The sequence below is a fragment of the Rhamphochromis longiceps genome, linkage group LG19 (assembly GCF_057381845.1).
Source record: "Rhamphochromis longiceps isolate RC_006_pf linkage group LG19, R_longiceps_female_GT1.1, whole genome shotgun sequence".
NCBI lineage: Eukaryota > Metazoa > Chordata > Actinopteri > Cichliformes > Cichlidae > Rhamphochromis > Rhamphochromis longiceps.
Window position 1 is genome coordinate 29581200 of NC_140575.1, and position 243793 is coordinate 29824992.

Consider the following 243793-nt stretch of genomic DNA (forward strand, 5'->3'; position numbering starts at 1 on the left):
ACTGAGGGACAAAGACGATTTAATTTCCCAAGGAGGTTAACATCTGTCAACCTTTGCTCCACAGTGTCAACCACATGGTGGTGATTTGTTTGATGCTGTGGCCTGCTGGGGAGAAAGGGGTCCACACAGCACACAGGAACAGAGTAAACAAACTTATCAAGCAGGTCGGCTCTGTGCTCGGGTCTGAACTTGAGAAAGTCCAGCAGGTGGCAGAGAGAAGGATGCTCTCGAAGCTGAAAGCAGTTACCATCAACCCTGCCCACCCTCTTCATGCTCCGGAGGTTATCGACAGTAGCATCTTCACTCAAACACTGATTGCACCAAAGTGCAAGCCTGAGCATCTCAGGAGGTCCTTTTTACCCGCTGCTACAGGACTGTTTAATGCACAGTAATGATAAGATGATCTGCATGTTTGCATATTTGCACATTGGTTATTGGCCAATTTAATTATTTTTATGTTATTAACTGTATTTGGAATTGATATTGTTTAGCTGTTTGGGATGCGTCGACTGTATTAAAGCTGCAGTGGCAATGCAATTTCCTGTGTGAGCACCAGGTTTTATCTCCCAAATAAAATAAATTCCACATGTTATACTACCATTGAGGTCTGGATTGAAAATTGAAAAATATGCCATTCTCTTGAAATAGCGCTGCACAACGCACATTAAATCAGTTTACACAACAATACAAAGAACAAAAAACAAAACATGAGCAAGTCTATCAGCAGTAGGCAGTTTAAATGTTAGTGCAGGTGTGTCAAGGAAGCGAAAACATAAACTACAGAATTATTTTTTGGCTTAAAATTGTAGAAATTACTTTTTAAATGTTAGCCAAAGGCCACAATATAATGCCTGTTTTATTAAGTCAAAGCACTGTGAAGCAGACGTTTAATTAAATTGAATCCATTCATAAATTTTAGAACTGAGCTAACCTTTTTCTCTTCTCTCTCACATTTGCTGAAAGCAAAGAGATTTGAGGGGCATTGCTTTTTACACCAAATGAAATGAGCGTCTCGTTAAAAAGCAGTCACTGCTGCTGTAAAGTGAGGTGAAACGGGAGATGCATTGACAAAAGTGTCTGGTTACAAAGGATTCAGTAGCTTAAGTCAAGTCAGAAGGGATTTTGAGTCCATCCCAGGTCACTCTGTTCACACAAAACACTAGAAATGAGCTGCCAACGGTGGCTGGGCTTTCCCTAAGACACAAGAAGAGGAGCTTGGTCATTCGTGCGCCGGGGGCTCGGGGGGGTGTCAGAGTAGAGCCACTACTCCTTCCACATCAAAAGGAGCTAGTTGAGATGGCTCAGACATGTGACTGGGAATGGATGATGGATATTTTGACTACATGATTAATTTGGCTGAAAGAATGAACTTTTATTATATTACCTGTATTTTAGTGTAACTCAACAAAAGCAGTTTAAAAGAGCAATTACACATTTTCTGGTTAATTCATGTGATATTAACATATTTCATTTTTAAATATCTTTAGTATACAGGTGGAATTATTTCTCAGATTTTGTTTTAATAATTGACAGCTGATATTTAACATTATTGTTCTTTTCCAAATTAATGCCAATTCTTTGATAATCATGTAGCTCGTGATATCAAGTGGCCTGGGATGAATTATCGTTTCACTCCCTACGTTGATTTTATTTATGAGCTTTCAGAAATTAATGAGTCAAAGCATATAGCCTCTGTTGCTCTACACAAATAATTTCCCCAACAAGTGACCAAAATAATTTTTAAAAATCTATTATCAGTGCTTAAAAACTCATGAGATTTTGCACATCTATCTGAAGTGGTGACAGTTTAATTACTGATCTTGCATGTTGGTATGGCGATGTGGTTCTAACGATGCAATTTTGAGGGATGCTTTTGCCATTTTCAGGTGTTGTATTGTATTTTAATGAACTCTTTCTAGGGCTTATTCTTTTGGAGTTTCTTGATCCACTGGCAATCTGCTATCCTGCCTTTTGAGTTATGATAGCTGGGATAGGCCCCAGCTACCCTGCAACCCTGAATTGTATAAGCAGAAGAAAATCATTGGCTGAATGGATGGATGGGTTTCCTTGACGAGGAATGTCATTGTGTTATTGTAGATCTGCAGGGTTAGCAGCAACGTGAGGTATAATTAGTGGGTATTCCCCTGATACCTAGTGGGGCTAAAAAGCCATATTGGTGCACCAATCAATAAGAGTCTAGGGCTAAAAACACACCCACATGAAAACCCACAACCACAGCACGTGATTACACATTGCAGATTTTCAAATGTAGTTTACTTGCTGCAAGGTTTCGCTCATTTCTTACAACTTTTTTTTTTTTTTAAATAGAAGCTTAATTTTACTTTAGAAATTACTCGTTTGTTTAGCTTAAGTCAGTTCATCTAAATTAATCATAACCTTTGTTATTGTTTCCGCGATCACATTCAAATGCTAAAATACTACCCGACGACCAATTTCTGCAAACAAGCCATTTTAAATATCATCGCAAACAAAAGCACAATACAAAAAAAGGGAGACCATAAACTCCATAAATTCTTCACTCAGTGTTCAGCAGCAGAGCCCGACCCTCTCCCCTCAATCCCCCCGCCAGGGTTAGGTTAATACACCCGTCAAAAGGAAAGGGCTTAAATACATTAACTGGGTGAAACCCATCTGTCAGCCACAGCGGGGGCTGCTGGGGACGGTGACATGTGGACGATGCGTCCGTGGCCCTTTAAGAAACTCCATGTTTTCTCTAGGCTACATGATGCGTCAACACAAAAAGCGGATGATGCTGTTATGTAAAAACATGCCAAAGTGAGCCGTAGTTTGCAGGATTTCTGCGGAGTGCCGAGTGCGCCTCGCTCCGTCTTATTGACCTCTGCTTTAGTTCTAAGTTTACCGAGTGGCGATTTTTACGCGTAGAGCGTGGAGCGGCGCAGATCGGAGCAGGAGAGAGGAGAAGAAGAAAAAAGGCTTCAGCCGATCAACTCAACATGAGTCGCCCTCCGCACGGTTTTCCTCCTTCACTTGCGGGAAGCGTACACCTGACGCATCACTCTCTCTTGCCGTGGAACTGATCTTCCTCTCCAACATACCGACTCCCGCTGGGTTATTTTCCACTTTGCGAAACGGTAAGACGCGAAAGCGTTTCAACTCTTATCGCATTCGAGGCAAAACTGAAAGTGTCAGGCAGGACAGGATCGAGAGAGAGGAGGCAGCTCGGGTTGGAATAATCTGTCAGCTATTGACAGATAGCAGATCCTTCTTGTTGCCGGGGATCTGTAAAACCCTCGGAGGTAACTTTCGGAGACATCTGTTGTCAGTGGTGTCACTTGTGCAGGTGGCAAAGCTGCCTCTTTTTTTAATCGGCCAAACACTGGGTAGCAAGGCTCGATCGGCTGAGACTCCCAGCTCGTGATCGCAGAAAATGTCACGCAAGCAGCTTCTGTTAGAGTCAAGTTTGAGGCTCGGCTCTGTGTTGGAGTTTGTATTTGTGGGTTTGTAAGAGCAGGGGGAACGTGGAGATCCTCTTGGAACATGTAAGGGGTTGTTTTTTTGTTTTGTTTTTTCTAAAGACACGGCTAAAGCATGCCGATTAGTCGAATCTGAGGGGTTTATTAATCTTTTATACACTTTCAAGCTAATGATGCCACCAAAGTAGTAGTGGTAGTAGTGGCGTTTTGGACGGTTTAAACGTTGATTTACTCAGAAAGATAAACAAACTGATGTTAGAGTTTTACGTGGTTTAATCCATCTGCTCCAAACAGTTGAAAGTTCTCTGCAGGTTACTTATTTAACAGCTGTAGTTTCTATAGAAGATTATTAATGCTTTGTTCGCCTACTTGTGTGCCTTTTCACTGCGGTTTTGGCACTTTTACTCAGGTAAAACATCTGAATACGTCTTGCATTACCGCTGGTTTGACAGAATAAGCAATCTGAAGGTTTAACTTGGACTGTTTTGCACTTTTCCCTGACATTTCATAGACTAAACAATCAGTAAGTCAAGGAAATGAAATGCCACAATCTGGGAAGAATCATCTCCTGCTGTTAAAGGCCACTGGAAAGTGCAGGCTTTTCATATGACATGAGCTTTATAACACAAGTTGCCTGGTGAGTTCCTGGGCATAATAGTGTTTGTAAAGGCCCTTGTGAGCAGAAGAGCCTGACAATAGAACGCCAGCTTTGGAGGTCGTGGTAGATTTGTGTCTGGTCGGTTCTCCAGCATTACCTTGACAGGCTTGCCATAGCAGCATGTTGAATAGCGTTGCGCTGCCCACACGTGAGCCATAAAGCTGGATATCAATCCAGGACTTAATCCCATTATTGCTGAAGAACTGCCCTGATGTGGCCACGGAGGAAAGACGCACTGACCTCCCAGATGTCCCAGAGGAGACGAATACCTCCAGCCTGCAGTCGGGACACATGTGGTCAGAAGAAGAAGGAGGAGGAGGAGGAGGAGAGGGCAGAAATGAAAAGAATAGCTGTTAGCAGACTAACTGAAACAGTGGCTGTGTTGTCGCCCTGTTATCATCTTTAAAAATATATTTCACTTGTTGAAAAGATCATCTGAAAGTGAAACAATTTCCGCCTACAGCTGCGTAGGAAAAGCACACTGACAAGTCCCAATTTTCCAAAACATCACTGTGTGGTTGTCATCACACTGTAATTCCCCACAGAGTGATGTTAAATATTGTCTAATAGAAACACCACTTTGGGCTGTTTTTTGGGGGTTTTTTGTAACAGTTTAGTTTTTTAATTTGCTTTTTAATCTAATATCTGTTGTTACATTTTCAAGATTTGTTTTCTAGCAGAGAAACTTGTATTTCTAAAGAATTTTTTAGGGAGAACATTAGAGAAATCCATTTCCTATATGTACTTACTTATTCACTAAGTGAAGAACACAAGTCGTTTCTTCATGATCACAGTGCTGTCCAAACCAGCTGAGTTTAAAGAGCACTTTATGTTAAAAATAATCATGCTTATCTAAGTTGCCTTCATGCGCTGAGCTCAGTAAGTGAGCTTTTTTGTTTCTAATACCAAACTTACTTCTTATAAAGCCCTAAAATTAACTTTACATAAAGCAAGAACCAGATATGTTTTCATATAATACATCTAAAGGAACCAGCTGACACACAGAGCTACCTGGGAGCTTTATCCTTAAACCCTGACCCAGCAAAGTTACGAAACCTCAGAGCAGGTGCCCACTGTCCTCTGCAGGTAACCCAGCCTCAGCTGAGATGTGGGTGTATGATGGGATTCCAAAGAAATGCACGTGGAACAGAAAGTAACATCATTATTTTATTTTGTACAAAGCCACAGGTTAGTTGGCCTTATTGGGAAGAAAATAGGGCAAATAGTGAAGTTTAACCCCCAACCACAGCGTTGCACATAGCCAGGCTGACCTGTAATTATGTCTTTATTGACATTATAATGAGGTCAATTGCTGCGATCGTAGATTTCAGCTGTTACTTGACTAAATGCCATCATAACCACAAAAGAAGTGCTTGTTACAGGTTAACATACAATTTACAGAACTTTGCACCTTTTTTTTTTAAATGTTTTCTAATGCTAATGAGTTTCCTTCTTATCCCTGTTCACTGGTATGAATATTTCTCTGTACTGAATGAGCAGTGAACCTCGGGATTAGCAAAGCTGCTCTGTAGCCCTTAGTTGTCTAAAAGCCATTAGCCAGCCCATACTGCTCTGCGCTCTCTTTCCCCGACTCACGCTGGCTCAGTTCCAAGACACAGCTGTGAAAATTACAGGCCTGCTTCATGGAAACATAGAAGAAGAGGAGGCAGGGCTGGTGTGGACGGGAGGAGAAGTGGAGCAGAGATCCACAGACTGCTGTCAGCTGTCCACTGGTCCACAGCTGCAGTGGAGATTTTAGAGATGGGGTCTCACTCACTTCTACTTCTGACACACACTGGGATTGTTTACATGTGTGTGTGTGTGTGGGTTTTGATGGAGGCATTACAGTAAATCCTGTTTGGCCGCGACTAAACAGAACAGAAGTCCTCCCTGTGACTGACAAACGTCAGGCTCCTTCAGCGAAAAGCACATGGCACCAAGCGTCCTTCAGTTTGGCAGATGCTAAAAGCATGACTGAGACCCTGGCAGGTGGGCAGGCGGGCACCCCCACCCCCTCCTCACTCACTCCTCAGCTCCTCAGGCCTCCTCTATCAGAGAGTCATTGTTCATGATGATGATGACAATCTCTCACTGTCTCCATTCACCGTGCTATCTCAATCCATCACTCTCTTGTCTCTTGCCTCCTCCCTCCATCGCTGTCTCACACACATTCTCTTAAATATCCCCCCCCCCCTCTTGTTTTCCCCTGCTCTCTCACAAAGTCTGTGTCAAACGCCTATATCTCTGAAGAGCTGTCAGGCAAAGAAAAACAGGAAGCTGAATGTGAAAGGAAAAAAAGCCTCTCTGACTTCTACTGAGTTTGACTTTTCTTCTGCTCAGTGAGATGTAAGAGGTGAGATTCTCTCCTCTCCTCTCCTCTCCTCTCCTCTCCTCTCCTCTCCTCTCCTCTCCTCTCCTCTCCTCTCTGTTGCTTCACTTCGATCTTCATCAGTATCTCTCCATCTACTTCTCTTTTTTTCCCCTCTCTCCTCCCCTTTTGCTAGTCAGGCAGCCTGGCATCTTGCCCCGTCTCTTTGAAGCAGAACAGTAGAAGCAGATAATTACACTTCCTGTCCTGTATCTGCTCTGTGTTGCTCAACTGTCATCTTTACATCGGTAGGCTACACGTTGAAGACGATAAACAGCTTACAACCAGTTTTGAGCTCGAAGCGCTGCTCTGTGTGCATGACACATTCTCTTTTGAAGCTGCGTTTTGCCTCTGCACGTGTGCAATTAAGATGATTTTTGTCTATCATGTTTATCAGTTTCTTGGCTGTTTTTAAAAAGCTTCATTGACTGCTCTGTGTATCCCCCCCGCCTGCGTCAGACTGAATTGTGCACCCTGTCTTCCTATTTCTAACAGAAATGGTCAGATTAAGTTAAAATTGAGTTTAAGATTAGACTTTAAAATCTTTCCTAACACATGCAAACTCAATCACATGATAACCAGCTATTTGTCACATTGCTGCTATCAGCCAAGACTGACACAAACACTTCTCTCGCACACACGCTCCCTTTAGAAAGCCCCTGGTAAACAAACAGTCTGCAGCCAAACAATGACAGGTTGTTAAAGTGGTTAGAGAGATATGCCCTGCTGAAAAAGTCCATTTTGTTTTAATGACAGGAGACTGGTGTACACGGCACTTCCTCTTCTGTTCTTAAACTGACTCTTCCCATTCATTAGCACTGCTGGTACTTTTTTATTTTAATCTCTAGGGTGTCACCCAGCTGTTTTATGTGGAGCTTTGTGCGGTTGTATGTGATTTTCATTACATCATTGTTGCATTCAGGCTTTGCTGGTGTGTGTAACAGTCACATTATCTGCTGTGGGTATCACTGTCAGGCTCAGAGCTGCTGTGCAGCCAAAACACTGTAGTGAAAATGACAAACTGACCATTAGTCTCAAATCAGCCACTTGTAGCTAGCCTGAGAGTGAGGACACCTCGGCTAAGAGTCATAAGAGCTGCAGCGAATAATACCACAAGCAGGTTTTGAGCAACAGTAGAAACTGTATTTGCATCAGCTCCACTGGTACACGATGTTTCAGTCAGTTTGAGCAGGCAAAGCGAGTTGTGGACACAAAACCAGCATTGCGTAGTCAGGCAGCTGGGCAAAGGGCACATGACCGATCTGAATCAAATGCCCCCCCACGGACTGTGTTGAACCCATGTGGTGACATAATAGGTTGAGTGCATAGTTCAACTCAAAAGGCCTAAATCGTACATTTCTGTATCCTGTTTTTTTGCTGCAAGTTTATTCTTAAAGATCTGACCTGAAGGTATTATTTGTGCCTGTGTCACTGTTGTTAGGCAGTGCATTCACATCTAAGTGTGGCTTCCTAACTGCGCTGGCCCTGCCTTGCCAGTCCGCCACAGCAAAGCTTGAAATGTGAAAATCTTCCACAGCCCACCCAAACCTTTAGTCACAACCAACTCAAGTGATTTTATTTTTAAATTCCCAAAGTATTTGATCATATAGAATTTATAACTTAAAACTTTTAATTATGATTAAATATTCAGTTAAGAGTTTTCTAACTGAATGTTTTAGTGTGTTGTGTGTGTTTATGAGAAATGACCTCTCAGCCCACCTGCAGTACCTTCGCTGCATGATGTCTCATCAGGGCTTCACTCCCTGAACATATTGATGCCTGTCACAAATATTTAGTCTCCTGGTGTAGTGATGTTTTAGTTTGGGGATTTAAAAAAAAAAAAAAAATCACATTTGGGTTGCTTCACACTGGTTATATAAAAATATGGCTGTAGGACTGAAGGTGTTGGCTCACAGTTAGTGGGACATGATTGAAAATCTCATAACAATTATTCCAGTCATTAACTAGCTCTTTAGAGCAGCCATAATTAATATTTTTGTTGTAACAACAACAAGTGGCTCAAATGACTGTGTGCAGCCTAACTGCACTGGGACATTATTCTTAGTTTCTAGTATTTATCTGCTAGAAAATGACTCCTCTGAGGACTTGTTGGAGACCAGAAAAGAACAAATAAATGATTTTTTTGTTTGTTTCAGGCCAGTTTTTTTTTAGAACTGACTAAAAACTCATCTCCAGTGAATGAGTGCTCTGTAAGTACTTTGTGTCTGCTGAGGGTATAAATAAACATTTGGCATGAAAAAAAAAAAACCCCAGTTTGAATTCCAAACTCTTCTTTAAAGAGTTGCTTCAGTTCATTGAGGTTTGTTGGCATTGGTATATCTTTGTTGTCATTTGGCATTATATAAGTACAATTGAACTGATTCATACGCAGCTCTATTAAGATCCTGTCAAAGCATTTCAGTTGGGCTGAAGTTTGGACTTTCATTGGGCCATTGCAACATCTTGATTATTTAAAGGAGCCGGTCTACAAGAGAATGGCTGTTGGCCTCACATTTGACTCTGTAAATACTTTGGTATACGGAACCATTCAAGGTCAATTCAAAGACTGCGAGATAACCAAGTCCTGCGACTGCAAAACGAGCCTAAACCATCACCACTCCACCACCACCATAGTTTTATGAGGTGTTCGTGCTGATATGCTGCGTTAGGTTTTCATCAAACGTGCTGTGCAATCTTCCGCTTACTGGCAAATGCCTTTAATGTTTTCTACTTGTGAATAATCTTTTGTTTCACTTCAAATTGTTTGTAAATGGTTTTACATCCATTCCCAGATTAACTTTAGATCATCAATCGATCAACGTCTTAACGAGGAGACATTAGCCTTTCCAATCTTAGTGAAGCTGACTGACTTTCTGTTGCTGAAAGCACCAGACCTGCAAACTGCCAGAACATCTGCTTTCATAGAGTTGTTCACTTGCTGATGATCAGTTAAATAAGTGCATTTGATTAAGAGTCTGGATGCTACTTATCCAATAATTCCTACAAAAGCAGGAAGGGTGTACTTAGTTTCCACAAACTGCTTCTTCTTCATTTTGCTAAATAAGTAATGACACGGTGTAGTATGTCATGTTGTGGTTCATCTGAGGTTGAGTTTACATCATTTCAGATCCTGCTAAGGACCAAATGATTTTTTTTTTTTAATTATCTCCTAATATATAAAAGCCTTGTAGTGGAAAAGGACGTACTTCCTCTTTCACATTACAAACGTCTCTTCTGGTAAAATGTTTTGGTGGGTTTGTTTTGTTTTGCTTCTCCTGAAATGATTGAGATGTTTGCTGTATGTCTATAGATCAGCACTGAGCGGGTAAGTGAGTGCATCCTGCATGTAGGAAGCATTTAGCCCTCTAAGTTGTTGCCCTGCACCTCTCCGCAGTGTGTTGCAGCGTGTTTATTGCAGCGCAGGTCACCTCTCAGCAGTCCATTCTCCCTCAGCTCACCCCGGTGCTCACGCCTCATTAGCTCAACACACTCAGGTCCTTTGCAGCTGTTAATTACACACTGTAAAGCTGATATCAGCGAGGACAGCATTTATCCCAGTTAAGCTTGATTCTGACTTGTCAGTAACTTGACAACATGGTGGCTTTCCAATCAGGCTGTTGTGGAAAAACAAAATTGAACCGTCCGTTAAGCTTTTCTTTAACTTGAACGCCCACTGAGTGAGTCCAGCAGCCGTCAGTGATAGTCCGTAATTTGTGTGTATCGCAACGGGCCGATCTTATCTGTGTTAAGAGGTAATAAATGATGAGCAGCAAATGATCAGTCATGTTTAGATTGAATGTCTCATTCAGAGCAGAGGATACAGTAAATTAGCCTAATTAAGAGGGATACATGCTTCTATTTTTTTGATGTTATTCATGAGAAAAACATTACTAACCTACTACATTAGGCATTAACATGATGAATTTATAGCTCATTGCATATTCGTCATTACATAATATATCGTATTATTTAGTGTTTTTCCTGGGGCTCTATGTAAATGTTATCAATGTTGATTAAAATGTCTCTTCTTCTCTAACGAGATCTGTTCAGATGACTTATTTTGTCAACACATGGATGGAAGTTGTGATATTTTGTAGCTTTTACTTAAATGAATACAGTTTAACATGAATGCATTTAATGCAATTCATCTTTGTGCTTCTTTACAGATAAACTGTGCTTCATATAAAGTCACAGCCACTTTATTAGGCACATCTTGCTCTTGCTGGGTTTTGCATTTTGAACTGCTTTAATTCTTTGTGGTACAGATTGAACAAGGTGCTGGAAACATTCCTGAGAGATTTGGGTCCATATTGTTGCTGTAGATTTGTCGGCTACATATCCAGGACGCGAATTTCCTGTTTCCCCCACATCTCAAAGGTGCTCTATTAGACGGAGAGCTGCTGGTTTTGAAGGCCGCTTGAATACAGTGAACTCATTGTTATATTCATATATTCACATTTGTGACATGGTGTGTCATCCTGCTGGAAGTGGCAAACAGACGATGGGTACACTGTGGTCATAAAGGGATGGGCATGGCCATCAACGATACTGCTCGCTGTGGTGTTAGTACCAACTGATGGTCAGTTGGTACTGAGGGGCCCAAAGTGTAACAGGAAAATGTCCCCTACATCATTACACCACCAGCATCGGCCTAAGTTTTGAAACAAGGCAGGATGAAGCCATGCTTTTATGTTATTTACTTCTAATTCGACCTTAACATTTTAATGAAAGAGAAATCAAGACTCATGAGACAGGAAACATATTTCCGGTCTTCTGCTGTCTAATTTTGACATTTCCTGTTCTTAGCTGACAGGAGTGGCACCTGGTGTGGTCTTCTGCTGCTGTAGCCCACTTGCTTCAAGGCTGGACACGTGATGCGTTCAGAGATGTTTGTCTGCACACTTTGGTTGTATTATAAATGATTTGAGTTAGAATCAGATTCATCTTCATTTGGTTAAGTTTGTTTACACAAACAAAGTTCTTTGCTCTCTGCATAAGAAAATAAATATTTTAAAAACAGACATTTTTTAATAAGCAGATATAAATGGAGACCATAAATACGAAGAGTAGATGAAAACTAAGAAAAATACAAGTTACAAATTCTTAATCTATACAAACTATAACAAATTACAGCTGGGCCTGAATGATGGATATAAATAGGCTGAACATAAAGCAACGTGGACGAACCCTAGACATTTATTTTAATAGTGCACGCTGTTACTTTCCTACCAGTTGAAGCAGTCTGACTCTCCTCTGTCCTCTGGCATCAACACAGCATTTTCACCCAGAGAACTGCTACTCACTGAATGTTTTCTCTTTTCCTGAAGTTCTCTCTAAACTCTAGAGATGGTTACGTGAGAAAATCCCAGGAGATGAACAGTTTTGTGAAATACTTAAACCAGACAACCAACAACCATTCCACACTCAGACTGACTTAAATCACTTTTATTCCCCATTCTAAAGCTTGGCTAGAAGTTTGTCATCTTCAGGTCATCTCAAACAAATCTGTATGACTAAACACGGTGAGTTGCTGCCATGTGATTGGCTGATTCGATATTTGCATTAACAAGCAGTTGAACTGAATGTATCCCTATTTTATTATTAAAAGAAAACCAGAACACAATCCAACCTATAGCAGGGCTGCATGTTAGAATATTCCTATGCCTTTTGCACCCAAGAAAGTTTTAGTTACTGTAGTTTTATTTTGTTTTATACGCAATGAGTTGTTAAAGCTATTGTAATAAGCATTCTTCTGTATTTGAACAAAGGCTTGTTAAAAATTCAATGAATAGTACCTATTGGCATTATGTGCCTGTATAGAAGCTGTGGGAACATTAAGATGAAACATTTAGATGGACGTATACTTGTATTTTCAGCTGGTTTTAAAACAATTATTCAAATAGTCGTTTGAAACTTGAAATCCTTTATATAGTAAACTACACAAAGGATTTAGTTTGTAGTTGAATTGGGTGATGATATGGTCTTTATGGCTAGAATATTTTAATATTCCACATCTTTTATTCATGCCCACTTGCTTTTATTATGTTTAACTTGCGCTTTTTGTGGATGTGCGGCTTCAAGTTGACCATCTAATGGCTGAAAGTCAGTCAGGTTTCAGTACATTCACTCTTGCTTTGCAGCCAATGAGGCAGAGGGAAAACTTACTTATCAATAACTCTATTTATTTATTTTTGGGACATAAAATAGAGCTGGTTTCATTTGGTACAAATGCATCATAAAACAGACCGACGTTTGGGAAATGGGGAAATTGCACTTGTCTTTGGCGCATATGCACAGAAGATTTAAAGAATTAAAAAGCAAAGAAAAACCACGAGGAAGTGTGGAAAAAACTGTCACGATGACACCGTTTAGTCCCTGTAGGAATATTACAGTAACGTGACCGTGATTTTACACGGGGATGTCCCGGTGCAACGGCGAATGCGAATGCAGGCAGCGCATGAATATTATCTCCAGCTTGCCACTTCGGAAGTAGGTCACCGCTCACCGATTTGTTCACCATGTCTCCAGCTACTGTGGGCTGTTTGGTCCACGGATCGCTCCCCGGGTCCACAGCTCTACCGAGTAGAAACTGATCATCGGGAAAAGAAACAAACATCACGGACGGGAGATTTTTATTGTTATTATTTTATTTAATTTTTTTCAAATTGAGTGGGTGATTATTTCCAACGGGACACGCGAGGTAATGGTGAATCGCTGCTGTGTTTCAGTCACAGTTGGAGATGACAGGGTCGGTGGTTAGGCTGCTTCTAACAACTCGGCTGTAATACGAGCCTCCTAATGATACTGATATTAACTAGCAGCTCCGAAAAAGCCCGATTGAGTGAGGATGGTCGGGTGTTTTCCACTCGTTTCCCCGCTGAGGATCTCTCCTTTTATTTCCTACTTCTCATATCGCAGCCTGCACTCCTGCTACGGCATGCTGTCAGATTAACACTGTCCACCACCACCACCACCACCGTGGCCAACTACGATCTTCAAGAGGCGAGTCATTTGTATGTATTTTCTTTATTTTGTTGAACAGTGTGATTATAACGTTAATCGTTTTTTCCTACCCAATATATTCGCGAAACAGTAGTGGATGTGGGTGTTTGTGTAACTGCTGGAGCCCGAACCTGCGTGTAGGAGAAGCGAGGTGTTGGTGTTGGTGGTGGTGGAGGATGGTTAGCGTTTGTTTGGTGGTGTAAGACTGTGGAACTGCTGATTTGCTCCAGGAAAGTGGACTTGGTTATATGCACTATCTGAAGCACAGCAGCTTAGGTCCCCGAGAGCTCCAGCCTCGGGGCTGTTTCCCTCATGATGACAGCGCTACACCATGTCCTTCTTTTGAATGAGCCTGTGAGACAGCCAGGCAGAGCCGCCTCCTCCTCCTCCTAATCCTGTATCTATCGGACTTCTGATGTAGATGAAACTACAGTCTCTTAATGTGCCATCGGCAGGGAGAGAGTCAAATCAATGGCAAGTAGGTCTGATGTGTGAACTATGCTCCATTTACTTTAAAATGCGTAAGATTCACACAGTAGAGCTGCACTGGCATTTGATCATCTGCCGACTAATCTCAGGGTCAAAAGGGAGTCTCAAGATATTTAAAAGGATTTAAAAGGAAAAAAATGACTATATTTTTACTCACTTTTGCTTTATGTTTTCTTTTTCTTGATATTTCTTCACTGCATCAACCAAAGTACTTGATGAAGTACTTGAATAATTCAGTTTTAGTACTTTACATTTAAATATTGAGCTTTTTCCTTTCCTACATTTATTTGGTTGGCGATTTGTGTGCAAATTAAGGTTTTTCTACACAGTAATACTAACAGCTTCTATTGTGTGACGTGTTCCTGCAGGACAAACTGCCTAAAAGCAGATAAATGTGTTGAATCCCAGCAGCAGGTAAATGCAGCTTAGATGTTGGAAGATTAGTAGTAAAACACAGCACTAAACAATATGATATTATGAATGCACCCTTTTACTTTTGAAACTTCATACTGCAAGATACTAGTTTTAATAGTGTTACTTATGTAACACTTGGAAAGAAGGACTTTAAAATGAATAAATGTTAACATTGCAGCATTTTCAGCTTTTTTAATACTATAAAAATGAAATAGCGTATACTGTATATTCACACTGACACTGTATTCTATAGGTTTGCACATTGAAAATAGTCACCGCCAAAAAAAGGATTACTTAAAATCATCAAATCCTCCTTTTTTGGGCTAAGGAGTCCTTAAAAAAGCATTATAACTGTATAAGAATATAACAGTGTAATACAATATAGCAGTGTATCACATTAAGGAGGTTTTAAAAGATGAAATATTTTTGTAAATGCAGTATGTCGTGGAAAGAGCCTTTAATTCTCAGCTATGGGATACATTTATTTAAAAAACGACAACAAAGGTAATGAGAAAAGCAAAGAAGGCAAAAATGGATTTCCGCCTTTAGTCACTCGATGGCCTTTGACCTCTTTGGATTCATCTGTTAAATCCTTGACCTTTCAAAGTAAACAGATTTAGTCACAGAGATTTGTACTCGGCATGTCTACTGTTGTCTTAAAGTCAGATAGTGGAGAAAAAGGTTTCCTGTGTAAAATAAAGATAAACAGGGTTTAAACATCCTTCACTGTATATTAAGACTCAGTGTTCTCTGTGAATGGGTTATATGGACACGGGGGATGTTAGAAAAAAAACATAAACTGTTGCTAACAGGGATTTTCAAGACTTATGTTTAATGTTCCCTCAAAGAGTCGTAATACAAATGTTAATATTTTCAAACTGTGTGTGTATGTGTGTGTGGGTGGCTTTATGCAGCCTACTGGCATTGCTGCTGTGCATAAGGCGGTGTGAGCAAAGCTCATCTAAACTGGCAACGTGTTTTAGTTAGATTTTCGCAACAGCACGAAAGAAAAGTGACCGTAATACTCTGGCATTAATTCCCTCTGCTGAAAGGCCGCGTTCTTTGTTGTGGTCAGCGTGGCGATGCTTTAGCCAGGGGAAACGATGATGCTCTTCAATGAGCTCCTGTCCTTCCACTGTGCACGCTTGTCTTATTCAAATGAAGTAACTTGATTTGATATCCACAGACAGAAACTCAATGTGAGGCTCCCTCTGTCCTCTTGTTATCTGAAAATTAAATTTCTCCCTCATGGATTGCATTTCACGGTTCACCGACTCATCCGCCAATAAGGGCCGTAAGACCGAGCTATGAGATGGTTTCAAAAACGTCCGGGCGGAGTTGTCCGCTCCGGATCTAAGTGGGTTTACAGTGGTTCGCCTGGTTAAGCCCGAGTATGTTCCGTGTCGTTATTCATTTTAATGCACTGTGGCTTATAAAAAATTGTACTCAGGTTTTAGCGCAGAAAGTCTTGCACATATTTTATATTAGCAGACGGGGGGAAAATGACTGGAAAAGCAGAATAAAACTATTCACACTATAATTAAAGAACTCCAAAAGGAGCTACACAAGGTTTTGGTTTAATCAACCTTTCATTAAGTGGGACCTGAGAGCAAGCTGACATAGTAAAAAAATGCACTTTGTTGCACACTTGCTGATAAGGTCAACTCGTGTAAATACTAGAGTGCCTTATGGTTTTTTAAAATATTATTTTACACCATTTATTGTGGGCAATACAGCCTTAAAATGATATTAAAATATTTCAAGATGATGTGCAATGATATTTCTCATGACATAGAAAAAATAGCAAGCTACATTTCAGTGATGCTTGCAGTCAGTGTAAGTAAATAGGGGGATTTTCCTTTTTTTCCAGTGAGCTGCTGTCACTGATGGCACACCTTCTAAATCAAAGTGTGAATCTACTGAAACAAGGTGCCAGCAGAAGCAGCATCAGCAGTATAGTGTGATAGTAGTGGCACAGCAGTATATCCAGTGACATGGCAGAAGTCAAATGTAAGCACAAAAGTGTCCCAGCTAGCTTTTGCCTGGAATTTTTAAGTAAAAATATAGAATAACTGCTTAAAACTTTAGTATATTAAGTTAACCTTAACTTTTTAACCAGCTGCTTAAAGCACTGATTTTCCACCGTGTAACCACATCAGTAATTTCCATCCACCGTTTGCTCTTCCTGCCATATGGAGTGCAACTAGCAGCCGGCGATGCTTGGTTTGAGTCATTTGTTTACTTTTGGGTTGCACATCACCAGCTGCTAGTATCTACTCCTTTGTAGCCCGGTTATAGTTGACGATGTTTTCAGCCTCGAGTGGAAAACTAGTTTGTTGTTTCCACCTTCGGCAGGAACAGTGTTCTTGTTTATTTTGCAAAGCATCGTGCTTTGTTGGAGGTTGCTAAAGTAGCTCGCCTTTTTTAGGTGCATGTCTCATTATTATGCGCACTAAGAACGTGTGGCGTTGCTATAACAGCAATATCACAATGTCGTGGACGATGTTATACGGCACAGCCCTATATGTAGTTTTTTTTTTTTAGACTTGCGCTGCCTAATTGTAAAATTTAAAAAATTTAAATCCATAATTAAAGGTGAATTTCAAAGAGACAGCTCATAGCGTGCAGTGTATGAGATCCTTGTTTTGTTTCTCATAACCCTCTCCGGCGCACACACGCATACACTCTCCTTGAATGCCCCCATCGCAGCCATTAAAGCCCTGTTGGAACTCCTAAGTGGTTCACTTTAAAAACAGGACAACGGGCAAAAAAGATTACAGCATGATGTGATGCGCTTTGATTTATAGAAAGCCAACATGAGTACAGATAATAAACATCACTTACTGTGGGCTTGTAAGAGCGTCTCACAATACCATCAGCTCCAATCAGTTGTTGTCAATCGTAGCCTTTAGAAAGATGGCAGGCGGTTGTTGCTCGGTGTTCAAAGGGTGAAAGGTTTTTTGTTTTTTCTGGTGATTTATAGGATTTTTTTTTTCATTAAAGTAAATGAGATAATATGCATATTTCAAATTATTATTAATGTCTCAACAGGGGCATTCTGGACGTAAAAATCCCACTCATATTCTCCATAGAGAGTTTGATGATGAGCCATAATGTTTTAACCATCTAAAGCAGACTTACTGCGACCCAAGACATTGTTAAACGATGGCATGTGCTCCTATCCGGTCGTTAAGTGATGACGTGACGAATCCTACTTCTGGGCCTAAAGTAGTCTGCGTTTAATATGGCTTTTGTGTTGTTAACATGTTTAATGTTATGTATTTTCTTCTATTTGATCTCAAAAAGCTCCTAAAACAGTCAGTGATCACTGTTGACCTCCCTCGGCTTTTATTACTGCTAATCATTTATTTAAGCTCAGTTTTTAAAACCTTAGGATGTAACTACAGCCCAGCCCATGCAGCAGTATATGAATGACTAACCTCGTATTGTGGCTGCATTATCTCAGTTGTTCTCCTGGCTGAAGTTTGGTCCTTTTACAGCATCCTGCCATGCGATTACATTTGTTCCTGACCACCGAGAACACTCACGTTAACTTTTATCGAGTGGAAAAAAAGTTAGCTTGTTTATATTATGCTAACATAGCTGTGTCGCTAGCGGTCACGTAGCACATCATTATATACCAGCTAGCCCAACTTCAGTAACCCTACAAACGTCACTGCTGTTTAGTTTTCTGTCTTCATTTATGCTGGAAGTGATAGCAGAGCTGTACGTTTTAATTTGTTTCCAAAACCCCGCAGTCAGGACATGCTATATTGTATTTAGATAGAAGCTAGCGAGCTAACTCCCTGCTAACTTCTAACTCCGTTAAATGTCATAAATTCCGTTTTCATGGATGCCTGGATGTTAAACTCAATTGTTACACCTGGTAGAGCAGAACGCTGATCATTTTATTAAAGATGAAAGACTTTAGACAGTTTTTCAACTCTCAGTAATGCCATAGTGATCGTTTGATATATGGACCTGCAGCGGAGTTTAGGTCCAGACACGGCTAGTGACGTCAGACTTAACGACCGGATAGAAACCATCAGTCTACATGATATTAACCTTTTTTAACAAGAATACATTTGTTCATGTAAAGAACTACTCTACCTACAACCCTTAATTTAAATGACCTGTGAAAATGTTTCGACCCACTAATGTTAAGACATTCGAGGTGTGAATAATTATACATGCACAGTACAAAATAATTTATTTAAATAACTATTAACATACAACACTGTTAATAACCATATAAATACTACAGTAAAAATTCAAAGCATTACATTTGAGAAGAAGAAAGGAAGTTGCGAAGTCGCTGTGGAATCTGGGATTTGTAGTTGTGTATGACATGAGTAGTTCCTTCAACATTAAAAGTAATTGTGCACATTTTTTGTCATTTTCCTTTATTTCTTTTGCCCATATGTCTGTGCCTAAGATCGTAAAAAACAACTTATGCCACATTTACTCTATTTATATGTATATACCCTAAATCTGAAACCTAGCAGTGTTTTGAAGTGAAGAGTTTTTTAGACTCACATTAAATACTGAACAGACCTTTACTAGTGTGTAAATGAAATAGGCTTCCATGATTGGCTGAAATATAGTGATTGAAATGTAGTATCGTTAGCCTCTTAACTCATATCATACACTTACACTGAATCTATTAATAAGAAGCGTGCTCAGAACTTGATCATTTGTGTATGTTTGTGAAAGCTCAGGGATTTTCTCACTGGAGAGTCACTTATAATAAAAGGACCCATGTTGACTTACTCCTTGGAGGTCAAGTAGCATAATTGTGTTACACGGCTGCAGCAAGAAGCACGATCCATCTCCTTCTGCTGCACACACGAGTGTCATTACATAAAGGTCGCCGGAGTTGAGTCATCAGGATATCTAAAGGCTTTTCCTAAGTGAGGTGTTTTTTCCTGTTGAGGGAGCAGAAAGCCGTGAGTTACGGAGGGCCGTAAGTCTTGTTATGCATCGTTTGTTCTAAAGTTGCTGGAGCTGCTTTGGTATCAGCCTGTTGACATGGAAACTGAAGAGGCTATTGTGTGACAAGTGTTTCTGCCACCAGTTTTTTTCCCTTTCTTTTCTTTTTTTTGTAGAATCGGGATCGATTCATGAGTCATTTGTTCGTGGTACTGTTTGTTTTGTGCCTCTAAGTGTCAGACAATCATTGCTTAATTTCATATCTTACAGTGAATTGAAAGAGTTTGTTGTGTCGTTGACACTATAAATGAGAATATGAGAAGCGAGTGTCTGAGCATCCATCGTATCAAATATTAAATGCATCACTCAAATGCCTCACCTTTTTCTGGTTTTTGGCTTCTGTGTCTTAGCAGTGAGTGGGTGCTTGCAACCCAACAGGCTCTCAGTGACTTGCTTGAGTCATTAATCTGCTTCAATGTGACTTCAAGGCAAAATGGTCTTTTAATACGAAGGATCAAAAGCCAACAGTTCTCTTTTAAAACTCGAATCAAAATAAAAACCGAAACGTGGAAGCTACAGCACATTAAACTAAACATACACTGATCAGCTACAACATTAAAAGAACTTGTGGAATATTGTGCAAGCCTCCCTCGTGCGGCTAAAACAGCTCAGACCCATCAGGGCATGGACACACGGGTCCTCTGGGAGCATCCAGTGCATTCTCATCCCAGGGCATCAAATGCTGCCATTCAGTTAGATGCAGTGGGGCCACAGTGATACGAACAAGGTGCCCTTTAGCACTGGTGCCTGAACACAACAGCCACAGCAGTATTGGATCCAGAGAGATAACGGCCTTCCTTTAAACAGTCCAGATCAGATCAGAATGCTGGAGGGGGAGGCAGTGGAAGAAGAAGGCACTGGTTTGTCTGCCAAGAGACCGCAGTTCAAATCATATTTGTGAGCTTTGTGTTTTGCACAGCTTGCTGCTTGTTTAGGTTAAGCAAAAATGGCTTTTACTGCACTGCGGCTCAGAGGTTAGCCACAGTGCTTGCCTAACAGCAACAGGATCCTGGGTTCAAACCAGGACAAACACTTATGTGTGGAGTTTTTTTTTTTCTTCCTGTGCTTCTGCAGGTTTTCTACAGGCGCTCTGGTTTCTCCTGCCATATAACATGCTAGGCTAATGCTGCCTATCTTGGCCCAGGATACTCCTGTAAATGTAAATGGCAAGAGTTTCACTTCCTGTTTTGTTTTGTTTTTTTAAAAAAAAGGAAATTTGGGTCAGTTTGGCAAATGGACTGGTTTTTAAACAGGGCATTTCTATGTTAACCGAGTTCTCAAAACACTTTACACTTCCTCCCTCATTTATACAAACAGTTCTTTTTCAATGCTTATGTGTTTTCTGTGTAACATTCACATTGTGATGGATGCATCAGGGAGCAGCTTAGGGTTCGGATCTTGCCCAAGGATATTTGGCATGCAGGCAGGAGCAGCCAGGGATCAAACCACAAACCTTCCGATTTGTAGATGATCTGCTCTACCTCCTGAGCTACAACCACCTCTTGTCCTTTTTGTGCATCTTATTTAGGACAAGATGGTGGGTTAGGTCAAAATTCAGCCCTTCTCAATATTAAACCTAAACGTTAAAGTGCCAGCTCAGGAGGCAAAGCAGGTCATCTACTGATCAGAAGATCTACAGTTCAATTCCAGGAGGCTCCAGTCCTCATTGCAATCTGTGCTTTGGCCAAGGAACTGAACTCCATGGATGGATGGATGTACGCCAGGCATAGAATAAAATGCTGTGTGAGAGTAAAAAAATTTAAAAGGCACTAAGTAAGTATGTGTGCATTTACTACAAAGGACTCTGATTTATCTATATGAGCATTTTATGTGAAGAGTTGGCTGTGTGCCCTTTCTCACTATTGTCATGATCATGTCACAGATACCACAGTGACCGCTTTTGCAGCATTTTTGTTGTGTTCCTGTTTTTTGTGGGGGGGCTGGCCGCATTGTTCAGCCAGAGGAAAACCACTGCTGTCGAGGTGTGTTGTTCCCATACTACAGGTGTGATGGCAACAGCACACCTGTTGCTCTGGAACAATAAGTTAACAATCAAGAACAGGTTTAGGTAGGCGGTAGGTGTCAAAGTAAGATTCACATGAATGGCTAGACCCAAAGTTTCTCAGCTTAACAGTGTATTAATTAATGATACTTAATTTTAGTGGTCTTAATGTTGTGGTTATCAGCGTGTTGTGATCAAGATAGTGTAAAAGGAGAAAAATTAAATCTAAAATGCATCTAAAAGAAAAAGGGAGAGCAGTCTGAATGCATAATGTGCGTGCAGCGTGTGATGTGCTTTTGGTGTCTGATCCTCTGTCTTGAGCATGAAGCGTATTTGCATGGTAAGGAGAGGGGTTTCCTAAGTGCTCCTATTCTCTGTGGATGTGGAAAATTGACAGCAAACGGAGTAAAACTGGTTGCTACATAATGCATCAGAAGATCCTGTCTGTTACATTAAGTCACTTTCAGGTTCTGCATGAGTAACATCTGTGTGTGGCTTAAGCTTTAATGTTGAATGTCTGATCTGTGTCTTCTCAGAGAGCCATATGGACCCAGATGATGATCCATGATGATATCCACTGAAAGCCCAGTCTGAGCTGAAACCCTCCACCAATCAGAAACCCGTGGATGAAGACAGTTTAGTGAATCTGCTCCCAGACGCTGAGAATATGGTGAAAGCTCAGCGGTGCCAGACGGCGAAATGCGGAAAGCCCAAGAAGGAGAGGGGAAGTAAGGAAAAGCAGGATGGTGTGAAGAAAGGGAGAGGGGGGGTGATTGAGCTGAAGAGGAAGAAAAAGAGGGACAAGAAAGACTTGCACCGAAATAAAAAGAAGAAACTAGCCGTGAGTGATGGAGATGCGTTGGACTGTTGCGTGTTGCTCACCCGTCTGGAGGAGAAAGCAGCTGCTGGTAAAGAGAAGAATGCACTAAAAGCTGGGAAGAAAAGGAGTGTAAAAGTTAAAAAGAAGCAACACTCCATCCAAAGAGGGACCAAACATAGACTCAAGAAAACCTCTGTCGCCAATCAGCAAGCACTGGAACCAAAAAACAACCAATTTGACGCCTTACTCATGATGCCCTCAGCTATGTTTGAGCCCCGCAGAAGGAGAATGGCTTCGCTTAACGCTGAGGCTGTCAACAGCTTGCTGCTCTACAAAGGCGACTCACTCATGGCGAATAACGCAAAGAAATGTCAGCCATCCAACGAAGAGCCAGCAAAAGAGCTCACTAAAACTGAACACGGAGATCAGAAAACCAAAAAAGGTTCTTTGGAAGGGAAAGCAGTCCAAAAAGAGAGACCGAAAAAACAAAAGCGTTCCACAGCTGAGGCTCAGAACATCGACTGGTTGAGTTTGCTTGCACCGACACCTCGGCGTCAAGCAGGCCTCACCGCTGCAACGCTGCTCAAACTCACCAGTGCCCCATATGGGGCCAAACGGCAAAGGAAGGTGGAGTCCAAGCCAGGGAGTAGAAGTGAAGCTGCAGCTACGACTCAGGATGGAATGAGTGGTAAGCCTGTGTGTAAAGGAACAACACACACCAAACGAAGAACACATCCCAAACATGAGGGGCAACTAAAGCACAGAAAACAGGGCACAGAAGATCCAGTCCATTCCCAGGTGAGCCCCGCCATCCAGGAATGCTGCAGTTTGTGTAAGACGGAGACTTTGGATCCGGAGTGGAAGGGTGCCACAGGGGGGCAGGAGTGTGTCAAGCATCCTCTCCACTGTGGCTCTTCTCTGGGATTCTCCTTAAAAACAATCAAAGAGGAGCAGGTGGAGACGGAGGTGTCTTCCTGTTACTGCTGCTCCCAGGAGAGATGTGTCGAGTACTTTCACAGGCTAGCCCTCTTCCTGGATGACAAAACCTTCAAGGAACCAGAGGACGGCTCACTGTCTGAGGTGTTCCACCACCACCATCATCATCACCACCACCATCACCACCACCATTCTGTCGGCCACCCGGCGGCCATAACCATCAGCCCGCACACGTACACCTGTTTCCCAGGCTACTACGTCCATTTCAGCCACCCGGACAACTCCGCCTCCACCATATCACCCCTCGCTTTATGCCCAAGCGGCAGCAAGAGGCCGAAGCTGCTCCCCAGCACGGGTCCCCAACCCTCAGGGATTAGCCATCCAGTGTACTGCTGCACCTCAGTGAAACCGTGCTACGGAGAGCCCTGCAGGATCAACGGCTACTCTGCTTATACCAGTGTGATTCCAGCAATTAACAGAGGAGCGTGCTCCTCTGGCCCCACAGACTGCATCAAATGTAACCACAGCGTAAAAAGAGGTAAGCGGAGATCACACGGTTTAATTTGCAAGAATTCATTTAGTAGAAATTCCAAGTTAATGAGTTACTTATGGCATTTGTGCAACCAAAATTACATTTTCCTGTCAAAGTTTGCATCAGTATTCTGTTTCCAAATACAAACTGAGATCAGATTTCTTTTAGGCTTCAGAAAGTGCCCTCAAGATTCATAAATGACATTAAAACAGCTGTTTTCACAAGTGGAGTCGTATTTCTGTGACGGGCTCCTTTTATCTAAGTAAGCGTTTTGAAGAAGTATTAAATGTTCATCAGCACAGTATGGGTATATTATTTTGCATGCAGAGCCCCGCTCATCCAGCTGCCAAAGGAGTACAATGTGCTGAGAATAGCTATTATATGAGCCATTTATATTCTCCCACTTTGGCATGTCACTTGAGTGGGAAGTTGGGAAAAAAAAAAATCAGATAAAGGGCAAGACCCCTTTTGTCTCCGTTTGAATAAAAGTCATTGGACGGTGAACACGAGGCCTGTGCGGCTGAATACAATTGAGCTGTACGGGCTCGAGTGTCTGCTGTGAGTTTCTGTGTTCAAAGTGAGCGATGTGAGCCTGAACAGGAAAGCACGCTGGGGTTAAACAGTGTCTGAATATGTGGGGGTATGGTTAGAAACACCTGAATGCGATCTCAAAATAACACTAGTTTCACACACGCACTCTCTCTCTGCCACTCTTTGGTCTCTAGCAGTCACAACCAGGTCACGCTGTCTGTGAGGACTTACGCTTTTATCTGCTAGAGAACCAAGTTTAATCTCAGTGGAAATGTTAACTTGGAAAAGAACAGACGTACATAATAGAATAAATAATGGCTGAATTTCATTTGGCTGCTTACTTACTGGCTGCTGGTATTGTGTGTGGGGTGTGTTTGTGTCATACTGTCATGGCTTACTAGGAGACCTAAATAGCACAGACCCATTGTTAATGTCATTAGTACACTTGTGCTTTTCCTGTTGTGACAAGTATGCTGTCAAAGAGGTCTGTGGTCCACCCACACAGGTGTTGCCACTTTTCTGCCTGAACAGACCTCATTACTGTTTGGGTGTATACACCTCCGGTTTTATTGACAGCTTCCTCGCTCTCTTGCTCATTTTGTGGCATCTTTCGAGGTGTGTACAGCTTAAGCTGCATTTCATTTGGCTAATGGGCCCTCTCGCTTCCCTCACTCGTCTCTTCCTCGAATCTCGGCTTCGCCCAGCGGGGGATGCGAGGAAGGAAATGAGGAAGAAGTGCAAGGATGGAGGAAATGCACGTCTCGAAGTGCTCATTCACCCAAGCATCAGTTTTTAAGAAAAGATGGCAATACCTCATGATTCAGAGTCTCAGCAAATGTGCAGGAGGACCTGCTGTTCATCACATAATGCATGAAAAATACAGATGTCTTATCACTATTATAAATAATACAGACATAAATGTATGTAAGTGCAAGAAAAAGGGCTGGTTGGATGTTTGAACGTCTGAAAATTTTACCTTCTTACTATAAAAAATGAATCAGGATTAGTAATTTGGGACACAACCAGTGTTGGTCAAGTTACTTGAAAAAAGTAATCAGTAACTAATTACTGATTACTTCCCCAAAAAAGTAATCCCGTTACTTTACTGATTACTTATTTTCAAAAGTAATTAATTACTTAGTTACTTAGTTACTTTTTAAAAACAGGATTTACAACCTGAATAGGTGATAAAGCGATAGATCTTTCAGCCCAATTCTACTTGTTCTGCATAATCCATCATACAAAATGTAATCAAATGGAAAAGTCTCTTTTTAAAACTTGTTTTATTAGTTTTAATCTTTTAACTTTATGCATCAAGCAAAAATGTAATTATATGCAACATTCTCTGACTGGAAGAAATTTGTTTAATATTTAAACCTATTTTCTGCACATTCCAGCACATAAAATAAAATATTTTTTGTGTTTACACTCAGTCTTTCTATGGAAGCCTGTTTCCGCCACAAAAAAAAAAAAGGATCCATAACTCAAAATTTCGAGTTATTTCCTCGAAATTTCGAGTTATTTCCTCGAAATTTCGAGTTATTATCTCGAAATTTCGACATATTAACTCAAAATTTTGAGAAAAGCAACTCGAAATTTCGAGTTAGCGCTGCCAATCAGTAATCTACGTGAATGACGTCATTTCCATGTTACCCGGAAGCTGAAGCCCTCAGCTACAAATGCTACAGCTAAGCTACCGGTATTACATCCAGTCGTGAATGCACAGATTGCTGAGTGTTTTCAGCCTGGCTTCACAAATGATGAAATCCCTGTGTTATTAGCTGAATCACATGGTGTTACTATCAGCAAACATACTTTAATTTGTTGGGATCCGTTTTTGAGTGCGCGGTCCTGCGCCATATGCTTCCGGGTAACAAGAAAGCGACCTCATTCACGTATATTTTTGATTGGCAGAGCTAACTCGAAATTTTGAGAAAAGTAACTCGAAATTTCGAGTTATATTTCTCGAAATTTCGAGATAATAACTCGAAATTTCGAGAAAATAACTCGAAATTTCGAGTTATGGATACTAGCTTTTTTTTTTTTTTTTTTAGTGGCGGAAACGGGCTTCCATAGTCTTTCAAATAGATGCAAGTGAAACACAGCAGAAAATAAATAAAGTCAAAGACTCAGCGGTCCTGTTGCTCTATTTTCACCTGTAAAGCAGGATTGCGGTAGGCGGAGGTTTACCCTGGTGCAGGTGTGCCGCAGCAGTCAGTGGAAGAATCCGCGAGTTTGTCTGTGAATTTCCCATTACGTTGTTGCGCACTCGGTGCTTGCTTGGAAGTTTAGGGGTTTTTTTCGCTGTAAAAAGAAGTTTTCTTCCCACGCACGATGGACGCTAATGTTTTTGTCACTTTTTATGGAATCAAACTCAAAGTAAGGTCAGTACTTCCACACTTTAAACGCTGCACGCTCATACTCTCTCCCACAATCCATATATAATCCATTGTTGATCTGCACACAGCTGTTGTCACGAACGTCGCACTCGCTTACGTCACTGTCATGAGACATTCTCGCAAAAATTCACGGTTTTACTAACGCAGTAACGCAGCGTTCATACGGGAAAGTAACGGTAATAGTTTTTGCAATAGTAATCCCTTACTTTACTCGTTAGCTGAAAAAAGTTACTGCCCATCTCTGGACACAACGTTAAATCTTTTTATTGGCTGGTGAAAATATGATAAATAAATTCAAGCAGTCTTTGTAAAGTCCCATTCTTGAGCACACAATAAAACTCATCAGATTGCAGAGGACAGCTTGTGACAATTACTGATTGGTATACAGTTGTATTTCACAATAACGTAAAACGTGTAGAATACTAGTTGGATCACAAAAACAGTATATATGAGTAGTAGTTTAATCTGAATGGAACAAAATGATGGACTTTCCAGTAAAAACTCAGGCAAGCAGGATCAGGCAATCTTTGTCTGAAATTTTACTGGGTAGAATTATTAGGACAGCAAAAAAAAAAAGTGTTAATGTACTCTCAGGGATTCGATGAATGCAGCAGATGAGGTTCAGATTCAGAAAGCCAACAAATAGGTCGGTCAGCAGAGATTTTGACTTGCCATAGCAGGAAAAGCACAGGTGTAATTGACAACATTAAAAATGACTGGATTCTATTTAGGTGAGCGAGCTTGAAGGATCCTGGTAATCTAATCCTCAGCTGTGGCTTCCTGCCTGGGACAGGGACTGCAGCTGAGCCACTGTTAAGAATATTTCCTGCTATGACAAGTGCACAAATCTGCTGTGAAATGGGTTCATTGATCATCACTTCACCTTAATGTCACCACTGCAGCTGTGTCATGGGAGTGTGCACAACCCCCCTCTCACACAGCAGAATGCTTGTCTTGTTTTTCAGTGCCACTGTAGGAGAAACGTCTAGTTTGTGTGCATGGTAAAGACTATAATTGATCTTAATTGAGGCTCTGCCTGTTTGGTTTTTTTGCTACTTCAGCATAAATATTAAGAAACGAAGTATTTGTTGTGCCTCTCGTATCAGAGTTCAAAGTTCTAGGTAACACCTTATGATACGGCTCGCAATTAAGGGCGCAATTCCCGGTAATCAAATGGAATTTCTGTGGGTTTTATTTGAAATGATAATGTAATTATATTTATCTACAAATACTTAAAGGTAGGTACACTTGAATGAGGGGATAACAATTCAGGATTTTATAGGAAACAAAGAAATAATTATACTGCAAGTAAATTTCAGTACAGTGTAAATAGTTTTAGGTAGTGTCTTAGGTCATAAGTACACTGTGTTTTTCAAGGCGTTGGCCGTATTATGGAGTGGATTAAGCTTGCCTTTTGGGATCCTTTTTCAATATTCATCATGTTGATGTGCACGATTGATGTTCTCTTATTCAGCTGTTATTTTATTTGATCTAAATGAGAACTGCTCCCCCTCAGCAATTTATAAGAGAAAAAAAAAATACTGTCAAAAATTTGCCTGTGACCTCATCATGATGGACCGAAATCTAACTTAATTTATTTTCTTTTTTTTCACAATCACTGTTCAAACATCTTTCAGAGTGAGTGTAAAGGAATAAGTGTCCTTGGTGTCTCCTTTCCCATGAAATACCTGTAAAGTACCTGGAAGTTAGACAAGGTTAAGTCACTCCATAATACAGCACGCACCCCAAAAGGTACAGCATACTTACAGTGAAATGATCAGTTACGGCGCCATCAGAAAAGTAGGGCTACCATCTCGCAATGTGACAAATAAACAAAATAAACTAGATTAGGTTGAAGTAAAATAGCTAAAGAAAATTTTTGCCATTCCAGCCAAGCAGAAACTCTGCTTATGTTGCAGCTGAAGCTTGGTTGCGTGATGTTTCCTGCAGATGTTCATCAGCCACGTGAAAGAGGGCGTAGCATGAAAACAAATGGCGAAGAATAAACTGTGTGTCTTGGCTGCGATTCAATAGCTATTATTGCTCTGAAATCTGCATGCAGGGCTCGTTTCAGTACTCTGTATTCATTTCACATTATCGTACCTTTTCTGTTCTTTCCTCAGATGACTACCCAGCAACCATCAATGACCACCACAGCCCCTCCTCTATCCCCATTTGTCCCAGCCCTCGAATCCTTACTGGCTGCCCCGTTCCCACTGTGCCTCCAGCCGGCCAATCAGTGCCCCACATCCAGACTCCGCTGTCTGACCCCAGCCAACCGCAGCCTCCGCTGAAGGTGGCAAAGGAGTGTCCACAGAGTGCCAAGCAGCCCAGCGGGTCAAGGTCTGGCGCGCGCAGCACCGGCAGCATCAGCTCGGCTGTCTGCCCTCTCAACAGAAACAAGAAACAGAAGCTCAGCTGTGCCAGTGACGGAGGGCAAACGGTTGCCAAGCAGCCGAAGAATGGCCGCCAAAAATCCACCAACGGCTGGAGGCCATTTGGCCTGTCCTTTGAGAAGGAGGTTTTCTCTGTGGTATGTAGAGAAAGTCATTTTGGTGCTTTTTGACACAGCCACAATGGCACCACTTTTAATTAGAGCTGATGTAATTTTACTGAAGTGTCCTGAGAGAGTATGGGGGGTGATTCATAACACCTGTTTCACTGTTGGATCAGGGCTTATTCACTATTTTTTACTACATTTTATCCAGCAACCCCGACAACCAAGGCGCAGAAGCCATTCAATACAAATCACATCCTGCAGCTTTTTACTCCACAGCCTCTCAAAGCTTATCAGTTTCTGACTGCTAGAGGAGTCAGTATTTCCTGCTGCTGTGTTCCCAGGGAGAGGACACTTTGGTGCTGAGGAAGTGCTTTGAGGGAGTCCACAGGGACGGGGAGCTGATTAGAGTCAGAGACACTGTTCTGCTGAAATCTGGACCTAGAAAAAAGTCTCTGCCTTACGTGGCTAAGGTCTCAGCTCTGTGGGAAGAGCCAGAGTCAGGTAGTATGCTCGCTGTACGCAGCATTTACTCAGACCACACGAGAAGACGCATTTATGTGGTAATAACTGGTTTGAGAAGTGAAGTTAAAGACGTGCTATGTTTTACTTTTTTTCTTTCCTTCAGGAGAGCTGATGATGAGTTTGCTTTGGTACTACCGTCCAGAACACACACAGGGAGGACGCAACCCCAGCGTACATTGTGAGGTGAGAAGGCTGACGTGTGTTTCTGAAATGCTTTTTTTTTTTAACCACGGCTTTCTAATAACTGTCAGGGGTAATTATAGACCAGCAAATCTAAAATATAGCTTGTGTCAACTGCAGCATATTCAGCGCCTGTAATCATGGCTATTAGTGATGCACAGGTCGAGCCAGTTCACGTACGTTTAATAGAAAGCATCACCGGTTCTGGCGGGAGGAGTTAAATAACTCACAGAAACACTATGTGCAATATGCCAGGCTCTGATTACTACCTTCGTGTCTCCTTTATCTGCATATCTCTCCTTCTCTGAGACATACACTGAAAGGCTCAAGTCCTCCTATGGCCTAACAAAGCTATAAAGTAGCCCAAATGTCTATTAAGATGGGAGAACAAGAGGATCAAAGAGACTCTCTGATACCTTAAGTGCTCATATAATATCCTTTTAATGCTGCTATGATCATTCAGCGCTGCTGAAATTGCACCAGAGGCCAATCCGCTGCCTCTATAACAAAGTATTTTAGGGGAAACTTGACTTTAGGTCCACATTTTACTGTTTGGTGAAACACACTCTACTCAGAAGCTACAGCGATATATAATTCGAGGTCATGTAACTTTAAACGGCCTTGCTTTGTAGTGCACTGCGAGGAAGTTTGGAAAATCCTGCCTGCTGCATGATCCATAATAATCTGCATAATTATTTAAACTGCATAATTTCCATGTAATTTTTACTCGCCTCTTTGATGCAGTTCTAGTAGCTGGATCAAATGGAATTGTAAAATTAGTGTTGGCGCGGTTAAGGTTACGGCACGGTTCAAGGTGGATCCAGGTGTTTGACTGACACATATTATTGTGGGTTTCCACACTCTCACAACAAGCAGGTTGAGTGCTGTGATTTTAAAAAAAGGGGAAAAAATTTTAATCCATGCTTAACTAATGGCTGTAATGTGTGCTTCGTGCTGGCTTTCTAAACCAGAAGAGATTTTAGATACTATTAATGAATATAATGACTCTTATTATAGTGTTAAATGTGTTTTCTATTGTCAACAACACATGTTATGTAAACTTTAAAACACAGAAAGAAAGGGAACACGCTAAAATGCTTCTCTAATTATCCAAAACCTGATGATGTAGTTTATTTTAAATCCTGCTGATTTAATATTTAAAAAATGCACTAAATGTGTATTAATCCAGGGCTGCAGATTGTTCCCAAAAAGTATGCTGTCTACTTCTGTTAAACCACCAGCTGCTTACAAAGTACAGTGAACGGTGTTTTAGGAAAAATTCAGCAGTGTATTTATAGCAGGCTGTAAGCTGTTTCTCACTCAAATACCAGTGTAAGGTGTTCACCTTCACTCTCATTGGCTCATTGTCTTGCCCAAGGACATTAAGTATATTTCTTTGTATTGGGACACCTTGAACTGTGTTACAGAATAAGAATAACCATTGTATCAAAGCAATGAATGCACAGTTGTACAGTACAGTGCAAAAGTCTTAAATCATCACTATTTTTTGTAAAATTTTGCTATGAAATTATTTATCACTGCAAAGATTTCTTATGCAAACTTACATGGAAATACAACATATAAGGAAAAAATATAGTTTGGATAATTTTAACAAGCTTTAAAGTCAATATTTGGAACTCTCTTATCCAAGCTTTCCTGTCATTTCTTTAAGCGGTCTTTAGGAATAGTTCTCCAGGCGTCTTGAAGAACATTCAAAGCTCTTTTTTGTATGTTTGCTGCCTTTTGTTCCGTTACAGATGGCTCTTTTCTCTTTTGGCCTTTTCCTTCTGTTTCCCCTTCTTAAGACTGGCTTCTTGACAGCCACCGTTCCCCTGAGACTATTTCTGATGAGGCTTCAGTGAACAGTAAAGCAACTATGGGGCCAGATTAATCTCTGAGGTCCTGGGTCAGGTCCTTGCTTTTTTCCTTTTTCTTAAGGACTTTCAGAGACTGTTCACCTCCTACCACTTTTTCCTTTGTCCTCCCATTGTGCAATTTACTCAGATTTTTTTAAGGACACATTGCACTGCACCGAGCAGAGGCACATCAAGTTTTTGGCTAATAGCTCTTTGGAAATCACCTTGTTGGTGCAGAAGTACTATTTTTATACCTGTCAGTGTAGGTTATTCTTGGCTTTTTTCAAATCTTCAACTAAGAAAATTGGAACAAATTATATGTTTTTGCAATAAGCAGATAGTAACAAAGTGACTGAAGATAACATTTAAAGCGGGTCTTTGTTAACTTTCTGTTATGTGTAAACACAACAATGGTGTATCTCTTGAGTTAGAAGTCTTTTTATTGCAGTGTTAAGTAACTCATCAAACAACAACAACAAAAAATTCCTCTGTAAATGGTCAAGTGAAAAAGCAGCTGATGTACAAAGAAAAACTTTGGAAGACCTTCCTAAAGCCTGGAAAACCTTTGCTGAAGATAAATCTGACTCCTTAGAAGCAAAAGATAAAGAAATGAAAGGTGGCTTAACACTTTTGCACAGCACTGTACGCTCGCGGACGGAACGCGTCTCTATTGTGTTCACGTCCTGATGTCAGTAATCTCCCAGAGGAACGAGTTCAATTCACTGTCTAGAAACATTAAACCACATGAAGTCTGTCGACTCTCAGCGTGCGCTGACAGACAACAAACACATCAGAGCAGCAGTGTGAGAACGGGAACACGGCTTTGTCACAGAGGATGACGTAAAGCATCTTTCTCTGCAAATCTGGAAGTGAGGGTGAGGCAGGAGGGATTGTTTAAAATTTAGAAGAGAGATTTAGTTTTTAAAGTCCCACCCGCTACTTTTTTCTTTTTCTTTCTACATGTAAGAGGATATCATGATGGGGTTTGTTTGTTTGGGCTTTTTTGTATGGATCTAACCCGAGTGTCTTTCTCTAGAATGAGGTCTTTGCATCCCGTCACCAGGATGTGAACAGTGTGGCCTGTATTGAGGACAAATGCTATGTCCTAACATTGGCACAGTATTGTCGGTAAGCAGGAAAACATTTTTACTTTCTGTCGTGTTCTTAATTTCAGGTAGTTTTGAGCCATTAGGGGTGTTTTTGAGGTTAGTTTCTCATGTTGTGTTTGTTTCCTGTCCAGATTTTGTGCCTTGGTAAAACGCCGTAGAGAAGGCGTCAGCGACAGCGCCGCCTCCCTTGTAGTGCCCCCTGTTGTTGGAAACGCCATGCCCACCCACCACTGTGTGCCCGATGACACTGACCCAGAGCTGGTGTTTTTCTGTCGACACGTCTACGACTTCCGCTACGGACGCCTCCTCAAGAACCTGCAGTAGTATCTGACGAGGCATGACATCACATTACACCCCGGTTTCATCTGCCACAGATTCTCACTGGCTGCCTCCGTGAGAGAGGAACTGGAGTTTCGGACGACGGCTTGACAGCTTATTTTCTTTTCAGTCTCTCATTCATGCTTACATGTCACGCATTTATTAAGTAAACTAATGGTTTGACGTAATATATAAGAGTTGCTATGGCAGTGTAAATCTTTTTCTTTTATCATACATGGCTCTCTGGTGTTGTAGCAGCTGTGTGAAGAACCTGGAACGTACTCTGCTGTAGAAAAAGCTACTGTAGCTCTTAGAAATGTGAAATTTGATTAGATTGCCGAGAACTCGATGTTTCATGTGAATAATGCTACTATCTGCCTGACAGACAACAGATAACACAAAGTATCTTGATATGCCATAGATAATGAAAATATGTGGCATATTGTGCCACACCGGATGGTGCAGCTGAAGACTTAATCACATCTTTTTTTCACTCAGTTTATTTCTGCTGCTTTGAGCTGCACTGAGTCCATTTGATAGTGAAAACATGGCGTTTTCTACTGACACGGCATATAGAAATCTTACTGTAATGCAGCTGTGTTCATGCTGTTCTGAGAAATAGTGATAGTCTGGGAAATGTGCTTGCTTGTGATAAATAAGAAGGAATCAGTTTCATGTCTGTTTAATCAAAATGAAATAATCACCAGCAGCTGGTTAGTATAGCTTAGCATAAAGTCTAAGTCTGACTCTCGGGGCAATGGTCGGATACTATATATGTAATTAGCAGCTGTCAAGGGCAAGAACACCTGTTCTGTCAGAGGTTTATCGACTGCATGCGACTACAGATCAGTTTTAAAGAAGCTAGGTGTGTTTCAGTAAATCAGCAATCCCTATTTTTCCCCCTCTAAATGCATGCAGTCGAAGCATGCTCAAACATGATTGGTTGATAGAACGTGGGCTACAAGCAGACTACGAATATCTGCATACATATCTTTTTGGAGCGATTGTGCTAAGCTTAATTAGCTGCTGGCTCCAGCTGTGTGCTTACAACGTATACAGAGAGTGTTCTCATCCAAATCTCAGCAAGCAAGCATGTGAGGAAGTTTCCCAAATATTGAAATTGACATTTTTGTCTAATGGTGATTGATTTTGGAGAGCTTTGCAGCGCGCCCCAAAGATAGCCATGAAAGACATTCTCAGTCAAACGGTTTGATTGAATCTAATTAGCAGTGAAAAAGTATAACAAGAGTGAGCAATTAAAGGTTTTTTGGCTTCTTCTCTACTTAAGTTTTGAGAGAGATGCAGGTTTTATTCCGTATCTGTATCTGTAGTGAAGACACGGGCATGCTAACCGCTAAAAGACAGCGAGAGTTTAGTTTGCTTGCTTTCACATTGCGAGGATCAGCCGAGCATTAAAGGGGATTTTTGTTATGCCAATGCCGAGGAATATTTAACTTTTTCAAAGCTGTTTACCAGAGGTGTGATTTGACTCCGGTGTCAGCGTACTGTATATTTGCATTTAAATATCTGGATGGGTGTCTGTTAGTGGCAGATGGCATCAGTTAGTCACGTATATTCTTGTTTCTTCACTGATGAGCTGGTGAATAATATAGTCAGTGTAGCATTTAGATCTGTGATGATGATTCGTTCCTATGTTTGAGAAAAGATATGTATTTATGTCTGTACTGAGAAAATATATAATTTATTTTCAAAAGATCATTTTAAAGAGTTTTAGATGAGTGGCTTGCATTCCTGATTAGAAAGGAGGCTGACGATGTCTCTCCGTAGCTGCACTGTATAAGTGTGAGAGTCTTTGCAGCAGTATTTCTGTGTTTCAGCTCGCTTACCCAATACAAGCTCGTGCAATTTTGCTTTGAGACACTGAAGTAGGCAATAGGCAGATTTGAGGACACATATGGAGTATTTGGAAGGATCTCAGATGCGGTTTGAAGGACATGCGCTAACATGTGACCAGAGATGCTAAACCTTGCAGGACCAAAATGTACCCTGGCCTTTTCCAGCTTCCTGTCATCCTCCTTTTCATTTCCCCTGAGATGGTGAAGCTTTGCCTCTTCATCTTTAAATGCCGATTGCTTCACTGATTTTAACTTACCATTAGCCTGTGCCCTGGATCTTTGCTGCCTTATAGAACATTCCCAGCCTTTTATTTAGTAACGTGTATTGATCACAGTCTGGAGTTATGAAGCTAGTAAGTGCGCTGATCTTGATTCCTAGATGCTTGACATGTATTTCAGTGTTACCTGTGATCTTATGTGACCTGAAAGTCCATCTTAATCAAAATTTTTATTGAGAGTGATGTTTGGTATCAAACTACTTAACTAGTTGAGAGTAGATGAGGATTTTTTTTTTTCTTTTTTTGGAGAAACTAACTTTTTACAGTGTGGTATGACAATACTGACAATTCTTTCATATCAGTACTTTAAATATAAAGCAGAAGCTAGTTAGCTTAGCGATCTATAACGCTTGGAAGTGGGAGCGGGCGGTAGAAAGCCAGATGCACCCTTATCATCTGTGAGCATAATAGGTAACATTATGTATGTAATTTGTTTAGTCTGTATAAATCAAAGTGTTATAACAAATTTCTTGTTAGCAAATTTTGTGTTGTTTTTGGTTTTATGCTAGGCTAAGCTAAGCTAACCAGCTGGTTACGGATTCATTTCTTACATGCAGACCTTAGAGCATTCTGCCATTGAGGAAAAAAAAATGGGTTTTTTTGCCATCCATAAGTCACAATTTGGGGTTATTATGCCATTCAATTCAATTCAAGTTAAGAATCTTAACATTTTAATTTATTAATTCAAAAAATATCAGAAAATAACTCAAAATACTTATAAAAAACACCTTCAAACTTGAAGTTAGGTCAAAACTTTGAGATAATAATCCACTTTTTTTTTTTTACTTATGGATAGCCAAAAACATATATTTTTAAGTGGCATAAACAAGCTTGCATACTGTTTTTTTTTGTTTGTTTGTTTGTTTGTTTGTTTTTTGGTAACTCTCCACAAGAAAGCTTTGTTCACAAAATGTCAATCACCTGGGGCCAAGCAGCAATGCAAAATTTGGCACATTGATTGGTGTCACTGATTGTTTTATTCTTTTCATATCACAGCCCATTATTGACTATTTGTGCATTATATTATATATACCTGTTTTTGTTTGTTTGTTTGTTTGTTTGTTTGTTTGTTTGTTTGTTTGTTTGTTTTTTTAGATTTATGGTCTTTATGAAAAGCCAAGCAGGATATCTTACCATAACTTTGATTTATCCATGCAAAGATCAGTATGTGGATTTGGGACCCCATTTGAAGGAAACATTAAAAAAAAACTTGCCCATTGATCATTGGAAGCATTCTAATAAATAAATTCTTCTTTCTCTTGCAAGTCCCAAAGCTAACCACTTTACTGGAATTTTTCCCAGGTACAAATTCTTTGCAATCCTAACCAAAATTGTCAATCTTCAGACCGAATATCAAAAGATTTACCAGATGGATTTTCAATTTCTCAAACTGCTTTTCTGACAGAAAGTGGAATCTCATCTCAGCTACTGTTTCATATAATGACACAAAATTTCATTTGGGGACTTTTCATGATTTTTGCTACAATAAGAAAAAGAAAAAAGCCACGTTTTATACTCATATCAAGAGGTTGTTGTGACTTTGTCCTGCTAAACCGCTTGGCTCCCTCCTCACTGCTTTAACTTGGTAGTTTAAGCCTTCCTGAAAAACATAATAGTTAGCTTGATTTGTGTCATTTCTTATAAACATTAATTGATGCAAGTCATCATGGTGAATAAACTGTGTCAAAATGTCCAGAGAAGCTTCCCTAAACCACGTTATCATAATAAACCTCTCAGTGTATGTTTAATAAGTTCCATAAATACAGATAAAAAGACATTCAGACAAACATACTCACACTCAACACGATAACACAAGGACATATGAGCTGACTACAGCTGCTGATCTACATGAAGGAGGTGTTACACCTGACCTACAAGCACAGTAGTATTTGATAGTCAAAATTTTAGGTGGGGTATCACTTTAAAATGCTCACATCCCGCCTACATCTCCTTTGCTCCTTATCCTCTGTAAGTGGCATAGACATTTTTTGTTTGTTTGAATTCAGAAATAATTTAAATAGATGTCTCATATTCATTTATTTCTGTTTATTTCAATTCATCTGAATTTAAAACTATTCCATGCTATTTTAATATGTCCCGATGACTTAAATATTATCATGTCTTTATTCAACAAACGTTTTAAAAAAAATCCTGAATATTGCTTGATGGTGTATGAAGTATAGCCAACTTGAATCAGGTGAAAATATTTGGTTTGATTTGGTTCAACAACTTAAATCCAGAATTAGAAAACCACACCACGCACATTTTATGGCCTTAGGAATCACTCAGCAAACTAATTATGTTTAATCAAGATGTGTGATGCTTGTGTCTTAATTGGTCCTCTGTGCCTGTTCCCATTATCCTGTATTACATGTATTCCAAGAATTTTCCACAAAGAAAAGTACAAATAGTCACTGTAGTTTTTGCGTACCTTTCAAATGCCTTTCACTTTTCATCAGATGACACAGTTCTTGGTATTGAGCTTGAATCACCACAAAGAAATGCTTTCACCAAAAAGACTAAGACTAAAAGAGGGCAGGGGATTAAACCATGAATTGAACTTCATTCCCAGGTGTACTTCTTATGTGAATTTGTTTGTTTCTTTGCATGGCTTTTTTTTTTGGAAATATCTTGGAAATATTAATCACAGCACAGATTATTTGTATGGTTTCAAATGGACCTGTAATATAAGAAAAATATTTAATTGTAATAAATAATATATGAGTTTGAACAAGCTTCTGAGTTTTTATTACCTACACATATGTTATTATGGATGCAGTAATGCTTCTTGCCCACATGGTGGCCCACTTGGACAATTTTTTTTTTAAAATATCTGATTTGTTTTTCAATAAATTAAAAAGTCATTGCAATAATCAAAGCACAGACTTACTAAAAGGTTTCAGAGATAAATATTAATGTGTAACATGCATATGTGGAAAAAGGTAAACACACAAACCTACATAATCATGGCTGATCTCGTCTCTTTCAGTCTTTTTTTTTTCTTTACATCAGTTTTTATTGCATATTTGATTTGATTTGATTGGAAATCACAAGTAAAATATTTTTTACCATGCATAAAAATAATTTAGCCTCAAATCTTTCTCTTTTGTTTGTGCTTTTTGTTTCATTCAATCCCCTTTTTCAACTGAACTGGATACAAGCCCTTTTGTCTGTTGTGCTGCATAGATCATGATGGAAAAGACAAGAGAGGCAGCATCTCGAAAGGAGCAATGAGGAGATATCAGTCATCTAACTTCGATAATTAGGCTTGTGATGAATATGCATGATGCCTCTGGCACAGCTAAATTTGGTTCTGAGATTTTAAATGGCATGAGCAGGTAAGTGATTTGCATCTGTAACAGCAAGCATGTGTGAGTCAGAAAGCTCATCTGCTTCAGCTCACACACTGGGCTATTTAGTGTGATTACATGTCTGTGTGAATGGCATTTATATAGTCATCAGTCTGTATATGATGTGAATTCTCAGTGGTTGTGCAGCAAATTCCTGTTATGACTATGTTACTGTCTTTACTGAATATCTGGACTGACTGTCAGTACAAGATTTATGGTTCCCAAATAAGGCTTAATGCAGTTAGGGAGAGAAATCAGTGGATCTGAAGCAGTTAAATATTAGGAATAAATAGTTTTAGTTTCAAATACACACACAGAGTCAGAAAGGTTTGAAAGGTAATGGATAGACACTTATTGGGTTAAAGCAGCTACAAGTACTAAATTACCAGTTAAATTGCTTTGCAAATAGCACTAGAAATGATTTGTTAGTCAAATGCGAAGCAGTCGAAACAAAAGGGATAAATATAGCTGAACAATTATATGGTGAAAATGTCTAAAATTGACACATTACCAGTTAAAATAGAAGTAGAAAAGGCACTAATTAAATAGGAATGAGAAAATCTGTGGACTCATGGGTCTCTTTCAAGAAACAACTAAAAACCCATCTTTGTAGACTAGCATTTAGTTAACTCTTTTTTTTCTCTTTTTTACTGCTCTGGCATTTTGTTGTGAAGCACTTTGTGATCTTTGACTTGAAAGGTGCTATACAAATAAAATTTTACTTTGTGTTAGCTCCCGCTGAGATATCGTATCACTTCATGTTCCTATTACAGCTCACAGTGGTGTTTTATGTAGCCTGTTTAATTAAAAAAAACAACCTTTAGATAACAACATAGTGTCATATCCAGGTGCTTTGTCTAGAGCACACTCTGCTGAATCACCTGCTATTTATATTCACAGTATTCTGTCTGTAAGAATTCGATAGCTTAGCTTAGCTTGTAGCTGAGTCACTAGCAACATGGTTTTTTCACCTGTCCCTTACACACTTTCCTGTTTAGTAGCAGCTGTTAAGCTTATTGTTGTTGTTAAGCTTCCTTATTACAAGCATCATGTTAGTTATAAATGTAGCCTGTTTACCGTTCTGGAGGACAGGCTCTGTACTCTGGAAAATTCTGAAGCTAGCCACCAACGATAGCAGATTGTCTGGGCCTGGTAGATTTCTTTAAATAACAATTTACGTTAGGGTATTGACACCCAGTTACGTCCGTCGGAGGTCACTAAAATTCATAGTGAACAGGTGTGTAGTTTTGCCAGAACAATGTCTCTCGGACTGTAGTTTTCTCTGGCCTTCTCTGGTGTCCAAGAAAACACTTTAGAGATAACTGAAAGATTTTCTGGGAAAAAACAGGTCATGTTATGAGAGATGTCCGCCATAACATTTTGGATGCAGCACTCATTTGTAGAAATCTGACTAAATTTGATGACCCCCAAAAAACATGACTATCCAGAGTTGGGACCAGAAAGCAGAGTTGATCCAAAATGCTGCAGCAAGAGTACTGACAGGGACTAGAAGGAGAGAGCATAATCTCCCAGTTGGCTTTTCTTCATTGGCTCCCTGTTAAATCCACTCAAATTTCAAATCCTCTTCTTCACATACAAGGTCTTGAATAATCATAACAATAACAATAATAATTTGGCATTTAATCATTAGTAATTATTCATCTCTGGTTGTCTTATGTCTTTTGTCCTGTCTTTCTCATAGTGGACATTTATTTGTTGGGGTATTCTCTGTATTATTATAGGGTCCTGAAATACAGTATAAAGCACCTTGAGGCGACTGTTGTTGTGATTTGGTGCTATATAAGTAAAATTTAACTGAACTGAAAGAAAGTGAAAATTGGAAGGGCAAAAAGTTGAAAGAGTCAAACACATGTTGGCAGTATTTAATTTATAGAAGCTGACAAAACTCCGTAATAAAAGGTTGTGTGTTAAAACAGTTTTTTGGTTTTTTTTGGTTTTTTTTGTGTCCCGTTTGGATCTTTAGCCATCAGAATTGTTGTCTTAAGGCCAAGAAAGATGCCAAGCGGATTTATTTTACCAAGTGGATCATCATGGCCTTGCCATATTGGTCCATTTGATTGACCTTTATTATAATTATGAATTTATTTCAGGGCTCTAGACTAACTTTTTGACATGGGCGCACCGGTACGCCTAACTTTAAAAATTTAGGCGTACCGGCACAAAAGTTAGGCGCACTCAAATTTTTCAACCGCATCGCTTAACACCGCAGTTTTACATGTGCACTTTCTTTGGGGGGGGGGGAAGTCCATACAGACAATATTAATTTCTAAATTATTAACTAACAAACTTGTGCTTAAAGTGCTTTGTCAATATTGTAGAAAATGTTAAAAACTTAATCATCATCTTGGCCTCCTCTGACGACCTGTTTGCTGCTGTCTGCTGCTGAAAGGCCGTGGGGAGAGGGGACACTTGGGCAGTGCATTTACTGCAGCATATAATGTGTTTTCTGGATACACTGTGCTTTTTCAGCATTCAAATATTGATGGCACCGTGTCAGAGCACTGGCTATGAATTTCAGACAGATCAGGCCTTAACTTAACAAAAAAGTTATCAATAGTTCTTTTCATCTTTTCTTATTACCCACAGCTACAGTACATCCACTTCTCTCAGGCCTAGGCTGCTCACTAGGGCTGAGTATCATCACTGATTTCTATAATCCATTCAATTCCGGTTCTCAAAGTCCTGATTTGATTCAATTTAGCCTCAGACAGTCAGAAATATTATAATTCTGATCATTTATCAGTACTGATACACATGAGACTTCATCAGAATTGTGAAAATCACAGCAGATGCCTTTGTGTGAAAGTAACTGAGAATAAAACACAGGAAAACATGAAGGAGATTTTCCTGGTCTGGCTTTTTATAGCAGATAACCTTAAAAATATTCTGCAATTTTGCATAATTTTAAGAAATTTAAATTTCTTCAGTATTGAACAGCAGAAATTAGGCTTTCTTGTCCGAGGTCATTTAAGTGAAAAAAGAAAAAGCGCTGTAAACAACGCTAGACTGGTGGGTAATAAGCGAATGAATAATGCAGAAAACAGATTTGAGACGGGAAACTGTTCCTGAAGTACAGAGAGAGAGAGAGCTGTGCAGGAAGTGTGATTTTTATCGTGGTGGAAGCAAAACAGCAAAAGTCAGAGGGAATTCATGACGACATTGATCAAATGTGAAGCGCAGTTTGCTGCTTCTTTTGCTGCAGGCTCGGTGAATTTTGGCTGGAGAGAGACAAAACCTGCAGCTCAGAATCAGCGCAAAAAGACGTAAACACAGCGCGGACCCGAAGAATCGCTAAGCTCCGACAGCGTGTCCGTGTTCAGGCCGTCGGGTGAGAAAGCCGAGAAAGACGAAGCTGATTCTGATGTGTTGGGTCCGCTCCGTGTTTAGGTCTTTGTGTGGAATCCGTTAATGAATTGATATCGCTTTATTCAAGCTACTCACCTCTCTCTTCCACCTGCACTTTCAACTGGACCACAGCCAATCAGAGAGGTCCCGCCCCTGACTATCTCTGATTGGTTTAGTCCACGATAGGGGCATAATGTGTGTCTGTTGTTGACCACACGGAGAGTTACAGAGATTTTTTTTTTGTTACCGGAACAGTTGGTCGCACCTGTGCGACCAAATATTTATTTTTAGTCGCACCACTGAAAAATTTGGTCGCATTTGCGACCAAATTGGTCGCACTCTAGAGCCCTGTATTTTATTTTCGGTTGCTACAAACGGGACAGACATGACTGGGGGATAGGACAGGGAGAAAGAATGAAAGAAAGAGAGGGAGAGAAAGAAAATCAAAGGGGAGAAGATGTGTTAAAACAGTTTAATCATAATGGATCGAGTACCATGCAAAAGTCTTGATCTGCCTATATTCTGCTAGGACAATAAAAAATAGGCACATGATTTATTGAAACATGTAAAAACATACATAGAAATGCAATATATAGACAAAAACTGAGTTTGTACAGCTCTACTGAGTTTGAACTTTAGTGTGACCATCTTTATTCTTCAACACAGCCTGAACACCTTTATGTAAGTTTTCTTGTCATTTCTTCAATGGTCTTCAGGAATAGTTATCTGGGACTTCCAAGCTCTTCTTTGGAAGTTGGTTTGTTCCTTTCTCTGTCTGATCCCACAGCACTTCAAAAACATTGACATCTGGGCCCCAGGTGAAGTTAGTCCAAGAATGATACTACTCCACTGTGTATTTTTCTATTCAGGTGTCCTTGCACTGCACTGGCAGTGTGTCTGCGTTCATTGTCATGCTGAAAAATGAAGCTATTGTCAACCAGGCGCTTTCCATGTGGTATTGCATGGTGAGTCAAAATCTGACAAAGACAATGGATAAAATTGTTCTCCAATAATTTTAAATTTTTTGCTTAAAAATCGTCACATTAAACTAATTTACTATGCTTAAATGTCTTTTTCCTCCCCGGCTATTTGAATCACAAAAATATTTTAAAAACTAAATCTTAGTGAATAGTTGAAATTGTTCAAAATGTACAGTTGAACTTGATATTTTGCCAAAGTAGCTGTAAGTTAGTACAAATGTAAACTTTACAAACCCAGTCTAATTATTTAAATGAAAAAAAGGACTTGAGTATAGGTATAAATTAGTATGTAGATGAATCAAAGCTTGGTACAGCCTGACTTAGTCACACCTTTTACGATAACAGGCTGTAGTCAATCACAAAAATGACCATTTAAGGAACAAGATCAAAGTAAAAAATGCTTTTTTCTCTAAATTTTCTCCAACAAAAGATTTCCCCTCGTCCCAAAACTGTCCAGAAAGGTGAAGCAATTGCCTCAAATGGGATTTCCTTACTATATATCTTGTCAGATAGCTGCAAGAAATGTGGTAAGAGCAAGTGGATTTTGCTCGAGGTCCTGAGGTGTTTAAATTACACACCTGTAAGGCTTTCCGCTGCCTGACTCAATCCAATTTTGCACTGCTGTCGTGTCTTTTGAACCTTTGTAGTGTTCTACACTCTGATGTACTGACTCACAGGCACAGGGGCTTCATCTTCTGGAAAGTTCCAGATTATTGTGGCAATTGGTCTTGAGTTGATTCTGCTGAGGGGCAGATTCTCCCAGAATTTATTCAAAGCCTGTTTTTCCTGCTGCTGTTATATCTCTGCAAAATCCTCTTCTAATGGTTGCAGAAGCTGCTACTTCTCTGCTCTTCAGCATTTTCTTGCTCCCTTAAAATGCTCAGTGATTCTTTTTTTAAAAACTACTCTCAACATTGCACCCTCCAGGTAAGGATTGTTTTGTTTTGTTTTTTCTCTCTCTCTTTTTACTAAGAGTCTTGTAAGTCTAGAGAGAGAAAAAAGCACAATACAGTAGTGAAAGCCTGTAAATTGTTTTCTTCAGTTTAAAATGCCCCGAAAGGTTATTTCAGAGTTGTGTCATTTGTTGTATGCTGCTTTTTTCTTTCTTTCAGTGAGAGCAGACATCAAAACCATATCCTAAAGTCTTTTATAAACCAATTTCTGTTTTCTCTGCATTATTATAGGTCTCAGGATGCAGCTGCTTCATTTTTATTCTGAATATTTTAAATGTATAGAGTTCATTGTAACAATCTTCAGATCATAAGCATGAAAGGGGACCCGGAAATTATAAACACAGTCGATCAATGTCAACAACATGACAAAGATGATTGTAAGGGCAGCACACATTTACATTCAGATGAAGGTCGTCCTTGACACTTCAAGGCTAAGCAGGAAGCACAAAGTTGCAGTGTGCTGCATGTGGACAGTTGTTGCCATTAGCAGAGATGACCACTGTTGTGTTTCTGTGATAAGATGAAAAGCTGTCTCCTCTTTATCTTCACTTGTCAACTCATATATTCACACAGCAGTCTGCTTTTGACATCAGCTGCTAAAATATACACTTTGTGCTCTGCAAATTGCTCTTGAAAAGCACTGTGTAAAGTGTCTAATCAGCCGCTGCACCACCATGAATTGCAAGGCGCTTTTCTGTGTGAGATAAAATCTGAGAAAGTGATCTCAAGAAAAGAAGCCATTTAGTTAGTTTCAAATGAGACGCATTAGATGGTTTTCCTTCAATAATCTTGTTTTCAAAAAATCTTTTTAGCTTGGTAAAAGAATATGTGGAAACAAAGAAACTATGTTTGATTAACTTTTCCTTTTGCAGATACCAGTCTGGATAATTGACTGTGCTATTTTCTGATATAATTTCACATTAAAGGCGTTAGACACCAGACACAGTCACAAACACTGCTAATGCTTTTCAGTTGTGTGAGGTTTTTTTTTTAACAGAAATGTCTTTGTGATGAGACAAAAATCCTTTCTCAAACAATCTGTCAAAAACACGATTTATATTTAATGGCATTGCTCTTTTTATGAAACCTATTTGTTTCATAAACAGTAACTTGGGTGATGAGTAGCAGTTTTATTATTTTTAATCTAAATAAAAACTCTGTTTCTTTGCTTGATAGGTGATCTCAAAAGCTGTTTGAGAGAAAAGTAAATCAATATTTACCCAATAATGAATTTGGAGCTTCATTTGTGCCAACATTCACACTTTTTATAAGCGGACATCTCTTAAGTAGTCGAGGTGGCAAAAGGCAGTCAACAAACAAGGTCGGAAAATGCAAACACGTTTATTTTAGGCGGGATTTCCAAACTTCCTGTTCTATAGTTATCTATGGAAGGTCTCTGTTGTGTCTTTATTGCAGTTGTGTAATGACCAGCACACATTATGCCTTTTCTCGCTCCCTTTCTCTCTGGCTCTCTCGCTCATCGGTTCGGCTTTGACATTTAAAAGTGCTGCAGATCTCGCGCACACGTAGTGTTTGCCAAATGCCACAGCTATAGTTGAACATTTGAAAAGCGCTCAACGATTCAAGGCCAGAAATGAATGATGGAAATACGGTATTATTTATTTCAGAACCGCTTCGTGTTCCTTAACAAAATGGAAATGAATGAATGAAGAAAAGATGGTTTGAATTACCCTCTTTACTGAGCAAAATCCAACAAAGCATATTTAGTACTACACGTGAAGTATGCACAGAAATAACCTAATGCACAGTCTTTCAAGGTGGAGGTGAATAAACATTTACATTAGTTCAACACATTGTTAAATGGCTTGCGTAAAGATCCTGTAAGGTTGGTGTTAAAATGCACAAGAATCTAATTATGGAGAACCATTACACAAAACACTTGCAACAACAAAAGCAAAGTCAAAGCTAAAAGTGGCTTTTTAAGCAAACAGTAGCATATTATTCAGGTTAATAAGCATCATCTACACTTGAATCCCCCGATAGCCAGCGGCACAGCAGTGTGGCTGTTGTATGTGAAAGCCTTACACCCCCATGTTGTGGGTTTTGGTGTTTTAACAATGACTTATCGTTTTACTCCTTTTGTCTGTCAGCATGAACGCTGACAAGATTAAATCTGAAGTGCAGAAGAAGATTGTCTGGATCACGTCTGGCTTCTTTGGCCTCATACATTCGACTGAGCTTCATATCATTCTTGTGCCCGTTTGTCCACAAAGTCACTTATGTGTAGTTTTCTTGAGGATCGGCATTATTTGCAACAACACCCGGCAAATCTGCCGCAATGGTGGAGGTGTAAAGGCGCGGCATTCTGTGAGACACCGTCAGGACGCTTGACCCTTGTCGCCTGTCTTTCGCTTTTCCTTTTCTCCAGGGCAGGAAGTGGAGACACAGGTAAGAGAGGAATTTGTTATGCAGCGAAGCATAAATGAATGGGTTGTAGCAAGCGGAGCTCATGGCAAAGAGGTGACTGGACACCTGGATGACGTTGATATAGTTCTTCCCCAGGATGGAGAAGTCTGTGTCCAGGTCACGGATCAGGTTCACCACCTGTGGAGTAAACATCGGTATCCAAAACATTAATTCAAGGGACAACTGCCATTTTTCTACTGCCAACAGATAGTCTAGCAAAGAAATACAAACTAGAAAAAGTAAAATTGCTAAATTGGCACAAAAAAAAACAAAAGAAAAGAAAAGAAAAGAAAATGCCAATTTCTTCACCATATAAAGAGTCTTTCCTGGCTGACTTGAAAACTCTAAACATCAAGTCACTGTACCCAATTGAACTGTCAGTTTGTGTGCAGACTGAGATGTGTTTATTGCTGAGGCAGAGTGTGTTTCCTCTGGACAAAGGCAGGCTGGCTGTTTCTCCCTGTTTTATCCCTCCCTCAAAGTTAAGATGACCTGCTAAGATCTGATTCATAAGGTGGAACTTCTCCTAATTTAGATTCCCATATATTTGCATATTCTTCAAACCAGCAATCTCATGTTTTGTTCACCTGTAAAGGAAGCCAGGAGAAGGCAAAGCAGAGAACGGACACCAGCAGCAGGCAGAAGGTCTTCTTCCTCCGTCTGCTCCAGGTGGCCCGTGCAGATCTCAGCTCCGTGCATGCTGTCAAGCTCGAAGTCATCCTGTGTTTCAGCTGATAGGAAATGGCACAGTAGGAAATGGAGACAGCAACCAGTGGGACAAAGTAGGAGAAGAAGAGAATGAAACAGGAGTAAATGAGGCGACCCTGCTCCTGGCCATCCCAGAACTCCTCACACACAGCCATCTGCAGGCCTGCCGCCTGGAGGTCCAGGTAGACCGTGTGCAGTGCCGTAGGCGTGGATAAAGCCAGAGAGGAGAGCCAGATCAGAACTACAAGAACCCAGCAGAAGCGGTAGCTGGCTCTCTTTCGGATGGGATAAGCCACAACTACGTAACGATCCACTGCAATGGCCATGAGGGAGAGGACGGCCGCGTAAACAGCTGCGGATTGCATGACGGTGACAAAGTGGCACATGTGGGATCCAAACACCCATCCGCGCTTATCAAATGCATAGGACGCGGTCAAAGGGACGCAGAAGATGCACATCACCAGGTCGACGAGTGCCAGGTTGCTGATGAGAAAATTGGTCGTGTTGTGTCTTTTCTTATTGTGCCAGATGAGGAAGAGCAGGAGGAGGTTGCCAGAGCACGCAACCAGGACCACAGCAGAGTAGAGAGGGATGAAGATGAGCTTCAGGTTAAACAGGAGGTCGAGCCCAGAGAAAGAGGGGGCTGAGAACTGGGAGGCTGAGAAGATGGAGCGAGAAGAGTTGCAGCAGGAAGAGGAGGAGGACGAGGAGTCAGGCAAGAGCGAAGATGAAGAGGAGGCTGGAGTAGAAAAGTTCACCTTGGTTCGATTCAGTGATCTTTCCCAGTCCATAGCTGCGGAAATAACAAGCATATTTTGCATGACTCAATTAATATTTCTGTGTAATTTATTAATCAACATTTTGATTGAAGCCAGTATGGCAGCGTCTGGGTGTTTGAACATTTTAAAAGGCTAATTGAAGCTCATCTTCAAAACTCTCAGCACACATTTCTCTCTTTACTTCTCCAAAAGCCTTTCCAATTATCTTTGATCCATTATCTAAAGTATTGAAAAAAGGAAGAAAGCTCACATTGACTGGACGGATGATTTCTGGTTATGAAAAGCAGAAATCAGCCTCGAAATCATAGTAACAGAACATCTGCACTTATTAATCTAGGCTGACGTCAGTGATTTTTATTGTCGCTCAGAAATAAGAAATATTCATCAACTGGCATCACACAATCAGATGTTATGCAAGAGTGTGAAAATGGGCATGAATGCAGATTCGTTTCACATTCTGTCACTGCTGAATGAGAGACTTGGCTGTGAGAGAAGAAAAGAAAAAAATCACTGAATAAAATGAGAGTGAAACCACAGAAAATTGTAAGATCAGAGGAGGAGTCTATGAATAACACCTGTAGTCAAAAGTGGGCTGAATGGTGTAATTTTGGCATGAGCACTGGCTACAGTTTCAACTTTCATTGACATGAAAAAACGGCTACAAATATTGTTTCATCTAAAAAACTCATACAACCAAGAAAAGAAGATATTTATGCCCAAAATTCAGACTTTAAGTCATTTAATAACATGTACATCTTTCATGTAATTTTGTTACAATTTAATGTCTTTGATTTGGTATACATTAAGTTTATACCCAACACATTTTCCTTATTTTGTTTTGTTTTGCATTTTTATATATTAAGCTGCTGTTTTAATTTAAAAATATTGCATATTGCATATTGCATTACATTAAGCAAATAATAGTAATAATAAAAATAATAATTAATGGGCCGACTGCCTCATTATGCGTTCATCATACTGAATGTGAACAATCATAAAAGTGTAATTTCCCAAGGAAGCTAATTAAATCATGATCAGAGCAGATATTCTTCCCTTACTGACTCAACCAAGTTCCTTACTGACCTTTTCTGATCAGGCCGCTCAGAATGATTCATGCAACCACATCTTCTCTAAGATACAAAAGGGATCCAAAATCATTCATAAACATGAATAGGATCAACCTATTTTTAACCTGAAGTGGTCGACCTCGGATTGAAAATTTATTTCCTCAAAAGGAAGAAGATCTGAGTCAAATTTCGCAATCAGCCACTTGGCAATTTTTCTGAAGTGCAGAGTAAATGAAAAAGTACCTGTTGGAGATATCAGATGCACCTGTTTGAGTCCTTTTCCTGCAGGGAGTCCCGCTGTTGTGCAGCCGCACTCATTTGCTGCAGCTTGCTCTGCTTCAGAATAAAGAGGTGCGCTCTCTCTCCCTCCAACAAGGGATACAGTAAAGGCTGAAGTGAGTGAGTGAGTCACCTCCAGTAAAATCATTCTAATCTCCTATAATGTTTCTCTTGGGGAGTGCATCTCAGCTAGAAAATGACAAATTTATGATGACCTTGAGCCTCTTTATGGTTTAATATCGCTCATGACATCATTATCATTTTTCTAGTGGGACTTACATTATGTCTGAGATTTTATATACTCAAATTATGCCCTTTATGTTAACATTCCTACAGCATTCTCACTCGTGTTATCCCAAGTTTGGTCAGAAACAGGCATTGGGATGGAAACACCAAAGAGGTCCAAAATTATTATTTTGAATATGTTGTGCACCCCCGCCCTCCACGGAGCGCCATGAATGAAGGATCCTGCTGTGAGGTTCTCCACAAAGCGGACACTTTCTAGACAAAGCATTTAGGAAACAGAATACAAATTGAACAATTAAGATGTTTCTCCAGCAGTTCGCATTCATTATTCATAATCTCAAAACTAATTTGAAAAAAATTGTGAGTCTCAGTCAAAACCAGCATGATCGAATGATTCATCAAGGGTAATACCGAATGGCATTCATTGCTTGACTGTTTCGCTGCTTGAAGGGAGCACAGATCTCATTGTGAAGATAATTAAGATGCCCAAAAGTTCCAGTTAATCATATTCATGTGCAGAAACCACGTAGTCTCCAGATTTTCATCAAATTCAGAGCAGAAAGTGTGGCCACTATTTTAAAGTACTTGTTAGTATGAACTTCTTACGATGACATTTTAAGGCTCGAAATCTTCTAACATAAAGGTACGATATCATTAGTGTTTCAATTTCAATGGAGCTCTGGTAAGTGTTGCTTTGAAATGCTGCTTTTAACTAATACCGATATTTCCATGGCATTCACATTTTAATATTGATTGCTACAACATGGTAAACGATGAGGACATGGCCATTTTTCCTCCCTTTAAGAGTAAATTTAGCACTATTGGGAGAAGCTTAAAATCTGGCTTGTTTGGAGAGAAGACTCAAAGCACTGAACATACAGCCACTGTAATGGTTTTCTGTCTGTTGCTCATTTTTCTGTGTGATGTTTACTGTTAGGACACATCAGAACAGTTTAAAATAACACAGACTGGTCTGCTTTAGAGCACACAGCCTCTCCTTCCACAGACCACTTTTTCCCACTTTGATTTAACTGGACACTGATGTGGACAGGGCTGTCGAGCTGGCCTTTCTTCAGTCTGATAAGTTCCTGTGGTGAAGGTAACAGTTTGTTCTAGCAGCATCCACGAAGTAATCAAATGGTGTACCACCTCAGAGTCTTCCTTTACGGTGACCACTCTAGTTCTGAATCACTTGTACATGTCATGTATACTATGTCCAAGTGTGGGAGACGTGACAGCTACAGGTGTTTAGCTATTTTCGGCTAATTGCTCTCTTTTTTTCACTGTGCCACCAGAAAGCACACAGCAAAACCTCACGTGTGTCAGAAAAAGCAAGCGGCCCCATTACGTGTCCTCCTGATGGAGCCTTTGTGGTGGGCTTATTTTCAGGTCCTAGACAGGGGTTCTGCTTGTTTGATGACTGAGTGCCAATTTAGGGAGACAGCATTCAGCTGAGGGCTGCAGAAGAAAAATGCACCCATCAAACAAACTAAGTGCAAATGTAATAATTCATGTATTAAATACTGAGCAGCCAGAAGTCTGTTCAGATTTGATATTTTAGGTAATTTTGGAAATGTGTTGGTTGAAAGGATGGTGGTGGGTTATGGTGGTTTCGTCACACCAGTCATCACCAGTTGTATTTGGAAATACTTTTTTTTAAACAGTTCATCTAGTTTGCACTGGATTAAATGTGCAGTAGTTCCTGCTGTCATTAGGTCTGTACAGAATGCTACTGAAGGCCACACTCTGACATTGAATACATTAAATACACAAGCAAACCACTGCTCCCCAGCGGGACACGGGAAACATACATACATGGATAAATATACATATTTGCTACAATTTAATCTGACGTCCCTTTCAGTGCTTGAGTGACTGTCAAATGTACAAATTTATACAATTAATATTTTATTCTGTAAATATTGAAGATATTGGCACAGTTTCTTGTGCAACATTTCATCAAGATCTGTCCACTAATCTAGGAAAAGATCGGAAACATACAATCATTTATAGCTAAAATACGATCATTACAGTATGGTGATGATGTTCAGTTCCCACATATCCACGCTTTACTGTGGAACTTACCAAATCATAAGCTAGTCCACCTCAGAGAAAGTTGCACTGAAGATATATCCCCCCAAAATGACAAACTTGCTTGTGTTGATATTAACAAAGAGATGCTTTTTTTCCTTCAGAGATTTTCTTTCTTCACCACATCCTGTTTATAGGAGCTCCACTAAGATGTAGCTGCTGCTACTGGGATTTAGTTCATTAACAAGGGACCTTGCTGAGAGGAATTTACTTCAGCTGTCTCAGTGTTGGGACTGTGACCATAGATCCCAATGCAGATTGTACTGAGGGTCTGCAGATTTGGATATGTAAGTTATATGCGACTAGGAATGGGTTTATAGTTGAGAGAGCCTCTGCTATATGCAGAGGTAGAGTGGGAGGCATCCAACTGAGAAGCTGCAGCAGATAAAATGAGAGCAATGTAAATTAAAAATTAAATTATAAAGTATTCATTTTTGTACTTTCTGTGCAAGGGAATCAATCCATGGGCTCTCATTTGAAGCATTTCATTGAAAGTTGTGACAGATATTTTTGGAACATAATATATAATATATAATAATTAATAAACAAAGACATGAAAGATCAGGTTTTTTTGGGTTAGCTATTTTTTAGCTATTTTTATTTTTAACGGACTGATCTTTGGGGCTAAATGGCTTTCTGAAACTCTCTTTCTATGTGGACATCAAAGTAGATTTCATTATTAGCATACTCCAGTGATGAAAATGTCATTTTAATTACTGCTGAGCCCGAGCCAGATTTTAGTTTCTTCCCACTCAGAGCTTCATAGTGTCTATTATCCCAGTCCAACCTATTACCACAAACCATGTCTCTGTGAGACCGCTACAGCTGGTCCCTAAGTATTATTAATAATGGTAAGGATGTTCTAGAAAAAGCTAAATAAAGTCTACTTTATTAAATCAAGGTAACTGTCAGAATATGTTCTCCACTTGAATGAGAAATGAGGACAAAGACTGTTTTGTTGAGATGCTTTTTCTGATCTCATTCTCTCAGCCGTTTAGATCCAAGAGTAATCTAATTCAAGGGACATCCAAAGGTTTTCATGTCAAGGACCCCCCCAATTGAATTAAGTCCTATTAAATAATGATGCCATGGCTGCTGTTACTCAAATGAACACAATTTGATTCAGTTTATTTAATTCAGAATTACACTTGGATGCCAATCAATAAATCGTCTGTACGCTTTAATACATATTACCTTTAAGAAGTTTATAATGCCCTTTTTCGAGCTGTACCACTTTAAAGAGTTGTTGTAACTTTGGTTATTTTGTAGGGATTCATTTGTAGCTCCGAGAGGAATCACTAGAATTTTCTACATATAAACTGAATATATACAATATAACCATCCAATGAATAGCTTTCAATGAGGACAATGAAATAGTCTCACAGAATTGACAAATGAAATAAAAACAACAGCCAATACTGACCAATACTGCCTTCGAGTTCCTAGCTTCCACGCACAAAAAGCCTTAACAACTTGTAATTTGAGCAGCCCTGCCTAATTAAAGCCCACAGCTTCCACTTGTCCTTTCACAACTTGCAGTCTTCGAGTTCAAGCAGAGATACCAGTGTGATATCATGAGTCATTTCCTTTCAAGAGTTAAAGAGCTCTTCTCTCGAAAATGTGTTTTTCTTGCTCCTACTTGATTCAAATGTGTGACCTTCATTGTGGAGAATGATGCATGTTCAAAATTTAACGCTAGAATTTGCTGAAGGAGGCCAACTTTCTCTCTGTGCTGCTTTGATTTCAGCTACCCTGAAATTTTGAAATGAAGATATTTACATTTTCATCCATTTTTTTTAGGATATGTGTGTTTCAAAACATGTTCACTGTGCACCATTTCAGACACAAATTATTATTCCAAACCAAGCGGAGCATTTTATCATGTCTGGTGGTCTTTGCTTTATGTCATTCAGAGCCACGAGGGACTTTGTAAAACAGGCTGTGGACTCGCTGTGACTGCTAAAGTCGCTGGCTTGTAAAATGGTGAATGAATCAAACTCGGTTCTTTGCTGCCTTCCATAGGTATTAAGAGGCCAAATAGTTGCCGTGTACTGCTAATCAAATGCACTTGATTATTTGATCTTCAGTAAGTGTGAGCATTTGGGTTTTATCACAAAGCCAATAAGAAAAGACAACAGCATTGATCTTCAGGAAGCAATTGTTGCTCCCTATCAATCTGGGAAGAGTTTTCAGGCCATTTCCAAACAGTTTGAAGTCCATCATTCTACAACAAGAAGGACTGTTCAGAAGTGGAAGACAGTTAAGGGAGTTACCAGTCTTCCCAGGAGTGGATGTCCCAGCCAATTCAGACCATGGTCAGACCATGTAATGTTCAGAGAAACTGCAAAAAAACGAAAACAAAACAGGGATGCATCTCAAACTCTACAGGCCTCAGTTGGCATGTTAAAATTTCAAGTTCTTAACAGGGTGATCATTTTGGCTTGCTTTACAGCCACAGGACAAGAGCACCTTGCTGTCACAGAGTCACCATAAACTCCTTTGTAAAAAGTATTCTAGAGTAATGTGAAGCTATCTGAGAGCTTAAGAATATGGGTCAACCAACAGGACAATGATCCCTAGTACAGCAGCAACTTTACATCAAAGTCCAGACCTCAACCTGATTGAACCTTAAGAGAGCTGCACATAAAGAATGCCTGCAAATCTCACTGAAGCAACACTTTATCAGTCTCTCGTGTCCTGGAGAGAATGATAAAGTAATTCAAAAAAAAAAATTATTTTTGTACCACTAAAGATGATTCTGCAAGCTACTGAATAATGTGGTGTACTTCACACACACATTTTGACATAGCTTGGTTTAAAAAGTAATTAAAAAGTCTCATATGTTGTGTGCTGTTGCTCATTTAAATGATTTAACTTGGTTAGGATCAGATGATTTTTTTTTATGTCCTGGTTTAAAATCTCTGAACTGAAAGAGAGTGCACTTAATTTGTCACCATATTGCACGTCTAAGCCCTAAAATACCCCCTTGATGACACGCCATATTGTACCAGACCCAACGTTGTCACTCCCAAAATCTAAAGCAATTCAACAACACTGTCCTTGGAGTTACAAGCAGACAAATGAACACAATACCATTTTTTTAAATATTTTATTGAAACATCGTTAAAAACTTCTACATGAAATTAATAAAATGTTACACAGTAGGTTACAATCACAGCCATTCTAATTTATGATGTCAGCCTTTTAATGACAGAAAAATAACATTTTGACAAATTAATGCATTGTTAACATCACTTCTCATGTGACGCTACATATGGTCCTCAATGAATATCTGTATATGTAGTTAAGAGCCATTCTCGTAAACATAGTAGGAGACACGGATTACAGCTAGAGGACAAAAAGGTATCATTTCACGTTCTTTATTAGGTGTTCTCAAGGTGCAGTGTCATTGAATAGAGAGGACAAAATGCATGTGAGTTAATAAGTGTTTAACACTCAGTTGCTGGGGATACAGACAGTGATGAGAGGCTATAATCACTGATAACAAAGGCTATAGCCAAAACACTGCAATGACACAATATGAGAGCAGGAAGTCATGTTTACCGACTATATAGGAAGTAAGTTCTTCTTTCCATGTTACCATTTTAATTCACTCATTTCTCTGGCTGGTGAGCGTCATCTTCATCCGGTTTCTGCATCTCTGCGTCCTCTCCGTTTTGCATTTGGTCCGACTCTGCTGATTCCTTATTCTGAGAGGGCCTCAGGAGATATTCCAGCTCTTCTGCACTGATGGCCACCTTCTCTGGAATCAACCACCTCTTGAAGTGTTCGAGAGCACTGCAAAGGGATGAAGGGCACGAATAGTTTAGGGTGTTAACCTCTTAAGCCCCAACGCTCCCTGATGCGGGGGCAAAGGGCAGGAGATCAGTTAGGCTTGGGGCTTAAGAGGTTACAATAAGAAGCAGGCCATCTCCAGATAACTACTCAACACTTTGAAAGATAAAGATTAAAGTAATTTTGTATTGGGATGAGTAAATGCCACATAAGTCTCTTGAATTTAAGGAAAAGTGGAAACAGTGAGATGATGAGTTATTGCTGTAATATGTTAAGTTAGAAAGACATAGGAAAGAAATGCAAAAATAATACAATCACATCTAAAGATGCAATGACTATTTAAAAATAAAAATCCTCCTCCAACAGGATGATTTTTCACATCATGTCCATGTCCTACCTCTCATCCATGTCGCCCCCTTGGAAGAGCTCTGAGGTCTGGGTATCGTGTAGGAACCTATCCCAGCATTCCTTCTTGGCTTGAGACAAGGAGTGCAGCATGTCCCTGGAGGTCACATCACTGGACTGGCCCTTTATCTTCTTCAGGCGGTTTTCTGGAGCAAAATGTAGCCAAAAAATGTCAGTTTTATAGCTTTGATCAAAGTTCCGACAGATTTTGAATTAAGAATCAAAGAAGAGTGTGAGTTTTGGTACAATGTGTCATAAAAGGCCAGCAAAGATCGCAGATATGCAAAATAACCATTTAGAGGTTAAAGGACTGGTTAGGTTGTAACGGATGTAATGAATTTAATTAAGATGAAAATTAAAAACACCTACTGAACAAATAAAACATTTAACTCATGAGAAATAAATAAGTGCTGATCTTTCTTTGATTAGGAAAAAACACCTTCTGCAGCAATCTTGTCTTTTTTAATCATGTGTGAGTACATACTGTCAAGTGTTTTGTAACAACGTTATAGTTTTGTATTTTTATTGGTTGTCATTTTTTAAATTTTTGTTTCTGGTTCAGTTTTTTTTTTTTCCCCCCATGAAGTTTTATTTCTATCGCTTTAAGGTACACAGAGGGACTATCGAGAGCGTCCTGAGCAGCTGCATCACTGTCTGGTATGGTAACTGCACCGTATCGGAGCGCAATACACTACAACAGATAGTGAGAACAGCTGAGAAGACCATTGGAGCCTCTCCTCCCTTCATCACAGACACCACTAGCATTGTGGAGGACCCCATACACCCCTCACACACACTCTTCACCCTGCTGCATTTGGCAAGAGGTAACAGGCCCTCACTGGAAGAGTGAAACAGTTCCATCCACCCAGACGTCAGACTCCTGAACACTGACTGACACACTACCACACACACCTCGCTGTCATTGTTGCGCTTTTCTATTGCATTGTTGTGTCTGCACCGTCTTGTGCCTGTATCGTTCTGTTCTGTCTGGTGTTGCACTGTCTTTGTTTAGTTTTTTGCAGTTTTTGCACACTTGCACTTTATGTAGTCCTGTATTGATTGTCTTTTATGTGTTATACGTAGCACCATGGTATGGGGCAGAACATTAAACAGTGGAAGGGTGTAATAAAATAATTGACAGATGACACATGCCATATTTTTGGAACGCCCTTATTCACAAAAGGTCGCCACAGGATATTTGATCAGCAGTTTTTACACCGGATGCCCTTCCTGGCCCAACCCCAGAGGGATCTGTGTCTCCTTCTGGGATCAAACCAGGGATCCGTCACTTGTTAGGCAAATGTGTCAGCCACTACAAAAACATGGAGAATAAATAGGCAATTCAAGCCAGCTATGCTGAAGAAAACTATCTGGTTTCATTTTGCGGGAATTTAGCATCTTATCATTTCCATGCCTCTTGCTGACAGACAGCGAGGAGACAGGAAGTCTGTAGTCTTGAAAAGCTTTTAAAAAAAAGGAAATACCTAGAGTGGCTATGTAAATCTCAGAATCCTCCATGGGTTCCCATTTGGCACTAGATGGACTGGTATCTGTCCCATTTGCTTGTCCATTAACCTGCACAGGCGGGTGAAATGAGTCTTTGAAGTCTGTGCTGCTCTCCGGGGTCGCCTCAGTCTGCACCTCCGGCAGGCTGGAGCAGATCTCGGACCAAAGCTCCCCGCTGGACCGAACCTCCTGTTTCTCGAAGTCGTCTATCATTCTGGTGCAGCCAGTGGGTAAAAGAGATGTCGACATCACGGTTTAAAACACACACACAGTGTTACTCTGTTTTTGGACTAAGACCCTTTTCTTTCAGTGACACTTGCGTCAGATGTTTGGAAGGTACATACAATTAAGACAAATCAGAAAGCTGATGGTAAGGTTTACATTTACGGCTAAGCTGGTTGCTGACCAACTACATGGATAATTACTGTGCATTTAAACGTTTTTCGAGCAGTTTGTTACCATAAAGAATAGAAACATAACTTACCTGTGTGGGAAAAACCTCAAAAGGCTAGAAATTAATAACGCAGATATATTATTTTAATGATTAAAGTTTAGCGTTGCTAGCTAAACATATCCATGATCTACAACCTTAAACGACCGACAGCCCACTTCCTCTTTTAGATATATTTGATTAGACGCTGTATCCGCCCGTCAAGCAATTTTGAGAGCTGATTGGTTAGTTTGGGCTTCACATATAAAAGGTTAGTTTCTCATTGGGCTGTGGTTTGCTGAGGAGGGGATTAGGAAATGTGTCTCAGCTGGAAGTGACCGCGGCTGAGCTACCGAGGTAAACAAGGGCTACCGACCTCTACGGAATTTGTTTATATGGGGGTATTTACTATTTTAAAAAGTGCAATAATCATTTGCAACGGTATAATGATAGTATCCGCTTATAGTGTAACGTAAACTTGCTGTTATAGCCGTTACATGTGCTGCTGTACCGCTCGCTGTCTGTCTGTCAAGTTTACTGTAATTAGTGAATTTGCACTGCCACATTTGGACATCTTACAAATGACCTAAACTGCCCTCTCGATTACCACACGGAGAATACAGCCAGGCCGTTGAATGCATTTTACAGTAATCTGTGTGTCGTGTACTCAGGGTTACAAGCGCTGATCGTCGCGTCCCTGCAGAGAGATTCGGTGTAGGAGATGCGAGCGGCGCTGCGCCTGGCAGTAGTGGCAGTCCCCATGGGTGTGCTGCTGTCCCGGACAATGGCGTGGATGTCCAGCGGCAAAACAAATCCAGAGCTTATCAGCAGGCTAAGGGGTAAAGGGTTTGAGCTTTGATATCTTTGTTGTTGTTTGTGACCTTTCTAAACGAGGGTTGGGACTGTAGTTACATGTTGCACAGGTTGGTTTGGAATCATCATCTCCATTCATTCAACTCAGTATCAATACCTCTTTTTTTCTTCTTTTTCTGCCAGACCATGGCGTGATCCAGAGTGACAGAGTGTTCAATGCCATGCTGGCTACTGACAGAGGACTCTACTCGAGAGACTATCCATATGCAGACTCTCCCCAATCCATAGGTATTTATTTCAGAAGCACTTTCTAAACACATAAATGCATGTTACTGTCAATGCAATAACAAGAGCCTGGGTTTTTTCATCACATTGCATTGTTAAATAATAGCTGTTTTATAGAGAAAGATCTGCTACAACTTTGTTATTAAACGTTGTAATTACAGGCTACAGGGCAACCATCAGTGCACCACACATGGTGAGTAACAAACACTGAACAGTGCTGGGAGGACTAAATGGTTAAACAAAACTTAACAGAAGTTTTCCTGCTGGCTTTACTCGACAGCATGCTCATGCTTTGGAGCTACTAAGTGACAAACTAACTGAAGGAGCGTCGGCACTGGATGTAGGCTCAGGAAGTGGATATCTCACCGCCTGCTTTGCAAGAATGGTGAATTCTGTTAAAAATTTGAGAAGTTTCTTTCTAAATCTTACCACTAGCTAGATGGTTTCACCCATGTATCATGTAACAGAGGTTAAACAGCTGCTTTTTACCATCATATGCAGACAGGGCCCACGGGTAGAGTGGTTGGCATTGAACACATCGACGAACTGGTTCAGATGTCAATCAAAAATGTTCAAGCTGACGACCCGGAGCTGCTGTCCTCTGGACGCATCAAACTAGTTGGTGAGTCAGGAGATGTCAAACTTAAAGTCATGCCACTTTTATCTATTGAGATTTAAAGCACATGGCTGCAAAAAAAATACAATTCATATCTGGGTATGCCCACAGTGGGAGATGGAAGACTCGGCTACCCAGATGGAGCGCCGTATGATGCCATTCATGTTGGTGCAGCAGCAGCCACTGTTCCTAAGGCTGTAAGGACACAGGCTCTTGTCAGAATAAAATGCAATAAAAATAGGCATAAGGCACTCATTCAGCTATAACTGAAGCCTGCAAACAAGGCACAGAAGGCTGTGGTGTATCTACAGCTATATTAAAGTCATTATAACCCAATCAGTTGTCTCTAAAATAACTTTATCAAGTATGTTAAGCTTCGAAGGTACTTGAAATGCATTCTAAAGACAGACTGCGCTGAATTAATGCCATGAATAAAGTGAAAAAGTATGAAACCCTTTTTAAAAATCCTGTCTTTCCTTATGGAAGCTCTTGGAGCAGCTGAAACCAGGTGGGCGGTTGGTTCTCCCAGTGGGCCCTGATGGTGGCAGTCAGGTGCTAGAGCAGTATGATCGGCAGAGTGATGGGAGCTTCCTCAAGAAAGCTTTGATGGGAGTGGTTTATGTCCCCTTGACTGACAAGAGGCACCAGTGGCCTGGGTAAGAAAAGAAAAAAGCCTTAAACCCCTTGAACTCTTACACAAAAAATGAGGAAGTCACCTGTGCCTGCTATCCTTCCTTCTCTCCCCAGAGGTGAGCTCTGACTGCAGTGTGGTTGCCCTTGCAGGAGGTGGCGTTGGTGCTGCGTCTCCGGGGCCCTGTAACACCTCTTATAGTTCAACTGAGCTTCTGTCTTAAGGACCACCTGCTCTGCTAGGTTGTCACCTAGCAACATGAAAGGAGGATATTGCTCTGTTTGCCTGGCCAGATTGTCTTCCAAGGGCGATAAAACAATGAGTGACTAAATAAGTCTTCAGCGGTCTACTGATTAGCCTCTTCCCAGAATCCTGTGATTCATTTGGAGTGATGCAAGTACAGTAGATCACAGTGGGGGGGGGGGGGAGAAAGGGCTGTACACAGTATTATTTCTGGGGAAGTTTGTGAAGTGTAATAATGGGTTTGTTGAGATTACAGCATGAAAAGCTCTAAGATATGTGAATGCTTGTGCTGATTTCAGATGGATGGTAAAATTGTGTGTGTGGGGGGGGAATTATTTGGATACATATGCAGTAATACTTGCAAAAGTTCAAACCTGGGAATTTTAATAAACGTTTAGCAAATTGACAAAGTAATATATTTTTGTGGGAAGAATGCTTCTTACTCATTTAACAATATGTGTGTGCAGAATAAATCACATGTGACACTGTAAATATAGAGCAGGGTTAGGAAGTTGTGCCAAAACATAATAATCTGATACATTTTTGGAATCATATAAGTAACGTAATCATATGTAAATATTGGATTTAATAATAAAACCAAGTAAATGAATATTTTAGTGACTGCTGTTATTCCAAAAAGACTGAAAATAAACACATAACTGGGGTAAACAAGCCTTTTTTGAGATGCTGTGCCATAAAGTGATTTCCTGTATTTAAACCATTTTAAATGTCTTTTAGGCCTATAATCTGTCATGAATTATACATTAATTGAGCCAAGAAAACCATTTGAAGGGTAAAAACGAACTCATATCACTATAATGTAGGTGCAGTAACACAGAGTTTTAAAGACACTTGCAAAACAGGTAATTTCTTTATTTTATATATAACTTCATAAATCTATTTAATTACAGTCTATTAAATATAGGCAAACATTATGAAACGCATCAAAAATCACTTTGTGGCACAAAGAAGTATTAAGGGAATTGGTATCGTGAGAAGCTACAAGGACTAGAGCATAGAAACATGATCATGAACAAACACAAACACACTGTCATTTATATTTCGTGTGAATAGAACTTAATTTATAACAAAAATACATTTCATGACAAAAATAATACATTAAAACACATAAATAACAACAAACTGTCTACTTTTAATGGTTAAGTGCAAAATGGGATGCAGGATTGGGTTTGATAGTTTGGTTTAAACTTCAGGGAGCGCCGATTGGACTACAAACGTCATCACGGCGCGCGCGTGTGGCGAGAAGGACCTCTAGCTAACGAGCGATGCACGTGAGGGTGCCGTTTGGAAGCTTATTATCTTTCTTTCTGAGTCAGTGTGACGTTCATTGTCGCGGAGTTTATTTTGTTTCTGCCTGCGAGAAAGCGAATCGGTTTCTGAGTTTTCTTAATTCTCCACAGTGTAGAAAGAGCAGCTGGGCTATGGAGCGGGCGGGTATTGAGTCGGGAACACCGGGAAATGTAAACACGCCGGTGCCCTTGGAGCAAACTACAGCGGTAGAGGCGTCAGAAACTGGCAAACGCAAAAACGACGACACGGACGACAAAGAGACAAGCGGCAGAGGTAAGAGACGGAGAGGAGCCGGTGGGAAGAAGCTCCGTCCGGGGGAGAGATATATCCCCCCACCGCAGAAACGCAACCCAGGTGTGAGCTTTAGCCAAGAGCATTTCAACGAGACGTCATACTACTTCGAGGCTGGGCTTCGTAAAGTCTATCCGTATTACTTTGACTTTAAGACCTACTGCAAAGGTCGGTGGATTGGAACGAGCCTTTTGGATGTGTTTAAGAATGAGTTCAGAGCTGAGTCCATTGAGTATTATCAGAAGGCCGCTAAAGAGGGTCGCATCCGCCTCAACGAGACACCTGTGGAGGATCTATCTGTGGTGCTCAGGGTAAGTCTCATAAGTCCATAGTATAACCTATATAGGGGAGGTAAACGGGATCTAGTTAGCACTGACAGTTGCCCCTGTCAGTGCGCCCCAGGACAGCTGTGGCTACAATGTAGCTGCCATCACCAGTGTGTGAATGTGTGTGTGAATGGGTGAATGACTGAACGTGTAAAGCGCTTTGGGGTCCTTAGGGACTAGTAAAGCGCTACAAATACAGGCCATTTACCATTTGTGGGATACTAATACAAGGTATTGACTTTATGCCATGGCTACATTATTCACCAAATTCATGTTGCCAAATGATCAGTCAGTAAAATCTGATTACTTTTGTTCAATATTGTAGCTTGCATTGAAAGGATCAAATATTTGACATGTGGTAGCTGTAAAGAACAACCCTTCATGTCATTAAATTGGTAGCTATCCAAATCTTGATACTCTGATTTCTAAAATTCACTTGATTGTATTGGATGGCCTTGTTTGAGGTGGGCAAACACTTAAATTTTCCCTCACCATGCACAGAATAATGATCACTTGAGGAACACTGTACACCGCCACGAGCCCCCTGTAGTTGGCAGACCACTGGAGATTCTGGTAGATGATGGCGAAGTGCTTGTGGTCGATAAGCCTGCCTCCATCCCTGTGCACCCTTGTGGCCGATTCCGCCACAACACGGTGATTTTCATTCTGGGGAAGGAGTTTGGCATCTCTGAGCTGCATACAGTCCACAGGCTGGACAGGCTCACCTCTGGAGTCTTGCTGTTTGCCAGGACGCTTGAGACCTCTAAGAAACTGGACCAGATGGTGAGAGACAGACAGGTATGTTGAGCATGTTTTGCACTTTTGTGCGAGTCGGTTTTCAAAACGTCTCCACAGGTTTCTTACATCTTCTGTCTCTTTCAGCTTGAAAAGGAGTATGTCTGCCGAGTGGAGGGGGAGTTTCCACAGGATGAGGTGATCTGTGAAGAACCCATCCTGGTTGTTTCTTTCAAAATCGGCCTCTGTCGTGTTGACCCAAAAGGAAAGGAGTGCCGGACCGTCTTCCAGAGGCTTAGCTTTAACGGAAAAACAAGTGTGGTCCGCTGTTTACCCCTTACTGGTCGGACACACCAGATCAGGGTCCACCTTCAGTACCTGGGTTTTCCCATCCTTAATGATCCCGTCTATGGGTCATCAGCCTGGGGTCCTCACAGAGGGAAGGGGGGACTTGTGGGGAAGAGTGATGAAGAGCTTCTGCAGGCGCTGGTAGAAGAACATCGCTCTCAGGAAAATTTTAACATGCTGGATATTGCAGATGACTGCATTGGCATTGCACACAAGGCAGACAAAAATAAAGCCTCTGAGAAAATGGACAAATCAGCTGGAACCGCTGAATCTGACAAAAGCGGAGAAAGTTGTCCAGTACAGGTAGATGCTTGTGGCAGTGACAAGAAGTTAGATTGCATCGAGGCAGTAAATGACAACAACACCGTTAAAGACTGTCAGAACCCTCAACCAGTCAAATCACATGGAAAGGAAACTGGGGCAAATGATTCTAGTCAGAAAACTCCCCCAGACCACCTATGTAGTGAATGTAAACTAGTGCGGCCAGACCCCACAGAGAAGGAACTCATCATGTATCTTCACGCTTTACGCTACAAAGGACCTGACTTCGAATATTCCACACAATTACCTGACTGGGCAAAAGAGGACTGGGTGGAGGCAGATTAGAACAGACCAGATGAACGCTGCTGACGGCTTTGACATTTAATCTTCAGACAATCATTAATCCTCAAGGAGATTTTGGTTTTTAATTTTTTTGATTTAGAACCAAAAACAAAAATGTTTTGCTGCTTTGAAAGCAAATATGAGTTAAGATTGGAGTGGTTCTCATTTCACCTTGAGGTCTATTTTAATTTAACATTATCCACAAAGTCTGTAATCTGTCTTGTACCACAGCGAACATTTGAAATAAATCGAAAGCCAGTCTGCAGGAAAATAAAATGTTTTATTTCATTTTTGTGAAAAATCAACATTGACAGCTATAAATAAGAGTGGTGGTGACCTTTATCTTTTTGTTTATAGAAAGCCTGTGATTGATTACCTTTGTCTATAAGGCAAGGTTATTCTGCTGAGTGACCCAAAGTGAAGGCTGGTTAAAGATGTTTGATTATACAGTCAAGATAACACCTCTGCAATGAAAAGTCTTGAAAATAACCTCGCTCATAGGCACATTTTATGGCAAATCTTTCTTCTTAAGGTCCTCGCTGAATCACAGCCACTGCACCTTCAATACTTCTTTGTTTTATACATATAAAGGACCATAAACATATAAAATTTTACTCTTAGGACACTTTTTTTTTTTTTTTTTTGCACATCACAAAATTTCAGCTGCTTTGAAACAACCGTTTGAAAGACATTTGACACATGCTGTTCATGTCATAAATACTGTTAAATGCTTTGCAGTGTGGATAAAGGTCGCCTGTCAGGAGTTTCTCTTAACACTGCAGCCAGATCTGTATGGGAAATTGACTGTTGATGCAGCTGCTTGTGATGGTACAATTACTGCATTTAAAACAGAAATTCAAGCTCCTCCTAATTCTGCTAAGGCTTACTGACATCTGTGGATCCTGAATAGTATGCACCTTAAGTGTATAAACCTTAGTGTTAAGTCTGTTAGACACCACTTTGCCCCTTGGCGAGTGAACATTACATTGTTTTGGCACTGACACTAGAATAAACAGCATGACCGTTAATTTGAAAGTGAAACATTAAAAGCAAGCCAAGACACCACACATGATACACACTGTGAACTGTAGGTTAGTGATTCTCTACATTATCATCACAAAAGACATACTGTACATGTTATCCCCACAGAGTGCAGAACCCACTGACAGTTGTCTGCTTCTCTAACGTGATAATGATTGAGTCATGCTCATAAACTGTTTGCGGCTTTGCGCGCAGGCACACCCCACGCAGCTCTGTCTCTTTATATCTCACATTTAAATCTATGAGTGCATATGGCTCATAGGGGTCAATCCCAGCTTGGAGAAACCCAGTCTGTGCAGAGCGTCCAGGTTCAGAAGTTAAAAAGTTCCAGGCACAAAGTAAGTTCTGCAGGCAGCAGGTGCAGCACTCGGATAGTTTCTGTGTCGATGACGAGCTGCAGTTAATGTTCAAATGTGGCATTTGTTTAAAACTGTGGCTGGATAGAAAGCTTCATCTTTTGCTGTCATGCTTTCAGTTTTAACCTTTAGCTGAAGACACGCTCATGCTCTGACCTCATTTGTAACAAACGATGAAACAAGACTGGACAAACATGCTGTCGTGTTACATTTGCAGTTGGCTTGTATTTCCTTTGTGTAATATACAAATGTAACAATGTATGCTCCTTTTTCATCAACTGCGATTGTATAAGTTCAGTTGTTTTGGTTTTAATTTTTTTATATGTATAAATTAAGAGTCAGATCCACAGTGTTTTCAAGATTTTCTCCAGCTTTCTTTAACAAGTATCTTCCCGCTGTCCGTCTCTCTTTATCCAAACATCTGGTAAGTCTGGCTTACTGTTGGGTAAAATCACCACTTCCTCGCTGTGGCTGGTGCGACGCTTGCCACAAGTCTCATAAACGATTTCTTTCAGTGAGAGACGAAGTGCATCTCTCCTCCCATTAAGGTGTCCTGGCTGTAAGTGGACCTCCGCCTCTCCTTCTTGCTGCTGTGTGTTTGAAGATCCTGGTTCGATGTCACTGAGGCACGTTTCGCAGGACTCCTCCAGACCCTCACAGGAGCTCTGAGACAGGGAGAGGTGACGTCCTTTATGTGAGCGATGAGGGTGACAGCACCTCTCCCCTAAGGTATTTTCATCCTTGCAGAGTGATGACTGGTCAGTAGTCTCCAGTGTATGGCTGATGATGGTCTCCTCCATGCTTGATGATGAGGATGATGTATTGCTCCAGTGTTTCACCCTGACAGACTGACTCCTGCAGGTTTTACACAGCAACTTGTCCTTAGCTACATCTTCTTCAGCCAGGCCTGGTGGGCATAGAGTGTTTTCTTTGTAAGGAGATGAGGTCTGGACGGCTGGTGGTGGTTGGCAGATTTTCTGTTGATGGCTACATGTCTCCTCACTCTCCCCATCCATGGTATTCCTTGCCACATCTCCCTCACAGTACTCAATCTCATCAGAAAGCACAGAGGGCCGGTTTGACAGTTTACTGGTGCAGGTGCTGTTCTCAAAGCTGTCACTCAGGCGATAGGCCAATGGCTGCAGCTCGTACTGCTCGGGCCCTCGATTCCCGCAGCCACTTCCTGCAGTCTGTTTCTGCCTGTGCTGACGATGGTTGGGATAGAGATAACCGCCTGCTTCTTTGTCATAACTCCTCCTCACTCTAGATTTACCAAATGCCCCGTTAGCCGCAGAAGTCGACAAAGAGCCAGGATCAGAACAAGAAGAAAGCATACCGTCCGTTTGGTCGGAAAAACACGGCAGCGTGATCATTCCACAGTTTTTCTGGGGTCCACAAAAACAGCACAGGGACTGGAAAAAGAAGGTTGCAAATCCACACGCTACACATTTGACCAAAAACAGAAAAATCCCAAGCTTTCTGAAGAACAAGGCCGTGGCAGGTAACATGATGATCCCTATGAAGAAAAAAGCACCAGAAACTATTGCTACAGGACATCCCATCCTTTTAGTGGCATGTGCTACTTTCCCAATTTTATCTGAATGTGGAGCTAAGCTGTAGGATATGCAATAGTTGGCAATAAAATCGACTGACAGCCCTGCGGCAGATGATATAAACAGAGCCTCTGTGCCACACAGCTGCCATTCGAGAAGAACAAGGAGGCCGACAGTGACAAACACACTGCCTCCTACGGCTATTGTTCCATATATGCTCAGTGGAATATTCCATGTGGTTAAAAGAAGCAAAGCACATGTGAGTGCTACTGAAAAGCCAGCTACTACTAGAGTCTCTGAGCTTAAAGACTGCTGCAGGTCAAAAAGAGACAGCTGACTGATGAACCAGCCGTTCTCCAGCCCTTGTGGTGCTCCTGATATCTCTCTGTTAAACCATGTCAGGATTTCTCTGTAAAAAACACTGGTTCTGCTAAAGTTGAAGCTGTAGAAGTATGTAGTTTTGAATGCCAGCACGAGGGCAGCAACCCTGCCATCTGGCTGGAAGTACACCCCTCCGCTGTGTGCCAGATGGCCCTCGGCATACCTCTCTGCCAGCATCATGCTTAGGCAGTTCTCAAAAACGCTGGGAGGGTAGGGGAATGGGATGTCATTACAGCAGAAATGAAGGGCGTCATCGCTCTCTGAGCACCTCCTGACAGATATCCAGTGTATTAGCTGCTCTACGAGGCAGATATTATCTGTCATTGCATCTTTATCTTCAGGTGATGAAGGAGAGTGAAAGCTTTGGTTCTGAACCCGTCCACACAGCTCCCGCAACCAAACCTGAGCAGCAGGTCGGCTCATGTTAAAGTCAGGGTCAAGAACTAAAGAGCCATTGCTTCTTGGGTTAAAGTGGTCTCCGTTGTCAGTCGGTTTGATGCCCCAAACAAGCATCAACGTAACAGGCTTATCCTCTCCATTTCTCTGCCTCTCAAACATGAACATGTGATGGTACTCTGCGTCATATCGCTCAAATGGGTGACTGGAGCGGAACAGTTGGGTGACCCTGCTCTCAAGAGCTGGCAGCTTCATGCCCGGGTCTATGCATGACATGTACATGCCTCCAGCAGCGAGCACTGCAAACCAGCAAACCCAAATGTATCTAAACTTTACAACTCCACAGGGCAGGATTTTCAGAAATAATAAATTGGAGGTGTCAGTGAGACCACGATTTAATTCTCTCAGCTTCTGCCCAAGGCTGAAGAGGCATCTCTTGCGTGAACTCGTGTCCCAAAAGCCACCAGTGCTTTTGGAGCAGCAGGGGTTCCATCCTTGCGCTGCCGCAGATGCAGAAGACATTTTTGTGTAGCGCTCACGCAGAATGAACGAACACGGCAGCCACACCAATGCCAAGAGGGAGCTGATTACAGAGGCAGTTCCGAGATAAATGGAGAAGCATCTGATTGCTGTGATGCTGCTGAGATAACCAGAGAAAAAAGCTGCACTGGAGGTCAGCCCTGATGCTAAAATCAAATAGCCTACTTCCTGCAAAGCTCTGTTTACTCTCTTTTCCAGGGAAGCTGAAGGATTTTGGGATAGCTGCAGATTCCAAAAGTCAGTAAAGATGAAAACCTGATTGGAGCAGCTTCCCAAGAGAATAAGAGCTGCTGACAGGTTGACCAGAGGAAAGAAAGTCAGACGAAATGCTACTTTGTAGAAAAAATAGGATGTTAGAAGGGAGCCGGTGATTGCTATTACAGATAGCGCTACTATGAAGAGCGAGTGGAGGTATAGAGCCATAGTGAACAGAAGTGATACAACAGCTAGGAAAGGGTAAACTGAATCTCTTGTCAGGTAATACTCAAACAGAGCCTGCTTAATGCCAAAGTCTATGCCAGTAATAGTCGTATTATTGTAGGTTAGATCCCTGCCTTCAAGGCTATTCATGTATATCTCCATCATATGTTCTCCTTTGTCTACAGGTAGGAAAAGAAGACTGTACTTCAGTGTGGGAATTTGGTATTCAACAGTCTGCGGTCCAAGAAAGTCTTTGTCAACCAGAAAGTGCAGGATTTGAAACACCACGCGGGATTGTTTGCAGCGGGAGGGAACCGAGGAACAGCTGCCATGTTTGGGTCTCTGGGCACAGGCTTCAACTAGATGTCCTTCATGATAGTATGGCGCACATTTCCGCAGAAGGTTCAGAGACTCAGAAACCTGGTATGAGAGAAAGACAATGGAAAATAAAACCACAAGATAACACAACAGAACTGAGGTATAATTAAGTGCTTACTGAGTTTGCATTGCTCACACATATCCATGCTCCTTTAACCTTTTGTAAAATAAGCACATTTTATTTCTGAAAGAAAATTAAATGCCACGTCACAGGGATATCTGCATAATAATGCTTTACCAGCTGATGTCCTCAGTTGGACAACAGTCGACTGACCAACTACACTCACTACAGACGAACAGCAGCCAGAGTTGTTTGCCCTGCAGTGGCCTCCGTAGCTACAATTATGCACTTGATTGGAATCTACTGACATCTAAAGGTGAGATTTCACACACAGTATATTTAAACTGAACGTGGTTTAATTTGATTTTTGCTCATTATGACTGGAGGTGCAGTTAAAAGCTTGTAATGGTCAACTTTCTGCTTGGGTTACTTTACCAAACAACTCTGAGGACAAGATCAGGTTTTCAAATGTCTTCTTGAACGTGACAAGACATCCACCTACAAAGTACAATTTACAAAATAAAAAGGACTGGTCTGATGAGCTGATATCCCTTTGCCTGTTTTATTTTGTTTTGTTTTATAATTTTGAAAATGAGAAGAAAGCTTCAGTACTTGCTGTGAGGTGAGGCTGAGGCAGCGGGAGGCATTAGTAAGGACTGCCAAGTAATTCCCCAGAGACCAGCTTGGACAACAGCCGCTCTTGGACATTCCCTCAGCCTTCACCCTCACATGCTGCTGGCACAGGTCCTGGAACTGGGCCTGGGAGCGAATCTGTTTCAAAGGAGGCAAAGGTTTTTTTGAATGCATGCCCAGATTTAAAGCTATTTCATAAAAAAAAAGAACTAATTTCACACAAGATGATGTAGAGTGATTTTTATTGGAGGAGATGGATTAAAATGTGGAACACAGCCACTGTATTAAACTGAAAAAGTGAGAGAGAGGAGACGATGACTAAATGTTTCAGCAAAGTTGACAGAGAGGAGTGAGTAGAACATGACGAACCCTGGATTGTTCCATCTCACACATGGCGTGGATCGCCTTCAGACTCCAGAGACTGGCTGAGTTTTCTGATCGAAACACCAGCTGGGCAAAACGCTCGCCTGTGTGGAGAGAGACAGATGGAGTCTCCATACAGGAACAAGATGACCAGCCGTGATTCCTCAGTTCACAGGGGTGGTCAGAAATGCTCAGAATGTTTGCAGACCCTTGTCAAGGGCTCTGAGGTATGAATCCTTAGGGATGAAAGCAAGCAAACTACATATTTTGTGTGTTTTATCCTGGCGTCAGTGTTGGATGTGAATAGAAATTAGCCAACTTCAACAAAATGCAAACCTAGGGCTTGGGATTGCTAATAAATCTATTTAGGGAGCTTTCCGTATTTTAAAAAGAAGTCTTTGATCTAACAGAAAACTATATCAAAGCAGAGCTTAAAGAAGAAAATCAGGAATACCATTCCCAAAGAATAGCTCTCAAAAAACTTCTTTGATCTGCAACTTTTCTTTGTGAACTTGTATTTAAGTGGTCACTTTTATGTTGTTTATGTCTTTCATTCTAAGTTTGCAGAGACCACTAATGACTCTTTACTAAGCTCCAGTGTTTTTCCCAACATTCACAGTTTTTAAATACAGTTTATAGAGGTGGATTAAATTGAAATGAATCGGCTGCATTCACATATGCATAGTTATCTCCTTTTAATTTTCTAATGTTTAGTTTGTCATGGCCAGCATAGATACATATTACTCTTAACCCTTGTAGATCTCCAGTGTGAAAACAACGAGATTTCATTCGTTTAAGTTTTAAAAACATAAAAGTTTATTTTACTGAAAAGCTTAAACTGATCAGGGTTTTCTCACCTGGAGAATCGCAGAGGAAGGTGTCTAGAGTGGAGTCCCTGGCCAGCATCCTTTTCATTCGAGCTTTGGAGGTGTCGTGGCCACTGCTACTTTCTCTGCTGATAGTTCCTCCAAATCTAACACATATAAAACCAGACAGATGCCCTTTTTAGCATTTTGATTTTAACATTTTTTTAATTTGCAATATTTTTTTAGCACTTGGGATAAGCACAATAGACACTAGCTGTTTGTTTTTCCATTATTATTCATGCTGCTTATTTATAAACTCAGTGGGAATACTGCAAAGTTAGGATTCAGTTAAAGTCCAACATTCAGTCTTCCTCTGTCTTGGATTTCTCTTCCATAAACTTCCATAAGAGGTAGATGTGAGAGTGTGAATGGTTGTCTACCACTCTGTGTTAGCCCTGTGTTACACACTGTTCAGGTTGTGCTCTGCCTTAAGGATCCAACACAACTTAGTAAGGCCCAAATTAATTATTGTTTTATTATTTCCCAATACAGAAACCAGAACTTGAAAGAGGGTGTGCATTCTTTTTGTAATGACTGTGTGTAGTGTGTCTGCATACAGTCACTATTGCCAAAGCTTTTACTGCAAGTAATTATAATAATGTGTTATCAGTCTTCAGGTTGCTCAAATCCATTTCTACAGCAGCACATCTGTGCATCTGTCAGTGGTGCAGTCTGTGCTTCATTCCACTAAAACCTTCTGCTGACCTTTTACTGAGCTGCTGTGGTAAAAGAGACAGTTTTTTCCCAGGGCCAGTGTTCTCCTGCAGCTTGGACAAGCTCGACATGCGAACTCCGATGTATGTTCCTCGTGGCTGAAAGCCCTGTAGAAAGAGAGCACTTTCAAACACAAGCAGACATCACAGTGAAAGGCAGTACAGATGCTGTTACCATTTAACAAAATGCATCCACTGATATAATCAGCATCAAGCAAATTAAATGCTGTCTAATAAACATGTATATACGCAGCCTGTATTTGCTTATATTTTTACTGAGTGGTGTTTATAAAAAGAAAGCAGCACTCTTATCATTGGCATAATCGTACTTCTTTTCTTATGTAAATCATTTTTAGCTTTGCCGTTCATGATTCATTGTTGTGAGTCACTTGTTGAGACTTGAGAATGATTTCTTAATCAGTGTTTATCCTGTAAACATGCATCTCAAAGGTGAGAAGGTGTATTTAATTAAGATGACAGCAAGTGTGATCTAATTCAGAGCGGCTCATTGAATCTGAGATTAGACTGAACTAAAAGGATATGGCTGAAATCATGAGTCATTAGCAGAACAGTAATTAACCACACTCAGCCTAAGGTGGTGAAGGATGTTTGTGTTGTTGATTTAACAGAACCTGACAGTAGAGATACATGTGCTGCAGCAAGAAAATTAGGATTAAAATTTGAAGATTGCTTGTGTGTACAGGCTTGAGTGTTCTTGTTTTCATGGCCCAGTGGGGACTTTAAACCAATTGTAAAGCAAACCATGGGGGCCTTCTCTGACTAAATTTTGACATAAAGGATGTACACTCTGGAAGAGACTACTAGCAATGGGGAAGGCATAGATCATGAAGTCACAGTTGGAGCTAGGGAATGCATTTAATGAATATTAAAATTTGTGAGTGTGCACATGTATTTGAGACTAACCAGTAATGGGTCAGAGAAGTCTGGCAGTGGGCCAATCAAGAATGCAGCCAGTGAGCATCCCAGCAACAGCACAGCACAACCAATCAGAACCGCCAACGGGTAGTCCACTATCACCTGGGAATAACTGTTAAATAAAATACCGCAAAAGAATCAGGCTGTGTCGCTGAAGAAAAGAGAATCATCATGATGAAATTAAGAGAGACCTGCAGTACTTTTGGGCTTTTAAGATAAAAAAAGGGTTTTCACACTTACTTTCTAAGGATACAGTACAGTCCCCCATCCCTGTTCACAAAAGAAAACTGTTATCAGTAACAAAAAAAATAATTATTATCATTATAATGACTCTGTGCACATGTGGGAAAAAACAAGCAAATTTGTTGATTCATTTTCTTCTATAAGAGCTCTGACCTCATCTAACCAGCAGCTCTTACACAAGCCTAAAACCAGATTAAAACAGAGAGGTGATCGAGCTTTTGCAGAATCAGCAACACATCTATGGGATAATCTACCTATCTTCATATCCACACAGCTCCGGCGGTACACATTTAAATCTTTATTATAAACACATTTATTCTCCTTGGCAGTGTGACATCCACTTAAAGGATTGCATTTTATGGTCTGTTTTTATTTTGATTTCATTTTATTGTTATCTTATTTTATTTATTGTCCTTTAATGTTATGTATTGCTTTCAATTTTTTCTGGATTTCAGTGTAGTTTTCTTGGGGCAATATGCTTTTAATGTACAGTGCTTTGGTCAACTCTATTGTTTTAAATGTGTCATATAAATAAATGTGACTTTTGACCTCTTCCCACAAGGTAGTTGAGACATGTATTAAGTATGAAGCTATGGCCAAGCACAAGTAAACCGAAAAGGAACGAAACAGCAGATTTGTCTCTCTTTTTTTTTTCTTTAATGTAATCAAATCCGACTGTCGGCACCACTGAAGCTCTTTAATTCTCCAGTTTGTTGAATACACACACAAAAAATTGAAATGCAGACAATGACTTTTGAACTATCTACTTTCAGGTAAAACAGCCAAAAAAAAGCCAAAGTATATTTTCCAAAACACACCTTACTGTCACCACATGTTGCTGCTTTGGTTTCTGTGTCCCGCCTTCATTTGACCCGTGCAGCCAGTGACATCTTACCGGTCCATGGCAGGATGACTGATGGGCAGAACCACAGCTGTGTCCCACTTTTACAACAATTCCTCCTTCATCATTAGGAACGCTGGTGTTTGAATGACAGCTGTGGCAGGCATTTGATTTGATTGGCCCACAGTGACTGCAGTGTGGACATTTTAGAAGCTGGGGACTCTGGGGAACCTAAAGGAGGAAGGAAGATAACAATATGACTGTTGATGTCACTGCCTTCCAAATCCACCACCTTATTTAATGCATCCCTATATATGCTAAGGTATACTTGGTGATAGAGCTGAAAGGAAGAAGAGGGTCTGCCAAGGCTGCTGCAGCTGTCACATAGCTCCCCTTCAGGCTGGATGACAGTCAACTGGGCCTCAGCAGAGCTGTCAGGGGGGCACAGAGAAACTGTCGGGATCTCACTAAGGAGAGACGTCGGATGGGGAGAAGAGGAAGACAATGAAAATATAAAAATATGGAAATATATTAACAGGAGAGAGGATATGATTGACAGTGGTAGCAGTGAAAGAAGCAGCAGCTCTTTTCAAATGAAGGTGCAAAAGTTCAGCTTGTAAACAGTGACTGACAACTCAGTTTCTTGAATGCACTTCTTGCCTTACTTCATCTGATTTTCAACGGCGAATTGAGCAGCCCAGCTGAGCTAATGAGGTAAGGAATGGATTTCTGGATAACATGCTGTAGCCACTGGAAGGAAGAAGGGCCAATTAAAACAGAAGGTAGGAGGAAGGAGAAGGAATCGAGAATGAGCGAGAGAGTGAGACTTTTTTCACTTCATGTCACCATCATTGGGGTAGGTGGTTATTTAGGATGGCACACAAGACAAGACTGAGGGATGGTTCGTGGCTAACGGCAGCATTCAGTAGTTGTTTTTATATTTTTCTAATTTTGCAGTGCTTGTGAAAACTGTCTGTCTTTGGTCATGTTAAAAGCATTCTTCTGTGGATAGCTGTGTCGGTTTATTGCATTCACCACTTTAGCCCACACAGTTATGGAAAGGCTCACATGTCCGCTTGTTTAGTTCCCTGAAGATGAGTCCTACTGACTTCCGTGATCCTTTGAGTTTTTTTCAATGACATTCACTTAAGCCACTTTTTTTTTCTTTTCTTTCCATTTCTATTTTTATTGGGCATCATGGTTCTAATCTGGGACCTCCCCAGCAGCAAGGCCTGACTACAAAGCAAAGCAGAACAGAGCAGGCTGTAATGACAATGGACAATGACAGAGATGATAGGGATTAACTTAGACTCATGAAAAAAAAGGAGTAGCTAGGAAAAAAGTGGGTTGCAAAGCGTCTTGTAATGGGATTCTTGGCTGTGCTTGACCTTATAGCCTGCCTGCACTAATGCTCTGTGTTATTCTATGGATTGTCATGAAATATAAAGACAGTGTTCACAAAAAACAACAACTAAACTAATTACACAGTGTGGCTGTAGACTCTTGTTTTATATTCCATTCCTCCTCTATCACATGTCCTTAAAATCATTCATTCATTTAGTTTTATTTCACTTTCTACCCCCAAAATTACGTTACATAAAAACAACAGAAAATAAAGAGACCTAACAGGATAGCTGCGTATTCCTTTGGCTGTAGCTCAGGAAAGTGGGCATGAGCTCCTTAAAGTCAACCACATGCTTGTTTTTCCACGCAAGACTGGATGCAACCGCACTTCCTGCCTAGTCACCATGGCGACAGAGTAAGTCAACAGAGCTTAATTGACCTCACAAGGTTTTATTTGCATCTCATAATAAGGAGAACAAATGATGATGAGCAGTCTGCTGAATTGGTAAACATAAGCAGAGGGATTATGGAGTTTATTAGTGGAGCCAAGTGAAGAAGAAAACCTCAGAGTTTTGTCTTCATGTTACAATAAAATTGTGTTATGACCTAAATAATAAATACCCCGCAAAGTCCTCAGAAGCTCTTAATCGCAAAGCATTTGTTCATCTACTAGTTTGACCTATTTAGACGCTGACGTGAGTGAATAAACAAACAAAATGAAGCTACTTCAGAGTGTAAATACTTTATTTTCACTGTAATCACAAGAAACTCAGTCCATCCAGTGTTTCACTACAGCTTAGAATTGATGCAGGAATATAATTAAAGATACTAGGAGACACTGCCTGGCTGCCTCTTGACCACAGGGTGTGGGATATCAGTGTTTGACCCTGAGTTTTCATCTTAATGGTTTCCACAGAGCTGGCCAACCCAGGCAAACACACTAACAAAGGAACTCAATTCTGGAGCTTATCAATAATTCAGCGGACGAATACAAAAATACATCCAAAAAGGTGTCACCAAGCTACTCCCGACACCTAGGACAAAAATGGGAAACTGGCAGCGTGCCCTGAAATCAAAATGACCTCATAAATCAGAGTTTACATCAGAACAGCAGAGTGCACAGCTGAAACAAAAGCTGCTCGTTTTTCACCGTGCACACACTCTGTTGCCAGATTATTAGTCCTCTTAAAATAATGAAGTCTCATATAACAACTATAAATAATCAGTGATGCTAGACCATGTCATTAATTATTAGAAACCCCTCTTATTATTACATCTCAGACTCATCGGAAAATACAGCCAGCACCAAGCAGTTTCAGCAAAAACTGATAACTGTGACTTGAGGAAGGTGCTGGGTATTTCTGGGCTGTTATTAGACTTCCATTACAATGACATACGAATGAATAGTTTAAATTAGAGTTTATTAATTTTTCAAGCTTCAAATTTATCACGTTAATTTTTTTAAAAACGTAGAGTTGAAATTGTAATGTTTCGCCCTCTGAATGAAGTGGAAAAGAAGCACAAATCAGGTTTGCGCTTCTGTACAGTCCTTCATATGACTGCTGAGTATGTGATATTGAGTTGGAAACTGAGTGTATAAAATCACCTTAAAGTTGTTCAAAGGTGGCCCCGGGAGGAACCAGAATATCTCTAAGGCTTAAAGGCTGTCAGCTGTACTTTCTGTCTCTCTCTCCAAACATTTCCCTTTAGATCTTTGTCTGTTTTCTTGTCTACAGCACGCTTCGTGCATCAACTGTCTGGATGTCAGTCAATGTCATGTCTCTCAAAATTTCCTAACCTGACAATCACGCATATAGACACGCTGAAGAACTGTGCAAAAGCACACTCTGTATGCAGAGTGCTGACTGTTAACCTTTAAAAGCCTGAGGTATCATTAGAGTAAAAATGTGATGCTCTGTCTCTGCATATAGGTGACAAAACCAAGTGAGGAGTGTTCATGGAGAGAGAAATAATAATAATAATAATAATAATAATAATGTGGCCTGTTGCTGAGCTGAAGGGTGACAGGTCTCAGCTGTTTCCAGCCCTGCTTTCATGTTTGAAGCCTCTTATCCATTAGATTTTTTTACAAGCTGAGAACAAAGTGAGTGACAGGGTGACATCAGTGACCCAAAGAACCAGTTTGACTAAAGCAGCAGGATGACACTGAACAGATCGCAAAGAGCTCCAGCCAACTATTTATGAGCTGCTCACTGAATCCTGCAAATCTGTCAGAAGCAGAAAGGGAACGGTCTTTTGTATGGTGGTAAATTAAAGTAGGCACTCAGGGTACTAGCTCTGAGTATCATAAAGCACTTATATGGAGTGTGCTATCACTGAAAACGCAGTGATTCAATATAAATTCTTAAAACTAAGACAGCAGCATATATGTTGTTGCAGTAATGTTGAAACACAAGAACAACAACAGCAGCAGCAGGAATCCTGTCGTGTACTGTTCCCACTGTCTACAGCAGAAACAGCTGGGTTCAGTAACCCACCATTCAGCGAAACTAGCAGCAGCCAGGGGGGTAAAAAACACACACACACCTTGATGTCTGCTTTTAACATCCATTCATTTTCGCTACTGATCAAGTTACACAGTAAGCTTTTGGACGTTTCCACAAACAAGAAAGAAAAAACAACAACCCACCTTTTACAAGCCTCCCGAATTTCCTTTTCATCTACAGGAGAATCAACCATTACTATCGCGTCCGTGCTTTCTCCTATTATTGAGCAAGCATCCATCCTCCTCCCGATCCGCCTTTTTCTTTCTGATTATTTAAAAAAAAAAATATAAATCCCTTCTAATATCAGATCGGGTTAACTAAACGGTTAATTTTCTATCTGCCAGGACTGAGTCCACGAGGATCAAATGCTTGTTTCTGGGGCTTCTACTACAGAGCAGCACTAGGGCTGTTTGGGTTAATCTGCCCCGAGCTGCGCTCTGATTGGCGGAGCCCCGGTGATGCTGAGGAGGCTGTATGGTCGCTGTCCAACTGGCCGCGGTGCTGGAGCACCGACCGAGTGAAGGGTGGTGAGCCTCGGTGGCTGATTAAGCGGCTCCTCATTATGAAGGTGCACAGGCAGAGATGCTGCACTCAATTAAAACAATAGCTAACTGCTGCTGATCACAGCAAAGCTGAGCATAAATCACCGCCGGGTGAAATACTCTCCTCCTTAACGATTTAAAAAGAAGGGACTAAGACAATCAGTACATTATTCATTAATTTTAAATAATGACGTGCTTTAGTTAGAGGAAAACACTTAAATGCATGTTTTTACTAGAAATGTAAGTGGAAATTGCACCAGTCAGTTAGAATGTATAAAAAAGATTTAAGCCCTGTCCCTTCATTGTCTTTGCTGCATTACAGTAATCAAGGATGCTTTCATAAATTATGTATGAAGAGGTTTGTAACCAGCGGTTACATTAATACCATTTGGGAGAGTGATGATTCATAGATCAGTAATTAGCCGTCAATAACAGCACCTTTCATTCTTGCCAGATTTTGTGAAATCTCTTTTAGTGGTTTGATACCAATGCTAACTTGATGTATCAAATTGCTCCAAATAATGAATTATTAAAACATCCAGATGTTTATGCCTCATCGGAATGAAAGAAAAGCGTTGTGGCATAACGTATGCAATCATTATCACTGAAATTAACAAGAAATAAATACATGTGAATAATATTCCTAAAGATTAGGCTTATCTCCTACTTTTAGGTTCGGTTTAAATAAACCTGTGACTCTGTCTGTCCTTTAAATTATCTTCATATCAGTCTCGTGGAGTCTTTCAAATACCTGGAAGGTATTTTGCTTGATACCTGACTCTCTTTTAAGATTCAGTTTCAGCATCTGGCCCAAAAGTTAAAAATGAAATTAGGATTTTTGTTCAGAATAGCAGGAAAATGTCTGTCTTCCTTTGTCTTTGACAATAACAATTCAACACTATGATACTGCTCTAAAGACGTTTACCAGTTGAACCCTATTTACTTCCTTAAAGTTAAGAAGAAACATCCATCTAGAGCTCCTCTTTCACAACTCTCAATTAAGTCTTATAACAACAATTCAAGACAATAGCTCAATTTATAGGTCTGGTTTTTGACCTGGTGTTCTTTTAATTATCTGTGTTGTTGCCCGTAAAGGACTCACCGGCTTTGCTCTATCATCATTACACACTGTTAGCAGAATAACCTGCACCAGGTCATCCTGATTAGTGTGCCATAAAATCCTGAAGACTTTTGCAAATGAAGACTTCCTAAATAAGAATAATCATAGCTGAGTAAGTAGGAAGTGCAGCTATATACGTTGTGTAGAATGTAAAAATCATTATTTGGTGTGGATTTTACATACCTCAGTCTGTGGAGCTGTTATTGATTAGAGAGAAGAGAAGAGAAGAGAAGAGAAGAGAAGAGAAGAGAAGAGAAGAGAAGAGAAGAGAAGAGAAGAGAAGAGAAGAGAAGAGAAGAGAAGAGAACTAGCCAAAGCACAGCAGACTAAAAAGAAAGGAGTGACTGTGACACAGCAGACCTGTGTGAAAGTGTGCTAATGAGGCGGCCGCTGGTCTGGATCTGGTTATAAATATGAATTATGGCAGTGGGTGCTTGTCTGTGAGAGGCCACCACTGAGAGGGGAGAAGGGAATAATTTATTGAAAGAAAGCCAAAGATCAAGAAAAGGAGGCTGTGAGAAAGTTTTGTAGGAGAGATGAAAAGTCTCGTTTTACGGCTTTAAATCTGAAAGCGTGGCCCAATTTATGTCTGTTATAAGTGATTCATGATGGTCAGCACTGATTCATACTAGGTTAAACAAACTGTGAAAGTCATAGATGAGGGGTGTGGCTGTTTAAATCTGATCTGACTTAAGATCTGTCTTTAAAAACTTAGTGTTCAGGTTTGTGTTTGTGAATCGCTGGCCTCACATTGAACAAAAGCCCGCTGGCGTGGAGTTTTCTGATCCACCTGTGTGGCAGCTGACATTGCTAATGCCTTGTTGACTTCAGGCACTGATTAACTTACTGTTTAACTGCTCAGCATGCCACAAACACACACACACACACACACACACACACACACACACACACACACACACACACACACACACACACACACACACTTTCTCTCTCTCTCTCTCTCTCTCTCACACACACACACACACACACACACACACACACACACACACACACACACACACACACACACACACACACACACACACACAATGGGGTGGGGGGAAAGCCACACAAATACCCACATAATGCAGAGCCTGACAGACTTGTACTGGATACCAGACACACATGTATAATGAGAGGGTTTGGCTTGAGGCTGGTACTGAGGTGACAGCCATGGTAATTTCCTGTGGCAGATTTCTGCCAGTGAACGGGGACGGGAAGGGAAACGCTTCATTAAAGCTTCAGTGCTGTTTCGAGATCTGTTGCCCAAACACATTCGGCTCAAAACAGAGATGCAAGCAGAAATATGGCTTAAAATATGGCGTGGAAACAAAGAGCGAAGAAGAAAATAGTGCGTGTCTGTTTATTTTCATCGTCGAGTTGATATTAACACGTTGTTGTTTCTGTGAGTAGGAACACAAAGGTGTTTTGCTGCCACCTATTGGGCAGATTGTGTAAGTGGTTGAATTGTTTTTACCATTATAATGAAAATAAATCAATCAATAAATAAGCCTATAGTACCCTACGCGTTGTCTGTTTATTTGAGGTATATGCAGTAGTGCCATTCCATACATAAAATCTACGCGTTTCAATACTCTATACTCTCAACTTGTTTTCTTTTCTTGTGTCTTTTAAGTAAATATTTTCATTACTTTTCATGACTTTCTTCAGATTAACTCCATGACTGCTGCTGTAAAACCAGTCACACTGTGTGACAACGCGAGGTCGAGCTCTCCTGCAAAGCTGTCCGGCGGGTGTAAAGTTACGAGCCGGCAGGACACACCTCTAGAGGGAGTTCCCGGGGAGGTGGAAACAAGGAGCCGATCGTTCCTTCCTGCAGAAAGTCAGGAGCCCTTTCACTTGAGAGGGCGATTACCTCCGCCGGCGGCTGTGCGTCTTGGCAGCTGTAGCCGTGCCTCAGAGTGAAAATGCCCGGGATGGGCAACTCTTTACGCGCGGCTGCCCTCCTGGCTTTCGTGGTTCTTTCAGTTCTGGTGACGCTCCTGATCAGCAGCGTGCAGCAGTTTGGAGCAAGAATCTCGCACTTTTCCACCGCACCTTCTGGTGATGACGAGGAGTTAGCCTCGCTCCGCGAGGCGCTGATTCACCAGCTCAACGAGAGGCGAAAAGAAATTATTCCGCTGCTTTCACCTGGTGTTGGTGATGATGATGAAAACGGACTGTTAGGAGAAAGTTTTTCCCAGCGTGACTCGACTTTGGATTACAGTCTGTGGAATGAGATCACAGTTGGCTCCGGGAAAACGCATCTGGATGAAATGGGTTGTGATTCCCTAGCCGACATGCAGGCGGTGGAGATCCTCGGATCGGGATACACCAAGCTGGTTGTCAAAGTGAATCTAGCCGGGGAATCTGAGCCGGTGGCGCTGAAACTCGTCAACGAGCAGGGCATAGACATGGGGAAGTGCGTGGAGGACTTTAAAGATCCTCGGGGATGTCGCGAACTCGTTTCATTCAAGCTGAGGAAAGAAATGGTCCTTCTCCAAAGACTCCAGCATCCGAACGTCATTAAGGTAAAGTTTCCTCTCCCTCTGCTTTGAGGGTTTGTTTTTTAATCAGTTTAAATTGTTAAGTTGCGAGTTCAAATGCTAAAACAGCGTTTAGTCTGCGTCTTTCTCGGTGTTTATTTAAGGGCCATGAAGTTTCAGAGGCTACTGTTGACTTCTGAGCGTTCCAGCTGGGGAAACTGGATAAAGTGAAGATTTTCCATAATCCTCGTACTACAGCTCACATTTTCCTTTGTTTCACACACACTGAGCTGCGTGAAAGGTTGCTGCAGGGCCTTCCCATCTAATTAAATTAAATTCGGTGACCCTCCTCTGACCTTTGGGTCCAGTTTAGCGAGAGCAGACAATGTGACTCTGTCCTCCTCTACTATCCATGGTTGCATCTGAAACCCCCTGGCGCTTATTCACTCAAACCATTACAGCCCAATTTAGAAGAAGTTTGAGCTAAACCCAGGGGTTTCTTTCTCGTGTCCTGCAGTCGTGTGACAGCCCAGTTGATTCATTTCAGAGATGTGCTGGATTCTCTTGGCTATAATGTAATTTTTCAAATTTTTATCACAAGTCATAACTGCTAGAGCGAGCTTGATGACACATTGTATGCAATCTTTGCTCAAAACCTTAAAGAGACTTTAACCTGTTGCTTTCTCTGAATTAAAATGTAAAAAACAAACAGTAGCATGATCTACCCTGCTTTTCTTTATTGTACTGTGGCTTAACCTAGTTATTTTCCACTCTGCAGCTGAAGGGTCACTGTGCTGGGGGCCCAGGAGGAAGAGAAGGCGAGGCCGAAAGAGTCACAGTCATTCTGGAGCAGGGGAACCCTCTCCAGATGATCCAGCTGCTCCAGAGCTCCTGGGAGGACAGATTCAGAGTAAGCACCACGGCGTGTTTTGTCATTTATCTCATACACTGCAGACGCACTGGGAAGTTAGAGGTATCTGTTTCACACTTACTGTGCACAGAGCATGTGCAGGCCATTGTTCAAGTCTGCAGAAAAGGTGAAGGTTGAAAAATGACAGAGGCCGATGTTGGAAACTCCTGGAGGTCGGGCATCTGTCCCTCGGTACATTTGATCAGGCCGAGGTTTTGAGTCGTGATGGGCCCTGGAGTTAATCCACTTATGACTGGGAATGTCATTTCATCCCAGACACACACTCTTAGATGCACACATACAGCTTTAGCGCAACCCCCCTCCGATCACAGGTATGCTCCACAGTGGAAGCCAACAAAGGCTGAATTTACACTCCAGGGATTCAGATATGCTCGCCTTCGCGCATGGATGTGTTTGAAAAGGAGAGTGGTTGGAAAGGGGGGGGAATGCCTGAGCATGCATGTTTTGTTTTTGGACTGGCAAAAAGTACTTTGGCATTCTGCACGTATCATCTCAACAGTGGGCAACTTTTTGCTGCATCACCAAAATAGCAGTTCATAATAACCCTCCCCTTGAGCTGCTTGGCCACTTTCAGCTACATCGCATCTGTGCAAGCTTCAGTAATCCAGGGGTGTTTGGTTTCAGCCAGCCCCGTTTTTGCCATGCCCCCGATTCCACCAAGCGACGTCCAAGAGACTCGGAGCATTACCTAACACTGCAGCTATGTTTGTAGTGTGACAGAAGCATTTCATGCACTTTTAGCACATGGCTAATGCTTTAATTTTGCTTTTGGTAGCCTTACTTATTCCCTCTCTCTCTGTTTTTATTATAGGATTTAAAGAGTACTATAAAAACAGTGTCAGGAAATGGTTTGCAAATGTGGTTGGTGAGCCGTCTTTAAAGGAAAGGCTTTTGCATGGCTTCCAGTTTTAACCATTTTTAGCCATTTAATTAAACCTAATTAAATTGTCCAATGTTCTGAGTTTTTAGAGGATAAAACAAGTCAGTTTTTAACTTGAAAACAAGTCAAATAATAATATTTTTAACAGGTTTTTGTTGGCCAAATGACATTTTTCACTAACAAGATAATTACTTATGATTATGATTATTTTTTTTTATATTATAAATTATGGTTGAAAAAATAAAATGAGAGAGAGAGAGAATGGAAATAAATTTAAAGTCATTGTTAAAAAACTTTTAGGTTCTGCAAAAAAAAAAAAATCTAGTATTTTTCTTTTATTGTACAAAATGTAGTATTTTTGGATTTTGTTGGTATGACACAACAATCACTCTGAACACTGCAGCCTGGTTTTTCATCAGTTTCAGACCAAACCATGTGCAACACGCCTAAAAATGATATATGAAAATCAAGAAAAAGCTTTGACGCCTGTAATTATATTTGTATTTGATACATTTTTTAAAAACATTTCTTGACATTTGATCACAAATATTAACATTAAAGAAAAAATAAGCATATTCTCACGTCAGACAGCTGAGTACATACTTGATGAATGACTTCAACGGTTATCTGGTTATAAACCGTAACTGGCTTCAGTGACAATGCATTTAGCGCTTCAAGGCCAACGTGAAATATTCCTGAGCAATATTTCACCACTGTCACGAGTCCAGCTGATCAGACTTTGTTGTTTCTAATCTCCAGGTGTGTCTGGACCTGGTCCGGCTCCTCCACTTCCTCTCTCAGTCGCCTCTGGGCTCCGTGGCCCTGTTGGACTTCCAGCCTCGGCAGTTTGTCACAGTGTCCGGCTCGCTGAAGCTCACGGACCTGGATGATGCCAGCGCGGAGGAGACCACCTGTCACACAGACGCAGACTGCACTCTCCAGTTTCCACACAGAAACTTCACTCTGCCCTGCTCAGCTCGGGGTGTGTGTGAGGGGCTAAACGAGAAGAGGAACATTTACAACGCCTACAGGTAAAAAAAAAAGTGACAGTTTTACTGCGTGATAGATAGGAGGAGCATCGGCTACACGGATAACTACATAAATATAGAACAAGCTGACACCTAAAGTGTTGACAGTGGAGACGTGCAGCTGGAAATTTGCAGTTTGATGATGAAAGTGTAATGAATGCATTGTTAGTTTCAGTGGGGGGGAAAAAGAGCAATTTCCTTTTAAAAATGGTTCCGATTTTTTTGACAGCTTTACGATCTTTACGTGTGAGACGGAGCGAGACGGCTATGCGATAGGGCTTGCCCAACTTTCTCTCTCTCTGAATGAGTGTCTTTGCCTGACCTTAGGTATTTTTTCACCTACCTGCTGCCTCACCAGGCCCCGCCCAGCCTCACACACCTGGTAGACCGCATCATGAACGCCACAGGTGAGGATGAGAGTCGTCCCGACATGACGGGGGACGCTCGCTACTAAAGATCAGAAGGCAAATCTTTCCATTACGGCAGTCGTGTAATGACATGCCTCTGCCTAAGTGCTTCTTTTAATGAGCAAGACAAGATGCTTCATGACATGTAACGCAGTAATGAATACAAGTAGTTATTTGTTGAGATCACACAACTGGGAGTAGACAGCATAGTGTAAAAAAAAAACATCCATAATGCCTGACTTTATGCCTGTAGTCACTTAAATCTTTAACCAGATTGAATTCATTGTGCGTGCGTGTGTGTCCAGGGGAGCTGAAAGCTGACATCAATCAGACGCTGGAGGCCTTTGAACACATCCTCCACCTCTATAAGTCTGGCCTACACCTGGAGAACCTGCCTCCATCAATAATCAGAGGTAAGCGCTCGTGGAATGAAGGCTGCTTTATATAAAAGCACACTGGGCTCTCTTGTGGACCTGTTTCCCTTTTTTTTTTGTGAGCATGAAGAGAATGCTTGGCTTTTTTTAATCTACTTGTAGAGAAAAGCAGACAGTCTACACCTGTGTTTTCATTTTCTACTTAAGAAGGGAAAAAACTGAAAAAGAAGGGGCTGTTTTGACAGGTTTATTAGGCAGCTGGAATGAGGGGACGAGACTAACAAAGTGAGATTAATCTCGTATGTCTTTTGTTTAGAGAGTGCAGTTGGCGTTCATTTTAAAAAGAAGTGTTTTTTTACTTCATTACATTTAAAATTCCTCGCTTTTTGCTGTGCAGAACGGCCACGTAAACAGTTTTTCAAAATCTTTGTCCTACTTGTTTCTGTGTTCGCCCAGCCTAAGCGCTGAACGTCCTTCACTTTTCTTCTCTCCAACTCGCTTCCACCACGCCCCCCCTCCTGCCCCGCTCCTCTCAGCCGTATGAAATATTAATAACAGAATGACTGGCTGCGTTCCTGTGGTGAGATTTTCCGTCCCCCCAGATGCTGGACTGTTTATATAGCAGCACTTTGTGAATTTAATCACAGATTCAGGGTAAAGAGGCCCTGGTGCCGAGGCTGACACCGGGAGGGAATGTTTCAGCTTAACAAGGAGGTGCCAGGAGACAACTGCTGCTGCTGCTGAGTGTGTGTGATAAGACTGTGGGGGGAAAAAATGCGTGTGTTTATTAATTCAGCATATTAGCTGAAGCAGAGGTATTTGTGGGTGGAGGAAAAGCCTGTGCTCAGCACCAGCTTGGCTTATCCGTTTCACATATTGGGGGAAATAAAGCTCGTGGCTCAATCATGTTGAGAATTCAACTCCATCCAGTAAATTACCAGCATCTGGTTAGCCTAATTTCCTATATTGGGGAAATGGCCAGCTTTATCGAAGCTTAAAAAATCTCCTTGTTTAAAGTCGGTCCTGATTGCTTGCACACTTCAGATTTTACACAGATTTAACAAAAAGGGAGATGAGTAGTAAGCATATGAAGGGCTGGTGGGCATATTTTTCCACATTTCCCTTATTCCAGATGCTAAGCTAAGGTGGTTAGCTGCATGCTCACTGCACTAACATGAAAAAGGTATTAAACTTCTCGTCCAGTTCTCACCAAATTAGTCATTTTTACAAACTGGAAAAAAAGCTGCATTTTTGTCGCACACATGTAACATGCCGCACTCTCCTCACATTATATACCAAGCACGCCCTCCCCGGTTTGAGGCAGGGGCAGTAGTTAAGCTGCAAAATTTCTACCATCACCCTCTCACATATGTCAGTGCCCTTAATGCTTCAACCCTGCTCCACCTCCCCAGCACACTCACCTGCACACTCCAAGGGGCGATATTTACTCATCGCTAACCAATTTTATATGGAACACGTTTTAGCTCAGAGCACAGAAACCAAACTCTGTTCGGCTGCTGTAATAAATCATTTCCAATGTGACTTATCTGACAGAACTGTCTTTTTAAATGATTAAACAGCCTGAGGGGGGAAAAAACTGAGTAATTGTGGGATTGTATATTAAAAGCCACATGAATTAAAACGTTTTCCCTCAAAGGAAATTTAAAAAAAGAGAGAGAAAACATAACTGCAGCCAAAGTCCCAACTTATCTTTATAAAAGAAGCCAAATGGCAACAGAGCTAAAGCTTGTGTAATAGTGTGTGTGTGAGAGAGAGAGAGGGAGGGAGACTCATCAGGTCCAGAGTCTTAATTTGAAATTGTTGACAGATGCAGATTCATAGGTAATGTGGATGTAAGCTGTCCGCAGCTGAGATCATCTCTGATGTGATGGAGGGAAACCTGATGAAGATATACTGTAGTTTCCTAAAAACTGCTGCAACTATAAATCCAGCTGTGTACAGAACTGTAGAGACCGCATAGGCCGGGCCGTAAATTCACCGTTAAATGATATTCTATATATTAAAAGAAAACGAGGTCCTTTCTCCCATTCTTCATCTTAAACACTGAGACTTGTATGTCTTTGTCTCTTTAACAGCTGAGGTCTGCCACCCCAACAGGCCTCATTTTTTTTCTCCCCAGAGAAGGATCCTCCAAACACTCCTTCTCCTTGTTCCCTTTTCTCAGAGCCAGAAGGCAGATCCTCGTGTCTTTTTCCTCGTAACAATACTCCCCCACACACACCGCCTCCTGCCATTTAGGAAGGTTAACAGTTTGTAACAGTGAGCCTCCTCCGTACGGGCTCACAGACGAGGCTTTTGTCCATTTCTTGTGTGTGTGTAAGTGTGTGTGTGCAGGCATATGTGAGCATGGGTTCCTCTCATGGCTCCTGCTAATGTGTAGCAGATGATTTAAGGCCAGATCCACAAGACGTCTGACAGGAAGAATTATAATGATGAATGTACGGCAAATGTTTGGAAAGTGGACGATGAGGTCGATTGAGAGTGTGTGTGTGTGTGTGTGTGTGTGTGTGTGTGTGTGTGTGTGTGTGTGTGTGTGAGCAAAAAATCTCTGGTGTCAAATGAAACGTTTGACACATAATTAGAGACGATGACAGACGCAGAAGGTCCTGCTTTGGCATTTCGAACAAAAACATTGCTGAAAACAATTTGTCGCCTAATAAGTTAGTTGAGTAAAATAAGAAATCATTTTTCAAGCGAAAAGCATTTTGTGATTCCTGCTTGGCAGCTCTGTTCTTTGATCCCATGTTTAAAAAAATAAATAAAAAGAAATTAAGACATTGGCTTGTATTTTTTAAAAGTATTTCATAGTATTTTACCGACTAAATTATTGTTTTCATTTAAGAAAAATATTGCAAATTAATTAATAATTTAAAGTAATACTTTACCGCTGGCTAGTTTATTATAAATAATACGTAATAATGTATGTCAGCACTTTGAGGTAATTCCAGACCATCGGCACATTTTAAATCCTGTTCTGCCAGCAGTAGATTTACATTTTCACACTAACATTTTTGTGTCCTTTTATCATAAGAATATCTGTTCTTTAAATATCTCCCAACCAAAACCAGAGTCTGTGTTTCTATGAGACGTAGTCTTACATTTAGGGATCCCTTATTTTATTTTCATTAGCATTCTTTTCTTTCAGTGCTCCAGCGTGTTTGTTTTCCCTCCAGGGATTACTAAACTTCCGTGTTTATGCCTGGAGAGCATTTCAGAATCTTTCAGCAGCCTCACGTACTGAAGTGGCGTCTCTTCTTCTGTGGTTAGATTACACTGTGATGCGAGGGATGGGCACTTCTGGGAACGTGGAGTACCGCTGCTGGCCATCCTACAGCCAGCAGGGCTGCGTGCTGTCAGTCCACAGTGCCCGAGAGGCAGCGTACACCTGTAACTCCCACTCTCAGTGCAACAGCTTCACTCTGACGGGGCAGAAGACTTGGACAGGTTAGTAAAGCCTCCTCTACTGGTTCTACTGGTACATAGTTCCCCATCTCCCATTATCAAGTAGGCATGGAAAAGCACTAGTTGTATGACTTTCCACAAAACCACACCTGCCACATGACTAGAAGTGCTAAGCATACAATTGCTGCTCCTTTTAATCTTCCAGTGAAGCTTTTTTAAAGTTTAAATACACAGTTTAAATTTTCGAGTCAGGACTTGTCACTTTCTTGATGTTGCCAGTTTGTTTAACGTGGATCTGCTTTTCTGTCTCTCTCTTTGTTTTCTACTCTGTAGGCCGCCTCCTAGCCTCTTTCAGGAGTGGCTTCAGTCACTTGGTGCCTGATGGGACGTCAGAAGTTTATGTAAAGAAGACAAAAGTTGTCGAAAAATCAAGCGCCTGACGTCCGAGCGAGTTTCTGTCAAAATGGGAGTTACCAAGAGATGGCACACAGTGGGGCGATGGGAACTGATGCAAGACGTGGCACTCGAGAACCGCGTCCTCCTGTTTAACAAGTCAAACGCAGCATGGCTCTGTGGATCTGCAGGAGCAGCGTGGAGACCAGGCTGACGAGGAGGCGTTTGAAGCCAGCAACTGAATGTGATGTATTTATGGGGCTTCTTGCTCTGTGACTGTTTGATCTGCCTGCCAGCTCACTCCCCTCTGCCAGCTACTATTTAAAGGGATTTCCCTTCAGGTACAATTAAGCAGGGAGAGCCTCATGCCCTTGACATTTTTTTTTCTTTTTACCTTTCCTTTATTTGCCGTGTGCGTCAGCTTTCACTGTGAGGTCGAGTCCCTGTTGCTAGATTTTTTTTATTTATTTTTTTTAAACCAAAGAGGTAAGAAGTATAGTCGCTGAGCATTTGGAGCCCGAGGATGAGAAAGGAAAACAAGCTCTTATACAAATACACTTTGATGTTAATGCGCAGAGGTTGTGGCTGTATTTTCGTGGTTCCCTGGCTTAGCTGCACCGCCGCATGAGACGGCAACAACCATGTAAGCGTTTACACATCAACAATGAGCAAAGATGATCAAAACCATTCCAGAGCAGTCTTTTTTGTTTGCTTTAGATACTTTTGTGCACTTAGTTATAGTGTTTCATTCCTAAATATTTATATGATTAAATGGACTGTAATTGTTCTTACATGTTTGTGCATTACAGCTTTCATGCACCTTGTGGGTGATACTTTTATTTTCAATGAAAAATTATTCATTTGTTTTTTTTTTTGTTTTTGTTTTTTTAATACTTCCCGTGTTGTTACTGTGCAGTTTTTTTTAGTTTGTACAGATATATAAATATAATGTTTCTACTGTTTTTTTTTTTTTTTAGTTGTGTTCATTTGCATTTTTATTGTATTCAGTGTAACTGCAACTAACAGCCTGTTTACTTCTCATTAACACCTTCGTGTGTGTTTCAGTGGGGGGAGGGGGGCCTAGAATGTGTGTGCTGACCTGGTTTTCTGTGTGTTTTTTAAGCCCTTTATCTTCTCGCATGCCCCCACATCCACTATCTGCAGCCCATCTGAATGGCTCAGAGGAAAGGAGCTCCACAGAGTTTGCATAATACCAGAAGGATGCATTCTAATGCCCCACCACGCTGAGCTCATTATGAGCCTTAATTAATACATGTAAATTGGCTTACGTGCCAGCCCTTTCTCATGGTGAGAGAGGGTGCATTACTGTAAGACAAAGGCAGACATCAGGACAATCAGAGCTCAGTTTGTGGTTAGCACACGAATGGGCTGCCATCTGTGCCTGCCAGAAGTAACCTGGCGAGGTTGAGATAAGGGCAGGTCTGTAGGGTGGAGGGATTTGTAAAGTCAGATTCAGAAACTACTGAGTTTATGCTAGGAGAGGGTTAAACAAATACCTGGTGTGATACGAACAGGAGATCTCTGCCACATGCCATCAACGGCTCTTCATCTATTATCTTCTGAGGTAAAACGCGAATGTTGATGCACACACACAGTTTAAGAAGCGATAAAAATCTGTTTAATTTCTCAAGAAGGCACGCCTACGTCACGCCGGAAAACGCCACTCAAACAAAAATGGAAGCAGCAAATTCCAGATAGCTCTGCGGTGAGTCTTTACCGTTCAGCCATACCAGTGCCACTGACTTGAAAGGGCATGTCCCTGTCTACAAATAATTGTCTTTGCCTTAGGTTGGCCCCTTGTTGTCTGGACAAAGCCGGCTGATTAGAGTCCAGATGATAAAGATAAGGAGTCTGACTCAGATTAGATAAGGCAAAACCAAAAGCCACGTTAACTAGAAGGACTGGTTTCCTGGTGGGAAAATTTTCCCAACACATAACATGACTTATAGTCAGAGAAGAGCAGAAGAAAAATGATCACAGTTTGATTTGTGTGCTGTTTTGTAAAAGGTTTTATTTATTCACACAAAAAAACCATGGGAAATTTACACATAATCAAATAATTCAAAGCCAGCATTTTGGGCATAAATATATAGGGTAAAAATTAAACACAACAGCTTAGCTTAGCCTGGAAAATATGTCACAGTACAGAAAAGCTATATGCTATATGACACATAGCTTCCCTATACTACACAAGTCCTTTTCATACCATTTTAAAACACGTCTTCCCCATTATTAATATTTACAGGCTATCCAAGTTTGTGTCCATTTTGTTCTTTGATGAGGTAAATTCTAACACTAATTACAAACTAGCATGCATTATACCAATCAAGCTAGCTAGTGCTAGCTATCAGCTAGATCCATACATAGTCACTTTGGGTGGTGTTGTATGGTTTCAAACACTATTTAAGAAGGTAGTTTGTTACTCCTTGTCATGAAATGGTGTGACGGGACATTCCCTTCTAGAAAAAAGAGCCATTTATACATCTGAGTATACATTTAATAGCAGTAGGGTAGCTTTTTCTAAGGTTTGTGCTAAGCTAACTGGCCTAGCTTTGAAGTGGCAGTTTCCTAGTCTTCATTCCAACATGCCTGTGGTATTCTCATTAATCGATTGGTGTCCTATAAATACACACACATGCAGGTCGGGACACACAAATCACATCTCAGGAATTTGGAGAGGCACCAACAACGAATTGCTGACTCTGTAAGCTCATCGCAGGATTTATCCTGAGATGAGGTCTTTACCTCAATAATGCAGTGAAACAATCCCTCAAGTGATAAGCTGTAATTTAGTGAAATGTACAGCTGTGGTTCATCCTTCTCCACATCAGCTCAAAGAGGAAAACTTCTGGCGTCACATTGGGTTTGTCTTGACAGTCTTTTTGACAGAGCTAATGGATGTTTTGGCCTCGCGCAAAGGTTGCACATGTTGTTTTATGCTTAAATGTTTTGAAATACATTAAAAATGCAGAATGTTGATAGATTAATTAGGTTATTCAGTTGGATGCAGCGAAGGAACAACAATGAGTCTTTCTTTATGCTCAGGATTTGCTGGAGAGCCTAGGGGGTGGGGGGTTAGTGAACCCCCGAGTAGATCTTCACAGCATGTTCAGTGAGTCTAAAAATAATCGCTTTTCCCCTTAACTCTGTTTTTGGCTGAAACCAAGGACAGAGTTTTGAAGATTGAGGGGTTTTTTCCCATAAGTTGTTTTTGTTTACGGATGTTTTCACTGTAGTGAAACATTTCAAACACAGCGTTCCCGTCCATGTGTTCCTGTGTGGCACACTGTTCCTCTGTTTTTTAAGGCGTGTAATTGACAAGTCGGTCTTTTTGAAAGGCTCGGGGAATGAGCGGGGGAGGAGAATGATTGTTTTTTTTTACCCAGCTCCATACCCCTCCATTTTTGTTTTTTCAAGTTTCCAGTTTCACCGACTTGTTTCCGTCAGGTTTTATTCATGACCTCCATCTGGAAATAATATAACTTCATGAAAACACGCCATCAGCAATTTTTTTCGAGAACACTAGTGCGTGCATGTGCGTGCATATGTGCAGGGAAGGCGACATTAGGGCTTCTTCTGCTGGGTTCAGGCTCTACTGATGCGACGGTGTTAGTTCAGTGAAAAACACGTCTGTGACTAAGCTAAGAACCAAAGCCTCCATCATCCCCACTTAAAATCCTAGCGCGATGCATTTGTGGTCTGGCCAAAAGTCTTTGATTCAAATGCAAAGTTAGTCATCAAATGTCAGAAACCACAGCTGCTGGGAGAAATTACGTGTCAGGAAAGGTCTCTGGTGAAATGTTTGACCTTGGCTCAGACTAAAAATATGCATTAACTGAGTGAAAGCCTGCATAGTTCTGCAGGAAAGAAGATCTGGCTTGTGTTTGAGTTGCTCGCCGGCGCATATGCTTGCCCGTGACTGGAAAGATAGAGTGGATATTCACTCGACTCCGGGCTCACAGAAACGCCTCTGTGTCTGTCTGCCATTTTGGCCGTGGTACACACAAGACTGGCCGGTCACACCTGAGAGCCTCTGAAGAGCAGCCAGACATTTAGTCGGCCTGTCCCGAGCACAGAGGCGTCTTAGTTTGCAGGCATATCTAACTGTCGAGCTAACTATTTGTCTGTCTGCCTGGAGCCGATATGATCTCTTTTAGAGCCATAATGGCTTTAGCAGGCCCTAAAGGAGAGAGAGCAAGTAGGTGTGTGTGAGGAGAGGTTTTCATTTCTGCCTGTCTGCATTGGAAGGGGGGGTGTGGCTGGATCATGTTTTAAAAGCCCCGAAGTTAACCCCAGTCAAAAGGTTTATCCCTACCACTAAAGCCACAGAGACATCTTGAAAGCTCTAATAGCTTCGTGTTGTATCCAGTGACATCTCCACAGACCTGCTGCACAGCTTTCTGGAGCGTAGCAGAAGTGCTGGATTTGTTTGTTTCACGATGGGTAGCTGACTTTAATCAGCGTCTGTCCATATTTATTTAAGGTCTCCGAATGTTTGCATCAGTGTGGTGCTATCACAAAACCCTGCTTCATTATGAGAACCCCACATGTTTCCCTGCCCTGCATTCCCTCCTGCTATATCACAGCAGCAGTCTGGGTCATTTTTCTTTTGAACTCCCCCACACCCACACCCTCCTCTCTTCCTCACCAGTCCATCCATCATACAGAGTCTGTGGAGCCTCCTTCCACTCCACCCGTCCCCCTTTTCTGTTGCTGCCTCTGCTTTCTCTCTTTCTCTCTGTGTTTGAAACGCTCCTTCGGGCCACAACCTCCACAGCTTTGCTATTAATTTAGGCCTCCGCCGCTGTTGTTAAATTGTTCCACTTCATAGCCAACATAACTCCAACCCTGCATCAGTGTCCTCCTCCTGCCAGTCTTCCACGGCAACCGTCTTCTACCAAGTCGCAGCCCACAACTGCTGCGAAGCATCTGGAGTTTCTGCCGTCTTTCAGCCTGGCTGGAACCTGAGGGCAGGGCTGCTCAGGATCAGGAACTGTGGTTTGTGTATATGTGTGTGTGTTTCTGACTACCACTGCTGTTCAAATCAAAGTGTCTGCCTTTTGTTACTTGCTCTGGAATCCCCTCCGTCACACCTCGGCTGCCCCCAGGCAGAGGAAGACTTCCTTCTCCTCAGTTAATCTTCCACCACAAATACACTGTGGACCCCCTCTGAGTCACAGGATTATAGACAAATTCAATTAATTAGCACATTCAGGACTTTTAATTTGTGTTTTGTTTTTCTTGTAAACTACAAACAAGGTTAGCCACTGACATGTCTCCATCTGAGATGCGAGGAATAGGGTTTAAAAGATGAAGATAAAATATTAAAAGTAGCACTCTTTCTATCTAACTGTTGTGGGATTAATTTTTATGTGTTTTTGTTACATAAATAAACATATATATAAGTGATGTCTTTCATTTAGCTTTGTATGTGTCTTGGATTCTTTAGGATGTGTCACAATGGTTCGGAGACAAAACCGGAAAGTAATTAAAATGCGTTTTTACAGAAATACGCTATGAAATGAATCAATTATAAATTAAAATTATGATGGGAAATAGAAGTGATTGTTCTCTGTGTTCAGCGCCGTGGAGAACAGGTTTTGTTTCCGAGTGCAGGTCGTTAAGAGAGCTGTGAATCCACAAGTCCCCAATTAGGGTTCTGCCCACACGGCCATAAAACAGTTAGTGGAATCATTTGGAGGCTGTTAGATTTAACACTATTAAGAGTTCATTAGTACCTGCACTCACAGCTACTGTAGCTATTGAAGCATCATTAACAGAGACACATTAAAGTAGGCCTTTTCGCTCAGGCCACCTTTTATCGACACCTGCGATAGTTCAAAAATGCCATTTATTGTGAGATACAGTCGCAGTTTATTTTACTCTAACGTGCTGTTTTTAAACATACACTTACAGTGTGGTGTATTATAACACACATACTAAAGGGTTAAATATCAGAAGTCACAATTAATAAGCAGTTCAGCAAGTAAAAAATGTAATTGTTTAATTTTTTAAGTCTTAAATGAACATCAGCAAACAGTGAATCTTAGAACATGTGGTGTGTGAATGATGCACGAAAAATCATCTGCACACAAAACATAAAAAAAATAGGGAGCTTTTCCATTTATGATGTAAAACAGTATTAATATTAAAGTGTTATAGAATATTATATATTTCTATTATTATAAATTTGGCAATAAAAGATTATGATCACGTCTGGTGAAGGAAAAAGAGTATCAAATACAGCTTACAGACAAAAAATCTGCAGTACAGTTACTGAAGATGGATTTACCTAAAAGTTCACATCGAATTCATTATTTTTAAAATAATTCACATGGTTCAGAGTACCTACTGCTATCAGCATTCAGCATTTTGCTGGCTGGCTCGATTAAAAAAGGTCTTGGCAGAAAATCAACATAAAGGATCTGATTGCTTTAACGGCCACGCCTTAAAGTTTACTTGTCTGATACGTGAGAAGGTCAAATCTCATTAATAATCATCTGAAAGAATGAAACGTTATACGTCTGAGGCTCGCCGTGATACAAAGACCCCCGGGCCACGAGACGTTTTACTGTCGAGCCTTTAAATGAATATTTAGTTACCCATTGCTGCTTCTCCATGCTTGCCGGTTGCTCCTGATTGTTTGTTTTACTGTCACTGCCTTTTTATTCCAGCAGTTTACATTACATCCTGTTATTTTCCTAGTTTGTGCCCCAATTACTGTCACCATTACTAAAATAACACAGCTGAAAATCACCGCTGGTGTGTGTTTTCCTGGATTTAAATGAAGTTAAAATCTGGGTTTTTCGGACTGTTGACATTTGTTGCTTGCAAAGAGAGTGCGTGCTTCATCAAACAGGTGGCCTGTCATCATTGTTCTCACTGTAATTTAGTCGTAATTATCAAGTAAAAGCAAGCCTCTAACTGTACGGTAATGCAGGTTTTATAGTTACCAGGCTATTGTAGGGGTCACACATCTTTTAAATGTCCTGCTTCTCCCAGTAACCTGGTTTCTTGTGTATATGTGCCGTTGCCATGCAGTTAATACGAGATGCAGGCTGAAAACTTGTATTAAACTGCTTTACAGTGTAATTAAACACAATCTGGGCATAGGTCTGACATTACCTCAGCCACAGTTATTACATGCGAGTAAAACTGCGCTGCGGTGGCTGGTTCACTTTCTGTTTGCCAGATCTCACGGGGGTTCAAGAGGTCTCTATGGGGTGAAGGTTTAGGTTGTGTTTACAAAAAGGCCTTCAAGCTCCTCTGCAAACAAGAGCTGGAGATCAAACAGCTAAGCTGGTCCCAGTGTGAATGCTGGGCTGCTGGGCTGTGGGGAGGGCGGAGGGGTTACTGACAGGTCTGGTGGACAGATAACAGAGCAGGAAGCCCTCTAACATCTCATCCCCTGTGTTCTCTCAAATTCTCAAGATAACCCCGGTCCCCTGGCACTTAATCCTAACCTTTCTGACACTGGTTTTGCTGGAAAAGTCTTCCATCTGACCCACACTTAATCACATGCTGAACTTTTCCCTCTTGTTAATCCTCCCAGTCAAGTGACAAAGGGTCAGCTGAGTAAGCCGAGAAGTAATTCAGAGCTAAAAGTGTGGAAAGGCTGGCAACGAATTCAATAAAAGCTGCAGGCAAGTAGGCCGGTAATTCGTGCAGCATTATGAAGTGTCTGGCAAGCACTTTTCTTTGTCTCCTCCATCACAAAAGGATTTAAAACAAAGGGTGAAAGCTGACGTGGATGATCAGTAGCCCAGCTTTTACTTTCCTCTTGTCTAGTTTGTCTCTTCACGTCTTGTCTGGCCACAAAAGAGAGAACTAGTTTTCTGCTTCCTGTCTGCTTGTATTTAGTAAAAACAGAGTAAATGGAATTACTCATAAACATTGTCTCTGACTTATTTATAGGAAACAATACGCAGCACTGACCGAGTTTATGTTTAGCTGTCAAAAATGCAGTCTTGACGAGTCATTTGATCCTGGAATTTTCTTGGTATCTAAGCTGCTTGAGGACCTGGGAGCAACACAAGGTTTCTCCATACAATCCTCAATGAGGCACTACTGCCCTCTGCAGGAAATAAAAGTGACTACTGCCAAAAATGCCGAGCTTTTCCGCCAGGCCTGGGCAAACCTGTCTCTCAAGGGATAAGAAGTTTACTGAAGGGTTTCTGTTACAGGCTGGAGGGATGAGGAGAAAAGCACACTGGAAAACAAATGTGGCTCTGGTTATTTCATAAGGAGTTTCTTAGGAAAATGCTTAGCCTGCCTGTTTTGTCGGAGGCAAAGTGAAACAAAACTCTTATCTTTTTTAATTTTAATGATTACATGTGCTTTCAGTAGAAAGCCTGTGACATCATAGCTCAAAGGTCTGTCATATCTAAGAGAAACAGTATCCCAAGTGAGGGCTGTAGTTACAAATTTAGTGTCCAATCGCGCGGTGTCCGATGTTTGACTGGCATATCTAAGGGCCACTAGCCAGATTGGGAGCCAGAGGGAGAGAGTGAAAGCAGACAAGGCGATAGAGAGTCTTAGAGTGAAACAGTCTAAGAGATAAAAGTAGAAAGCAAAGAGTTGGACCACACATTGAAGGAGGCACAAATAGAGAAGAAGCAATCAGCTGCTTACACCTAACTGACCAGGGAAGACGCTGTCCCGAACCTCTGTGGCCATGTCTGACTGTGAGGGGCTCCCTATGGGTAAGAGGAGCCTGAGTCTGCGTGACTTTTGCATGGGAATGTTTACGCATGTGTTCGAGAGAGATATATGAGAGTGCACATCTTGCAGGTCTGGAAATTGGATTCTGTATCATCTGCATTTGCTTCTCTGTTTTCTTTCACTGTGTGTACATTTGAAGGAGGGGAAGGATTTGGGGAGGGGAGGAAGGGGGTGGTGGTGTGTGTGGGGGGGGGGGGGGGGGGAGCAAGTGGGAGGGGTGGGTGTCTTTCTCAGCCCATCCTGTTTTAGTCTAAACCCTCTGCTGGGACAGCTCACCCAGCAAATATTCAACTGCAGCGAGGAGCCTGTTCAGCTTGAGGCCTTATATGGAAACTTGGAGCGAATTCCCTTTTGGTTTCATCAAAATAATGCAGAATGACTGCCCATAAGTTTTAATGTGAGATGTGCAGGGAAGGAGAGAGAGAGAGGAGGATGAAGGTCAGGTTGGATTAAGGCAGGGAAGTCCCGGCAAAGCTGCGCATTTTGTCGGTTTCTCCAATTGTTCCTGTGAGAAGGATGTTTGGATACAGCAGTGCTACATGTGTGCCACAGCATTAAGCTAAAGGTCATTTTTGTGCAAGTGCAGCCAAGCTAAGAGAAGAGATGAGGCCTTACTGCTTCCAACAGAAACAATCAGTTATAAATAGAAGCCTTTCCCCTTGTCTGGTCCTTTCACTCCTGCACTCTCTCACTCATGTTTCATTCTCACCTCTGTCTACCCCCCCCCCCACACACACACACACGCCCCCATTCTCACTGTGGGTCGTGCATGACTCTTTCTTCGGTGTAATTAAACGCGACTCAGCAGAATGAGAAGCCTTTGAAGTCGGCAGTTATATAAACTGCAGCTTTGAGACGAGCAGCCAAGATTTTTTGTGATTGTGTTTAATGAAGAGCTGACCACGCGGTGGCCACGCCTCCTTATCCTATGATATCATTCCCTATTGCATTTGCCAGGAAATGGCATCAAACCCGATAAGCTAAATCACTTCCAAGCTCTCATTTCAATGCAGATTCATTTTTAGCCCCTCCCCCTTCCCTCTTTCTTGCCCTTTCTGTCCTGCTGATTTCATAACTCAATAAAATTCCATAACTTTAAAAGGCTTCTGCTGCAGATCTATATTTCCAGCTTTACACTCCAGTTTTTATGCTGTTTAAAACTAATGTACTCAGCACGTGCATATTAAGTTCGTTCATTCATTCCACACGCGGCAGTGACTCAGATGTTTTGCACAGGCTTTAAACCTTTTATCCACACATTCTGTATCTTTTTGAAATCTTTGCAGTGCAATTTTTAGGTTTAGTTAAACATGTGTTTCATATTTTAAACAGCCTGTTTCAAGAGCAGATGTTTGTGTGCAAAGATGACAAAGCAATGGTGCACGCATGTCTGGGAATGAAGATGTTATCTGTAGGAAGCGGTGTTTGGGAAACAGCACTTGGAGAAATAAACAGTTTAAAACAGCAGCCTAACGGTCAGTGAGTCTGATATAGGGACGCGTTCGAGTTCAGTTTCTGTAAACAAAGTCCTTAAAGAAATGCACATTATGTATTCATGCCTGAGTAATATCACATGTGTGCATTTAAAGCATGGCTTGTACTGATGATTAAAATGTATTTCTTAATCCTCATTAGTTAGTTTTGGGGACTCCATGGACCTGAACCATGTGGTCCTCTTGTTGCATGTTATCTGTGTGCATGCGTTGGTTTTCTCACGTTGGCATGTGTGGCAAACAACCACACACTCTCACATCCACAACCACAGTCAACACACAACAACAGTCTGACTCTCTTAGATGGTCTGGTGACATATTAAGGTTGTATCTTGCTTTTTTTGTCCATAGCTGGGCCAGCTCTTGGATTTATGTAAGCATCCTGCTCATGCTTTAAAATTAAGTGTAACTATATAGTGTAGAAACTACGTGATATGCAGAGAGGGTAGATTAAATTGTTCATATCATGTTCGAGTGAAGTAAGTCAATAATACAGCAATGTTAAATCTGGCGACACCGCACATGATTTCATCTCGCGCGCTTTGGATGGTGGTTTGGTGAAGGCATCCATCTCAGTCAAGTTGAGCAGCCGCCTCTACTTTTTTGGGTATACCGATAAAAGGAAATTGGGCGGTTGTTACATTTACAAAAGTCTAACTTGTAATTTGAACAAAATAATGTCTTGTGTGTTTGGTGAACGTAATTAAATTATGTAGGATTTGTATGAAATTCAACAACTTAATTAGTTCTTGTTGAGGTGATCTGATACAATCTAGTAAGAGTGATTAGTTGCTGGACTCATGAAATTCACAAGATCACATGAGATTTCAAACTGCAGGAAAATCACTGGAGTTATAAGAGGCAGACAACTACACACACACGGACACACACCACGTTTATGCTATCGCCATTTGTTGTGGTTTAACCTGTCAAGGACAAAAACATACTGAAAATTCTGCATCAAGCCTTGAAATCATAGCTTTCCTGCTTTTGTTAAGCTGTTGCCTCACAGCAAGAAGGTCCTTGGTTCAAATCCCAATTCTGGCGGATTTGCAGTGGGTTCTCTCTGGGTATTCTGGTTTCCTCCCACAGTTAAACATCATGTAGTTATTAGAGTTGTTAAGTTTGCCGATGACACCACAGTGCTCGGACTTATATCCAACAACGATGAGACAAACTACAGGACAGAGGTGCAACAACTAGAGTCATGGTGCCACGACAATAACTTGGTCTTAAACACCAAAAAGACCAAGGAGATCATTGTAGATTTCCGGAGGAAGGGTCATAACAACCATCTGCCTCTCTTCATTGGCAGTGAGGCGGTGGAGAGGGTGAGCAGTTTTAAATTCTTGGGGGTAACTGTGACCGAGGACCTGTCCTGGGGCAACCATATCACCTTAGTTGCACGGAAGGCCCAACAGCGCCTCTACTACCTGAGGAGACTACGGAGCGCACACATTCCCAGACCTCTGATGTTGAACTTCTATAACTGTGCCATCAGCAGCGTCCTGACGCATGGATTTCTAGTGTGGTTCCCCAGCTGCACCAAGGCCGACCAGCAAGCACTCCAGCGGGTGGTGAAAGAAGCTGGCAGAATTATTGGAACAATTCTGCCAGAGATCAGTAATATCTTCCCCACTCGCTGTCTGAGGAGGGTGCACAGTATCCTGCGGGACCAACATCACCCTGCGCGCCACCTTTTCCACCTGCTGCCCTCAGGGAGAAGGTACAGGTCTATACAGGCCAGAACATCCAGACTGGCCAACAGCCTGTATCCACAGGCTGTGAGGCTCCTGAATTCTGCCCCCCTCCCCTCTCTGCCCCCCTCTCACGGACAATAACCATATCCAACTTCTTAATAGCACTGAACTGGCTTGCATTGGTGCATTATATCTTTATTCTCTCTTCCCCCCCCCCCCTTTCTTAAATAGACAACCATCATATCTCACAGTACAATAATATTGAACGGGTTGCATTGTTGCATTTTGTCATGTTTCTCAGGTCTTTGTCTGAATGTCCTATGAACATTACCTGTCTTGTTCTCATGTTGTTGCTAAGGATTGTCTCATTGCACTGAAGTCACACTGGGTTAAATATTTACACTTGGGTTTTAAGGGGTATTTGTTTGTTTGTTTTTTACGGGTTGTACGCCCCAAACGCAATTTCATTGTTCTTTGACAATGACAATAAATAAATACTTGACTTGACTTGGTGATTCCAAATTGCCCATGAATGTGAGTGCAAATGGTTGCTTGTCTCTATGTGATAGACTGTCCAGGTTGTACCCTGCCTCTTAACCTATCACTTTGGGGTTATGCCCCAGCCCCCTGCAACCCGGATAAAGATAGGAGGATGGTAGTAGTAAATCCATTCAATTTTTATGTAAACCAGACTCTAGACCTTGTTGAACATTGTGTAATATGAAGAAAGCATGTAGTATTTAAGTGACCAATTACTATTGGAGTAAAAGTTATTGAATAGTGTTGGGATAAAATGACAAAATTGTGAAGGATTAAAATATTCTAAGAGCTCAACTTACTTCATCTAAACATGTTTCAATCATCCACTATTGAATTAAGTAAATCCAACACTTTTTTTAGTGTATAACAACTAAGATGAGATACTTAATGCAGAATTAAGTGATACTGCCGTCAAAATGTCTAATGAAAACAGTCCTCATGTTGCAAAAAATCACAAAACATAGCGGCTGATAATCAATTTGATTTTCCTTTTTTCTGTGTGTTAATACTTGCCTACAATTAATAGTTGTAGTCCTACTACTGTCCCATAGGTGGCAGTATTGGTATGCTGAATGAGTGGCTGTGGTAGTGGTCATAGAATAAAGGCAAAGCAAAGGGCCATAAAAGGTGGCAAGTTCAGCCCCGTTTTATGGGGCTGGGAAAGTGAAATAAAATGGAACAAAAGTACATCTGAAAAGCAGCTCCGGCTGCTGTGTGTCACTTAACTGAGACTTTTGGGGACAGAAATAGAAAGTGACAGAAAATGTTGAGCATCGAGCCACATTAGATGCAGTATACCTGGACGCTCTTGAGTGTGCATGTCTTTGTGGCGAGTGGGAAGCTTGTAAGAGTATGTGTGTCTCTGTGTGTGTGTGTTCAGAAATGCAGATGACAGTTAAAGATGGCGTCATGCACGACTCTCTGACGTCAGACCTCCATCTGTGCCCTGAATATGAGGACAAGTGGCTCTGCTGATGTGGAACCTTTTTCTTGGTTCATTTGTCATGTGGGCTTTGGAGCAATGACCTGCAGTTCTGAGTGAGTTTCCTGCCACGAATTACCATAAATTCTCGAGCAGAGGCTTACTTTAGCCCAGGTTATTTAAGGCTGAACTGAAGAAGAACTGCGATGCTGTGACTTTAAAAGGGACAGGAAAGGATTGACCGGCAGGTTCAGCGAAAAATCATTCGATTCAAGACCAATGAACATAAAAGTTGTTACAAAAAAACGCAGAGTGGAAAGACATCAGAGAGTTGTAGTATACGGCTGTTGAGGGTGGTGCATGAGCGAAGGAGAGAGCCAGAGTTGGTTGTTCAGGAAATGGGGGGAGGGAGTGGATGGGTGTTTCAGCGGCCGAGTCAGATTTGATTAATGTTGTCGTTGCTTGAGAGAACACACAGCTCCGAACACTCTTGGATACACACTGTGTGTCCATATTACGCACCACAGCGCTGCTGGGTTTTCATGGTGGTGATGAGGTGGATTTAGATTCCTGTCCTTTAGATGAGTAGAACAATTTTCACAGTAGTAGAAAGCTGATGAATTCCAATCCCTCCCACTGACCTGCACGGGGCTCTTTTCTGATTTTTAATGGCCCCGCACGGCAATGGTTGCAAAGACTTTCATGGATTGCAGTCCATTGAATTACACCAGTCCTGTTCTACCTCTGTGTCCGAATTATGCCTCATTAACATATAGATTAGATTTAGAGAAGTCAGTCTGGTTTATAAACCTTCTTTCCCACTTCCATACCATCATTAGTGTGAAGGCGACGGGGTCAGGCAGGGTTGGGGAGGAGGCGGGAAGAGGTATCAAAGGTTGACAAGAAGCAATGAAGGCTGAGGTAATACCCACAGTATGATTTTAAAGGGTGTCACGATGTTATGAATTTCATAACGTTGTAGCAGAAGATCAAGTTCTCCTCTTTTCACACTTTTTTCCGCTCAGATCATCTGCTTTTTTCTTCCTGCCTTTCAGCTCAAAACAGTCCTCTCAAAGGTGTCTCAAAGCGTGTTTAGTGAAAATTCAATTCTGTTCTCCACACATTTACAATCTCTTTTGAGGATGCCTCTTTCATCCTGGAAGAAAAGCAGTGTCCTCTTTCAGTTTACTTATAGATCTTTCCTTTCATCCACATTAAGATTTTTTTCTTTAAAGGTTTTTCTTTATCCAAAATGAGAGTTTAGATATTGAAGGAGATATAAACTGTGTGCACTGTAAACCCCAAACTGCATTAGCTGTTCATCACATTGGTTATTCTAAACCAAAGGTGAGGTTTTTTTTTTATCTTAACCGTGTATGAAAACTTTAATCTCCATCTGTATTTAACATAAAATGTATCTAAAGATCCTTACTTATTTTTAAACTGTCTTCCAAACCTTTTCTCTTGAGCTTAATTGAGAGAAATGAAAAACACACAGCACTGATATGACGCTTATGTGCTACTGTACGTCCTAAAAACAATAATGACGGTATTTATGGTCGACATCCAAAGGTTCTCTTGGAGGTTCTGTTTGTATAAAAGTTGAAAATGTGTGGAGATTTTAAAAAATGACAAATCTGTTGAGTTAAGCTTTGGCTTTAAAAGCACTTCCTGATTTTACAGCTGCAAACCATGAACACTTGTAAAGCTCGACTCAGTATCAGATTACACTGAGCTGAGTATTATTGTTGGAAAGCACTGATCAAGTTTACATCTGCTGAACAGAAAAAGAGACAGCATACATGAATACTTGCACTCTATATGTTTGTTGCTCTATTAATATTTTCTTTACCTTTACCTTTCTTTACCTATATTTAAAGGTTAAAACAGATTGGCCTGCATTGACTGTAGCTCCAGCACAACTTCTAGGCTTGCAGTTAATCGATTAAAATAAATAAATGCATTGACACTGACTAACAAAACATATCTACACAACTCCTACTTTATTATAAATCTGTGTAAATAAATACGAGGCTCTGTGGATATTACAGAGACTGGCAGTGGATTTGATTTGAACATGAGTAATGCTGTTAAGAGTTCATGACGAAAGGAGTGCATTAAAACACAAGTGGTGACCCAGTTTTCCTGAATGGTAACATCATAATTTGGCACTGCTGCTGCTTGTGTGGCTCACAAGAGTGCACTATGCTGTGTGGCTGCTATTTGATTTAGCCATGCTCCTCTCTGTTATGTTTGCAACATTTGCGAGCCGACTGTCTTCAGAGGACAATTAGATGAAGTATTTAATTTTAGCAAAAGCAGATGGCTCCAATTGCTTACTGCAGGATATTCATCTCTAACAGTGTTAGCCACGCTAGCATCGTCACAGGAGGCACTGGTGTCTGTGGCATACATTTGCATTTGCATCTAGCTTCATGTAGTGGTGATACAATTTCTATGGCAGGGGAGGAACTGCTTTATTGGGATAAGTAACTGTGCATGTGTCAAGCTGTGTATTTTAAAACAGTGTATGTCCTTATAATCTATGTGATGCAGGCTTTTCTGGTTTCTCAAACAGAGCTGCTAACACTCTGGATCCCCCACTCACCCACGCCCCCGCTGAATCTAGGTCACATTTCTACCACATAATTCATGATAACAGAAACTCTTAACAATGTATCATCCTTGCAAATTCTTGTTGATCTGACAGGGTTAAACTAAACTATCTGCCGTTCTCTCTTATGCAGTGGAGCCAGCGGACTGTCAGGTTCTTCCCACATCGTGTCGGGCTGGACCTTGATAAATGAAACATCAGCTGAAATCACCGAGATATGCAGTACCATAGGCAGCCCTTGAAGCTAATAATGCCCGACACACGGGTACCATAGTTCATAATTAAGTGTCATAAAATATGTTTTATTCTGCACTCAGAGGCTCTTCTGTTAAGAATGTATTAGAAATGACAGCTTATTTTTTTCCCAGCATGTGGGGGATGATGTCTTTTCAACAGACTCTCGGCTGATTTGCTATTCCCTCTCACACTCAGCTATTAAAAAGAGTAAGCCTGTCAGTCACAGAGAGTAACCGGTCGTCATTTAGGTGCATCAGTGGCACCACTGATTTTAAAGGATATCAAACAGGCCAAAATATTACAGTTCCTAGAGGGGAAATTTGGATATTTCAGTTCAAGAAAAAGTACACTACTAAAAAAAAACATAAAGGATTTTTTTTTTATCAGACAACAGCATCAAATCAGTTAAAGTTGTGGGATAGTGATCTGGTCATTAAAACAGGTGGTTTTACAGGTTAGGCCACTGGAAGTTTTGCTTTCCTCATCCTCCTTTCTGACTGTTTTTTCACTAGTTTTAGGTTTGACTAGGGTCAGTGTCACTATTGTTAGCATGAGGTGATACCTGGACCCTATAGAGGTTGCGCAGGTAGTCCAACTCCTCCAGGATGGCACATGTGCCATTGCCAGGAGTTTTCTTGTGCCCCCTGGCACAGTCTCAAGAGCAGGGAGGAGATTCCAGAGACAGGTAGTTACTCTACTAGAGCTGGACAGGGCTGTAGAAGGAACTTAACCCATCAGCACAGCATTGCCCAGCTTCATGTGGCGAGAGTATGCAGGCAGATATAGGAATTGATACCATTGATTGGCCCCCACACTCACCTAATCTAAATCCAATAGAACACCTCTGGGATATAATGTTTCGGTCCATACGACACAACTTAGATTTTTGTTTTCTGGGGTTTTCCCATTGAGATCTGGTGTGTTTCCAAAGTTTTCCTTTAGTTTTTTGAGCAGTGAACATAAAGTTAAATTCATTGTTTCAATCTTTATTGTTTCTCTGTTTCTTCAAAAAAAGCCATGCTGGAGACTCTGCATGAACAGCACTGCTAACATGCAGTTTAGTCAGTTTATACCTGCTTGACCACATGCTAACCCTAGTTACCAGTTGCCATTAGCACAGCACAAAGCAAGGCAAGAGTTAAATCACTGTACGATTTAAAATGTGGCCGTGTTGATGGGACAAAAGAGCAGGTTAAGGTTAAGCGATAGACTAAGACATCCTGAGGGAATTATGAGTATCTGTCGAGGCGTTTGAGACTGTTATTTTCATTTCATTTGTAAACCAGCTTGTCACACAAGAAGGACAAGGCAAGAGATTGTAAAAGTCATGACTCACATATTCATTCTCTGGCGACCATGAATGTCTGAACCACATTTTATGCGTGTCATCTCTGAGGCATATTTACAGCAGTGCACCAAAAGATCGCTTTGAAATGAAAACCTGCAGTATTTTGCTGTCACTTCCACTGTGGGATGATGAGTTAACACAACAGCTAAAGAGCCAAGTGAAGGTTCTCACAACCACGGAAGTAAATGAGAAACACTCGTTTAATGTGGAGGGTTTTATGCTCGCTCTTTCCTTTTGGCTCATCTTGTCCTTGGCACAAGCTCATAGTGGCTGACCTTTGCTACCTGCTGCTACATTTACATTTTAGATTTAACACTTCTCCTCTTTCCATGTGAAAAAGTAGCTAGTCAACCTTTGTATATAGTTTTTTAAAAAAAAAGGATAGGTTAAAATTGTACTTGATGTAATGTTTAACTATTATAGCTGGAACAACCCTCAAAGCTGCAGCCCAAAAACACAATCACTAAGATGTGTGTATGGTCTTTAGCTGGCCAAAAAATCTGGGAAACCTGATCCTACATGTGTCCATAGGCTTTGTTTAAACTCTGTGTTTATATAAATCAATGGGAGCCCAGGTTGAAATAATTTGTGGTGTAAAGCACAAAGCAGCCCAATAACCAGGACAGACACACAGATGGTGGCTGGATCATGCAGAGGATTGACCTTGTTTCCTCTTCAGCTCTGGATTTGATTGTGTATAATCCTGGCCCACTGACAGACTGACTGATCATCTGTTGATAATAAAAAAAATGTCAGCAGTTTCTTTTTTCTTTCTGAAACAAAAATAAGTTTTAAAAAATGAACAGCACGCTAAATGTTGAATGTGACCTTCAAGTGCCTCATGGGAACAAAAGGAGTAAAAACAGAGCCAGTTGAGAAAGCAATGGAGAACTACAGGCATGATGCCAAGCTGCCAAGTTAAAAGTGCTTTTAAACAAATGACGCTAACCCCTGTTAAATGTATCATGCAAATAAAGTTGAGCATGTGCTTTAAAACTACCATGCATTCCCCTAATTTTCCACTGAACTAACCATGTGCCCAACAGTATAGTATTATTATGGAATAAAAAGAAAGTAAGGATAATTAAAGAAAGGATTAAAGAAAAAGCAGTAGCAATTAGAGTAAATCTGTGGTTTATGCTTTTGTTTCTTGGCCACTAGGGGGCAATAAAATCAGCAGACCACAACACAAAGGTATCATCGCTTTTTTAAGCTGTTATGGCTAACAGTTAGAAGTTAGAACAGTTAGCAGTAGAAAACATATAGCCACTATATCTTTTTATGAAGTGTAGCCACTTAAAAAAAAAAAACATTAACTAAAAATATTTAGCTGATAAATCCCCCTGTTTGTCAGGTTTTGTTGTTTGCATGTCTAACTGACTGCACAGATTGTGTGTTTTAGAGGCCGTGCACACGCAGTATTTGTTAATAGAAGTGGAATAGCCTCACAGTAAGTGCAGCACTGTCCCGCTTGTCTTACAAGTGGTTCACTGATGGGCAGTGAGGGTGGGAGCAATGGACTGAAAAGGGATGGAGCAGCAGCACCAGCACACTTCACCACCTGCCACCCTCTGAGTTGTAGGTGGGGTCAAGAGCCCCATGGGGCAGGATTTTGGAGGGAATATACTCTCCTCTGGCACAAGCATATGCACAGAGAGACAGATACACATAAAACCAGACCCTCTAATCTAGATCCCACATCAGACCCTGCAGTGAGATGCTACAATGGGATTTACCATAATCTGAGCCCCTTCAGACAAAACACCACTGTGACCTGCAGTCTTTCAGAACAAAGCACAAAGGGTGCATGTTTTGCTTGTTCTTCTAGCAGAGAACTGCAAGGAATTCCTTGTTTTATCTCAATCAAAACACTGGATGTTGTACTACTCAGGACTAAAAATACACAGACTGTATATTAATGCAGGACAGCTGGGTGCACAGTTATATTCTGTGGTTGTTGATAAGAATATTAACTGAAGACAGTGCAAAGGTAAGACTTTTTACATTGTAGCATTCTTGCGAATAAAGAGCGAAAATGCAGCACGGGTCTACAAAGAGCACCTTGTTTCCTTGCATAATCCTGTCTGCTGGTGAGCTTAGTCGATCTGCTGTGGGCTCGATGTTATTGTGTAATAAGTGAAGCCAAGTGCAATGTTTTCCCCGAGGTTGAAGCCGTGGAGGGCCTCGAACCATAAACTGATCACTGCATGCCTTTCATCCTCCTTTCCTCCCATGCTTCTTAATTCAGATAAAACTGAGGTTATTGTACTCGGCCCTGAAAATCTTAGAAATATGGTATCTAACCAGATTCTTACTCTGGATGGCATTACCTTGGCCTCCAGTAACGCTGTGAGGAACCTTGGAGTCATTTTTGACCAGGACATGTCCTTCAATGCACATATTTAACAAATATGTAAGACTGCTTTCCTCCATTTGTGCAACATCTCTAAAATTAGAAATATCCTGTCTCAGAGTGACGCTGAAAAACTAGTTCATGCATTTATTACTTCCAGGCTGGACGACTGTAATTCATTATTATCAGGATGTCCTAAAAACTCACTGAAAAGCCTTCAGCTAATCCAAAATGCTGCAGCAAGAGTCCTGACAGGGACTAGAAAGAGAGAGCATATTTCTCCTGTTTTGGCTTCCCTTCATTGGCTTCCTGTTAAATCCAGAATTGAATTCAAAATCCTGCTCCTCACATACAAGGTCTTAAATAATCAGGCCCCATCTTATCTTAATGACCTTGTAGTACCATATCACCCTATTAGAGCACTTCGCTCTCGCTCTGCAGGCCTACTTGTTGTTCCTAGAGTATTTAAAAGTAGAATGGGAGGCAGAGCCTTCAGTTTTCAGGCCCCTCTTCTGTGGAACCAGCTTCCAGTTTGGATTCGGGAGACAGATACTATCGCTACTTTCAAGATTAGGCTTAAAACTTTCCTTTTTGCTAAAGCATATAGTTAGGGCTGGACCAGGTGATCCTGAATCCTCCCTTAGTTATGCTGCAATAGACATAGGCTGCCGGGGATTCCCATGATGCATTGAGTTTTTCCTTTCCAGTCACCTTTCTCACTCACTATGTATTAACAGACCTCTCTGCATTGAATCAGATCTGTTATTAACCTCTGTCTCTCTTCCACAGCATGTCTTTCATCCTGTCTTCCTTCTCTCACCCCAACCGGTCGCAGCAGATGGCCCCGCCCCTCCCTGAGCCTGGTTCTGCTGGAGGTTTCTTCCTGTTAAAAGGGAGTTTTTCCTTCCCACTGTCGCCAAAGTGCTTGCTCATAGGGGGTCATATGATTGTTGGGTTTTTCTCTGTATCTATGAAGCGCCTTGAGGCGACTTTTGTTGTGATTTGGCGCTATATAAATAAAATTGAATTGAATTGAACTTTTAAAAGGTCAAATCTAGCAGGGTCACCTTTAAACCAGAGATATCGTGACAGGTACCTGCACCAACAGAGCATCGTGTTGACTGATAGTATCACGTGTTCTGGACTGCTATGAAAAACATCATGTATCCTTTCATGGGCTCGTCCCTCTGCTCTCTTTAGAGCTTCCCTGCCTTTGTGTGACTTTTGTCGGCTTTGCCTTGTGATCTCGGGGGGAAAAAATGGGGGAAGTGTTTCCAACATGAATATAGGCCACAGACACTGTGTTCTTAGGCTTTATTAGTTTTCCCTTCAAGCCTGAATTATAAATAATGCAGTGAGACCCCTCCTCTCCTGCACATACAAAACCCTCTCTCTGTGTCCCTTTTTTTCTATAGGGTGCCCCCACCCTCACAAAACTCCCACCCTGCTCACTTTTTAATTTGCTCCTTCTTTCTACACCCAGCACCCTCCTCGAGCACCACTCAATTTCTTTTTCCTCCTCCCCCCTCTACCCTCCATTTATTTCTCTCTTTCCTCAATCCCCTATAGTCTCCCTTTCATTCTCTCCCCCTCTCGTCCTTGTTTTAAGGAACCCTCGGTCTCTGCGCAGTCTGCAGCAGGGCAGATAAGACGGACAGAGGACAGAATGATAATCGTGTTTAGTCACAGCTGAGATCCCCTTGGCAAGGTTCAGCTCAAACGCTTGGAGGAGGTGACGTCGGTTTTGTTGTGGTGTGTCCCCATGTGACTCCGTACTCACACCTACAGTATATGTGACGTTGCTGTGCATGTGAGAGCAGGAGGATAACATACCAGCTACTCCTTGCTGACTTCTCTTTCAGCTCTTTTTTTCTCCTGCCTCCTGTCTAATCTCTGTTTTCTTCTCCCCAATGCCCTTGTCTCATTCCTCTCCCACTTTGCCCTTGCTTCTCCATATTTCCCCATCTGCTTTCTTTCTTTCTTCCTCTATTTCCTCTCCTGCCATTCCTCCTTTCTCTTGAAGTCTCCTTCCTCTACCATGTCCTCTCTTCTCCCCTTTCCTCCTCTCCTCCGCTCCGCTCCCACTAAAGCTGGAGGAGGAGGAGGCTGTAGCTGACAGGCCCAGCCCCCTGCGCTCTGACTCGTCCACGCTGTGTGTGACGGGAAGGCTGGGCTGTCCCGAGCATTATCTTAACACTCACACAGCTCCTGACACACAAACATACACACATATACACAGCGACAGCCTGTGCCAGAGCTCGCCTGCGCTGTCAGCTCAAGCCCTCTTAAAGCTGTTTTTTTTCTCTTCTCTCTCTCTTCTGGAGATCTCTCCTGAACGCTGGAGAAATAAGGACAAGAGGAGCCAGGGGAAGGGAAGGAGAGGACGATCACAGGGGAAAGAAAAAGAAAACACGACCGGCAGCCTCTTAACTTGTGTCCCTGTTCAGTCATTCTTCTGCAGGGAGTGTTTTCTGCTGTAGTTCAGGACTTTTCTTTTCTTTTTTTTGTGAGAGAGGGGGATTGGAAAAAAAGAGGGGCTGGAGTTCACATGACATAATCGGAGTGAATGGGTTGCCATGGTGACTCACCCAGGGAGCCTGACCCGTACAGAGTGAATGGAGGGAGCGCCTTGGACGCCAAGTGAGCGATAAACTAAAGTAGGGGAATCACCAGAGAGAGAGAGAAGGAGCGAAGGAGTGGTGGGATACCAGAGGGAGGACAGAGGTGCCGAGCAGAGGCTGAGAATGGAGGACGGTTTTTCCAGCTACAGCAGTTTATATGACACCTCATCACTGCTACAGTTCTGCAACGGTAAAACTAAACTAACCCTTCATATACTCCCATCCCTCTCTACTATGAACTGCATGCTGCTTTCTGGATTTGACATGTCACCAGCTGACTGGTGTGACTTGACACCCTGCAGAGGTGTTAGATGTTGCAGACATGAGCTGGGGTTTTTTTGTAAAACTATAACATTTTCCATCATTGTTTAGATCTGGATGCTCTTCAATTGATTAATCACTAGACTTACTGTCAAACAGACGGATGTTTAAGTCAAAGCAGGCGCTCCCGGGTTGACATTTACAGGATGAAAGAAAAACTAAAAGCACTGCAGATTTAACAGGAAGTGTTTGAAATCAAGGCCGGGCTGATGTCAACAGCCTCCATCAGGAGAGAGCTAATAAACAAAGAGGAAGGGAGGATGAGAAACAGTCCTTTGCTCACAGCGCTGCCCCGGCTCTGCTCGATGTGATGAAGGGCTTGTTATGAATGTATACACAGTGTACGTATTCTGCAGTTTGCCGAATGAGACAAAACGGTGTGACAGAACAGGACACTCCTTCTCGCCTGCTGCAACGTGATTTCTTTGCTGGCACAGGGAGAAACCGTACTTCAGGCTGATAATGTTATGGGTGGGAGAGGGTGACTCAGGGAAGAGCGAAGAGCAGCATGACACATCAATATTAGGATTCATTTCCAAGATGCGCCCATTCTTCTTGACGACTGAGCCCTCGTGTGAGACGTATGCTCAGTTTATGTATCGACAGCATACTTTAAGTGATGCCTGCATTTATCCCAGTACAACGGGACAGTTTTTTCTTTCTGTACGGCTCAGTTTGTTCATAGTCACTGCTGGTGTGTACCAACTACAGTGACACACACATAAGGGGATTATCCCCAACACAACCTGTGTCTGTGATAGGGAGCAGCAGAGGGAGTTTAAACCACACTGTTTTGTTGTTGTTACTAACATGTGCTTTAAAATGTTGATCACATGGAAAGGGGGAACACTCACTTCACCCTCTTTTATTGTGCTTGTCCGTAGCAGTGACTGTGATGTCGTGGTTAGCGTGAGCTATCACTGCTGAAGGATGGAGTAACATAATTGCCATTGGTGGATAATGAGAAAATCAATAATATTTACTGTGCTGTGTAAGCACCAGCAATCAGTGAGATGAGGGGAATACCACTGGCCAACCGAGCAAATCAGAGGTGTGGAATTGCACTGACGAATGTCCCACCAGGGTTACTGGTCGCTTCAGTATTTTAATGCATAACTGATGAGGTGAAACTACTTAAAAGCTTTCACCCCGTATGGATTTCCTTTATTAAATTTATAGCCAGCCACAGCAGCTTAGATACAGACAAAGAGGGGGGTAAAAAGGGGTAAGAGAAGGGTATCGAGTAGAGAAGAAAAGCATCTTCATCCATAAATGTGTTTTCTTTTTACCCTGTTTACCCTTTGGAAGTCCTTTCATAAGACTTGGAGGAAAACTGGGCACCATTACAGGGTTACAAAAATGATAAAATCAAGCATAACGAAACCAGCTGTTGGATAAAACAAAGCACATAAGTATGTAATACAAAATCCTTTGAATTCACAGAAGCAGAATAATGAAGCCCTAGTGTAAAATAGGAGACTGATTAAAAATGGTGCTTCGTTTTTCCTGGTGTCTACAGTCACAGGGAATAATAAGGAACAAGGATATGTGAAAAAAGACGAGGCATCAGGCCAAATCTAGTTTGTACATGATCGAATGTTTCCTGGTCATTCCTGTGTGATGAGTAAAGTGCTGTCAGTGCCAGTGATAAGAAGAGACATTGGTTTGGTTGGACTGACCTGAAAAACAGGTGTAGCAGCGAGTGTAGAAGAACAGGAGGCCTGCAGTTTCCTCCTAGGAATTGCCTGACCTTTATAGCAGTGGCAGGTACGGCTTTTCTGATGTGTCAGACTCGAGGTTTAGTTTTAGTGAAGGGTGAAAAAGTGTGACGTCGGAGCAGTAAAGGACAGCTGCACCACATTACCACTTCATTGACTTGAGTTACTCCATGCTAAATGATTTTTTCCCTCTCTTCATGCTGCACGTTTTGCCAAGTCATGACCGTGAGCAGATTTGAGTTGTCCAACACCGCAAGGTTGTTCGTGTTAATTTTCTGAAGGGATGTCAGTGAAGTAAGACATGCCGCTCAGAGGCTGTTGCCAGGGATTTTCCGACCTCTACCTTCTTGCTTTCTCTCTCTGCCTCGCTACACAAACGCACACGCAAACTGAGGAAGCAGCATCTTGTTTGTTGTTTCGACAGTCGGCTTAGTGCATGAGCTTCACTTTAAACCAAAAAAAAAGAATATATCTGTGTTTGTGGCGGTCCAAGTTGGATCTGTTGTGTGTATGGAGTGTACTCACACATCTGCTCGGCCACTGTGGGCTTTGTTTGGTCCTGTAGGCCAAAATGACATCATGCTGCTCTGCTTCTGCCGTCCAGCTGAACCCAGATCAGCAAAAGTCAATGATGTCATTCATTCCCCTCTTTTTTTTTTTTTCCATTTCTCTGGCCCGTGTGTTGTGGAGCATCCAACCAGACTAATGTTCAGAGACTAGGTCAGCTAAACTGCGTTCAGGCTGCACGCTTTGTCCTTGGGAGCTCAGGGTTATCTTAGGCTAAATGAAAATTAGCGCCATTACACTGTCATCACACACAGGTGAAGAAGGACGTGAATCCTTTTTTTTCCTTTTAAAAATCTCATTTCAAACACCTTAGATCTGCAGAACAGGTTTACATTGAATTAGCCTGTTTTCTTGGGCTGGTAATACGATTGCCAATGTCCTGAAGTCAAACTGGTGTGGTTCTTGCCCATTTTAAGTGAGTGTTTGTGCATCACTTCCAAGTGCCGTCCCAGTGGTTTCCTGTTCTGCCTGCATATACTTCATTATTCACACATATGGTCTAGATTTCTTTAATAACACGATTTTGACACAGCAAAAGAAATCTGACTGCAGCATGAAAATGCAGCATGTAGATGCCACAGCTAAAACATCCAAAGCCACCAGACTAAAACATCAGTTAATGCGATTCCTAAAAATCCAGTAAATCCAGCTCACTTATGACAGTATAATACTGATGATGACATGCTGAGGGTCATCTCACAGGGTCCAACATCGCCATTCTAACTATTATTAATCACCTGTTCATTTATCTTTTGAGCTAATAAAACCTGATTAAACATCTCTTTATGTCTATGCTCCACGCTGGCAGTGAGTGCGCTCACCTAACCATCACTGGCTCCTTGGCAACTTAACACACCAGCAGCAGAGGGGGCAGGGCGAAGAAGAAAAGACTGGAGCCAAAAAAAACAAAACATAAAGAAAACATCGCGATAACAGTTCATAAGAAAAAATAAGGATGTTAGAATTAGTAGGAGGGCAGACGGATGGAGCAGACGTGTAGGGGAAGGAGGGAAATTAATAAAGACGGAGAACGCTTTGATGTTTGTTGGAGGAATCTTGATACGCAGCAGAGGTGACACGACTTCACCCAGTCTCCCCCACTTCTTGGCTGTGGCTCTGTGGGTATGTCCATCCAAACCCTGACTGATGATGGCACGTGGAGAGGGATTAGGATTAAAGCCCCGCTCACGTTACCGTCCACAGTAGCCAAGAAGGGATGGCAAACAGGAGGATGAGGTGAATGTATTTGTGTTAGAGCGGTTGGAGTCCATTTAGTTTTGAAAAGCCAGTTCAAGCAGTTTCTTCATTTCTCTTTTACGTATCAATTATGGGCCTTTTGCATGTTTTTAGTTTCCCTGGTTTTCTCCATTCTGACTTTATTTATTCCTTTATTTCTCTTTGATTATTCCATATCCATCTATCCAACTATCCATCAAAGCCTACTAAAACTCATTGCAAACTGGCCTGTGCTCTGAAATTTCTTCCACTCTGATAAAACTGCACAAAAACATCAATGTAGAAACATTAAGAAGAAAGTATTAGGAAATTATGTGTCTCTGTGCCATCAGTCATCTGTAACTGCCCTACGCGTAAAGCAGTCTAATAAATATCGACGTGAACGGGTTAACTCATCCAAAGCTGCTGATTCATGCAAAGTTTGATATTGATTTCCTATGGCCGTGTCAGTGAGAGCATAGACACACACACACACACCACTCTCTATTTAGTCTAATTTTTTCCCTCTCTCAAGCCCAGCGCGCCTGGAGTTCTTTCATTTCTAAAACTCTGACTCTTCTGCCCTTCGCTCCTCGAGCTCTTCCCCTCTCCCTCATCCCTACGTCAGACTTTCTCAGGCTCTTTGTTTGATCTTGTGCGAGTGCCCCAAGTGGAGCTCAGAGTGCTTTTCTGTTTTGTGTTTTTTTTTAAATCTGCAGACAGTCAGATATTGAGCCAGGCCACTTAGGCTTCAGTACTCACGAGTCACGCCGCCCCCCCGCCCCCTCTCTACTCCTTATCTCCCTGTTTCTTTCTCACTTTTCTCCTGATAAGCTTTGCCTCGCACTTTTTTCTTGAATAGGGGCACATTGGCTGCTAACAGATAAAAAAGAAAAGTGGCTCTGTACTTACCGTCATTGAATGTTTGTATGTTTACAGCTACATCGAGCTGCTTTTGAGATTTGTGAGAAATTCATGCCTCCTATGTAGTGCGAACTGTTCATTTCACGGCAGCCTTGACGCAGCTAATCATGAAATCTCTATCTTAAATACTTCTAAATATGGCATCCCGTAGTGTGCACTCCACTGTGTGCACAGTGGAGAATTTATCTGCGTATTGCAGCATGTTGTATAAAATCTGCATGGAAGAGGAAGATTAGGCCATGAGCCAGGATCCCACTGAGCAATTTTTGGCACAAATGTGTCCACCCTCAGTTATATAGCGTGTTACTGACATCTGTCGAGTACATGCATACATGCAGAGGTCAATGAAAAGCCAAATCTGCCTTAAAAGCCAAAGGAATAGTACAAAGTATGTCTATAAGATTATGTATGAAAGAAAGAAACATGCATGGCACACAGTAATGTATTCCTTTGTTATCTTAGTTGACCCGCTGATCAGTTGGGCTTTAAAATGTTTCATCTCTATTGCGTTAATAGCAATTTTTCTTCAATTTCTGCAATTCAAATTTAACTGCTTTATATTACAACATAAGGTGCTTGAGACATGATATCTTCTTATCTAATTATGATTTGTAATCATGTGAGGAGAAAATATAACATATGTGTACCCAGTATATTAAAGATCTGTCTTCACTTCAGGGGTATTTCCTTTCTTCTATAAAACAGAAAGCTCTTTTGACTAAGTAAAATATCGTTTTATCCCTGCCTTTCCTTTTTATTGAGACATTTTAGGTGCTCAGATATTGTTGCATGATTGTCTTGTGATCAGCAGAACAATCACTGGAAACAGCTTCTTGGAGAGCAACTAGGAATTAGATGAAATTTTTGTCAAGTGCTTCTTCTCTTCTCTGTCTACCATTCTTCTCTTTTCCTCCACTGACACACATCCAAGCAGCCTCATCTCATGACCTACTAAAACAATCAGGCATGTAAAGCAGGATCGTGTGAGTTCCTGTGCTAAATATATACACTGACTCCGTGTATATGTGCGTGTGCATCTCACTAATGCTTCTGGCAGAGTACTGCTCTCTGTTATGTATGCGCTTGTGGTTGTGTATGAGTGTCTATGTGTCCGTTTTCAGGTTCAGTGTGCACATGTGCATGCACAACCTTCCAATGTCAGTACAGGAGGCATACAGGCAAGCATGAGTTCTTGAACGGTATGTCAGGGATGCATAAAAATACCCCTAAAAAGTGCCGGAAACAGGATCATGTACTCCATCAGTGAGTAGGATGCTCTCAATCTGCACTGTAACACTAAATGTGCTCAGCAGAGCGCAGAATTTTACCTGTGGGGGAGGGTGACCACTAATAAATCACTCAGGTCAGCAAAATCCCAAAGATGTGGCATTATTTTTAGTTTTTGTTTCATGCTCAAAGTATTCCCAAGGCTGTTGTTCCCAATCAGAGAGATATAATGCATAAAGGATTTGGTTACGTATTCTTTAATCTGAATGTTACACAAAAACGTAAAGGTATTTAAATCAAGTTACTATGCAAATTATTTCCAGCACAGATCATCTGCGCACTGGTATGTGTACATGCATTCATGTGCGCACATGCATGTCTGTGTATGAATGTCTGTGCATGGATCTCACTCTTAATCCTGCACCACCAAGCCCTCTTATAGTAATTAAAGATCACTTCTGTAGCCTGGAAAAGATGAGCGTAGGTTTGACTGTGTTGTGCAATTATTTCTATAAGCGTATTGATTCGTCACGGACCAAAGATTTGGCAACACCTCTGTTTTTAAACCTTGGCCGGTTGTAAGGTGAATAGATATAATTAACCTCCTGGTATCCGTGGTGCAGCTCCCAGGGGCTGCTCAGCACTCTAATTGGTCTCTTACATCTGCTGTTAATGGAAGAACGACGGGGAGAGCGCCAGCTCTGAGTGTGAGGGTGTATCCCCCATTGCACGCATTCAGCCGGCCTCTAACAGATGGGCTGGGGAAAAGAGGAGAATCCCATTAGAAATTCATCAAGATCACAGGTGCAGAGATGAGAGGAAAGGGGTTATTTGGGTTGTTTCCTTGTCTACTGACAGCCCAATTTTGTTGTTAGATGGCAGTTGTTTTGGTCCAAAAATGCTTTTGATTCTTTGCTTTCAGTTCTAGGACAGCTACCAGCGAGTGATTTCAGGACTCCTTCATGGTGGGCGTGCATGTCACATTTTGCTCTTACAATGGAAGCATAGATGTTTTCAAGACACATTTCACAAGAGAAAAATCAACAGTTATAGAGGCAGAAATCTACTGCTGTCAGACTCCTTCTCAAAGCCAGAGTGTCAAAACTGTACCGGGGTATCATCACAAAGGCCAAGTGGTGGTGGATGGGTGTAGTCCAAGTTGTTGGTGTGGATGTGTGTGGTGTGAGACTATGACCAGATGGTCTCTAACTTTTACCTTAAAAATTTGTTTGTCTCTGTATGTATCCTAATGGCAAACTGTGGGGCTGTAACAGGATTCGGCAGGTGTTTATAAGGATGTCTGTGGCTAGATGTTAAAGATGCCGCTGATCCAAACGAGATGTACTAAGAGCATCTGAAGTATGCACACATTGCAATTTGTATGCTCTAACTCTGGCTGATGTATAAACATTAAATATTATAGAAGATTAGTGAAGTCATGATTGTGGTTGGTTTCCTCCCGAGACTGTGTCACAGACCCAGTGTTTGGTCATGTTCTCAAGTTTGGAGTCCTCAATGAATATGTTTGCATTTGAGTTTCTATTTAGATTTTTCCTGCATTTTCCAGAGTTTCGAGTTTAGATTTTTGTGTTTGTTGTATTTATGGATTGTTCCATTCTATTATTTATTTGTTTTTTGGTATTTTTCAGTTTTACTTTGAAAGTCAGTTGCCTCTTGAGTCTTTCTTTGATGGTTGCCAGGATTGTCTGTAGCTGGATGCCATTCTCCAGCTTCTCCACTTACCTCTGTGTATAAATAGTCCCGTCCTTCCTCCTAGTCTTTGCCATAGTCCTTGCATTTTCCTATAAAAGTTGGTCCTGGCTGCCTGTAAGGGATTCTGTTGTGACCTGAACAATGGTTTGCCTTTTGTTTTCTGATTTAGTAAGTCTACCTTAAATCTAGTGTCTTCAGTATATGGTCTGATTTAAGAGTGGACACCCGGTATAGACTGACAAAAAAATGCTAGTTGGTCAGATCAGTGAACTAGGAGAAGAATTTAAAGGATGTTTTGGTCCTCCTAAACTATTTAGAGCAGCCACTGAAATTAAGAAACTGCAAGTACTGCTTCTACTTTTACTCTTTAGTTTATTCCGTTTTGAAGCCACAGAAGATCACGAGACCATTACTACTGACGACTCTTTAATAGCTCTTTTCCACCTTTATAGTGCCAACAATGTTTTATTACAGCTCACTGAATTGCGTGTTTATCTAATCAGATGTTTGAACCATTCATTTCATCAGAAAACTGTATAAAAATGTGTCTCACATAATCAGCTTAAACTCCCCTGTCTCATCTGTGGCTGCAGGGAGAAGAGAAAATCTAATAATGTGGCCTGTCAGGTTCACTTGTCAGGTTCACTCAAACTAAACACAGTTGGATGTGACTCGGGTTTTTAGGTGCTGTCAAAACTCCAAAAATGCAAACAGAGCTGGTTTAGTTGATGGCAAGAACAGAGAATAATAATAATTTTAAAGTTAAAGCGAATATACTGAAAGAGACATGTAGTATTTATAGGGCAGAATCCAGACACTGAGTTACAAACAAAGGAAAACCTCTGCTTACACACCAAAGTCTGTTTGTAATAATTCTCCTCAGTTTTGTTCTGTAATGATCTTGTTTGCTGCCAGCAGTGCCACTGTATGTTCTCTCCCCTCCAGATGGCAGATATACGATTGGCCTGTGCTCAGTGTGGCAACAGTCTCTGGCACACTGTCTCTCTGTATGTGTGTGAGACCATTTCTGCACCATGGAAATCTGGTATCCCATAACAACAATGTTACTGGATGGGACAACACCAGTATACACACACTGGATGGAACAAGTATCCCGCCTCCTGTTCCTTCCTGGTTGTTTGTTACTGCGGGACAAAGCCGTGTTTTATGTAGACGAAGGCTGAGACTGAGAAACGGGCTTGTGTTGGAGCCTGGAGCTGCTGCCAACCATGACTTTGTGCTTCTGTGGTCTGCTTCATCCCTAAAAGTCACAGCAATAAAAAGGATGTCTTTCTTCGGCTGTTTATTACCGTTTTAGTTTTATTCAGATTTAGACAGGGATGTTATATAAAGTTCAGCATATTGCTTTGTAAGTTCAGAAGCTGGGGCTTCATGTCTCATATATAGTATTTGACATATTTTTTCTCACTTACTGTGTTAAATATTAAAGTTCATGATAGTAACATTAGAAAAAGACTGAAGTTTGCCATGTTTAAAACAGTGTCCCACTTGGACACTTTGGACAGGCAAGATCAAAATAAAGATGTTTGGCCGTAATGTTCAAAACCAAACACAGCATATCAACACAAACACCTGATACCAACTATCAAACACGGTAGTGGAGGGATGATGAATTGGGCTTGTTTTAAAGCCACAGGACCTGGGCACCTTTCAGTCATCGAGTTAACTACAAACTTTTCTGTATGTCAAAGTATTCCAAATTCAAATATAAGGCCTTCTGTTTGGCAGCTAAAACTTGGGCCAAATTGGGTCATGCAACATCTGATTGAAATGTTAGAGCATGATCTTAAGAGAGCTGTGCGTAAACGAATGTCTGCAAACCTCAATGATGTGTTGGTCTCATTGTTTTCTCTGATATATATATATATCTTTTATCTGATTCCTGCAAAACTAAGGGAATTTAAGGCAACTAAGACAGTAAGCATCTCAGCATGTTAACAATATCAGCATGAGGATATCAGAGTACAATACTGGCTGTAGGCTTATATATGTGTTTGCAATAGTTTAATTCTAATAATAATAATAGTAAGAAGAAGATTTCTAATTATGAAGCTTTGGCAGTGTTTGAGAATGTCTAGACTTCACGTGTGCACATTGCGGTTCGTTCTGATGGAGCTTTGGGGCTTCAGCTACATCTTAGTCTATTGACGCTTCAAGTATCCCACACTCTGAAAGCCCCACCTCTTGAAACAGTCTACCACTAGGAGTTAATCTCTAATTGGGCGAACAGCGTGGACAAGAGCAGGAAAAATGAGGGAGATAAATGCTAGAGAAAGATAATAAAAACATTTTACTGCCAAGTCCTCTTTACGTTTAATCCTTCAGGCTCACTTTTTCTTCCCACAGTCAATTTATTTCCTGCTTTGTTTCAAGAATTCATCCCACAAGACTTTCAGGAGAGAGGAGAGCAGACAAATAGAGAGGTGAAAGAGGTTAGAGACCGAAGGAGGGAGAATAAAATTCATCCTGCTGCTAAGCTCAACCCCCCCCCCCCCCCCCCCAGAGTTTAAGGATCACTAGCATTGAGCAAGATCTGCTCCACAAATCCAGCATAATCCCTCTGCCACACTGTGACCACTTCCTCTTTGACAGAGGAGAGTGTGTGTGTGTTGGAGGGAGTGTGTTTGTGTGAAGCCGAGTGGAGTTCATGTATGTCATGTGCTCGAGGTAAATCTGCCTTGATTAGGCCTCTTTTATGTAGTTTCTTTTTCTTTTTTCTGGACTGTTTCTTTCTAAATCACTGGGGAATTACAGGGCTTGAGCAGGTGTTTATATTTGTTATTTCAGATCCTCTCACATCTGAAACACACATCCATGTCCTGGCTTTAGGCCTTGTTGTTACGGAGACTTTGTGGTTGACAGCGACTGAATTTGATGTTGTTCATTGGAACGTTGACAGCAAATACCACATGGTTAAATTGGACCTATCGGTGGGCTGAGCTTCAGTGCTCATAGCCTGAAACAGTCTGAAACTGAGGATTGATGACTTGTAAATATGCTGACTTCATTACAGGAAAGTTCCGTGTTTAACATGGGCATCCACTGAAACTGTATAGTTACATAGTCTAGATATGTGACAGAATAAAGGAAAAAATGCACAATAAGCTCCTTTAACGTGGATTGTGGAGACAAGTTCAAGAGATTTATGAGAAAAGCCTTCCATTTTTTCTGCCTTCCTCCATTTCTCTAATAATTGGTGTGCAGTCCCACAGGAGGCAGGGGAATAGTACTGATGGTGTTTAATACATTATCTGATCAATCACTCAGAAAAATAAGCAGCACTTAACACCATCTATTTGTAAATCACCGCCGCCAGCATTTCAGCTCCTGTGCAGTATGTTGGATGTGTGTAGGTGTGATGGTGAGAGGAGCAAGGTGGAGCTAGCTCCCGTCTGACCTCACTCTGACCCCAGGAAGGATGTAGCTGATGTCAGGAAGGAAGGGTTTAACATCTTCTTACAAGGACAGTAGGATCTCTCAGAGGGGGGTCTTTTGGCCCCAATTCATACCCCTGTTTGACCCAGACTCACTCTTTCTGACCCCTGTGTGTGCAAAGACACACACTTACACATGCACACAGCTCCATCTTTCATTCTTGTCTTTGTCAGCCTATTTGGGTCTTTCAGTGCTACCGTTTTGACAGGACAAAGAAGCTTTTCCTCCGTTGTTTATCATCTCCATCTTCCTCTCAGTGGTTCCTCCTCTTTAATCTCCTCCCAGGTTGCCTGTGAGGGCTTCCCTTTCTCTTATCCACCTCTAGATATTTATTACCTCTTAAGCCCCGGTCAGGCAAAAGCCCTCAGTGGCAGCTTGTAAACTGCATCTGTCTCCCTAATCTGACCAGTTGATTAGCTAAAGCTATCAGGTCGTCCCCTGCTCTCTCCTGCAGGTGACACAGGGGATTGATGGGCTTTTAAGTAACTCTCAGTCTGTTGTTTCTCTCTTTCCTCATTTTTCTCTCCAGTCTGTAACTGTAACTAAACTCTCCGACCTCCTGACAGGCACCTGATGGATCATTTCAGTCGTCCCTGAGGCACACTGTAACTGTGTAAATGCGTCACTTTTAAGCACAACACTTTTCTTGTCTTGTACTGTGCATAACATTAGAAAAAAATAATCATCACACATGTTATTAGTCTTCCACTTAGTTCTAGTATTGTGCTGAAGTGCCCTGAAAGTTGACATTAAGTTATCATGAGGTAGTAACAAAGTGCCATCATTAGCTGAAATTCAGAACTAATTGTCAAAGTAGCATGTTGATTTGCTACATTAAGGTAAATATGCTAAAAAATATGCTAATATCACACCCACGTTTCATCAGAGTGCTTACTGAAATTAGCATTCAGGTCAAAGCACCACCTGCTCTGTGATCACGGCCACACACCCACCTTTATTCTCTCTCATTTAGCTCTGTATTTCTCATGCCTGTCCTTAAATCGCTGCCTCCTTTAATTCCTTTGTGCTGCTCAATGGTGATAAAGTCCAGACCTCCATTAGTGAATCATGCTGAAGACTGGTTGTTTATTAAGTGTGACTCAATTTGGAGCAGCTGAACTGGCGCTGTGGCAGTAACACCACCTGGTCTATGTGCGTCTGTGTTGTGAAATTAAAAAGGGGGGGGGGGGTAAAAAAAGCTGGCAAGCTGGAGCACAAGCAAGTAGCAAAAAGATGCACCGAAGCTGCAGCGATATCAGATCTGCCCTTCTGCCTGAAAAACAGGAATAGTTGTCAAAATGTTGTGACAACCTGTTTCCTGCAGCCTCTCGCTCTTTTGATCTAGTGGTTCTCTGCAAACACTGGTTGCGGCTTTTTCGGTACCTCCCATTGTGGCACAGCTTAACCTGGCAGCTGAACTTTCCATCAAATCAGTTTAGCTTTATTGTTTGGATCTTCTGCACCGCTGAGAGTAAAGAAAACAGACATCAATCACTCTGTTTGTCAGCGGGTTATTGGCAAAGTGAGCACGAGTGCTCGAACACATGGGGAGACAGCTGCTAGCATGACATTTCCTCCAAGGGAATGTCCCTAACCTTGTCTTTTTTCCCTTCCTCGTGTCTGTATGTGCATTCATATCCTTACATATTTTACATATTGAAGGAGTGACTCAGCTAAAAAGGCTCCTGCAGAATTTATGAGGCTGCTGTGCTTTGCTCCCCTTTATGCTCGTCATAAGCATTTTCCACATCTATTTTTACTCCTTTAGCGTATCGATTCTTTGGAAAGCACGAGTCCAGAAGAAGGGGAAATGAGTCAAAGCATGTGTGCCCTCCTCCTCCAGTGTTCATTATTGATGACAGTGAGGTCAGTAAATAAGGCGGAGATGCAAGCTGGAGTGTTGGGTTATTTTAGAGCTGTAAAAAAAATGAACTGAAGAGCGTTTTTCATTTAATCCCCGTGGCTGCAGTGATGGACAAGCACTTAAGCAGGCTGCTGGTTCTGCCAGAATCACATCTACTTGCAGGAGGAAGGTAATAGGGAGCAGGGTGTCAAAATGCATTACGGCGAGCAGACAGATGGGCTCTGAGATCCGCCTCGGATTTGTGACCCAGCCGGGTATTGACCAGATAACAAAATAGGGACAGAAAGAAAAAGTCAGATAGAAGCTGGAGCAGACTGACAGAAATGAAGTGATTTAAGCAGATGGCTGACAGGTGTGAATACCACACTGGTGCAGCAATCTTGTTTTGTGGTGATGGATTTGCTGTTAAATGAAGATTGACATCTTACTGATACTGAGTCTCTGGGCAGAAGGCATGTGACCTGAGCCCCAGACAGAGCTGAGCAAATTTAGCTAAATCGGCTCTCTGTGTGATCGCGCTGTCGGCACATAAGCATCACGCCATCAACACATATTCCTCCATATGAAAACAAACTTGTCTGACCTTTTCCGATTCTGGTTGTAGCTGTAAACATGTTAGTGGGCGTTAACTCGGCCCAGATGTTGGAACCAAGGCAGAAAGTGGCATATGTTGGGATGGTAGCACAGGGCTGGGTGGAAACGGGGCCGTGACAGCCAGTCATTGTGCTTCGGTATTACACTGTCATTGTGTCAGTGTTGGGAGCAGACCCACGACAGATGCTCGACAGATAATAGAAGCGTTATCTCTGGATGTTCACTCAGTGACACACTGTTGCATGTAAATATGAACAAGGATTGCTTCAAAGAGAGAATCTCAGGTGAGCTAAATGTTATTAAGATCTGTGGAAAAGGCTTTGTCAGTGTGTGTCTGTGGAAAAGAAGGAGCGAGATTGCGATTTTGCTTATGAAACAAGAAAGCATATCCTTGGAGTAGAAATCTGTCTGTATGAGCGTATAATGAGACAGACATATTTCTCATTGAACCTGTAAAGCTTCTGCTGTCGGTGTAATGTAAAAGATTGCACACCTGCAGTTTTCATCAGATGCCATTTCTCCACAGCGGGGGTTTCATTATAGGATTCTCACCAGGCGGTGAAAATATTAGAAGGTGCATACAAATAATACCTATATCAAGTGTGTTACAGGCTTTGATGCCATAAAAAATACCTGTCACATGACCTGAATTCTAAAGTCAGCAACTCTGTTAACTCTGTTTGTGTTTGTAAGCACTCTACTCTGGACATGGCGATAGTTGCTTGCTCAAATATCTTTTCACAGATACTCATGGTTGAAGATGAATAATAACGACATTGGTGATCTCTATTCCTCATTAGCAGGTAAACATACAAATAACCATTGGTTGGTTGGTGGCCATGAATCTTCATAGATATTTATCTCCCACTTAAAGTCATTTTAATTTGTGTAATTAGAACAGTTAAACTCAGACTTAGGGTCTTTATGTAATAAGTAAACAGGGTAAGACGCCTATAAACACCTATTAAGCAGACGAGAATGGACGGACAGGCTTGATGTTCTACTCGATCGATTCCTGACTTGTCAAAGAAGTCGACTGTGCCGGTGTTGTGCCAAAAAGTGATTGTCTGCCAAAAACTGATTTCCGGTATTTGCCAAAAACTGATTGCTCGTATTTAAACTGCTATAAGTAACTTGTTGGGCTATAATATGTGAAACATATGTCAAATGCATCCCTCATGGATGACATAAAGTCATCTTGAGCCACAAACAACATTCGTGTAACAAGGTAGAAGCCGCAATCAGTTTTTGGCAGTGACTTTTATATAACCTTTATTTATGCAGTTAAAAAAATCTCATTAACATTAAAAATGTCTTTTGTAAGAGTAAGTTGGCCAAGAGGACAGCAGACATGGCAGCAAATATTACAATATTTCTGTAAAAATATTTTAAGTGGGGATAAAGGACCGGATTGGTTATAATCAGAATCAGAATCAGAATCAGAATACTTTATTGATCCCTGGGGGAAATTATTTTTTGTTACAGTGCTCCATTTTAAACCAACATTAAGACAAGACAGACAATACACTAACTAAGAATAGTACAATATATACATATATATACATACATACATACATAAGTCACTCATAAATAAATAGTTGGAAAAGAAACATGTGTAGTTGTAGCAGCAAACAGTGTGTTAAGTGGATGCGTTGTACAGGGAGATGGCCACAGGCTAATGTAAGTACAATAGCAGAGAGTTGTAAAGATACTTGAAAAACAGATATTGTTTTAATTCTCTATATAACCCCTTTGTAAACCCTGTTCACCGAAGTCTATTTATGAACATACGTAAAGATATTACACATAAAAAATACACAGAAACATTGGAAATCAGTTTTTGGCAGACAATCACTTTTTGGCACAACACCGGCTCAGGTGTGGATATGAAAAGTGGAGGTCAGTAGTTTTTTACTTTTAAACAAGTTTTTGACAGATTTCTAAAATATTTCTGTCTTCTTGTTTTTTGACAGAAGGTCTAATAATTTTTTAAGCACTATACTTATGTTAGTCCAGTCTCAAAACACAGTTAGCATTATTATTGCAACCTTTCAGGGAAATCTCAAGTCAGCAGTAATGTGTAGCCGTGTGCACAGCTGTAGTCTGTGTTTGTGTGTCGACTGTAATTGCTTGATTCAGCCATTCTGTACGTATGCAGATTTCCATTTTATGCTACAAGCTTCACGTGCCCCATCTGCTTAATGCGCCAGTTCATCATCTTGTCTAATCGAGGGTCTCCTTGACCGAAGCGATTCATAACCAGCTAACGGTGAATTTTGCTCGCTAATGGAATTTCCCACTTGTAAACAAATCGGTGAAATTGCCTTTCCGGCATGTTTTGACAATTAGATTACAGCGACTTCGTTGGATCTTATGGGATTATACACTTATGAATACTTATGATGTAAAATTGTAAGAAAAGGAGTTTGACAGTCCTAAAGTCGCACACTCTTTTGTGTTATTTGTGCTTAAATGTTTGCCATTCATTTTGGAAGAAAATTTAAATTTGAGTAAAGAATTATTTATTTCAAATTAATAATCAAGTATTACAATTTCACTAACGACTCTTTGTTCTATTTAGATCATATTTGGTAGGAAGTTGTCTTTATGTTATTAGTGTCATTGATCCAAATGTGTGTTTTTATTTATCTAATTATTTTATGGAACTAAAAATACTGCAGTTTTTCTGAATTTCTATCTACAAGTGAATATTTGGGGAACTCACGCCTCCGCAGAGCAGCTTTTGCTTCCTTAGAGCATCATCACACCCGTTTTGTTTCACCAGATTGTCTGAAAACAAACACATTTCAGTTTGTCTGAGACACTGTTGCGCTACATTGTTTGAGAATGTTATTTACAGAGGTCAGAAGCCTTTTTCACGATTTCCATAATGTCACCAAGCAGTTGGGGTCTAACTCAGATTCCCAGCAGAAACAAGGCTGCAGATCTGTCTAATCACCAGATGCCTGCTCTCTAATGCATAATGCATCAGGCTGTTATTACAAGTCTGCAGGGAAAACACAGCAGTGATTTACATTAATAATTCATCAAACCCCTGTGACATCAAAGTCTTAATGGAGGAGACCCTGCATTAAGATGCGCGTGTGTGTGTGTGTGTGTGATCATTAATGAAGTGGACCCTGGTGGCCTATGCTTGGCCTTTATTAGTGTGTCAGGTGGAGAGGTGGTAATAATGTGTTAAGTTAGTTTAAGATCAGAGAACAGACACTAAAACCAGGCTGGCGAACAGTCTTCATAGTCAAAGATGCTGAAAGTATAAAAGGATAAAAGTGAGTTCAGGGTTTGAAAGTTGTAGCCGCCTGTACTGATAATGTGACATTATCTGAAAAACCACTGTTTACTTTTCTCATTAGTTTTCTGCGTTTTCTAACGTGAGCTCACTGCGTCCTCAGATGACAGTGCGTCAGCGGCCAGCAGTATGGAGGTGACCGACCGCATCGCCTCCCTGGAGCAGAGGGTCCAGATGCAGGAGGATGAGATTCAGCTGCTCAAGTCCGCTCTAGCTGACGTGGTCCGCAGACTCAATGTGTCTGAAGAGCAGCAGGCCATGGGTGCACGCAGAGGACCCACCAAAGGTAACATACAGTCCAGCACAAAGCCTAGGGGCTTGCTATTATAGTATATGCATCACACACAGACTGGCTTGCACACGTGGTTTTTCAGGACTCTTGGGTCTGTTTTTCCACTCTGACCTGTCGATGCTGATCTTCAAATCCCGCTAGTTTTCTTTCATCTGACTCATCGCTCTCCTCTCCTTCCTGTCCCATCTTCTCTTGGACTGTGTTGTCTTGTTGAATGCTTTTGCCTTACATGTATAGACCCCGCTATGATGAGAAAATCTCCCTCAGCAGACAGCAATGTTGGGAAGCCAGGTAGGCTCACTGTGTAGCCTGACTGCACTAACCAGACCTGGTATTGTGTCACTGCCTGCCCTGCTACTATTATCCTAAATATATGGTATTTCACCAGGAAATGCACAGTTGCATTCAATACGGCTCACTGCACTGTGATCCGAGTTTGAAGACAGATCTTTGTGGGAATTTGTGTCAGCACAAAAACTGTTTTATGAGGTTTTGTTTGATAAGAGCCAGGCTAGCGTTCTCCTTTGTTTCCTGTCTTTCTGGTAAGCTCACTAGCTGCTGGCTGTAGCTTCCCACTGAACAGAGGCTGTATTGATTTTCACAACTCTCTCTCTGGAATGAAAAGGAATAAGAAAGCATCCCAACCTATTCGGCTGAGGTGTAGAGTTAAATCAACAACTCCCTGACACAGGCTCAGTTTATTTTCCAAAGTCCAGAATGTGATTCACCTTCACGAATGGTTTTATCATAAGTCAAAGGCACAGTTGCTAAACCTTAAAATGCCTCACTCTGATGATCTCTCCACCTGGTGTCACACAGCTGCATGCTCTTCTCATCTGTGCTGAAAACATTGCATAAACTTTAAAAAAGCGAGCCCCAGAGAGTGATAAAAGGTAGACTTTTTTCACATGTTTTTTGCATTTTTATTGCTTAACAATACTGCATGCATCGATTTTTCAGTGGAGATGTGTAAACTTTGGTCATGAAATCGTGCTGTCACTCCTGAGGCTGATAAAGGCTGCATGGGAAATCAGCTGCACTTCATGTGTTTCAAGTCCTCACATGTGCTTTAGAGTAATGAAGCAAAAGCAGATTAGGATTCTTAGCTGCTGACAGCTCCATTCTCAGGAGTGAGTCTGGACGGATGGAGTTTCAGTTTGATTGGGGAAGTGGAGGATGACTCGGACTCATTGTTCCCCACCAGCAGTCTGCTTTCCCTCGACTGAAGCACAGTGATCTGATTCAGAAAGTTTAACCCAGTCGGGCTGACTGCATGTGGACAATCGTGTACACAGAGGAGCACACGCATTTGTCTTCTTTAACATGCTAACAAAATTACAAACCTCGTTTTGCCCCTGCTGCGTAATTACTACATGAAAGATAACAGAGGGAGTGTGTGCACAGGCCTGAGTATCAATGTGTGTCTGGATGAAGCAGTGTCTATTAAATATTTATCACTGCAGATAAAGCTGCAGCTTGGATCTGTTAGTCTATGCTGCCTGAATGAATTGTGTGTGTGCGTGCGTGTGTGTCGGTGGGTGGGTGTGTGTGTCAGTTTTTCTGATACCACTCCATTTTCTACAAACTGTATTCCATCTCAATGAGAAACCTTTAAAACAATTACATTTAAATTTAGTTTACTTGTTTTTATATATAATCACTTAATCTTCTCCCTCTTTTTTAACCTGAAGATATAAAACACTGTGCAGTTATTTCCCATCTCTGAACCCTCACATTGGAATTATATTTACATTTGGGAAACAAAACCCTGAAAGTCAAACTACGCTCACTGGCCAGTTCATTAGTTACCCCTTGCTAGTACCGGGTTGGAGCACATTTTGTCTTCAAAGCTGCCTTAATGGTATGAATCCAACAATTCCATATTGATTTGGAATCTGCTGCACATCCGTAATTGGAATCTCCCCGTCCACCACATCCCAAAGGAGGACCCTAACATCCTATCCAAATATCACAGCGGAATAGGCAACGCTTTTTCAGTAATCTTTTGCCCAGTGTTGGTGAGCCTGAGTGAACTGTAGCCTCAGTTTCTTATTCTTCACTAACAAGATTGGTAACTGGTGTGGTCTTCTGCTACTGTAGCCCATCTGCTTCAAGGTTGTGTGTTCAGGGATGTTTCCTTCTTCATGCCTTTGTTGAGTTACTGTTGCATTCCTATCAGCTTGAAGCAGTCTGACCGTTCTTCTCTGACCTCAGGCATCAATGAGGCATTTTCACCCAGGAGCCTGAAGCTCATTGGACACTTTCTATTTTTCAGGCCATTCTCTGTAACACTAAAGGTGGTTGCGTGGCATAATCGCAGCAGATGAGCAGTTTCTCAAACCGACCAATGAGTCAAGGTCATGCATTGAGCTACTGCCAAGTGATTGGCTGGTTAGATATTTGTGTTAACAAGCAGTTGAGCAAGTGTATCTAATGAAATGACCAGTGAGTATATACTGTGTATATTAAATGACACAAACGTGTCTATAAACCTATACAGTAGGCCAGTGGCAACCCTGGGGGCATTTTTGGGAAAACCAGCACTACTGTACATTTCATTTATCCGTGTTTCTACAAAAACATGAAGAAATATTTCAATAAATCCATGACATGGCAGCGCATGGTTTGACTCGGCATGGCATGTGTCCAGGACTTATCAATCCTCAGCTCCTTTTGCCCCAGCAGGAAGCCCCCCCCACCCCCACCCTCCCCAAACCCATGGTGACTCTAAGAAAAAAGTAATTTTTACATGTTGAGAGTTCAGCTAAAAGCAAAGTAAACTATCTTCAAATCAAGAATTCTGAGTTTAATTGTTTGTTGACTCCAAATTCAATGAATGTGTAGACAAATAACCGAGGTGGCAGTACATACAGCGTTATTTTAAATACACTACAGGTGCTGACTCTGATACTGGTTCTTTCTGAACGCGTCATGTCGTCCTCTTTTTTCCAGCCAGGCCAATGATCGCCACCCTGCCGTTACGGCCCACAGTAAACAACGGGACCGTCCTACCAAAGAAAGGCAGCGGGACTCTGCCATCCCCATCTGGATCTGGATCCAGGAAGGACACCAGCGCGCCAGCCAACAAGACGTAAGGAAACCCAGTATGACTGTAAATGTATTTGAGCATTTTTTTCCTCTGCTCTTCTTTGTCTGTTCATTATAATCGATTTTAAGGAGGCTATCGGCATTTCTGGAAACCTTTTGCTTCCTTAGAGCAACTTGAAGGTGTGGACTGTCAGAGTCAGCAGATTTTGTCTTGTTTTTCTACAAAATCCCAAGCGTCATTAAAACGGCTGGAATGATTTATTGTTCTTCACCCCAGAAGTTTTATGTGTCTCGACATTTCTTCCCTCATGTCTGCCTGTGCCACGCCAGGTCATTTCAACCATAAATCGTCACATTTCTGGCTTTTTATCATCCACACACATTGACATTTAACAGCCCTGATAAAGGGAGACGAAGCATTTTCATCATCTGCTGCTCTGTGTTCTTTGTGCGTCCGTGCGTTTACAGGTGAATATGGAGTGCAGGTTATCAATCTTGCCTGCCAGCATAACAATCGCCTTTCCCCATTCTCTGATGACATTAACTAAATCAGATGAAGCTTGGCACACAGCAGGGGCCTGCTCCAGTCCGCGCAAATGTTAACTCTGCTTCTCCGCCTCTCTTTTAGAAGTATTAAACTCAGGAGCTCAAGCTTTGACACTGAAAATATCTTTTTTTAAATGTATATTTCATTATATATATATCCAACCCTGAATAGTCATAGTTTTAGGGTTGTCTAGTTCCAGGCTTGGCATCGTGACATGAAACAGCACTTTCTTAGTTGAAGGATGATGAGTGGCACTGGAGACTAATGATTAGCCCAACTGTTTTTACTTGTTATGTTGGCATGGCTGTGAATCAGTGTTAACTTAAGATATGACATATGGGTCTCTTGCTACTTGTTAGGGAAAATCAAATCCATCTTCCCTGTGGAGGCAACGTCAGGCTAAAGATGGAAATAGAGTGAACGCCGATAACACAATAGCAGCAAATCTTATACCCCTTAAAGTCTTTAGTTTTTAGTTGTATTCCAAGATAGAGTTATTTCTCATCAGATATCTCTTCCGTGTAGTCTCCTGTATTGTGCTGGGTCCTTCCCATCTTTTTCCTGTCTTCATTGTCTGTCTCTGATTATATGTCGTTTCCCACTGTGATGCATTCTGTTTATGTCTCATTCACCTATGTTGTTATGTCCTGCCACTCTGTCCAGTTTCTCCTCCCTGTCTCGTTCCTCCAGAATTCTCTATCTGCCCCTCAGGTGAGACTATCACCACGTTACAGTATGCTGTAGATTTATACAGCGCTTAACTGATCTAACACATGCTTAACTCGATCTCCAGTTTTTAAAATTGCTCACTAAATTATATGAATTTTTTTTTTATTCGGTGTGATTAATCATATGTTTTTTAAGTCTTTGGTGCAGTGTGTGTGTTATTTGCTGTGCCTGTGTGGGATTACTTAAACTGCAGACTGATCACAATCCCATCAGCACTGGTGTACACACAACAGCCTTCAAAGCCCTGTGGTCCAATTACTGTGATTCCTCATGGGATAACGCGGCAAACAACAGTGTCTCTCTTTCTCTCACTCTTCTTTCCATCCTGTTCTCTTCTTTAATGAACAAACACACACAGAAGTTATCCCAGAAGGGATAACAGCCACCGGCCAGTTTTAGAATTTGAATAGACTTTCCTCCCATAGGGTGGATTAGGTGACTCGGCCTGCTGGTCATTGGATTGCTGATGGAGCCTTTTTATTGTTGTGAATGGGCAGGCTGCCGGCACCACCAATATGCAGATTTACAGAGGTCTGTGCAGATGCTGTGGTTATTATAATCGCAGAGGAGTAAACACAGTAAAACTCTGAGGAAACGGCACTGTGCGGTTTTGTAAAAAGTTGTTTCTTTCTTCTTCCCAACTTTTATTGGACCTGATGTCCTCAACTTTCCTGTTTTGCTGTTAGTGAGGTAGCAGTGTTTGCTAAGCAGGCCCAATGATCAGTGGTTCTTCACACTGGGCTGCAAGGACCCTCTGCAGGTTAACAACCGATAACCATTCTCAAGGTGTAACAAACCTCTACTGCTGCTGCACAGTTTGACCTCCTAGTGAATGGAGATGGCGTGAGTAAATGAACATCTCTATTCATGCTACCATTATAAAGGTGTCCCTGGATGATGTCCTTGCCTGAAAGGGGTGCATGGCCCCAAAAAGTTTGAGCTTTAATAATCTTCTAAGAAAGATGCTTCGAGTCCTGAAAGGTGTTCTTAATCTCCTCAAACAACTTTGCTCATACTGCTTACTTGTAATCAGTAATACTAATATTACATAATATTCACACACTCTGATAGGAGCATCTCAGGGTTCAGTATTTTACCTAAGGATACTTCAGCATCCAGGCTGGAGGCTCAAACCACCAACCTTTCAATTAGTGCACAGCCGCTCTACATCCTGAGCCACAGCCAGGAGGTAGAGCGGGGATAAAGCTATTCTAGTACTTAAGTTGTGTAGTAATGCAGCAAAAGCAGCAACAAGCAGGGTTTATTTATGTAATGAATTAATCCAGAATTAAATTAATCTGTATTACTTAGTATTTAGCCGTCTGCCAGCTTTGCCCTATTTGTGAGTGGCCAGTTGTCTCTAGGTGCCAGACGGGGACAAATCTGAGCTGATTAAGGGGGGGAAAATGTATACATCTGGATGAAAACTTTACCAGATGGCATTTTCAGAAAAAGCAGCATCCGGTAAGTTTTGTGACCTATTTCTTGTGACTTTGTCTTCCATCCTTTTAATCACAGCACTGTGAGGAGAGCCAATTCTAATGAACAAATGGGGACACTCAATCGGAAAGATTCAGGTGACTCCAAGGGCAACCGAACCCGAGCCGGATCCACCGGAAGCAACTCCAGCGGCAAAAGGAGTGACAGGTTAGGCAGAACCGGCAGTGAATCAGTTTTTCTCCATTCGGCGCCACATGGAAGCTAAGATGTATAACAATGTTTGTGTTTTGCAAACCAGAAACTACAAGGTTTTTCTTATAAGGCTCTTTCAAATTAAAACATACAGTAGCGATGGTTTAGCCAAAGTTGGGGTGCTGATTGACAGCTGTCTGTTTACTCGTTTACTTTGCAGCAAACAGAGGGACCCAGTGTTCAATGCAGGTAAGAAGCGTCTCCTTTATGGCTGTCTGGCCTTGATGACTATGTGTTTCCCAGCTATGGTCCAACTCATTGAGAGCCATTACATAAAAGATGCTCAGTGGTTCTCTGTGTCAGTCGGAGGTCAATGCATTTTTTTAGAAATCCTGTTAAAATACAGAATTATGTATTCACTTTTTTGTTTATCCCTAAAAGGAAGCAGTGCAAGAGATGCCTTGAACTGTTTTCTGTACCCAGACGACCACTGACGGCTAACACACAATGCTTTGTCTTAGTGTTCATTTTCTCCATTATTTCCTCCCTCACAAGTAACAAGCATCCTACATCCTCATCTTCAAATTGCCATTTGTCTTTTTTTTTTTTTGTAATAAGTTCTTCCTGCTTCTTATGTTAAACTGAACTTTTGGTTGCACTGCTAAACAGTTTGTCATTTATACTCAGTTAAAAAAGCAGATCCTAATATTGTCCAGTGAGCTGATAAACTTCCTCTGCTTTTGTTGAAGAGATTCAAATGCATAAATATATCAATAGCAAGCCTTCAGGGGCTTTTCCAAGTAAATCAGAACTTTACAGGAAACTTTTTAAGGGTTTGTCTTTGAGGCCACAAATAATGATATAAAGTACACTCCTGGGTAAACTGTTATAGCTAATTGCATTGGCATTTGCTATAGTAACTTTCTAGCTAATTAAATTAGCGGCCAGGTGATTTCCATAAAACGATATAAACGTTTTTAATAGCGGAAGGAGTGCAAGGTTAATATGACTCACGTAATATGTGATATTAGTGCAACAATGAGAAAAAGTACGGTGGCCCTGAAAGGTCAAATGTGTAACTTAAGAAAACACCAGCAAAAATTCTGCAAAAGTACACAAAATAAAATAGAAAAACCTTACAAAAAAACTAAACAAAACTCACAAAACAGAACGTGTTTTGGGGGGACAATAATGTGACGGAACACCAGCGGAAGTGACATGCTAACAGTTAACGGCTAAAAGCAAACAAGCATCTACAGAATTATATGAGTTATGAGACTAAAACAGTCAGCCCCTTGTATCTTTTTCCTCCTCACAACACTGAGGCGTCTTCCGCTTCTTTTAAGTTTGTCTCAGGGCGATTCTTCCCATGTTTTGGTTTCTGTCACTTATGCAGCCGTTCCGTCATGGTAATGCTTCCCCCAAGAACACAAGTTTTCGGTTTTCTTTACTTCCATTGTGGGTCTTTTTTTGGATTTTTTTTCTTATCTGCATTTCTGTTGTGTTTTGTGTACTTTAGCAGCATTTTTTTTATTTGCTGGTGTTTTCTTAAATCGTAGTGCATTTGACCTCTCTGAGTTACTGTAAATTTTAAAAAGTTAAAAACATACAAGCATCTAACAGCTGAAAAATTCCTCTCAAGAAAATCCTTCAATCTGATGCTTTGAATCTTTTTGAATCATGCACCTCACAAGTGAACCAGGTCTTACACGGTGTATCCTTTGAACAAAATCCAGAAAGCACATTGTAACAAGACAATGGGACTGAATATAAAATTAGATGAGTATTGATCAGAATTTCCATATCCAGCATGCTATTGATTTCTGCCTAAATTGCACCGCTGCGTTTCATCTGGTTCCATATTTACTCGGCTCGATCTACAGAACGAGACAAAGCTTTACCAGGTTTCTGTCTGTGTTATGAAAAGATAAAACAGCGTGCAGCTTACTGATCCACCACATGTCACAAACTGCCTTAAATATTCAGAAGTTTAAGGCCATAGTTTAAAAAAAAAAGAAAAACAGCAATTTACGACACAAAAAATGATCGAATGAGCCAGTCAATATTCCCGCTAATTTATTTCACTTATGTCATGCTCTGATGATTTAGGCTAATTGATCATAGGCAGCTTGATAGGCATAACCTATCACTATGTGACAATAAACCAATGTGAGCAATAATTGCAGTCTTAGCTTTTATCTCATGCTTGCCTGCAGGACATGAACGTAAAATGGTACATTTGATATTCAGTAAAAAATAGTCTTTGTCCTCACATTAAACTAATCTAACAAAATAGACATTTTTCTTTGTTTTTAGCTTAACAAGGACTAAAAGGGTTAGTAGATGGGGGTCAGGTGGGGGCTTTAATTTAATTATTCACTTACAGTGTAGGAGCAGAGGGTGGAGCACCAGGAAACGAGCATTGATTCTTTTGGCCATTTAAGGAAAGTAGCCATTAGGAATGAGGCTGATTCATTAAGAACATTACGGAGAGAAGCTGCTGTTCATTAAAACCAGTAAACAGGAAGTTCACTCATATTAGGACAGACCAGGAAGTGAGGAAGCGATGCCACGCCTCACCTGGTGCTTGTGTGTCTCTCTGTGACCTTTACAAGGAATGCGACGTGTGACCCACTGCAAAGGTAGGCCACTCACCCCCGTCCCCTAATACACATCCGCTCCCAGTTATCCACAGCTCTCTGGACACTGCAGACAATTTGTTCTGATCTCTGAACACATATCACTTTTGCTCTAAGCCTCAAAAGCTATTTTACTCTTCTGGATAAAATATGGAGTATAACTCTGAAATTTCAACTCATAGTTTTGTTCACCTCCAACTTTTAGGTATCTAAAACTTTCGCAGTACACAGAAAGCTGTCCAGACAGGGGCGGGAGTGGGTTCACAAAAACTGTGTGAACATAGCCTTCCCTGGATTAATTAACATAAAAACGCCCACACCTCCTACCTAACCTCCACCGAGTGCTGCATCAGAGTGGGATTGCAGTGTTTGCAGTTTACTTATTATTCAGCTGTTAGCGAAGCTGCCGCCTTACCACAGTTGTGCCTGTTTGCTCACAGCCTCACTTTCGCTCACAGGCATTTAGTCTCTGTCACCATAGTAACCACACAAAGATTTCTGACACTTGCTGCCTCGCAGTCGCTTTGAGTTTTTCTGCAAACTCTTTAAATCCTCTGTTCTCAGATCCTTCGCTTCAGTTCAGAGCATGTAGATTTGCCACTGCTTATTACCTCCCCACCCTCAAAGTGAATATTTGCATTACAAACACACTGAGTATCTGATTTTGGGTAGTTCCTATTGAAGTCTGTTTGATTTTTTTTTTCAGCTTGTAGTTTTCTCACACAGCCTGACGAGTGTGAGTGTGTGTTTGGGTGTGTGTACGTGTGTGTTTGTGTGTGTGTGGTCCCCTTCAGATGAGTGTTTGAACAAAACTGACCAAAGTGAAAGCCAAGCCCACTTCTTTAAAGATATATTGGTGTTTGCACAGCCTTGTTACAGGGGAATGTAATCTTTAAAACAAACAATGAGATGATTGTGAACATTTTGTTGCTAAAAGCATCTGGTTCCAACGTTTCAGGCTAGTGACTTCTTAAAATGAAGTCGTGTGTGTGTGTGTGTGTGTGTGTGTGTGTGTGTGTGTGTGTGTGTGTGTGTGTGTGTGTGTGTGTGTGTGTGTGTGTGTGTGTGTGTGTGTGTGTGTAGCCTCTTGTCGCAGACTGGACGTATTTGTGTTTTTGAGAAGTTAACCCCCAAAAAGGTCTTGTTTACCCCCTAAACCTTTCATGTTAATGTTTTAATTACAATAAAACCTGAAAAAAACAACACTGAAGTTAGACTTTCAGTCCAATTTGATTAATCGGAAATTCAGCAATAAAGCTTTTTTTTAAATGTAATTAAGAGATTATAGCCCCATAAAATATAGCAGTTATAAAATATATGGTCTTTTTTTGTAACACCATTTTCTTTATTTTGCAATCTCTTCCAAAGGCTGTAAATTATGATCTCCATTTATAGTAAAATAGAGGATAATGCAGGGAATGCTTTTAGGGCGTGGCTACCCGCAATTGTGCTATGTCTTAGTTTTTTAAACCAGAAATGATACCCAAGGCACAAATCTGACTGAGAAACCCAGATGGCCAGAACCAGTATTGTCAACTCAAAGCATTAATATGCAAACCAGTTGACAACCATGACTGCTGCCATCATTTATATACAGTTTATGTAAAGGCTCCAAAACAAGGTTTCGAATGACTGAGGGGGAGATCTTATATGAGACCAACTAAAAATGACAAATTTAATTTGCATTGCTCAACAGATACTAAATTACTACTTTTCTAAATATATCCCAGTCTTCAACAATATGCTGGCTTAAATTGGGAATAATTTCCATAGTTTCCCTGTGTCCTACCAGTTTCATAATTCTTGTACTTAATGTAAAAAAAACTTCATGTGTCTAACTTCTTGCATTTCTTGATCCTGCTTTGTCCCTATTTTGCCCTCTTCATCTGTCCGGCCCTGACAACCTCTATTGCCCCGCTTCATCAACAACTCCCCTGCTCTTTCTCCTTATCTATGTTATAGTCACAGTACAGATTTACCTCAGCCGCTCTACAAAGTTGACTGGGAAAGGCAGCGTCCCTGCAGCTTCAGGGGTAACAACCCGTTCAGCCGCCAACACACAACAAACCTCAGAAATCAGCAGGGCCAAAAAAGGCAACTCTGCTAAGGTTTCAGTGGCCAGAACGACCCCGAATTTTAGCATCCAGTTGAGGAAGACCGGGAGCCTGTCATCCTACTCTCCCCTTAATACACCCAGCTACCGCAGCCCTATTAAATCCCCCAGCCAGTACTTCCAGATTTGTTATTAGCAAACATAAGCAAGCTTATCTAGAGAGGACAGCATGTTTTATGTCTAAAGTAATAAAGGAAGATTCATGATTTTAAACTTGATCTTTCCCTTTAAAAACAACACAAGGAAAGAATCAGAGAAAAAGCAGCAAAATGAGTACAAAAACCTTTAAAGCCATCAATTTGATCCATTAGTCAACCTTTCTGATTATCTGTTAACATTAAAGTTTATTTTGTTCATTTTGGTTTCCTTCTGCATGGTTTATTTTGCATGTTTTAAAATGATTTCTCAGTGTTTCCTCTTCTAAGCCTCAATCTGTTTTTTTTTTCTTTTCACTGCTTCTTGTGTCTGCGTTTCATGTTGGTCAATCTCTGCTGTGAGCTGAATATTCCTGAGTTGTGAAGATTTTTAACAAAGTGTTTGCAGTTTTATTTTGTGCTGCTTCTTGTCATATATGTGTTTTGAAATGGCCAATAAAAGTCCGTTAAAAAGCTGTTTGTCTTCCCAAGCTCTGTCATTTTTTGATCATCTCACATCACTTCATCCTCTCGTCTTGTCTTACACTCAGTATTATCACCCTTGTCATTCACACCATAATGGATGTATTAAGTAGCAGTGCTGTGTGTGCTTCTGTTTTGCCGTATAGTAAAAAAAATGACACTGTAAGTGATTTAATTCCACCCAGGATTCAGGGGTTCTGTGTTTGTGCATCTAAACATTATCTCACCGATTATTCTTGTTGCCTTTTCTAGAGGAGGGTTATGTGAAAATGTATTTGAAAGGACGCCCCGTCACCATGTACATGCCCAAAGACCAAGTGGACAGCTACTGCCTGGAGGCAAGAGCAGAGCTACCTAGCAACAAACTCAAGCTGGACTGGGTGTATCCTTTTACTGCAACCTATTTGCCAAATACCGGAGGCAGGGAGCTTGTGTGAGAGCATTTTGACATGTTTTGAACAGAAAAAGTTCAAGTATAATCCCACTTTCTGATTTGGAAAGTTTCTCAAAGTAATCATCTGAGGAAATCCACATTGTGATGTAGTTGTGGGAGTTAAGAGGAGGAAGGCGCGAGCCTGTCTTTTTGCTTTCCCTGCTTGTCAGAGCAGATCTGTTCAGATGTTCATTTTCACCGGATTGTGCTGCCGCTGTCGGAGCCGGGCTCATCGCTCTGCGGCCTGGAGTCAGTAATAACCTGCGCACAGCTGGCAGGCTAAAGCACGGCCAGTCAGCAGCTCCTCTTGTGCTGTTTTATTTTTACTTTGTGTCACTGCGGTTTTATTTCTTTGCTTCTTTTGTTCGTTGATGAAGGAGTGAATATAGCTGGTTGTTAAGCCTGTCACAAACCCAGAGGCAAAACAGAAAATGATCAAATCTGATAAGGAAAGCACAAACAACAAACACACCGACAGAAATACAAACGTGGGCCGTGCATTTTGGATATGATGAATTACCCATTTTTAAAATGGACCTATATAGCTTTTGGTTGTTTTCTTTTGCAGTGAAGAATGTCCACATTAAACATGCCGAAAGTGTAATTCAACAATAATATGAATAGAGCAGCATGTAATGCTTTAAAAAGCTCTAAACGCTTGGTTTCAGACCGTTTTCCTTGGATCTACATGATGTCAAAGAGACTGAAATCTTTAATGCAGTCATCTCAGCCTTAGAAGCCCCTCCCACCCACTGTTCAAGTGTTCTGTTTGCAAGTGGCAGCCAATCAGAAGAAAGGCGAGATTAGCTCACTCAGTGGATGAAATGAAAAGAATGAAGACAAAGGATTCCTTTTCACTATGAATCATGCAAAGCTAATTTTATAGTCTATTATTTTTGCTTCTCCTGATCTCAGTTTTAATCCACACAGTTTAAATTTATGAATGCTACACAAATGAAAGCACATAGCTGTTTGTGATTAAAGAAAACAGAGCAAAACATGTGTTATAAACCCATTTAGGGTTTTCCTTTCTTTCATTCCTTGACCGCTTTCTTGTTCAGCTATGGCTACCGTGGTCGAGACTGTCGCTCCAACCTTTACTTGCTCCCCACTGGAGAAACGGTGTATTTCATCGCCTCCGTGGTCGTCCTGTTTAACGTGGACGAGCGGTTGCAGAGACACTACACCGGACACACAGACGACATCAAATGGTAAGAGACGTCAGCAGCCCAGATCGAGTCTTTAATCTTGCTCTCATCTCTTTGCTCCTTTTGTATCTCCTATTCCTGACAAATACACAACTGACTCATGTAACTACAGCAGGCGAAGTAACAGGTGCACTCAAGTGTTGCATTCAGGCACAAGGCTGAAAGTATATTTGTAGGAAAGCTCGGAGTGCAGTGAGAGTAACCTTGAGCAGTCACTGCCATGATTATGTTATCACACGCTGAGGTTAATAAAAGTTCATCTTATTAATCACCAGTTTGGATTACAGATCAGAGGATGAATCAGAGAGATTCTCGCTCCTTTTAAGACAAAGTGTTTGAACTTCCTGCGAGTGGTGCTGCACCGCCAAAGCCCCCAAAGGAATTCATCTTAATATGTTTAATTTCCCTCCACAGTTTGACGCAGACAGCGTGTGGTAGCTACAGCGAATATCATATTCATATCTTTAAAAATCTCACTCACCAAAAGCGGCCTTTCATGTCCTGGGAGCACATGGCTCATCTTTATTCAAACGGTCCTTTGATGTCAAAAAGCCTGTTTTCACATCTACTTTTCACATCTTTCTCTCCACCAGCCTGGCTGTCCACCCTGATAAAATCACCATAGCAACTGGGCAGGTGGCGGGCACCTCCTCAGACGGAAAAGTAAGTGAGATCTGCTCCTTATGTTTTATCAAGTTATCTGTTATCATTTTTGATTTATTGTGTTTGGGTGTAAATTCTATTTTCTTGAAGGAACAGATTTACCTAATTCTGGCAGAGAGTTCCTGCATCCAGCGGTCACTTTTTTAGGTACACCTTACTCTTACAGAGTTGGACCCCTTTTTCCCTTCCAAACTGCTTTAATTGTCTATGGAAACATTTCTCAAAGATGTTGGTTCATGTTGACATGATAACATCACACAGATGCTGCAGAAATGTTGGAGCACAGCCATGATGCAACCTAAACAGCCTTTGGGTTGTGGTGGAGATCTGGTGGCTGTGGAGAGCATTTGTGAGCAGTGAACTCATCGCCGTGTTCAAGAAACTAGCGTAACCCTGGCTGATTAGATATTTGCATTAATAAGCAGCTGAGCTGTATCTAATAAAGTGGCCAGCGAGTGCATTTTTCTCAGTGAATTTGCTTCTTCAAGCCGTACGTCACATCAAACTGATGTGTTGTGCCGATGGTTGTGTGCACTCCCTGTCTGGCAGCAGCTGGCTCCTCACGTTCGTGTGTGGGACTCCGTCAGCCTCAACACCCTCCATGTTCTGGGCACCGGCTTCTTTGACAGAGCACTCGTCTGCTTGGCTTTCTCCAAGTCGGTGAGGAAACCCCCTCTGACACACTTAAATAAATAAATTAGTGACTTCATAAATTAATTACAGTGTCACAAACTGCATGAACTGATGTATAAATTGTGACATAAGTTCATATTTTGTTTAAATTTCTTTTGTTTTTTATTAACCTTGGTTTCCCATTTAGTTTGTTCTATATTTAATTAATTCTTCATTTCTACTGCAAGGACAGGCGCTGTCATTCACAGCAGGTCGGAGGTTAACTTCACCTCTGTTGGTTTATCAGTGCCAAGCTCACAATATATAGTTCAAGCACTCAGATAATCTAGTAAAAATTAATACTGTCAATAAATTAGTCTTAAATTATTCATTGGCTACATTAATTTTTAATATGTTTTTATTACATTTAATGAATTGATCATTTATTTATTGAGTCCATTTATTACTTTATTCATTTTTTATTTTGACAGTTCCAGTTCTCTGTAAAATTAACCTCTTTATTTTCAAAACATTTTTAATGTCAGAACGGAGGAAACACACTTTGTGTCGTCGACGACTCCAACGACCACGTCCTCTCTGTGTGGGACTGGCAGAAAGAGGACAGACTGGCTGAAGTTAAGGTATCTGCACATGTATTGTGTGATTTCTTTGTGTTTGTGTTTGGGTGTGATTGCCTCAGTAGGCTCAGTGTTTAATGTTTCTCCTGAGCTTCATTCTTTCTTTTCTTTTTTTTTCCACGTGTTTTGGCTCAGTGCTCCAACGAGTCGGTGTTTGCTGCGGACTTTCACCCCACAGACAGCAACATCGTGGTGACGTGTGGCAAGTCCCATCTATATTTCTGGAACCTGGAGAAAGGCATGCTGGTCAAGAAGCAGGGACTGTTTGAGGTAGGACTGTTCCTCACATGTTAGGAAGCATATTCACATCTAGAGTCATGACAGTATGTAACGTCATGAGTTGTTGCGTTGCTATATATAGAAATTTGGGGGTAGCTGAGCAAAATTCAGTTCATGTATGTTCTTGTGTTTACTGCAGAAACAAGAGAAGCCCAAGTTTGTGTTGTGCGTGACCTTCGCGGAAAATGGAGACGCTATAACCGGAGACTCGAGTGGGAACATCCTGGTGTGGGGAAAAGGTACTCGACTGTTTCACGCTCGCCTGTGAAAAGGATCATGTCTGTAGGGTGTACACAGTGAGTGAGTCTGCAGAGAAAGAGAGCGTACCACGGCTGAAAATAGGGGTGTGGTCAAAAATAGAAAGAGCTGTGTGCTTTCACAGAAGAAGTGTGCGTCAGAAGCACAATGAAAAAAACAATAATGATTCTGTCTGCGAAGGATTTTGTGGTTATAAGCTCGAAGATGCGTCACTGTGGTGGTGGAATCAGGAGACTAGGAGTCAAAGATGTGTCTCAATCTGAACTGTTTTATATAAAAGGAAAAAAAGGTGCAGGAGATGTGCAGTCTTACAGTTTTATACCCTCATCACACCATCTGTCTCTGTCAGTTTATCTTCCCTCTGCGTACAGTCGACCTTTACGCCCTTCTCTGTCCCATCTTCATTGTGCAGGCACTAATCGCATCAGCCACGTCATCCAAGGAGCTCACGAAGGCAGCATCTTTGCTCTGTGCATGCTGAGGAACGGCACTCTGGTGTCTGGGGGGAAAGACCGCAGGCTCATTTCCTGGGACAGCAGCTACCAGCAGACACAAACGGTGGAGGTGAGAAAGCATAAACGCTCTGAGGCAAATGCAAAGTTTATAAATTACACATAATTCTACAGATGGGGTACACTAGTCATGCTGTTAAGCATTTGACAGAATCCTTGGGTTTTTAATGCTTAGTTGCTCAGCTCTATAGCTCTTAATGATGCACCAGAAGCACACACTGTTAAGATGTATTAATAAAATGTTAAGCTGAATATCAAGCACCTTCCTCCAAGTAGGTCTCAGTCTGGAATATTAGCCAGAATTTGCATGCATGCCTGAGGCGGCTGACTATGCATTCTGAATACTGCATCTTATTATAAATATTACAGAGGATAAGATGGATTTGTGCTTTCAAAGAGATTCACAGGCATTTATAGCAATGACACTCGGGGTTCACATTGACTGTATTATTATTATAAATTAGCTTGTCTTGCCTGAGGCAGCTGTTAGGTTCCAGGTGAAGCGGTGCTGTGCATGATCGCTGCTTTTTCTCTACAGGTGCCTGAGTTGTTTGGTCCCATCCGGACTATAGCAGAGGGCAGAGGGGAGAGTGTGCTCATCGGGACCACAAAGAACTTTGTTTTGAAAGGCAGTTTGGATGGAGAGTTCATGCCCATTACACAGGTACATGCAGCAGTCAGGTTTATCTCTACATTGGCTGTCCAATAGGAGGGTTCCTTCTTCTTCCTTTCCTTAGAACCTACTACTAGCTCATCTCAAGTTCATGCAGATGAAAATCAAATTTTAATGAATAAATGAATGTGTTTGATTAAGTTACAACAGGATGTGTTCAAATGCTTTGCACAACCCCAAAACAGTAGGTTGCTGATTAGTTTTATCAGCTTTGTTTCTTTCTCTTTCTTTCTCTTCTTTTCTGCAGGGTCACACTGATGAGTTGTGGGGTTTAGCCATCCATCCCTGGAAACCTCAGTTCCTGACCTGTGGGTATGACAGGCAGGTCTGTCTGTGGGACTCAAGCTCCCATCAGCTGATCTGGTCCAAGAGCCTGGAAGTAAGTTTAGGCAACACTGGCCCCTGGGGTCAGTCACTGGAATTACACAGCAAACATATGAAGATCATTTTTATGTCTATTAGAATAAACAGGACATCAAGTAGCAAAAGTGCATGTACAAATTTACAGCAAAGCTATCAGCATAACATTATTTATACTTTATATAAATTTGGATTATTTGAATTATTGATCACATTAAAGATTCCCTCCAAATACATTTCATAACACAATTCAGTAAAAAATAAATCTTCTTTTTCTATTGCATCTATTTCTTCTCTCTTGCTAAAGAAATCAATTTATATGTGTGATCCCAGTCATACGAGTGAGATGTGAAGTGCTTAACTGATTCCGATTTTGATTAGCATGATGGTATACATCTTCTACATGACTGAGATCATCATTTTCAATGTCTGCGCACTGTAGACTACAAAAGTAGAGCTCACAAAATCATGCTCATATGTACCAAACGCATCTTAAATTTAAGGCAAGCAGTGAAACCAGGAGATAAACGTAAAAGCTGCACACAAGTGAATCTGCATAGTGAGGTAACAATAATCAAAACCCATTAATGAGTGAAGGGGTGGACTTTAAATGTCATATTCTTTCTTCTTCTCACAGGATGCTGCACAGTCAGCAGGTTTCCATCCTTCTGGAGCTGTGGTTGCTGTAGGAACCCAGACGGGCAGGTATAGACACCATCACCAAAAAGCATTTAGTGCCAATGCGCTTGGTTAAGAGATACAGCCTTTACTTTACAGCTAAAAAAAAAGTATTTGTAAGATTTTGATTGGTTCTGTCATCAATCCTGCAGGTGGCTGGTACTGGACACAGACTCTAAGGATTTAGTCACAATGCACACAGATGGGAATGAGCAGCTGTCGGTTATGCGCTATGGGCCAGGTATGGTGTTAATCTCATGTTTGTGTATTAATGTTAGGAAAATTAAGAAGACTACACAGAAGACTTGCATGTGTTGTAGTTTATGTTGATTGAAGAGAGCTAAAACTGCCAAAATCAAAACAAAAGAAGTCATATACTCATGAGCCACTTTATTAGGTACACCTCTCTTCGACCCCATTTTGCCTCCAGAACAGGCTTAATTGTTTGCGGCATCGATTCAACAATGAGCTGGAAACATACTGACATGATAGCAAATATCACGTTCCATCCTGTCCCAAAGGTGCTCTACTTCATTGAGAGCTGGTGACTGTGGAGGCCGTTTGAATACGGTGAACTCAAAGCCAGTTTGAGTGTTGTGACATGGCACATTGTCTTGCAGCTATCAGACGATGGGTTCACTGTGGTCATAAAGGGATGGACATGGTCATTTGTGGAGTTTAAACAATGATCACTTGGTACTAAAGGATGCCAAGAAAATATCCCCAGTACTATTACACCAGAATCAGCCTGAACCAAAAATACAGGGCAGGGTGGATCCCTGCTGTTATATTGTTTATGTGAAATCCGCTTAAGCTTAAAGCAGTCTGGCCATTCTTCTCTGACCTTTGGCATCAAAAATGCACTTTCGCCCAGAGAACTGCTGCTCACTGAATATTTTCTCCTTTTCCAACCATTCTCTGTAAACCCTGGAGATGGTTGTGTGGGAAAATCCCACGTCAGCAGTTTCGAAACACTCCTGCCTGGCACCAACAGTCACATAAATCACCCTTCTTCTCCAGTCTGGTGCTCAGATTGAACTTCAGCAGTCTTGACCATGTCTACATGCCTAAATGACTGAGATGCTGCCATGTGATTGGCTAATTATAGCCTTCTTGTTAACAAGAAGTGGAACAGGTGTACCTAATGAAGTGATCAGTGAGTGTATATGAATTACCAAGTAATATTGTTATAAAAACCAAAAGGTTAATACAACCAGCTAACTGCGCTAACACGTTGACGCCGTGCAGCCCCGCACGGGGTGATCGGCGTTAACTCGCTAACGGAGATTTGCTGCATTAATGCAGTTAAACGTCATTTTAACGAGATTAACGCTACCAGCACTAATATATACATTCAACAATTACATTAGATTATTTAGTTTTAAATGAATTTTGCAAATATCTGATATTCTGCCAAGAGTGTGAGAATGCTTTGATCCATATTTTCCTATATTAGGTAATGAACATCTGCTATACCTGCAGCATCAGATGTATCACCTGCCTCCTCACAGTGGATATCCATCTACAACAGTCTAGTTAATTATTTGCCATCTGCAAACCTGTTTTTTAATTTATATTTCATTTTATGACCTCTAATGTTCCTCTTTTCTTCATCTTATATAGATGGTAACTTCCTGGCCATCGGATCCCACGACAACTACATCTATATCTACGCTGTGGCAGAAAATGGGAGGAAGTACAGTCGAGTGGGGAAGTGCTCGGTGAGCACCTGTATTTATAATCCCCCTCATCCTTTATTTCAAGTTCCTTTCTGCTTCACCTTTATCTTTAGCTCCCTCCTCAGTTCTGCATTTCAGTGCTTTCTGGATGTGTGTTTACAGAGAACCGGCAAAGTCATAAATAACAACCCCCAGAGTCATACCCTGCTGAGACTATGCATCAAAATTTCTAGGATTATTTATAGTTCTTGGATACCCATACTGACTCCACTCTGAAAATACTGTGAAGTGTGTGTTGCTGTGTGTGTCTGAGATGCATTTTTAAACTTTTCTAACTTCTCCCAGGGTCACTCCAGTTTCATCACTCATCTGGACTGGTCTGTGGACTCTCAGTACCTGGTATCAAATTCAGGCGACTATGAGATACTGTACTGTAAGTCACTTATCCTCAAGTTTCCTTTAGGATTGATATAATCCTTAAAAATGCCACGAAATCTAGTAAAGTTGGCCTAAAATGATTTTTCCCCTTTCATGCATTCATGAAACTAGTCACTGTGCAAAACTGTGTTCACAACCTGCTCTGAGGTAGCAGGAGAGCACAAACTTGGTTGTGCATTTGAGCAATCTTACGGTAGTTAGTTTCGTAAGATGTTGAGTGTAAAGTTTTCAGTCACAGTAATTTGGAGTTGGCATGCCCAACAGCACCCATTCTAAGCCACGCTAAGACCTGTTTTGTATTTGCTTTGTATTTGTTTCCTCAGGGATCCCATCAGTGTGTAAACAGGTGGTCAGCGTGGAGACAACCAGAGATATTGAGTGGGCCACCCACACCTGCACTCTGGGCTTCCAGGTCTTTGGTAAGTGGCGGATCCTTTGATCTCCCTCTTTACGTGTATGTTGGTGTTTAATTGTGCATTCAGTAGACATTTCCGGCGCCCTCTGCTTCCCCAGGCCTGTGGCCCGACGGCTCAGACGGCACCGACATCAACGCCGTGTGCAGATCCAACGATAAGAGCCTCCTGGTTACCGGAGACGACTTTGGGAAGGTCCACCTCTTCTCATACCCCTGCTCACAGTTCAGGGTGAGATGCTGCTCACGGTGATGTTAAGCAGGATATTCGGCTCAGTATCGAAAAACAGTGTTGTTTTTGTTTCTTTCCAGGCTCCCAGCCATGTTTACGGTGGCCACAGCAGTCACGTGACCAATGTAACCTTCCTGTATGATGACAGCTACCTGGTGTCGACAGGTGGGAAGGACATGAGCGTGATGCAGTGGAGGATAGTCTGAGCGAGCACAGAAATGGATACTGTCCAGCTTCTCGCTGCTGCTGCTGCTGCTGCGGCTGAAGCAAAGTGAACCAAACTGCACTAAACTGAACCAAACCAAACTGAAACGAACTCATACGCTAACACAGATGTGGATCTGAATTAACTGAAGTGGTTTTGATTGAAGAGAAACTTTTTGACCTGAGGTTTCCTTTCCCCGATCCACACACAGATCCTAACTGCGACAAACTGTCGGGGGTCTGACATGCGCCTGCTTGAAAGACAAAAATCCTCTTATTTCCCCCTTTCTCTGTCTCCGCACTACATGTAAAAAGAAAAGAAATCTCCCCCTCGCGTACTGTAGCCTTGCACCCAGCGACATTAAACAAAACAAATCAAACGGATCAATGCGAAAACCAAAGGCCCTGTCTGACCCGATGGGTGCGTTTTTACAGTTTGGCTTCACTGTCCTTGTGTAGTACACACTCCTGCCACCAGATAATGGACTGAAGAGGTTTGTTTTGCTGCCTTTCAGAGCCCCTCCAGACTGAACTGGAGATCCGAGAACACTGCAACAAAAACTGTGCACAGAAGGAAATACAGTGTGATTTTTTTCTAATTGTCAAACTTTTATTTTGTATTTAACAACTCAGGAAAGCACTAGTGAAGCAAGGCCCTTCCCCGTTTTGTTAACACTGTCACATCAGAAAGAGTCTCTGAAAAAACATCTCACTAAAATATCCAAACGTCTCATTAACGGTTAATATTAGATCCAACTTTTGTTCAGCCATTATTGCTTTGTTGGTTTTGTGGGACTGAGGAGGATACTGTGAGTGAGGAGGTTGTTACCCACTATTTAAAACCAGAAGGATCTAATAAGAAATTTATTTGAACATATTCAAATTGTTTGTGCTTCCATCTCTTTACACAGGACCCCTTTCCTATTATTTATTGATTGTGCGTAAAATCCTTCACTGCCAGCTTGATTTCCTTTGACCCTTTTTCCTGCAATAAATCTCTGTTTAGATCGGTAGATGTACTAAAAAGCTTGAAACTGATCTGAGGACGCTGTGGGTGAAATATACACTATTTTGGTTTGCTAGGTTTCTCTGACTTTTGCCTGGAGTGCAAGGAGAATCAAAATGAAGCGTATGCTGAGGTTTTCAGTGATGTGAAGCCCTTTCAAATCTGTGTCTTTCCACTTTTTATTGTACCTACATCAGTTTATGAAGGGGAAGAATGAGACCATTACACTGTAACTGTCTGATGTGCTTCTCAGCTGTGCGCCATCAGTCACTGGCAAGGTATTTAACAGAACTGTTGAGATGTTTTTTGGGTTTTTTTTCTATAATGCACTGCTTCTGCCTGATTTTAAAAAAAAAATACAGCAGGTCTATTAAGCTAATTAACATTTAGCACTTACTGGAGCTTTTCATAAACCAATGTCTGCTCTCAGGCTTTAAAGCTGTCTGCCATCCGATCAGTGGTACGATGTGTAGCATGTCACACTCCTTATGGTTAACAGAAAAGCCAAATGAGCACACGTGCATGAGTAAATGGGACTTTTTTTTTACGTGATAATTGGTTGGGGTTTAGCTGATTTTAGTGTGAACATAGCTGCTGCTGTTATGAGGCACACTGAGGTGGTTTAAAAATCCTGAAGGCTGGCTGATTGTTTTATCGGTTTATGTCCTTTTATCAGGAAAATTTCAGATCTTTTAACAACAGTGATTTAAAGCTGCCACTCTACAGAGTGAATGTAACATTTATTTGTCTTACCACTTTAACACTTGGGGCTGCAAAATACCATTGAACATTAAAATCTCTCTGGAAGTAAATGATGAAATACAAATGATCTTTTGTCTTATATTTTTCACTTTTCTCTTTTTTATTTGTTTAATTCTTTCTTTGACATGTGGCTTTTGTTTTATTGAAAATTCTAACAAAGGAAATCCACTCACAGGGACTATAGAGTGGAAATTGAAATCAGTTAGTTGTAAAAACAAAAAACAAAAAAAATGACAACAACATTTCACTCTAAAGCAGAATACAACATTTGTAGTACCTGTAGACGCCCTGGAGGGCTAAAATTGCCCAAATCAAAAATAAATAAATAAATAAAAAAATAAAAATAATAATAATAATAATTATATATATATATATATATATATATATATATATATATATATATATATATATATATATATATATAAAAGGTGGAATTAAATGCAACAATTAATTAATACATAAATTAATAATTAATAATTGGATAATAAATTCAATGCTAATATAAATGTAACTGGTACATGTACAAGCTCCAGTATTCTTTGTTGTGTTTTGCTATAGGTCACGAAAAGAAAATGAGACAATCCCTTTTAAGGTCTTCTAAGTATAGAAATGGAAAAAATCATTCATTGTAGCCCATTGGTAGGTGGTTGCTGAGCAACCTCATGATATCATAATGCATAATGCACGGTTGAAGTTTTGTGGAGGTAAACAGGATGCCACTGTCGTAAAATTAAAAAGGACAGTGTGCTTTAATAAGGCATTGTGCGTGCATAAATTCTTAAAACAGATCATTTTAGCCCACTGAAAGGTGGTTGCTAGACAACGTGACAATATCATAAGATCTGATATAGATAAGAACCTTCAGGGATCTAATGCTGTGTCCACACTGGAAGCACTTCACAGCAGCGTGATAACTTCAGGCAACTACGGGAGAAATAAACACTGGGGATGCAAAGTGAGCGGAACCTCACATAAGTTTTTCTCAACTTGTGAGTGATTGAAGAGACAACCCGTTCTCACTCCCAAAGCGTAACATTTTACGCTAGGTGACAAATCGTCACCATATTACGTTTTCGGCTACCCACCACGTTCCTAAATGACGACCTCGGAAAAAGAGGAAATATGAGAACCGTCTGGACTGAACCTACACATGTTCGCTCTTTTTCTTCAAATCGCTTAGAAACACGCTATTTAACATCATTAAAGTCCTGGTTAAGGTCAGGAATAAGGTTATGGTCAGGGCTAGGGATAAGGTTAGGTTTAGGGCTGGAATACAGGTCTGGAACGTCTACTACCGCGGGAGCGTCATTGCACTGGATTCCAGCCATAACCCGCCGCGTACCATAAGAACGCCGAAGGTCTCCTTTCGCGTTCCTCAGGAACGCCGCGGGACGTGACAAAACGTCCACATGTTACGCCTCGGGAGTGAGAACGCTCTAGAGACTACCAGTGAGGATTCTCTTGACTAACATATGACCTGATGACTTGGTAGTAAACTTGGTAGTAGTACATTAAGACAATTATTTTCCACCACACCAGCCAAGCACCTCAGTTCTCTATAGCAACTATTCGAGGGAGTAATTTCTGTTAAGAGCCTGAGGTTAGTTAGAAAGAACAAAGCTGACCTAATAAAATAGTTGGAAAAAATTCAATAGAAATTAATAAAAGAAATGTAAAAAGCAAAAAAATATTTTAAGAAAATAATCATGTAAATGCAATGATGCAGGGCTGAGATATTGTGGTCGCCCGACCAGAGATATCGCTACCTCCAGGACGTCGGGCTAGCGATTTTGCAAGCCCTGATGCGTAAATCAATAAATAGAATGTAAAATCAAATTGGAAGACGAATAAATAGAGGTTTAATTAAACGGTAAAGAAATACACAAGCAAATCAAAATAAATATAAATATTTGTGTGTGTGTGTGTGTGTGTGTGTGTGTGTGTGTGTGTGTGTGTGTGTGTGTGTGTGTGTGTGTGTGTGTGTGTGTGTGTTTACTAACAATCATTTGTTTAGTTAGCTTTATTTTTGGCTCATGTGGTCCTCCATACATTAGGGGGCTAGACCAGACTACTTGTTTGCCTGCTGAGACTCTGACGGGTGGGGTACTTAGGGGGCGTCAGTTCCCTGCATGTGTGCGTCTTGGCCGCAGGTGGGCAGCATTGAGCCGGTCGGCTCGCACCCCCTCCCCTCTCCCTTTGCACGCCGTATTAGCATTTTCCCCAAAATCTGTCCATCTCACCAAAACACTCCGAATGGGAAGAAAATATGGCATGAAGGAGGCGGCTGACGACCACGGTTCACCGTCTTCTACCGAGCGCGAGCACCGACTGAACATGGACTTAAGGACACGCGGCGTAAGCAGCAGCGCGTGCGGAGAGCAGAGACAACGGAGCACAAAGCGGATGGAAGAAAACGCTCGGGTTGTCGCTTAGCGTTTCACGACCCATCCTCAGCCTGTGATATCGCCACAGACGCGCAGAGAGGACACAAGGTGGAGGCCGGCGGGCTGCTCCGAGCCTCACACGAGGGTATATACTGAAATAATAGCGGGACGTATTGAGCAGCCTCATCAGTGCCATCAGCCCCGGTTGAATAAAAGAGGAGGAAAATGAGGTAAGCACCGTATCGTGCGCTGTCATGGCAGATGCGCAGCGACACGGAGCCCTCTCCGGGGCTACATCTGCATTTCCACAATAACCTCGCTGGAATGATCATTTACTGAATAACTGCAGCATCTTCTCATATTTTATTGCCAGTTTTTCCTCCGGGTGCCCACCCACCCGGCCTCATCCCCTTCACCCACCTTCCATACGTGCGCCCTTTAACTGTGCGCTTTTATGTCATATTGTTAAATGGCGAATTATCGAAATGACTTCTCCGCTTTCCACCCCCCTCCACCCCCTTCTTTGTCACCGCCGGACCCACCCAGCGCATTGAAGGCAGGATTCAGGCCAGGTTGATGTTGTCATGGAAACGACAGCATCATGTATTTCCCTACATAAGCAATTCGGGTGCACCCGGTGAAATGATAAAAAAAAATAATAAAATACTGCTTTCGTTAAATGTGATTGATGCACCGCCGGGGTGAGTGGCTGCAGGAGGGGAGTGTGTTGGTGTGGTGGGTGGGGGACAGGATAAATGAGGGTGCTTATAACCGTGGCAAGAGGAGGAGGAGGGTGTTTATTCCGGTGGTTGCTAGGCAGGTTAACAGACCCCCACCCCCTCACCCACTTCCCATATACACCTACAGAAACCATGATGGTTGCATATATGCATACTATCCAGTCTGTGGCTCTTTTTGAAGTCATTCTACATCTGAGCTTATGGGCGGTATTTTGAGCCCTTTCCTGGTTGTGCTGGTATGCAGAACGCGCTGAGGCCCAGATCTTCTTCTTCAGCAGGAGGAGCAGCAGTCTTTATACTCTGTGCTATTTATGAAGCAGTCCTTTTATGTTTTCCCCTTCCTGCCTTAGTTTGACTCCTCCATGTCTCCGTAGCTGCAGTCAGCCTGCACCATTCCGTTTTACAGCCTCAGATTTACTCTGACAGCTCTCCTCAGATACAGTGCACTCTCGCTCTGCTTTTCCTGTAGCTACCGGTGTTGGTCTGTATCTTTGTGAGAGAGTCTGCTGAGAGTCTGTGGAATCAAAAAGGAAAAGGAAAAAGAGAGAGAAAGGGAACAAAAAATGGGATAAATCATATTTGTGAAGTGCTTCTGTTTTTTTATTTCCAGTCCCAATAATTCACCGTCATCCTGTAACCTCACCCAGCACAAAGCCAGTGGCTCAACTGCTCCAAGACGTAAACATGCAAGATTCATATCTTCCAGTCCAGTCAGATGAGCACGCCGTTTCCTCTTTTTCTGTAAAGCAACGCTGCTTGTATCCCATCCTGTGTGTTTGTCTTCACCCGAGGCAGATCTGCTCTTTGACTCAGGCCCAAAAGGGAAGTCTTAAATCTCCACAAAGCATCAGCGAGGGGCGACCTGGCTTTTATTTTTGCAGGGTTAAAGGAAAAAAAAAAAAAGAATTACATTCAATGGGCCCATTTGTTCAACCTCGCCGCTTCCATTTGCTGCATTTATGTGAGGGTGCGCATGCATTCATGTATGTGGATGCCCATGCACTTGCACATAAGTGTACACACGAGAGTGGAGTTATTTTTAGAGATTTCATTAAGGGGCGCTTCTTCTCTACCGTCAGTCTAGACCTGGCTGTTTCTGCATGCTTGTGCGTGCGTGTTACGAGTAGGCAGAGTGGATTGGGAGGAAGAACCGTGAGCGTGCATGTAGGCGTCTGTCCATTGCTATTATAGGACAGGATTATTTCTGAAGGGCTCGTTGTGGTGATTCACTGTGCAAAAAGTAGAAAGAGCGAGTGCACTCACTGCAAGGTAAAACGCTGAGTTATGCCTCCTACTGCAGGCTGCTGCCCTCTGAGCTGATCAGAGAGCAGCTCCACGAGAGACGGCATCACCGCAGCCACAGCGCTCCCATTTGTGATACAATGATAAAGCCTGGATTTCAGGGGAAAGGAAAATGGCTTTTAGCTAGCAGTAATAGTGACAACTGAATATCACAAATGATTAATTGACTCTCACATGGCAGTCCTTTATGAATCTACCCTTATCTGGTTGTTTTCTATCTGCTCCTGTACATCATCCATAAGGCTGTGTCCTTTGGCGTGGTGGAGGTCAAACAGGTTCAGCCTAACCTTTAGTCTCTCCATTTTCACTCCCCAAGGGTTTCGCTAGATCCAAATATTGATTAGTATCAATTCCAAGGCTGGTATTGGTATCAGATCAATATTAACTCTCCAAAACTAATCAATCAATATGGACGATACTTTTCTATCCTCTAAGTTCAGTATGTAGCCCCCTGGATTGTGTTAAATAATTCTTAGATGAAATACAATAAAAGCTGAAAAGTGGAGTTTTTTGTGTGAACTCATTACTGTGGAAAGTAAAAATCACCATGATTTAGTAATCATTAAAATGTCTTCAAAATCAGCAAACTGATGACAATGATTCATCTTATAAATCAAGACACGCTGCTCTCTTCTTAAAGGTTAAAAGTTCTGGTATCAGTATTGGTATCTGGCCCTGTATTTACTTGCAGTAACAACATTTTAACACTTTTTTTCTGTTTGTTGTGGAGTTCAAAGTCTGCTTGAAAGTTTTCGCTTAGGCCTCAGCCGAATGTCACTAATCCTGGATGCACATGAACTCAGACCTTCTGGGTGCCACTTTAGAACCCCGGATCCGTTGTGTGTTTCTGGCTATTTTCTTAAATCCATAAAGCTTCCTAATCTTTCAGTGGATTGCTCTTTGTTTGTTTCCTACACCTCGGCTCACTGCTGCAAAGAAGCTTAAAAGCCTTTAAGTTTGCTCCTGCCAGATGGACCGCCGTTGGAGGGCGAATTCTGATAAAAGCCACAGGGATGCCGCGAATATTACGCCACATCGGGGAAACTTTTGTTGCTCGTTACGCTCTGTTGTTCCTGCAGAGAACGGGAATGTTGTGTCCATTATGATATCTGAGCTGAATGAATGAACTGTTGCTGTTGTTTCCTCTTCTGTAGTTAATTAGTGATAAAAGGCTGACATGCAGAATCTATTTAAAGCTCCAGTATAGAAAGGGGAGTGTAAAAGCGCTCCTGTTTCCAATACAGGCTAACATGTAATTTCCATCCAGTGGAAATTATTCCTCGGAGGTTGAAAGACGACGACTCGGTCCCCGAAGCAGAGGGAGGTGACTGGTCTGCGCTGGTCACATGTTCTCTCTCTCTCTCTTGCATTCCCTTACTCTGTTGCAACACTCCTCATCTCTCTCGCTCACTCCTTCCCTCCTACTCTCTCTGTGTCTCATGCTCATGACTGCCTTGCTGGCGTAGTAGATTTTTTCTCTTTTTTTAAACTTTTTTAGAGGGATGTGAAGAGGGGAAAGACTGAGTTGACTGCAGCAGAGTTGGACAGCATGCGTATTGCTCTCTCTTCTCAAGGTTGACATTTCCCCCTCTCCTCCATAATCTCCCTTTTTTATACTTCCTTCCATCCCGTGCTCGAGGACTGTGCCCTCTTCTCCTGCGACATGTATTCCCTGGACGACTTCGGGTAAGGCAAAATGACTCATCAGTGATCGTCTCTTCTCTGTGTTTTTGGAGTTGTGTGAGTAAAGCTAAGGTTGGCTTTGGGTTGTGCGGTAATGATGTAGCCTCCTTCACTCTGTGGTGTTTCTGTTTGAAGCCTGGCTCAGCTTTCAGACCACACAATCTGTTTGCTCCTTGAAACAGAATTGTGCGCCTGCAAGAAAAACCCCTATTTCACCAAGCCCGACATGCCGCTGAATATGTTGAATTGGAGGAAAAGCTTGGAAAAAAATCTCCTCCAGGAGTTGCTGACTTTCTCTCCTTTCCTTTTTTCCACCCCTCTGCCTGTGATTCTTTGGAGCCAGCTGTTGCAGAGAAGTCTGATTGGTTACCCTCTAGCAGTCTTTCATTGGTTCAGTCTTTTCCTGGCAAATAAAGGAATGAGTTTCTTGCTGCCTGCCATTGAATCTGCTCAGCTGCTTACTCTTGTTCACGGGACTGATCCCATCTGACTCGTTGCATGTGCGTGCGTTTGAGAAAGGAAGTCGAGAAGAAAGAGATAGAAAGTGTTAATCTGACTGGCTGATTGAGTGAGACTCTCAAGAGAGGGTATAGTCCAGTATAATGTGGCCCTGCCAGATTAGAGCGGGTCATGGCGATTTGTTAAAGCACAAATACAGATACAGAGCCGAGTGGGGCAGAAGAGATAAGACTGATGGTTTACACTTGACCGCGTGCACTCTAGTAATCTCCATCACAGGGAAGATCTCTCAGCATCTCTCACAGTATGCTCACTATTTATGACAGTGTCATTCTGATTGTAATGTGGAAATAAAAACAAAAGTTGTCCAAAACGTAACCTCAAATTGTGAAATCAAACCTAATGCTCCGTTTTTCTACCGTCCAGACCTCGGCCCATTCTTATTCCCATCAACGACACAGGATACAAAGAAAAATACGAGCTCCGCAGGGTTGTATATTATTCTCCGGCTGAGAATGTTAATCAATCTGAACAGGCTAACGCTCGCTCTGTTCTTCCTGTGTTCTCGTTTGTGTAACCTACAAAGTATTTTCTCTCCAAACGGAAGCGGCGGATCCCTTTAAGGATCAGGATTAGTGACGGTGACGAGGACTGGAGAAGGTGGAGGAGAGTGGTGGGGGAAGGGTAAGACAGTGAAATGTGGGGTTGCCATCCATATTGTACTGTATGTGATCACAGTCGGTTACCCTGAGGCCCAACTGGCATCTACAGGGTAATGAATAAGTGATGGTATTATGGAGGTCAGTGTGCTGATTTTACACATTACAGATGATCCGCCTGAATCTTTGTATGTACGATGAGATTTCCCAGTGTCGGTGGTTATTTCAGTTATTTCACTGTTCTCAAACATCGTGTGATGACGAGCTAAAAGATGTGACTACAGTTAAGTTACTGTTTCCCTGGCACAGAAAGAGGAACAGCAACTGGTATCTCAGGAGTAATGAATAAGTTACAGTATTATGGGGTTAGTGTGGGAACACTATTGACTATCAGGCAAACTGTTCATGTTTCATGATTAGTGCATCCCTGGTGTCGGTCTTTATTCAGCTCTACTTTATGTCTAGTTTTTCTTTCAGTGCTTTCAAATTAATTACGCTTTTTTTTTTTTTGTTAAAATTCTGCACTTGAAAAGGACTTTGAGATTTTGAAAAATTTTGACATTTTCGGTGATTACCAGCAAAAAAAGAAAAAACAAACAAGCAAAAATAAATCAATTACAAAAGGTTTTTTTAGCTTTTCATAAGCGTATATGAGAGTAATGTTGTGAATCATCAAACACCCCATGACTATCACAATACTTCACCTATTGAGGCTTCTGCTGCACTGGAAGCCTCAGTAAAAGAATTTACTGCAATTTTTAACATTTTGCAATAAAATATCACCTTTTTTTAAACTGCAAATTATAATTTCGAATTTTAACTGTTAGTATATTTTTTTTTATCTCACTTCAGTTATTTGAATGGGGTCAGTTTGGCTATTACATGCAATCTGATTGTGATGATGCAGCAGTTAACTGTGATAAATCACTGAAAATAATATATCTGCTGTTGTGTACATGGACAGAAATTCACATTTAACTTTCACATTTGCGCTCTGCAGCCTTCCTGTTCCAACAAGAATAAAACCAGTTGAGTGGAGATTTTTTCAGACTGGCAACACGTTGGAAATCTGTCTGTATCTTTGAGTGTTTGCAGTCAGTCCAACCAAGACTGCGACTGCAGAAAGGTTGCCATCTATCAGGTATGTCAGGAAGTGCTGTGTGGCAGGCAGGAGTTGGACCCAAGATGCAGGCACTCAGACTCGAGGGATGAACTCAAAAAACTCAGCTTTATTTGCTGACAGGGGAAAAGCATACAAAACTAAACTACACAGGGAAAATATAAACTTACACTTTGCAGGGAGGCACACGAGGAAACACACAGCTTGAGGGACGACACGACACTGACTCAGAGAAACACAGGGTTTAAATACACTGGGAAGTAAAGAGGGGAATGAGACACAGAAGGAGGCCACAGCTGGGGGAAATCAGAACTGACGAGACAAGGAAGCGTAAACTGAACACATTCATATAAGACACGGACCTTCAAAGTAAAACAGGAAGTATAACACAGAGACGCGAACTTGACACGGTAGAGACAGCAACTAAGAAACACAGAGACATAACCATAAGGCAAAGAACCAAAAAACTAGAGATGATAAATAATACACAGAGGGAAATCCTGAAACACAAGAAGCTCAAAACATGCGAAGACACAGACCAAGAAACGCCGACTTTACACAGAACAAAAGGGGGCACAGGAAAACAACAGGGGCAAACTAGAAACCATAAAATAAATCACACAAGTACTCGACAAAATACAAAAATCACAAAAGAACTAAAAACGCTGGGTCAGGAGACCCAGGATCCTGACATGGTAAGGCAACCTTGATCAAAAGTGCTTGTGAGTGTGCAGTGACTTCAAGCTCTGGGAAACCATTTAGTCACCAATAGTTGCAGTCGGTCACAAAATGTGAAAAAATTCAATAAAATCATCAGAACGCTGCGAAGTTTTTGTGTAGAGGTAAGAATGTTCCTGTCTTATTTTCCCTCATGTGACTGAGCCATTAGCTTACTCTGATTAGGAGGTATTTTAGTGTCCAGTGTTGGATGGTTAATCAGTTCATTTAATGTAAGTTTGCTCAGCTAACATTAACTCAGACTGGTGATGCATGAGATGAGCCCTCTGTGTAATAAAACTCCCAGACTATTTAATTTAATTTAATAAAATTTAGATATTTGGTGTCCCTGTATCGATACAATATTGTCATGCAAAATATTGCAACACTATGCTTTAATTGCTATCGTCCTATTTTTTAAAATAAATATTATTTTGCTGTGGCATACATTTATTGGAAAAATCCTAAATAGAAAGAATAATAGCACCCTATGATCACTGTGAATGTGTCTTTTTCTTTCTAAGCAACAATGTGGCCTTCATGTTTGATTTTCGATGCGCTCACTTTCCCTGCAGCAGTTTAGCTCTTTCCTATTATCAGTTTATAAATGTTAGTGAGCAGGCAGTGTCTCCTCCTCTGGGCACAACAGAGCCTCATCTGCCACAGATCGAGCTTGTTAACATTTACCCGTCCGGCCACAGAAACGTCCTGCGGTCCAGCTGGGCCATCTGAGCCGCACACGAGCCAAGAGTAATTTCACTTGGCATGGCTGTTACCCCTGAATAACAAATCGCTGTTGATCGTGACCCCGGTTTAACCAATGTCAACGTGACACAGAGTGCCCTGTCACGCATCTTGGTGGTGGGACTCTGTCGTTTGGGTTGTTTGCTCTCTGAGCGGCATATGATGTCAGCCGTTAGAGCCGAGCGCATGTGAACCAGAGAGGTCAAAGGGTAATGCTCTGTCATCTTAACACTGGACTGCTGTCAGCCCAAGGTTGTGTGGATTTGTGTGTGAGAGCTTGAGAGGGAGATCGTTTATTTGTAGCCTGCAGGACAGCACACAGTGGACAGGGTCCTTTGCCAGAATCAAACCGGGAACGTTCTCTACCTCTGGTTTTATTACATTTGGATCGAATACTGCCGCTCCGCTCAACAATAACACCGATGCCTTCCAAAATGCCCCCACCTCCCTTTGCTGTCTCACCCAGGGAATCTAAACCAGATTGAGCGTTAGCTTGTGAGTTATTCAATAGCTTTTAATGGACATTTAGCACATACACACGCATGCACGCACACACATGCACACACCACCTCCAGTTAATGTGCATGCCCCGTGAGTGTTCATCCACTGTCCTCAGAGGTGGAGGACATCCCAGTCAATAGTAGCTGACCACAGTATAGACCACTGGTTGTTAATTCGGGCTCGGCTTATTTGGGTAGCTATGGCAACGGCAGGTCAGGAGGAGGGGCGGTTGGAGATAACAGCAGGACCCCCCCCCCCCCCCCCCCCCCCTTCATACATCCAGTAAACTGTAGTGTGTGTTTGGATTTGTTACGGGAGGGGGGGGTGCTGCTGGTTGAGACGGATATGAGGTAATCTCCCTTGGGTTTTCAGTACAACAATAGCGCAGAGGTTCAGTGACAATCGCACATTCACAATCGTGTGTTAGGGATCGCTGGCTGGTCAGTGACTTCATCTCTGCCAGTCTGTCTGTCCGTCATCGCCTTTGTTCCTGGATGGAGGGGCCATCCGTCTGGATGTGAATGCAGCACTGCGAGAACTCGGGAATGTTCTAAATCTCATTTCGCTTCTAAGTGGATGATTTTAGTTACTCATGCAGCTGTTGCTCTTGTGCGTAATTTCTCGCAGGCTTTCAGGAGAGGATTAAACCGCTTTTAATAGGTTAGAGTTTAAATGTAACGCAGCAGCACAGAAGGGAGTTTGTGTTATAGAGTGACGCTGCTGCTGCTGCTGCTTTGTTTTGTTTTCCTGTTGACCAGCATGGACATACACCGGTTGCAAGCGCTGCGTTACTGCCTTCCTCAGAGTGTCAGTGACTCGGGATTGTTTTACAGCCACATCGCTGCCAGGTTTGTGCTGACACTTTGTTTGACGTCTGTCTGATCATTTCTATTTCCTGTAAGTAAGTCAGTGAGGATGAAGGGTGAAGATAGGAAGGAAGATGAAGGAAGGATGTCAAAGATGATAAAAATAGTTTGGGATGAGTAAAAAAAGTCTGATTGTTTAGTCGATGAGGTTTGATTATCGTCCACAAAGAAAGCACTGTAATATTCCAGCAGCACAGACGGACAAATCTTTCCCTGCTGTATTTTAATCAGAGCTGAAATACTAATCTGTCATCTTAATCTGGCCTCAGCAAACTGACACAGAATGGAGGTTATTTTGGATTAGTTATTGTGTGCATGGAGAATGTTAACTTTGCCATAAAGGTGGAATGAATCAGCTCTCTGTTTTTATGTTAAAAGTGCACAAAAGTGTGCAAAGTTTTGACTCTGATGTGTTTTGATGACTGTTCGCCTGATTGCAGCATTCCCATCAAAGCCAGAGATGCTGCCAGAAAGATGCGGTTCAGCGTGTGCACGTGATGCGACGCCGAGCATCTTCTTTATTCTAAACACGCTGCAGCTTCACACAGAGCATCTCTGAATAGAAGAGCTCTGTAAGGGCTCTATACATGTTTAATTCACACACGTGTTAAAGACTGCTTAGCTTCCGGCTGGAAAGGCAGCCTTTCAGGCCAGTGCACTTCCCCCCTCTCTCTCCTGGACGATGAAAGATCGAGGGAAGACATGGAAAAAGAGAGAAAGAGGGATATTTGGTCGCTGCTGATGTTCCAAATGAGAGCGGTAGGATCAAACAGCTCTGTTGGCTGCCTTGTTATCACGAGGGAGAAGAAGAACGAAAGGGGGAGGCTGGGGGTGTGAAAATAAAGGACAATGAGGATTTTATGACGAGATGTGCAGCCGCTGCTTAAAACTGACTTCCCGTCTAATACATGCAACTCCTGTTGTGTCTGCTGCAGCACTGAACACTGAAAATGCATACGATATTGTGAGCAATGTTAAATTTTTAAGTAAGAACGGGCATTTCATACAAAAGTACTGTTTCATATTCATTCTAAACTGCTCTTCAGAAATTGTCCCCCGACTCCAAACTCCTCTCAGATGGATATGTATCCTCGTGGTAGATTTATAGCCCCTTATTTTTCACACACATTATTGGCTTTTCGTCTTTCGTCTGGTTTGAATTGAAGATTTATTTGGGGGTATTTTAGCGTTTATTGGTGGTTGGGACAGTGAAGCAGATAGGAAAGGAGGGGGAACAACATGCAGGAAAAGCCTGGGGTGGAATCAAACTCATGTGCCACAGTGGCCTTGTGCCACCTACCTAAGCCAGCCAACCCAGGACCTGAACTCTATATTTTAAGATAAGCAATAGTTGTGTATCTGTTTCTATTTATTTTTCTTATAATTAATTGACTCCTCGAGTATTTTAAAATCATTTTATTTATTTGACCTGTAGAGGATATTCATTTAAACCTAAACCTGAATGAACAGGGAGAGAAGTGGCAGTGATAGGGGCAGAAACACAGACTGACGAAGGACACCAAGTACACAAAATATACAACATATAGATATCAAGTGTAATAAGCAAACTGTCTGATCATTGTTTATGTTTTACATGGCTCTGAATGAAAAGGATTGTGCTGCAGAAGGATTCAAACAACTGAACCTTTTCCACAGAACAACTGGGGCATTTGGCTAAGAACATAAGCACATTAATGCAGTTTGAAATTAATGCCATTAAGACCACATCACTCTGTTCTCTCTCATTTAGGCTTAGTTGCATTTTGCAATATTGTGCAGTATTCGTATATGAGTGGGGCGGGGGTCAGATAAATGCCCTGTGATCTATTAAGAGTGAGGCACAACATGATGGATCTGGGATGTGAAAGCCTTTGTGAATCGGCTGTGTGCTGTTGCTTTAAAATAGTCTTGTTGTCTACTTAGCGGGACTGTGATACACGAGTTCAAAGGTCTTTTGAATAAGTACACCTCTGCTGTAGAATTAAATATATGTTACATTTGTTTTTCAGATTTCCAACTCCATATTTTTACTCTTGAACTCAGGAAAAGTACTTAAGGTGTTTTCACAGCTACACAAAAACCATCCTTTTCTGGGTGCAGCTGTCTGTAAAAAGCCCGTTTAGCTCCTCTCCCTTTAAGCCACACTTTTTCCGATTGGTCAACCCTCTGTAAAAGGAGATTTAAAGAGCTAAACAGCATGTGGGCGGGGCTCCAGGGCTCATATATTAAGGATATCCGCTCTCACTGACATCATACAGAGACAAGAGTGAAAAAAATCATGTCTGATACAGATTGTTTAGAGCAGTCTAAAGCCTGAGCTTCTCCCTCGTAGGCATTATTTGTACACTTACCCTCATTTTTTGAAAAACGTGGTCCATATTTGATATAATCTTCCATTATTATGGGACTAAATCTGTGACGGACATTAAAGAAAAGCAGAAATGGTCCCTTTAAGAGTCAGATTTGGCATGCTTGGCAAAATGCAGACAGCAAAAACACTGTAATTATAACTCTGTGAGTGTGTGTCACTCTTATTTATTTTTAATGACTGTGCTCCATATAGTTTAGTAGCAGTGTTAGGTTACATGCGGCAGTTACTACAACCCCTGCAATCTGGCCCCTGCCTCATATCTCACTGCATCCTTTAAACAGACTAAGTGTGTATAGCTTGCCGGGTTACCAGTGACCCAGCTTCACACTGTGTGTGAGCCACAGTGAGCTTGTGCTGTTTTTAGTTCCTCGGGCCTCCTTCCCTGCCTGTGCCTGTGAACACTACTTTCCCCCATGGAGCAGATTAGAGGTCTTGTACGAGAGTTAAGCCCGGGTTAATTTAGATTTAAGGCTGCAGTGAGGTAATGATCTGCCTGCTATGCTCTGTCTCTAATCCAGACAGACCTCTTCCTTCTGTCAGCCAGACCCCTTCACCCACTTAAACACACACACACAAAGAGAGAGTGGCATCCCGTCTCTAAATGTATGGCTTTGCCCTGCTCTAAAGCCACGGGGGCTATAATCCTCATTGTGAGCATAATAATAACACTAAACTGGATCCTTACTTTACAACCAATCTCTCTGTCCCTGTTTCTGGCCCTTCACTAAAAATATCTGTTACCATGTAATGGTGTATGTACACTATGGGTACCATAATATACTGTGTGTGGGTGTATAATTATGTATTTCTCTTCCTGTTTGGAAAAAAAAGGGGCAGCACCTCACATCACATCATAAGACTGACTGCCTCACCCTTAACGAGAAGATACTAAGAACCGAGGTGGATTTCTGGCTACTGTGCATGGTGTTAGTGGGTTATGTCTCTCCTTGTAGTTACAATTAATAATGTTTCAATGGAAACTTTTACAACAGTGGTTGCACTGTTGGTTGTTTGACTTCCTGACCTTTCCTACAACCAAATTTCCAATATGGGAGCAAATTCCTCTGCAGGAATGAAACATTTTTCACTTGAGGCTACTAATGTTTATTTCCCAAACATCTCCCTGACACTGACTGCATTTCTTTATTAGCTACAGCACCAACAAGGGATGCATAAAGCTGTGTAATTATCACTTCTGCTGCCTCTCTGGGTGCTTTATTCTCTCTCGGCTGGCTTTCGTTGTGCGGGAGGTTATGGTGGGTTTTTGTTTTTTTTAGGCTACTTAATTAGCATGAAATGAAACTCATTAGTTGGATAGATTAAGCTTTATTTGTGGCACCTCCAAGTTGCAGTGAATGATAACTGATGTGACAGTTGACAGAGTAATTAAGTGAGATTTATGGTGACGTGAAAGGCTGGGGGAAAGCAGAGGTGCTGAAAAAGACCTCGGGTATGATAGCATGGCATGTGTCTTATGTTTGGTCTCACTGCTTCTCCTTTTAGTTAATTAATTTTAGATAAAAGTTCTCCCGTATTATTAACCATGGCCAAAGTTTCAAATAGTATCCTCTATTGTGGTACATATGTAAAAATATACAGTAGGGAGCTGTACATTTTTATAGTAGATTACTGTTTTTTTCCCCTGCCAACGACAGAACTAATTGGATGGAAATGTTTAAGCACAAGTCATTAATTCAGAAGTGTTGTCATGGTTACTGCAGTCATTTTAGTTTTGCTGTGATTGTTGTGGGCGTGTGATGTGGTTCCCATTGATTACGTGCCTAAAAATAGTGTAGAGAAAAAAGTGTTATAGTTTAGCTAAAAATGGGCCACCGTGAACCAGAGTTCAACTTAGAGTAGTTGTTACTATGAGCAGTACAAGGGAGTAGGAGAAGAAATTGTTGTAATTTAACATGCAAATTTCTTGCAGTGCAGTGTTATTCCAGGAAAATTTAAAGGGAAAACTAACCTTCACTAACCTCTTTTTCTGTCATAGATTTGTCATGCATTTGTATCAACAGATCTCTGCTGACGGTGTATTTCTGTGACGCTTTAGTGTCCTTTAATAGTGTTTTTGACATCTAGTTTTCACAGAAACAAAGGCCTAACAATCCGATCCACGGTCATGAGCCGGCCATGCAGGGTCGTGCTTAATGACTCATCAGTTGTTCAGATCTGTTCGGGTGCCTTCCACTGTGAACCAGCAGGATGAAACAATTACCCCAGATACAAAAGCTAATTGCCATGATAACAGAAGCCCTGCCCCCCGGGTGCTACCCAAAGAAGACGCCTCGTGCAACCCACCACGACCCACTCGCATCCCTGCCAAGGTAGCACTAAATACAGCCAGTGATCTAATCTTTGATTTGCCAGACCTCACAGAAATATGAAACTTCTGTTTCTAATATGTCTCGACCCCTAATGTATGCTCTTAGTATTTTCTGGTCGTGATCAGTTTGAGGAGTCATTTCTGAAAATAACTGATCTCTGAGGGGAAACACTCAAATTGTATAATATAGGATTTGTGTGGAGGAGGGTGGGGTGAGGCAGGCACATATGTCTAACCATGTGTGCAGGGAAGTGCTTTGCTTAATTCAGAAGCCTGGGAATGTGGCCTCATTTTTACTGCTCGCCTATGAGGCTTTATTTGACATGAGGAAGGCTTCAGTGCACCAGAAGCCTTCATAGCTTTCTCTGTTCTTCTTTTATTTCTTTTCAATCACTGCCACTGTTCTCTTCTGCTACTTTTTCTTCTCACCGCACTCGGGCTGCCTTTGGGGTGGATTTATTATTCAGCTTTAGCCTACTTATTCCAGAAAAAACAAGGTGCAACGCTCAGATGGGATCTATTGGGGAAATCGCATCCACTTTTTCCAGGAAAGAACTTGAATATTCAGAGTACTTGTTTCCTCTGCACCAATACAAATACACCAGCCACTTTATTAGTTACAACTAGGAAGTCCTGGATTGGACTGCCGCTCGCCTTCAGAACTGCTTCAGTTCTTTATGGTATAGATTCAACAGTTGCTGGAAACATTTCTCAGAGATGCTGGTCCATATTTTGCACACAGTTGCTGCAGATTTGTTGGCTGCACATTCATGATCCAATCTCCTGTTCGACCACATCCCAAAGATGGTCTGTTGGATTGAGATCTGGTGGCTACGGAGGCCTTAAAGTGTCATCATCATTTGTGACTTCCAATTGTAAGCAGCCATTGATACAAAGAAGGATGAATGCATGCTTTCATGTTATTTACACCAAATTCTGACATTGCTATCTGATTGCTCAAGCAGAAATCGAGACTCATCAGTTCAGGCAATATTTTCCAGTATTGTGCTGTCCAGTCAAAACAGCATACAAATTGTAGCCTCCCTTTTGCTGTTCTTTCTGACAGGAGTAGCACCTGGTGTGGTCGTCTGCTGCCATAGTGCTTCTATGTGCATTGAGAGATGCTCTTCTGCATACCTACTACTTACTATTGCCTTCCTATCAGACCAAAGTAATCTGGCCACTCTCTTTTGATTTTTGCCCAGAGAACTGTGGATATTTTGTCTTTTTTTTTAGACGATTCGTTAAAAGGTTGTGCAAACATATCAGCAGTTTTTGAAATACTCACCAGCACGTCTGACCCCAACACTTACCTAAATCACCTTTTTTCCACATTCTGATGTTTAGTTTGAACTTCAGCAGTGGGTCATTTTCACATGTCTACATGCCTAAATGCTTTGAGTTCCTGCCATGTGATTGGCTGATTAGATATTTGTGTTAACAAGCAGTTCAACAGGTGGAGCCAGTTTAGAGGCTATTGATTAGGGCTGGGCCATATTATACCGTTCACGGTAATACCGGTATAATGTTAGGCAACGATAGGAAAATGAAATATCGCGATAGAATGGGAGTAAAACGCGCATGCGCAGTGCCTTTGTTTTCATACGCACATGGCCGATTGTTGAGTGAAACAGATGAACCAGAATTGGTTTGTAAAAATGGTGCAACTTCAGTGATGTGGAACTGGTTTGGTGTTTGTCCGTCAGATACACAACAAAGCACATTTTTTTGCAGAACATGCAAGCAGCCGTTGTTATTGTCATATTTGTCGGACTAAGATGCTCTTAAATCTGGGAGTAATCTGGGTCCTAAACTCCGAATACTTCAGGTCAAACAACACTGCAGCATCACTTAGAGTTAAAAACTGTCTAAATTCTTTCATCTTTAATAAAACGATCAGCATTGCTGCTTTACCAGGTGTAACTATGAAGTTTAACTTCCAGGCATCCATGAAAACAAAAGTTATTACATTTAACGGAGTTAGAAGTTAGCAGGAAGCTAGCGGAAGTTAGCTCGCTAGTTTCGCTAGTTACCTAAGCATGATATAGCATGTTCTGACGGAGAGATTTCTGAAAAAAATCAAACGTACAGCTCTGCTATCACTTCCAACATAAATGAAGACAGGAAACTAAACAGCAGCGACGTTTGCAGGGTTACTGAATTTGGGCTAGCTGGTATATAATGATGTGCTACGTGATCGCTAGCGAGACAGCTATGTTAGCATAACATAAACAGTGAAGCTGGAGGACGAACACTAACACTTTTCCACTTATAAAAGTTAACGTGAAGGTTCTTCATGGTTAGAGACAAATGCAATCGCATGGCAGGATGCTGTAAACGGACCAAACTTCAGTCAGGAGAACAACTGAGATAATCCATCCACAATACGAGGTTAGTTATTAATATACTGCAACAACATAGGAATAGAGCAGCTGCCAGAGAATTCAACATTAATGAATCAATGGTACAGAAGTGGAGGAAGCAAGAAGAATGAGTTTAATAAAGTTTGATTTATCTGACTGCTTTGTTTCGCTTAATGTGCCTTATAATCCCGTGCACCTTATGGTCCGAAAAATGCGTACTGCACACTGCAGTTTAATGTTGCAAAGCACCTATTTTTAACTTCAGTGGATATTATACATGGTTATGCTCAGGATATGTCAGCCCATTTCTACTGGAAATGCCTTTTGGTTAAACTTTCAGCAAGGAATTTGCATTTGCACTGTTACATTTTTATAAAGCTTTAATGTACATAAAAACCAGCTTCTTGTTTAAGTGAAAATAAATGGAAGGTTGTCTTTTTGCGCTAGTAATGTTGTGGAGTTGTATTTTGTCTCGCATCAATTATATCGTCGGTTATATCGTTATCGCAAATTTTCAAATATATATCGTGATAAATATTTTTGGCCATATCGCCCTGCTCTACTATTGATTGTATATTAAATAAAACATGAATGTACAGGCTTATAGAACTGCTTTCTGCTGAATGCAGGTCTCATTAGCCTGTCAATATAATGTAAAAAACACATGTATTTCTTTTTCTATTCATGAGATGAATTATGCACTTTAAAGATATAAGATGTAGTCAATAAAGAACATAAGAGTGGCCTGGAGTCTGAAACTGCCCAAATGATCAATGCACTATAGTTCATGCAAGCTTTCTGCACTTTGATGAAATCGCTTTCATTAGCCATAATCAATACTTTTAATTTAGCATGCATGTAAAAGGTCACTTGTAATGATGAGGCCATAGTGAAATATTACCTTACTCTGCATGTCCTCTGAGCTCTACACAGCTCAACGATTTCTGTCTTTTACATTTTAACATGGCACATAAATAAAGTGCAGATGTGACATTTTAAAAGCAGACTGCTATATAAACAAAAAAGCCTGCTGCAGCCGTAATGTATGTCACAGAAATGTGCCAAAAAAATCAGTCTTTCACAGAAGAACTTTCTGGTCTATGTTGGCTGTCTCAGTTACATAAAATGAGCCTGGCTCCTGCGTTATAACATGCTACTGCCAGCCCAATTGCAATTATTCATGCAGTTTTTTAAGCTACTCTTCGTATTGTTTAGTCTTAGCCTAGCTTTATTATCACACCTGCAAAGTGTCTACCTATTTTCAGCTACTTATATCTGCAGTCTTATTCATTTGGTCACTACCCACAGCTTGGGACCATAAATGGGGGTGGTAGGCCTGTTCAAAAATAGTGTTAAGAATTGATTAAGTATAAACCTCAATATTCCGCTGTCCTCTGTACAACCTTGAACATCAGTTTGATTCAACATGTTAATTTTAATGTCACTGATTTTGATATTTAGCCACAGCTGACCTTTTTCAGATTATGCCATATCGCCTTTCGTCACAAACACATAGTCACAGCCTCTCCTGTGTGTCATCTCTTACTCAGTCATCTTTGCTTTCTGCCTGAAAATCAACCAGTTCACTTTCTTTTTTAAGGTGAGCTATCATTCTAATTTACAGATTTGTATTCTTATTCTTAGACTACCTATTTTTATTACACTGGGCCTTAATTCTGCACCTCAGTTCATCTGCTGTCCTCTCCTCCTCCCACTTCAAGCTCGCTTTCTTCTGACTTGATGCCTCTGGATTTCAGAAGGCTTAAACAACAGATTGCTGGGTTCATAGCCAGAGTTTTATGCCTAAGATGATCATATTAAAGATATCTCCTCGCTTTCACATCATGCGGATTCTTAACTGGAAATACAAACTGCCTGAAAGCAAGCGCATAGAGAGGTTTGAAGCCTCTGCTTTCAGTTCACCGGCATCATTTGCACAGTTTGTATTGTTGCGTTCTTTGAAACTGAGCATTTTTAATATGAGCATCTACTATCCTCATGCTCTACCTATTTTCTTTTCTCTCTTGTTCCTTGCCATATGATCTATACTCCAGCACCCCCAAATAGTAGATCACACACAGAAGCATTTAGCACACTATCGAAATTGGTGAGAGCTCCTGTGTTATGGTCCTAATTCACACTTTTATACTCCTACAGTCCTCCTGTTTTTCCCTTTTTTTGCTTTATATCACATGATGTGTTGATTGAGTAACATGCAATGTCTAAGGATCAACTAGACAAGACGGACATTTTTTTTTTTAACTTGTTGAGGAGAACTGAAACCATCCAACCTCTGGCACAAACTGCTCCAGAAATAGGGTCTGTTTTTGTAAGAAGATCCATCGCAGAGATGCAGCCGCCTCCCTTTTCCCCGCCCTGATCTGCCCCACTGGGACTGCGGTGGTCTGTCAGATCTCTGAAGTGGAGAGAAGTGTCTGTTATGTGATTAGAGGGTCCGTTAAACGTATTTAGAGGCCGTTTGTACTTGTCCCGCATCGTTTTGCATTGCTAGATTATAAGTTGATTTTAACTCTAAGCTTGGCTAAGCAGAAGCAATGTGTTTGTATCTATTTTAGATGCCAAGAAATGTGGAGGTTAAGGATGAATCATACCTATCAAATACACAGATCAACCTGCCCAATACTGTACGGCCCTCATCGTGCCACCAAAACAGCTCTGACCCATCAGGTCATAAACATGGGAGCCTTTTGGTCCACTTGGTTGTGGGTTAAGTCTTCAGTATTTTCAACACATGCTTGATCAGATTTGGATCGTGGGAGTTTGTGTGTTTTCATTCCTAAATAACATTCACTCAGTTGCCAGGACTCCTGATTTTTCCAGCATATCATTGCAGTGCAATGGCATGATCGGTGTTATTCAGGGGTTTTAATTTTGTCTGATAAAACTTGCAATTCTTTCCTGCAGCGGATTGCTTTGTGTTTCAGATTTGTGCTATTTTCAGGGGACTTCATATTTCCGTCTGCCCGCCTGAATTTCCTGTTTCATTTTGAAGTTCCTGTTTGTCCCCAGACAGAGATTTTTTTTTATTGTGTAACCATTTTCCAGGCATCAGCGCTCACTTTTGTCTTGCTTTTTACTCTCACATGGTGATATTGCTGCCGGTTAGCTCAACAGCAGTTGTGCAGTGGGGAGAGATGGATACTTGACAGAGGGAGGGAGGTTGTAACCGTGGGAGTCCGTCTGTCAAGCGAGTTTTAAAGTCTCCTCCCTTAGGAGCGCTGCGATGTGCTGCTCACTTTGTTCAGACATTTTTACCCAAAAATGATGCACTCGACACAGCTGTCATGTGTCAGAGCGGTGCTTTTATTTTGACATTCCCAGATAAGTGGTTTCGAAGGGATCGGAAAACATTTTGACAGCAGGTTATTTTATACCACTAATAACATTTCTTATTTTACAACGTCTTTATCAGAAAACATCACTTCCTTGTCTGACTTACATTTTCTGAATAATATAGGAATTTACTGCATGGGTGAATCCAATAGAAAATGCTGCTATCTCATCATCGCTGACTTTTTTGTGAGGCTGTTAAAACAACCACAAGGGAACCAGAGAGCAGCTGATTGCAGGAAAGTAAGAGGAAGCCGGCTGAGACCGAACATGTTAGTGCTGCACCGGGGGGTCTCTCAAGTGTCATGCTGTCTTCCTCCTGCAGAGCAGCACGTTGAAGGAAAGGATGTCAGAGAAGGGTCTCATACGGTGGCATTTCAGCGCTGATGTCCTCAGAGAGCAAATCGTGGCTCCTAATAAATTCTGTGCAAACCAACCTTCTTTTCACATCTCCTGTATTCTAATTTTTGCCTCATAACTTTTGCACTGTCCACTTCCTGCTGTGACAAAACAAATTTCCCACGTGTGGGACTAATAAAGGTTATCTTATCTTATCTTAACTTATCTTAGCCGTCTGTTATTTTTATTGATCATTTAATTTTAGTAAATTGTTCTGTCTGTAACAAGGTGGCATATAATAAGTTCAGTGGCACTTTTAAATATTCTCTCTGCAATTTTGCATGCATTTTTTTGTCTTTTCAGTCATTTGAAAGTCTCAGTTGACTATATTCATATTGAATTATATATTCTATATTAAAACCATATCCAAACTGTAAACCTAAAGGCAGCTACAGTTTGTTCATTTATCCATTTTTGAAAGGACAAATGGGACCGGCACGCCCTGAATAATTCACAGCCTTTAATTGTGCAAGCATAAGAGAGCAGCTGTGTCAGCTGCTGAGAACCTTGACATTATTGCCAATTGATCCACTTGCCAACCAAAGGACGAGAGGACATAGACTGTATATAAAAGATGGACACAACAGACTTACACACTAAATATCTAATCTAACAGAGAAAAAGGCCATGCAATAGGAACCGCTCCTTAAAGCGTACCATGCCCTTTTTGTTGTATGTGTTCTTCTGACTGAGGCCATATTTTACCAAATGAACTTTATATTTCATTTAGTTGAAATGAACAATTGAGATGGTAAACTGATTTTTGCTCAGGTCATAAATCAAGTAAGAAATAGGGTCATTTTCCCATAGACTTCTGTACAGTCTTGATTTCTTTTATAGCTATAGCCGCCCCTTGTACCGGATGAAGGCGTCACTTTTCAGTCCCAGGTGCAATGAGAGGCCTCTTATAAATATAGTCTATGGTACCTCCCTGTGAAATGTGAGGAGTTTGCTGATTTCCTATATTGTTAAAGCTGGAATGAATTCTGTGATTTGTAATCTGTTTCTGAATATTTTTGCCAGCTAATCCACTCCTTCAGTGTGGGAAGTTTTGTTATGCTCTATGTTATTTTTCACAAACTGTTGCAGAGTTTAAGGCAATGTGCACACAACCAGCGCTTTGTTAGTTTTCTTTCTCCGGCACTCACACCTTCAGGCTGCTAATGTGTCTAACGTCCAGAGAGTGTCAATCTCTGAGGTGCTGAAAGTGGAAATTTCAGGAACTTGAAGTTGTCACCTGTTCTTTTCCTCGCCACCTTCTCACATGTGCTTCCACGCTGTGGCTTCAGCAGCATGAGTTCACTTTTAGGAGCGCGTGCTGCTAAAGTCAAGGCGGTCGCCACACGCAAAAAAACGAGTTAAACTTTTACAAAGCTGCGTCCGCTGTAACTGATAATTTTGTGATGTGACTTGTGTAAGCCACATCAGTCAGTGGCCAAATGCATCTCTACACTGAAGTAATTTCTTTGCAGTTCTGTGGTTGTGAACACGGTTATTTAATGCTCACTGGTAGCCGTGTGTCCTCTGACTTTTCATTAGCTTCTTACCAAGGGTGACTGTAGCTGGCAACATGTGTGCTGATCAAACACATGTTTTTAACACACACACTCACACACACCCTTCTGCATCGATGCCTGTTTTGTTTTTTTATGAAACTGCACCACAGTAAAGGCCACAAGGAAAAGGGGAATTTTCCAGAGTTTAGTTTTAGTTTGAGGTCTTGTTTATAGATTTTAAAAACAGCAACCCGTCCTTTACTCAGCACATGCACGGCACATATATAAGCTGTCAGATTCCTACAGTGGCAAAATGTTCCTCCTTAAGTGGTGACTGAAAAAAGGTGTGGCTCGCCAGTCCCAGTGGCCCTCGGCTCACCAGAAAATTACACACTAAATCTGTTTCACTGGTTTTATTTTATTGACTGCCGTTATATTTGCTTTTAAGGGCAACGCTGACAGTATAAAGAGTGAAACGAAGCACTTTTTCTAGGATGTTTACCAGACCTTCTGATCTTGTGTTCCCTCTCCCCTTCTTCTATACCAGTGAACAGAGTATCTGCCAGGCGCGGGCCTCTGTGATGGTCTACGATGATGCCAGTAAGAAATGGGTGCCCATCAAGCCTGGGCAACAGGGCTTCAGCCGAATCAACATCTACCACAATACTGCCAACAACACCTTCAGAGTGGTGGGCGTTAAACTGCAGGACCAGCAGGTGAGAGTCACAAGCAACCAGCAGCGCACGTCGCATGACGAGTGGATGTTTCGCTGGATAGTGTTAGTGACAATTCAGTATAAATACAAATCTATTGATTTTTCTATTTCCATATAAGGTTGTAGATTACTATTATTTTTATAATTTACTGTATCACTAAAACAGAGAGGATTTCCAATTATACACTCACCAGCTACTTTATTAGGTACGCTTTGCTAGTCCTGAGTTGGACTTCCTCTAACCTTAAGAACTGGCTTAATTCTTAATTTTTTATTCAGCAACTCTCACATCTGGAGACACAGATGTTGCTTGACAAAGACATGATAGCATCACACAGTCCTGGAGACTTGTCTGGTGCATGTTGATTATGTCCAGCACATCCCAGAAGCACTCTGTTGGATGTAGATCTGGTGACTGTGGAAGTAGAGAGAACTCAAACGGCATCTCAAGATGTAGCCTCAGTTTCCTTTTGTTAGCTGGCATTAGTGGCACCTGGTGTGGATGCTGTAGAACATCTGCTTCAAGCATCAAAATGCTGGACATTCAGAGATGGTCTTCTGCACTGATACTTACTGATTGTAACAAGTAGTTATTTGAGTTTCTGTTGCCAACCATCAACTCAAAGCCGCCTGGTCATTATCCTCTGACGTCTGGCATCAATAACTAAACTGCTGCTCACTGGATGTTTTTGTCTTTTTGGACCAATCTGAAATTCCAGCAGATGAACAGTTTCTGAGATACTCAGACTATCTGACACCAGACATAATGCCACATTGAAAATCACTTAAGCCAACTTTTTCCTTCATTCTGATGCTCGATTTTAACTTCATCAGGTCGTCTCGACCATGTTTACATGCGTAAATCCATTCACTTGCTGCAAAGAAACACTGCTGATATTCATGACTGGATTTGTGTTTTCACTCCTGTTTTAATGGTTCTTTAGTTTTATATGGTTCAGACTGCTGATTTCGTTTATCTTCATGCAGTTGTTATTGTGTCATACGCATGCAAGATAATAGCTCATGGTTTATAGATTGCATTTCAGAAAATGTAATCCCTCTTTTGCTCTGCACGTGGACTAGTTTAATGGCCGGCTGAGGCATACCTGCTCAGACGTGACTACAAATAAACTATAAACCAGGAAGCTTCAGCTACAAAAAAATCTTCCCTGCTCACGGGTCTGCATATTCATATTCATCATAAAGATGCAGTTAAATAGTTTTTATAAGGTTCTTAATAAGAGCAATCAATAAATCATTGCTACAGTCTACATACTAAATACTATGCTAAACCCTGTCCCTTATAAACACATGTTTATTCCCCTTTTTTTTAGAATAGTTAAGCCTGCAAGAATATTTATTAAGTAGGGGTGTTTTTTAACACATTTCACCGTGTATCTTCAGTATCATATGTATTTTCAGCTGTATCTTAATTTAATCGTTATAAGCTTTGATCTTCAAGTCCCTGTAAGCTTGTTTTTCTGTAGTTTGACCACAAGTGTGCAGTATAGAGTGAAATACAACATGATCTGAACAGAGACAGTTTGTTCATCATCTATCATTTGATCTGGAATAAAATGTACAAGATACATGATCTTGTTAAAGGCACTCAGATTATTATCAGACCGTTTAAAAGCAGGAATTCTTCAGTTCTTTAGATAGATGATATTTCGGAGATTGTGCTGCACACTTTACACAGAATATGCAGTACGGAGCTGCTGCTGCTGGGTGCGTTCAGCATTACAAGTCTAGAAGGACTTTGTTTAATGCTTTCAGTTTACTCAGACAGATCATCACTAAAATGATTTAAAAGAAGAAAATGTGGACAAAATAAAGATCATTAATCCCCCAAATGAGACAAAAACAACCTGAAATCTTTAACAAACAAGTTTTTACCTCTGTATTTGTTTATAGTTTCATTAGAGAGACAAGTCGGAGCCCAACATAGGTTTGAAACAAAAACTGTGACATTAATAAAATCATTTAATCTACGCAGCTGAATTCCTGCTAAACATTTCAGAATAGGCCTCATCCTCTGATGAACTGCTAACATTGAGTCTGATGGCTGTCGATCATGTTACAGACAGAAGCCGTCGTCGTAATAGCATATTTAGGATGTTCATCATAAGAGGTTTTATTGCTGTTGCTATAACTACAGTTATAAATTTTTTCCAAGTACTTATATCTTGTATGAATAAGGTTCATTGCCTGGGTCTACCTGCTATGACCTTTAGCATAATAATCAAAAATCTAGCTATTCCAGTTAGGATGAACTTCTTTATAATGTTAGCAGAGCTTACTGCCTTCATAAAAAGCAGGTAGACATGTATTTATTTAAGGATTTTTCTGGACAGCTCATATATATGTTCAGCATGTCACTGGTTAATATTATGCTCATCAGGTATGCAAGTAATTCCTGTGAGCACAGCAGCCTCATCCACTGTCTGCTGAAAGGAGGGTTCCCCTAAATGGATATAGCTTTTTCAGCCAGGATGAACTGAAAGCTCAGTATAAGATAAATAAATTGAACTCTGAGTCTTGTAAAAGTATGTCAGGAGAGTCATTAATAAAACATATGGATGTGAAAATTAGAATAATACATCTACTTTAACAATAATAAATTCTAACCTTGGCAGAACTAATTGGCAAATATTGAGTTCCTGTCTTAGATGATCACATTCACGTACACCTATTCTTTTCTTTCTTCCAACAAAGGTGGTGATCAACTATTCCATAGTGAAGGGCCTGAAGTACAATCAGGCCACCCCGACCTTCCATCAGTGGCGTGATGCCCGGCAGGTCTACGGGCTGAACTTTGCCAGTAAGGAGGAGGCCACCACCTTCTCCAACGCCATGCTGTTCGCCCTCAACGTCCTCAGCTCACCTGACAGCGGAGGTGAGCATTTGTCAGTAATGGAATAAGCACATGTTCTTGATCACTGTTGCTCCTTTTTCTAGCTATTTAAGCATTCACTCAGTTACCTTTTTATCATTCAGATTTCTCATTAGAAACAGGCATTCTGCTTTTGCGTTTCACTTCCTGGCAGGCTAAGGACATTTTCCGAATGCTTGATTCAAATTAAATCGTTCCTCTCTCCGCAGTGAAACGGGAGATGAAAGCTTCTGAGCTGTTAGCTGTTGGTGTTGGAGAACTTTAATGTTTTAAGTGGAACTTCAGGAGGATTTTGGGTCGTACTTCAGGCAGCTGTCTTCAGTTGTTCATCTGTGATCAATTTACATCTATTTTTATCTGAAAAGAATGTCAGGTTACTGCAATGAAATGATCCAGGTTGTTTTCAGCTTGTTTTCATTACCTGGGTGTTCTTCAGTATGGGTACTTGCTCATTCGGGGAAAGATTTGCACAGACAGCATGAGCTGGTTTAAGATACAATACATGAATATAGCAAGAAAGTATGTATGGCTGATAATAAAGCCATTACACCCTCAGAGGTCTAACTGCTATGCTAAGCTCTACTACACCCTGCTGGTTAAATGTATGTACTGCAGGTACAGGCTCAACGGTAAGCCAAACAGCAGGCATGAATTGAGTCCCTGGATTAATATTTTTTATTATATGTATTTGTGCACAGAACCATTCTAGAGATTTAAGGATTCAGATCCCGTTTCTGTTCTGACTCCAAAAAAATGTATTGCTTTGAGTGGTGCCAACCGTAACTTCAGGTTTCATGCAGATCCACCCTTGACCTTTCAAGAGACAAACGAAAATACATAGAAAAGAAAACAAAAAAAATTGATCGCATGATCTCCTCAGCAGAGGTAAAAATAACAACATGAAAGGGCTGTTGGTGGCTGCCTGAAATTTGAGATTTTTCAATGTTTTTTTTTAGAAAATGACAAAAAAGAGATCAGGATATTTTAGTTCTTTGTACAGCTAACTGAATAAATTCAGTTCAGGCCTAAATTCAGTTTAGGCCTGAACTGAATTTGACACTAACCTCACACTTATCTCTGGTTTACTAAATAGCTCCTGAGTATCTCTGGTTACAAGCTACTTATAAGCTCTGTGTGTGTGTATGTGTGTGTGAGTGTCTGTGCATAGATACTGTGGAGATACTGAGAGAGAATATCTGTGAGTGTTTAACTGCGGTGTCATCCCATCCCACCCTTGTGACCCACCCCCCATTGGTGGCTAAAATATCTCATAGGGAGCCTGAATGTCGTACCCCGTCATGCTCATGTGGCAGCTCTCCTTTTTTTGGGTGCATTTCGATGTGGGATCATGGGCCTCAACATGCAAGGCATTTCTGCTCCTGGGACACATATCTGTTCCTACTCGACAACGCTGTTTGTGCTAAGCTTCCACACTGACACTCTAGTGTCACGCAGTACTGATCGCTGGTAGGCTGTGGAAAGTTTCCCACCATGATCACTCCAGAGGTTTCACCTGGAGTCCTCAGGCAGGTTTCTTCAGCCATCATCATCCTCAGTAAGTGCCATACATGCATGACTGATTAAATCATCCAGCAGTTCGTCTGAGACTGTTGGAAACATGGAGGGAAGTTAAATATTCACCATTTCTTTTGATAGGAATCGTTTGGTTATGAAGGTAATTGTGCATTGTGTTCCCTTCAGTGGTGAAATGTGTGCACTTTGGTCTAATATTGAGCAACTTCAGCTTTGTTTCAGTGTTTTTACATCCTTGTACTTCCTCTACATTACATTCCATGTTAAACATCCAACACATTCAGTTCAGTTCATTTTCAGATCTTTCTTTGTCTGCCATTTGTTAGATTCTCCACTCTGCTCTTCTCTAAATACCTCCTGAGACTCACAGGTGTGTCCAGTATTTTACATGAAAGGAAATTTCAAGATACAGATTTCCAGCTAATCATTGTCAGAACCCTAGATTTGTCTTTCTTTCCCTTTGAAGGTCTGCTGTGAACCTGCACTAAGTTACCACACTCAAGAAAAAGTTGTTACACATTGACCAGGTACACCAATAAAATGCTACATTTACTTGAGTAGTGTTTTTATTGCAGGGCTTTTAGTTGATCTATCAGCACTTTGTCTTTTAAGCAAACAAAAAGAATTATGGGTACACTCAGTTAAACTGCAGGGATTTCAATCTGCTCAGTTAGGAAGGAAAAAAAACATTGTGAATCCTTTTGGCCTGCTCTGGTGCAAATGAAAGGAACAACGAAATAGAGTGGTTTAGCCACAGACCAATGCTCTCTCTTTATCCTGCCTCACTGATTTTTCTCTAGTCTTGCTTTTTGTTTGTGACCTTGTCACTGCTGGTAGCATCAGACCTGCAACCCATTTAGGTGGCAGGGGCTTCCTACCAGCCCTCTGCCCCCAGGATGGCTGCTAGGAAGGCTTGCTGTGTCTTCCAGCACAGTCTCGAGATTGTGAAGTAGATCCCATTATATGAGGAGAGCTGGGCAGGGCTGTAGAGTGGACAGCACCGGGTTATGAGCACATTTCCCACTAAAGATGTGGGGGCCTTGTGTCACCCTCATGGAGTCCGATTAGAGCAGTTTGGTGAGAAATCTGCACATAGCCCGATGGAGGTCATTTATTAGGGTTCTGGCAGTGATCCTCCTCTCACAAAGAAGCAGATACAGGTCCTGCTGCTGCGTTGATACCCTTCTCTGGCCTTGTCCAGCTCGCCTTGTGTAACAGACACACTTGAGACTAACCTAGGAGACACAGCAGACCTTCCTGTGACAGCATCCTGAAGCAGGTGGATTATCGGTGCCACATGAATGGGCTGCAGGTACTGTCACGAGGAGTAAAGAGAGAGCAATGGTCTGTGGCTACCACCTGTAAAACATTTCCCTTTTTCGGGGTCTTCTTGTTGCTTTCTCTTCAGTGCACCTGCTGTCAATTTCATTTGCACCAAAAGCAGGTGAATGAATTCACAATGGTTAGTGTTTGCTAACCAAGCATACTGCTTTGACTGACCTTCTGTCATATTGTGATAATCAAGTGTTCTCTTTTTTACTGAGCAATGCATTTAAGGAGCTATTTTACATCACTGGTTGTAGTGATGGTTGTAGCTTACCGGCCAGACGGCTGACGATCTGTCCAGACACTCACAGTCTGTGATTACAAGCAGTAAAAGTATCATACATTTGCACTGTCAGCCATAATGAGGCTATGAAGTCTACCTGAGTTGTTGCACACATCGGGAAAGGAGAAGCAGAATCTCATTACACTCTGTGATGAATTCATGGTAGTTTCTACTTGAGTAAATGAGGCAGGTTATCTAAACTGACAGCTTAGTGGAAAGTACAAATCAGAGTCATATTTACATAATACTTAAAGTAATTTATTTGTGGTGATAGAAAGCATTGTGTATCCATTTGTCTGTTTTTGTCACCTCGTGCCTACGTCTATGGTAGCTGTTGTTTGTAATGTGTTATCTGTGTGTGTGTGTGTGTGTGTGTGTGTGTGTGTGTGTGTGTGTGTGTGTGTGTGTGTGTGTGTGTGTGTGTGTTAATGGAAGGGAGGGGGAGGAAGAGCTGCTTCTTTGTTTTTATCATCACATCTAATGTACACACAGTCAGTGGGCTCCTTAGCTCCAGTAAAATGTCTACAAGCATGATCAGGTCCCAACCTCCCCCGGGGCTCCATGTTCTTCCCTTGCCCTCACCATGACAACAGGAAGAAGCATATACGATGCTTCGTGTCAACAGCAGAAATACAAACAAACCCACATTTATACATATTCATGGACACACAAACAGCACAGCGCAGGCTGACGAGTGTCTCGTTAACATCTGCGACGTTACTATTTGTTGAAGGGTTGTGAAGTCTTGATATTGTGTTAACTGGCTCGTGTTTCACGATTGAGTCCCTGAAGTATCACTTTAAAAGTAATACATGCTGTAGATGTTAGCATGTGCATGAAGGAAAGTTAATAATTACCACGAGATAACGAGCTGAATTTATGGGAGCGTCAAAGACACGTTCAAGTCTTCTGTCGCTTCTGTCTTCTGTGCGTATGGTTAAAGCTAAAGAGCCATTAAAAGAATCGAAAACCAAACCGTTTTCAATTTGTCAGCATGAATTGTAGCTTGTGGTAACTGACAAGTGAGCCCTGGATTTAAATTTCTTTCTCGGCATTGCGCCCGAGTATTCTCACTGTACCGGTTCGACAGGTACACCTGTTCAGCTGCTCGTTAAAGCAGAAATTTAGTCAGCATTATGTCATGCAGGTGAAGGATGTTGAAAAGAGAAACTATTGAGCAGTGTTGTTGCCAGAGGTCAGAGGAAAATGGCTAGACTGCTTTGACCTATTAAGAAGGTGACAGTAACTCAAATAACCATTTGTTACAACCAAAGTATGCAGAAGATTCTGAATGCACAACACCTTGAAGCAGACAGGCTACAGCAGCCCACTCCCATCAGCTAAGAGCAGAAAAGTGAGGCTACAATTTGTACGTGTTTTCCACTGCACAACAGAAGGAAAACTGTTGTCTGGTCTGATGAGTCTTGATATCTGTTGGAGGATTCGGATGGTGTGGTCAGAATTTGAGTAAACAACATGAAAACGTGGCTTCATCCTGCCTCGTAATAATGGTTCAGGCTGCTGCTGCTGATGTAACGGCATGGGGGAAATGATCCAGACTGAGCGTCTCAAGCTGCGACTGTGCCCAGTGTTGACCGCCCCCATCACCCCGCCTGCTGCCCCACATCCTCCAGACGCAGCGAACGGAAATATCACCCGTCGGTGATCTTGATGTCACGGTGGGCGTTGAAGTTTAATGACTGGTATTCTGGTGATATGTGATAAGCGCTCCCCCCGTTAATAGCTGCTCCAGAATGAGGTGCTGACTCCTTCGCTCTGTCTGTAGTTGGTCAACAAGCAAAAGTGCTAAACTGAGATGATCATGTGGCTGATGTTGATTATCCAAAACCAGCTACTAACAAGAGAGATTAGATGTATTTTACTAAATGAATTTTGCTGTTTTGCACTATATGCAGTATTTTTTAGATTTTTCTGTCGGGTTTCTGTTTGTTCCACTTGTTTCAGTTCTTTTCTCTCGTGTTTCACAGTTGAAATTTCTGTGGCTGGCAACTTGTTCAGCAATTATAAACAGCTTGCAGGCCTCCAGGGCAGTGCCTCACATGATGCTGTTGCTATCTGTTTATTCAGCTTCTCTCCCTGAGCACACTACTTAACTGTTTTCTGTCATTTGAGTCCTTTTTTATGTGGTTTGTCTCAATATGAAAAAAACTCCCTGTTGAACTGAGAAATGTTGAACATTTTTGAAGCTGTCTTTGCTTTTTTTTCTGTCGGTGCGGTCACAAACGAGTGTTTGGTATGTGGTGCTATAAGGGGTGATATTCAGCACAAAGGGGAAAGTGTTGGAGATGAATAAAACAGTAATAAGGGCTTACGTGTACACGCATAGAAGCTGATTATTTCTGTGGTTTAATTTAATTTTTTCCTCTTATTTTGTGTCTTTCAGGCCCAGTCGTGCAGCGCCAAAATGGGCCCTCCTCGGACGAAAACGAAGCACAGAGGAGGTAAACTTTTACAATGAGAGCACGAGCAGAAATAGTGTAAAACATGTAAAGCTAGTGGAAGACTTTACAAAACAGTAAGCTAGTCTGTAGATCCAAACTCGCTAGTTAATGTTAAATGTGTAAGTATTAAATGGGACCTATTATGCTTTTTCTTATTTTCTGTCATATTTTTATACCGTTACAGTGGTGCATGCTCATTTTTGAGCCAATGATTCAAATAGTCCAGTCAGCATGCACAGGTAATCCCTTTGGGCCTGCGAGGCTTTAGAGCCCTGTAGACACTCTTTGATCTGAATGATGTCACTAACAGCAAACATGTCAGGCATTGGCTGTAAATACAGAAGCGATCCATCGTATTTTACAATCTCCTGTTTGCGAGGGTTAACCAATCAGGAGAAAGTTGGTTTCAAGGATGAGGGATGGGAGCTAAAGCAAGGTTAGGGTGCCTTCTGGGCACCTGCTGGGCGAGGTGTTCTGGCCATGTCCTAACAAGAAGAAGGACCCGGGGTAGACTCAGGACTCAGGTGATTATGTTTCTTGGCTGGCCGGGGAACCCCTCTGTGTTGCCACGGATACGCTGGTAGCACTGGCTGGGCTAGACGGAGGTCTGGGCTCTTCTATTTAGGCTGCTGCCCCGCATCCTGGCCACAGATAAGATGTAGAAAATGGATAGGGGTTGACAAACGCCTTTCTGACTTGACCTCAGTAAACACTTTCCTGTTGAGTTTATGGGCTTAGTCAGTCATTGTGGGTCATATTGAATAAAAACTGAAATTTGTTTTCTAAATCTTTGTCATGATAGGTTTCAAAACGGAGGATTATCTTATTAACAACTGGTTAGCTAATGAGCCAACTGTTTACAATGAGACCTTTAGAAATGATTGGATGATGTCACGGTAGATGCGTCTGCTTGTTATACCATCTGTGATTTTAAATTAGCATAACAGGTCCCCTTTAAAACGATTAGTAGTGTTTTTAACAGAGACACAGTCAAAGCTACACATTAGGCTGATTTATCGCCACAAACTGCAGCTTTAAAGAGTCGTGAAAACCTTGCACTTGATAGGATGATGGAGCAACATCAGATGCACAAGGAGAGGGAGCGACGGACGTCAGGATCAGGTGAGGTTTAGACAAACACACCCACACCCTCATATATAAACATGCACTCTTTCTGACACTCGCGCTCACACTCACACACTAACAGGAAGCTTTTTGTTTTTTTGTTTTTTTCCATTACATGATGGACGTTATCGCCATTTAGTCAGGCAAAGCACACTTTACTTTCCCAGAGCAAACAAGTGATTTCATCATTAATACATAGCAGAGATTCCATGCTAGCAGGTCCTAGAGGTAAATAGGCTTCCCCAGTGTGGTTTGTGTTAGTGTTTCCCCCCTTAGTTTCAACCACGACTCCCCAGTCTGTATGCCCTTATGCTTTTTTGAACCCATGCACACATATAAATGTTCAAGTCTGCCTGTTAAATATCCATACAGACTTAAACATCCTCCTTTTGTCCCTGCCGCCACCGGCAATATCAGTGCTCCCCTGCCCCTGCAACATGCTCTACTGCCATCTCTTTCTTCCAGCTACTGTTGGGGGGGGGAAATGCCATATGCTTTCCGATCATGGCTCAGTCATGTTGCATTCTGCTGCTTGTTCTTTTTACAATATTTTGATTCTTTCTTATTTGCTATTGGCTTCTGTTTTTTGGACTGCTCCTGATTTTCTCATCATTACTTGCTTGGTTGCTCAGTTGGTTGCTTTTCATTCTTCTCACGTTTATCTCTTTTCTGTTTTCCTTTGTTTGTTGCCCTCCTTCGTCTGCATCTCCTCCTCTTCCTCCTCCTCTCTCTCTCTCCTCTCTCTGTCTTTCTCTCTCTGCCCGTCACAGTCGTTTCCACTCTCCAATATAAAGTGTCCACCCCTCCCATCCACCCAGACACTCCTCCCGAGTACAGACATTACAGAGCTAGCACACTGCCACCCTCCTACGTCCGCGTGGCATCCTCCTCTCCTCCCACCTCCGCCTCCATGTCTCCCTCTCAGGAGAAGGAGGCGGGAGCCGCTAGGGACAAGGCCCAGCTCTCCTCCCAGCTCTCCACCTCGCTCGCATCAGCCTTTTCCCCAGTCCAGGCAGGAGTGACCACCCAGGGCCGACAGGTCCGTCAGATCCCCCTATCTCCACCCACCGCAGCCCGCCACCTTCACCTTCAACAGCAACAACAGCAACAAGACACCATGCTGCCCCCTAAACACGGCACCTGGTCTGCTTCACACTTGCAGCAAATGTACGCCCAGTTTCCCCAGTCCTCGTCCCCCCCAGTAATGATGGCCATGCCGGTGAAGCAGGGTTTGCCCCCGCAGCCGGTCCTCCCGGTGGCTCACCCCCTCCCACCTGTAAGCACTAGGATGAAGCCCCCACCTTTCGATCCCAATACCGTTACAACCCCTCACCAATACCCTCAGCACCACCCACACCCTCACTCCAACGGCCAGCCAGACGATTCCTACTCCCCTCATTCTCAGCACCTGCCACTCACACCACAGTACTGCGAGGCCATCCCACTGCCCCCTCTCACAAGTCAGACACCCCCAGGCCCTCCCCCCAGCCACCAGCCCCAGTACCCATCCACTTTCCACCCACAGCAGCAGCAACAACAACAGCATCAGCAGCAGCAGGTGTACCACCAGCAGGCCCAGCCCCCTACCACCACCACCACCTCTTCCTCCTCCTCCTCGCCCCCCTCTTACACTGCCATGTCTGACGGGGGCTCGCCCAAGAAGACCCCCTCCCCTGTCCCCCAGCCAACCCCCATGACCAGCAGCAGTAAGTATGAGGAGGAGAGCGGAGGAGGTAGTCCCTCAGCAGAGGGACATGTTTACATAGTGTGTGTAAATAGTGTATGTGTATGTGTGTGTGTAGAATAGGTTGTTAAATGCACCACACCTGCACTGTTAGACAAGAACATGAAAAATATATGTGTGGTATCAGCAGTTAAAGCCCAAACACACCCAGAGGTCCACCCACAGTTTTCTCACAGGGTGTCATCAGACTACTTCTCAGGATTGCTAGGGTGTGAACGTAGTCTGCTTAATCTGTGTAAAGCTGTCCCACTTACAGGGCGAGACGTGCAGTGCTGTCCAGTCGTTTTAGGCACTAAAAGTAAAGAGAAGATATTTTAATATGACACGGATTCATCCATTTAGAAAACAAAACAAAACGTCACCTTCTGCCTTTAAAACAACCAAGTTCTCCTTTCGCACTCTCACACATTTTCACTGTGCTTGGCAGGAATGTTTTCAAATCTTGCATAACTCTCCGCACTCCTTCTGCCATTATAAGCTCTCTCGGTTGCTTCAGCCTCTTTATTCCCGACTCACAGCGATCCGCTCCACAGTATGTTTAGGATTGATGTCATTCTAACCGAACAAATTCCCTGTTGGTATCTTATGATTGATATAAGTCTAAACTGCCTAAAACCTTTGCACAGTGCTGCTCACAATGAGTCATGTGTTATTAGTGCTATTGGTTTTATGACAGTGTAATTCCCAGGAGAACTTCAACCAACTTCCATCTCACCAGGTATATAATCAAGCAGAAATGTAATATACTTGTGTAGGTGTGCAGAGCCTTTAAGACAAACATTTACGCGCCTCTTTTTATAAATATACATATTTCCGTCAATGTAGCTCAATGCAGCAGAACAATAGGCCTTTGCTGCTGACAATTTCTTCAAGATTCCCAGCAAATCATGCTTCACACAGTTACAGCGCACAACCCTAAAATTGAAGAAACACAGGAATTCAGGATTGTATTGACAAGTCAGTGGACCTGAAGTCGTTCCTGCTGTGCAGGTTTTTCACTTTGCCTGACTTGACTATCTGCCGTTATCAAACAAAATACATTTGAAGCTACTGTCAGATCTTTGGTTTTATTCCTGGTCCTGGAATTATTCAAAGCCTGTAGGAAAATTTAAAGCATACCTCTATCATCAGCTGGCTTTCACATAACCTTCCCACAAAATATATATATATATATATATATATATCTATATATATATATATAGATATATATATAGATATATATATGGATATATATATATATATATATATATATATATATATATATATATATATATATATATATATATATATATATATGTCAGGCCCCCAACATTTAATCAGGATTTAATCTTACTCCTCCCAAGTGTTCTCATCTCTGCACGTAACCCATCTCTGCTTTCTATTGCACCTCCTTCAGCCGCAGCTCCAGCACCTATGGCTGGTCCTCCAGCCCCACCACCACCACCTGGTCCACCACCCCCAATGGCCGTGCCGCCACCCATGCCCCCTCCATTACCCGCTGGTGGAGGGCCTCCTGGTGGCCCACCTGGGGTCCAACACCAACCCTCAGGACTGGCTGCGGCACTGGCTGGAGCCAAGCTACGTAAAGTGAATAGGGTGAGCCTCCCTGCTTTAGTCTGAGGAGGTTCAGACTAAAGCAAGGGTATGTTATTAGCATATTTTAGGCAGAAAGGTTCCACCTACCCCCACGGGAGAAAAAAAGGAAACCTGTTTTGTAATGTGTCTGTGTTTAGGATGAGAGCAGCCCTCCTGGTTCTAGTGGCAAAAGTGACTCCAACCGGTCTAGCGGTGGCAGTGGCGGCGGAGGGGAGGGACTGATGCAGGAGATGAATGCCTTACTAGCACGCAGGTCAAGCAACTTTCTAAACACACACAAACTTTTTACCCCTTCACCTGTCAGATCATGCAGTGACACAGAAACCTGTTCTGTTAGCCTTTTTGTTTTCCTTACAGTAAATATCTATCGAAAAAAATGTTTCTGGGTTCGTATCATATCCGTGTCACAATCTATTCATACTAGTTTCTGAATTCTCACTGAAAGCTCACTCTTTTTACACAGTTTCCTCATTCCCTTTTCTCTTTTAGACGAAAAGCTTCTGAGAAACCTGATGAAGTAAGTTTTGTGCTTAAAGATATAGCTCAACATTTTTGGGAATTTCCCTTATTTTCTTTATCATCGAGAGCTGGTAGAAAAGATACCAGTTTCAATTCATTCTTTTAAATGTGAGACTCAAGCCTAGAGAGATATCCAACCTTTGAAAAACAGATGATAACAGCTAAACTAACAAGTTATTGACAGATCTTATGTTTAGCATAGAGATTACAGACCTGATATAAAACATGGACCTCGCCACAGTTACCTGGACTTATATTTTTAGCACTGTAATTGTTGTTGCTTATTTTTTTTGGAGCCAGAAGTTATCATTTTTGGATCAACGATTGGAGTCAAACTGGGAAATTGCATGCATAAAGTTTATCTGTGCATCACATGGCCATGGATGGCTTCTCAGTGCTTGGAGCTAAGTAGCATATAAATAGAATAGCAAAGATTCACTCACCAAAACTTCAACACTGTCTTATCTGATGATTAGATCATTTACACTAAAAAGCCCCAACACTTGTCACTTGTCAGTCAGCACATTCATGCCCTTAGTAACGCATGACTTAAAGGCGCAATCCAGTTCAGCTGATGAGTTATGAAAGAAACTCATCCCCCACACACTAAAGGGATAAATAAGCTGTGGAGAACAGGGTGTAAACACGACTTCTAAAGGTCTAAATCTGAGCATTTTAACATGGGACTGACTCAGTGTTAGCACTGGTCTCAAGCGACCAGTCCAGGAATTGTAGTTTTTGTGTCATGAACTAGCTGTGTGGAGGCAGATGAGGACCCAAACCCAAAACTCACGGAGACAGGAACTGAACTCAAAATCACTGCTTTATTGCAGGCCTTACAACGAAACAGAACTAAACTGGGAATACTAACAGAAGACCGAGGGAACACAGAAAGACACACAGGTTCAGGGAGGAGACATTGATGACGCAACCCTGAACTGAGGGAGACATGCACATAAATACACAGAGGGTTAACGAGGGAAGTGGAAGCACACGGGGAACACCGCTGACACAGATAATCGTAACGGGACAGGGTAGGAGTGAACACAACATGACACATACTGATGAGAGACTGTCAAAGTAAAACAGGAAGTACACAGAGGTTCAGACAGGAGGAGAGAGAGCACAGACATAACGGGCTGGGGAAAACATTGAATGAAACACAAGGAGGGGAAACGAGGGCTCACAGATACACAGAGGGGCACACAGGGGTAATCAAATAAGGAACATCTTTAACAGAACCTAGGAACCACGGCATAAGGAACAAAATACAAAAATACAAGAAAACTAAGAATGCTGGGCCAACATGGCCCAGGACCATGACATTTTGGCATTTTGCTATTTTTCCATTTGTTGCTGGCATGATTGGTATCAGTGTTTAAATAAAGCTCTAGAAGCGTGACTAGGATATTTTCCAAAATGTGCATTGTTTTAAGGATGTTTTTTAAATATTTCAGAGATGTATGAAATTACTTACGGTTATTAACAATACTCAATGTCTGATAATCAATATCTGTCTCTCCTTGAAGGATGACTCAGGTGGTCGGGGATCAGGTCAGCAGAACTCAACAGGTATTAACACTGATGCTTTATCGGCTTTATCTGCACATATTTCAGTATATTTTAGTCCGTGGAGTAGCCACGTTATCTGATTGTAAGTATTTTACTCTGCAAGATGCTGTGAAGAGGCCATGGGAGCGATCCAACTCTGCAGAAAAGTCCTCACTGGTGTCCAGGTCTGTAGATAAGAGGAGGAGCAGGAGGAGCAATGTTCTGAATATGAAATAGATACCAAACCTCTAGCATTACCCACAGGGATTTAGGCATAAATTTGTTTCACTGGAGCAACAGTGAAGTGTTGAAAATTCACTTTTATCAATGCAAATGATAAAAATATGTAGCCTGTTCTACTTCACTGTCCACTGTGTTTTTAGTCACTTCACCCATTTGCCTTTCAGAGTAAGGCCCATCGGCAGCACTAGTGAAGCAGACACAGAGTTTGACAGGATGAAACAGGTTGGTTTAACTTCCCATGTAGCATAAAGCGCATTATGGGTTCACCCTGCGAAACTGAAATGAGACTCACGAGCTTGTTTACTGCCCCGCAGGAGATTTTGGACGAAGTCGTGCGCGAGTTGCATAAAGTGAAAGACGAGATCATTAACGGTAAGCAGCAGCCGTCCTTGTAAAGTTAAACAGCAGTGTAGCCTTTTTTTTTCTTAAATTGTTTTTTTTATTTTCTCTCAGCCATCAGACAAGAAATTGGCAGAATCAGTACATCCTAATCTCATCCGAGCGTACAGATGGAAGAGGAGGAGCAGGAGGAGGAGAGCGACGGAGGAGCTGGAGGAGGACGGACACGCAGATGCACAGACGCGAGGACCAGGGAATGTTCTCTCAATGTTTCTGTGACCTCATAGACGCCATCGTTCGAGTTGCAGAGACGTTGTGGCAACATTTAAGTCTGCTGGACAGCAACAATAAAAAGAAGAAACAGAGACAAGAGAGCGCGGATTAACGAGAGGGACGAGCAGAAGAAATGTGGGGATGGATTAAAGGAAGACTGACGTACAGGTTGAACTCAAACAGAGGTTGACAGATGGACTAAAAGAAGAAGTGAGGAAAAGAAGGACGTTCGTGCTGAGTTTTGGTGTTGTGGTCCTCTCTGTGCACCTAGACTCAGTCAGCCCAGTGTTGCAACTCTTTGTTTGCCGTTCAGTCCAAGTCTTAAGAAGAAAATATTTTTGTTTTCTAAGTTTTTACTGTTTTATTATTTAAAAAATGTGGTGATAATGATGATGATGCTGTTGATGACAATGAGTATTTTATTGATATTCTAGAGGGAGAAAGGAATCTTGCACACCCTACGTCAGCCTTTTATATTTTCTATTGTTTTTGTTTAGTTTATCCCTAACTCGTTGACGATAACAAGCACAATATGGGCACAGTGGCTCCGCATACCCACCTGCCCTCAACTGGCATATTTAAAAAAAAAAGAAAGAAAAAAAAGACTTTTTACGACCTTGCTCATACTGGCGTTGTGTATCTAACCTTTAAGAAAAAAATAGCTTAAACCACTTGAATTACCTTAATTTCCACCATATTTAAAGGCATAACAATTTTTTTTGTTTTTAGCAATGAATCAGACAACACACAAAAAGTCTGCTCTGCAACTCCAGTGTGACCGAGGTTTCTCTGTAACTGTTCGGACGTGCGAGATCACTGAAACTCGGGGATCATTCACAAAAAACAGGCCGATAACTTTAAATGTGCCACCTGGTTTTACCTAGGTATAAAAAAAAAAAATGTAGTATTATATATATTAGTCACCCTATGCTTTGTGAACCCCACCCCCCACCAAGTATGCATGAATACCCCATCTCTATGAATAAGTTTATTTGGTTTGGGGACAAAAAAAAAAAAAAAAAGACACACACATGCAAAAATCTATATAAACGGTGGTACATTTACTATAGTGGTTTGTTTCTATGAACGTTCCCTTTCTACAAGATGTTAACCTTGATGATGGTAGCAATGTGGGGAGAAAAAAAAAGTGAAGAGGATTGGTTGCTCTGGCAATATGCAAACCTAGCTAAGTGCAAGAGATGAAAAGTAGGCCTTTGTGATGGTAGCTAAATGTGTATTTGCAGGAAGGCTTTGGATGAATATCAGTTGTTGCATTCTGTTCACTCTGTCCGCTCTCAACTACGTTCTCATTTAAAAAGCTGGAAGTAAATTCATTCATTCAAAAAAAAAAAAAATTGTCAGCTACACAGTATCCTGCTCACTGTGTGTGTGTGTGTGTGTGTGTGTGTGTGTGTGTGTGTGTGTGTGTGTGTGTGTGTGTGTGTGTGTGTCTCACTATCTTCGAGTTTGTCTTAAGCTTGAAGGCATATTTTTCTTCGGATACCACAGTGACAAAAGCATTAACACACTCAGGAATGCAGAGTTTCTCCTTATAAAGACTTTTTATGTAGTGCATTTTTTTAAATAGAACTTTTATAAACAAGATAATGCTTAAGACTGAATATACATTAGGTTGAACAGTCAGTGGGTGGACAAAACAACACAAACCCTGCATAAAAACAGTAGCCATGCTTGTAATTTACCGTTTGTGGTGGCTTGTGATTCTTGTAGATGCTTTCTTTTTCACCCCTGTGCTTCTTGTCATTTCACACGCTGGTATTTTATTCTAAGGATAAGCGGACGCGAATGGATGGATGGATGGTATTTTATTCTTTATACCAGTTAGTGTGTCACTAGAAAATAATTTAAAATGGCAAACACTAAATCCAAAAACAGAAAAGCTGTATGATCAAAGAGTGGTCATAAGAGGCTCCTTAGCAACACCGATGTAAATGAATACTTCATGAACATGTGTTCAACCTGAAGAAACACCAGTATGGTCATTTAACAAGCCTAACACTCTGAGATAAAATCCTTGTACGGCGATGCAGCTGCAACCAAGCAGAACGAGGCATCACAGAAGAAAAGGCTCCTCTTACTGGAAGGTAAGTTTCAATGCTTATTTTCCACTTCAGCATTGTTCTGCATGACGGATGTGCAGCTGCTAATCTAAGCGATTGTGCTTCTGCAGAAACTCTCACGAGGCTTGACGAACGCTTACAATCAGGAAAACTAAACGGCATGGGGTAGTGACATCTCCATAAAACCACATGAGAATGTATGTGACCTTTATCCCGAAGTTATGGCTTTATGTCGCCTTCAGTCACAGATAAGAAAAAATTTACCTTCTTTTTTTCCGCAATTCTTCTTTGTGCTTTCTGGGTACAAGTAGATTTCCACATTGCACAATGACACTGGCTGTCTTTTTATAGCAGGAATAAATAACATCCAGTCATATGAGGTGAAATCTCATTTGTGTAAAATATGCAGCTGAAATGTGCACATTGCCTTATAGTAACACGAGTGCAGCACTGATTAGATAACAATGTCAAACATGTTATTGGGCTTATGTATGGTAACATCCACACTATGCAACAAAACTAGACTTTCTGTTGTGGTTAGCCGACGTCTGACAACTACAATTCACATTCTTGCTTAGCAGATCAATCAATCAATCGGAGATCTATTCCTGTTTGCTCAGCTTGTACTCCCGTTTGATTCTGGAATAGGGCCCGATGCTGTCGTCAAACACAAAGTCCCACAATACACGGCTCCAGGAAGTGTGTTGAGGCAGGGAGTCGTAATACTCGGCTGCGATTTCCTTGACCTGCCAGTTAAAAAAAAAAAAAAACAGAAGTTAAAAATGAAAGAGAAGAAATATCAGTGAGAAAGAAGGTGGTGTAGAAAGAGTAAATATTGCAAATGATGAGTGTAAAGCCTGCATCTGAAGTGCAGAGTTAATGTGTTTAGGATTTGAGGGCTTTTATTTATTCGACCTAATTCGACATGACTGTATTTGACTAGAACAAGTGCAAACAGAACAGCATATTGTATGATATTACACAAAACAGTACGTCGGGGTGAATGCAGCTCGACATATCCTGACTGAAATGTTTTACTAGACAATGAAAAGGGGGGCGTGAACGGGGGTTAAAATGTAACTAAACAAAATAGATTTTTAAAGAGTTCTTTAAACTCGTGGTCAACAAACCTAAAGGCAGTTAACTTGTATTAAGTGCCAACACTGTCCTGATAGAGGCGGCAGTTAATCATTTAAAAAACCTGCCCATTAAGCTCATAAATACTTGCAGTTAATGGGAAAAAGAAATTAGATTTTTGGCATTTCCCAGTGTCTGTTGTATTTAGGTTCTAAAAGTCAGGAGAGGCCCATATCATCTGTCCACAGTATTCAGTGATATAACTGTGCTCATTTTTCTACGCTCAGTACATTCAAGTCCAAAGTTATAAGTTATACTGTTATAAATCTATTTCTAACAGTAATATGTTCTCACCTGAGGTAGTTTACTGCCGGGTATGCTGGGAAAGTCGTGGTGCTCCATGTGATACCCAACATTGAAGGTAATCAAGTTCAACGCTCCATAGTAGGAATATGTCTCATGTCCTTTAAGGAACATGTAGTGCTCAGCTATGAAATGTCCAGAGATCGGATGCAGTCCCATACCCAAGATAGATCCCGCAATGAGGTAAATGATGGGCTTCACCCCCCATAAATAGTAGATAATTAGGTCTACTACAAGCTGAACCATTGCATTCTGGATCTCAAGCCGACCGACTGGCTTTGGGTTGACCACTAATGGGCGCAGGGCGTAGAATAATGGCTGGAGGAAGAGCCAGAGGATCTTCCTGGCTGGGGTGCAGAAGAACCATCCCTCAAAGTCTGTAGGTATGTCAACATCAAGCTGGTCCCCTCCAAGATACCGGTGGTGGTCGATGTGGTACTTTTTGAAGGCGGCAGAGTAGGGCAGCCCGATGGGTAGGTTGGCCCACATGGCGAACCAGCGGTTCCACTTCGCCAGCTTGTTACCAAAAGCCACGTTGTGGGAGATGTCGTGGATAGCCAGAGTCAGGGAGTGATTAATACAGCCTCCAAATGCATAGGCCCAGAAGAAGATCCATTTCCAGGAGAGGTCCTGGACCAGGAAGCAGGCCAGGAATTGGGTCAGGACCATGCCCGATACCACCCACTTCAACTGGGGGTCTGGACCCATCAGAGACTTGATCTGTGGATATTTGGCTGAGGAGAGAAGCAAGAAAAAAAGAGGGATGGAAAAGAGCAAAGGCAGGAGTAATGCGATTGTTGAAAAAGAAAGAAAGAATCGCAGGAGTGGCAGAGGACATGTGAGGAAAGGGAATAATAGATTAAAGGAAGCAGTGAAGAAAATGAGGATAAAAGAAATGAATTAATTATTTTTTCTGAAACAGTGACTTGCACAGCATATGTTTCACAGTAATTTTCCTAAGGTTGCTCTCAGCAAACAAGCTGTGAGGTAGCTGCCCTTCTCTTGGGAAAACCATGCTGAGAAAAGTCAGCTTTAATTGGCAGAGGTGTTGTTTTGCTGCAGGAAATGAAACTCAGGGAGAAACAAAAGAGCATTTGAAAAATCATTCTTTTTTTTCTTTTTTCTTTTTTTAAAAAAAAGACTTTTACAATTAAAAAAAATTTAAATAATTAGGTCATACAGGTTCTGATTTGTTGCACTGGCCCCACCTTATGGGAACAGCAAAGAAATTTGGGCAGGTAAGTGAAAAAGCTTTGTGCCAAGTGATTCGGCTACTAAGACTTTACAATCACACCATACAGAGCATATCCTATCATGCATTACATCAAAGTTAGCCACACACCATCGCGGGATGTTGCATGCAAATCTGACCTACTTCCTTAGTTTCAGGTTGTGTAATGTCTCTATGCAAAACTTTCTTACCTTGGTGACTAATAGATTAAAGATACTGGGGCTGGGTCCCCGTGACCGTTTCATATTTTGATAGTCTCCTCTACGGACCAAATCCCCTTTATTCTATGAATGTTTACCCAACAAGAATTCCCTGTTGCTTCCCTGCAGTCTCCCATTGTGAAACAATCATTCATCAACATACAAGCATTACATCAGCATTAGTATTGCTTTCAAATCTGTGGCTCAATGTGAGCTCACCTCCAGAGCGTCCTTCCCTTTTTCCTAATTAAAGCCGTTTATGGACCATAAATTTTCAGATGCTGTCACAGCCTGCCTCCAGGGTATGAAGTTAAATCAATGACCAGGCATCATAAAACTCCAGTAATAACTTCTTAATGTGCCCATGCAGAACACATGTTGTAAAGCCATTAGAGAATTTTGACTTCATCATGTCAAACAAGAAAGGCCTTTCATTTGCCTTACTGTTAGATCATTTTCCAGCATAGAGTATCAGCCAAAATTAATTCACACATTATTCTGTTCAACATGTGGTGGTTGATCACATGTGTGGTCTCATAAGCATCTGTAATGGCAGGTACTGCTGTCCTTTGAATGTGCAGTATAATGTTAAGTTTATGGCCTGTGAGTCCCGCCTGAACCTTCAGTCTGCAGACGTGGAAAAAAAAAGCCATTTAATTTATTAAACTGTTCAAAAGGTGCCCCTTCCATCAAATGGTAAAGTAAAAGGATCTGAAGCACAATTACCTCTAACACATTTCTCCACCACATCCCTGTCCCCTCAGAGCAGAGGACAATAAACAGTTTAATAATTTAGGATTTTGTAGTGTCAAGAAACCCACCACCTACTAGGTGTGTCTTTCACACCCAAGTAAGCATGCAAATACTGGGTAAAGACAAGATTAAATACACTTCAGCAGCAGAGCTTTTAAAATGGATCAAATGACGGATCAGATAACCTATTAGTTTGTGATACATATTTTATAGGCAAGGGAAAAATAAAAAGAAATAAAATGGAAACTCCAAACAGTTTGGATACATTCTGTTGGCTCATTCGTGTCATGATTAAAGGATTTCCCAGGAACCTGTAAAACCTTTCTTATCATTTAAGGAGTAGCATTCAGAGTGTGACAGTCATGATTTGGAAAAGTGAACTGTCACTACATTCCTATTATTTCACAAGTTAGGGGGTTTCGAAAAAAAGAAATGTTGAAGTGAATTAAATGTGTCACTATCACGAGCTTGAAACATGCAAATCCTCTTTTATAACCCGTGTTTCCTTTTAAGAAATAACTGACTTTAGTTTTACAACCGCAATCAAAAGTAAACATGAAGACTGCAACATCAGATTTGAAATTCCACTCACAGCACGCTGTACTCGTATTTATTTAATTGTTCGTTTGCATTGATTTTAACTGGAGTACACTCCAGGTACACGCTATACCTTCGCCAATAAATACACGGATTTAAAGTAATAAGTAAATCGATCTCGTCGCACCTAAAACAGTACAAGTATGCGTAACTTCAAGTACAAGTAATAAAACTATGTGTTTATCATGAGCGGCATGTTCGTTTCTACGTTTTCACTGCATCCACTGTGAGCTGATAGCTCGTTAAGCAACTGCTTGTAAACAGGTTTAACCGGCTACAGTTTTATAAGTAGAGTATAGACAGGGAAAAAAACAACTTTGACCTCAACTGTTAACACGTTGACTTCTAAAGCGCAGTTTCTGGCGGATTTTAAAAAACAATCTGGACTTTTTTGGGTTGTTTTAAAAAAAAAAAAATCTTCTGTCATTTCTTACCCAGAATTTCCTTTCTTCTTGAAGTGTGCGGCTGGTCAGTGTAGACCCATTCAAAGTCGCCTGTCTTCCCCATGGCTATCTACTCTGCGTGTGAGGCATCCGGCTCCGTGTCATCAAACCTTCGAAGTATCGGGACACACCCACCTTGACAGGTTGCAGACAGAAGGTTTAGGGTGTGGTCTCACGCCCCTCCTCCGAAAGTTGACGCAGGGCAAACCTGCTTGTGCACCTGCTGAAATGTATGCAACCCCGCAGCGAGTGTTTTCTGTCGTGGAGACTAGAAACCTTTTTTAATATGTTGTATTAAGGGCAGGTGGGACTGTAGTGGTACTACAGTAGGCATATACTCTCAAAGAATGAGTGAAGAATTTAACTGGAAAACACACACAGCTTACACACAGTTACATATTGTAACTGTCAAGGTCAGAATTTTTGCTTTAAGGTTAGATATCAGTGTTTATGTGCTTCTTTTGTTACATTTCCAACTCATTTGTTTCCACTACACAAATTATCTGGCATGGAAAAAATAGCAAGCTTTCCCGCTTTTCAGTTATTTGCTGCTTTTTTGTTTGATGTATTTGTAAATTGAATATTTCTAAGTTTGATAAGAAAAACAAAAACAATAACTTGTCCCCTTTATTTAATTTATAAACTGGATCATCAAAAAACGCATTTTACTATATGATAAAAAAAACCCACAAACTGTGAACCCATAATGTATAATGATGTGTATGTTACAAATAAAGACATTCATAGAAGATGTGTATTATGCACATTTATATTTATTTCATAAAAATGTGTGTGTAATAATCTGTGAACTAAACATAATCTACCTGTCAGGGCACTTTTTCCTTGAATCTCGCGAGATTTCAGAACTGGAGCGTTGTGGCGGCGAGAATACACTAGTGAGACTGTGGAGTTGTTGTCGGAGAGAGCGAGAGGGGGGGCAGATAGAGAGTAGAGAGGAGGGAAGGCTAGAGTGTAAAATAAATAGCAATAGGAAGAAGCAATACACGAAAGTTATCATGGCATCGGGGGACACCCTGTACATAGAAACGGATGGCTCAGAAATGCCGGCCGAAATAGTTGAATTGCACGAAATCGAAGTAGAGACAATCGAGACCACAGTTGTTGGAGACGACGGTGAGCACCAGCCTATGATCGCCTTACAGCCTCTCGATACAGATGATCCGAACTCGATTCACCCGCACCAGGAGGTGATTTTGGTGCAGACGAGAGAAGAAGTGGTGGGTGAGGATGACTCCGAACTGCACACAGATGATGGTTTCGAGGACCAAATTCTTATCCCAGTGCCCGCCGTGGAGGAGGACTATATCGAACAGACTCTGGTTACTGTGGCCGGGAAAAGCTCGTCAACAGGCCGGATGAAGAAGGCTGGAAGCGGAAAGAAATCGGGCAAAAAGAGCTACCTGAGTGGGGGAGAAATGGGCAGAAAATGGGAACAGAAGCAGGTCCAGATAAAGACGTTGGAGGGGGAATTTTCAGTCACTATGTGGGCATCGGGTAAGTTAAGTGAATTCCTGCAAGCTGGCGCCTCGCTTTGTTCTCAGGATGTGTGTCGTGTGACTGGGCCCTGCTGGGGCCTTGTCCTCCGCCAAAGTAGGAAACATTCCCCAACTCCGAGCCACTTAAACTCCATTTGAAATGTTTTTGTTTTTATGGGAAGCCATGTTTTATGTGTCGATGGGCGCCGCCATATTTCCCCGGTCTAGAAAGTATGGCGGCCCGAAAAAATGGCGTTTATTTGGCCGACGAAGATGGCGGCGAGAGTGGGAGCGAGTGCAGCTAGCTCCGCTAGGCCGCTGTGGCGCAGTTCAGTTCAGCTCAGCGAAGTCGGTGGTGCATTCAGGAACCCCTCAAACATTACAGTTTTTCCTCTTTAGTCACGCGTTTTTAGTCACATGATTTTAAAAGTACAATAAACTATGTATTTTGTTTCGGAAACTGTATCATGTTTTTTAATTCTTTGCGTGAACCCTAAAAAGTGTGATTTTATCAGCTTGATATAGAAACTGGTTTTGAACTGGCTATTCAACACATGGAGAAAATGAAAATTGAGATGATTAAAAAAAAAACACCGAGTTTTAATTTAAATTTTATTTGGAAAACATTTTTTGTAAACTTTGTGCAGCCAACCTCACCTTACTTGCGTTTCTACAGTGAATCGTTATGTATTTAACGCAAAATCTTTTAAATTTTCTGTTTTTCCTCACATTTTATGTTGAATAGACTGTCACACAAATGCACCATTCATACTGTTTGGAAAACTGTTTATAGTGTACTTTTGAGATTAAACCATTTGCAACTCAACAGAAATCACCTATTTAGCAACAACCGGATTTTCCGTAATATTTAAGTAGGAAATTAGTGAGGGCACATTGAGCTCAAAATGCACTGTTGTAGTTATGGATTTCTTTTAAAAACTGTTCCTCTATCTTTTAGATGACAAAAAGGACATAGACCACGAGGAGCAAATCACAGGAGAAAACTCTCCTCCAGATTATTCGGAATACATGACAGGGAAAAAGCTTCCTCCTGGAGGCATCCCAGGCATTGACCTGTCAGACCCCAAACAGCTGGCAGAGTTTGCAAGGTAAGTGGTGATAATGTTGAAACACATTGCAGCTTTCAAAACAAAACTGTATTGGCTCCATGAAAGACAGACAAGCAACACTGCTGAAAACTCTGCAGACCTGATAGATTAGATGCAGTTTTGCACACTCTAGTTTTGTTTTGTGTGAAGTGCAAAATTGAGCATAAATGCAACTCCACTTTAACACATGTAAATGCATGCATTTACATATGTTAAAATGCAAAAAAAAAAAAATAGCACTGTATGCAAATAAATGCTATTTATCTGTTTTCTGGGGGGTTTTCTAATGCTAGTTTACATGCAGCTAGTTTACATGCAGCTACTTCCATTTCTGTTGCAGAATGAAGCCGAGAAAAGTAAAAGAAGATGACGCGCCCAGGACGATAGCCTGTCCACACAAAGTGCGTGTGCTCTGCATGTTGCAGCTCAGAAGTTTGCTGATTGCTGTGTATTTGTTATGACACCTCTTTTGAGAATATGCAAGTGTGTTATGCATTGGCATGCCATTATGTGCAAACAAGTTAAACTAACTGTGTTTCCTCTTCCCTGTCAGGGATGTACCAAGATGTTCAGGGACAACTCTGCAATGAGGAAACACTTGCACACCCACGGACCTCGGGTGCACGTCTGCGCAGAGTGCGGCAAAGCGTTTGTCGAGAGTTCGAAATTGAAGAGGCACCAACTCGTACACACGGGAGAGAAACCTTTCCAGGTGAGGTCTCACACGTGGCAGGCTGTCAGTTATTTGGCTTTCTCAGACAGCCTGCAAATATTTACTTTGATTTAATAGTAGGACATAAAAATACTTATGGAAGTGTTTACCTTACTCGGCTGGGTTTGTGTGTTTTAAGAGTGGTTATATGCAAATTTTGCTATTTCATCATAAGGCTACTGAGCTAAGTTATACATGAGCTAAGTTGAGACATGAAGTAGCATTAACACTCTCTCTGTCTCTTTCCCAGTGCACATTTGAGGGCTGTGGCAAGCGGTTCTCCCTGGACTTTAACTTGCGCACACATGTGCGTATTCACACTGGAGACCGTCCGTATGTTTGCCCCTTTGATGGCTGCAACAAAAAATTTGCCCAGTCCACCAACCTGAAGTCTCACATCCTCACACACGCCAAAGCCAAAAATAACCAGTGAATGAGCCGCGCTTCAGACGAACGACAACACAAGGAAACACTGGAGGATTTGACCTGTATGTCCGCTCCTTCGACAGCCAAATGATCCCTTGGCCTGCTTTGTTGTGACATAAGAAGTCCCTTTGTGTTGCCTCTAGGGTAAAACGTTTAAACGGAAAAAGGCGTCTTCACAAACTTTTTGATACACAGAGGTTTTCAACAAGCAACTTGTGAGAACCCCAACACCCTCAGGCCTCTTACCCTACTTTGGCTCTACCTGGATGGAACAACTTAACAGTTTCTTCTTGTGGAGATGTTATTTCATGGATCTGCACCCAAGAAACTTATTTATATCTTAAGACGAGCAGTTTAAAAAAAAAAAAAAATGTTTTTGCAATATTCTTCAAATTTGCGTCAATCCTTAGCAATGACATATTTTCAATTTTGTACTTTTCCCCAAGTGTGCATATTGTACACTAATGAACAAAGCCCTTTTCAGACATGGGATCTGTGAAAGTAATGGTTTTCTGTCCTTCAAATGTAGGTCATTTTTATGTTTATGTTTTTCTCAAAGTTTTATTTAGACACACATGACAGTGATTGGCAGAGTCGCAGTACGCATGCAGTACTTGCCCTTCCTGGAAAAGCCTTGTTGACTCTGTGACAGCAGGTTTTCTCAGGATCGACTCTTTTCACTGTGTTTTTAGTTTCTTCTGTCATTGTCACTAAGAGCAGGTTGTGTGTATATGTGCTGCTCAGAGAGCTGCACACAGGCTCAGAGAAAGAGAGATGTCTCTTCTGTTTATTGAAAGAGGAATGTCTTTATCATAAATTAGAACCTGATTTTGGAGAGATTTGTATGTATTGCTGTTGAGGGCATTCCCTCATGAGTTCAGCTTCAAAGAAAAGTTTAAATGGAATCATGCACAGTCAAAATCACTCAGATGCTCCTCTCTTAATTTGACTGCATGCATTCAGATTTGTCTTGAAAAGTTAGAAGTAAACGTTTCCAGGTCCGACCTAACAAGATTGCCATTTAAGGATAAGTGAACATGCACTTGGGCAGGTGACGCATTCAGGTGCCCTCAAAATTAAAGAAAGGGATTGCATGTCTGAAAGGGGCTGTAGGCTCTGTGGTGATGTATGTAGTCAGATTGTCTCTGTAGCTCTTCTTCGAAGAGGTTTCGGTTTGTTTTACCTCCTCCCTTTCTTCCTCACGAGTGTGTTTCGAGGATGTGACTGGGTGGTCTCTGCATATTTTCATTTTCTACAACACAATATCCTGTAGATCATAGACATGTGATTTTCAATAGTAATCAGTGATTAAAATGTTTCCCCCTTGCACTACCAATGCAAAACGGTGTCATTTGTTCTCAGTTTGAAATCATTCTCAAATATTTTATACTTAATTTAAAAAACAAAACTAAAACCTCCATTGTCATATAACTGGGATACTTGTACATGTTTGATACTATAGAATAATAACAATGTAACAGGTTAACTTGTCGAAGTCTTTCACAGGGAATTACCGAACTTTGGTTTCTTCTTTCATTCAAATAGAAATAAATAAGTGGAACTTCTTTTTGTTTAATCCTTTTCCATAGTGCGTACACACAAATGGTAGTTTTGTCAACTTTTGCAGTTACAAAGGTTCATCTGTAAAAATTAGTTTGTCGGCTTGTTTTTCTTCGCGTGCCAGGATACTGAAAACAGTAGAGGCCAGAGGCCGTGTTGACATTTGCATTGGAAATGACAGGGCAGAATTTTCAACTTTAACCAGTTTGTATAAGGTCTTTAGTCATAACCCACTTCTATTACATTTATCTATTTACACTTATTTTCAATGCATAATTTGCAGATTATTCTTGATTAATAATAAATTAAAATGTTAGCTTCAAAGTGTGGCGATTGATGAATTCACCCACAGGTAAATGATGATTGAGACTGGGAGGAGACAAAAATCCCTGAGAGGGTTGTGCCACAAAGGCTGATTGTTGTAAAGTCAAATATGTAGCTCCGGCTCCTGTGGCAACCCATTGTGACAGCCAAAGGAAGCTCTAATAAGCTCACATTTCCAAACTGCAACCATCATAACATACTTTCAAACATCGAGGATAATACCGAACACCCATCTGACATTTTGTTGTACATAATCTGGCTTTAATCAGTCCACAAAAATAGTAAAGGCAGTGCTTTCACAACAAGTACAACAATGCTGGTGGGTAGAATTGCTGAATCACTTCAAATCCACATATTACAACACATCTTGTCATTTCACAGCAGCAAATCAAGATTTCAAAGGTCCTCTTAATCAGCACACCACAAAGTATGTTCCCCTTTTTAGTGCACATACATGAGCGGTGTTTTAAAAATCTCAAACAACACGATGACTTGTACCTAGTTTATCCCTGCCGAGTAGTTAGGAAGTCTCATTCCCTGTACAGATCAGATATTAATCCAGCTCACAGTCATTAAGAATCAACAGCACTATTTTAAAACAAGCTGTGCATAAGAAGTGATTACAGTATATATTTCCACCTTTTCAATAAAGTTATTTAATCTTTTTGCATAGCCAACTGTACGTCCTCACTGTGTATCTAAAGGGATGGATGTAAAGCCAAGAATATCTCAAATCTGGGTCAGTTATAAATGCAGTGAACAGCAGAAAATGGCAGCTGTAGTGCAGTATTAAAAAACTACCACTTTAATTATCCCTGGCAAACATACTTGAACAGTTTGAAGCCTTAAAATGAGAGGCGATGCAATTATCCTTAAATGATTCAGCAAACAAAAATCTTTAGGAGTTCAATAATCCTTCAACTTCAAACGTATACCTGAATAAAACCAAAAGAGGCAACCTAGAGTATAGCTATTCGACCCTTTTGCCTTTGGCATTGTGTGTCTGCCGTCTACTCTCAGAGCAGGCGCTGGTGGGTTATTTGCAGCTAATCACTCAGGAGGACAGCCAGCAGGGCAGGATAGTTTGGCGTACCCCAGCCGGTAACAGGATCCCACGAAGGTGCGGCACAGAAACCCTGCCCTTGAACCTGCTCGTCCAGACAGCCATAGTGGCAACCTTCAGTTACCTTGAGACAAAAGTGAACAGCATTTAGGAAACAGACCTCGACCATGGATATTTGGTTTCTTGTTTTAAAAAAATGCCTTAGTGAACACCCGTCATAACAGTAGCAGCGTAAACAAAGCTTGTTTTTCGGTTAAAGCGTCGCAGTGTCTATGTTGTGTAATCTATACAAGTGGAGCATTCTTCAATAGTTTGGTAACAACAAGAGTCCTCCAATAATTACTTCAAGTACTTATCTACAGTAATAGTATAATTAGCTGCACTTACATCAAATAAGGCCTTTCCATTCAGCTTATAGAGTCGGGGGTTGAGGAAGCCCAGGGCAGGCAGGCCCTTCATGAAACGTTGATCATTGATGAGGGAAAGCATACCTCCGACTACAGGGGTCGATGCCTGGATGGGTAAGCAATGCATGTGAGATACAATGAGCCACAAGAAGCAGACATTCAAAGCAAGTGATTTAAGGTAAGTGCAGACTGTTGGTGGTGCAGCAGGTGGTGAATGGGGGTGGCTACACTCTGTAAACACAAACATTTCTTTAACTGAAATAAACCTCCCATGATGTGTAAGGCTTTTGTACCAAATGTAAAGGAATCTGAAGAGCGCAACATGGGGGAATGAAGCATCACCCTTTTAGACCTTCACTCATTTTAAAGCAAATCCCCTGTAGCTATTGAGTTTGCCTGCTCAGATCCATCCTAACTGCACAGAGTCTGTTCTGGAAACTACAGGTACAGGTATAGATATTTATGTACAGATGTATGATTGTGCATTTTTGTTGTATGCATATCAGTGTGTAGGTATGAATGCACTTGTCTTACTCTATATGAGCCATTGGCTGGTGATTTGAAAGTCAGATGAATATTTCTATTATTCATTAGACGGGACCAACTCAATTTCAACCACAGAATCTGTGTTATTTATATAGAGATGTCTAATGTATTTGTTATGTTGCTTCGATGAATGTCCATACACGTCAAGTGTACTTTGTTGGAAATAAACTTATCTGTCCAAAAAAACTAAACCTGCAACATTTTAGGAGCCCATAGAGGAAAAAAGGCACCAGCTTCGTTTAGTCTGTCAGTTTGCCCATTGGGCTAATTTTATGGTTCTTCTGTTTCTTTTTTCCTCCTCTGCTACATTGTCAATTCTCTATTTGCTACAAAGGATACTGACCGAGGTCCCCGACACCCACGGGACAGGCACTCTGTTGATGACCACCCAGTAATTATCAGATAGGGCAGCCATGTCTGGGTAAGCCCTTCCGCTGGTATTGAAGTATGACTTAGGAGGGAGGGATGCCGCTACAGTCTTTAGATAGCTATTCACCGCAGTGGTCTGTGGGAACACACACAGAGCACAGATAGCACTGTTTACACTGACTTTTGGGGGGGAAAAAAACACACGATGATCACTGGATACATAAATGAACGGAGATGTATCATGTATCACTAAAGGCTGATGATTTTACCTGGTAGTCGGGCATCTTAAAGATGTTGCTGAAGCCTCCACCACTGATTGAGTCTGTGACTTCATACGTGACCTTATAGGGGTTCTTGAAGGATGTGCCTCCTACTGTAGTCACATATGGGCTGGAAACAAGAAGCTCTTTAAATCAGATTTTTTTTAATATAGTAAACTATCTGTTGCAAATAATTACACGCTGCTTTAGTTTCACAAAACTGGAGTTGATGTTTTACCTTGAGGCAGGGAAACTGGGCCTGAAGGTGTTTTCTTTCCCCAGATGTCTGCATCCAGCACCACTGTCACCTGAACACGACACAAGATCAGGGTGATTATAAGTGAGGTGGCAGGTGATGGTGCAGTAAATTTTACTAATGACTGGCAGCCTATTGACTGTTGCTTTGGAGCCGTGATAAAAAGCAAGCAGAACAAAAAGGTATCGCGTACACATGCCGTGCCATCAGGGGTTCAGTATGAAACAATGGTGCTGTATTCATGTTTCAAGTGACATAATGATCTGACAATGAGAGTGACTTTACAGTCAGGTGACATATTGCCAAGGAGACAAAGCCTCTTATTTTCTTTACACGATCAGGTAAAGAATTCCCCAGTTATTCAAGTCAAGTCTCATTTTTAACCAAGGTGACGAAAACCACAAAAAGCACCACAACATGTCACACACATGTTACTATTACAAATGTTACTGTTATTACTGACCAGAAGCAAAGAGCAATGAGATTCCTCTGACGCCGGCCTTCATGAACTCTGTGTTGATGCGTGTCATGTAGGCTGCAGAAAGACTGTCTTCATCATCTCCATAGCTGATAGTGTGAACCCAGGGCAGGTCAGTCATGTTGCTGAGCAAAATCATCCACTGGAGGAAAGGCTCCTGGGACTCATGGCGACCTGGAGGCACAGCAGAACAATTTAAAGGGAAAAAAGAAACGTTACTCTGTGTGGAGGTTGGTTTTTTTTCTTGCTTTTAACTCCAAGCTCTGACCTCTTTGCTAAAGGGTTTATCATTTCTATATCATGATTTTGTTTTGAATAATCTAAAAACAGAAAGACAAACTCTTTCTCATACCTGGATTGGTGAAGACCCAAGTGGAGATGTTTGCCCCTGTGCTCATGATGTACTCTACATCCAGACTGGCCTCTATACCAGCTTTTCCTCCCCCCTGGGTTCCTACAACTCGATCCACCTCAGACCGATGCTGGAAGGCACCACCGAACATGGCCATGAACTCAGCCAAGTCAGCGGGATGGTAATATTGCTCCAAAAACTAAAAGAGAAAGCAGCTAGCTACAGTGAAAAATTACACCACGTTATAGTCAGATTAAAGACTTGGAGCTGAAGGTTATATGGCTAGTTGCAACATTTAACCTTTCATCCCTTAAATAATAAGGTGAGTGTATCATACTTGAGCTACAGCTTGGCTGTTGTTCTGAACTGATCCCACATCAGCTGATGTTAGATTGTAGCGAGTCCTTAAAACAGCAGGAGTCACCCCGAGGTGAAACCCTGCCTTAGACTTCTGCTTCTTGCTGAGATCCAGTCCCTTAGGAGGAAGACGGTGAAGTCCTCCAACTGCAGAAGCATACACAAATTTTTAAAAAAAATTAAATCCCACATCCACTTCCTTAACCACTTATGTACTTCAGAGTCACGGGGGCGGCAGTGTCAATGCAGATCCAAACCTAATCATATGAGATGCTCTCATAAAGTTCAAAGACTTTGCCATAAAAAATGATGAAGTCTTTGAACCCAAATATATCTCCTCACCTGCATCTCAAACCCACTTTTTGTGTAGTTTCTATTTATTCCTTTTTTGATTAGTCACTGAAGTGCCATTCTGACCACTTGCACGTTGGTATTTACGATTTCAACAGAAATATCCGAGAGAAACCCACAACTTCTGTGTAAAAAATTACCCTGTGGCTAAGCACCGGCACCCACACACCAAGCAACAGTTTCTAAGGAAAAAGTGGTTAGCAGCGTCACCTTACACCAGCAAGGTTTCTGATTTCAATTCTGGCTGTACTTAAGGTGGTTAGAATAAAGCACTATATGATGATTAAAAGTGTGATTTGTAGGACTTTAACAGGTCATTAACACTGCAGAAGCACTGAATACATGTAAACACACACACACAGGTCAGGGTCAAACTTGGGTTCTACTGTAACACCCTGAAGCTTGTGAAGGAGAATATTTGGTGCCACACTGGAGTTTTCTTGGCCACAATGACAATTTAAGTAACCACCCAAAAATTTAGGCCCTATGCGACACTATCCTCTTCCCCAAAATAAAATTCCTGGTAAAAAGAAATGTAATGAAAAGGTTATTGAGGATCCAGTGGGCAGTAGTGACGTCTATTCAAGTGGACTGAACGGGACAAAGAAGCGATCTAAAAAAAAAGTTTTTGCAGCAAAATGTGAGTAGGTGTATTTTTTTGCAAGCAATCGTAGAACTTTATGACCTAGGTCTAAAAAAAAACCAACATAATAATTAGCAGCTTTTGAAATGGAGCTCACCAAAGTCAAGGTGATGATGAACGTCATCGGGAACCGAGTATGGAGCTGAAGACCTCACTAAATAATGTCCATCTCTCATATAACGGTGAAATCTGCTTCCTGGAAGTAACCTCTCTGCAGTCCTGAGGGAAAAAAGCAAACAAAAGAATTCAGTACAACTATCATTTACTGTCATTACCATGCAAACACATGCAAGTCCATTTATGTGTGTTTAAAAAGGAAACAATGTAAAACAGATAAAACAGGAACTTCTAGTAAGTGAAATCGACTCCTTGTCTCAGCCTTGATTTATGAATTTCATTTTACTCCAGGTCAATGTCTGATTTTTTTTTTAACCCAAAACCGCATAAAGAGGAACTATATCACAAGATACAAGCATTAGTGGGAGATTTACACTGCTACAGAACTCGTGTTGAAGAAGTGACTTTGCGCTTTAACTGTGTCATGAGCAAGTGAGTTGAGTAAGCAGAACAAATGCTGCCAAAGAAATATGCTTACTCTGCAGTCATGGTGCACTGCAAAAAGTCCTGAGTGCGAATCGTAAGGCAGTTTGTAATCCCATGACTCTGCAGCCAGCGATGCACCACTTTCTCGGTCAGGTCAGAGGGACGCACGAGGGAGGCTACTTCCTCTAGACTGAGATGCTTACCTGGAGTGCAAACGAGCACAGGTTAACGTTTAAAGGAGTTTTTCTTTCTGTTTTTAAAATGTAAAGGTTGCAGTTATCGGATAGATCCATACCATACTGAACTGAGTCAGGGTCTGACACCAGCCTGAGCTTTTCCTCCAGCAGGTGAACATTCTGCTGCTTTAGGGCAAAAGTCAGTTCGAGCTCTTCTGTGGGACCAACCCGATCCACATGAGCCCACTCCTGTGGTATCCTGTGTAAAGAGGAATAAAAATTTTGAAAATGTATTTTAACAGTCAGAAATTAATGGCAAGCATTTAAATGGCTGGGAGACCTGGTATAACAGACTTATTAATAAACACGGCACCCAGTAATTAATTACATATGAATCATACCTCACTTTACAGTCTATAGCTAGCAGAAATCCAGATGTAACTTAAAGTAAATAATACATATCATAACAGATTTAAAATTGTATGTTTGCTCACAAGACATCCTGGTCTGACTCCAGATATCCACTCCAGACCACCGAACTGAATAAAAAGGGCAAGGAGAAGACCAGTCTGCTGGAAGAAAGGAGAAATCAAAGCATTGAAAATCAGATACACCCAAAACAAACCCGGAAGTTTTGTCAAAACTACAATTAGCACCTAGTGTTATTTCAGGTCGGTAACAAAACATGTCTTGGTGCATCTTTGACGTCTCAATGTGATTCAGGTAAGAAGGTAAAATTAAAATCATACGCATTTCTTCATGCCTTCATGCCTTCATGCACACATAGCGTTATGCTAATGCTACATCTATTACAGAAAAGCGCGGTTTAGTTTATTACAGCTTTAACGTCCCACGGCCACTTTAACCTGCTACATTAGCAGCAGCTATAGGTCACCAGTGACGTAAAAAACGTGGGTTAGCTACGTTTAAACAGTTCACGGTATCGCACTCTTCATTATTTATGTAAATAAGCTCTGAAGTTATCTAAAGCACTCACAGTTTGTTCATGGTGTCCTCTCCTGTTTCAGATTTCCAAACTCAAGCGACCAGGTTAGTGTATGCGCACTAGTCATGTGACTTTGTTTTCACGTGATTAGCAACCGCTGCCCCCCCCTTCCCCCTCCCACCACCGATCCTTTAACACGTTTGTAATGTAGTATGTTCTGCTAACTTTTATTTTTGGTTTATTTATGTTTGTTTTGTTTTTTTTACTGCACGTAAACGCTGCTCCTTAACAGTATTCAAATAGAAAAAGTAAGTTCAAATCTGTGTCACAGCTTCACTTTTGCTGGTTTGGAGGCAAGTTTTGTAAATTTCCTGCTATGGTTTGGATATTTCTGTCCACTCACACTTCTCCTTCACCACTGTGGACTTGGAATGAAAGAAAAATTGTCTCCCCAACTAAAAGCAAAAGAACAAAAACAAAAAAACTAGCTAACTTAAAATAACTAGACGGTAGAAAATAACTAAAATAATATTGCAAACTTAAAAAACCTAACTATAATAACACATACCAGTGTGGAAAGACTAAATTGAATAATACACATATATTTACTAAGTTTGTATTGTAAGTCTGGTATATTTCTGTTGTGGTACAGTACTGTGCAAAAGCCTGGAGTCAGCTCTCATATCTCAATATTTTGCTTCCAAGTACCCAGTCCTTGTACCTGGCCTTTTTCAGAGGAATGCTTTCTTTGTTTGTTAAACCACTTAACACTGACTTATGAATCGTTCAAAGATAAAACAGGCACTTAACTCAAGGACTGAACCAGCGTTGTGTCTACACATAACAGACAGGTCAACAGCAAAGAACTAATTTTAAATGGTTTCTTTAGGCACTTTGTTACTAGCAGCCTGTCACAATAGGCACACAGTTTTGCAGCATTAAATAGTATTTTGCACCAACAAGGTGATTCCTAAAGAACTGTTAGCCAAAAACTTGGCATATCTTGGCATGGTGTGCAAAAAAATTGAGGAAAAAATTGAAAGTGGATAAGAAACGGCAGGCCTAAAAAAAAAAAGATCCACAGCAGGAAAAGCAGTTAGTGAAGGTTATATCCTTCAGAAAAAGGAAAAATCCAGCAAAGACCTGAGAAATGCATCTGCTATTCACTGAAGCCTCATCACAAATGTGGCTTCAGTGAATAGCCACAGGAAACAGCAAGAAAATGAGGACTGGGATAGGTCTTTTCTATTAGAACTGGACTGATCTTATGGAGGGATTAATCCAGTTTTGACATTTCTGGCTCATCATCATCAGTATGTACAGAAGAGAAATCTTGTGGTACAGTATCTGTACAATGAAAATGAAAATTCTTAAAGAATCAAGCACCTTCTTACCTTACAGACCCAAAATACTGTATCACCTGAATAGAGTACTTTGCTCTACTTTTCATTCCTAGATTTAAAAGTAGAATAGGAAGCAGAGCAGAGAGGCCCCTCTCCTGTGGAACCAGCTCTCAGATTTGGGAGACAGACACCCTCTCTACTTTTAAGATTAGGCATAAAACTTTTCTTTTTGACAAAGCATAAAGTTGGGACTGAATCCCTTAGTTAAACTACAAAAGGCTTAGGTTGCTGGGGCTCCCATGATGCACTTTTTCTTCTTGACTCACTATGTGTTTATACGCCACTCTCATTTAAATATTAGTTATTAATAACTCTTTGGCTCTCTTCCAGTGTCTTTTTGTTCTGTTTCATTACCTCCAATCAGTCGCGACAGATGACTGACCGCCGTTCCGCTTGAGGTTTCTTCCTGTTAAAAGGAAGTTTTTCCTTCCCACTGTCATCAAGTGCTTGCTCATTGGGATCTGATTGTTGGGAGTTTTTCTGTATTACTGTAGGGTCTTTACCTTACAGTATAAAGCACACAGACAACTGTTGTTGTGATTTAATGCTATATAAATAAAACTGTACTGAACTGAATTTTAATCAGTGGTGTTAAGGATCTTGTCATAATTATGAATGTGGACAGTACCATGTGGAAGCATTACTGAAGCAGTGTGAAATCGTCTTGACAAAGAACAGAATAAAAGGCAGCCAAAAGAAAGTGTTGAATTTCCTTCAGGAAGCCTGTAGAACTCATCCTGAAGACTACTTGAGCACATCAACACCAACAACCTCTGTGCAACTAAAGCATAAAACAATAATTAACAATGGGGGAAAAAAAGGTTTATTATAAGTAACCCTTTGGTATATAAAAAAAAAAAAATGCAGATACACAAAAACTATATTTACAAGGATGTACTGCAAGACAGCAGCAGTTCTTTTTTTATTCTCTATTAAAATTGATTTTACATTTGCAACTATTAAATGTAGACCACATTGTCTCAACACAAAAATATTTATACGTTACAACATTGGAAGTTATGTACATTGAAGTGGTGAGGAAGACTGGCAACAGATGTTTGGCTGTTCATGTCTCAAGGTGGGGGGATCCCACCTTTCCTCTGCTAATTTTGACTCATTTGAAGAATTTCAGATTTAAAAATAAAATGAACAACATGACATTTCATTTCTGGCTTTGATCAGTCGTTATCTGAGAAGTAGAAATCCTCCTCCTCTTCTTCACTTTCAGACAGCGCCTCATTGTTTCCAGGGAACATCTCCCAAACCACGAATGTATCGTTTTCTAGTGCAAAAGAGGGGAAAAATAAATAAAACAGGTGGTCAAAGACAAAAAACCAAAACTCTACCTGTAAAGTTATGAACTCTTTTCCTTTTATCTATATATTCCTTTTGTACAACTGTTACCTAATTCTTAAGGACACTTACCCGTGTTGCCACATCTTCTCATTGTTCTTTTAGCTGATGGTGTGGGTGTGAATCTCTGAAAGTCAAAAGAAATACAGTGTTGTGTGAAACAAACTTCCATGATGAAAAATGTCACAAATTACGCCCAATCTGTTAGGAAAGAAGTACCTTTGAAGGAAGTGGGAGCTTGCAGGCGTTAAACTGATTTTTTTTAATCCTCTTCTGCAGTTGATACACGTACTTATCGTCATTGTCCCTTTAAAATCGAGGCAAAAATTAAGTGAAAACGTTGTTTTCCTGCACTCATCTCATTTCAGGTTAGAACAGACGTTCGCCCACCTGTTTGGAGAACCCATCATGCCTGGAGTGATATGCAGACACTGAGGAGTCTTTACTTCAGGGAAACGTGCCGACATAGGGGTCAAGGGTTCCAGGTCCGACACTGCCAAGTCTTCTTCGTCCTCGGAATACAAGGAAGGGAGCTGCGTGTCGAGGCACGGTCAAGAGGAATGGTTAGTTGTTGTTTAGTGTAACGACTACTCATAAAAATCCTGTGAAAGGGAGACAAACCTCAAAGCGCTTGTTCTGCATGTATTCAGAGCTGAAAACGTCATCAACATTGTCCCTGGGCATAGTCTCCAAAAACTGACGCACTTGCTGTTTTCTCTTTAGGGTTCCCACTCGGGCTGATATCACAGGATGATCTGTAACCAAACACAGGCAGATAGGCATCACCGGCTAAGGCTATGTAAGGGTGCTAAATTTGTGTATACTTTGTTCAAATCTGTGTAACAAAACAAGCTCTAGACTGTATTTAAATTTTAAAGAATTTATTACTCAAAGAGAAAACAGTAGATCAATAATGAAGGTACCTGTTGGCTGTATGCATGAGATTGTCCCATTTTACTTAAAGAGTATAATGGGACACAAAGTAGTGAATAGTGAAGTAATACTTTTCAATGCTGGAAAAATATCCCTCAAAGTTATTAATGAAACACCTTAAAATGGTACACAAATTAACTAACTTGCACAGTCGACATCCCAGAAGTGTCTATTCCCTACCTGGAGCTTGGGGCGGCTCAACCTTTTTCTTTTTGGGTTTCGTGGCTTTCTTAGCAGGACTGTACGATGCTCCCTGGGATGTGTGCTGGCTGTGGCACTCTTCTGCAGAACGGGTTCCCACCATCCGTGCTACCTTTGCCCAGTAATTTGCCATGTGCTTAGGATAGTAAGACACAGCCCTGGCAAACAGAACATAGAAAAACACGATTATAACCACAAGAGAGCGACAAGGCTTTACTGCGGATACAAAACTCACTCTTGTAGTCTCATCAGCTCTGCCTCTGTCCACTTATCCTCATCGTGCTCCGGCGGTATGCTGCCCTTGTTCGTACTGTGTTTCTTGCTGGATTGCGTGGGCGCAGCCAAAGTCTTTGTGGGTGCCGGTGCTCTGGTGCATTTGCTTGACTTGTGTTTTGGTTTGTGCCTCATCAAGTTATCTGAATCCTCTGACTTGGTGGATGAGGACCCATGTTTTGGCTGAGGCCTGCTACGAGCATTTCTACTGCTTTTACTGTGTGCTCCTTTCCTTTCCCTCCGTCTCCTTGTGGGTAACTCATCGTCCGATGACAGATTCTGGGATGTTTCATCATTCACTGGGGGAGATTCTAGGGGATTTGTGATCCGTTTTCTTGTATTTACTCTTTTTGTAGGCCTGCGAGTGGCATGTGACCCATATTTTTGGGACTTCAGTGCTGAATGCTCTCTGTTATCTTTTTCCTCTTCAGATCCTGGTGAGTTGTTTGTGGCAGAGCTGTGGCTCGACTTTGACTCCCTGTGAGTGCTCCTGCTGTCTTTACTGTGTCCTCGCTTCTTCCTCTTAATAGATAACTCATCATCTGATGACAGATGCTGTAATGTTTTAACTGAAGGAGTTTCTGGGGAATTTATGACAGCCTGTTTACTTTTAGATAATCTTGCTGAAGCACTACAGCTGCCCTGTGACTGTTTCTGTGATCTCTGTGCTGAAGACTTTTCATTATCACTGTGGTGTTTTAGGACAGTGTCCACATGTAGTTCTCTTTCTTTAGCAGGACACTTTTGGCCAGACCTTGTTATTCTTCCTGCCCCCTCCTCAGGGCTTATTAGTAGCTCTGCAGCAGGTTCGAGAAAATCAGAGTGATTCCTGTCTGGTTTAGCCTTGACTCTGTTGCGTCTGTGAAGAGGAGCCTTGACCTTCCTCAGTAGTACTGATGCCTCCTTTTCACCTAGGATCAGAGAACACAGTTTTATGCAACATGTACTTTAAAATCTCACACTGCTATGACTAAAGCTCCAAGAGCGTCTTTACCTTCACTGCAGGGCAAGAACACACGGACGGGCTCCTGCGACATCCCTGTAGACAATGTTGTATTGACCTCCTGTGGAATATCAAAATGAATATAGTTGAAGTAACTCACCCTTAATTATAACACACACAAGCCCAACTTTAGGTGCTTACAGAGTTGCAGATGGAGGTATTATAACATTCATGGATGGTAACGTTCATGAACGCATCTAGAATGACGCGCCCTCCTTTCCAGTACTCCAAAGGTGGTTTGATTACTCGACCGCTTCGAGACACTTTCATGCTAGAGGAGGGGGCACCCATGGGAGGGCAGGATTCAGCTAGAGAGAATTAACAGAGAAAGTAAAATTACTTTATTGTAAAAACAAAAACAACAACAATTTATTCATGCCCCCAAATCCACTAAAAACAAACAAACAAACAAACAAAAAAAAACAAAACACGTCACCAGGTTTGTATCGTGTACTTACATGTCATAAAGGAAGTTTGCTGGTTCAAAGAACTGTTGATGAGGGAGGCCTCCGATTTTTTCTTCGATTTGATACCACTACTTTCACTTTTCTTCTGTCTTCCTCTGCCTTGGTTGCTACAGGAAAACAAAATTTAGGTCTTAACCAAGCCCAAAGGTGTAAAACAACCAATCTAAACAAATTATACAAAAAATAATTAATTTAGTCACAATCCCCCTGCAAAAACAAACACAATATATTGACCGCAAGAGCAGGGATGTGAAATTAGTGTTCTTACTCTCTCGACTCTGTCAGCATCTTGTTGTAAAGCGCCTTCCAGTCAGGAGGAAAACCCTTTTCAAACTTTTTCAAAAACCACCTGGGAAACTCTGGGAAAAAAGAAAGAGTAAATCCATGTAATACCATGCATAGGACTCTCTCTATACAGCTTTGCTTCACCCTTTTATCCATTTTTAATTTCTTCCCACGCACAATTGGAAAAAGGTTCAAGTCAGCTTACCGGGTTCAACTTTCAAGTTCATCTTCCCAACCAGGATGTAAACCCTGCCGGAGACGGTCTTTATCATAGAATTAGAAACCCTGTGCATGATGACGTTACTGTTCCATGGTATGTTGTCTTCCCTGGGAGGAAATGACCAGCAGTTAACTATGAACCTCATTAAAATCTTTTGGATGAAACCAAAAAAATGTCTAAGTCTAATGTCTAAATGTCTATCAAATGAGAAAAGCAACCTGACATCATGTCATTCTCCTCATTCACAAAGTTCAAAATTACATCAAACAACACTTACCCGTGGATTCCATCAACAAAGAGGCCCTTGCTGTTCTTCCTCAGGAACCACTTTTTGAGATAAATCACACTCTCCTACCAAAGGAGGGAAACAAGGGGACAATGATGAACCAGAGAAAACTTGTATAGGGAAATGCAAACTGCCGCTGACCTACTTTTTCAATTTGCTCTTGAAATGTAAATGTATCAGTAACTGTTTTTCTTCAAACAGTTTTCAGGCTCAACCGACACAAGGCCTGCCATTTGTTCACTTATATTTCATTAATAGGCATTTATTTGCTTTACTCACGCTGGGGAATGTTGCTTGCTTAGGCCACTTGTTGCACTTGAACACAGCCTCTTGTCTCTTCGGAATCAAGATCTTCGGAGAATTGAGCACGAGCGGGTCTTCGAGCAAAACGGGCTTCGACGACACAGCCGAGGTCAGAGCGTCAGCTGACTCTGATATGCGCCGGCTTACAGGAACATCACTTTCTGAGGTGTTTGTAAACACACTGTCGTCCCTCTCACCAACACTGTGAGGTGTGGAGAGAGGGCTGTCTCCGGACTTAAGGGAGTTACCTATGGGAAAGATATTGTGCCATAAGCAAAGGTGTGTTGTGCACAGTGACCTGGGAAAACTCAAACTATATCTATAGAAACTGCTTAAACCGGATGTGCTGCTTTTTTAACACCATGGCACACTCACCTGCATTAAAGATGTCCCTCGTGGTATTGATAGCTTCATGAACTCCCCGCAGTTCCCTTTTGCTTTCTCTCTCCTTCATATAAGCAAACATCTTAGCTGGAGACATTATAGGAATTTTTTCCAAAACAACACCACAGCCTGTTTCAAAACAGAAGAAATATTTTATTATTATTCTATTGTAGGCGTCTACCAGGTGATTTCTATACACCTCTATATTCTGATGTAAGGTGGGGAAAGGCAGGAAAAAATGTCTCACGTCTCTCTGCCACGGATTTTCTTGGTGTGAACATGTCTTCGGGGATCCTCTCTGGTTGGTCAGTGGAGCATCCTCTGATGTTCATCCAGGTGCTGTGGGTGTTCTCCTCGCTGACAGCAGGGGCTTTCCTCTGCCGAGGCTGACATGTGAGTTCATTTCTCACCTCCTCAGTGCTGTTGGTGTTGACTTTGTTAAACTCCTGCTGCTCCCATTTTCTCTTCCTCAGCCTCTTCACCATGGGGGAAAAGGCACTGGCTGTGGACAGGGGTTTGTGGAGAGGAGCGCATTCTTCATCAGAAGCAATGCTCTTGCAGTCACTTTCGACAGGTTGAACCTTCAACGGAGTCGTGCTGGAGAGGATGAACTGATCCGCGTCTCTGACCTGAGGAGGTTCTTTGTGGATATGATTAGTCAGAAAGAGAGGGTGAGATATGGCTGTCGACTCCAGGAAACGTCTCTCGCTTCTTGTGCATCCAAGTCCCATTTCAACCACTGGAAGCGTTTCCTCCAAAGGTTTGCGGATAAAGTCTGAATACGAATACGGAGAGGTTTTCTGTGGACTCTTAATGGGCGAGAGAATCAAAGGCTGGGCTTCGTTGCCGAACCTCTGATTCTCATCGAACTCCTCGGTCACCCAGATCCTCTGCTGCTGCTTCCTGGGCGACTTTAAATTAACTCTGTACTCCTCTCGAGCGTTGTTCGGCGGACCGTTGTCGTCTTTTGCGCACATCGCTTCCTTTTGCACCTTGGATTTGAGCTTAGCAAAAACTTTGGCCGGAGATTCAAACTGCGGTTTTGTCTGTTGTAATAAATGAAAATACGAAGCCATGATTCTCGAGCTGAAGTTACCTGACTGTAGATCCGAGGCGTTAGCTAGCAGCTAACGAGCTAGCCCGCAAATTTTAAATTTCTCATCACCGCCGCCTTTGGCTCAAACCGTGTGACGTACTTTCACAACAAGTACGTCACTGCCGCTCATCTCTGGAGTTTTGTTTTTATGAATAAAACTTTATTTAAAAGTTTGAAAACATATTCTTGCAGTCTGTAAGGTTTTTTTTTTTAATTTTTATTATTTAACACGAAAATACAAATAAATATGATACTTTTATTACTCACCAAAGGTTGAGCATGTAAAAAAAAAGTAAATAATAATAATAAATGGATAAACGAAGAACTATACATATATAATATTCAATATAATTCAATCTAAAAATGTCAATTAAATTTAAGACTAAAAAAATGATAACCAGTGTAATATGACTTCAGAAAAGTAACTGATAATTAATTTCTTTATGAAGAATTTTAAAAAAAGAAGATGACTCTTTCACGTGATACATACAGAAAACTTAAATACATAATGTTAATTTCTTTCCCTTTGTAATTTTCCCCCCAAAAAATAATATTTGCTGTTGAGTTGATATATATATATATATATAGCAATGTAATTGATATGTTTGTGTATTTTAACTTATATTTGTTCTTTATCATGTAGTTTAAATTATTAAATTCTTCTAGTTTTACACACACATTCTATTCTCTTTAATTGTAGCCATGTATTACTCTAACCACTTTCCATTTGTGGATAAGAGCTCCCCAAGAGTAAAATCACTTAACTTAAAGTCTTTATTTCCATAGCAAATAATATAAAAAGATATATCTAATATTAGATTCAGACAGCTTTTCCTTAACTTTAAGGATTTATCTGTAAAAGCAATAATATTTTGGAAATTTTTATGTATTTAATTAATTTATATGTCATAATTCATAGGCCTAGCAACTTATCATACTTTCCATTGGTACTTGTACTTAAGGAGAATACTATAACGCAATTAGTATGCACAGGCCTTATTTATTGTACTCTTTTTATTGTACAGCGCTTTGTGACGGTTTTTCTGTAAAACGCGCTTAATAAATAAACTTTACTATCTTGATAACATGCATATACATGCAAAAATATGCAAAACCTGACCGTTTCTGTTGTAACTCACAGACAGTTTTGATTTTTTTTTAACCCCTGCATTTTCTCCCCTGCAGAGGGCAGTAATGAGTAAAGAACCCACAAAAGTCCAGGGAGGAAAAAACAGCACCGAAGAAGAAGGTGCCTTACCACGCAGGCGCAATCTTAGTGACATTACCGTGTTGAGTGTGTTGTGCTAAAAATTAATAGGTGGGGAATATTTTTTTGTATTTCCGTTATTCTGACTGGGCTAGATAACGGTACACTTTAAATGAAGGCGCGTGAATAACAGACTGCTGCAAACATTGGGATATAAAGTGCTTTTTGGCTGCCTTCAAACCGACGTTGAGCGAGTAAAGTGATGCAACATGGCAGCAGCGGCTGTCAATAGGGGCTTTCTTTCAGCATTAAGGACTCAAAGTTGGTGTCAGACCCGAGGACTTAACTCGTTAGCTGAGAGGACAACCAGTCGTGTCTCTGCTGTGATATGTAACCATGAGGCTGCAGGAGGACACACAAGCCTGGACAGGAGAGCTCAAGCTGGGGAGAGAAGAAGAAGAAACGGTCGGGACAGCAACAGAAGCTCCTCTTTGCTCACCTCTGTGTCGGTGGGTTTGGGGCTCTGTGGTGCGGTGCTTCTGGACACTGAAAAAGACCAAAAGGGGGACAAAGAATTGGCAATATCCCGGGGATTTCTCCAGCACATCCTCCCATCGGCTCAGTGCGCTTCTCCCTTCAAACCAGACAGCCCCCGATTTAAGTACAACTTCATTGCAGATGTGGTGGAAAAATCTGCTCCAGCTGTGGTGTACATTGAAATCGTGGGCAGGTGAGTTAACTAGAGAGGTGCCATTGACGGTAATAAATGTCAGTGAGTTTTTTTCCTGTGTCTGCGTGTGACTTATTCGGTTATGTTCCTAAATCAAGATTTCAGACAGCTGTGAGAGCACACACTGGAGTTAAACACTCAGTCCCAGAAGCTGATCTTGCTTGCCCGGACATGTACCAGAAAACACGAGAAAAGGGTCTTGTTTGTCTGTTTGTTTTTGTTTTGTTTTGTTTATTACAGATGTAACAGAAAAGGACCCAAAGCATTTGTGATTTTATTTTCAAAAAACATCATCAGCTGCTGATATACTTTAGCAGTGGATAGTCTTGTTTTTATCAGTAAGTGGAATCAGGTAAAGTCCTGACAGTCAATCCCCACCTTTACTTTTTGTGTCACAATAACCTTTTACTGTGTGTGTTTAACTTGAGCAACAGTTCTCATAAAGGAGATCTGCTTTTACCTATTTTCAGTCCAGTCCTTTTACCTGACCTTTTTCCTGAAGAGTTTTTCTTTTTTCTTTTTATTGTTGGTTAAGCTACGTAATGCTGACTGATGAAGCTGAAGTAAGATTAAAAAGGCACTTAACTCACTGGAGGAATAATGGACAACTTGCCTGAGAACCAGTTTTTGAATTGTGTTTTTAGGCACTTTGTTAATGCAGCTTGTCAAAAAAACACATAGTTTTTTTTTTTTTTCTTTAACTGAATCTATGCAAAATGCCAAAGATAAGAGTTTGAAAAGCATGAAGTAGTATTTTTGAATCAAGATGACTCCAAAAAGGTATTAGCTGAAAAATATGTCTGTGAAGGTTCTCAGTCATCCAGGTCATCGTTGTCTAAGGAGCTTGGAAAGAAAAGCGTCTGGACTTCTTTAAGTTACTTGAAGACGTTTCACCTCTCATCCGAGAAGCTTCTTCAGTTCTAAGGTCAAATGGTGGAGAGTCCCAGATATAAACCTAGTGGGAGTAACCCCCCACAGAGGGACAAAAGGACCCCCTGATGATCCTCTAATCGCCTGAGCCAAGGTGTGAAACTGGGTGTGGGTCCCGATCAGCCAGAGTTTCGGGTGTGTTCATTGTGAAACCTGGCCCCACCTTATCATGGGCCAGGTTTCACAATGAACTCATTTTTGTCCACACCCAGTTTCACACCTTGGCTCAGGCGATTAGAGGATCATCAGGGGGTCCTTTTGTCCCTCTGTGGGGGGATTCTCCCACTAGGTTTATATCTGGGACTCTCCACCATTTGACCTTAGAACTGAAGAAGCTTCTCGGATGAGAGGTGAAACGTCTTCAAGCAACTTAAAGAAGTCCAGACGCTTTTCTTTGCAAGCTCCTTTGACTATTAGCTGAAAACATGACACATCTCAGCAGTGCGTCCTTAAAAAAATTGAGGAACCTGGACAAGTGGAGGACGTTTCCTTTTTTCTTTTTTTTTCTTTTTTAAAGAAGAAGTGACAGGCCTGTCTAACAGTCTGTCTAAATAAAATTCAAAAGAAGACAAAATCCAGCAAAAACCTGACACAAGACCTGAGAGATGCATCTTTAAAACACAGTGCACTGCATTTCAGCCTGTGATGTTGGGGATGTCAAAATTTATGCAATCGCAAACAGAAAAGTAGCGTCAGATCTTGATGCTACATGCTACATCTGCCAATCCATCTTTTGATTGGTGACAGCTCTATTTTTTTATTTTTTTTATTTTTTTCAGTATCACAATGATGTCAAACAAAATCAAGCATATCTGGGTAGAAAAACAAAGACTATTACTGAAAACTACAAAAATGATTACAAGAGAACTTGGAGTGTGTTGATGAATGAAGGTGATCACACCAAATATTGACTTTAAAACTAATTAGAACTGTACAAACACCGTTTTTGCCTCATATACCGTTACTCTATGTTTGCACATGTTTCAGTAAAAACAAGGAACTTATATTCCTTTTTCCTAGACACACATAAAGAAATGAGGGGTGGCTCAAGACTTTTGCACAATACGGTATCTCCTGCCATATAAACTAACCCTGAGAAACCAGGGTCAGTAAGATAAGCTGCATTTACTTCTTTACAGACACCCGTTCTCAGGACGAGAGGTCCCAGTGTCAAACGGCTCCGGTTTTATCATCAGCAGCGATGGTCTCATCATCACCAATGCCCACGTTGTAGCCAACAAGCGAGGCGTCCGTGTGAAGCTCACCAATGGAGAGACGTACAATGCCATCGTGCAGGATGTTGACCCTGTGGCGGACATCGCCACCATCAAAATCTCTGCAAGGGTGAGCAAGAAAATACAGGCCAGTCTCAGTGAAAGGAGCTAAACTAGCATGTGTGCTTTCACCACAGACAGAGAAACACAGAGCTTTATTTCAGATGCTCTTTCTCTCCCCTGACATGCAGAACCCGTTACCCACTCTCACACTCAGCCAGTCGTCTGACATCCGACAGGGAGAGTTTGTGGTTGCCATGGGAAGCCCATTTTCGTTACAAAATACAATCACATCGGGGATTGTCAGCTCAGTGCAGAGAGGCAGTAAGGAGCTGGGCCTGTCCAACTCCAACATGGAGTACATACAGACCGATGCAACCATTGATGTGAGTACTTGAATAGAATATATTTAAACTGGAATATGTTGATAGTGTATTTTCAGTGACTCAGGCATCTCCTGTCGTGTTTCTAAATGCCACATTTGACTAATTGTTTTTCAGTTTGGAAATTCTGGAGGTCCCCTCATTAATCTGGTGAGTCACAAGTCCTGTTTGTGTGTCTCACTCTCACACACTCACTCTCTCTCTCTCTTTGTGATGCAATACAGTGGCAAAACCATTGCGTTGCAGCCTGTTTCCGATTGATGTATTCTAGTCTATTGAAGTGTTTATTTTAAGTCACACAGCATGCAGTGCTGGAATTAAAGTGCTCTCCAGTAAGTAGTCATAAAATGTGCCTTGATTTCAGCCACAGGTATATACAAACACATGCTGATTGGGCTAACACCACAGAAACTAAAACCATGATAATACTTTGAGTGTTTACTGAGCACACCCATTAAACACTCAGTGTCCTGGTGAAAGAAGTGTGGGGTTGATGTGCGATTAGCCCGAACAATTTAAATGGCCAAGTCATCTCAGTTGATGATGCGCCAGGTGTTTGTTGACTAAATGTTGTTGGATCTGATCTCATAGTTCCGCAAATCAGAGTGCCTTATCTCTCCTTTTATTAGGATGGTGAAGTCATTGGTATAAACACCATTAAGGTTACCGCTGGCATCTCCTTTGCAATTCCGTCTGATCGTGTGAGGCTTTTTCTGGAGAAAGCAGCCAAAAGAAAAAGTAAGAAAACGATCAAGAATCAAAAGCAATGCATCGCATCTTTTTATGTGGCTTTCTACCTCATGGTGTTATAAAAAATATGTTAGAAAACCTGCAGTCTTTCATGAAGTTCACACATCTTTTCTCACCTCTCCCAGGCACTTGGTTTCATAAGGATGAGACGAAGCAGCGGTACATTGGTGTTATAATGCTGACGCTGACGCAGAGGTAAATGTAGCGAGCGATGCCCCGTTAGAGCAGCAGTGCGCAGTGTTTGATCTAAAACAAGGTGTTTTCTGTGTGTTCCTTTAGGATCATTGCTGAGCTGAGGTTGAGAGACTCATCTTTTCCGGATGTGACTCACGGTATCCTGATTCACAGGGTAATCAAGGGCTCTCCAGCTTACAGGTAAGCATAAAGGATGCTTCTTCTTTCAGCTCCTCAAGTTCAGCAACTTATATTGAGGTTGCTTTAATCTAATACATGTGTTTGTGGTTGTAATTAAGATGCAGGCATATGTGAGATGTTTGTACAGACTTATAGTGACTTGGTGCACACAGAATAAATTTTTACTTTTGTCATTATTGCTGTATTAAGGGGAATTTACAGTGGCCCTGAGGGTTCAAATGCATAGCAACTTAAGAAAGCACCAGGAAATAGATGAAAAACACAAAGTCGAAGTTGAATGAAACACAGTAAATGTAGACAAAAAAAATCTCACAAAACACAATGTTTTTGGGGACACAATGTGACGGACAACTGCAGAAGTGACAGAAACCAAAACGTGCGAAGGATTGCACTGAGACATCAGGATTCATCTGTGTGAGGAAAAGGCAAAGTTATGTGTGTGTTAATAGCAGGATTCATAACTGAAGAGGGTCTTTTTGTTTTTAAAGCTGTAGATATACGTTATACGTTTGTTTTTGTTGGTATATAATTGTCGTATGTCTTGTTTCAGAGCTGGCATGCAAGCCGGAGACATTGTGCTGGAGATAAACGGGGCCAAGGTGAACACCTCAGAGGAGATCTATGAGGCCGTCCGCAGCAGCGACAAAATCACTATGCAGGTGCAGCGAGGACAAGAGATACTCCGCCTTCACATAACTCCCGATTATATAGATTAATGCAAACTGCATTATTTCATGTCAGCCGCTGGACAGAATGAGTTGTTAGCTTGTGTACACCAGAAAACTGTGAAACCTTACAGTGACTGTGTTCAAAAGAAAATGTTTGCTGTTTAATAAATTAGATTTTATGTAAAAGTTTTCTTATATTCTCCAGTATTTCACTAACATTTGGAGAGGTGTCAGCTTACAGTGAATGTGTAGGCATTTTAGCCATAGTAAGTGTTACCTGTTTAAAACTACACTGGTGCAGTCTTCATGGTGCCATTTTTCATTAAATGATAAAAGCCATGCTCACTGTTTATTCACGGAGGGGTTCTTAGTGAATTCTACCTCTTCTTTCTTACTTATTGCTCAGAGTAGCCAAACTTGTGTCTCTTGTAATGATTTGTGTCCAAAATGCATTATTTGTAAAATAAAAGCTCACGGAGCCTGAGAGGGTGCACTTTATTAAAGCCATTTAATGTTGTTAGGACAGCAAAAGGAAGCAAGAGAGACCCAACACTATGGCAAGGATGAATGGTATTAAACTGACTACCATTACATGAGCACAGAAGTCACAAATGTTGCCGCTATGATGATGATGATAGTAACATATGAAGTCGCACTGATTTAAACTGCTTTGAGTATGTCACACACAGTAAAGACCAAAAAGGAAAAAATTACATGAATTCAATTCATGAATGTTTAAAATGCCAATTCTGCATGAGAAGTAAACGTGAGGAGGTTATTCAGATTTCATTGAGCACTCTGAAGCCATAATGAGCAAAATAAAATTTCCCTGGTATATGTACAGTAACACACACTTACAGTAAAGTAATAAAGTGACATGTACTGGACTGCTACACAATTTCATGTATTAACCTCAAAGACTGATAGCTAATAAATTGAGATAACATTTATTAAACAATATTTTAAACAATATATTCATACTTCTGGACTAAAGACATCTTATTAGGTACGAGTACTACAACATACAAGTATGGGAGGAAAAATACAATTGTTCAAACCCCATTAAAACTACTTTAAAAAGGCTTAATATATATTGCTGGTAATATTTTTTCTTTTTAAGAAAATATAAATTGTGCGACTGAAGCTTACAATACACTGCTGGCAGTGGCACCAGATTCTGTGGTGACCAGCTGGGAATGGGTCATCCGTCAAGGCGCCGTGTGCTGAGAAACTCCCAGGAAGAGAGGAAAGAAGAAAAAACTAACCAAGAAAGGACAGCTGGACATCACGCGATGCCTGAATCGCTCGCACTTAAACCCAATTGCTGCTATGGTGTTTGTCACGGTGGAATGCTGCAAATATCACAAGATGTGCACAAACAGCAGCCAAACTATAATAAACTCATACAGATACATAAATAAGTGGGGGTGGGAGGTCTTGGAAACGTGTGTTTGTGTTTTGGAGGGGGCGTTGGGGGTTTGGTTGACAATGTGAGGAACAAATTGTAGTGTCCAGTCTAGTCCAGCAGTGAGCAGGCTAAATATTGACTCAGTTGATGTGGTCCAAAGCACGAAGCAGCTCCTCTCCCTGCAGTAAGTACTGACCCTGTAAGGGTGCATTCACCTCGCAGTCGTCGCGGGTGAGGAGCGGCAGGCCGAAGGAGGAACTGGTGGCCTCTGAAGTGCTGCCAAGCAGGCGACTCGCCAAATCTAAGATCGGAAAAGATCCAGTTGAATCTTTGATGTTCAATTTCAAGTAACACAGTAACACTACTTACAAAAAAGAACTAGTTTATTCACCTGAAGACAGCAGAACGATGGTCCTGGTTGTACCAGACCCTGAAGGCTTCAGCTTTTTGCCCTTTTCAACCTGCTGCTGGAGCGAAGTTCCCTGAAAAATAAATAAATAAATAAATAAAGAAAGAAAGAAAGACGGTCCCACTTCCAGAAGTCAGATTATACCGACTATGCGTATGTGCTGAGGACTAACCTGTTCTATAATCTCTTTTAGGTCACAAATTTTTCTTTTGCGCTGTGCATTCTGAACTGCGAGGGTCCTCAGCGGCATCTCTTTCTCCAAATGTGGGGCTCTGCAGCACACAAAAAGTAGGCCTTAACTAGCCTCTAAAAAAGGCCATAAAAATGTAATTTGGCCAAAAAAATTAAACCGTTTAAGAGATGTTACCCATTTGCCAAGATGGTGGGAGGATGAGGAGCATCTACAGGCTCCACAGGTGGTGCTGGGGAAGCTGTGCGACTGCCTGGCGCACTGAAGGGGGAGCTGGGATAGCTGTGGATTGGAGTACTCTCAAGGGACTTGACTGATCCACAAGACAAAGGCTCTCCTGGGGGCAGGCTGAGCAGCTGGAAATCATCATCCATGGGAATGTATGGAGCTAACATCTCCAGATCAAAGTCCTCCGTTTCCTTATGAGGAAACAAAAAATCAAATGGATAAGAATACAGAAAACTCTGGTGTTTATGTGATTCATGACTAACTTAATTTAAAAAAAAAAAAAGTAAAAAGTGATGCTTTTTCTAGATTTACTACCTGTGTGTTGAAGGGTGTTTTGGGCTCTGTATTAATAGCAAACAGCTTCTCAACCAAGTCTAGCTTGAAGTCCGAGTTCATCTCTGAATCCATGGGGAAGCAGAAGTCCAGTGGACTGCCGGGCTAAAAAGAAGAGAAGTCAAAGGTCATTTTTTTCCAATAGATATTACTGAGTGGTTAAAAATATTAACTGTCAATGTCTTATGTTGACAACAAAATAGTAAGTCAGTTTTACCGCTGGGGGCCTGTGGCTGGTTGTGGTAGTAGACTGGGCTGGAGCATAGCTCTCAGACTTTGAATCTTCAGAGTTAGTGCTGGAAACATCCAGAGGCTCACTGGGTGGCAGAGGGGAAAGAGGCAGAACCAGCTTGTCATCTGTGGAGGGAAGCATTACATCGTTGTAGAGAGGGACATCCTTCAGAAGATGGATATCTGATTCTGTACCTGAGGGTAGACAAGGTCAGAATCGTTTCATTTAGCAAGAAATAAACCAAGTTATGCTGTTTAAAGAAGTTTAAGTATGTTTAGTCGGGTACTAACCGGGGCAGCTGAAGTGCAGGGAGACGATCGTGTCTCCGGCAGCTGGTGCCAGCATGGTGAGGGCTTCAGGCTCTCCCTTTAGGTGGTCATACAGGTTAATCGGCAGCTGGGTGACTGCCGAATCAGTAAGGATTTTGAGCATGTTCATCTTTGGGCTTTTCACCACCTCCTCCTCCTTCTGCACTTCCTCCTCCTTCTCCAGTTCAGCCTTCTTTGGCTGGACTGGAGAGAGCTCGACCTGGCTGATCTCGACTACAAGCTGGTCTTCCTCCTGCTGTTCCTCCTTTACCGGCTTCAAATCTGCGGTCTGCTTCACTGACAAGATCAGTTTCTCCTCCTGGATGCCACTACAACAGAGGAAGGACACGATGAAATTATGCTGCTGTAAAATTACTACCAGTGTATCTCAAGTAAAAAGATAATCCTAACCCTTACCTAAGGGTAAGGGTTAGGATTATTGTGTTTCCTCTGAAAGAATGACTTCAGTGAGACTTCAGTGTACCTGAGCACGAAGTTGACACAGACAACACACTGTGGCTGGGAGTTCTTGTTGTTGTAAATGACAGTGGCCTGTGTTTCCACCCACACGAAGCCTCCTTTCTTAGCCAACATTCGGTACTGGCCTGTGCAGACTTGGCCTTTTGCAAACACTAAAAACATCAGGGGGAAAAAGAAAAAAAAAAAGAGGAGAGAAAAAAAATTAAGTTAGGCAAAATTAAACAGCTAACATCTGTTTTAAACTTTTAAATCCAATTATGTTTAACATTTTTGTTTATTCTTACAGTTTTGGTGGGTCTTGGTAAGGTGGTCTGAATCCAGAGCATGGTAGTACTCATACACAGAACGATCCAACAGGTCCTCTGGATCATAACCCATGAGATCAGTGATCCTAGAGAAACAAACAATTTATTTAGATTGAATTCTGTAGTACCTACACTGAGCACTAGATGGCTCTGTGTCACTACACTACAATAGATAGAGCGACGCTGATGAGCGGCAATAGCGAGAACATAGGTTTAAGGAGCTGATTTAGATTTGATCCCTGTATCTTAAGCATATAAGACTTACTCCCACTGGCAAACTAACCTCTCATCACAGTACGTGAACTTCATGTCCATCGTGTGGCGGCTGAGGAAGGTCTTGGTGTCCAGAGGGACCTCAATGTTGGAGGGGTGCGGGATTGGATCGCAGATCAAAACCAGGTAGGGCACAGGTGGCTCCTTTTGCCCGTTGGTGCCCTCTTCGTCCGGGCTGTCATAAACGCGCACGTGACCTGTGCAGTGAAGCACCTGCAGGAGGACAACAGTTGTGTGATGATTATGGGATGTACTTTTGTATTTTGTGTGACCACAACATATTTTTTTTTACTTTCAGTCCTTTGACATAATCTGTAAATGAGAAGCATTGCAAATTTAAGTATGTTCATTTCCTTCACACAGTAACATTGTCTGCCATAACTCAGTGTAGTTTGCATCATTCACTTTTATGGATGCAAACTAGTTTTCAAACACACTGATCATAAGCTACGCTGACTTTATTCTCCCTCAGTCATCAGCACCTACAAAAATGACATCACGTGGACAGCTGCTTACTAGTCTTGTTTTCATCACTCCTCCCTGCTCTTTAGCCCACAATAGCTGTCATCACGTGGCTTTATTATTGCCAACAGCACAGTGGTCCAGCTCAAAGGAGGCCAGGCTTTATTAAAATGTTCTGTGAAATGTGATTGACTCAGCCAGCAGCCGTGGTGTTGACAAACCGAGATGAACAACGCACATTGGAAACGGCAACACAAATAAATATATTATCACTTATTACATTACTGCTTCTGATGGCAGGTCTGCGAGTGTGTTCCCACCACAGCCTACCTTCCATGTAGCAGATTTGACGTTGACAGTGCGGCCCCTGCTCGTGAGGGTGCACTTCATCCGCAGAAAGAAGCTACGCTCTGTATTTGGCTCCTTGGATTTCTTGGAGCCTGAAATCACAGAAGCAGGAATAATGGAGCCACAATTACAAAAGGGGGGAAGCTGCTTCTTACATGCTGTTTCAATGGTGACCACTTCCATTTATTACTGCCTCTATTTTAAATCTTCATATTTCAGTGTTGGGCAACTGCCAATTTGCATACAGGAGACACCAGGGTGCAAAAGTGGTTGCTGCAACGCTACCAGCCGTTATAAGTGCACATACCATCAGTGTGCAGTGAGTCCAAATCCAAGCAGTACAGAACCACGTGTGGGTTCCAATTAGACCTACTGTTAACAAATTACCAGTCACACCAATGTTATGAACCACAGGTGTAAGCACAATTTGTGATTCACCACAATCACAAAACTATAAGCTGACATGACCTCATTGACCGTGCTGACCTCGTGACTAGATAGAGGAAATGATCAATTGTTCTCACAGCTTCTTGGTATGAATTTATCGGCTCAGATTGAACTGCGCTTCCTGCTAATTGGTTGACCTGACACAGTGCTGCGCTCGTTTATTTCTCCCTTCCTCTGTGTTGTAGGTTTCATAAAGAGACACTACTCACCGGGTCTGTGGATGAGCATCTCCCTCAGCTCCTCTTGGTCACAGGGATGTGTGAAGTCAAACACACTGTGTCCAGTCAAGTCAAACTGCAGAGTACAGAGAGAGAGAGACAAAAATGCTTAGTAACAGTTAACAAATACAGGATCTAACCTTTTTCTAGAAAGAACCAAATTTCAAATCACTTTAATTCCAAAGACACACAATTCAGATCTGTATTTGCACAAAATTAACTGTAGAAAATACTGTACTATATTATACAGTCAACGCAAAAACTCCTCCGCCCTGAATTTTGCACTTTTGTCTCCTCCGATCAATCTCTTGCTCTGTGCTTCTCCCTTCTGACACAGCAGGTCAAATCAAACCAACCTGTGCAAGCCCGAGGCACTTGCTGACATTCTCGGAGAGATAGATCATATCTCCATCCTCGGACAGCACCATCAGAAAGCCCTCCAGAGCTTTTAGGTAGGAGCTGTTTAGCTGAATATCAAGCTCTGCATCTTCCTCTGTTGTTGGCTCATCTAGAGGAGAAAACAGAAGGAGGAGAGGAGGGAGAATTTGAGGTAGAGGGAGGCAGGGGGGGAAAAGCAAAGGAAAAGGAGATCAGGTAAATGGCATGGAAATATCCTATTATTATTATATCACAACACGTTGTTGGCAGAGTTTATTATAAACAATTCAAATTTACACTACGGACCTGTAACTGAAACCTTATGGGGCTACATGACATAAACAACAATGGCTGCACAATTCAATAATCAGAAGAGTGTAAAGAAACACAACTGTGCACCAAGCTGAACTTCTCATTATTAGGTGGAATAGCATACAGATATATACAGATACCTACCAATGGAAAGCAGTTTTCTCATGCGCAGGTAACTGATGGTGAGTCTCATGATTGAGGCCTTGTCCAGGCTGGAGCTGACACTGTGGGGCAGGGGCAGCTGCTGGGCCAGCTCGTAAAACACCTCTGACTCCTTCCCACGCCGACATCGTGCTGCATCCCTTGATTTCTCCTTCCTGCGCTCTGAGCTCGCTCTGCTGGACAAAGGTAGTGGATCAGCCACAGCTCTGACACATACCGGGTTTGTTATGCACACTGCTAGACCTGACATCCCTCCTTTCTACAGCCTACAGTGTCTAGAGAATGCTGCGGCAGCTGGAGTCTGCAACAAGCAACCTCACGGCCAAGCCACCGTCTAGACCCCCGTCAGACTCATTTACATGCATAGCTATCTGCAAGCATCTTATTGGCTGTTGACCAAACGAGACTGAGTCCTCCCACTCAAAGTGATTGGCTAGGAGGATAGTCATAGATTCTCCTGTCTCTTGGTGCACGGCCAAGCTACAGTGCAACATCAATCATCATGATGTTTACAAGCCTGGTTCAACCAATCTATGGGGACGAGAGATGACAATACCTGCACCAACACAGGGTAAACACACAAGCACACTAACACAGTGACACACTGCGAGTGACCTTCACCTACCAGGACTAACAAATGATCACAGTTTCTTTCATTTATGTTAGTGGCTCATGACTGCTTCTGCTGACCATAGCTCCAGTTTCGATCTTACATTTAATCCAGGCAGTGATCGAAGGTCTGCCTAATGGACTCTCAGAGGACTGTAAAGAAGAAAAAAAAAAAAAATCACAGGAGCTGACGGTACTTTAAAACACCCAAAATCTTTAAAGTGATTAAAAATAGATAGCTACTATATATATATATATATATATATATATATATATATATATATATATATATATATATATATATATATATATATATATATATATAAAAAAAAAAATTAAAAAAAATCATGCTCTTGTTTTTATATTCAGCTGGACAGAAAAACATTCAACAAGGCACTGATTTGGTGTTTTATTTGCACTGTTGTGCAATACAGATTCTTTTATGACCACAAACATAAATACACTGGAAAATCATCATCCTAATTGTCAACCACACTGCTCTACTTCAACCCAAATGCATTTAGCTGACACTGGACCAGCATGACAAGGAAATGTCATGGATGGAATGGATGGACGCTCAAAAGCCCTTGGCTATGAAACACACACCTAATTGAAATTGATCTGTTACGCACTTGCAGCGCTGACCAAGGCCATGCTGTTATTTGAGGCTCTCCAACAAGAAAAGGGGCCGGCTAACTAAAATTAGCTTACTGTATATCAAATCACCTGGCAGGGTGTCAGGATGCATTTTTTCCATCAACTATATAATATGTGCAAACTCCTGTGCAACGTAATTAGTCCTTTGGGGCAGAAGGATTTGCACAAGTCTAGGCAAAGCATTTGTCCCCCAGGAAGTCGCAAACATGGTGCTGAGAGCAAAAAAAGCAGTCTGTAAACATGTGAGGCATCTCCCAACAAAGCTGCACAAACAAAAATCTAAACATGAATGCAGTGACCACTTTTCAACCCAGGGAAAAAAGAGAGAGAGAGAAAGAGCAAAATCATACTGGATAACAGCCAATCCACACATGTACACGATCTCTTTCCTTCTTACTCCACTCCTCAACCGTCAAACCATGCATGTAGATATAAACTGGAGAATCTTGAATTCTACAGTGAGGAAGCCAGCACCTCTTTAATGTTGGGGGAATGTCAACCCATACCTTCATCATCTGGTAAAACATTTCTATCCTGGAGTAAGTTCGGGATACAATACCCACATGCACAGGGCATGAAGGTCACTGAGTGGTTTGATGACTATGGAAATGATGTGAGTCATATGCTGTGGTCACAGTAACAAATTAAACACTTATGGGAGATTTGGGTCCGGATTGTAAGAGGGCTCCATCTTCTTCACCCAAACACCAAATAAGGGAATATCTTCTGGAAGAATGCTTTCATCCAGAGTTTCTGAGAATTGACTAAATCAGTGCAAAAACATTGCAGCCCACAAACCTTAGTAACACACTTCCTTGTATTATTTTTCCACTTGTCGCCCCTTTTTAACTGTAGCAATTGAAAAAGCATATGATGAAGTAGGGCTGATTGAGTATGACAAAGGTCACAATAAAGATAATTTTGGCTAATATTGATGACAAAAATATTTAAGGTTTCTGAAAGCTCATGCATTTGTTGTTCGTCAAAGTTCTTGAAACCAAAATCTTTCAAGAAAAACAAAAAAAACTTTTACTAGATTTTGATAATCAAAGTCTGTCTTACACATCTTTACATTAAATGTACTTTTTCTCAGTTTCTTTCTTTCTTGCCAACCAAGAAATCCGAACTCAATTTGCAACTCAAGCCAAAACCCAGAGCACATTCAGGACTTTAGTGAGCAAGTTAATCATCTTCCAAATGAAGTGTGCAGGTAGCCACAGTTATGCTAATGCAAACTGAGCAAAGTGGACAAGCAAAGAAAGAGAGAGCGGTTCTGTTAAAAACAGCCAGAGTTGGGACAAGATAAGGCTAACTATATTTACTGAGGAGACTCCATCTGTTGCATCACTGCAAAGCAGAGGGACATTTGACGCTGAGCATTTTCCATTTACCTCGCTATACACCAGCATAGCGAGGTGTATAGCTCGCTATGCTGGACCATCATAAATGTTGACAAAAACAGCAGCAAAACAATCAAAACAGAAATGAGGAAAAAGATTAGACGAGACTAAAACTAACGCACATTATCATCAAAATACTTTGAATAAAACTAAAACAATATCAAGTGACAAACTGAGACTTTTGGTTGTGTATTAACCAAGAGGAAACCTCTTGAAGATTGTTTTTATATGTAATGTAAACAGATTTCAAGCCAAGCAGCAGTTACACCCATACATGCATGCAGATTCACCGTTACTATTGTCAATACCATGGACAAATATTTACAACACCCTCTGTAAACTCTGTTGGACACAGCCAGGATATCTGGTCAAAATAAGAGCAGTTCTGTCTGTATGTATCACACAATCACCTCCAGCCTACTCAATTAATTAGGTCAATTTATCATTACAAACTAAAGGATCACAAATGGTTAATATAGCTTTATACACAGGACACACACTGAGAAACTTCTCTTGCTGAGCAGCTCATCATGACTGAACCATTAGCCTGCCATACGCATTTTCTTTTGTAGTTGTATCAGGTCCTCATGCAAATCCTGCCCAAATCAAGCAGACAAGTAATACTGCACCAGAATACAACCCTACTGAATAAAGAGCCATTACAAAGGTTATTTATCTCATTTACCTAAGGCTTCATTGAACAGAACAGTACTGTGTACCTCTTATGAAACCTTTAAAAGCACCACTGATAAGGATACAGTAGAGAAGTAGTAAATTTATAGGTCATAAACAACAGCAGACAGTTTCTAAAGTTTCCCATTTGGACAATAGTCAAACACCACCTTCACTTTTGTGCTTTTCTAATTCAGTTGTGACACTAAATTCCAAAAATCTAAAACCGCTACTATTTCATAACCGCCTCCAGCATTTCCAAGCTTGAAATCAGCTTCCCTAGGAACACCCAGTTCACTTGATGTTAAAACTAAGGCCACCAGAGAGGCCATCATTATGCAACAGGATTAAAGCACGTGGTCATGTCTGCCCAGCTGCCCTCTACTTGCCCTACAGCAGTCACATTTTGTAGTATTGCTCACTTTAGACTTGTTTGTGAATTGGCGCTATTACATAAACAAAATGTATTTGGCTTGTAGCCAAGTGGAGTAGAGATTAATAGAAAAACAAAACACTCCACAATAAAATTCAGTGTGAACAACGTTAGCAGTTCCCTATGAAACTTGTTACTAGAGGCTGTCCCAATTATTATTATTTTTTTTTAAAAAGACAAACACTCCGTCCTGTTCAGTGTGACACCAAACTATTATATAACCAGCTCTGGAGAAACAACACTGCCCAATGTAGGGAGAAAATCAGAGCAGGGCTCAAAATAACTCATTTAAAAGTCAAATTAATCACTTGCATTATAGCTACATGAAGTAATATTTTTGTAAATAGCAAACATACACAAACTCCTGTGTGTTTAGTGTGACATTTTAGCACATCGTATTGGTTTTTAAATATTTTGCACACAGCAGTGGATCAGAAAAGTGAAATTCTGTCCAATAAAGAGCCATCTAAATAAAACAAACAAACATTAAACTGAATGAACATTTGTGGTGACTGTAATAATACACAGACACTTTATTGGACACACCTTGCTTGTACTGGGTTGGACCCCTTTTTGCTTTAAAAACTGCTTTAATTCTTTGTGGCACAGATTCAACAAGATGCTGCAAATTTGTTTGCTGCCTATTATGCAAATCCTCCCAATCCACCACATCCCAGAGGTGCTCTACTGGACTGAGATCTTGTGACTGCGGAGGTCATCAGAGTACAGTGGGTACAGTTTGACATGACTTGAGCTCTGTCAAATAGCGCATATTCCTGCAAGGTGCAGTCACCAGAAGATAGATACACTGTCGTTATAAAGAGATGGACAGGGTCAAGAACAATACTCAGGTAAGCTTTGGTGTTTAAACAATGCTCAGGGAAGCCACTAAGGGGTATAAGATGTGTCAAGAAAATGTTACCCGCATTATTACAACAGCAGCATGAACTGGTGCTACAATGCAGGATGGATCCATGCTTTCATACTGCTTACACCAAATTCTATTGTCCAATTTTTATGAGCCCATGTGAACTATAGCCTCAGTTTCCTGTTCTTATTTGGCGGGAGTGATGCCAGGTTTACAAAGACAAAAAAAAAAAAAAAAGAAGAGTAATTTCACCTCAAGTTAAAATAATTTCAACAAGCCATAGTTACTACAGCTGATTACATTTATTCCATGAACACCCACTGACTCAACTGCAGCTTTGATAACAAGAGCAACTCAGCAGGACTTCTGGGTGTTCTAGTCTGACTGACTCACCAGAAGTGGACGTTACAAATCAACTTCCTCTGGCTTCCCGTGTCTTTGTTGACCATGCTTTGATTTTAAAACGTGATCAAGGGGGGGGAAAAACAACTTGGAATCACAACATGAAATGATAAGTTTAAAAAAATGGGCCTTTCATAAATCTAGTAGGCTCTTACAGCTTTGACTACAAATATTGTTTAATGTGGAATTATCACAATTTAGCTTATATGCTCCTTCTCACATGGCAAAGATCACTGACTTTACTGTTTGTTCGTGTGCGACATGTTGCCCTTCACACTACAAAAGTACAATTACTTTACAGCAAACCATAAAGATATTTGTGACCTAAAGTTTCCGAAATATAAGTGGAATATAATATGGACCAAGTTTCATTGTTTATACAACAGTTCACAACACAACTCCAGCAGGGCCTTTCCACTACTTTTCTGTAAAGTGCTTTTTTTGCTTTAAGAAAATCAGTCATCACAATTAAAGCTTTGAAGGCCTAAAGTGAATGTTTATTCAGCACACATTTTTAACTTATCTGGAAAAACAAAAAAATCCATAAAAAACAAAAACAAACATACCCCCTATGCTTCATATTATCAAGTAACCCAATTTCTTTTTCAAATTCAGACTAGCCTGCTACTTGAATCCCTCAAGGGAACCAGGAAATTACAAGCTAGCGAATTGCTACACACACACACGGCCACTCCTATTGACGTCAAGCCCTAGTGATTAAGAGATGAGACAGAAGTAATACTACAAAGGCACCTCACAGACACCAGCCAGATCTGCATCAAACCAGACTGCACACTGGAATTTTTTTCCAACACATTTTAATCTACATGTCAACCTTTCACCTAAACTCCAAATTAGGTGACAATAAGCAAAGCCCCTGAATGCAATCTACATTAAAATATGGTGACTGCCTGGAAATGGAGTATTCATTTGTTAAAAATATCTACAGGGTGACCAGCATCACAGTTACCTTCCTTATGTAACTATGGAGGTAACAGACACACACACAACAGTCATGATAAGATCTTAACAACAGCCCGGTGCGCTTTTTAGGATGTTCCATGAAACCAGTTTGCACCCATGTTGAGTTGCCAATGTTTCAAAAAATGTTGTTCTGACAATTTTTTTTAACCAAACGTTTTTAGAGATCCACCCACCATATTTTGCATCATTACAAATAACATTTTTTCCTTAAAGACAACTGTTTGCATATACACACACAGCAAGCTTTTCTGAAAACAGTGTTATTCTTACTATTTTGCCATCAGCCTACCTGCAGGTTGTTTTCTCTTTCATGACTTTCACCATCTTATGACCACCTTTTTTGGGGTTTTTAATCTCAGGATTCACTCTGTTCATCAGACTATTTTTTGGTCTTGTGACTGCTGTTACCATTATAACCATCTTTTATCCTCTTGTTTGTTTTGTAGTCTAATCTAAGATTTATACACAGAAGCATAATCTCATCACCTGTCTGCCTATTTTAGAACATCTAAGAATGACAGAAAGGCCTGGATGAGTAATCTGCTTGCTGCAGAGTTATCCTCTTCTACAGTCAATACTAATAACCACTTTTTCACTCAAGCACTTCAATAAAACTCATGAAAATCTGATACATATTGCAGTCGATGCAGACTGTCTGGCTGGATTAAGAGTTTACAAATAATCCCTGTGCAGTTGAGTTGTATTACAGTCCTACACATTTTATTTGTTATGGGAAAGTAATGGTTGCAGTGGCTAGATGTTAAGGATTTCCTACATTTAAAAATAAAGGCTCTGGCCACCAGACCTGTAATAGAAATATGTTAACCACTTTTAAGTAAGGTTTACTTATAAATAATGCCAACCTTAAATATTAGGTGTTATTAGCTTTTTTGTTTGACTGATTGGTTTTTTTTTGTATGCACTGTAAGGTGACATCGACTGTTTAATAATGTGCTTCTCACCGAGAAAGGCCCGTTTGGGGCCTGGAAAATCTTCTTTTTCCATCACACACCTTTGGGCTCTGATAACTTATAATAGCCATACTTATTTGTTTTAGTTGTTTTTTGTTTTGTTTTGTTTGTTTTACCTAACCATTAATGAATTAGTTATTTTTTAAGATACAACTCAACTTATTTATGTCAAAAATGGTTTATCAACTTTCTCTTGTTCTACCACACAGACCTCCAAATGAAGCCTTCAATTGGGCTTCTGTATAAATAAAAGTTACTAGCCACTAACATGATATTATGGCACTCTGATGATTATTAAAGTTGATCACTCTGGTGGTGGGATTTTGTGCAATTGATATTGCTCAGTATTGAGGGGGTACAGTATATTCTACAAGGCCTTCCAAAACAAGATAATTATGCCTACTTCTGGTTTTATAGTTAAGCACAAATTAATACGCGGAAATCTCAAACCAAGGCCTGCTCCCCCCCCAAAAAAAGCCTCAACGTTTCAGCAGAAACCGCACACCACACTGATCACATGAGCGCTGGCAGCCTTTCACTGAAGTGTCAAGGTTGGCACCTAAAGTCCAAACAGTACACCACCAGTGATACACTATTAATAAGCTATACAATAAGCAAAGTGTCACACTCAAAATAAATGTAAATAACGCTGATGTTGCATGCAGGAAGTCTTAGCAATGGTCACAAACAAAAACGTTGCTGGCTAAGTAGCACTTATTTAACGCAGATTTAATCTAAGTAAAAAAAAGAAGAAGTCTAGATTGATGTAAAGGGTAGTGACCAGTTGATGCTGTTTACCTGTTAACTCGACATTTTTGATAGTTTTTATCAGGTTGACCTACATTTGTAGGCTAGCTGCGTTAGCCATTGCTAACAGCGCCGCTAGCCGACACATTTTGACGAAACACACCGAACTAGCCTCTAACCTTGAAAAAAGGCCACAGTGTCGCAGGTCTCACAATAACCAAACGTTAAATAGAGACACATTTTCCAGTTATGCTTAAAAACTGGGCACATACGTAGCATTAGCCGGCACTGCTCTTACCTCTTCTTTTCGGGTACAGTTCCTGTGTCCATTTCAGGACGAAAAGACCTGTGTGGAGTTTCTCTATCGGTATAGAGCTGTGTTCGGGCCCGTCAAGAAATGAACCAAAATCCCACGATTTCCTACCGATATCAGTCCGTAAATCCTTAAGTGGATTGCATAAGAGTCCTCTCTTTGTGGATTTAGTTTAACAAATCAAACTCTCGACCGCTAAAAACAGATCCTCCGTCGACTTTCCTTCAGAAATATTGCCACGCTGGAGAGACGTTCAATTGCCGAGACAATGTTGCTTCAGAGTAAAAGTGTTCACTCCTCCTCCGTTCCGCGGACGCGCAGTCACACGCTTCTTTTCTTTTTTTTTTTTGCATCGAGGACGCGCACAGGAAATCCGAGCGTCCCACCGACAAACGACAGATTGCTGTAATTTTCAAGAAGATCCTACAACAGCGAGACATACAGCGACTGTTAATAGCTAAATATCACTCTGAGGTAAATAAACACATGTAATAAAATAAAAAAAAGCACTGTTTTAAATAGTGTTAAATGTAGAGCTCTTTACAAAAGCTGTTCATAAACAGTCACAGTGAGTTATACCACAAATAGTGTCACAGCACTGTATTTAAGGCTAAACAATAATATCATTATGCACCAGTATTTTTATATGCAGTTACAATTCATTACAGGCTTTTTAGCACCCAACAAAGGACTGACATTAACAAAACTCCTCAGTGTTGTAACATTTTGTTTGTTTGTTTTATAATATTCGAGTTTCTTTGTTCAAACAAACAAAAAGATCAGAATCACTGCTTTATTGTGCGTTGATGGTAAGTTTACTGTTGTGTCGCCCCTTGAGTCTGAGCCAGGAAAAATTCTGAAATGTTATTAGACTTTAGAAGTTAAAAAGTTCAAGGGCAGATGAGGATTTCTTTGGTCCTGGAGGCGGGCTTGGTAAATTTCCTCCACTGCTCTGGATATTTCTGTCCAATCAGACTTCCTTCACCTCCTCCTTCACCCTGTGGAATTCATTTTACAATGAAATCTGTGATTCAGTTTTACTTTGGAAATGAAAAATAATAGTAAAAGAAAAGCAAAAAGGAGGAAACTGTGTATGAAAAAACGTTTTGGTTAACTGTAAATAACTGGACTGAAAAATAACTAAAGTAATATTATGTACTTAGAAGAGCTAATTATGACAACATAATAATGGACACCAAATGTCTTTCACTTTAGTCTTTTCACATTGCTACAACACTGTATGTACCAATAAAATACAAATATATTTACTAAGTCTGTATTTTTTACTTTATGGCTTGTTAGTTACCTCCACAATGTGTTATAATCCTTTTAGTATAGTGTAAAAGCCTCATGTCTTTATATTTTGTTTCCAAGGAGACCGACTTTCTTGTAAATTTTAATGTGGTCTTGAGCAATAGCTCTCCAGGCTTTGTGAAGGTCTTTCCAAGGTTTTCCTTGGACATTGGCTGCTTTTTTTTACTCACTGACAATCCAATTGTTATACCTGACCATTTTCAAATTGTTTTCAAATTTCAAATTTTTATATTGTTTTGTTACTATCAGCCTGTAAGAAAAACATGTTTTTTTAGTTATTTTTAAAGATTCATCTGTTAAAAATGCCAAAGATAACACAGTTTGATGGGCACCAAAGCGATGATTTCCAAAGAACTATTTGCTGAAAACTTGGTATATCATAGCAACAATATCTGAAAGCCATGTCCTTAAGAAATAGGAAAAATTCTGCAAAGACCTGACACAGGACCTACAGAGGATTATCTGACTCCTCAGTTGAGTCACGTAATGTTCACTGAAGCCTCATCAGTTTCAGTGGAAGGGTAGCTATCAAGAAGCCATTGTTAAGGAAGAGAAATAGGGAGAAAACGCTGAGATGTGCCAAATTACATCACTTGTAACAGGTTGTATGTAATGTTGAATCGAAGATTAAAATTTTGGGTTCAAATGATCATTAGTTTGTATGGAGAAAGTCAGGAGAGATCCATAACAGTGAGTGTCTGCATCCATCTTTTTGAACAGTCCTCTATACCAACGGTTCACTCCTAAGATTGTGTTTAACAAATACTATCCATATTATAAGAAATAATAATAAAACACATATAAAGAAAATGGTAGGGCAGCACGGTGGCACGGTTAGCACTGTTGCCGCACAGCAAGAAGGTCCTGAGTTCAATTCCACCATCAGGCCGGGGTCTTTCTGTGTGGAGTTTGCATGTTCTCCCCGTGTTTGCGTGGGGATAGGTTAATTGGTTAATCTAAATTGCCCATAGGTCTGTGTCTCTATGTGTTAGACTGGCGACCTGTCCAGGCTGTACCCTGCCTCTGGCCCTATGACAGCTGGGATAGGCTCCAGCGACCCTGGAAAGGATAAGCAAATGGATGGATGGAAACAGTAGATATTTTTAAAACTCAACTGAAACCAGAAAATCACCTCTGAAAGTAACTTAAATTACACCAAAAACTAACTAAACTAAACTTATGTTTACTTTGGGGCGGCAGGGATAGCTCAGTAGGTAGAGTGTTGGCCCCATGATCGGAAGGTCGGTGGTTCAAACCCACCGAACGGCTACCCTGCGGTACCCCTGAGTAAGGCACTGTCCCTACACACTGCGCCCAATGGCTGCCCACTGCTTCACTGATTGAATGGGTTAAATGCAGAGAGGAATTTCCCCAAGGGGATCAATAAAGTATACATACATTCATGAACTTGTAGACTAACGATTCTGTTCTAAATCACAGAAAAAGTTAGTCGCAGGTTAGTTTGTTCTTTGTGTTGCCTTACAATGCTACTAGGTGAACACATATTGATTGTTGCATCTGGTCACGATAGTTAGACAAAGCCTTTGCAGTGACTTCCCGTTAGATAAAGGGTGTGTGGCACAACGCCCCTGAATTGAACTTTATCTTGACGGTTCATATTGAAACCTGGGAGGGTTACATTTTTATTCATTACACAAGGCAAAAAAAGAGAGAAAAGTGTAGAAATTGAAGTTAAATCCTGATAAAATCCTTTATTACTAGACCTAGAAACTAGAGAGACCTGAGGAAATTAGTTTAAAGTAAACCATGCATGTCTACATAGGATTAATTGTGTGTGGGTTTTTTTATATGCCTTTAAATGTAAATCTGATGGATTTTTTTTTTTTTTTATAACATAGCTGTGCAATATGTGCTTTGGCAACACTAACTGAGCTTATAGGTTTATTTTGCCTCATTATGCTACTATTAAACATGAAAGTCAACAATGACCTTTCACTTTAAAATTCACTTAGCTGTTGGAGATCCTGTTTACTTATCTCCACACTGTAATTAACATTATGATATCGGGAAGTTGAGAGGTGGTGTTAGCCACACCTTTTTTGTTGTACACTTGAGTATAAAACGTGCCAACAAACAATGCAAGATTAGCCTTTCGTAATGCGTTTAGTGCGAGCAACAAAATGAAGACATTTATATAAGAATGCATTAAGGAAATCCTGCTGTGTGATAACAGCATTAACACAGCTCTGAAAGAGAAGTGTTGAAATGCAAAAGGAAGATTGCATTGTCATTGTTATAAAAGACACCATCTGATAGGAAGCAGTTTTCTTTGTCTGAATCACTTTACGTAAATTCTAAGAGTTTATGAGTAATGATCTTATATTAACTATAGGTCAGAGTGAATATGAGGCCATTATCTATTCATTTACTGACAAAAATGAAGCTATTGATTTATAGATTTCTATAGGGAATTACTTATGTGACGTCTGTGCAGAGAGACTTTTTTTCCATTATCGGTCGCTACTTTGGGGGTTACCAATCAAATGCATAGGACAGCAGGGTCAAACGCTTATTCAATCAGTCATTGCAGAGACACTGCTGGCAGCTATCAGGAAGTCTCAGTAATGAACGCTGAAGGAAAGCTCATAAATCTCTCCTTCACTGAGACACAACCTGGGGAAAGCTGCCAAACTGAGGCACAACAAAGGATAAACAATAAGCAAAGTTGCTTAATCCAGTGTCCTATGCTTTATATAGCACATGTCGACCGTCGTTGTTAGGGAAAGCTTAATGTAGATTAGTGGGCTGCTGTAAAGTCCACATCAAGGCTCTTCTAAATAATGAGTGATCAGAGGCTTAACAGGGGTTTGAACCGCAACGGGAAGAAATTTGTGACACACCACTGGCTCAAATGTATAGACAGGCAGCAAGTTGTGCTGGACCAGGAAAGTTTTCAGTGCAGTTTAGTAGCTAAAACACCATCATTTTAACAAAAGATCTTTCTGCATTTGATTTTTTAATGATGGTGGTGGAGAATCGTCACCATAGCTATTTCTTTGGGTTGAGATGGGTTGCTATGGAGGCCATACTCATGTAAGCTTCCAGTCCCTCATCATGCCACATGGATGGAGCTATTTTCATCA

General features: G+C 41.3%; 15 protein-coding genes across 29 annotated transcripts; 8 read left to right on the forward strand and 7 right to left on the reverse strand.

Moving 5' to 3' along the window:
- The first annotated feature begins 2739 nt into the window (after positions 1-2739).
- bahd1 (bromo adjacent homology domain containing 1) lies at positions 2740-37933 on the forward strand. Its single transcript, XM_085391586.1, has 7 exons — positions 2740-3113; positions 21914-23671; positions 28719-29128; positions 29437-29596; positions 29721-29800; positions 32690-32781; positions 32894-37933. The coding sequence occupies exons 2-7, from the start codon at positions 22045-22047 to the stop codon at positions 33084-33086; spliced, it is 2562 nt and encodes an 853-aa protein (XP_085247712.1). The 5' UTR covers positions 2740-3113; positions 21914-22044; the 3' UTR covers positions 33087-37933.
- An 8168-nt stretch (positions 37934-46101) lies between these two features.
- prlh2r (prolactin releasing hormone 2 receptor) lies at positions 46102-47819 on the reverse strand. Its single transcript, XM_085392236.1, has 2 exons — positions 46878-47819; positions 46102-46428 (listed from the first exon to the last, which is right to left on the reverse strand). The coding sequence occupies exons 1-2, from the start codon at positions 47817-47819 to the stop codon at positions 46102-46104; spliced, it is 1269 nt and encodes a 422-aa protein (XP_085248362.1).
- Positions 47820-54572: 6753 nt separating this feature from the next.
- Positions 54573-57785, reverse strand: ccdc32 (coiled-coil domain containing 32). The gene is made up of 4 exons (XM_085391947.1): positions 57651-57785; positions 57145-57380; positions 55653-55806; positions 54573-55258 (listed from the first exon to the last, which is right to left on the reverse strand). Exons 2-4 carry the CDS (start codon positions 57377-57379, stop codon positions 55075-55077), a joined length of 573 nt encoding a protein of 190 aa, XP_085248073.1. The 5' UTR covers position 57380; positions 57651-57785; the 3' UTR covers positions 54573-55074.
- Positions 57786-57875: 90 nt separating this feature from the next.
- Positions 57876-60594, forward strand: pcmtl (l-isoaspartyl protein carboxyl methyltransferase, like). Of its 3 annotated transcripts, none has more exons than XM_085391944.1 (9): positions 57876-57953; positions 58268-58435; positions 58593-58697; positions 58856-58887; positions 58975-59079; positions 59196-59316; positions 59422-59507; positions 59797-59966; positions 60094-60594. In XM_085391944.1, exons 2-9 carry the CDS (start codon positions 58318-58320, stop codon positions 60128-60130), a joined length of 774 nt encoding a protein of 257 aa, XP_085248070.1. In that variant the 5' UTR covers positions 57876-57953; positions 58268-58317; the 3' UTR covers positions 60131-60594. The 3 variants fall into 3 exon arrangements, with proteins under 3 accessions (XP_085248070.1, XP_085248072.1, XP_085248071.1); XM_085391946.1 differs by having other exon boundaries at positions 57878-57953; positions 60058-60594; XM_085391945.1 differs by having other exon boundaries at positions 57920-57997.
- Positions 60595-61414: 820 nt separating this feature from the next.
- Positions 61415-64731, forward strand: rpusd2 (RNA pseudouridine synthase domain containing 2). Its single transcript, XM_085391953.1, has 3 exons — positions 61415-62097; positions 62614-62910; positions 62995-64731. Exons 1-3 carry the CDS (start codon positions 61471-61473, stop codon positions 63799-63801), a joined length of 1731 nt encoding a protein of 576 aa, XP_085248079.1. The 5' UTR covers positions 61415-61470; the 3' UTR covers positions 63802-64731.
- Positions 64732-65536: 805 nt separating this feature from the next.
- disp2 (dispatched RND transporter family member 2) lies at positions 65537-77922 on the reverse strand. The gene is made up of 10 exons (XM_085391952.1): positions 77514-77922; positions 73848-73986; positions 73497-73750; positions 72676-72705; positions 72424-72547; positions 71492-71607; positions 70778-70893; positions 69927-70024; positions 69537-69695; positions 65537-68905 (listed from the first exon to the last, which is right to left on the reverse strand). Exons 1-10 carry the CDS (start codon positions 77606-77608, stop codon positions 65573-65575), a joined length of 4464 nt encoding a protein of 1487 aa, XP_085248078.1. The 5' UTR covers positions 77609-77922; the 3' UTR covers positions 65537-65572.
- A 2933-nt stretch (positions 77923-80855) lies between these two features.
- pkdccb (protein kinase domain containing, cytoplasmic b) lies at positions 80856-89916 on the forward strand. The gene is made up of 7 exons (XM_085391326.1): positions 80856-81563; positions 82297-82428; positions 84089-84360; positions 84685-84764; positions 85070-85177; positions 88427-88603; positions 88895-89916. The coding sequence occupies exons 1-7, from the start codon at positions 80961-80963 to the stop codon at positions 88999-89001; spliced, it is 1479 nt and encodes a 492-aa protein (XP_085247452.1). The 5' UTR covers positions 80856-80960; the 3' UTR covers positions 89002-89916.
- A 7585-nt stretch (positions 89917-97501) lies between these two features.
- eml1 (EMAP like 1) lies at positions 97502-151153 on the forward strand. Of its 6 annotated transcripts, XM_085390961.1 has the most exons (24): positions 111101-111714; positions 128537-128719; positions 128963-129016; positions 131678-131816; positions 134568-134696; positions 134902-134930; positions 137297-137323; positions 140303-140432; positions 141545-141694; positions 142285-142354; positions 142904-143014; positions 143512-143607; positions 143740-143874; positions 144023-144122; positions 144554-144705; positions 145192-145317; positions 145574-145705; positions 146324-146391; positions 146517-146605; positions 147988-148085; positions 148389-148476; positions 148805-148900; positions 148995-149125; positions 149206-151153. In XM_085390961.1, the coding sequence occupies exons 1-24, from the start codon at positions 111648-111650 to the stop codon at positions 149329-149331; spliced, it is 2526 nt and encodes an 841-aa protein (XP_085247087.1). In that variant the 5' UTR covers positions 111101-111647; the 3' UTR covers positions 149332-151153. The 6 variants fall into 6 exon arrangements, with proteins under 6 accessions (XP_085247086.1, XP_085247087.1, XP_085247081.1 ...); XM_085390960.1 differs by lacking the exons at positions 111101-111714; positions 128963-129016 and adding an exon at positions 97502-97677; XM_085390955.1 differs by lacking the exon at positions 128963-129016 and having other exon boundaries at positions 111102-111714.
- A 2108-nt stretch (positions 151154-153261) lies between these two features.
- evla (Enah/Vasp-like a) lies at positions 153262-193265 on the forward strand. 5 transcript variants are annotated; one of them, XM_085392366.1, is made up of 14 exons: positions 153262-153711; positions 175129-175297; positions 178012-178192; positions 183736-183793; positions 184860-184915; positions 185689-186624; positions 188059-188258; positions 188396-188511; positions 188748-188775; positions 190307-190349; positions 190453-190513; positions 190736-190793; positions 190886-190943; positions 191025-193265. In XM_085392366.1, the coding sequence occupies exons 1-14, from the start codon at positions 153707-153709 to the stop codon at positions 191060-191062; spliced, it is 2007 nt and encodes a 668-aa protein (XP_085248492.1). In that variant the 5' UTR covers positions 153262-153706; the 3' UTR covers positions 191063-193265. The 5 variants fall into 5 exon arrangements, with proteins under 5 accessions (XP_085248492.1, XP_085248491.1, XP_085248490.1 ...); XM_085392365.1 differs by lacking the exon at positions 153262-153711 and adding an exon at positions 156965-157209; XM_085392364.1 differs by lacking the exon at positions 153262-153711 and adding an exon at positions 161819-162254.
- A 278-nt stretch (positions 193266-193543) lies between these two features.
- degs2 (delta(4)-desaturase, sphingolipid 2) lies at positions 193544-198052 on the reverse strand. The gene is made up of 3 exons (XM_085392372.1): positions 197920-198052; positions 194696-195438; positions 193544-194010 (listed from the first exon to the last, which is right to left on the reverse strand). The coding sequence occupies exons 1-3, from the start codon at positions 197990-197992 to the stop codon at positions 193867-193869; spliced, it is 960 nt and encodes a 319-aa protein (XP_085248498.1). The 5' UTR covers positions 197993-198052; the 3' UTR covers positions 193544-193866.
- A 774-nt stretch (positions 198053-198826) lies between these two features.
- On the forward strand, positions 198827-203014 carry yy1a (YY1 transcription factor a). Its single transcript, XM_085392371.1, has 5 exons — positions 198827-199443; positions 200383-200533; positions 200874-200934; positions 201087-201245; positions 201496-203014. The coding sequence occupies exons 1-5, from the start codon at positions 198945-198947 to the stop codon at positions 201676-201678; spliced, it is 1053 nt and encodes a 350-aa protein (XP_085248497.1). The 5' UTR covers positions 198827-198944; the 3' UTR covers positions 201679-203014.
- Positions 203015-203227: 213 nt separating this feature from the next.
- On the reverse strand, positions 203228-210434 carry tpp1 (tripeptidyl peptidase I). Of its 2 annotated transcripts, none has more exons than XM_085392370.1 (13): positions 210354-210434; positions 209851-209925; positions 209476-209615; positions 209233-209383; positions 208735-208856; positions 207624-207790; positions 207287-207485; positions 206920-207108; positions 206439-206508; positions 206210-206330; positions 205915-206076; positions 205006-205131; positions 203228-204742 (listed from the first exon to the last, which is right to left on the reverse strand). In XM_085392370.1, the coding sequence occupies exons 1-13, from the start codon at positions 210362-210364 to the stop codon at positions 204602-204604; spliced, it is 1674 nt and encodes a 557-aa protein (XP_085248496.1). In that variant the 5' UTR covers positions 210365-210434; the 3' UTR covers positions 203228-204601. The 2 variants fall into 2 exon arrangements, with proteins under 2 accessions (XP_085248496.1, XP_085248495.1); XM_085392369.1 differs by having other exon boundaries at positions 209851-209928; positions 210354-210427.
- A 2065-nt stretch (positions 210435-212499) lies between these two features.
- On the reverse strand, positions 212500-218641 carry mis18bp1 (MIS18 binding protein 1). The gene is made up of 16 exons (XM_085391074.1): positions 217661-218641; positions 217405-217542; positions 217006-217277; positions 216718-216791; positions 216426-216547; positions 216204-216294; positions 215927-216042; positions 215610-215776; positions 215460-215529; positions 214428-215376; positions 214172-214350; positions 213680-213813; positions 213449-213591; positions 213278-213365; positions 213131-213185; positions 212500-212987 (listed from the first exon to the last, which is right to left on the reverse strand). Exons 1-16 carry the CDS (start codon positions 218487-218489, stop codon positions 212884-212886), a joined length of 3531 nt encoding a protein of 1176 aa, XP_085247200.1. The 5' UTR covers positions 218490-218641; the 3' UTR covers positions 212500-212883.
- A 1097-nt stretch (positions 218642-219738) lies between these two features.
- LOC146647043 (serine protease HTRA2, mitochondrial-like) lies at positions 219739-225324 on the forward strand. The gene is made up of 8 exons (XM_085391078.1): positions 219739-220446; positions 222516-222720; positions 222842-223036; positions 223151-223183; positions 223663-223771; positions 223909-223978; positions 224063-224158; positions 224709-225324. Exons 1-8 carry the CDS (start codon positions 219986-219988, stop codon positions 224872-224874), a joined length of 1335 nt encoding a protein of 444 aa, XP_085247204.1. The 5' UTR covers positions 219739-219985; the 3' UTR covers positions 224875-225324.
- A 721-nt stretch (positions 225325-226045) lies between these two features.
- hif1aa (hypoxia inducible factor 1 subunit alpha a) lies at positions 226046-239673 on the reverse strand. Of its 3 annotated transcripts, none has more exons than XM_085391077.1 (15): positions 239361-239673; positions 231302-231495; positions 230824-230975; positions 230459-230543; positions 229785-229894; positions 229003-229205; positions 228699-228805; positions 228419-228566; positions 227917-228263; positions 227612-227751; positions 227377-227499; positions 227011-227252; positions 226816-226915; positions 226626-226716; positions 226046-226535 (listed from the first exon to the last, which is right to left on the reverse strand). In XM_085391077.1, the coding sequence occupies exons 1-15, from the start codon at positions 239390-239392 to the stop codon at positions 226375-226377; spliced, it is 2235 nt and encodes a 744-aa protein (XP_085247203.1). In that variant the 5' UTR covers positions 239393-239673; the 3' UTR covers positions 226046-226374. The 3 variants fall into 3 exon arrangements, with proteins under 3 accessions (XP_085247203.1, XP_085247201.1, XP_085247202.1); XM_085391075.1 differs by having other exon boundaries at positions 227612-227820; positions 239361-239671; XM_085391076.1 differs by having other exon boundaries at positions 227612-227820; positions 231302-231492; positions 239361-239670.
- Between the last annotated feature and the right edge of the window lie 4120 nt (positions 239674-243793).

What these genes read in the sequence shown, in the direction of transcription:
- pcmtl (XM_085391944.1), top strand. Translation starts at nt 58,318, where the DNA reads ATGCGAGCGGCGCTGCGCCTGGCAGTAGTGGCAGTCCCCATGGGTGTG. An exon ending in CCATCAGTGCACCACACATG is followed by an intron (nt 58,888 to 58,974) that starts GTGAGTAACAAA and finishes TTTACTCGACAG; the next exon opens with CATGCTCATGCTTTGGAGCT. An exon ending in CAGCCACTGTTCCTAAGGCT is followed by an intron (nt 59,508 to 59,796) that starts GTAAGGACACAG and finishes TCCTTATGGAAG; the next exon opens with CTCTTGGAGCAGCTGAAACC.
- evla (XM_085392364.1), top strand. Translation starts at nt 162,166, where the DNA reads ATGGACATACACCGGTTGCAAGCGCTGCGTTACTGCCTTCCTCAGAGT. An exon ending in CTTCTGAGAAACCTGATGAA is followed by an intron (nt 188,776 to 190,306) that starts GTAAGTTTTGTG and finishes CTCTCCTTGAAG; the next exon opens with GATGACTCAGGTGGTCGGGG. An exon ending in AAGTCCTCACTGGTGTCCAG is followed by an intron (nt 190,514 to 190,735) that starts GTCTGTAGATAA and finishes TTTGCCTTTCAG; the next exon opens with AGTAAGGCCCATCGGCAGCA.
- yy1a (XM_085392371.1), top strand. Translation starts at nt 198,945, where the DNA reads ATGGCATCGGGGGACACCCTGTACATAGAAACGGATGGCTCAGAAATG. An exon ending in AGTCACTATGTGGGCATCGG is followed by an intron (nt 199,444 to 200,382) that starts GTAAGTTAAGTG and finishes TCTATCTTTTAG; the next exon opens with ATGACAAAAAGGACATAGAC. An exon ending in CGATAGCCTGTCCACACAAA is followed by an intron (nt 200,935 to 201,086) that starts GTGCGTGTGCTC and finishes CTTCCCTGTCAG; the next exon opens with GGATGTACCAAGATGTTCAG.
- degs2 (XM_085392372.1), bottom strand. Translation starts at nt 197,992, where the DNA reads ATGGGGAAGACAGGCGACTTTGAATGGGTCTACACTGACCAGCCGCAC. An exon ending in AAGAAGAAAGGAAATTCTGG is followed by an intron (nt 195,439 to 197,919) that starts GTAAGAAATGAC and finishes TTCTCTCCTCAG; the next exon opens with CCAAATATCCACAGATCAAG. An exon ending in CCGGCAGTAAACTACCTCAG is followed by an intron (nt 194,011 to 194,695) that starts GTGAGAACATAT and finishes TTTAACTGGCAG; the next exon opens with GTCAAGGAAATCGCAGCCGA.
- LOC146647043 (XM_085391078.1), top strand. Translation starts at nt 219,986, where the DNA reads ATGGCAGCAGCGGCTGTCAATAGGGGCTTTCTTTCAGCATTAAGGACT. An exon ending in GAGGTCCCCTCATTAATCTG is followed by an intron (nt 223,184 to 223,662) that starts GTGAGTCACAAG and finishes TCCTTTTATTAG; the next exon opens with GATGGTGAAGTCATTGGTAT. An exon ending in GAAAGCAGCCAAAAGAAAAA is followed by an intron (nt 223,772 to 223,908) that starts GTAAGAAAACGA and finishes CACCTCTCCCAG; the next exon opens with GCACTTGGTTTCATAAGGAT.
- prlh2r (XM_085392236.1), bottom strand. Translation starts at nt 47,819, where the DNA reads ATGCAAAATATGCTTGTTATTTCCGCAGCTATGGACTGGGAAAGATCA. An exon ending in TCTCCTGGCTTCCTTTACAG is followed by an intron (nt 46,429 to 46,877) that starts GTGAACAAAACA and finishes TTTACTCCACAG; the next exon opens with GTGGTGAACCTGATCCGTGA.
- eml1 (XM_085390961.1), top strand. Translation starts at nt 111,648, where the DNA reads ATGGAGGACGGTTTTTCCAGCTACAGCAGTTTATATGACACCTCATCA. An exon ending in ACGCAGAGGACCCACCAAAG is followed by an intron (nt 128,720 to 128,962) that starts GTAACATACAGT and finishes TTACATGTATAG; the next exon opens with ACCCCGCTATGATGAGAAAA. An exon ending in AGCAGACACAAACGGTGGAG is followed by an intron (nt 144,706 to 145,191) that starts GTGAGAAAGCAT and finishes TTTTCTCTACAG; the next exon opens with GTGCCTGAGTTGTTTGGTCC.
- disp2 (XM_085391952.1), bottom strand. Translation starts at nt 77,608, where the DNA reads ATGGATGCTTGCTCAATAATAGGAGAAAGCACGGACGCGATAGTAATG. An exon ending in ATTCGGGAGGCTTGTAAAAG is followed by an intron (nt 73,987 to 77,513) that starts GTGGGTTGTTGT and finishes GTCTCTCCTTAG; the next exon opens with TGAGATCCCGACAGTTTCTC. An exon ending in TCAGCCTCACCTCACAGCAA is followed by an intron (nt 68,906 to 69,536) that starts GTACTGAAGCTT and finishes CTCTCATACCAG; the next exon opens with GTTTCTGAGTCTCTGAACCT.
- mis18bp1 (XM_085391074.1), bottom strand. Translation starts at nt 218,489, where the DNA reads ATGGCTTCGTATTTTCATTTATTACAACAGACAAAACCGCAGTTTGAA. An exon ending in GCAAACTTCCTTTATGACAT is followed by an intron (nt 215,777 to 215,926) that starts GTAAGTACACGA and finishes AATTCTCTCTAG; the next exon opens with CTGAATCCTGCCCTCCCATG. An exon ending in TGAGCCGCCCCAAGCTCCAG is followed by an intron (nt 213,814 to 214,171) that starts GTAGGGAATAGA and finishes GTTTGGTTACAG; the next exon opens with ATCATCCTGTGATATCAGCC.
- rpusd2 (XM_085391953.1), top strand. Translation starts at nt 61,471, where the DNA reads ATGCACGTGAGGGTGCCGTTTGGAAGCTTATTATCTTTCTTTCTGAGT. An exon ending in ATCTATCTGTGGTGCTCAGG is followed by an intron (nt 62,098 to 62,613) that starts GTAAGTCTCATA and finishes CACCATGCACAG; the next exon opens with AATAATGATCACTTGAGGAA. An exon ending in AGATGGTGAGAGACAGACAG is followed by an intron (nt 62,911 to 62,994) that starts GTATGTTGAGCA and finishes TGTCTCTTTCAG; the next exon opens with CTTGAAAAGGAGTATGTCTG.
- hif1aa (XM_085391075.1), bottom strand. Translation starts at nt 239,392, where the DNA reads ATGGACACAGGAACTGTACCCGAAAAGAAGAG. An exon ending in TGTGTCAACTTCGTGCTCAG is followed by an intron (nt 228,264 to 228,418) that starts GTACACTGAAGT and finishes CCTCTGTTGTAG; the next exon opens with TGGCATCCAGGAGGAGAAAC. An exon ending in CCCACCATCTTGGCAAATGG is followed by an intron (nt 226,916 to 227,010) that starts GTAACATCTCTT and finishes TGTGTGCTGCAG; the next exon opens with AGCCCCACATTTGGAGAAAG.
- bahd1 (XM_085391586.1), top strand. Translation starts at nt 22,045, where the DNA reads ATGGTGAAAGCTCAGCGGTGCCAGACGGCGAAATGCGGAAAGCCCAAG. An exon ending in TAACCACAGCGTAAAAAGAG is followed by an intron (nt 23,672 to 28,718) that starts GTAAGCGGAGAT and finishes TTCTTTCCTCAG; the next exon opens with ATGACTACCCAGCAACCATC. An exon ending in ACATTGGCACAGTATTGTCG is followed by an intron (nt 32,782 to 32,893) that starts GTAAGCAGGAAA and finishes TTTCCTGTCCAG; the next exon opens with ATTTTGTGCCTTGGTAAAAC.
- ccdc32 (XM_085391947.1), bottom strand. Translation starts at nt 57,379, where the DNA reads ATGATAGACGACTTCGAGAAACAGGAGGTTCGGTCCAGCGGGGAGCTT. An exon ending in GATTTACATAGCCACTCTAG is followed by an intron (nt 55,807 to 57,144) that starts GTATTTCCTTTT and finishes ATTTTGCTCCAG; the next exon opens with AAAACCGCCTGAAGAAGATA. An exon ending in GGGGGCGACATGGATGAGAG is followed by an intron (nt 55,259 to 55,652) that starts GTAGGACATGGA and finishes ATCCCTTTGCAG; the next exon opens with TGCTCTCGAACACTTCAAGA.
- pkdccb (XM_085391326.1), top strand. Translation starts at nt 80,961, where the DNA reads ATGCCCGGGATGGGCAACTCTTTACGCGCGGCTGCCCTCCTGGCTTTC. An exon ending in GCCTCCATCAATAATCAGAG is followed by an intron (nt 85,178 to 88,426) that starts GTAAGCGCTCGT and finishes TTCTGTGGTTAG; the next exon opens with ATTACACTGTGATGCGAGGG. An exon ending in GGGGCAGAAGACTTGGACAG is followed by an intron (nt 88,604 to 88,894) that starts GTTAGTAAAGCC and finishes TCTACTCTGTAG; the next exon opens with GCCGCCTCCTAGCCTCTTTC.
- tpp1 (XM_085392369.1), bottom strand. An exon ending in CCCTGACTCAGTTCAGTATG is followed by an intron (nt 209,384 to 209,475) that starts GTATGGATCTAT and finishes TTTGCACTCCAG; the next exon opens with GTAAGCATCTCAGTCTAGAG. An exon ending in CGTGGGTGTCGGGGACCTCG is followed by an intron (nt 205,132 to 205,914) that starts GTCAGTATCCTT and finishes TTACCCATCCAG; the next exon opens with GCATCGACCCCTGTAGTCGG.